The sequence below is a fragment of the Phaethon aethereus genome, assembly GCF_964289735.1.
Source record: "Phaethon aethereus genome assembly, chromosome: 5".
In the NCBI taxonomy this organism is placed as follows: domain Eukaryota; kingdom Metazoa; phylum Chordata; class Aves; order Phaethontiformes; family Phaethontidae; genus Phaethon; species Phaethon aethereus.
In genome coordinates, this window is record NC_138579.1 from 3,444,074 (window position 1) to 3,687,866 (window position 243,793).

A 243,793-nucleotide genomic window follows, 5' to 3' on the forward strand; every position below is an offset into this window, starting at 1 on the left:
GTGTCTGATAAGTGAATGAGTTTGTAGACTGTGATCTCCCTGACTAAAGTAAACAGGAATTTTATGTTCTCAATATGGCTGTAGTGTTGGTAAAGAACTAATAAGCAGAAAATAAAGCAATTATACAGCGGAGCTCTCCTGGTATGTTACTTATATTTAATTATGAGAGAAATAGAAAGGGGCAATACGGTGCTGGAGTAGAGCATTCTGCCAACATAAAGAGGTCTCTGTTCTGTATCTCACAGTTTTGAAAGCCCGTCTGTAATTCCTCTGAGATTCAAATTAGTGACTATTTTTATAAGTGGAAGGGATGATACTTCTTTGATACTCCCACTTGCAGTTAACAATCTTTAGCAAACTTCAGTGTCAGATTTATACTGCCTCGGTGCCAGCCCTGTGTAACTTGGGAAGGTGACCAGCTCCGTGAGAGGGCACGGAGGGACTGTTGCTGAGCAGGACGGTGCCGTGTTTCATGGAAGAAATTACTTGGTCGGAAAGGGAAGATCGGTCGGAAAGGCCAGTGTAGAAAACGCATCGCTGGACAGAAGGGTCGGTGCGTGAATAGGGGTGCTCATGGAGTGACAGATGTGAAGTTGGGACGTCTTGGGTGCCTGAATAGGGCAGGAGCGAGCCGATAAAAGGACTTGGGCAGGTGCAGCGGGGAACGCGTGGGGGGCCGGGGCCCGAGCCGCAGGCTGGGCTGCGTGCAGCGGGCTATGGTTACTGCAGCAGCTGCCGTCCTGCGGCCCGAGGAGCCGCAGCGAGGTTACAGGAACCACCCACCGACCCCAGCCTGAACCGGGCTGTCAGGCTGCTGGGGCAGGGCCTTTGCTGGCAGAGGGGACGGTGGAGGTTTGGAGGTAGCTCCCAGCACCCACGACTGCAGGTGTGAGGCCAGGCGTCAGCCGCTCGGAGCTGTCTCCGTGTCGCAGAGCTCTCGGGAACCGCCAGGAAACATCATGCAGCCAGGTGGGAGTACCTGGGTGCGGGGGCGGTGGGTCCACCGCAGCTGCAATCCTCCGCGAAGCCTCTTTCTTCCAGGGTATTTAGGCTAGGCTCGGTCTACCTGAATGTCAGTTAAGGGTGTGGCTGTGTAAATGAACTTACTCTGACTTAATTAAGCTACTTAGAGTTTGGAGACAAGGCTCCAGAAGAGTAAACTCATGTCTCTTTCATTGTAGTAGTTAGTCATTTTTCAAAATGTCAGCACTTATCGTTTTAAATCAGACCTTTGTTACAGCAGCAGTTAGCGTGAGTCCCGAGCGCGCCCTTCCCGAATCGCGCCGTGACTCACGCCTCAGCAGGGCTTTTTTCCCCAGTCACAGGGCCATGGTCCTTATGGACAGGGTTCGGAAAAAATGTCCCTGCCATCCCTAATTGGAAATTAACCCTGCTAATACCATAGTTCTCCCAAAAGAATGTATTTTGGTTTAAAATAAAATCAGTTGCATCGTCAAAACAGCTGGCTGGAAGATCTGTGATAGCCGGTCGCTTTGCTGATGGACCTGAGCGTTATATCCCTTGTCGCTGGGAACTGGGAATGGGAGAAGTGACTGCTGGGAGTGTAGAACTTGCTCTGGAGTGTGGAAGCAGCCTTGGCGTGGGCACCGTGACTCAGACTTCCCACTAGCGCACGGTTGTGCTTTTTATCTTGGATATGTTTCTAATATCTGTCCAGCCTGAAGGGCTCGGTACGTGGAATCTGAAATCACCTCGGCTTTGGCGCTTTCTGGAGGAAAAAAAAAGGCGCTTCCCCCTCGCCGTGCAGGGAAGCGTCAGCTTTCAAGGGCTGCTGGTGAGTTAGTGGCATCTCCACTTACTAGTTCTGTTCCTCTTCTGATGTCCTAAGCACGACTCCGGCACCGACGCTGCTCAAATCTGTGACTTTCAGATTTATGTCTAAGCAGTGGCTTTCAGGACTTCAGGCTGAGGTGGATGACTTGAGCACCGCAATCCATCTCGCTTTCAAAATTTGGAGCACCATGAAGAGCAGTGTAATTTTAGCCCTGCTGTCAGTTCTGAAGGGGTGAAGCGGGTGAGTCAGAGCCCCGTGGTGCTCGGCGGCGAGGGGTGCGTCCCCGACAAGCGCCGGGAGCCTGTGTGAAAGGCGGCTTTTTATAGGCGGTAAACTGGGTATGTGGTGTATTGTCCAGGAAGTTGCTCTTCTCTTGCTTAAGAACAGGTATCTCTGGCCTCCTTAAAAAAGAGAGGAGGGGAAAAAGAAAAAAAAAAGAAAGATGTGAGTCATCTGCTGAGTTCTCCAGCCTCAGAGTCTCGCAGCAGTTTAACAGGCTCAGGCCCTCGCTTCACCTCAAGAGAAGCGTTTTCCCTTCCAGAGGATGCACTTCACTCCTCTGTTACTCGTTTCTTTAGTTGCATCTTCTAGCACAGCGTTAGCTAGAGAAAATACTTAAGCAGGATTTAATGGGTGTCTGTTTTGTAAGACATGGAAATCGATAACGCTTCAAAACTGATAACACTTGAAACGCTTCTTTTTCCGTAGTATTCAGACGAGCGCAACCTCGAGGTGGTACCACCAGCAACTGCTGGCTCCGTATAGGTACCCCTTGTGCCCCAGCTGCCCTTCAGACTTGGTGAAAACTCAGTGGCTAAAAAGAGAAGAGAAGGAAGCCGAGGTGTAGATAACAAGCTGAACTTGTGTCTGTGCCTAGAATGGATTCCTTGTTTGAAATATAACGGGGGTAACGCTGCCTGGGCCAAGCGTCGGCTTCATCCCGGAGTTTCTTTCTGATGGAGCGGGAGGGGAGCGGCGGTTTTCTCTCTCATAGTTGCAGGAGATGAAAACTTGTGGAAAGCTGCAGCAAAACACTGCGCGCTATCCCAGCCAAAACCAGGACAGCTGCGTTGGATGCCGACAGCGAGCGACCCCGAGACAGCTCACGCTGCACTCGGCGGTCCTACGCCGGCCCTCGGCATCTGCGCTTGCGGGAGAGTGGGACAGGTGGGGTGGGCTGGCTGGCAGACCGCGGTGGCGAGGGGAGCATTCTCCTCGGCTTAACTAGGACCAGTCGAGAAGACTAGACTGCTCTTCGTGTGCCTGAGCTGCAGCGACGCTTGTCCCCGAGCCCGCGAGGGTCCCTCGGAGGAAGGCGTATCACAGGGAACGGGGCAGGCGGCCAGCCTGCAGCGCCTGCCTGGATCATCGCCGCTGGCGACGGAGTGCGGGAGAGCGTCCGGGGCCGACACCAGCCCCGAAACACCCCGGTGTTCACTTGAAGCGGGTATTCGAAGAACAAGCGAGCGCTGGGGTAAGGCTGCAAGGTGGAACGACACGGGTGCTGACAGCTGCTAACTTGGGAATAACGTTTGCTTAGCATACTTTCTCAGAAGGAGACTTTGCACTTTGGAAGTGTGGAACGTGGGATTGCGTAGTCCTCGTGCTGTTAATATTTGCTATTTTTGCCCTGAGGAGCTTTCTACATTTTCCTTTGGAAAACAGGGGGCTATTGTGGAGCAGGCTCTAACCCCATGGCTGTTAACTTTCAGCTGCCGCCCGTCAGCGGGCCGAGGTGCGCTCGTGCAGTTATCCCATTAGCTTAACATCTGCCAGAACGCCCTTTCCCCACAGGGGCTGGATTAGTCTGGAACTGACCCAGCTCTCCGGGAAGCTTTTCCTATCACGTACTTGTGGCTTTCAATCTGCTGCCCTTAACTGTAACCAAACCCCGTGCCTGTCTCGCCGTAGAGCAGGAAGCTTTTGCAAGCAAAGCGGTGATTTGGCTCTACCTTTCCCTCCAAAGCAAGTCTGTCTGTTTAAGTGTTCAAACTGCATCGTGTTTAAATGCTCAAATTACATCCTATATATCACGTAGATACTCATATTTTCGATCTAAAGGGTTATTTTGGCTGCCATGACCTGCACTGGACCGGTTTTCACGTCAGCAGCAAAAAAAAAAAAAAAAAGCATTTCAAGGGGGAGGCGAGGGGCAGCAGCGGGACAAGATTTTGATTTCTTGTTGCTGCCTGATACAAAGGTTTGGGACAAACTTCCCCCACACCTGTAGCTGGAAGAAGAGCCAGGCTCAGCAAGGGCCGACGTGAAAGTCGCTGGTGTCCAGCGCTGCATTGTGGAAGGCGCTGAATCGCTGCCAACGAGCTGTCCCTGGACCTCGCTCTGGCTCATCTTACAACCTTGGACTAGTTAATGAATTCAAAGTCCTCCAGCCCTCGCCTCCAAGCATCTTGAGTACGTGGCGTGTGTGAGCCAGGGTGGCCGTCGGCCGGGCTGGGACGCTGCCGGCCGGGCGCTGGCGGTGCTCCTGCCACTCTCCTGCAGCTGCAAAGGCACCTTTTTGCCTCAGACCTGCTTCTGGCCATGTTTGCTGCAGCTTTCTGGCCCTCCTTAGGGAGGGATGGGACTATTTCAAACCAGGGCAGTGATATGTTCTCCCTTAAAATAATGCTGTCTGCAGCCTTGCAGCTGCAATCTCAGGATCTCAGCTCTTGCCTTACCTGTTTGGCTGGTACCTAATGAAGAAATTACTTTCTGCATTTTTACCCTTGGTATGATGTTACACTCTTAAACACAGTACCAAAGCTTCCCGGCTTTTGTTTCCACGGTTTATGAAGGGGGCTGCATCCCCACCATGAGGACAAGCTGCAGCTTTTCCACCTTGTTTGAAGCTGCCTGTGGGTTTCCTTCAGCCAAGGCCTGCAGGTCACAGGCTGAAAGCCCTTGCTCCAACGCTATGCTCGCCTTTGCTCATGGTGGCCTCTTCGCCATGCCGGTGTTCCCCCCGCCCCACCGTGCCGTGCGGGAGAAAGGGGCCACACAAGTTCTCCTTCCCCTCTTCCAGGCTCTCCGGCAGCTCCTGCTGCTGCTCCCGGTCCTTCCGGAAACGCTCCAACTAGTGAAACTGGTTAATCACGATGATGCTGGAGCAGTGCTGGCATCCGAGCGGGATCTGTGGGTTAAGTTGTTCAGCCCAGTGTTTGCCAACTTCTCGGCAGCCTGATGCATCCAGCGGCCAGGCTGCTTTCGGGCCCTCGAAAGAACTGGAGTTTCCCAACACTTGAGGGTGTTATGAGTTGGCGTTCTCTGAAGCTCACGGCTTCCTCCTCTCTTGGCCTGCTAATAAACCGCAGGCTGCTTAACGCCGAGACCCGGAATATTTCACTGATGGTTCCGGTAGTCCGGAGAGGAGGCTCGTGGCAAGCAGGCTTGCTCCCGAGCTCTCACACACGTCCCAGCGATCGCCTTTAAAAAAAGAAAGTGCTATTTCAGGCACTGGATCTGTGGACGTGTTTAACATCTGCCAACTCCCCAGCATCCCCAGGTTGCCAAAAATGTGTGCGGCGGCACTACGGAAGGCTCCGTGGCAGCCGCGCCGCAGCTGCGCGGGTACGAACCAGCCTGCTTACAAACCTGTAGTTCAAGCTGGGGTGCTCGCAGGTGGCAGGTAGGGAGGGTGAGGTGACTAATGAAGAATAAATATCCTGTTGCACCTTCCTCGTAGGCAGCGATGTCTCAACACACCAACGGATACGGGGGCCCATCGGCCCTGGTTTTCTTTTGCCTTCAGGTGTAGGAGAAAATGGGGAAAGGCAGAGGCTGTGGTAGCCGGGATGCTCCCGGGGGAGGCAGGGGATGGGGGAGAGGATGGGGGCTGCGTGGAGGGTGGTGGGGACGGGAGGGTGACAGGTACCGGGTGCAGCGGTGCCTGGGAGGAGGCTCTTTCTTCCTTAAACAGGTTTATTTCCCTTGGTTTCAATGGCAAAACCTGGATTGCTGCATCCTTTCTCCTGCCATGATGACACCTTTGAGTTTATGCCAGTGGAAGGCGTTCGCAGGGCCATCAGGTCCGAGACGACGATTTTCCATCTTCTCTCATTTTTCAAGGTACTGCAGCGTTGCTGTTGTCAAAGCCTGTTCCCCGTTTCGGAGACATAATTGAAATTATGCAAATGCTGGTGCGGCACCGGTGAGTGACGGATGCGCTCCACGCCCCGGCGCAACACCGCTCCGACGTGAAGCCGTTTCAGCACGAAAGCCCCGCTCCTGCCGCAGCTCCTGGTCCCGCCGGCGCCGAGCGCCTGATCCTGCTCTGATGATGCTCAGAGCGAAGCGCAGAGCTTGCCGGATTCATGCCGACACACCCGACGCTTGGAGCGGCGACGCCGTCGCTCGGCCACCCGGGCGTTGCCAAAAGCCGTGGCGGTCGGGGTCCGGGGCCGTGCTGGGGGCACGCGGTGGCCGAGCTTGTGCCATGGTGACGCGGGGGGGCCGTTCGGTGGGACCAGAGAGTGGAAGCTGGAGCACGAGGCTTGAAGGACCAGAGCAAAACTCTCCCCACGAGGCTGCTCTTTGTTTTTCTGTCGCCCTCCAGAAAGCCCAGCCTGCCCGACGCGTGGCGGGGTACGAGCGCGGGGATGGAGCCTGGATCCGGTTAGGGTTCAGACCCGGGACGAGGTTTGGGCATCCCCTGCTGACCTGCCCCTGCGAGGGAGCGAGCCGCGGCGGGGCGAGGCGGCTCTCGGTAGCCCTTTGCCTTCGCCCCTCGGCCGCGACGGTCGGCGGCGGGAACTAATCAAGTCTGGGCTTGTGGGAGAAGCCGGCTCGGTGGCACCTTAATCGCGCTCGTGGAGCGGGGTCCTGGAGGGGCTGCGGGTGCAAAGGCAGGCCCTCCTGCTGCACGCAGCCCTTCTGCAGAGAGATTTGCAAGGGGGAGGAGGGTTTTGCCAAAATAAAAGTGCTCCCACCCCTCACCCAGCCAGGCCTTTCCACCCGCTTGTCCCTCAGCGGTTCCTCTTTTAGCACCATGTCTCCTAAAAAAAGAAAAAAAAGAAAAAAAAAGAAAAAAAAAGTGTTGACTGCAGCTTTTCTGGAGGCTGCCGCGCTCTCGCGTCGGTTAATGCACATCTTTTCCCCGGCCTCCTTCCCGCTGCGGTTCTTGGGCTGAATGCAATCTTTTCCGGTCTGATCGCATGGCCAAGGAATGTATGTGCATATACAGCCTGTGTCTGGAGTAAGTTAAGTGCCTGCAGCGCGGCTTTCGCGAGCAGCAGGGAGGAAAAAATGATGTCCGAGCTGCTGCTTCACCAGTTCCCTTTGGGTTCGGGATGTCGATCCGTCTCCGCCTGCGTCGCGGGTGCGCGGCAGCGCTTTCTGCCTCTCCACGGTCAATAAAATCTTTGCCAACTGGAACAAAAATATTAAATCCGGTTGGCTTGGAAGGTAATGCCGGCTAATAAATAAACAGGGTTGAAAAAAAGACCCTGGGCGATCCGACGTTGCAAACAAGCGTGTTGTTCAGCGCTCCCTGTGCGACAGCGTGGGAGCGTGCAGAGGGTGACGATAGTAATTAAGAAAGCAATTAATGCTAGACGTGGGGCTGCCTCCCAAAGACACGAGGAAATCCAGGCTGCAGCTGTGCGGGCGTTGCTCGCCCTGGCAAAGGCCCTGCCCATGCTGGAAGCGGGGTTTGCATGTGGCCCATTCTTGTGCGGGCCCTCGGTCCATATTCCGGGAGAAGCACCAGGTTGGGGGCTTGGCACCCCCCCCGGTGGGTCCAAACCTCTCCGTCGGCTTTGGTGGCATCTGTGCTGCCCTCTCCCACCAAAATGTGGCTGGAAAATGCCAGCTGGGGCAGAGGAGCGGGAGGACCAGCAGCGCTTCCCCGCTGCCGGGGCTGGGTGATCCAGTGCAGCGGCGCGAGCTCCCCAAGCATCTTTCCGCGCCAGCTGCTTTGTCAGCTTGGAGCTCTCGGAAAAAAGAGCGGGATGATGTTCCTGTAGCAGAGCCAACATCTAACGCGCCCAACTTGGCCGCGGTCTGCACGGGGGGCCGTGGTCAGGCACGGCGCTGGATGCAAAATGCTTTTAAATGTAGATCTAAGTTAGATCTAAATCTAATTCTGTGCGCGGGGGGTGAGCTCACCCGCTCCTTGCTCCGCACCGCTGGCGGCAAAACGTCACGCTGCTGGAGGCGGCCGCCGGAGCCCGGCGCAGCAGGGCCAGCGTTGCTTTTGCCAAAAGGCATGTCGGAGGGTCTCCGTGCATCCCTGACCCACCCCAGTCCCTGCGGCGACAAACGAACGCGGGGGAGAGCGGCTGGGAAGCCAGCGGCAGGGCAGCCCAGCGGGGTCGGCGGCGGGGGGACCCTTTCTGCACCCGCTCCTGCCCGTGGGCGTCCGCCGAGTCTTTATATTCACATCTCCCAACCTAACGTCCCGCTTGGCGACAACATGGAACCCCGAAAGCCGCTCAGATGCTGCTTTCTGCCTTGGCACGCTGTAAGTGAAAGTGAGAAAACCCCCATGACTGCTGCTAGCTTAAATTGCAAACGTTTACACATATATATATTGCACATGTTTATCTGTATTGGTGATTGGTGGATCCCTGGCTAAAAGCATCCCCTTCTTGGGGTGCTTAACCACTGCCGGTGTCTGCAGGGAGCGGGTGACCAGCTAAAACCCCGGAGGAGATGTGGACGTTCGTGAGCCGGGAATGCAGAGCCCAACCTGCTCCTGCACGGACTTCCCAAAGCAGACTCCTGTCTGCACTCAGTGCCCTACTCCAGGGCGAAACCTTCACGCTCAGGCCACAGCCCCCCCTTTTTTGTTTAAGCTAAAGCCCCTTTATGCTGCTAGATGGCTGCTGGGGGGGGTCATGGCGCAGGAAAAGGGCTCTGACGTGGCTCCTGGTGCTGTCGGGTGATTTTTTGGGCAGACACGCCGTCCTCGCTTGTTTTGCGGAGGACTCAGGGACTGGGTCTTGGGTGCTTCTGCCTTTTCTTTACACGAGTGTGAAGCCTTGGGAGCAACCCCCTCATCTCAGCAGCCCTGTCCTCCTGGCACCAGCCCTCGTCTTCCCAAAATATCCCCTCCACAAAGCTCTCACAGCTCAGACTGTCCCGAGAGCGTTTGCAGGGCGTTGCCTGCAGGCCTTTCCACTGAATTATATAGAACACTTGGGTTTGGGTTCTTTTTTTTTTCTTTTTTTTTTCTTTTTTTTTTTCTTTTTTTTTTCTTTTTTTTCTTTTTTTTTTTGAGGAAATCTGTTGCCAAGCAATATAGCTGTGGCCTCGCTTTCTCCTCCCTAACCAAGTCCTAAAAGCGCACGTACGTCTGGAAGTACCTGACGCATCTGAAGTGGGGCCGCAGGAGGCTGGATCACAGGTATGTGATGCAAAGCTGCTGGCGGGGTTGGAAGAAGGCTTCCCTTTCTTTTTCCAGAGGCTGCAAGGTTGGAAGTGGAGAGCTGTTTGATCCCAGAGGCTGGAAGTGATATGGAGGATCCCGAGAAACCCCAAGCAGTCCCGCGGGGAGGGCAGCAGCGAGTTCTCCCCATGGTTTTACACCCAGCATGTGCACGGTCTCCTGGATGGCACGTCGTGCAAAAACATTGGGTTTTCCCCCAAAAGAAGGCTGCTGTGATGCGTGGACCAGCCCCAGCACGGAGCCGTTGGGGGGGGGGGGTGTCAAATCTCAGCGCCGCAAAGCCGGAGAGCAAACGTTGTCGCCCGCAATCGTGCCGCTCCTCAACCCGCAGCACCCACGGGTGCAGATTAACGCGAGGGTCGATACTGACCCGGGTCCCGCACTTGGGAGCCCAACAGCGCCCATTTGCCTCCTTGGGAAAGCCCTGGTGCGGACGACGGCGCCGACCCCGTGATTGACTTTGGCCCCGGTGCCGACGAGCGTCGCCCGCACCGTGGCCCCCGGCGGGGGAGCCGCAGCTTCGCTTCGGGCACAGCCGGGCTGGCACCCCAAAACACAGCGGCGGGAGGGCTTCACCTCACAGCAAACCGGAGGGTTCCCGAGTTTTCCTGATTTTTTCCCCAGCTGCACAGCTTTGGAGGGAAATCACAGCGGCGTGCTTTCCTCATTAACTGCCGTCATATTTTCCAGACAGAGCCTCAGTGTGCAATGCTGTAAATTAAATTTATTCCCCTTTCTCAGCTGAGGTTGCTTAAGGAGCTTTGATTTAACAGGGTGCCAGCAAGCCCCCACTTCCCACCCCTGAGCCTGCAGAGGCACCGGGACGCCCCGTCCCCCACTGCCACCCGTGTCCCTCCCCACATCTTCCCTTCTTTTCTCTCTCGAATGTGTCTCACGCATCACGTGCAGCTAAAACGAAAGCAAGACGGTCGGCGGAGCCGGGAGGGTGTGGGTCTGCAAGCCCTCGTACCCCGGGCAGGCTGCGATCGCCCCTGCCGACCCGCCGGCTCGGGGGCTGGAAATCTGTCTAGCCCAGGAGCAAACCCACATTTCGGCACAAGGATTGGCCAGCGGTGCCGAGGGTTTCACCAGCCCGGGTGTGTGCGCGAAGGCAGGCTGTGATTTGCATCGCCAGATCACAAGCTGCTTTTAAATGATGTGACCTAATTAAGTTTCAGCTCGTTTCAATATGATTTTCATAGTCACATGGCTTTTTTTGACCTGTGTAACCAGCCGTCCCGGCAGGGTTGTTTCGGGTTTGGAAGCGGAAAAGGAGAAAACATCTAAATTCCTCCTGGGAGCGGCTGTGGAGGCAAACCCCGGGGTCACTGCAATGCCCCTCTCTGCTCCCAAATTTCTCTCCTCGTCATGAAGCCGATGGCCCCACGGAGCTCTCCCCATCCCTGCAAAATGGGGAAGGGTCTGCAAAGGCTTGTCCAGAGATGGGCTCAAGTGGGTGAGGAGCTCCCAGGGCTGGCAGCAAGCACTTTTCTTTCCAAGCCAGCTGATTTTTGCAGAAGTTTGCTTTGCAACAGGGATTTTTTAATTATTATTTATTATTCCACTGTTTTTGGTGCTTAGGGCCAAAAAAGGGGTTTTCTTGCAACACTGTGCTCCTCCCCATCCCAAATACCAGCCCAGCCTTCACCAGTGATGGGCTTGGTCCAAAGCTGGTCAACCAGAGACGGCAAGAGCTGGAAAAATAAATCGCTTTGGTGGATGCCGCGGCATGTGTTGGATCGCAAATCGGAGCGAGCGTTCTGCATCCCACTTCCCACGGCTCGTGGTGTGGAGGGTGACCCAGTTCTCCCACCCCTCTTCCTGATGTCTTCTTCTCCTCTTCCCTCTTCCCACATCGGGAAGAGGGGTGGGAGGAGCTGGGGTGAACTGGTCCCCCCCGGACCAAGCATCCGTCCCAGAGCTCAGTGTCGGATCTTACACGAGATGCCTCCAGCCAAGACGGGTCCCATCAGACCCCATCAGGGCTCCTAAGCACAAGGCAAAGCCAAACATCCCTTGCAACCTCTCCAGAGCCTTTTAAACCCCAGCAGATGTTGCTTTAAGCCATATATTTCCCCACAGGAATGTCTGGAGAGGGCCCGTTTGCCAGTGAGGGTAATGCATGTCCCTGGGAAGGGCATCCCGGCTGGTTTTTTGGCTGGATGAGCAGTATATCCTGCACTTCCCTGTTGCTATGGCAAGAGTGAGAACCGGGATTCTTGTGCATGGGTTGGTAAATCGAGCCTGTTCTGCACGGCTGATTTGCCCTCCAATTAAGGACATTCTTCACTTCCCCTTGCAATTAGCATAAAGAAAACCAATTAACTCCTGCACAGTGGACACCGAGCACCGCCTTCTGCAGCGTAAGACCCTGCTGCTCGCCTGTGTTTCGATACAGTCGAAAACCTGTTGACAAAAGGCGTTTGTCAGGCTGAAAGCAGACCCCACGCTGACGCCCGGTGCACACCAGTGTGCGACACCGCGTGTTGAAGCCCGGTCCCTGTGGAAATGCTTGTTTTTGCCACCGGGTGAATCACGCTCTTGGCTTTGCCAAACCCCGCTGACGTTGGGGTTCGGCTGCAAACTGGGGATTTGGGTGTAAAAGGAGATTTCTTGAAGCTTCCCGGCCATCCTTGGGCGTGCCAGAGCCTGCGTCTCCCCTCTGCCCGCTGCTCCGGAGCTGTGCCGGCTGCAGGGCAATGCTGTGCCGTGGCGTTCGCTTTGCCGAGCACCTGGAGCAAACCAGCGGCGCGTACGAAGGGCAGCCCCTCCGCACCCCCTCTGCCACTCGTCCTCCTTTTTTTCCTGGACGAAGCCGGCTGGGAGCGAGGCGCAGGCGTGGCCATGGTTTTTACCCGTCCCGCCGCGGCTCTCATGGTGTGCACGCCCCGGCGGCTACGCCCGTAATCCCTGCCATGAGGTGCGGCAGGTATTACCTGTTCCCGGACTGCTTGAACTTGCCCTGCATGGCTCTGGCTGTGCCAAGCGGCTCCCCGGCTCCCCCAGACCCCCCCAGACGAATTTGGGTCTTGTGCGGCCAGTGTGCCGGCTGCTGCTTCTCCCTCCGGCAGCAGCTTCGCCACCCCGGGTAGCGGGACGGTGGCAGCAGGGACGAGCCGTGCTCTCTCTCCAGCCTCCCAAAATAAATACGGGAGGACCTTCCTGCGGGGAGAGGATGGCAGTGCCCTGCGGACATAAGGGATGACCAGCGACGTGGCCTGAGCTGGCTCCCGCAGCACCGCCGTGTCCCCAGGATTTGCCCCCCGGATTCCCGGTCACTGCCGCAGCACGTTGAATGTTTCTGACCGAGGCTTCATTTCAGGGGACGCCCCGGTGGCCCCGGCCAGCCTCTGAGCAGGGGGTGACTTGGTGACTTCCAGCTGCCGTACTACATCGCTCGCTCGGCTCCACCGGCTTCTCCCGAGTTTTGGTTTTCCGGAGGAGTGGCCGTGCTCCGGCTGGTTTATCAGCTCCCAGATGACCCGGAGCAGAGCCGGTGTCCTCCCCAAGCCCGGCAGGACCAAAATCCCAAGTGCCGGCATCACCACGCTCCCGCCGAGGGATGCGCCCTGGGTGGAGGGACATCGTCTGCCCATCGTCTCCCCTATCCAGAGCAAACCCCAAAAGGGCCCCGGGAGTCTCGGGTCCCCCACACCGCAGCTCAAGGCGTTTGCTTTCCTCGGGCGTGTTTATCTCATCCGGCGCCGGTCGCGGAGCGAAGCCCCGGCCTTGCTCAAGAGGAAACGAAACAGCCGCCGTTAACGGCGGCAGCCACGTGCAGCCCCCTCCCTTTGGCACAGCTTTGGCGGGGGGGGTATCCATGCCACGCACCAAAAACTGCAGCAGCTGTTTGGTTGGTGGTTTTCTGGGGGCTATTTTAGCACTAATTAGGTGTTTGTGTGCAGTGCATTGGGCAAACCCTGGGTCCGGGGTGCTGCATGCCCACCCAGGCTGGGCTGTCCTGAGGGCTCCCCTGCAAGCTCGGCAGCAGGGTGACCAATGTCCAGAGGATCTGCGGAGCTCATTTCCCACTCATTTCTGTGGAAATGAGGCACTTCAGCTGCTCTGGCAGAGGGGGAGTGCCGTGGCAGGGCAGGGGTGTCGGAGGAGCCCCCGTGATGCCCCTCTCCTCTCCCTTTGTCAGCAAGAAACGGGAGCAAAAAGCCCAAGAGCTGCTCACCGCTCCGCCTCGCCTCCGAGCCGCCATTTGCTTCCGAGACCCCTGGTCGCCGGAGGGGCAGGAGCCGACCCTGAGGGTACGGTCAACACCAGCAGCTAAACAGGCTCAGGACGGGCTGCACGTAGGGCCTGTCTGGCTGCTGTTAAATACTGCGGGACATCACCAGGCAAGCACGACTCCATCGTTTGCTAGCAGCTATAGGGTGGGTTTCAGGAGCTGCCGGTCCGTCTGGGGAGTGCATGGCGAGGGACACGGCCCCTTCCCATCTCTTGGTGGCAGACAGAGCCGTCTCCTTCACGCAAAGGTGCCCGGAGCATCCTTCGTCCTCGGCCCCGAGCCCTCAGCCCGAACAGAGCCTGGAGGTTTGTCCATGGAGGGCGTGAACCCCGCGGTCCCCCGTCCCAAGGGCCACCTGTGATGCTGCGACAAGCGATTTTTAGACCGACCATCATGAACACGACATCAGCCCCCACCAATAATCCCCCGGGACAAAAGACCCCGAGGGCAGCTCCCACCCCTGCCAGTAATTCCTCCCCTGCGCCCTAATCCCCGGCCCTTCTGTCGCAGCGGCCAAATCCAATTAACCGTGCAACGGTCGCGCTCCACCCTCCCGGCCCGGCGGGTGTTCAAACAGAGCTGGCAGCGCGGCCGCGGCGCGTGGGGACCCTCCACGGGGTCTCTCGGGGACGGGTGCTGCAGGCTGGCACTGCTGGGGTTGGAGAGGAGCCATCCCTGCGCTTTAGTGAGGTTTAGTCCCCCCAAAAAAGGACCTTCTGATAGCCCCTGGCGTGCGGGAGGGGAGGCGGTCTGGGAGTTGTGGCCGTCGCTCTGCTTGCGGTGACTCTTTTCTCCTGTTGTCCCAGTTGGCTTGGCTGTGGCACCGGCTCCCAAGGCGCCACACAGCAGCGGTACGGCAGCCATCATACCCACACGGGTGCGACAGCCTCCGAGACCCGAAAGCCGTTTGCACAGCGTTTGCCACGAGCCTGCAAGCTCCGTTTCACGTGTCTGGTTGCAGGAGAAGATGCTCTGGTCCTCCTCCGACCCGGCACGGGGGACAGCTGGGAGCAGGACGGATGCTGCCTGACCCAAGGCCACTGACGGCTTTTCCCACGATTTGGTTTGCAAAAAAAAAAAGGCCCGTGCTGGAGGTACTGCAAATGCAGGGCGGCCCCGACGAACCCCCACCGGGAACTGGGTGCAGCCACATAAAGCGCCCAAATGTTTGTATTTGCAGCCTGTGCGGGGGTAGCGACATGGATGAACTCGAGCTGCGAGATGGGGACGTGAAAGCAGGTATTTTTGGGGTGGCTGAAGCTGGTGGGACAGAAAGGAGGGGCGGTGCAAGGGGAACTGGAGGGCGCAAAGGCAGCGCGGCGCTGGGAAGGGGGTTTGGTGGGGACCACCAAGGCCGCGCCGCCGCGGAGATGCCGCCCTTGCGGGCACAGACCGGGGGAAAAGGTGCATAAATGACGGCTGGCCCCAGGCGGCCGCCGAAGTGCCAGGCAGCGCCTTAAACCAAGTGGAGAAACGCGTGGAGGTGGAGGCCGAGCCCAAGGGGATGAGGTTCAACCCGGCCAGGGGACGGCTGCGGGTGGTGCGTCGGCCATCGGCAGCTGCTTCAAGACCTGAGCTAATGTTTAGCTTTGGACTTTGCCAAGTTGTCCAAGGGGCAAAGGAGGACGAGGGCAGGAACCACGTGCGGGGCAGAGAGCGGACGGCACAATGCCCGGGGCCGGGGCTCCTGCACGAGCTCCGGCTCGGAGGGCTGCGATTTCTGGGTGTAATTTCTACCCGTTTCGTCCCGGTTCAGGGAGGGGACGTTTGCTGACGAGGCCCTGCTGAGCTCCTCCATTTAGCTCAGCTCTTCATATAAGACAGCCCTTCCTGATTTGTTCCATTCCTGGCCCGCCAGGCTCCAGAGGGGCATTTCAAGGGCTGCATCGTCGTGGAAAAGGCGAGGAGCCTGGCGGCGTCGCTGACAAGGCTGCAAAAGTGTCCCCAGCGCCGGCACAGGGCTGGGCACGTCCCGCTAGCCTGGATAACCCGCCCTGGGAGGCACCTCGTCTCTATTTAAACCCCCCTCTCCTGGGATGTTATTAAGGACGTGTCTATTAAATTGCTCCGTGTCACTTCGGCGCCGCTCATCCCCGTCGCCACCCGCACTCCCCAGGCAGCTCTCGTTTGACCACGGCCGTGTGTTTCCTCTCCATCCCCATCACCTATACCCTGCAGCATCCCAGACCTTTATATTTTGAGTTTTGCCTTGCCGGGCAGTTTTGCACAGCAATGTTTTCCAACCCCGGATTATTCTAATGACACCGCTGAAGAGCTAAAAATAGGAGAAAGGCATTTTCTGCTTCTCCCCCACCACCCGCTGCCAGGAGCACGGGGACAGTGCCGGCGGTGGGAGCCTCCGAGGTGTTTGCAGAGAGCGTTTGGGGAGTATCACACCTCCCCTTTCCTTTCCCAGCCGTGGATCTTTAAATATCTGGCCCAAATCCACACCAGCCTGTAGCTGCTTAACTCTTTCTTTGCATTCAAATCAAAAGGAAATTGGGCACCTACATTGGGCTGGACGAGGAAACGGGGCGGCGGGTGCGGAACCGCCCCGGGGAGCTCCTGCGCGTGCCGAGGCAGAAAGCACCAAACCTGCCGGAATGACTCACCCACGGCGTGGGTGGTGGGGATGGAGCGGTGGGAATGGGCGGTGGGGATGGGGTGGCAGGGACAGGGTGGTGGGGCCCTCCTGGCTCCCGTGGGGACCTCCCAGCTGTCATGGGGCTCACAGCGCCCGCCTGCCCCACCCCACTCAGCTTCCTCTTGTGCCAGGGCCCTTGGAGGTCTCCAGATCCCGCGTGTGGTGGGAAAGGCTGTGAGCCAAGGCAGGAATCATAGAATCACAGAATCCCAGGCTGGAAGGGACCTCAAGGATCATCTGGTCCAACCTTTCTTGGCAAAAGCACAGTCTAGACAAGATGGCCCAGCACCCTGTCCAGCCAAATCTTAAAAGTGTCCAATGTTGGGGAATCCACCACTTCCCTGGGGAGATTATTCCAGTGGCTGATTGGTCTCATTGTGAAAAATTTTCCTCTTGTGTCTAACTGGAATGTCCCCAGGAGTAGCTTGTACCCATTACCCCTCGTCTTTTCCATGTGACTCTCTGTAAAAAGGGAGTCTCCATGTTCTTTGTAGCCACCCTTTAAGTACTGGAACATGGGGATAAGGTCTCCCCTCAGCCTTCTTTTCTCAAGGCTGAATAGACCCAGTTCTCCCAGCCTTTCCTCACATGGTAGGCTTCCCAGGCCTTTGATTGTCTTTGTGGCCCTTCTCCGGACCCTCTCCAGCCTGTGCACATCTTTTTTGCATAGGAGGGACCAAAGCTGTACACCGTATTCCAGGTGTGGCCTGACAAGCGCCGAGTAGAGAGGGATAATGGCTCCTTTATCTCTGCTGGTGATGCCCTTGGTGATGCAACCCAGGATCCCGTTGGCTTTCTTTGCCGCAGCAGCACACACACCGTTCACTCATATTGAGCTTGTTGTCCACCAGAACCCTCAGGTCCCTTTCCACAAAGCTGCTCCCCAGCCAGGTAGATCCCAGCCTGTGCTGCACTCCTGGATTAGGTTTTCCCAGGTGCAAGACTTTACACTTGTCCTTGTTGAACTTCGTAAGGTTCTTGTTAGCCCACTCTTCCATCCAGGTCTTCCTGCAAGGTCGCTCTCCCTTCCGACGTGTCCACTTCCCCACTCAGTTTGGTATCATCGGCAGACTTCATCAGGGTACACTTGATCCCATCATCCAGACCCCTAATGAAGATATTAAACAGCTTTGGGCACAATATTGATCCCTGGGGGTCGATACTTGTGGACCGCAGGACCCCACTCGTGACAGGCCGCCAGTTTGAAAAGGAGCTATTTACCAGCGCCCTCCTGGTGCGGCCTGTCAGCCAGTTCCCCACCACCACACAGACCCCGTGTCTAGACCGTAAGGCATCAGTTTCTCTAGGAAGAGGCTGCAGGAAACTGTACTGAAAGCCTTGGAGAAAGCCAGGTAGCCAACATCCACCTCTCTTGCCCCACATCAACCGAGCAGGTTACTTTGTCGTACAAGGTGACCAGGTTTCTCAAGCACCATTTGTCCTTGGTGGATCCGTGCTGGCTTTTCCCAATAACATGCTTCATTTGACTTGTGGTAGCCCCCAGGAGATTCGTTCCATAACTTTCCCAAGACTGATGGGCCTATAATTTCCTGGATCCTCCTTTAAGCCCTTCTTGTAGATGGGCGTGACATTAGCCTTCTTCCAGTCTTCTGAGATGTCCCCCAACCTCCACAACTTCTCAAAGATTATGGAGAGCGGCCTCATAATGATGTCAGCCAGCTCTCTTAACACCCTCGGGTGGATAACATCAGGGCCCATCCATTTGTAGGGGTCAAGCTCCTGCAATGGCTCACATTCCAACTCTTCCATCACTGACGGTGGGTCTGTGCTTGCATCAACCTGGACGTTTGTTCCCAAGGCCTGGGGCTCGACAGTGCTGGTAAGGACAGAGGTGAAGAAAGTGTTGAGACCCTTTGCCTTTTCAGCACTGTTGGTGACTAATTCACCTCTCCTGTTTAAGAGCGGGCTGATATTTTCCTTCTGTTTCTGCTTGTTGTTTATGCACCTGAAGAACCTTTTCTTGTAGTTTTTTGATGTCTCCGGCCAATTTCAATTCGAGCTGAGCTTCTGCTTTTCTAACTGCACACCCTGGCAATGCCCTTGTAGCTCTCAATGGGTGTTCGTTAGCTTTTCCATCTCTGCTACGCTTCTCTTCTTGTTTTGAGCAGACTCAGAAGCAAGCCCTGAACCCACGCTGCTCTCCCCAAAATGATGCACATCCCAAAAAAGCGATGCACTCTCCCCAAAAATGTTGCACTCCCCAAAAAAGTTGCACTCCACTCCCCAAAAAAGTGATACACTGCTCAAAAATCAGCCATGCTGGACTTAGCACCTGAACATGCTTGGCATGGTGAAGCAGCAGCCAGGGGACAGCTGAGCCGTGCTCTCCGCCATGGATATCACCACGAGGAGGGTTTAGGGAGCACAGGAATGGGGATGGAGGTGGCAGCAGCCCCAGGGCATGTGTGTGCAGGGACGGGGATGCTCCTCGGTGGCGGTGGCTGCTGAGTGGTGCCAATGCGGCTCCTCCACCCGGTGCTTCCCCAAACATGGCTTTTCAGAGCTCCTTCCTTCCTGCTGCACATCCAGCTGGCAGATTTACCTCTTCCTCATGGCATCTTGCTCGTGAGATCGTAACCTGCCCTGGGTGGGGAGTGGTGGATGAGCCGGCATCAACAGGAGGTAGGGCCTGAAGCCCCTCCAGGACACCCCACCGGGCACAGCAGTGGTGATTTTCATTTTGGGACGACGCTCAGTGCAGCACGTGCTGGGTTATTTCTCCGTTTTATTTTTATTTAAAGCTTCTTGTGGGATCCTGCCCTCACTGAGGGTGGGGGAACCCCCGGGGAGGCTGCCTCCACACAGCCTCGCCAGCCCTCAGAGGCCACCACACATGGGTGGGGTCGAGCCCATGCGGCCAGCCTGTGCGAGGGGAGCAAAACGTGCAGCTGCTGCCCAACCACGCACAGAAAACCGTCACTAACGACTTCTTCCGTGGCTTCAGACCAGACTCCCGGACCCTGCGCTGGCAATGGGTCTGTGCATCATCTCGGGCATGAAAACTGATCCCGGCATCCAGGCAAGGATGCATATGGTGAGCCGGGGAGCAGCCAGCCTGGGGTCATAGCTGTCCCCATCAGGGACACAACTGCACTTTTTTTTTTCCCCTTAGGGCAGCACAGGTCCTAACCAGAGGCGAAATAACCCCCCACGCCAAGGCCCTCGGGCCAGGGTTCTGCTGAAGCTGAGCCGGAGGAGGGCCGGGCTCCGGCGGCCGGTCAGAACAGGAGCAGAAGCGGCTGATTCCCCCTGCTGCAGAGGGGAAGAGAAATGCCGGGGAGGTGGCGGCTGCCCCGGCCACACGCCGGGGATTGCAGGGGAGCGGAGCAGCGAGACCGATGAGTCAGAAGTTTCGGGCACAATGGGAAGCGCGGGCTCAGCAGGGACAGGGACGTGCCGGGATGGGGCCTCGAGGCCGCCGAGCTGCATCGCCATGAGCAAAACCTCCTCCGGGGCAGGGCGCAGAAGCAGCCGGAAGAAACGTGGCTTTTGCCCGCCTGGTTGCGGTGAGAGGAAGGAAACGGGTGAACTCATGGCGGCGCGCGTGGAGAGCCATGCCACGCGTCCTCCCCGTCCTGCCAGCAGCCAGACCGGCCACCAGCGTGGAGCTGCCTACACTTCCCAGCCAGCGCTGGCAGGGCACCAGGGACCACATCCCAGCTCGGCAAGAGCCGTCTCCAGCCCGGCTGCTTCCCCAAGACGTCCCCACCTCCCTCCCGCCCACTGCTGTCTTCTCCCTTTACACAGTCTTTTCCTTTTTAAAAACAAAACCAGCAGAGCAAACCCAGAAGTGCAAGAGGAATAAAAACATAACCAAGCCAAAGCAGGAGCCCTGTATCGCCACCCGCTCCAAGTCACCCCAGCAAGCCCTCAGCTGCCCCCATGTCCCACATGGGAGCTCGCGAGGGCAGGAATAATCAGCACACATTAATTGCAGCCATGAAGATGGAGGTGCTGCTGGCAGGCCGCGCAACCTCAGGCACACGGGTCTCTCAGCTCGCAGCAATACGAGAAACCTCTCACGGCAAACCCAGGGTGGACTCAGCCATCCATCCCAAGGGGCAGTGGGAAGCATCCTCCAGACGTATCTCTGAAGGCCAAAAAAACATTTGCCAGAATTGCATCCGCCACTTTCTGCGCTCACCGGCACCTTCCTTCCCCCTCCCATGGGATGGTGGCTGCGAGGAGAAGGGGAGCCTCGGAAGAGGCCACTGAACTGGGACACCAGCATGGATCACCTGCACCATCACCCTGCCGAGGTCCTGGGTGACTCTGCAGGGCTGGGAGCACTCACGCATACTCACAGCTGAAAACCACGGCTGCGGTTGCCCACCAGCGTAGGAGCAGGCACTCACCAGCATCCTTGCTGCAAAAAACCTCATGGTTTGCTCAGCAGCAGAAAATAAACTTTCTTTTTTAGTTTCAGGATGTGAAAGGAGGTAGCTGCTGGACTGTGAGATGGAGGTCTGACGGCTTCCCCGCCCCGGGGATGACAGGGCACCATGTTGGCAGCGAGCCCTCCGCAGACTGAACCGACGCCGTTTTGGGAGCTGGGGGAAGAGGCAAAGGCTGCAATTCTTCTCTCTGCATCCCGCATGCCGGCAGCCATGGAAGCACACGGTGCTGATGAAACCCTCTTCTCCTGCCGCACGCTCGCGGTACCGTGGCTGCAGCACGCACCGGGTCGAGGAGCCGCATCGGCACCACTCAGCAGCTACCGCCACCAAGGAGCATCCCCGTCCCTGCGCCGCCGAGCAGCCCCAGGTCAGGCTGGCAAAACGCCTGGGGTTTGAAATGCCGCTAACGAGGCTGGCAGTTGCTGTCTGTGTCCTCCTTGCCAGCATCACGGTCACCCTCCGGTGCCGCGCCTGCCACAGTGCCCAGGGAGTCTTGCCCAGCCCTTTTGCAGAAAACAGACAAAATTGCTATGGGTTGGTTTGTTGTTTTTTTTCCAGGCAGGGCACGTGCAAACAGGAACCCTGTGCTTGTTCTCTCCTTCAGATGGGCACAGCCCACCTCTTGGGGACCTACGAGGCAGATGGCAAGTGTGGCTGGGGGGGGGAGCCCCCGTATGCAATCTCCCATCGCCGAGTGGGCGAGTTTCGGCGTTGCTGTTTGCAGCAGCTCCTCGGCTGAGGCTCGGGAAATAGCACAACGGCAGAGCTCAGCCGCAGGTTCCAGGGCATCTGCTCCCTCTAAATGAACCAGAGACACAGTTTAACTAAATGAGCCATTTACCCACTTACCGAGGACCCACTGCAGGCCGCAGGAGCAGATCCGCCATAATAAAAAGCCTTTTCTAACACTACCTCTTAATGCCACAGGCAAGAAGTATCAGTTTTGAAGAGGCAAATCCGTTTGTCCAGGATTACATGCCACAGAAAATGATTCTACAGCTGCAGAGGACAGACCTTCCCAAGCGAAGCCACTGGCCCTGTGGGACACGTAGGCGGAGGGTCCTGGCCCCACGCAGTCCCGGGCGGCTCTGCGGCAGCACTGGGGGACGCATGGGAATCACTCGCGGATGGCCGGATCCGGATGCCAGCGCACTCCGTGGCAGCTACCCCGTGTTCTGTGCTCTTTCTAGGAAAGGAAAAAAATAATCGCGGAGCGTCAAGGGTCAATCTCCTGAGGTCCCGCAGGTTTCTGAGCTGTGTCGTGACTAATATTGTGACAAGAAGCAATCAGCGATTTATGTGGCTGGTGCTGAGCTGGCATTAAACGCTGTGCTCCATCCCTGACCGCATCCAGGCGCCCTCGCTGTTCATCTAAGTGGAAGTGAAAAGCTACGCCGGCTGCCATAGCAAAGAGTAAGCAGCCCAGCAGAGCCCCGGCGGGACCACAGCACGATGGCACTGCCATCAGTGTCGCTGAGACGCAGGTGCTACTGGAGGGACCGGGCAGGAATGAGCCACTCACCAAGGCTGGGGTCTGACCCCCGAGCACGAGGCCGTGCCGTCCCGGCACACGAGCATCACGGCTCTCCCGTGGAAACCACCTGTGACCGCCACACCCGCAACCCACACAGCGCGTTTCCCATTTGAGCTGGTGTTGAAATTATTGCAGAAAATTATCCATTATTTAAGCGTGACGCTCGGCAAACGCCCCGGTTTCCCAAACGTCTCCGCCTGTGACTGGCAGCACTAAACCAGCTCCCGCAGTTGTGGCACAGGGCGGTTTGCTGCTCTTCTCCTGCAAGGGTGTAATCAAATTTTGGCAAGACGACGCAGAGGATGGGTACCCAGCTCGGGCACCACAGCTTCGGCTCTGCCGGCTCCCGCAGCAGCCAGCTTGCAGGTGGCTGCACGCCCGTTGGAGCCAAGGGAGGGATGAGCTCTGGGGCAGATTTGGGCTGGCACGGTGTTGGCAGGGATAGGAGTTGTGCTCAGGAGCGCCTGCTGCGCCCCAGCGGCCGAACCTCGCTGGAGACCCCGCGTTTATGGGAGCAGTGCCGACACACTCTCCCCAAGGGGACAGAGCCGGGACAAGAAGCCAAGGGGACAAACAGGACGGGTGAGGCCGGCAAGCTGCAGGACCAGCATCTCTTTCACAACCCATTTACCATGAGGGCCCCACACCCGTCCCCAGTTACGAGCAGCAATCCCCACACCATGGCAGCCGCCTGCCCTACAGCCACCCCTCCCAGCCACCACAGAGCTCAGCCCCGGCAGAAAGATCCCCATCCCCTTTCCAAAAGCCCTTTCCCCCCCCCAAAAAAGCAGCCGTTTTATCTGGTGGCTCCAGGGACAAGACGCAGAGAGGCGGCAGCTGCCGCGCACGTGACCTCCTCTCCCCGCTGCCCTGGTTAGCGGCGGTTTCCTCTCCACAGAGGCCCAGCAGCGGCAGCAGAAGCGGTCGGGTTTTACATCCCCCCTCGCAGTGGGTGCAGCCGGTGACGGGGAGATGGGGCGGGGGGTGATGGGACCCGGACCCACCACCCAAGGTCCCCTCTCGCCCGACAACGTTCACAGCTTGAGCCCTGCAGGCTTGAAGCTGAAGGCACGGAGGAGCGGCTGGCAGCTGTGTGCGGGGAAGAGAAAAGCATGACTTCCTTTTTGCTTCTGAGCGAGAGATCGGAGCCTGTATATAAAAGGAAGTGCTGAAATCCCATGCCCCAGAGATAAAACATAATTATTCTGTTGGCACCAAACCCCTGCGAAACGCTGCTCCCCCCACCCTGGGGGGCTGTGGGCAGCGAAGAGGCTGCATCTGCAGGGAGATGCTATCAGAAAACAGCACAGCTCTTGCACTATCCTTACAGCACACCTTCGGACAACTGCTCCAAACAAGTTTCTACCAGGGAAGTCACGCTGGCGTAAACACGCCAGTAAATATCTTCCTGCAGGCCACTGGTTAATTAAGGAGTTCTTTTCACGACAAGTTACCAAGTAACGTGTGCGGTTACGACAAATTACATTCTCGCTTTGCTGTGCATTCACTAATCATGGCTGTTGTGCTTTGCGAGGCAGGGCAGCGTTTTATGGACCGTGAAGTTTGCAAGGAATGCTCTTACTGGAGATAAAGGGAGCTTGAGCTCAGGGCAGGTCCCCGAAAGCACCCACGTGACTGCGAACAGGGCTCCCCCAAAACCAACAGCTAAGGTTTTCAGAAATTCAGGAGATTTAGCTTAAATATTCAGGTTTCTGAAGTAGGGACCACTCATGCTGTGTGCAGCATCAGGAATTGTAACAGGCCATTATAATCCACGTCAAGCTGCACCCCTGTCGCAGCAGACCTACTTTCAAAGCACGCACTTGGGACTGCGGGATGACGCAGGCAGCCACGGCCACTTCCGCTACAGAGCGGAAGACATTTCCTTTGAAATTAAATCTCAAAGCCATCACTGCACAACAAGAGGCAGCTCGGCGAGGAATACCGACAACAATAACGAACCTGCTCACCAGAGTTGTCTGAAGGTGTCAAACTTCAACGTTGCAGATCCTTACACCAGAAAAGCGCAGGTGCAATTAAAAGGAAGAACAATTTCATGCAGGCGCAGGGACCATTGGCATGTTTTATCTGTGAAGTACCTACCATGACAAGATTCCCAGGACCTCTGCAACACTGGAGGGACACGCAAACCGCAGGCTGAAGAAACCACACCCCACCATCCAAGACCCATCTCAAGTGCCAAAGTTTTATTGACTGGCTATCCTGGGCTGCGTGATTGACCCCGCTCGCAGTTTTCTCCTCACATAGCCTTCGGTGCAGCGTCTTCGGATCTGCTCTGTGAGCACCCGGCAAGCCACCTGCTGCTCCAACCAGCGGCTGCCCAGCAGAGGTACCAGAACATGCACCCAGCACTGGTCTGGGTGAAGCTCTGTTGCCGTTTTCTGCCTTCCTCTGCCTTGGCCTGCAGATGCCAAGAGCTCACATCTGTCCGCTCGGAAGGTGCTATCAGTGGATCTAGTCTAACGAGCCCACTTCTTCTGGCACCTCATGCCAAGTCCACCGCCGAGAAGCCGTTCTGCAGATGAGTCACAAACCACACTGGAGACAGTCCCTCTGTGGTGTTATTCTATACCCTCTCCCTCTCCTCCGGAGCTCTACCAGCTGCCAGAGGACAGATAATGTGGTCAAAGATCTCACGATGGAAAATTCTGTGAAGAGATTTTAAAAAATGTACGGATTTTGAAGTGATATGTTTTTGTTTAAGCATTGGACCCACATGTTGTGTCAGCACAATATGCAAAAGACTTTCTTCAAGCATAACTGTCTGCCCCATCAATTAACCAAAAAATGATCTAATCAACCGCAACAGCCACTAAGCGCCACCTCTAGAGACCGGTTTTGGGGAGAGGGCTGTACAGCAGAGCACACAGTACTCAGAGCAGCAGCAGTGGGCATATTATTTTTATTACTTCGGTGCCTTAAAACTCCGGTTTTGAGATCCCACTGCACCACAGAGTGCGGAAGCAGAAGATAAAGTCAGCATGCAGCTCAAGGATGGTCCTGCTGAAGACAAAGGCTGGCACCTGGCAGAGCGCTGGGTTTCAGGACAAAGGAGCTCCTTTGTACAAGTACAGTTCTGGCCTGTAGCTTCACAGGGTCCCTAATGGTATTTCACAGTCAGTTTAGAGCTTCACCCCTGGAACGTTCACACTATGCCAAGTAAACAGCAGCTCTGTGAATTCCTGGCAGCGTTCGCTGCGCCAGTTGAATTAACCTACCGTTTGTTTCCTGCGGATATTCATGATATGAATGTCTTCGCTGCGATACTCCTCATCATGCTTATCCAGGGGAATTTTTTCCAGCTCAAAGTCCATCTGAAGCAGCTGGTTATCAGACAACACAGAAAACAATTCAAATGACACTGACTGCCCTTCTGAACTAAGCATGCATTGAGACACGTTCAGTTAAAAAGGTCCCGCAATATACTGCACGAAAGCAAGAAGCCTTAGGACGCTGGAACCACCATGCTCAGACCATTCCACTAAAGGCCTCTACAAATGTGCAAGACATTTTCCCCCTGTTGCAGCACGGGGCGGGGGGAATCTTTCCTCATTTTTAACTACTCCAGTGCCAATTCAAAGCTACAGACATCTCGCGACATTTAAGAAAAATCTAAAAGCTGTTGACAAAACATTTTGCTTCCTCCAATCTCCAAAGCACTAAGCCAAACCACAGCACCTGCCTCTGTCTGCCAACCCTCTCAACTGGAGGGAAGAGGGGAAAAAAAGCATCGACTCTGCAATGTGCTCAGAAGATTAACTTGGCTAAACCCTGGCAAGCTAAGGAAGGAAATAAATTATGAGAAAGCAGAAATCATCCAGAAACACCTACACCTATTGTGTTTATTGTGGGAGCGGCACCTCATCAGAGCTGATCTCAGTTATAGCAATCCTCCTCACAGTCAGGTCCCCGCAAGAGTTCGAGGCATGGCTAATTATCAAAGAGGTGCTTTTATTAACACGTACAAATCACCCTGGAATTTTTGCCCTTACCCTTTTTTGTAGTGCTATTATTTCATATAATCCAATACTCCTGCACAAGGGCTGCTTTTCAGCAGACTTGACAGGTGCAGAGTTAAATCCCGCACTGACGGTCACCCCACAGCCTCAGGGGGGATTCAGCTGTTACCTGTGTTCCTTTTCCTTACCCACACAGAAGATACAGCTGGACTATTTAATTATATCACCTATCAATGCTCTCTCAGTAGAGAGGGTAAATTTTTGCAAAAGCAGCTATACCACTTAGGAGAGTCTTGAGTTCCTGGAAACTTTACCCGAGTTTTCCCTCTGCTTTCAGTGGAACATGCCAATAGAAAATATGTTTTCACCAGACTAATTTTTAATCCTCCCAATAACCTCTGGTAAAATCAAGATGACCACTGCAGAAATGAGGCAGCAATTCACTTGCTCCTACAAAAATTACTCTATTTTGATTTTGACAGGTATTGCCTCACATACAGTGGTTCTTTTTCAAATCTGGAAGGTATCACAAGCCAGCAAGGCTTTTAACAGCCTGTGCAAGTCTGGCTGCCTGGATCAAAAGCATCAATACAGTTAAGCTTAGTAAGGCAAGAAAGGTTAGTTAACCTTTTGAGGGAAGGAAATCTCAGTAAGCATCCAGAAAGTCTGGATCCAACTGATAAGTTGGACAATAATTTCAAGAGTTACCATCCAAATTTTCTGCCCTGACTAAAGACAAATGTGCTCTCCTGCTACAAACTCTATGCTGTGCAGTCTACCTGAATTTGTACGTGTAGCAACTGCTGTTGATGTTCAGCTGATCCAATACAAAGACCTCCTGTATCCAAGCTATTTTCCTAGCGTTCAAAAGGCATATGTTAAAAAACACTCACCTCGAAGTATTTTCTCTCAATTTCAGGATTCTTTCCCATAGTCCTCTGTTCGTAACAGCACAAGACGCACGTATCGGGGCCAGTAAGGTCCTTCAGTGTCTTCAGTAACGGTTCTAATGACTGCCCAAAAGAGGTTAAGTATTTCCCACTTAGACTTCACGTTCATTTTACTGGTACAATACCCTCTAACTACAGAAAGTCTTCACCCAAGAGAGAAGTTTCCAGTTTTGCTTTTCAGGGAGTTATTTTTAGTACTTTATCTAGGACAAAAAGAACATGGGGGCAAGCTGGAAAGCAGAGGAGAAAGTGAGACTGCATAGGATTTTCACAGACTGACCAAAACTAAGCTAGCATCAAAGCCAAAAACATCCCACACTGCTGAGCGGACATTTCCTCAAAGCACACAAGAATGACTATTTCTTGACATATTTCAAAAGTGACAGTTTTCTCAACCAGTCTTGGAATACGGCCCAGTTCCAGACCACTACGTATGGAAACAGGACCAACATTCAGGGAGCCAATGCAAGGGGCTGGTAAGACCATGGAAAGGGCACTGGGACATAGGGTTCTTCAGGTCACTTCTCTTTTCTTGCAACTTCTGTTAGTCTCTGTGCACATCTTACAGAGCTCCAGCTCAGGGGATGGGGCAGACTACAGCAACCACTTGGCTGGAGCAGTTCTCCTTTTACCTTTCCAAGGGAAGTGTGATGAGAACCCAAACGGTGCAGACAAGGCACCATTAAACTTCACTCACCAATGCATCTGCCAGTGCACAACTATCAGTCACAATGTTTTGTTTCATACTTCATTCCCAATGCAAAAAAAAAAAGCGGGGAGGGGAGCGCAAATATACAAAGTTTGAGGTTTTTTTAAACATAAAAAAGTCCCTGGTTGAATCTCAAATAGCCTCAAATCTGTTAAAAATACCTTTTCCAGCCCAATTCTACACATTCCTCTAAACCATGGGGACCAAGACGCAAGCACAGTATTTATTTGAATACTTCTCATGTTAAACCCACGCCCTTCCCAAGGAAGCTTTCTACACGGGTTTTGCAAAGTTCTCATTTACCTCCTCGTAGTAAATGCAATCAGCCATTAATATATAATCGGGGGGAGGCTGAAATTCTGTTACATCTTCACCCCTAAAAGGAAGCAAAAAAAAAAAAAAAAAAAAAGGTGAAAACAAGCTTCAGCAATAATACAACACACACTATGAAAGGACCAAGCATCAAGCTAACTATCATGTCCTTCTACCGAGCTTCCAGTGTTTCCAAGTGCACTTGGCAATTTAGCAAAGCAAGACCAGACGCCCCATTAAAGCCGAAGGGAAACAGTAAAGGATCATACAAACCATTTCAGTACCTTGGCTCGCACTGACCCTGTGACCAGATGTTTGTTGTTCTCTATATTAACCATCAACAGCTCCTGCAGCTCCTCCAGGTCGGTGACCGTCACGTTTGCCCTGTAACACACACGGGGTTACGGCCCAACCCAGCGGCACCAGCCCCCGGCCCCTCGCCTCAGCGCGCGGGCACGAAACACGCGTTTTGCGAGAATTAAAAAGATTTCACGCAGATAATACAACAAAGGGGGATAAGGGGCGGCGGGAGAAAGAGGTAGCCAGCGCTGTTTCCGCTTCGCTCCCGCCCAGGCAGGCGGGGAGCGGAGCGGCCCCGGCCGTCCGCAGCCGCCGGCCGGCGCCGCTCACCCCAGCGTAGCCGCCATGATGCCGACGGCGCCGGTGCCGGCGCCCAACTCGAGGACGTCGCGGCGGGCGAGGGGACAGGCGCCGGTCTCCAGGAACTTGGCGAGCACCAGCGCGGCGTCCCACACCACGCAGCCCACGCCGCCCGCCGCCCGCTGCTCCAGCCGCAGCGCCGGCCCGCCCCGCCGCTCTAGCTCCCGCACGAAGCCCGCCATGGCCGCGGCACTGAGGCGGCGCGGCCCCTCCTCCCGGGGCCGCCCCGGCGAGAGGAAATGGCGGCCGCTGTTAGCTCCTTCGGCTCAGCGGTGCCCGCGGGGCGCTGGGTGGCGATGCCGCCGTCCCTCCAGCCGCACGGGCAGCTGCGCCTCGACCCCAGCCTCTCCCCTGAGGTAGCACGAATCCCTTAGGCAGCTGTTCCACGTGAACCGCGCCCTGACCAACTCCCCTGTACAGTTGTTAAGTATATGACTTAAGTATATTCTGGGCTACCCTTGCTTGACATTAAAACGGCCTCCTACTTGGTTTTAGTGCTTGCTGGCAGCACAGGAGCAAACGCAAAGCCGCCGCGTTAACTGGCTGGGAAGTCACAGGGGGGAACACCAGCAGCCGTCGCTCTCTGGGTACTGCAGCCTTGTGCGTGATCGCCCCAAAGTCAAGACTTGCCTCAGAGAAACCCCCATGCAGGAGCTCACCCGGCAGTAAGTCAGACCTTGCTGATACAGCCCATCGCTTTCAGCAGAGGTTAAGCAGACGTTAAACGCCAGTCCGAGGAAAGACAGCTGTGAAGGAAATTTTCCAGGCGTGAACTGTGAATTAACGCACGGTGACTCAAAATCTGCTTCACAAGTTGTTCAGTGCAACCTGTAACACTGCGGACACGCAGCCCCACTTAAAGCCACAAGATTGCCGGAAATCATGGGTGTTGCAAACCCTCATCCAACGTTTAAACTCATAAAAAGGTTTTAAAAAAGCAGATGAATATGAGTTGACTGTGCATCAACGTTTTTAAGTGCAAAGGCTTTTGATTTTTCCTTTGGAAATGTGGAAGAAAGTTTTTATAACTTTATTTCCTAGCGTTTCTTAATAATGCTTATGCCCTTCCCCAGGGAGGAGTTACTGCATTTGCTAGGGATGCGGAATGGTACACTCAGACCTGTGGTATACTTTTGAAAATCGGAGTAAATCTGGAGAAAAAAGAGAAAAGATGGTTATTTTTCTCCCTTGTTTTTGATCTGCTAGACTCATAGCACCCAAAGGGGTTATTCTGGCTCCAGAGCAGGGGGAGATGCTAGAACTCAGTAACTCAAAATAGGATCACTGAAAACAACTAGAAAGATGTTTCTTTTGCTACTAACTGCCTTCACATTCCATCTGTTTATCTGCACTTTTCTGAGGGAACTGCCTTCTCCCACGCAAGCCAACTTCAAACCCAGCAGTTCCACATTTTTCCCCCTATAGCTTTTTCCCCCCCCCCCTCTTTTTATCTATCCCTCTAATTATGAAGTAACTGAAATGTTAATTTATTGCTATCTTGGCATTCCCTCGAACCGTACTGGTGGGAATCTGACTGCCTTTGACCACGGCCAAACATGTTACTTTAGGAACGTGTGTTGCTGTACCCGCTGTACTTCATGCTGCTGGCATCGCTGCTGCTGCCCTGCCTTGGAATGCTTCTTTGTTTTTGTATTTTCCAACTCCTCTTATGCTTGGACGATAGCTTAATTGTGTGGTAAGTTACCCAGAAGCAAGGTCCCTTTTCTGAATCATGCAGTGATTTATGTATTTTAGGTTAACTCCAGAAGTGGCCCTGTAAAGGTTTGAGTCATGTTTCACATATGGGAAATGCGGCTAGGAAGGCTGTTTAGCTGCTGCCTTCTAGCACAAGTTATCTTGTGTTTTCACATTATTGTCCCCGTTCAGAGATGTAAGAGGTTCCTGCTCTCCTCTCCCCTCAGCCTCCTGGAGCTTTACTGTCCCAGCACAGCTGTTGATCAGTGTGTGTGGTGATGCTCCAAGCCCAGCCTGCAAAAAACCACAGGATCTGTTCCCATATCCATCTCAGAGCACAACCACGCACAGTTGAAGGGGCATTGGGGGAGAAGAGGAGGGTGGCCAAGGAAGGCGGAGGGGTCAGGGACCTGCTTAACAGGACCTGCCACTGGCAAAACTGGCAAAATAGCAACGTGGACTCACAGGCTCATGTCTGTCCCATGGGTCCCTGGCAGAGGATAGGTCCTGGAGAATGATGACTTAGGCTTCAGACTTCAACTGCATCACTGTTTTTCCTAATCAAACCATCTGGGCTCCACTGAAAGTTGTGTTTCTTTTTCTCTGGCTTTAAATGTGGAATTTATAACTGCAGCCCAAAAGCACTCTTTCACAATCAGGTTTAAAAGAAGGAAGTGTTTCACAGCCCCCCAACTATTTTCATAGGCTGTCAACATTAAATGTTAAGTTGGCACCTAAAAAAGGCTGAGAATGGCACCCTTGTGCAGCATCATTTCAAGGTTAACACTAACAAATGTAGTCTTCTGCCTCCACAAGTTTAAACTCTCCTCAAAGTCCACCACAAACCAGAACCTCACAAAGGTCTCGATGGAGGCAAGGACTTTGAGATGCATGGAAGCCACTACTAATCAGCAGATAGTCAGCTTAAAATGATCTGGTAAGGGCTTTGCTGAGTCAGGACCAAAATATAAAGCTACGATGTGTTTTAATAGGGGATATTGAAAATGCTCCTGGTCTGAGCACTTGTACAGGAAGGTATAAATCTGACATCTATATATTCTAAAATTTGGGAGAGGATTTTTTTCCTCTTTGACAACAGACAAAATGTAAAAGTCTGAAAAAATTATTACTCATCTTCTAGCAACAGCTACTGGTGAGGGCTTCAGAAGAGTTAATACAAGGAACTAAATAAAAAATTTCACTTGTTCAGCTTATTCTGCAGATGACTGGAACAGTGAAACCTGACAGCCTGCCTTTTCTATGTAGACAGCATTAGGGGAGTACTTCAGTGGGCAGGATTTCACCACCAGATACCAACAGAAGAGTTCTTCCCAAACTTAGAGAAAAGAGCATGAGCTGTGTTTTTACTGCAGAGGAAAAACCATAATCAAGGCATAGTCTATTCCCTGCACTCCCAGTTCATGCATATCAAATTTTGGACTCATTGAACATTATTCTTGCAAAGTGAAGAGGCTCTCCTTTATAAAGTGTGTTCTGCCCCTTGCAGGAACGGCCCTTAGGTCAGACCTCGGACAGATTCTACCCCTCTCTTCCTCCTCAGGAAAGGAGCATAAGGGGACAAGGCAGTAGCAGAAGACTGTCCAAGAGACAGACGGCAAGACACATCTTCCCAGGAGAAGAAAATCAGCACCCCTCCCTGGGCCTCTCCTTATCCAGAGGGACTGCCTGAGACAGTGAGAGGCTGATGAAAAGTCAGAATGCAACCGGGAAGCCCAAGCTGCTGCAAATCCCACCACAGTGCCCTTTCTCCAGCCAGGAGCCAGAAAAAATGGAAACCACTTCTCCATCTAGAGGGGCTGAGGCATTTGATGGGTTAGTAGGTGGAGGGAAAGGTTAAGCTGTCGTTATCAGGCCCAACTGCAGACCAAAGGACAACCAAAGCTAAGAACAGCAGCACGGAGAAGTGCGGCATTTTTTATTGCCGAAGACTTACTAAATGCAATTTGCCACTTTGTCCCTACAAGGAACACGCACTGCTCAAGCTCTTAAAAATTAAGACTAGGGTGATTTATTAATCTTGTTAAGAACTCTGATACAAAGCACAGTAAAAGGCCACAGACCAAGTAAATAAAATGTGGCTTCTGGCCACTTTATAAACGCTGCTACAGTACTACCAGTAAAACAGACTCACTCTCACACCAGTTCAAACAAGTAGTTCAACTGGCAAATAAAAGTTCCATTCACTTATCAGTTTAAAAAGTTTAATAAAGCTTTAAGTGTTTGCTGGTTTAAATGCTACCAATTTCCAAAATGGATTCACGATTAAGTTAAGTGAGATCTAAAGAAAGTTATTAGGTTTGGAAGGCAAGACTGTTCCTAAGCCAGAGGAAACACTTCTGACCATATAAGATTGCAAGAGTAGCAGACTGTATTATAGGCCTCAAGTCACTTAAATTTATACAGGTTATTAGCATTATCTGTAAATATACAATATAAACAATTGTACATACATGGCATATAGCTTTGTTCTCCAGAACAGTAGACAACTCTTTAGCTTAAGACATCTTCGCCTACCAAAACAAAAAGGCACATCTGAACAAGATGCATGCTAAGTACTAGGGATCCTTTCCAATATCCGAGACCGGTAGTCCTTGTCCATCCCTTCTCAAAATAATCAAGACCAACTGAATATTTTGGTATTTAGATTTCAACCTATTTTTCATCTTCAGCAGCAAATCAATGGCAATTAAGACACGGCATTAAAATATTCGAGAACAGTAGCTGTCGCTCATGAACCTCCAAGCTTACACGACGTTAGAAGGCAAGTGGCCAGAGGTTTAAAATGGGTAACACTGTGTATGTCGTGTTGTGTAATCATCCCATCGTTCTTTTTTTTTTTTTTTTTAAATTAAAAAAAAAGGCCACTAGTGCTCAAATTTGAAAAAATTCCACAGACGCACCCTTTTTGGCTCAGTGCAATTAAATGATGTCAGTTTAAATTCATTTAGTGTAGTTTACAGTGCAAAAGATATATTTTGTATACTGGCATAACTGTCGGCACTGAGGATGTGAAACAAGGCAATGCTGCTGATCACCTGAGGGTAATGCTGTTGAACAGACGCAGGCTAGAGAGTGTGTAGTCTTATTTTTCCAATTTAAACTCTTTTTTTTTTTTTTTTGATCAGCAGCACTTTAAGAGCATAATTTGTGAAAGTACTAAAATACACTGCCTTTTTGAATAAATAAAAAAAAGGAACTTTACAAATACTATTCCAGTGTCAATGACTACTATGGCTAAGGTCATTGAGGAGTTTCTGCATTTTCTAGCAAAGACAGTCTGTGCAAAGGAGGGTGGGAGAGCTCCCTTTTGTAAGTCTTTGGTGGCAGTTTTGGTAACTGAGGGCTCGAATTGTGCCGGGGTGGGACCGGGGGCGCAGGCGGGTGAACCAGGTTGTTGTGACTTGTGCTGATCACGCAGCAGCGGCGCAGTACCCTGGGAGAGGGCGTGCTGGGAGGAGTGCCGGGAGAGCTGGGGCCTGTGCTCGCCTCCCTGAACCAGTCGGGATCTCTGTGCAAGCGTCCCACCGGCGGTGGCTGAAGGTTTAGAGGGCAGTTGATAAAGTGTTCAGGTGGCCGGAGCGGTACCGGTGGTGGAGTATCAGGAAGAGGGTCACGGGGGGGTGGTGGAGGAGGGCTGTGCAGTGGCTGGTCAAAGGGGTTAGTGTAAGCAGGAGCACGAGGTTGTATCTTTGGAGGCGGCGGCTGCCGAGGTGGAATTGCTGGAGGGTCGTCATCCGACTTTAAACTTCCCTACAACATTACAGAGAAAAAGACCTTGTAAGAAATGTAGATGTTTAGATAAAGAACGTATCTTCTGACAGATGCAGAATTCTCTTGATGTCTCTGCTACTGCTGCTGACAGAAACATCATACTGGTGTGGCCATCTCTTTGATCCGAACAGGACCACTATGTTCCTGAAGTAGCTAGCAGAAACTGGACACTGGGAACCTGAAACCTCAAAAGGGCAACTGGAGCACTGCATTTGAAAGTCTTTTAGACTAACAAAGTCTTGGATAGATGTTCCCTGGTTTATTATCAAAGTTATTCAATATAGGACAGAAATACCTTAGCATTAGATGCATCCTGATCCATCTTTTTTCGTGGAGGAAGTGGAGGAGGATTTTGAGGCTCATCACTTAGTTTAGGAAAGCTACCCCATGAGCTGAAGAAAGTCTCTGGAGAGAGGAAAGCAAACATTTCACTGCTCATGCAGTATCTGAGGAACATATTCTAGAATATTAAACCAAACTAGAAGCAACTCAAATAAGCAGATCTTTGTCCTCAACAGCAACACGAACCATTAACTTCAGTTGTATGAAATTCTTATTTGTTTCTTTAGTCAGATATACTCCTCACAAAATGGTTTCCTACTTCCAGTATCAAAGATACACATCGACAGTTTAACAGGCAATGCTAGAGGACAGAAAAATAAACAAACTCCTAGCGAGCACGTAAATAACCTTCCCTGCAATCCCCTCTATATTGCAGAATTTACCCCCGGTTAACCACAGTGCCTGCAGTTTGCCCACATGCCTCAATTACACTTCGGAGTGGAAGCTTGTTCTCTCAGCCGTATGGGTGCATGTTCAAATTCAGAAATTTAGAGGCTTTGTTAACAGGTCTGCAACACTTCTAAAGTAGAATTACACACTGAACAGCACAGACGATATCAACTCTTACAGCATTTTAGGACGTTTCTAGTCTGTCCTTTTTACAGGGGGGGGGGGGAAAAATCCTCAAAGTTAAGAAACAACACAACTCCCCAGCCTCTATTTGCAACTTTTTTCACAACTTTGCTTTTTCTCTTAGAAGTGCACAGAGTTCTGTATCAACACATCAGACACCTCTCCAGTTTGAAATGTTAATCATATTATGAAAAAGTGTATGTGCCTGTGTAATAAGGCAGTAAAAAGAGAAGCTGAAAACACAGATGAATACAGGATATCCCTCACAGCTGTGGTACAAAAAGCACCTCTTCTTTCCCAGCAACAGAACAGTTATTTTCACTAAGTGGTAATACGAAATTATCAAGTTGCTTCATTTGTAGCATTAGTCAAACAAAATAATCATCAAGGACATTCAAAATACAAGCAAAATTATACCAGAGCCTGAGGAAAAAGAAACAAACCAAACCAGACAATTTTTAGACTTCACATTCTTTACTGGACATTTGATCTGAAATCTGTATAAAAAAAATCCTCTCAGAACCCTAATGAATGCAGCCCATGTTTTCATCCCAGTTTTCAGGTTTTAATTCCCATTCAGCTCTCCTGAAACCAGGAAAAGCAGAGTTAAATAAAACATTTAAGAGTTATGGTACTCACTCGACTGTGGCAAACTGATGGGAGCGAAGATGCTATTGTTACCTGTTAAATGAAAAACTGATTAAAAACTTTCCACACAGAACAACTGCACTACAACAGCACATAACATATGCTTGCAAATGACCTCAAAGATCACCATAATCTCCAAGTTTATCTATTGCTAACATGAATTAAACTTTCCTGTGTAAAATATTCCTGACCTAGAGATTTTAACTTATGCTGGGAATTAAATTTCTTTATTCTACTCTGTTCTGACACTACCACGTTGTTGTTCACTTTCCCTGCATGCCCTCAGCATTTGCCATATAAAAATTGACACTTTTGCCCCTCACCACACAGCTACAAGAAAAACTTGGGAGCGTTATCAACGTGTCTGAACTAACAGTGTAATTTTTTAAATCAAGACTGCGTTGTGGAGTGAGTGCCCTGACCATCCCCACTTCTGGCACTTCGGTTCACATCTCAAAACACACCGACTGGATTCCCTTCAAAGGAAATGAAACCAGAATCACTAGAGTGTGATCAGTCCACAGGACCACTCCTGAAACGCACACTGGTGTGGATGCTAGGTCCTTGGCACCGCTTCTCTCTACGGATGTGCCACTGGTGGTAAAGCTGGCATAGCCCCTGCACAGTAGTGCCTCGTGGGGACATCTCCCGTAACAGACTGCCTCAGCTCCAGCAGGTAAAAAGACTGGAAATGTCACTTGTTATGGAACTACTTACAGCAGGGATTTCCAAACCGCAGTACACGTAACACTGACGCAAGAACTTCATAGTCCACAACTAAATTTTGCAACTTTTTTTTTAAAAGGCTGGCATACGCACCAATACATTTTGGAAGCCTGGGGGACAGTAACAACAATTATTACAACATCCTGCACATTTACCATAAGAGCTGTTGAGATCAATATCTAAAAACACACTGAACTCCGAGGAAGCAGACACTGGCGGCGTAGACGGTGTGTTTGGAGAAGTTGGTGCCGATACTGTTGATTCATGCTCTGCCTCAGTAATTCTACTGAAACTTATCTTACTCGGTTCCTTTTCAAGTGGCAATGGATGGCTTCTCAAGGTGCCAGAGGTGGAGCCGTGTCTGCCAGTGTTAGGCCTTATCCCAGGAGATTTCAGGGGGTATGTTGTTTTTCTAGGCTGGAGAAAGTAAAGCTGGTTAGTACTGCTAACAGATACTTTTGCTTTCAGATAGCAAAATTGCCAAGTCTCTAGGAGATATTTTTAAAAGTACTTGTCAAATGCACTTTAAATGGTATTACAGCCTTTCTACAATTGACGTCAGGTTCAGCCTGTTGGTATCTATACAGCAGAAGTTTACTGAAAAGTTATGGAGGCAGCTTAATAAATCTTTTTGCCTAGCTTAGTAATTTAAAAATTTTTTTTTTTTTCACAGCTGTGAAGAATGAAGAATCAAGTTGCAGACACATGCCAATCAGGACAAAATACAGGGAAGAGCCCGTCACAAGCTTGTGAGAGAGAGAGGGATTTCAAGTGCCCCCATAGGCCTGCAGAAGAGCCTCATAACAGCACCGTAAGACATGCTTTGTGCTTGTACCACAGCAGGTCACCAGGCCCCTACACACGTCCAAGATCAAGGACACGCTCAGATGCACGTTGTCTACGTCCTCTGGGTTACTCAGGACAAAATTCTTACGCGCATGTCTCTGGTGTGAATGAAACAAGCCTCATTAGACTCAGGTGTGACACAGCACAGATCAAAGCCGATTCCTTGAAGATGAATTACGTTCCCATCCTACGGTGGTATGCACAACTCCACCACATTACAGTACCCAGAACTGGACTTTCCTGAAATTCCAGTGAGAATATCGGCTTTGGAAAACATGAACTGTAAAGAATTCATGCCCAGATGACTGAGACTGAATATCTATTTTTAGAAAATGTTTTAAAGAAATTATGCAAGCAGTGTTTTTGCAACAGCAATTTCAGTCACGTTCTTGCCATGTTTGTAGTATCATCTCACTCATCCCCCTAACAGGAGATTGCTAAAATGATTTATAGTTCTCCCATGTCCATGACATCTGAGGAGATGTCCCCAGCTCCTCAGAAGTACAATAACAACATATAAAAACCCCAAGCATTCCAGAGAGTGATCTTCCTGCTTAAAAAAAGAGCTCTGGGCTATTTTCTTAAAAAACAAGATTGCTACTCCTTTGAATTGAACTGTATTTTGATCAGCAAGAAGGCTGCACCTTAATCAATTCTGTGATATACTTCAGTTTTTGTAACAATGTGAAACATTTAGACAAAAGAAAAATAGAAATTAACTTCTACTTAAAGAAAACTTAACACATCAATTATGCATAAAATCTGTATTTCAATTAATATTAATAAGTTTTGATACTGTGAAATGAAAAATGTTATTACATATTCTATCAAATTACTATATGCTAAGAAACCTAAATTTAAATCGTAATATTTTGGGTTTTGCCAAAACAATGTTCATTCTAAAATAAGCCAAAGGTAGTGTGTTTTATTAATGACAAACGCCTGAAATAAGTATTTTAACATCATCTCATGATATAGAATTCTGAAGGAAATATATATGGCTTATTAAGTTAATGACGTAATTCTTTTTCATAATGGGTAGTGGATTTTAGCTATTTAATGTGCAGGACGACACTTACAAATCTAGGTGGTTGCTTGCAGTTTCGAGGTTCAATTTCTAATGACTTGTTGAACAGATAATCTGTAAACTCTTTTTCTGGTATCTTCCCCATAGGATTGAGATTCTCAAAGAATTTCTAAATGAAACAAGCATCAATAATATTTAAAAAATAAGCATATACACAGAATCTTAATGAAATGCTCATAATTAACTGATTAAAAATCTAGCTTTTCACCACTGTGAAGCTCATTTCCAGGAAAAACAGAGTAAAACATTCCCTGAAATAAATACAAGATAATACCATGCAAGAAATAATCAAGATCTGGTAATGTAATATGGTACATTTCCGGAAATAGAAGAATGACCTTGCTTCAAATAACTAGGCACAGTAAATGAAGTCTTCTGTAACCTGTTTGCTAATATTTTTGACTTGTCAATCACGGACAGCACAGCGGTGTTAGAGGCCACACAACAGCACACCCGTGCCTGAAGAAGCTAACGTCACAGATCTGGGAAGGAGCAGGATACAGACGATGCAGTAGCGAAAGCCAAGGTTATGCTCGCGCCATTTCTCAGAGGTGCTTTGGATGTGATCAATTAACTACAGAGAACAGGAAGGGACGGAGGGCAAAAGCAGGAAGGTCAGAAGCAGGGACAGAGCGCTACGGCCCAAGGACTGGAGGGAGGCATGGTGAGGACAGGGCTGGCACCAAGGGCACGGGCAGGACAAAGCTCCCCGACGGCCTGACAGTCCCGCGTTAGCTGCCCCTGCTGCAGCTGGCGTCTCTGGGTGGTGAGCTACAGCATTTTCCATTTGTTCTTTTTGTCAGCGCAAATACTGCCATCCCCTGAACTTAATGTACTTCTTGGCTTAAGAATACTGTAAATCTCCTAAACCCTTCCCAGACACTTCCACAGCAATTAAACACACAATGCAAATAACATTTTAAACAGCACTGCTATTGCCCACTTAAGTCTTCATGCAACCAACTTCTTTGCCACTTCCCACCTGCTGCTGTTCCCTAGCCAAGACTGAGAGCTGTCCACACTGCTCTTTTTTTGGTAAGGTTGCAATCAGCCGTGCACTTAGGAAGCATGGTTGGGTACTTAAAGCTCTTATCACCTCCATATAAAAACACCTACCTACCATCATCTGGCTCATTGTTTCACCATCTTCCTTTAAATTATCTGGGATTCACTAGTTTTTGTCTTAGGTAAATAACCACCTGAGCATCCTTTCTTATTTCTAAAGATAAGGGTGGCTGACACTGGTGCATCCCTGCATTCACTTAGCTTCTGCTGTGCTGAACGGCTGTTGGTATTTGCGCTGAACTACACATCCTCTGACTCTTAGCAGGGTCAGTAGACCTTGGTCAGAGGTGTTACTACAGAATGCCTGAAGGACTAAACACACTGGGCTCGTACAGCGCATTTTAGGTTAAAGGCAACCGATTTTTCTCCAAAAAGTTCTGCTGTTTAGTCAGTATGTCTTACTCATTCTGTTGCTAAAAAATTCTCTGATACCAAGCTGCAGAACAATAAGGGGATGAACAAGACCCAGAACATAGAATCCAAGTGAGTAAATCCCCACTTCTGGCTAGTCCTTTGCTGTGGTATTTTGTTGTCTACCAGCCACTGTTCCCCCCTCTTCTGATGGTCACTGTTCACGCAAGATTTGGTCTCGTACTAGAAGATTACTTGGCAATTTTTTGTCAAGTACATTCTTTTCCCTCTCCTATCCCCCAAACAAATATTTAATGTTCAATTACCCGAATTTCTGGCTCTATCCGTAAACAGTAAGGCTGGTTTTGATACTGCTGAATTTCTCCTGTAATTTCAGCCACTTTTCTCCTTTTGCTGAAGTTAATTAATTCTTTCCCTTGTCTTTTAAGGAAGTCAGGATTCCCTTCTTCTGTCTTCAAAATATTTGTTAGGTATATTCCTGATAAAGAGAGAAGTGTTTTTTGAAGTTCATTTTCATTCCAAGAGCTGATTTCATTCTTTCTGATGAATGATAAAAAAGTCTGAGCATAGGTAGACCATTCCCTTTAATGCTCCGACAGTTTATTAGCTGGCAAGAATGAAACAAGTCTGTGTTTTACATAGGAACAATGTATTATTGAAATAAGATGTTTTATCTCCTTCACTTGAGAACCTGAGTTTAGAAAAAAACATCTGCAGGTCATTGCCATGAACAGATGACTGATGTGGAGGCAGTGTTAAACAAAGTAAGGTAATATTCATATGAATATAATACCAGTAATCTGTATACTAAACTAGAATAATAAACTTACATAAAAGACACTGAGTCTAAAAACACTACAAACCTAGGAAGGTGAAGTCACACATTATATTAAGAATTCTTTAAAGCTAAACACAACCCTGATCTCTTTAAGCAATATTAACACATCTGCATCAAACTCAACTTAAGACTGACAATACACACAATATTAGCCTGCCGTGGTGTTACTTACCAAAGAATGGCACACAGGGTGGATTAATTGACTTGAGCTTAGCTAGATATTTTTTAAAATGATCTTGACTTAATTCTACTGCTTCATCCAAAACTCGTTTTTTTCTTTCCTGTAGTGCCTAAGTTGTCAAAGAAAAAAATTAGGAATGCAAGTCTTCTCAATAGTATGTTAGCAAAAACAAGGCAATTCCCTAGCTCTCTGTGCAAAACTTAGGGACCAAAATTCAGATTTGAAAGAACATCTTTTGTAAATGGTTTGCTCTGGAGTACAGCACTATCAGTCCAACAATATAGTCATGTGAATCACGAGGCTATTGTAAACAATTGTTTTGTCTATCAACTTGTAAACATGTTCCTGGTCTTTAAATGTAATAAAAATTAAACATTTAATTTTGAATTTAACTTAAAGGCCTTGTACTGCCTTTCAAAGACATACAAAACTCAAAACATTTTATCCATGCTTCTTTTTCTATTTTAGCCAAGGGAGGCTTTGCTGCCAAATCCTAGGTGTTTCTTTTCCTTGGCAAGTGAAAACCAGAGTCACTGCTTGTGTAATAGCCTCTCTTCCTACTGTCGGTTAAAATTGTTTCAGCAGGTATTTGTCTCTGCCTCTGACAATCTATATTGTCTAAGACTCTTTCATCCAAGAGAAGTTCTTGTGATCAACTGAAATCCAAGTTTTAGCTATCCCTTCCCCATGCTCTTCTACCCCCACATTTCTTGTGTGGGTAGGAAATGCTGTATTACAGTATTCCAGTCAGAGTTCTCAGCTCTGGGATCCTCCTCTTTCATACCCATGAAATGCTGGACTGAAGGAACAAGTTCTTTTCAGACAGGTCAACAAACAACAATTGAATGGCCATGGTGTTTCCCCTTTTTGGGCTGGACACCCAAATAAGAAAACATCTGCTGAAAAGCTCCACTTCCCATTACAAACCCTTTGAGACACCCAGCCCATGTCATGTGTTTTCTCAAATGTCTGAACAATTCACACTTATTTTCTTCCATGAAAGCAAGTGTGATATGGATACTATGGATTTCACTTCAGAAGTGTGTGTGATACGTTTCTGGATTCTGATTAGTTTTTTTTGCAAAAGCAATGCCCAAAACTTACCTCAAATGTGTGATCTAGCCTGTACACTGATACAGAGTTCATTGCACTGACGATCTCCAAAACACCATTGAAATTATTCAGATCTTGAAAAACCTGCAGGATTTCTATAATCCTACTCAGCACAGCCACTCGCTCTTCAAAGTTCTCAGTTTCCACTATGCACCTAATCAAAAGATGTAATTTGAGAAACACTGATAAATAAAATCTGACATTTTGCTAGGTACTAAATCAAAATTTTCCAAGCAAAAACTGTACAGCACATAGAGTAAGCACATTCTGTCTCTCTCTCAAGAATCTCAAGTACAAAGTTATGTAATTGCATCGTACACATGTTCAAGTTGGAAAGCCAAGAAAGGATTTGGCATATCCTGTAAAATAATAAAGCAAACCCCAAGTAAGATCCAGGATACGTAGGGTGACTCTCATGCCACTGTAGATACAGTGGTATTTTATCTCGCTAGGTTAGGAATACACATACAAGCTGCTACACCCTTCTGACTGCAGCGTTGGCCATGTTCTCAGAACATCCCGCCCACAAGAGGAGACAGGCTAAGAGAAGGGGACAGACATAACAGTGCTTTCATCAGAGATGTAGAAAAGCGGTGCTGAGTCCTGCACTGCCTTCAACACCTTTTGATGTGCTGTAGAAATGTAAGTAGGGCGCATGCTGACCAAGTGGACATAACTGGAAAAAAAATTGTATAGTCTCAGGAAGAGGGAGCATATGTGATTGGCATGGCATGCACCCTTGAACCAAAAACTGGAACTACTGTAATACCCTACAGCCATCTCAAGATTCAAGGTTAACAGAATTCAAATAACAGAAAAATGTTTCTCTCTGAATTTCAGTAGGAGTTAATGCCACTACACTATCACCACCTGTACTTACTTTTCAAACCAAAGAGTAAGATTTGTAGTATGACGAATCATTTTCAATAGATTTGGGGAATTAATTTCCTTATCTTCTTTAGTCCACACACTACCAACGAGTTCAGATGGCTGTACTGCCCTGATAACGACAAAGCAAGATGCAGAAGAAAGCTCAATACAAATAAGAATTGTACATTCTGTATTTGCATTAAAAGATTATTTCTTCCCTCAATCATGACTTGATGTTTCACAAATCCAATCTAATCTACTGCAAAACAGTTACTTAAAATAACTTTTTGATGAGCATTTGATATAGAAGGAAATACATCTTATCTTCATTGAAGTTGGCATTTTTGAATAAGCATTTTTAGATAAGAAAATTACAAAGGAGTAAGTTTAATTTCCTGAAAGCGTCTTAAAGACAGTTACAATTTTTTTTTAAAATAGGAAGCTGAATTACTTAGAGCAACCTGCGGGAAAAGCACCTATTTCAACTGAAAACCTGCTGTCACTAAAACACGAAAGGATGCTTCACCTTTGAGTTTCGTAAGACCTTAAAGAATTTCTACCCAGCAAAACCTAGCTCTCACATCAAGGCTAGCTCCATTTATCACAGGTAACAACAGAGCTAGGAAACAGCAGAGTACTTATGGTACTAGACCAAAAAAAGTCTTCAGAATTAGATTAGAGGACCTTGACATACCAGTACTATGGTTATATGCATGTAACTCCTGGGCCTTTGCCATGCAGCTATAAAGGAAAGGAGCAGAGACAATCGTGTTCTTTTTATGGTGCAACAAGTATTTCTTATTAATGTCACACTAGGTTTGCTTTTAACAAGGAGACATTACAAGTTAGTATTATCTACTCGTAGTATTTTAGTATCGTTCCTGTACTTATTTATGTTGTCAGAAGTCTGATATGGAGATAAAAACCCCCTTTTTTCCCCTTGTATATTTTGATATCAAGCAGATTGCAAGAAAACCTCTTTCCATAAACTCTGAAAGTCAAGGGGATGTACTTTTGACTGATTCTACGAATTGGGACCCTTTCTTGCTCAAATAATCTAAAAAAAGACATGTATTAGTTCAATCCTACCTATAAAGGTCAGACTCAAGAAGTGTCAGCTGTCGAGCGATTTCTATAGGATGCAGAGTCATGAGGTCCAGCGTTTCGCTGTGCCCAACTCGCCAAATGTGCCACTCGATTGGGGGAGGTGGGCTCTCAAAGGTGATATTGTGACTAATGCCATTTGCTTGAGCTTTCTTTCTCTTGATGATTTTAGCAATTGATTCCACCCACTTCTTCATGGACTTTCCTGCAAAACAGAAACCATTAACACCCCCCCCCTTTTTAATACCATCTTAACTGATTTTTGATAATTTAATAAAACCAATGCCACAAAAATTTGTACATGCACAAAAAATTCTACATCTCTGTGTGCAAATTAGGTTTGTAATTCCCTATTTTTTTTCTTAGCACCTGTATCAGTTGGCAAATGCAGACACATGTGAATGAATTCTTGTGTGTCCAGTTGTGTTTAGCCACATTTATTGACAGTTTTTGAGTGGAAAAAAGTGACCCTGTACACATTGTATTTTACTTTTCCCCCTCAGCTGCAACCATCTCTACTTTGACTGCCAACTTCATCTTCTTAGAAGAGTAGAACTAAAAAAGTGAACAAGCTTCAAGTGAGAACTTTGCAACATGCTATACTAGTGCACTGCAGAACAAAAAGATTTAAAAAATAGATGTTTACAGTATCAGTCCAACATTTACAGTATACAGAATAGTGGACAAGACAGAAAGTACCTTCAGCAGTTCAAGACAAATAGCTTATAAGAGACTAACCAAAACTGAATTATTCCTCTCTGGTCAGCAGTATTTAGCATGGAGACATCTGCAAAAGATAAACTACTGTTCTCTACGTTTGTCTCAGAATTATATTGCCCAATATATGGTCTGGAAATCTGAAAAGTAAAGTCTAGAATTGCCAGGATAATGATTAAAATTGATATGCCAACGCTGCTGCCCTCCACGTAAACTGCCAAAAAAATCTGCTAGTTCATAAGGGATTGCTCCGGAGGAATCGATACCAAATGGGTCAAGTATTTTCTCCTAAAAGGTTAATGATTTTCAGCTGGAACTTTCAATAAATGGGGAGAGAAGAAGATGGAAAAAACTCCTCTCAGTAACCAACCTGGAAGGAATTCTCTATGAATACAACACAGGGAGGAGGAAGGTCTGAATTCTAATAAGCCTGCTGTAGACTCAGGCAAGGATGAACACTACTGTCCACAAGTAAATACACTTAAGTTAAATATCATGATGCTTGAAGTGATTTTTGGTAGCTGTCTAGGCTCCAGGCCAAAGCTTGCTCATGTAAAGGAGAGTCTCATAAACAGCTCAATTAAAGGCATTAAAATTACTCATGTGTGTAAGATATTCTTACGCCTAAAAGCTGTCAGGATTAGACCAGCAGGTTGTACCAAAATGCGGAAGAACAACAGGACCACCAATTACCATACCTCTTACACTGGAAATAAATGTCTCCAATCTCTCTAGTAACTCCAGATCTCTTTCAAAATCGTAAAAATGGTGTTCTACCCAGTGACGAAAAACATTTAATATTCTGAGGAAGGAGAGAAAAAAAAAATATGTTTTTTAAGGACTTATTAAGGCTCATCACATATAAACGCTAAATGAATGACAATTCTACAAAAGCTGAGTTACAGATTCAGGTAGCTGATGACTATCAAAGTACGTATGGAAAAAAGGGTAGAACAAAGACTAAGCATGGCACCAATGACCACAGAAGTCCCCAGGTATTTAAAACCTAATTTTCCAGTCTTAGCATATATATAGTTTGGTGGTTTTTTTAAATCTTACATAAAGAATGCTAGTGTTGAGGTAGTTTCAGAAGAGGAATGTATCAAAATCAGACAAAACTAGTATTTCAAGTACAATTTTCTAATTTTTTTTTAACTGAAAAACCTAATTAGGATCTCCCATTCGGCAAGAAACAATTTTGTAATTGTTTCTTTCCATTACACAAATTTCAGCTTAGAAGTTGTTGCAAGTGTACTGCCCTACTTTTACAACTTTTTAATTACACAAATGGCTTATTAGATCCAGTGCCTCCTTTACGGATAACACTAAACTTTCTCTTGATTTTCTCTACACTTTCTTACACAGACCCCTAAAAAAAGAGCCTCTCAAAGTGAACTACAGCTGCTCTTCTGCCTTCTACTCTTCGCATGTATCAGAATAGAAAACTGTTTTGCCTCTTTTTCAGCTAAACAAATTGAGCTCATACCTCAAAACTTTGATTCACTGGGGTGCCCCATATCACCTTACTTGCAGAGTGAGCAAGAATCTCCTACATCAACTAGTGCAACAGATTTTCCCTGTGCCAATTCAACAGGTGGGACAGGATGATGGGGTTTATGGAGAGCCCACAGTCTCAGACTCAGAGGAGGAGATAGGTACAGTGAGATGTCGTTACTCCTGCCCTATTGCCATTGCCCAAGTGCCTCAGCTTCATGCAGAGTGCTGCTGGACTCCCCCACTCTTCGCAGCGCAGGATATTAAGGTAAACCAGTGCTAACTGCGTATCAGACTACTGTTTGCCGTGGCTCAGCCCTAAGGATTGGGGCAAGAACATCTGAGAGGGACAGGGCAGACAACTGATAGTAATCTGCCAGTCTGTTGTGAGTCAGAGCACTAAAGAAGTTGGCTGGTTTAGTTTAGTCAAATGAAGGGCACTCTGTGAATACATGGAGAAATTAAATAGTTCTCTTCCCAGTGTATAAATTAAAGAATAAGGTTTATCCCATGTAAGAATGGGTACCCAAACAGATAATTTCAGCTGGAAAGCAGTGACAGCTTCTAACCTTCAAAGGAGTGAAGTTATGAAACAAGTTCCCAATAACAGTAATACAGGATCTTATCTAATCAGTCTTTGCCTTTGAGATACCACGGTAGGAATATTGAAAAAGCAAGAAAGATTGCCTGGCTCTGCTAAGTGCACTTCCAGCTTAGCGCCTCCTCTTTCTCATGACCTCACATGCATTTAATCTAGTCAAAGACATTACCATTTCCATGCCTGTGTACTGCACAGCAGGTCTACAGCATTTTCTACAAGATGGGGAGTAAGTGCTGGGGAGGGAAGGAAGGAAGGGAGGGACGGATGAGCATCTTCACATTCTCCACCTTCTTCCCAAATCTCAGATCTCTCTGAAGTAGAGTTCAATGCTATTAACAATACTGCAATTTACAAAGTGCTGTGCATACTAACGTAACAGCTCAAATTCAGACACTTATTTTCAACTGTAAGACAGTTAAGAGTTTCAAGCTACTAGAAACATGCAGTATCTCCTAAATTCAAAAACTAACTATAAGTCACCGAAGGCTGTGTGTTAAATAGTAGCTTTAAACCACATGTCTCACCAAGCGGGCACCAGTAAGGGGACTCAGCTCACCAACAATAGCATGAATTAGACAGCCAAGAGTAGCTGTCACGGTAAGAGGTATCCTAATCTCTCAAAGACAGACACCAGAAACCAAAACCAAAGACCCTGGAAACTTTGGAACGGGGCACAGGTTTCAAACAGCTCAAAGCTAACACATGAAGGCAAAACTGGTAAATTGTTTTTGGAAATTAATAGCAAGAAACATGGCTAACTGCTGCCTCAAGCCTTTCTACAGGTTCCATTTCATTGGTAACCACTTGTCCTGCTCAGCTACAGCAGTCAGCAGTGGTGCAGGAAAATGCATTTGTACCATGCAAAGGGGCACCATGAGGAGGTCCCCAAGCAACTTCAAGCCTAGTTGGTACAGGAGGCTATAAAAAATAGCAACAAAAGCAACATAACAATATTTAAACTCTTACGTCACAAAAGCCCATCCTGTGTGAGTTTCTATGAAGGGGCTCTATAGGCACCTATGTGGATGGGTGCAGAAACAGGTACCACGAAATAGCAAGCTGAAACCAGGAAAAGTATGTGCTGAGAGGCAGCACGTGAAGCTCTCCCCAGAACTGATAACTTTGGAGACTAGTGGTCCTGCTGAACCAGCAGGAGCTGATAAACTGAGAACACCAAGGGCCTGATAAATCTGTACAAGGCCATGAGCACACACAAGTGTCAAGGTTACAATGAGGTTGTATAACTTGGAGCACATCCAAGAAGGTGGTGGCTGCTATATATTGACAAAAACTACAGTATTACATACTTACCTTTTTTATTTTTTCATATATATGTATATATGCCTACAGGTATCTGATGAAAATGGGACCCCTAAATGACTTTCTGAACACTTACCCTGAAGGTACTGGCATGTCAGTATGACCCTTCACTTGGAGTAAACTGCTGTCGCTCCAAACAGGTAGCTATGAATGACTGTGTGTGGTAACAGAGGGTATGGTGTGTATAGTTATCTGCCATTAATAGTAACATCTTGATGCTACTACTAAAAACAGTTTAATGAATAAAAGCTGTTCTGGCAAATACTGGTTGTGATCTGTGTCTCCTCCTGACTTGATCCCCTCTCAGGGAAACAATTAGCCTCATTCATGCTAGAAATGCTTAATTGTTCCCCAAGTTAGCTTGGTCAGCAAGACCTTGAAGATTCACTGCAGCCTGCTGCAATGTGAAGTACAGACAAGAGTCTCCCTGTCTGCGTGCAAATACATCAACGGGGCTGGGAAAGGGAGTAAAATACCAGCAGGACTGAAAAAAATGGAAACAGAGAAACTATCTTCATAGGGCCTGTTAACAAGGAATCCATTCAAAATGCAGTCAGAAACACTTTCAGTTGTACATCTCTCACCCACACCCGCTTTGCATAGCAGCCATACAACGTTCTTGTGGGTGGTGATCACAGCTGTGAGCGGCAGAGAACCACAGTACAGTTGCAGCAACAGAAGTCAGTATGACTAATCAGAACATGATTTGGGATATTAGTCTGGTTGCAGACAGTGATAAGTCCCTACTTGACAGCACAGCAGTCTCCAAAAGAGATTACTGTCTCCAGGATCACCGTATAATCCGTGAACTAAAATCTTGCTTTAACAGAACAAATTTAAAAGCAAATAAACCTGAGTTGTACTGGCTGGACATATTCCTTGCGAAATCGCTTAAGGTCTGCGCTGATAGGCTGCTCCCCTTTCTCGATTGCCAGCCTGTCTGCTTCGGTAGGCTCAGGCTCTGGGATTTCAAACCTATGAATAAAAGCACCAAAAACTGATGGCAATTAAGATAAAACACAAGCCCTTTATGTAGGACATGAAGAGCAATTGCATTTAAAAAAATTCAGTGCGGTGAAACTCACTCATCTAATATCCAGTTTGCCTGGAATTCCCTCCTTCCCTAGCTATGTACTGTTAACACACCCAGCTCTCACCCTGGTAATTCCCTAATTCTCTGGTCATCACAAGATGTCTAGACTAGGATAGAAGGTTTTTAACTATCTGCTAGTTTGATTAAGTGAAGATTAGAAGAAAGCTTAAGAGCAGCTTTATCACACTGTATTAAAATGCTGTTTACATTAAGAGTCTGTGCCTTACAAACAAACTGCTTAGAACATTTCCGTTCTTATTTGCATCGAGGCTTAGGCATACTGGAATACACTCTCACGATCAAGTTAAGCAGTTCAAAACATTACCACCTCACAGCTGAGGCACACCAAGTGCTCTAGCTAATACTTAATTCAGGTAACTATTTTAACAAACGGGGGAAAGGAAGCTTGCATTAAAAACTTGCATCGCTGTATCCCGTTTTAAAAGGTACTGTTTTACGAACTTCCCTAAAATGTGTGGCACATGGCACTGAGAACCCGAGCGGAAAAGGAGCAGGTAAATACACAAAGCCTTTCAATATCTTCAGACAGGATGACCACTACTTACCTTTCAATCAGTAAACTCAGCAGTTCCTGGGGCTTGCAAAAGGAGCGGTATGTGGTAAGGAAAGTACGTACAAAATTAGGATCTGTAAAGAGAGAATAAGAAAATGATGGAGGTTTTTTTTATCCAATTGCAAAATATCAGAAATACAATACACATACACCCACAGAAAAAGTTTAGAGGGCAGAAAGTACATTAAGGTTGTAAGTCAAGCACTGTAATTTGAAAAATATCAGAAATTATACTGCTTGTGAAATTTTCATTTAGTTCTTTGATGCATTTCCCCTGTTAAAAGTATTCAACTGCACATACTATGCTCTCTCAAAAACCGTGTCTCAGTCTCGGCATGTGGAATGGCTTGCACTCCCTGAATATGCACTTATTCCATGGTCTCTTAAAGAAAACATGGTAGAACTAGGCTGTCTACTCTCTTGACATCAAAAATACCTATACGACCCCGACAAAACGTTTGTCTTACCTGTTCTTAAAAGACCTCTGGCAGTGGGGACTGCACACTTGCCCCAGCCACACCACTGCAGCACACAACTACCCTCTGCAGAGCAGTCAGCGGGGAAAACATGACAAGCAGCACAGGCCTTACAAAGCGAATTCCTGCAGCAGTTCCAAGACGTTGCATCTCCACAAGCCACCACACCTCCCTCCTGCCTTTTCTCACCACTACGATAGGTGTGTTACCGTGAGATGTGCCTATCCGCAAGCTACCATGTGTTTTATTGGGCCCGCTCTGCTATATTAGAAGTATTAAAAGAAAAATACTGTTCCCTTCATCTCTTAATCCCACTCCCTTGTACAGTTTCGTAGATTGTGAATAAGCAAGCTGATAAACAAATGACTTCACTGTGAGCCACGAAGGGTCATCATCTGGTCCTAATCCTGACATCCCTGCAGCAGACCCCCTCACAGGGGTAACAGTGGCAAGAGGCTGCTACTGCGTGGTACGCAGCAGCTTCCAGAGCTGCCTGGGAGCAAATGAATGCTGAAATACAGGAAAACCAGGCCCAGAGAAGCTGCATGTGCACATGCTCACTTGGAAGTGTGGATTTTGGGTTGTCGGGAGTTTCTTTTTTCTTGCTCTTCTGTAAACAGCCTTGAATCTGTCAGCATTAGGTACAGGTAGCTTGCACCAAGCAGTCTCGAACAGGCGGGCAGTGAATTTCTTCCAATAAGCCCACAAAAGATTAAGACAAGCATTGCTTTTAAGAAGGCTTAAATTCCCTGCAGAGCACTGCTGAACATTTTTAAGGGATCCATATATAGGAACGTGCTTGCAAGCTAAAGGTAATAGTGCACTCATTCTGTGATAATGCTGCTGAGTTTGCACCCTAGTCCTGCACCAACCTGTTCTGCTTCCATGTCACATCTACACTGACTCTTCAGTACTATTTACGACATTTTGAAAGTAAATCTTCCTCTTACTACTGAACACACAGGTAGTATCTCAGCTCTGCAGACAAGATCTTGCAGTTCTCTTAAAATGGGGGCTGCTACTCTGCTCTCTAACCTGTGTAGGTTCCTTTATATTATTTTTTAAATTATTTTTGCAAATGACATTCTTAATAAAATAGAAAATACAAGCAATGTGCTACTAATAGGGGCTCGTGATTTAAATTCAAGAGTTTATTAACTCTGCATCTGCTACCTCTCATGGTATCCCAGTACCAACTGGGGACTTCTCTGACACGACAGGGGTCATTCTGGGAATGCAGAGGCTGTGTGCTGCAGCGAAGCCTGCTTCAAACAAATCTGAAACTAAGGCAAACCTACAATAAACCAGCAGGTTAAAAAAAATGTAAATAGAAACAAAAAGCACCACCAAGATCTGCTTAGAGTCCCTCCACATGCTGTTAGTCATTGAAATACCCTTGTGGAGGCTGAGGGAGGGGATTTTGTTAGTCTTGGTTCCAAGCAGTTTGGAAAGAGCACATAGAAACCCAAGAGGCAATGCTTTCATTGAAGATTGCCAAGGCCAAACTGGCAAGTACTTGACCTTCAATGTGGAAAATGCTAATATTTAATTATTTTTTTAATACACTCTATCTAGCCTTAGTTTTACAAAGGCATACTTTTGTAAGGCACAAAATACCAGGCACTTTTGTAAAAAGCACAAAGGAGACCGTTACTATTTGAGAAGTTTTACAAAAATTGCACACCACTTTCCACCAGCATCCTTCTGTCGGCTTCACTGCGTCCCCTTTTCAGTGCATGCTTTTCACTCCAAACCTAAGATCTAACATTTTCATCAACATGAGCACTTGATGTAACTACTTCAAGGTTTCATTTCTGTAGCTTTAAGATAGTATTTCACAGGAAAGTCTGAAGAATGCTGATTGTGATTTGCATCCTTTTCTACCAAGGGACTTCACAAAGCGGCATGTTGAAGTATGATAAATACAACCTCCAACCTTTTTATTCCTCCACAGTCACACAGCCTGTAACAGTACCACTGCTTTAGCCATGATGGTCTCAGGAAACACATTAGTGGTTCCTATTAGACCACTGATACTTTCTTTTTGTGAGGGCTTGCATACCCAAAATTTTCTTACAGCTTTGCCAGCAAAGCCAGTTGATATAATAGTAGATACTGGTCTTTTTTTTTTTTCCCCTGCAAGTCTTGCTTTACATTTAACCATACCATAACCCAAACAAACAAAAGATAAAAGGATTCATTTCATCACCCATACAAGCATGACCTTAAAAACCATACACATAACAAATGTACAGGATACCTGCATACATATGGTAGGTTAACCTTTCAATTAATTTCACAACTGTTCCTCCTTTGATGATAGGAATGCCATTTCTGCTTTGCAAGTTGTCCTCAAAAACAATGTTATCCTCAGAGTCTTCCACTACAAAACGATACACGTTTGGGCTGGGCAACCTCAGTGGCTGTTCATTTTCTTCTTGCAATAACACAGAATCAAGCATCCTATCCAGAGTACTGCGATACTGGAGGGAAATCAGAGCTGCCATCCAATTACTCTTCTCTTCAGCAGACTTGGCAGCAAACAGTATACTGTTTTCATCTTTAGACACCAGTTCAAAAGCATGTTTATATTCAGGTGTGTCATCTTTATCAATAATCTGTATTTTCCTCATGATAATTTTTTCCTTCAGTCTATACTCCGCATTGCTGTAACCAGGAAGCCGTGACTGACCGTGATTAGTTTTACAGCTGATCATTAAACCATCAAAGAGAAAGATGTGGCGTTCATGTTTGGCTCCTATTTTCGTCAAGCCTCCCTCCATTATGAATTCGTTACAGCACTGCCCAATATCTTTGCCTTCCCAGCCATCAATATTTTTCTGGATTTCATTCATTTTCTTGATGGCCAAGTGCTTGCTTCTTATTTGTCGGTTATAGAAGCGACAGACTGGCTCCCTTGAATGAATAAAAGAAAAAGTCACGATGGGCACATTCCACATTTACCATCCCAAGAGACCAAAAAAATCAACCAAATTAATTGTTTGTATCATTATTCTTTGCCCTAAATATGCCCTAACCAAGTTTACTGTTCCAAATAAGCCACATGCGCTGCTTTGCCTAGGGAAGGAGTAAGATACTGACATTATTCATAGAAGTGGACCGTGAAGGTTTTCGACTGCTAGTCCATTTACAATGAAAACTGGCACAAAGACATGCCTTGAAAAGGAAATACACAGGTTATCTAAGAAGAAAAGAATTACAATTCCTTCCACATCATTTATCTCCTTCTCTGCCAACTTTGGGAAACCAGGGTAGTTTGTGGATTGTTACCCAGGCCGACGTCTTGGGGAGTGTTTGCTGTAAATGCGCTCCATGCTGCACTGCAGATTCAGAAGAGCAGTAATGGCTTGTTTTAAGCACTCCCGATCCTCTTCATCTTCACTGCATTCCTGCAATTGCTGTGACATAATAAACATTTTTCTTTCAGATTTGTCTGATTTATAGAAGGGTAGGAAGACTGACAAACATTCTTACAGTGTTATCTACAGTGCTCAGTGAAGCCGGTGACTTCAAGTCAATGACAGAGTTACTACTAGAAGCACACTCAAAACTGTCTATGCAAACATTTGTCAGATACTCAGAAGTCAGTAGATACTCAACAGGAGAGAGCAGTAAGGAGTTTAGAAAGAACCCTTTACCAACAGCCAATGCTAATAGTCAGATACTGTTTTTCCTGTTACCTTTTTCAACAATGTCCGGTTTACAGCTGATTTTATTAGTTTAGAGGTTTGAAATAGCCAAGAATTAAATGCTGTTTTATGTAACTATGTATACTATGCCTTCAATGAGTAAATTAACTTCATTTTAGAGCACATTTAAAGAACAGAATGACCAAGATTCTCTCTTTGCTTCGTACCATTTTAAATTCTGCCATCTCCAGCAAACTCATCTATTTCAAGAAGAAATGTCAATTTTGCAAGGTACAAACTAACATAGTAAAAAGAAGTCTGAAATTCAAGATTTGCTACTAATAGCAAAATGTAAAGGCCGTGAGAATCAGCGTATTTCCTTTTTATAAAGGCTAGATCCGTCTCCACCACTAGGCAGAAACTTCGTGAATTAAGAAATTCAACAGGCTTTCGTATCGCCATACACTTGGTAGCAATATGCTTTGAGCAAAGCCTATTCAAAGAGTTCCTCTTTTTGGTTCTTTAAGGTGACCACACCTAAAATACTACTGATACAAATAAAAGAGATTTTTCTTTCTAACCCCTTTCATGTTCAAGATAGTATGATTTTTTTATTATTTTTAAATTCAAGCAAATAGATTGCTGGACAAAATCAAGACAATATGCCATGCAGTTTTGGATAAATTGTTTCACCTACATACTTTAAGAGAAATCTTACTTACAATCATTCAGCATGGCAGAAGCCTTCTTTTCCTTTCCCCACTATGTTCCCTCAGCAAGGATATGTAGCTTCCTCTAAAAGTAATTGAGAGAACAGGATTTGACCAGATTGGTCCACTCTCTTCATCTAATTTAAATTACTGAAATTTTTATTTTTCACATGCCCAAACAACCTCCATCTTGAAGATTAGAGAAATGAAAGTTTCATGGCCAAAAATTTCTGGGAAGTTTATGAGCTGAGGAACAGTACAGGGAAGGGAAAAATAAGATGTCTACCTCTGTGGAAACCCTTCTTTTCATTACTATCAGCCACAGAAATGCAAAGAACATAAAAACAGCGCGAAAAGATGACAAAGGCAAAATCCTAAAGGTGGGGAAAGCTACCGAGTCTGATAAAATACTCGTTCTCCTCACATGTTCTGAACAGAGTTTCTTGCATCCACTTTCCAAAGGGAACTGCACTTGGCAGTTAACAGACATCAAATGGCATGTTTTGCCTTTTTTGTATTAAAAAAGAAAAACACAAAACCAAAAACATTTGGGAGTAATCTAATCCATTTCTACACCCTAATGCATGGATTCCTGAAGATCAGGCAGATCACCTGAAGCATCTCTCATTCTCTGTAATCACTGGACTAACATCTGCTTTTCCAAATGTCAGTTCTTAACGAGCATCTTTCTGATTAAACAGCAGATGCAAAAGCATAACGCGCTTACTAGACAGAGAAAATAATGTAAGTCTTTAGAAAAGGGAAAAGGGGATCCTGCTTATGCCAGATATATTTAAAATACCAGTGATGATAAATGAAGAATATTAACTATTCAATTTATTGTACAGAAAACTATCAGAAAATAGTAATAAAGAACAACGTTCACTCAACAAATTGTATCATGTAGAATATGATCCTGTGGCATACTGACTGGGGTTTCTCCGTCAGTCAATGGCTGTCAATGATTAGGTGACAGCAGAAAAGATCAAAAGAGGGAACACTTCATACGTTTTGCATTGCTTGGGAACAACATCCCTGGAATCAGGGATAATCTTCTGCCTGCAAGTCGCATGAGAAGGAAGGATATACTCTATAGTCAGCAGAGGAAAGCCTTCTTGGACTTGAACATGGACACGAACAGACCTCTGCTTACCTTCAGGATTTTAGTGATATATCTAACTGGCATCTTGCTCAGGATTTAGATGAATTATATGACTCCTTGAGTTCTCTGCACTGCATTCAATAAATAGTGTTTCCTGGAACGCTGGAAATCAGCATCAAAAGATGCATTTATGAACACATACCCAGAGCTTGAAAGTCTGATGAAACATTAAGATCTCCTCTACACTGCCAGCATTAAGGTGTTTATGTTTGGAAATGTCAAGCACAGTGTTTTAAACCTGAATAGTCTGATAATCAATTAAAGACGTCACACTACCTTCAACTTTTGCTATCGTCAGTCATTCCGAAACAACCCACAGCAGGTTCATTTTCTGTCAATACTTGAACAAGCAAACAACATTAAAGTGACATCAGGGCCTGCCCTCTGACTCAAGGTGTTCAAAGGCTATTTCCTGGTGACCGCTATATGGCTGCTAACGAAAAGCAGACAAACCAAACAAATTCAACATGGGGGTCTCCAAACGACATCCAACCCTGGTGCCTCTCGCTTAGGCAGAGGAGTCTCTCATGCAGACCCTGCACCAGAGGCTGCGCAAACAGGTTTTTGCACCAAGGAGAAAAGTTCTGCAGCTTGAAAGAATTTTCAAGCTTTTCACACTTTTAATTTAATTAATTTTAGTTTTGCTATTTTGCAAAAGAGCAAACATGGAGGCCTGCGCTTCTGTCAATCAATCATTATTTTATTTACCTCCCAATTCAGTAGGGTTTTTTTGGTAACCTTCTTTAGAAGCAACAGTCTCAATCTTAGCTTCTCTCCCTACTGGAGCCATGAAAATATTTTGAGTATTCTGCTGCTTTTCTGCTTCCATTTTTGTTAGGTCTTTTTCAACCAAGGTTCCTAGAGACAAATACAATGGTAACAAGGAAGCAGTACCAACAGTTTATAATATATTAGTATTGTTGAACAAATATCCCTAACACCACTGCTTTTTAGAAGTCACTGCTGTAAATTCAGGATGTTTTCAAAATACAACATAGAATTCAAATTTTAAACCTGCAACTGAAGCGATCACAACAAAAGATTCTGTATTTATCATTACTCACTACAGAGCGATATTTAAGATCTCTGCTCTATGCTCACAAGGTTAGAAAGACTCAAGACAGCCAAGTGTCAGCCTCTGCAGCTGAATTTAATTCTGTTCAGAAATCTTGTATATTATGGATAAAGGTCATACTTCATCATTTTAACTACTAAAATTTCCTAGTTAAAAAAGGTATCATATACTATTATATTTCATGCAGCATCCTGCTGTAGTATCCAAGTTAAAAACAAATAAAAGTAACAACCAAATGTTTTTGCACTATCTGCTGGATTTTGTTCTTCAAAGATCTTAGGCAATGTTAAGAATGTGCATGTATAACCTGATCCTATCAATATTAACTGGAGTTACGAGCAGACTCCGAGTCTCCAAGAGACAGAAAAAACTCTTGCAGCACTACAGATTTAAGACAGGCTATCAAAACCAAACTATCTTCTCTGTGCTGTGGTTTAAAACATAAATAGTAACCACCCCTTCCTGTCACTAAAGAAAAAACTACCAAGTTTGCATGCAAAGCATTTAATCTTAAGTTTTGAAATCACACAAAACTCGGCGCAGTAAGGCATATATGTTAAAGTTTCCCTAAAAAGTGGACAAACACTATGCAGCATGTAAAATCAGTTGAATGTTTAGATTCTCCCAAAGCTGCGGCATAGGATTTCATTCTTTAATTTCACACTGATGCACTCCATTTCCCAGCTTCAAGGCACAATGGGTCATTAATTAGCTTGACCTTCAGCATAATACAGGTCACTAATCCAATTATGTCTTTTAAACGTGAAAGAAGAACATTTTAAGAAGTTCCAGAGAATTATCATATGCAGCTGACCCTTACGGAAAGGGAAGTTACACTATTTTGAAAGAGACATATCTATGAAGCTACCAGTGCTTGCTTCACAGCAAGGCTGGCAGAACCGTGCTCCTGCTGTCATCCTTTAGTTCTCTGATCAGTTTATTTTCTTTTGGAGGATGTCCTTGTAGAAACATAAGCTTTATGAAGGCAAAAATTAAAACTATGGCAACGTAAAGTTTCTGTTCTCAATAGAGACAGTGGAGTAATCTAGAGAAAAGCTCACTGATGGTTAGGGTTGTTTTGGGTTGTGGGTTTTTTTAAGCTTTGTTGACTTTTTTCTAAACTATCAATAGAAATGCTTAGAGGTTTAAAATTTATTGAGACCACTTGGATTTAAACCTTTCTACAAAATATTGGGAATCCGTACACTGGAGATGTGTGGTTCATGGGTCACAATATATCATTCTTACTTTTACTTATCTAAATCAGGATATGCAAAAAATCACAGGAGACATAATGAAAACAAGACTAAACGTTAAAAAAATAAAAAAGGAAAAAAGAAAAAAAAAGAAAAAAGGGAAAAAAAGAAAAAAGAAAAAAAGAAAAAAGGAATATGTGCCAGATATTAACTACAGACCTGGTCTTAAAACAATTCGTATTACTTTGGCTTGAGATTCTTTTCAGGAAATTTTATATTGTATTATATGTAAGTTCTATGTTGCAAAGTTTCCTTTTCTTCCTTCATACAAGTAAACCCTTTAAAATACAAAGGAAGACCATACAATAAACCTGTACAACACTGCTAGTATAACTTTTTACACTGAGAACTTAAAAGTGTAATTTCTGTTGCTATTACAAAATGCCAGCTATAGCCACAGGATATTTCACCTGTTTAATTTAAGTATATTCCAGTTAGTTAATAATTGACTTACCCTTATAAGTATTACAAACTTTCCCAACATAATGGGGCAAATAGAAACTTTTTTTTACATTATCCTCAGTTACTTTAAAAAAGCTCCAATATAAGTATTTTTCAAGATACTGCATTTTCTACAGCAACATTATTTTTTCTTATTCAAGAATGATTATTACAGATCTCAGATGTTAAATTTCTGCTGACTGCTGGCCTCTCTTCTCATAACTCACAGCAAAAACATTTGCTTGTAAGCAAAACGATATATGCTTAGTTACTTCTTGGCTTTTAGCTGTTATACCCAAGGGAAATATCTACTGATGTGAACCACCTTGCTAGTGCATATCAGAATAAAATATGTGCAAGTGATTTGTGCTCAAACCAATAGAGGCTGTTCTAAAATAAGTAAATAAAATTCTGCCTCAACAGGCAGAATTGCTCATAAATAGAGACTAGATGCCAAGCTAAACAACTTGTATGGTCAGATCACTGAAATATGTCCTACAGCAATAACTTTTAATCATCTAAATCAGAATTCCATAAAGTCTGACATTTCATCAATGTAATTTCTTAGAAGACAGAAAATAATAGCACTTATTTTCATTCCTCCTCGATATGGAGAAGGTGTGGTATGCTGTGAAAAATGGTATTCTTTGCTGTATCTTTTCCATTTAGGACTCGGGACAAATGGCTGAACATTAAGCATGGATTATCTTGACTCCACTGAAAGGAAGTGCCTCCCCAACCCCCAAAATAAGATCAGCTGAGCTGCAACTGGAGTGTGACTTGACACTGAGAATACTGATCTGAATTATGCTTAGCTTTTTCTTAATGGACAAAACCCTCAGAACTCAAGGAAAGAAGAAATTAGATTTGCATATTACATTTTAAACTACATTAGAACTCAAGTTCAATAAAGGATTGTGTAATGAAATATAATTATGTCAAATGTTCGTGTCGGAGCAACAGATGCTTTTGAAGACTTTTTTTACATGACTTTTCAGACATATACTGATTGGTGTCAAATTAATGTTTTCATATCTTTCAATTTTCAGAAGCACTAAGTAAAATCAATCGCCTATTTAAAAGCTCAAATTCTCCACATTAAGAATTGTTTTTAGCAGGAAACAAGAGTGTGGCTTCATTTACCTGTAGTAACTCAAAGTAGTGCAAACAATGATAGACTGGGATAAGCATGAGTCGTGGGAGGACGTATCGTACAGCTTCTTTAAACCCTTCAGCAGTAGACTGAAAAGGAAAAATAAACAGGATTACTTACACTGAAATACTCAAAATGGGACTGGAGAAGGCCCTGAAGTTAGTACTGCTTTAGGCAAGATGATTGTGCTAGACGTATCCAGAGTGTTCCTTCTGAGCTACATTACTCCATGCTTATATCTAGTAGTAAGGAAGACAATAAAGTATGCAATAACATTTTTGTCTAATGAGACTCTTTGTAAGATTCTGAGACAAAGAAATGCTCTGACATCAAGCAAAAAGAACCTGTGAACACCCTCTTCCAGGCACTACAAGCAGCCTTTTCCATCAATAGCTTATGGTGGATTTTGATACTCACTAGTAAACCCGTAGCAATGAAAACACCCCTAAGCCCTCCAGCGAATGCTGGCACAATCTGTCTCCTTAGAAAGGCAGCCAGTTGGATGGTCTGTGTATTTGCCAGAAGCAGCAAATCAATTACAGAAGCTAGAGGACCACATTACCCACAAGTCAGTTTATAAGCATCCTTTAATTCACAGAGGCGCTCATATCGCAATCCCTAGCACCTTTGTATTTCAGCACTGTCTGCAGAACTTGATTAATAGCATTAGTTCAATGTGACAACACCTAAAAATAATGCATTGTCTATGGCTAAGCTGCACGTGCATTATTCCCCAGTCAACAGCCACATCACAGAATGCAGAAAATGCTTGGACTTATTTTGAACAAAGCTCATACCCACTTCCAAAATAACATGTTTTACTGTGGGCCACAGTTTGCAGCAGAATTTAAAGAAAACACTGGAATGTTAAAGACCAGCTAGGACCCCTGTACAGTCTGATCTGTCACCAACTTCCCTCTGATGTCCTCTCCTACCAATTATGTATGCTGTGCTTCAATTTACATGCAATATGCCACAAAAATACAGAGGTCTCATCAAGTACTGAAGAAATTAATATTAGTATCTCCTCTCCCTCAAAAAATGAGAAACATTTTGTGACTTAGAAAAGTTTGACTTAGAAAATTAATTAGAAATCCTTTCCCATTCCCAGCAGTTAGAACTAACACAATCATTCAGATAGTGAGGAGGATGTTTTCCCAATGATGAGGAGAGGTTTTCCAAAGGATGGTGAAATCCCTGCCATTTTCCATACCAAGATAACTACTTAATAGGAACTGTATTACCTGATCTCCTTTTTGGAAATGGCCTCTCCCCCTGTTTAAGACTTCTGGCTGCATCTCTCTGCAATTGCCAGAGGCAGCTCATGCACGTCTGGCCCAGAGCTTGTACCTCCTCCGCTTCACTCCAGCTTGGAGAAGCAGTGTCAAGGAACATCCCTAGGAAAGCCCAAACCTTTCTACGGAGAGTCAGAAAGGAGGCCAGATTCATTGTCAAATGACTTGATTACAAATTTAATCTGGATTAGGGCTGTGGGCTTTAAATTTCCTAGGGAGGTGGGTAAAGAGCCTTATTTCACTCACCAAGTAATATTTAAGAGCAAGATGATCCAGCTTACCAAGTGCTCAGAGATGAAAAGGAAACACTCATCCTGAAGGAATGGCTCAGAGGAATCTCAGATTGCAGAGATGCAGGCCCCAGTGAACTGTACAAACTAAGCTCTACTATACTGGGTTTAGCTGAGAGCATCACTGACCAAACACTTGCTCAGCAGCTTCTCTAAGTGCATTTCTGAACACAAGCTCAGTCTTCTGAACAGTAGTCTTTAACAGATCTGCCATGCTGGCAGAAGGAAGTAATAAAAAGAAAAAAAAAAACAAGAAAAAAAAAAAAATCACACATGATCTTGCTGGATAGTCCTGTTAAAGAAATGATTCAAGAAAAACTGCCAGTTCCCACCTCAATGCCAAACAAGAGGACCTGGGATACGTAAAGAAGAAGGTGAAAATACTGTGCCTGGATGCCTGTGTTTGCAATGAAAAGGCAAAACAGAAGTGGCAGGTATGAGAGGTCACCCTCTATTCTTAAGGAAGAGAGTCTCATGTGGGTATTAAAAAAACTGCAAAAGACTCATGGATGGGTCAGGTCTGTGTCCAGTTTTCACAAGAGTAAGTGGAATCCAAGTATCTTACGCTGAAGAAAAAACAGAATCTAGAGGATTTCTTCCTCAGTAGAAAGTAAAGAGTTACGGACAAAATCCAAACCTTTGAAACATAAGAACTAAAAGCAATTTCGTATTTCTCATTTGCACTCACCTGAAAGTGGAGAGCAACAGCAGGTTTTGCCATTAAGTTATTAAAATGCTCATGAAATTGTGGAGAGAGAATATCCTGGGACAAGGTTTCATACGGATCAAAGGCTTGCTCCTAAATGAAAACAGAATTATATACATACATGAAGGATGCAAGATATTTCCATCCCAGCTGGTACAATTAATTCCTTTAATAAGCTGATACACAAGTGGAACTTTTCAAGAAAAGATCAATTTTGCAAAACAAATATTCAGTAAACCACAAACCTTTTTCACTTCCAAATTTTAAATGCACGCAGCATTTTCTCAGCATTCTTCAATCTCACCATACTTATCACTAACACAAACTTTGTTTTACTGAAGCAGTGGGAACCAAGAAAAGTTCTTGCTTTCAGTCCACTCACATTTCAGAAAGAATGGCAATTTATGTCCAATTCACCAGTAAGGAAGGAAGTGCAGGTAAAGTGACACTTCAGATGAACTTTGGAGACTGTCGTAAGGAGGCATTGTTGTACCACCACCATTTTGTGGTACATCACATAAAAATGGTCAGCCATAAGCAACTGGACTTACGCACACTTTTCTGGCCATGTTGTAAGGCTGGGAAAATATCTCTGGGACAAAGTAGCTAGGCCAAAAGAGAGTCAGAGGAATGTCCTCTAATGGCACTAAGGGTTTCAGGTACAAAAATCATGACTCTGGATGGGGTATCTGGCTGCGATACTGTAACATCAACTACATCAGGATGGGACGAAAACCTGACCGTACAGGAATCTCTGCAGGAGTTAACTTCTGACTGCCCATAGATCACCTGCTCCAAAGCCTGTCAGGCTGTTCCTGAGCCTCTGCAGATCCGTTGGGCTGAATCACTCCTGAACCAGCAGGTTATCTGCTGCTGATGGCACGATGCGCACAACAAGCACATACGACTGTTCACCTTAACGCAGAACTGCTTGTCAGAATACGTGCTGCAAAATGTGGGAGTACTAAGCTCCACAAAGGCTCATTTGAACATTCAGGCAGAGTCCCAAGCAGAGGGTCCAGGGGTTTTCCCACCTTACTCATGGGGCAGCTGCAATTAAACTCTTCGTGGGGAGGAGAGGCACAGAATGCACTCTCCTTTCACATGCAAATTGTAATCATCACTCTCAACTCCTCCTCAAGTTCTCATCATTGCTGTCCATTCGCATTAGACTGTATCTGGGGGAGGGGGAAAGGAGAGGAAGGTTTGGCACTTCAGCAGCAGCTGAAGAGAACTGAACAGGCTGGTTTTCTTGAGCAGAACCTGAACCCAGGTTACAGCCTTTTTTTGGGATATACTCCACACCTGCCCACTACCTGCAAGCATACAATACGGGAGGGGTGTGTGTGTGTCTTCTTTTACAAAAAACAAATTAAAGACAGGGGACAATAACACTGCATAAACAGTTTCTCTTTGCCATGAAAGCCAAGAAAAAATGAACATAAACCTCTGCAGAAGCAGTAAGCCAGCCATGGGGGGTGAGTTCAGCTGCATCCAGAGCCCGTAAGCACGAAGGGGCGATGGCTGCAGCTGCTCCTCCAGCTCGGTCTCCGGCACCACAGGATACAACAGAGAGCAGGGCTGGAACTACTACTCAAAATGTAACATTGCCGGTGAATCTACGGAGGGAGCCAGACCCTTATCCTGTGCCGTCTTTTTTAACTTTTTACTGCACGGTAGCAGTGTTTTCAGTTTTTTCCACCCAGACATTAATCAGTATTTTGAGTTCAAAATGGTTTTTTGAACATAAGGTTGAAACAAACAGCATTAAGCTATCTTCCCCAAGAGACTAATTAAAATGAAGGTGTTTTACACTTGCAATGTTGTAAAAGTTGCTGACATATGGAGACATTAACTTGATACAAATGATCTTAATGCAGCATACAGTTCTGGATTGGTGTTGGTACATTCCAGCCCCTTTTGCTGTAGTGCACTGGTTTCCAACCTTTTTTGCTTTGTGGATATTAAAACTTCTGCTATGGAAATGCAAATACCAGCATAACAAACTTACAATCTACTGATAATAACCTCATTTTACTAGCTGCCTTCTGAAGACCGCTTCAAAATAGGCACAAAGACACACTTGCCCTCAGTCCTGAGCTTCTCCTTCCACTAGCTGAACATGACTAAAGAGATTATCTAAAGCAATCATTAAAACAGACTGTAGTAGTTAGAACTGTAAAAGTTACTACTAAGTAAAATTTTTTTACCAGCATATCAACAAATATCCAGATCCCACTCACATGTGGCAAGCATCAGATTTTGAATTTCCTCCATACCAGGAAAAACTGTTTTATTTTCCCCATACTTCCTTATCTCAAAAACACTACAATATTTATGTTTAAACCTTCCAGAGAACCGATGCAGAAAAACAGACAAAGCAGGAAGATTCCAGTTTGCAAGGGTTGTTTGTTTTTAATTATCCTTTCAAATAAGTTGAAGGACCTTTATGATGGAAACACTACGCGAACAAGCCTGGCAGTAAGATAGGCAGAGCAAATAAACACTTCACTTTCATATCTCTCTTTAATGATCCCTTTTGCAAATACTCATAGAAGGATTATCTCAACATATGAGATGATCAAATGAACAGCCTAGTTATTACGTAGGTCTTGCTCCATATTAACAAATTAGTAAATTCAGACTTACTACCTGCATAAAACAAAGGTTTGAAAAATAATCTGTTCTTCATCTCCTATTTAAGTTTTTCAGCTTATGAAAACCAAGTGCTATTTTTATTAATTGAAAAGGATGTTTCCCTTAAAGCACAGGAAACCTAACAGTAGCTTTTGCAATAAACTGAGATATGTATGTTTTCCAGGATAGTGCTGTACTATTTCAAATGTTAAGCCTTCTTTCAGCTTTAATATAATAGCCACTTATTTTAATTCATTGTTCAACTGCTTCTCCTTATCATTGTATAAGCAATTATGCTTTGCCATCTTAAGAGCTGACCTAGTCAACTGGACTTTCTTACTGATATGTCAGACGAGTGGCTTATCGAAGTAACGCCAGCGAAACTTTATGGCATATTCAAGAGAGGCACATGGGCTAAAGGACCCATATTCTTCATGTAACTGTTTTCCTAATGGTACTGGTGTCTTCATGCAGTCCTCAGATTTAAAAAATTGAACATATATAAAAGTGAAATAAAAGTGTTCTTGTAATTTTCTTTATAAGCATCATCATTTTAAGATAAAAAGCATAAACTTCACATTCACCATGTGGTTCATCTGAGATACTCTCTCACTCCTTCAGGGCAGAACTTCTCATTTCACTTCCTCCGTGATCAAGTCCGCATGGTCTACATGATAACCTTTACGTTTTGGTTCAGAAAACTTGGCTCGATACACCGCTCAAGAAAAAGCAGACTCAGTTTAACCATGTCCAAAGACAGCAAAAACTTCATACCTACCTTGGTAATTTGTTCCAAGAGTTAGCTCCCCTGACAGTTAAAAAGGCATGGTGTATTTCTAAGCTGAACTGTCCTCTTGCCTTTCATATACTGCTTTTTTGCTGTGCACCTCTGCTGAGTTCCAGAGTCATTCTGTACTCTATTTTCAGGTCATGCAAGTACCTATATACCTATCCTATTTTCACTAAACTGAGCTCTATGTCATTGTAAAGCACTTTCTCAAAAACTTTACTTTGTGACTGTCTTCTGTTAGTCCTTCCAGTATTTCAACGCCCATTTAAAAAAAAAAACAACTGACAAAATAACGTAATAATGTTCCAGTATGAGCCACACCAAATCCATGTGCAGTATTTTCCCTTATTCCTACTCTCTAATATCTATTTTATAGGTCAGTGGGTATCAATTACATGTTTGCTACAATACTGAATAGTAAGTTTCTGTTCAGTTGCACGGCTGTTTTGGTACTTCATTCCTTCCCAGAGCTACTGCTTTGCAGAAGCATTTCCCACTCCAAACACACACAATGCATTTGCCTGAATTAAGAACATATTTTGTTTGCTTTAGCTCACTGTCCAGCATAACACAAGTCACTCATCTTGTAGATCTATGTCCAGCTGGTATGATTCTGGGGTAGCCCTGGGCCTGACACCAATGCCTACAAAAACTGAAGCACCACCTTCTTTCAGGAAGCAAACCTCTCAGATAATTACTTTTCAAATCCACAACCCTACACGATCATAGCAATTAATTCCTAATTAATTTTAGTTTTGTGCTTACCTGCTTGATATCATTTCTGTGACAGTTAGAAAACATACTTTAGCTTACCTACTAAAGAACAGGTAGGGAAGATCTCTGTTCAGAGGTTATTAAAAGGACTTTATACAGCTGCGAATCTATCAGAGATATCAGTCATGACCAAAAGTTTACTAAGAAAAACAAAACAACAAAACATTGTACCTCTGCAAGATCCTCAAAGCAGCTGCCAGCCAGTGGATGAGGACTACTTTCATCAGTCATTTCAACAGTATCCTCAATCAATCCTAAAAGCTTCACTGTCAACTCATGAATATCGGAAATGTTGCTAAATATCACATCGATATCCTGCAAACATAAAACTTATCTTAGTAGTGTTTAGAATAATTTATTTTCCTTATGCAAATATCAGAGCATTTTTCATGAAGTCTGAACCAAGATGTAAACGGAGAGGAGCCAACAAAAACCTAGGAAGAAAGTTAAATTACATGGTCTTCCCAGCCCTGCAGGCTTGTCTGGGCACATCCAGCCTTGAACAATTCTCACCCCAGTGAAAGCAAGCACACCATCCTTCCAGCCGGAGCGGTAGCAGTCCCGGTACAGGCTGTTCAGTGCTTTAGACAGAAACACCTGGCCCTTTCAGCCACAATTCACAGCTGTTCTCTTCCCCTCTGCTGATTCTTGTCTCTCAGGACACAACAGGAAGGAGACAATATAAAGCAGCTCCAAGGTCAGATCCTCTAAACCACAGGTAAAACTAAAGCAGCTATTCTGCTACGTTAGCAGAATACTACCTGGGTACAGAGGAGGAATCGGCAGCTTCCTTTTCCAAATTCTGCTTTTAGATTTTTCAAATCCAAATACCGCAAACACACCCAACTAGGCAGCCCCTTCCGACGACCTGCATTCTTCTTCTGACCCCTCTGAAACACACTTCTCAAAAGCCTTCTCTGCCCCAACCTAACACCGCAGAGCTTGCTTGACCTCCTGCCAGCGCCAAGACCATGGCAATCTCTTTGTGGGAACAATAAATCGTGAAATTTCTTATACCTGTTCCAATATAACAAAAGAATATTCCTCAGCATCAAAATATTGCTCCCTTCTCCTCCCATCATTTTCGTTTGAATTCTGTCCCCACATTTGCACAATCCTCTGATAGCCTATCAGCTACTGAGGAACCTCCACATTTGGCTGTAATAAGAAAGTCTCCTGCTGCCTCTCTTTTTAACCTGCTGAACTGAATCCCAGTTCAGGTTCTGCTGGCCTGGTCCCTCCTACTTCCTCCCACAGGAAGGATTCACTGATCTCTCATTATTACTTCTTTTCTTACAAGAGCTGTGCTTTCTTTTTAGACTCCAGCATCCTGAAAACAGAATTTGCCGCACATACAATTTCAATGAAATATTTCAATCATTTATCAAATAGAGATTCCCTTCACAGTCAGTCACATGCTAAAGAATCCAGAGCCAAGGGCTGTTTTACTTGCAGTTTCTGCAGATGGGGTGCCCTGGGGTAGACTTCAAATGTCAATTCAAGCATTCGTCTGCATTCACTGTACATGCAGGTAGGTAACTTAATTTTTGTGTTAAGCAAAAGTCTAACTATTACCTACATGACCACAGGACTCCAGCTATTGCTGGTGTCTGACGAGGAATCGTGTCCATTAAGCTTCACTCTGAGAGCAGTACTCTTCATATTATTAAAGGCAATTCCTCCATTTTATTTCATATACGGTCAACACTCACTATGCAGACATACAATAAATCAAATTTCATTTTACTTCCAACACAGTTAATGTAAAATTGTTATGTTATGACTGCTAATGGAGCAACTAGCATTACATATCAATAACCTATTAAAGGACTTACATTAGGTGTGAACAGTTTTCTGTTTGATAGGAAAGCTTCCCGAAATACTTTTATTATCAGATTCAACTCCCGTAGATATTGTCTTTCTTCTGCAATTTCATTTCTCACTAGGTCATAGTAATTGAGTTCCCCAGAAGAAGAGGGCTCGTCTTCACAGAGAGAAACCAAACCAATGTCATCCTGATCAAACATATCCATCAAAACCTAGCAAAGAAATTAAAAAAATTACATGCAAGTCTGATTTACACTTGGCTCAAGGTCAGCTATTTCAATGTGTTCAGAGAAACCCTTTGAGGTTTTAATACAATACTTTCTGTGATTACTTTCACAAGGGAGTAATATTTAAACTTTGGCAGCAGAAGGCTGGATCAGTTGCCAAAGCCATTTTCCCCTTTATAAGTTAGCACGACCTAGAAAACAAGTTACAATTCATGCAGAACTGACTTTGAAAACAAGGCATCTTGCATAAGCCTTTGACAAAACCCTCCTGATAAAGACAAAATCAAACAAAAATGTTTCTCATTTTTATAAGGATGAAAACTAAATGTCTTCTCTGTAATATAAAGAAGGAACGAGCTGTCATAACAAAGCGACATCAGGACAGTAACACAGCTGAGAAATAATGGACAATATAATTTTCCGTCCTTACACTGTTTTCTAAGTACTACTACTGTTCCAAAACTTAACAGGCTTAACTTCAACTTAAGTCTTTACTATGACAGGTCTGGCATGCACAAGGGGAGAAGCTTCTGTTATTTGAATAAGACCAGCCTCTCCTTCCTATCCTATTTTGGGTAAGTTTTCTAAAAAAAAAAACCAAAACAAACAAACAAACACCACCCCCCCCCCAAACCAACCCTCTAGTATCTACCCTTGTATCTGTCCAGAAGACTACTTTAATCCCAACTCCTTACCTTGTCAGCACACATTGATACTTTAATGTCCTGCTGGGAGATTTCAAAGTGCCGTATATTGAAAACATAGTTTCCAGCCAGCTTTAAAATGTCAGCTGAGATGTATTCTAAGACAGCCACAATATACAGAGAGACATGGTAATCTACTTTATAACCTAGGACTTCCTGCAAATTGAAAACAAGAGGGGAAAAATGCTATTTAGTCCACAAATTCATTTGGAATGACAATTAACACATTCAGTTTTTTACTAAAATTGATCTTGTCTGTGTTGATAATTTACATCCATGTAACAGGCAGGGCAAAGGACATCAAATGTAATCAGCTGCCTCAAAGGAAGTGCTTGCAAATACTTCCTTGTCCTATTTTGCCATATACTAACAGATGAAAAGCTACAGAACTTTCAATAATCCCTCCTCTAAAAATGACAGTCCTAAAAATAGGGTTCCTTCAAAGAAGGGACTTCACTGGAACCACTCTTGTACTTAAATTTTAGTCTGTATCTATGCTTATTGCAGGACCCTGGCCCTAGTCTGCACTCTTCAGAAAAGAGCACGCTTCATTTTGAATTGTCCTTCATGGAAAACATTGTCTTTCATGAAAGTATAGGCTCTATGTTCAACCTTTTATGTACTGCAATCCAGTTTAGTCCCTCCTTTACATTTGGCTGAATAACTAAGCTATCTGCATCCTTGCATTACATAAAGTAATTAAACTTTAATTATTAAAGATTGAACAGAAAAAAACCCAGGATGAATGTTGCACGTTCTTCTTGTGATGCATGCTCCATGTTCTGCAGAGCACGCACCACATGGCCTCTTATTTTTGACAGGACCATCAGGAATAAATACAGGTTTCATGCATTTGAATAAGGTAGTCTCGTTCTTGTAACATTTTGATGCATCTTCTAAAAATCAGAGGTAACTATGTCCACACACTTCTAAACCAGATTTCATAAAAGAAAGCCAGTGCTGTCTAGGAAGGTGTTATTTAACGTCGTTTTCTTTCCTGACATCTCTTCCAGTCTCATTAACCGTCATAGACTGAGACATTGTATAGAAGAACACAGGGACTACAACCTGAAAAAGTGCTTTAATTTCTGCTTATGCTTGAATAATCTTTTCTCAATGCAGCCGGAAACTCTGGTGCAACAATGCCACCACTGGAGAAAAGCATTTTTTAAGCTTTGAACAAAAAGTAAAATCAATAGAAAAAAGAAATACCAAAAAAGAGCAGTCTTTGAATCAGCCTGAGTCTATTGATTCAGCACCAATCTAAAAGTTATTAAACACTAATCTAAAAATCAGAGTCCTGTTTTAGCATTTAAAAAAATCCTCTATAGGGGCACAGTATGAATACATGCTTACTGCGTGACACTAAATCCCAACTGTAAGCAAGGACCTCTATACCTGTTGTAAGGGATGTGACAACTAAGAACTGAGAAGGCCGCTCTTCTCCTCAAAACCCACCACCACCAAAGTCTGTATTCGGTCTTTTGTTACACCTTTGCAGATCTATTGATTTTAAACCCACGGCATCAGTGACATTCAACAGTAACTGAAAGGACATTGATACACATCTTAGTTGACAGTACACAAGGAACAGGATCTACTCGTTCTCTCTTCTTCAATTTTGGCTTCTGCAGCATTTTGAAACAAATAAAGGCATCAAAACAGTGCTACTGAAGTAGGTAAGGTATTTGAGCTTGTTTGGGTTTTATATATGTTAAAAACTAAATAGTCATATTTCAATGTAGAGTAATACATTGACACACTAATGTCTAGAACATGATGAGTTTAGGGATCTACATTTTTTACATACTACAATATATTCATCCTGTTCTAGGGTGACTCAGAGTTTACTCTTTCAGCCCATATGTGAAAGTTACCTAATTTCACACAAAATAAAAAAAATACTTTAAAGGTTATGCTGGAGGGCAATAATACAGCTGGAGGTGTGTGGTGGGCAGAAGCAGCAATCATCAGGTTGTCAGTTTAAGTACCTTTAATAAAGGATGTATTTTGTCCACAGGTAGCAGGAGAGGGTTTCTTCTTTTTCGTTTCTCTATAGCAGACTGCGCATCAGCGATCGCCCACTTATCTATTGGATGCGGAAATGTCTTTTGAACGCGCTCCTGTCCAAACATAAAGAGTGCACTTAGATCAACCACAGTAATCAAAGAGAAGTTTAAAAAAAACAAAGCGGCAAATTACTTCCCCTGCAGTATAGACAATTATCCTCCTCCTCAGTGTTTGCAACATCTTCCTAACTGTTCTCTCCTTACACAACTCAGCTTCACTCTTCTCAATAATCCCAAACAACCTCTCTTCCCTAAGCATGAAGAACTCTTCAAATCTCCTAGAACAACTCCTGCTCTATGATCTCTACATGACAAGAGCAGCAAGAAACCTCAGCTGAGACCAGGAGCCCAAAATATAAACAACATCAGGGAGTACTAAACAGTTTACAGTCTAAATGAAAAAAAAAATCAAGTCAGTATTGTTCCTATTTCATAAAAGAGTGTAACTTGCCCTATCTCAGATCAAGTTTATGGCAGAAATTAAAAACAAGTGCAGTATCTTCTGTCATTCATGAAAAAGGCTGGCTGTAACACTTTGGACTCCACAAGCCCACACAGGAGCATCTTCCCTGCTGCACAGCCAGTCACAGTGGCTGCAGTTTACAGCCCACACTACCATGGTAAACTGTATGCAATTTCAGGTCACTTTTATATAGATTCACATTTCAACAGCTGCTATAGGAACAGGAGAGATGACCCCTGCAACAGAACAAACTGCTTTGGGCAGAAGTCCCACACCTCAGCAGACCCCAGCTAAACACGTACAAGACTCCAGTCCTGCTTTCCATTAAGTTCTCCAGGCTTCCCGCTGCAGCCCCTGTGAGCTGAGGAATGAAATGCTCAAAGAACAACCCTAAACTGAACTCTGATGACTGCTTAAGTGACTTTGGAAAAACAGATTTTTTTAAGTTAGATAGATGAAGGGGGCGTAGCGATCGCCTCCTGCCCACTACCGTGCCTTTACTCCACCTCTACTCCACTGCCAGGCAGGCACCATACGTGGTGCCGTGCCGTGCCGTGCCATACCTGACCTCTGCTTTGGACCTGTAACCTGGGCCACAATGAGTGCTGGATGAGTGGTAACTCTTGTAGGAGAGATTTTATAGAAGAGCTGAAGAATAAGCTGAAGAAAAAATGGTGAAATCTACGTGTCCCTTTGATAAAAAGGTTTTTGCACATATTCTGAAATTTAAAAGGAGGCCTCAGGTCTTCTTAGAGGCAGCTTTTAAATATTTACACACGGCCATTTAACGCTCAACTTTCTGCGTCAGCCGTCTGCGCCAGGTAAACACACGGTGACCTTTTCTCTTGGACAGCACCCGAAAGCTCTGGGCTGGTCACCGAAATGAACTTCCCTCGAGACTCTACCAGCAAAGTGGACGTAACGGGGCATTCAGCTGTCCTTTGGCTTAACAGTGCGCTTCACGAGTAACACGCGCCTTTCGCACTCGGACTTTGCCGGTTCCCAGTCTTTTGTTGGGAACAATTTGAAGGACTTTTTCTCTTTATAAAAAATTTATAATCTGAGATTTTAGACCTTGTTCTTGCAAATACTTAAGTCTAATATCATGCAGAAATAGCGGCATTAACTCCAGGTTGTTACGTAAATACCTGCATGATAAATTTAGAGATCACAGCTCTCATGTTTTCTCTTAACAGCTAAGGAGCAGAGCCAAAAGCCTTCATTTGCGGATCTCAGATGCCTGCTGGCAGTGCAATCTCACCAACAATATGTAACACAAAACTGAATTCTACTTTCCCTGCTCTGGAAGAGTCTGAATGTATTGAGCTACAGAACAGTAACATTCTGGGGAACCCGTTACCATTATCTAGACCCAGTTCTGTGTTTTTAAATTAAGTAACTGTTACATTGCCAAGCACAAAGTTTTATTATTCACAGCTTTAAAATGCCAGGTATATTTAAAATACAATACACTGGATTTAGTGTTTGCTGTGATATTTGTAACTACAACTCAAGAGAGTTGTCAGTTATCTCAGAAGACTGCCTGTATTATGTGCAGTTTTGCACACAGTAAGTTGTGGAGCATACACATACCCAATGAAAATTAATTCATACATACACAGGGTTTTTTTAACATCTCATGACTCAGAAGCAGAAAACTATGGAGTTGGTGTGTAGAACAATCAGTGCTATCTCAAACTGTCCAGTGTGCTGAAGGGTTTGATCAGCTGGGAACTGGAGAAAGAACATGGAATTTCTCAGCTCTACATCTAAAGTTCAAATCCAGACTCAAGGTAGTAATAATCCTGAGAGCTATTAAGAGACTATTAAGTTTTGCTTTTATTTAGTCATACTATAATCTTTATGCATCAGTATTACAAAATAAATTAATCATAAACCAAAACTAATAATTAATGATTTAACTCAATGTTGAATAAAGGGCGATTGCTGCATCTAGTAAGAATCTAAAACCCCCAAGGCAATTATTTTGTAATTTTTTTTTTTTTTTAAATTATTTCCATGCCACACATATAGAATATTACATGAGAACTTCATTTTGGTTTAGGCTGAAAATCCTAGCCATATAGATTGATGTAAAATTAATACTCTCCAACGCTATAATGGGTCACAGCTACATGAAAGCACTTTCTCCCTCTAGACTGTATACTGAAGTGCACTCCATTAAAGCCCTCATTTTGTAACCGATGACACAAAAGCAGACAGCTGCAATAATACAAGAGCCTCAGTGAGTTCAATAAAGTTCCAGGAACATACAACTCTATTCCCTCAGCTGCACAATCCAGACCTAACAACAGTAACCTTTCATTCCAATATTTATTATTTTCTGTGTATTTATGTCAAAGAGTAGGAAAACTTGCAACATCCTTACATTCTTAAGTCCAAGGTGTATTTGAGCAGCAGAAAATCCTTCAAAGTAATCTGCATTTATAAAAATAATGATGAAAGAAAAAATTCCCACCATTTCTATTCTGAAGTCCTGTATAGGAAAATGAGGATCCAATTAAGCTTGCTTTGTGAAAGCTGAATACTATGTAATTTTTTAGCATTAACAGGCTCTACTCTTCAGATTCACCTTGCTTTAACTTCAACCTGCACTGCCCAAAATATCTTAGTTCATCTTTGAGATTCTGCAAGCAAGCACTTGGGTTTTCAGTATTTAGCCTTACCTCTACATCTTGGACAGTCCGTGGCTGAGCAATGCATAGTTTATTTAGCAGCTGAAGTATTAACTCTTCAATGTAATAGAGGGAATCTTCTTTTGCTGAAAGGTTTGGGTGAACCTGTTGCTGAACCTGCCCAAAAGAATTAAAAAGGAATTAGGCTTTTTTCGCCATTTAAAGCTGTACAGAAGGAAGGATCGGGAAAAAGCAGAGTACCTCTGTACTGTAGTGCTGCAAATTTGCACACTTCCAGTCATTTCCCACAAATTTTCCTACGTAGTTAAGATAGCAAATCCTACTCCTGCCAAGTTGGCGTCTCTATTCAATTAAAAACTAAGTGTTTAGCCTAGGGAAGAAATTTCAAGCCAAGGCAGATTTCTGCCAACGATGCAGTGAAAACAATCACTGCTGGTAATTCTGCAGTTATTCATCCACAGAATGAGTAACATACAGTTACGTTACTAACCCTACTAATGAGTACCGGGTGACTGTGAACAGAGAAGGAGCACGGACCCACCAGAGGAAAAGACTTAATAGGCAAGGACACCAGGGTAAGAGAACTAACCAGTCTGCCAGGGAACCAAATTAATGTGCTGTTAAAACCTATAGCAATAAAAAGTCACGACCATGACACTGGAAGAGAGCTGCAACAACAATTTGAGATGCCTCAGAACCAGAAAACTAACTAGAACGTGAAACACTGAGGCATGAGAGAGAAAGATGTGAAACACAACAGAGAGGGAGACCTAAGGAAAACCATGAGTCAAAACACAAGAGTGTCAAGACTAGGAAATGTGTTGTGAGAAAAGCTGACCTCCACCTCCCTCTAACGCAAGGCAGGATAATGCCTTTTATCTCACTTCACGGAGATTAATCACAGCTTTCCTTTCCAAGGCTAAGCTAGACCAGACAACCTGGAACAGGCAACATCAGCATGTGCCCACAACTAACTCACCTTGGTCCAACGGGGCTGTTTTCCTACTAAAAATCCCCCCAAACCAACCAACTATCCCACCTTAAAAAAGCAAAAAAGCTCTCAAGAATTAGTCTATATACTCAGTTTTCCCTGGCAGCTTCTCAATCAGGAAAGCACTAACTACATCCTAAACTATAGCCAAAAGATTTGTAAGTAATACAATCCAGGGAAATTCCCTACTCTCCCCATACAAATTATATGTTAATCACCTCAAAAAAAGTAATCTTGCGTACTTACATTGGCATTCTGTACGTGGTTTCAAACACAAGAGAAACGGATCAGTAGTTTCTTGGGGGAAGACAATAACAACATCTTCGGGTCAATTCTGATCCTCTGAAATACATGCACTCCTCCCTCCAAAGACAACAAGCGAGTCCACAAACACTGGGGGGCTCTGAGGGCTTCCTCCAAATTAAGTAACTAATAATTACATAGCAATACCTCAGGGGCACTCAATTTGCAGCCCTGAAGGCTTTTGTAAGTCGTGCAAAAACAAGACCAACAAGGAAGTAAGGTGTCTAGCCGGCTTCCTTCCCTGCCTGCCGGGTGGGCAGAGCTGCCCGGGAGCCAGAGCCACTGCGAGGAACCGCTTGCTGCTCCACCTCCTGCTGTGCCAAGGCCTGAAAGAACTGAGGGAACAGGACTCCCCACACACGAGAAGAGAGGAAGAACCAGGATGACCAACAGGTAGGGAGAAAAAGTGAAGATCCACGGAGGGGACCACTGGAAGGGGCTGCTGCTGCACACCTTCAACATTCTAGAAGCAGAGATGATGACTTGGATGGAGAAGTCTACCAACGCACTCTCAAAAATGGAGGAGCACAGACGGGGACCAACGATGGGAATCTGAGTGTCTCAGGGGAGTGGGAAGGGGGACACACACTGAAAATATGAAAACATACACTAGTGGTGATTGTACTAGACTTAATAATTAAGGTATTACACGGTGGTATCACTCCTATGCGACAGCCAGGGAGAGACACCTCCCAGGCAACAACGCACATTTCTAGTGCTTAATTCTGCACTGGCATCTGTCCTCGAAAAGCAGAGGTGAAGAAACACATTAATAAGGCAGTTGTACACTAAGAGAGAAGGGAATACACATTCTGCTCTAATCCAGCTGTTCAGTTTTGTTCTGGAGTATCTGTATAGATCTTTATGTATCATTTAGTCTTCTGCACTTCAAACATGTATACTTCTCAGCGTCTTATTAACTGTTCCCCTGCTGATGTGTATACAAGATCATGTACTACTGAAAGAAAGAAAAAAAAAAACCCTCAAGAAAATAAAAAACATTCCTTGAAAACTTTTACTTAAGACTGCAGGTTTTCAACAATAGTCTGTGCACTTCATGTTCTTCCTGAACAGGAGAGTTTAATTCACAAAACAATGGAAAACCAGGAAGTGTCGAGTTAAGGTCCCGCCACGTATCTCTTATACGAGCATTACTACAGCAAAAGCATTAGCTAGCTGACTAGGAAATAAGACGAAATGATACTTCCCCCACAACGAACCCGTAATGATGCTCCACAGAAATGACAAGAACAGGAGCTGTAAGAAGATGAGAAAGGGAAGCTGTGCTTCCCTTAAGAGAAGATGGAGAACTCCCACTTACTGTATCAGATCGCAGCCATTCTCTTCTCACGAGGGTCACTCATTTTAAAAACAGACATCACTGCCACAAATACGTCATTTGTAACTAATTTCAGTTCACAGGTCTAAACAGCTCATGCCATACTTTCCTCAGCTTTCTCAAGAGCACGTGGATATCTAACAAGGTTGAGGACATGCAGAGGAGCCCTCAGCCCTCTTCAAACACTGGCAAAGAATCTCAGCTTCATACAACGGACACAAATGTAAGTACTGGAGTCAATTTTGCTTCCAAAGGAGGAAAACCAACAACAAAGCTCAACATTTCTTGTTTGAGACAACCCTTCCCAGAGGATTTAGAGATCAGCTTCCATTTGAAATGATACTGCCTGCAGCATCACGGAAAGGTCCCAGAGGTACTCATGCACTCCCTGGCTTCAAGACAAGTTATTTTGATGTAAGTGCCGTTACTGAGAAAAAAACAATTCCATAGCAAGACACTGTTTTTTATAGCAAACCAAAAAGACAGTTATAAAAGCTGTGCACTGGCTGATCAAATCAGCTGCTGCTGTACTAACAAGAGAACGCAATATTCACCTACACCCTGACTGAGAGGACTGGAAAAGCAAGGAGAGGCTGATAAAACACTGAACGTACAAGAAAAAAGCGGGAAGAACGACTGAGGACATGTTTCTTACAGAAGGTACACTCACCGATTTCAGGTTCAAACTGAAATATTTGAGCACAATTGTATTAGCTGGCATGGAATAATATAGCATAGATAACACAGGGCTCAATTTTGACCTGACTTGTAACTGCTTCTTTAAGGGTCAAAATCCTTAAACCCTCAATGTGTTTCACTAACCAGCAAGAGCTCTGCTGCAAGAACTCTGAGCAGAAGGTATCAGAGAAACCAGATTTTTTTTACCTACTTTACCTCTGAAACAACCCAAGCAGAGTGCTTGAAGTCATTGAAGAAGGAGATTAAGATTAGCAGGACTATTTTTTACTGTCATTCACACAGCTTTATTCCTTCACAAGCTGTTCCAAGGAACAGAAATGAATGAACAGGTATGAATCCCATAAGCACAGCATTTAAACATGGCCTTAAGGCCTTTCTTGGGGACATGCATTTCTTTTAGATGGGAGTTCCTAAAGTGCTCCTACTCTTGCTCTTCTTTACTTCTCCCTACTCTTCCACCCCTCCAACATGTGCATATTTGAGGAAAATCCAGCGGCGGCTTCACAAGGATGTCTCCTTCTTATGGCTGTAGGCTTCATCAGATTTGGCAGTGCCCTCTAAGACCTCATCTGCATCTGTACAAGCAGTGGCTCAAGAGGAGACTGAAAAATGCCTTAAAGGTAAATTGAGTTCCTCCCGCTAGTTCCTTCCAAGAGGCAGGTCCTGCACCACACCACAAAAGCTTCTAGAGAAAACAGGCAGCTGCAGAGATGAAGTCAAGCTCAAAATTCCTTCTCAGTGAGATGTGAATAGTCCTTACAGGCCCCTGGGAAGAAGTCTGTTAAGACAAGATGAAGATTTTTCAAGGACATAAACAGTATTAGGACTAGAAATAAAATGATCTTATTTTTTAGAACTAATATAATGGTAGGCTTAATTCTGAACTGCAGGAGTCCTGGCATGAAGTCTGAATCTCAATATTATCTGGAGTTGAGGAAATTCAGAAGTCCTGAGTATAATAGCAAGGGTCAAAGCACTGAATCTGAAACAACAAAACACCAAGGAAAAAATATTGAGTCAAAACTGCAAGTAACTTCTTTTTAGCCTATATTAACCTAAAGTAACTTCTATTAGCCTATACTAATGAAACAAACCAGCAGTTTGGCTATACTGCCTAAATCTAGTTTTACAGAATACATGTATTTTGGTAGTAAAACCACGTTTCAGAAAGCTCCAGTTGTTCCACAACACATAAGCAAAGCAACAGATTGTTCATAAAAAAAAACAAGAACAGAAAAATCCCAGACCCATGACGTGCACATCAAGTCTTTAGACAGCATATACCATCACAGAAATATAAATACATATTCCTGAAAGACTAGGAAACAATATTCCACTTCTCCACTTACATTGAAAACAACTACATTTTCAGAGAACAGAATTCCCATATTACCTGAGATTTCAGAACAAGAAGTTTCTAATTTAAAAATGCCACCACAAAATCTGTTAGCATGATAATATAACATTTCTAAGCTTACTATGCTAACAGGATAGCTTAATAAATGGCATGTTAAATTTATTAACTGTTTACAACAGAAACTATTCATTCTCCTCCCACAGCGACTGATTTCAACTTAGGAATTTTACTTGCCTTGTAAAAACACAGTTATACTAGATCAGTGGACAAGTAAAACTTTGCAGGGCTGTTTGTTTACTTGAGGAACAAAGCATATAAATTTGGGAGCGAGAAAAATAATTAGAACATAAAAGTTAAATATTTACTATCACGGGCTGGTTACGGTCTTGCCAACACTTGTCAGTGTTTCCAGACACTGTGTTCAAGGTGGTGAAAATACATCACTGACAAAGACAGAAGCACAGGTTTGCCCCATACCAAGATGCTGAGAGCCAGGAAGAAGGAAAAAACTAATCCAACAAATGTCTGGTTTTAGGTTGGGGTTTTATTCCTTCTTATCTTTTCTCTTCTCAAGATAACATTGCCCATTAGAAACATAAAACATCTGCTCAAAGGGCGTTTTTAATCCCTCATCTGAGTGATGCTCCAGAGGAAGAGGGGAACCAGATGTAGTAACTTAAAAGGCCTGTGATGCTCTTATTCAGTGCAAGATGACAGCATTGATATTCCCAATTTTCAAGCACAGTTACAGCATAATTCTTTAGAAAGAACCACAAAGATTTAAAGACGTGAAGAGATATCCCAAATAAAAACGCACTGTTAACTTCTAAAAAACTGCACTAATTTCTAACTTTATTTCCAGTACAGCAATTTCTAGATGGCCTGCCTTTCTGAAATCAAACTAGTAAATGCTGATAGAGGAACGATATGAAGTAGTCTCCTAGGCAAAACAGAATTTAATAAATCATCTACATATGGCATTTTAGCTTTTTCACTGCAATTCTAAACATTTAATGCACGATTAGCAAAATAAAGTATTCTCACTGAGAATAGCAGTAGTAACTGAGCTACAAAAAGCATCTCAGGTGCAGATACTCATCAGCTGTCTGGCCTCACATACACCAACTGCTGTTAAGTGACTGGGTACGGGGGTGATTAAACAGTCATCCTACACCACCACTTTACCGTAAATATAATTTTTTTCCATCTTCAGCTACTTAACTACTATTCTCCTCTAGTATATTCTAGTTGAGGGGAGGGTGAATTAAAGGAGATTCATGACAGGTGGTGCAGACAGGGATCTGTGTTCTGAAATAACACTGAAGACGGTCCAAAGATCTACTGGCAGGTCCGCTTGGTGCAGACAGAAAACACACCTTGATAATGGCACAAATGCTACCAAGCTGATGCGCTGTTGGTTGATAGGTCGCAAACTCAACACAGACCATCATCGCTCCCATCTTCTTCTGCAATAAGCTTGTGGCACGTACTACACCTCGATGGCACGTGGTGGAAGGGACTGGTGGATCACGGCAAGCACAGCAGCACTGGGCTCGGTCTCTGCCTGCATCCTACCCCACCACACCGCACCGATCGCGGGCTTCTGCCGATGACCGCGTGGATGTGTTTCCTCACGGAGCTGCCTGCCCATAGTTTTTCCTGCTGGCTCTTCCCTAGCATGCCTCACTTCTGCTGTATCTACTCTCATCTACATTTCATATTTTGTTCCTCAGATCATCTTTGCAGTCTCTGCTTTTCTACCCAAACACACAAAATCTCTGTTCTGCAGTCGATTGTGTCCTTTTATACAGAGTCAAGGAGAAACGAAAATGTGTATACCTTTACATACACACAAACACATACATCCATTTTAATCTTAAAGACAGATGGAAAATTAAGTATTTGGATTTTATCCATCCATATAAAATGCCTTGTTTAAATTGAGATAAACCCTGAATGAGCTAGGCACAGCCTCTGCCCTGCGATATGGAAGGAAAACACCACAGCCAGCGTGGTGATTGCTGTGAACACGTCTTAACTTTAATGTAATAGCCACTAATTCTCCCCCAGCTCGTCAACACATCACTTCCCAGAGCCAAGAGGCTCTGAACCCAGCACCCTCAGGCTCCCTCTCCCCACTTTTTTACATCATGCCCTTCCCAAGACGAACCACTCACTCAAGTAGACTTAATTATTCAAGCAGGCCCGTATCATTTCAAGTAGATCTTTAGAAAGATTTAAAAATAAATTCATGAGCCACGCAGGCTAGCATCGAGTTTGGAGCTGCAGAGTGAGCTCTGAGATTACATTTTAAGTGAACAGATGCAGTAAGAAACAATAAATGGCAAAAAGCAAAGATACATACCGCTTAAAAGAAAAAAAAAAAAAAAAAAAGGCCAAACCTTAAATCTGGAGACAGTAAAGACTGTCAGAGTAATTTCTTTGTGAACCAGATAGCCATTGAAATTACATTAAAAAAATTAGGGGAAGTGTCTGGAGAATAAAGAGGCCATAAATACGGGAAAAAGATGTCCTCGGCACCTTTTTTACATGACTAACCTGCCGAACTCAAGGAATGGCAGCACAGAGCTCATGTGAAGAGCCTGGTAGAAAGGAAATTGGTGAGGTAATTATAAAAGCAAATAACAGACTCAACAGCTTCTCCGGAGGAGATTAGATAACGCCTGCACTGTGCAAAGAGGAAAGGAGAGGTGAAAAACTCCGGAGAGCAGGAGAGGTGGTGGAAAGGAGACAAAAACCCACCAGAACAGGTGAGGTGGCTCAAGTGGGCGAAGACATGTGAAATGGTGAGATGAGAAAAAGAGAAGCGGACGGTGCCGAGCTCTCCCAGCGCCTGGCTCACACGGTACACCACAGGGGCAAAATGACCACACGTGAGGGGAATGAAGGCACAGGAGCGAGGTGAATCACGGCAGTAAATGGTGGTTTGTTTTTTCTTCCTGGGACTAGTTAGCCTGGCAAGTCTTTAAGCCAACACAAATGCTAATTTCCATATTCCATTTTAACAACACAGGTAGGAAGTGTTTCTTCTGCTACTGCTGCCAAATGAAATTACACTGTTCCCACTACTTTTGAATGCCTCAGCTTTGAAACTACCTTCATTCCATGCCACTGGCTGAGAAAACTCTCCTATTACCATTTGCCAACTGCTGATTCCAGTGACAATATTTAAGCTAAACAGTGTAACAGCTGGGGACACACACATGGAAAAATAGGATTTAAGTAAAAGGACCAGTCCCTTTAGTTCCAAATGTTATTTACAATAGTGAATATTTATGCAACAACAGTCTACTTGCTTGTAAGGGACTAAAACCAACCTCTAGCGATACCCAGCAGCTACTGGGAATAAAGGAGGTCTGGAGGAATTAGCCTATAGTTTACAGAAGGCTTGGCAGTGTCCACTTAACAGGGACTTGCTGTTCCTTTCCACACCTCCAGACACCTCTCAATTGTGAGCACGGTGTTGTGAGGCAACCACCAGACCTGTGCTTCAAACTTGTACAGGTCTACGTATTTCACAGGTAGTTAAGTATCACCAGCACTTCCCTTATTTGCTGTTCTCCCAAGCTTAATGTCACAGGGGCATTTGTGTTTGTAGGAACTACCAATATGCAAAGGTCCAGGCTTCAGAGCTCATGTAAGTGTATTCATTAGAAGCTAAATGACCTAACAGATTTCAAAACTAAATATAACTCTTTTAAAAAAGAGCATAACAAGCAACTCTACAGTTGAAATTATAATGCATTAAATAATAATGCATGCTAATGAAATTAGCATGCACTAAATAATAATCTATTATAATGACACTATAATGCATTAAATAATACTAACCCAAGGGGGCCCAATCCTGCAATGGAAAACATGCAGATGAACTGCCCTTGACAGAGCAGTGAGGAAAACAGGACAGCCTTTGCCCTATTACCAACCAGAACCCTCCCCACACAACCTTACACAACAGCTGTGTCATTATACATTAGCTCCCGTAGGTTTTAAAATATAAAGAAACACTGAATTAATGTAAACTTCAAAAATGTCCTCAAAATGGTCTTTTATATCCCCGTATGCAACATTTCCTAAGAATAAACCCTTTAGTCATGCTCTAGAAATTTGATGAGTAGTCCAGAGCAATAGCGGAATTGTTTTAGAAAATGCAAAGAGTGTACAGTGCCATTACACCGACATGTATAGCGCCTGCAGCAATGTGAGTGTTAACTGTTTGATGGTCTCTATTTGTAGAGAATGGAGAAAATCAAGACAACAATACCTATGAGATGCTTTAATTTAGAAATATCAAAGAACAAAGCAACTGAATACACAGCTCTTTACAGAAATACATTTCTAATTTGCCAGTAGATTTGCAAGAGCATGTGCGAATGATAATGCATGCTAAGAACACACAAAAATATTTTAGGGCAAATAAATACACATATACATGTCCAACAACATATTATGCACTACTTTCAAAAATACACGCTAGTTCTATGGAGTCACCCGTTTCGTTTTGAAGACTTGTTCCATGTAATTGGAATAGAAGTTTATTCCAGGTAGCAATGGAAGGTATTTGGCATTAATGAATTTTTCAATTACAATTCCCAAAAACTTTTCATAGAATGCATTAAAATTGGGACCTTCAGTGGGTCAGTGGGAGTTACCCACGCAGCTGCTACCACCAAGATTCATGAACAATTTTCTTGGGGTTTCCTTGTAATCCCAGTCTCAACCTGCAAAATCAGTTCAGTTCTGGAAAGTTTCATCTGGAACAAAGTTGACAGGCAGCAAGGGCAAGCTTTGGCACTGGGTCTGTGCTGGGAAACCCAGTTACAAAATTGAAATGCCAGCTTTAGAAACGGGTTTCATAATTTGATATCTTTCCCCACAAAAGCCATCAGGCTAGGAACAGCTAAAAACCAAACCAAATCAAAACAAACCCACACAACAAACACCTGGAGAAATGAAAAAGGGGGAGAGCACAAACTCCCCAACACCACCTTCCCCTCCAGCACCCACCCACCAGAGAAGAAAATCCCCTCACTCGCAGCCCTCCAGAACGGCACTGCCCCGTCCAGCACCAGCTTTAATGACGCTGCCAGCATCAACATCCCGAGGATTCAAACCCACCCAACCCCGCCAGCGAGGCGTTCGAGATGCATGTGATTTCTGCTGGAACAGCTGCCTGCATGCTTCCAGAATTATTCAAAGAGACATTGTGATCCTTTAATAACTAAAGTCAGCTCCCAGATTAAAAGCCTTTATACAACTTAGATTGTAGATCTGTTTGAAGTGATTTACTTGCTACAAACAGCAGTTTAAGTAACTATAACCTAAGCAACCAGATAAAAATATTCTTTTCTTCTGATTCATTTACTTTGACAGGACTTTTATAACGAGTTTCATCATACTCACTTCCTACTTAGGTTTCCAGCACAGCAACAGAAGAAAGTAAGATGCTTTAGAGTAAGGACACGCTTGTAAATCTACTGGCTGGAAGAGAGGTAATACATGAAACTGCTTTAAAGTTTTCAACTTACTAGATTCCAAGGTGCCAGTGCTAAGGATATGGTGATATAAATATATTAAAAAATTATTTTAAAAAATCTGGTTTAATGATGCCTTGCAGTTTAGCTTTTTTCCTAAAAAGACTCACACTTGTAGGTACAATTTAGCACTCTCTACTAATCTTAAAGATGTATGACTGCTCAAATGCATACAGAATATTGTTTACAAGCCAGATCCTCATCTTTCTTTCCACATATTAAAGTAAGAATTGATGTATTTTACCACTTTTTTCCCCACTCACCATTTGTTAATTGTCAACTGCATAGAATTAAAGCAAATGCAAGGGTTTAAGCATGGTTTGATAAGAGGAAGTGACCTTAAACTTGCTGAATGCATAATGAAAGGGACTGGAGCTCTTCAAAGCATGTTACAGACTTAAAAGTCAAGACGCAAGGAAATACGATCTGTTGTTAGTGGAGCTGGATAACAAGCCAGTACAGTTCACGTCTTTCTGTATTTCAGAATTAAGATTTTACACACCTTAATATATACAAGAAAACCAAAAACTTTCCTCTTTTTCAACTACAAGTTTTTCATCTTCAAGAGGTTATTCATTAAAAGGAAAAGCTTTCAAGAATGGGAAACAGCGTACTATCTCTGCAGTTGCAGCATAGGCTACTGTGATGAAAACACAGCTTAGACATTAAAACCCCCTATTCCAGGCATTTAAATAAAATTTTCTGATGCTCAGACTTCCTTTAAAGTTTCCATCTCAAGAGCAACCTGCTTGAAAAGATAGCTAAACCGGCTGACAAGCAGGCTTTTAAACGTCTTCAGAATGAAACTGCAAACTATTTGAAAACTGCAGTAACATTTTGTAAATTCTGAAACTAAGAGAAAAATCTGATGCTTTGGTGCACACTTTGGATTCACTGCCACACTTTTCAGCTCTCCTATAAATAACGGAAATGCTCTCATGTCATTATCAAAGTGAAAATGCAAGATGTAAACAAAACAACCCATAAATTTTCTAAAATGTTCTAGTTTTAAAATCTCCAGTGTTCACATTAGGGCATCTGATCTTTTAAAGCATATATTAAAACTGACAGCATCTCCCTAATAGCCTGACTGCAACAACTGGAACAATGATACAATTTTGTTTTGAGTCACTGATACTGCATGTTCATAGTAGAAATGCACATTACAGTACGATTGCTTCATGCTAAAGGGTGGGTACTGCACAGAAGGAACTTTCCCAGGAAGCAAAAAAACTCTCTATAAGCAACTACACATTTTTACAAGCAGTCACTGGTATCAAGACTTTATTTCCTCTGGTTTAGAAAGTCTAAGTTGCTACAGAGACCGTAAGAACTGGTAAAAGCAGCGTTAATCCACCAACTTTTATTTGTATTTTAGAATGATGAAAACACCCTTACAGTTTTAAAGAAATCTTTTTGGTCAAACTGATAACAGCTACACCTCCCATTTGGGTGGATGCTGGTTGGTGTCAAGGTACTGTTTTATGTCAGCCTCCAGTGACCAGGAGAAGAGCAGCATGGCATTCTCTAAGCTTCCCGAGGCACACTGGAAAGCAACTACTAGGAGGAGGAGGAGAAGATTCAAGAGTAGAAAATCCAGGATTCTTCAGACAGGCGATTAGTGGTTTTTATGCCAGCCACAAGACTACTTAACTGCCTTCAGCGGCTTTTAATACAAGTGACACAGGGACCCAAAACAAATGCAAATCTTTGAGATGCAAATGAGAGAATCATTACCCCACACCATCACTAAATCTAAACACCACTCACATGACTACCTGCGTTACTTCTATCACAGCACTGCCCAGCACCAGAGATCCAGATCAGCAGGCCATTATGTTAAGAGCTATACATCGGTCCTCAACCTTTGCAGTGGTGACAAGCAAATGACAACCAGCAGAACAACATCACTCCCTCCATGCCCCACTAGCCTCAATTTAACCCATTCCCTCCGCTACTGGGGGTGCCCCACCTAAGGGTGATGGGCTGGGGACTACCCTGCTATGTAAAACACATCATCAAGAGAGAAATTCCTCTCCGTGACAAGGTAACCGGTTTTCCACACAGTTTATCTCATTTATGCAGCGGACAGATGTTTCTCTCTCAAGAAAACACAGGCTGACTTTACCCCGCACCACAGCCGTTGACTCTCACAGAAATGCAGTCAGCAGCGTGGTGTTACGATAGCCAGCATGTCGGAAACACCTCAGCTGGGCGGCCAGCAAGGGAGTCTGCTTCGGGAGAGGGTCTGGAGGAGCCGCCTGGAGAAATGCCGCGGGGAAGGGATGGAAGGGTGCCCTTCCGCAGCACATGTCAGAAGAAAATCAGTAATATTATCAGCGGCCCAATTAAGAAGGCAGGGACGGGACTTTTGGCAAGAGCTGGTGAAGGAGGAGAAGCAGCCTCTGACAGGAGGAGAGTCTGCAAGGCGCACGCTGTCACCTGGCAGCATCTTCACACAAACAGGCACCGAGGGCAAGGCAGGAGCACGGGCACCACCTGGACGTGGGCGACCCTGCTGTGGGTGACCCTGCCTGGGACCCCCGGAGGCCCCTTCCAACCTCTGCTCCGCCCGTGACCGGGCTGCCGGGACGGGCGAACAGACGCGGCGAAGGAGGGAGGAGGTCCCGCAGGAGCCAGGCAGGGCAGGGGCACTATGCAAGCAGACGGCCAGACGCCCCTGCCCTGCCCGAGGAGATGGCTGTCGGGGGTACGGGCAGCGGCACCAGAGGTGCGAGCCGGCCCGAGCCCTGCGGCGGGACGGGCACCGGCACGCACCGACGGCCCCGGAGCCCGGGGAGGGCGGCGTGCGGGCGGGGAAGGGACGCTCCCGGGGGCCCGGGCCCGCAGGGTGGCGTGAGGCGCAGGTGCCGCCCGTCCCCCCCCCGCCGGCGGACTGACCTTGCGCAGGGCGGGCACGAAGAGCCCCCGCCATTTCGGGCCGTTCTCCTCCCCGAAGAACTCGTAAGGCTGCGGCGGTGGCTGCATGGCGCCCACCGGCGGCTCCTCCGCATCGGGGCCGCCCTGCCTCGCCGCTGCCCGCTACGGCACCCGGGGCATAGGGGGAGGAGGGGGCGCTGAGGGGAAGGAGAAGCCGCCGCCGGCGCTCGTCAGGACCGGGCCGCGCTGGGCTCTCGGCCGCCGCTGGCTCGCTCGTCACCCCCCCGCCCGGGCGGCCATCACATCCGGCGCGGGAGGGGCCGGGCTCCGGGCCGCTCGCCGTGCGCTGACGGGGCGGCGGGTGAGGCGACCTCGGGCCCGCTCGCTGCGGCCCGCTACCGCCGCCGCCCTCCGCGCGCATGCGCGGCCGCCACCGTGCTGCCCTCCCCCGCCCACTACGGCGGCGCCCCCTGCCGCCCGCTCCGCGGCCCGCTCCGCGGCCGGGCAGTGACGGACCGGAGCCCGCGCATCCCGCTGCGGCTGCCCGCCCCGCAGGGCAGGGCTGCCCCCCCGCAGCAGCGCGGCCGAGGTTAATTAATTTGTCCGGAGTCGGGCAAGTGGCACCACACCACCCCGCTGAACTCTTAGGTAGCCGCTTGTTGCAGCGATGATGGGCGCTACGCTCCCACAGCGTTTCCCTCTGCTGCGGGTGAGGCCGCACAGGCTGACCGCAGCTCACCCCCGCGCCTGCCGCCACCTGCCATGCGGATCCTCCGGCTCCCCGCTCCTCTTCGCCTCGCTGGAAACAGCCTCAACCTGCGGGGAGGCCCTGTCAGAGCCACCGTCCTGAGAACAGGCGCCCGCAGCAGCAGTGGTGCCGTGCTTTCCTCCCGAGCCTGCGGAACGCCGTCTGTCACTGTTTCCTCCACTCCCTGAACGACCAACTCCAGCCAAAAACTTTCCCTCCTATCCTTTCTGACGGCGTCGTATTCAAACCTCACGCTTTCCATAACCACCCCCCTTCAAAGGCTTGTCCGCAAAGGGAGCGGATAAAGTAGATCAGAAAATAAAGTGCCTTTCTGCCAGCAAGAGCGCGATCCTTTGTTATGACAGATTTCCCAGAGGAGACAGGCGCTTGCAGCGGCAGCGACAGCTCCGTTTGCTCTGTGGTCTTAACCTTCCCTGTCGCATCAGAGCAGCCTGGGAGGTTTCCAACAAAATATTTATTTCTGTGTGAAGACACTTGTTCCTCAAACCGAAACTGTGAGCAAAAAGAAAAAGGTAATCCTGAGAGTAACTTCAGGGTAACTGCGGTGAGATCCACAAGCATGCAGTTCAGAGAGCCAGGGTGCCTGGTCTGGAAGTAGATATTCCAGGTTGGGTGAGCCCCTCACCTAGCACTTTATCCCCACCTCCGCAGCCCCACAACACCCATCTTCTTCAGGGTGTCACACTGCTGTCCTCTCCAGACAGCCTGCACTGCTCCAAGGTGTGGCAGTGGTGACCGGCCACAATGAAGTACCGTGAAGGAGCTTATTTTCCCAAGAACAGCCATCCAGGAGGCCATGACATGCAGCACTATTATAATTTCTTTGAATCACTTGGGGGGGGGGAAAAAAAAAAAAGAAGATGCCATATACTTCCCAGAGTTTAGGACCGACCTTACTGGACATTTTGGGTGAATAAATTGTGTTAGTCCAAAGCTGTCCTAATGCATTCATTCAGAATGTAAAGAATTGCCGTTCCACATGCCATTACGGGTCCAGATCAGGCTTAAACCTAGTTCTGTCCACGGCCTACATACCTGTGTGAGAAAAAGCTGTGAAGTGTGGTAAGTGTAGATAAGGTACAGGTACTTTAGGAAGACAAGTTTGGTCATGTATGTCCCCCCCCCAAATAAAGTAATTTCTATTATAGAGCTATATCCTGCCTAATTTAGATGAGAATTAGCAAATAGCAGTGAAACTTCTCTGTACGTCAGGAGAAATACACAGACCTTATAGCAATTAAAGAAAAAAAACCCACCATGCTATTTTAATCATAGTAGAGAAAGGCACAGTTATTAAGCCATCCAAGTGAATTAGACCCTTTTAGAAAATATATTCATACATTTTCACACTCGGTAGGCAACAAGATTTATGTATGAAACCCCATTAACATAATTCTCTGAAGTTATTCCTTTAAAAAAGGTTTATAACTTTATCTCTAAAAATATAGATATTTCACAAAATGCTACATAAAGATTCATAGTTTAAGAGCTTCAGTTAAACTCTACTCCAAAATAATCATCTCCTGAGAATAAAAAGCACAGCAGACTGCACAGTCAAACCACAGTTAAGATTCACCATAGTATATGACTGCTTTACATTTTCATGTTCTTTATTCTGTTAATACACGTTAGGGCCACACCTCGTGTGGGAGGAAGCTGCTTTTGCAATCCTTTTGTAGTATTTACTGTTGATAGGCAACACTTCTGGCAAGGAGCGAAGATATGATTGTTTCATTGTGAAGACAGAACTTTTACACAGCCGTATGGCATTTTAGGATTTGGAATATCTGAATCTCTAGTCTAGTGTTATTGTGGCTAAGAATAATGACCAAAGCTTTTCTCTGAAGGATTAATTATTTGAATTTCCAGGTTGCTCTTATATGTGAGTCACTTCTCCAGTAAAGTAGGTGTCACCAGGAAAAAAAAAGGAAAGAAAAGAAAAAAGACAGGTTAAGCCCTTTCTTTCTCAAAAGTGGCTCAGCTCTGTACAGTAAAAGCATCAGCTAGCACACCTGACCTCCTATGCTAACACACTCCCTCATGCATGTTGGAGGAGTACAGAAAGTAACTTAAAAAAAAAAAAAAAAAAAAAAAGAGTACGGCAAATTGCCTGGTAGCAAACTACCCACAATTATCTGTATTACCCAACATCCTGTGAACATCTGCTTTAAAAGTATTCTCAAGTACTTTGTCCCCGGGGCCACGTAATTCTTTTTTTGTAGCAATTACGCAGAACACACCAAGATACTCAGTTAGCTTGTACCAAACTTGTTTAACATCTCTCTATAGTTTAAAGAATGTTCTCCACACAGATGCTCATCCAGGTGCACCTTTGATAAAACTTCAAATATCAGTAAGAGTTCAGAAAAGTAACCAGCACTTTCTAAGCTCCCCTCTTGCCAGCCATGTGGGAAATGGGAAGTCTTCCTGACTCATTGCTGTTTGGGCTCCAAGGGAAGCAGTATGCAACATGACTCAATTAAGACAGGTTTCTGTAGCTTCCCTCCCTTCAAATTTGCTTTTACAAAGACCATTTCCACTGGATTGCTCAACATGCTGTACAAAGATAACCTCCCTTTGCATTACCAGTATTCAAAGGAAAAAAAAATGCAAACCCAAAACCACTGCAGTAGTTTCTGATAGTGCTGACTTCCCAGATTTAAGTTAAATGAAAAATGACTGTTTATGTATACATTTTAATTTCAGCTCTATAAAAAAAAATAGAGACAGCGATCAGATAGACAGCATATCTGAACTGCATATCTAAATTGACTTGGATTTGGTAATCCCTTGTTAGGCTTATTTTTCACTGACATACTCTACATTCATGTAGAAGTCTCTGAATATTGTTTTCAGTCTCTGATAAAGCCCTTAATTCCCTATCAGCAGAACCCTTAGGCAGGGCTTATCCTTCTATCTCCATTACTTTAATGTAAGCTAGGAAACTGTAAACTCCCAATTTAAACCGAGTCAGAGAGAAAGCACTCAGAGAATCACGCCACGCTTGTGGTTTTTCAGAGGACCAACCACCTCCCTAGAGAGGAGGCAGAGGCAACGTTTACACCAGAGACATGGGCTGTCCTCATGGGCAACCCCGCTACAGAGGCTCTTCCTGCTCCACCTAATGGCCCACTACAGTCCTGGGAGACCCTCACGTTGAGACTGGCACCAGCCCCTCTGCAGGCTGTTACTGCTCAGGTGAACAAACCTTTACCGCGAACGAGGCTCTCTGCTTCTTTCTTGCAGATGGCTGTACCGCACCAGGTCTTACCAGGCACCGTAACTCCTTTATTTGTGAGGCTGAGAAGTTGTGGGCTGGCAAAGGCAAACATTTCAAACACTGGTTTCGCACCACACAGCTGTACCAGTGCTGGTCTTGCAAGCAACACGTTGCCTGTTTTATCTTTGTCATTAGAGGCTGCAAGTTCATTCAATGCAGACAAGCTGCTACACATACAAGGGGGGTAAAACCATACCACACCCATCAATCATTCACAATTCAAATCTTTGCTTCGCTTCATCTGCAATCATTTTTGCGATGGCAAGGGAGGAGGTAGCAGCAGGAGAAGGGGCATTTCTGACATGAAGAATTCTGCTTCCAATATCTCCACTGCCTCCATCGAATACAAAGTCATCTACCAAATTTCCGTCACTGTCCAGTGCCTGAGCTCTCACTCCGGATGGACCCCTGCAAAATGAAGGAGGAGCTCACCATTAGAAAGAAAATGCTTTTCTGGTTTTGGAAAACAATTCTGTTCTGACCTTGTGAAGATGCCCAGGAAAACAGTAAGGCAGGCAGACTGTGGAGTCAAAGCACAGTCAGGCTTTTGGGAGAGCACAGGAAAGTTTAACACTTGTGAGGCAGAGCAGGAAATGTCTCGCAGTTGTTACCGTAAAACAAGAGCAGGTAGCCAAGCAGAGGATCTTCCGTATCTTTCCTGGTTGTGAAGTTACTCTCCTCCCCACACACACAAACATGCCCTGTCTTTTCAAAAGGGAAACCCTTTGTTTTCAAATAGCAAGCCTTGCCAAACATGAATTTCATGCCAATGGTATACTGCCTGAGCTGGATAACTCCTTTTTACCATGCTCGAGCTTCTGTTATTCTGGATTTTCTCCCTGCAAATGTTTGGACAGTTAAACCCACCTCCACATACTTAAATGCCTCATCTTTCCTCACAAGTCTCCTCAGTTCTTTAGCATTTCTAAACTCTTTTGAATTAGTTTCTCTCTCCACATAGTAAGAAGCTGAATACAATTTTATTGAGATGATTAACCTAAGTCAATATTCACTCAGTAGCAACTCACAGTCTGGCTTCCCCTCTGAATTTCATTAGTGTTTTGCTTTCTTTGTGAACTCAGATTATGTTCAGGCTACTGAATGTGTCATTAGGATAAAGAGACTTTTTCTTTTGAGTGAATATGTCACAACTGTGAATTTCAGCCTATGGAGAGTGTAGAAAGTCACACAAATATTTCTGAAACTTGCCTATACACAAGCAAACATAATATAAAAGGCCCTCCTGTAGAAAGTATCTAAATGCTTCCATGCTTTGGTAGCATATTTTGGTGGAGGAAGGAAGCAAGCTAATGCTAAGTAAGAGATTTAACAAGCTATTGGGTGTTACTAATAAGAAAAGTTTTCTTTACCGGAGTACATCATTGATGGTGACCTCAGGGATGAACTTCTGAAGTTGCTTCACCTGTGCGCTAAGGAAACAAGCTCTGTACGTTTCACTCAGGCCGTAAGACAAGTTTCTCAGCACAAGCTTCCATAACCCACTGTAGAGAGAAAAAAATAACTGCAGTAAGAACAAATCTTCCATAATAAATGCAGTCATGTCAAACTAACACTGTCTAAGAAGGTAGCAAATGCAACTGCATGGCAAAGTTCCATTCCCAACATCAGTAATCCAATTATGCTTTCTACTTGAGAAATATATGTTTGTCCTTCCCTCCTTCAACAAAACTTGTTTACCAAGCTGCAGCATTTACATTCTTTCTCTGAGAATTAACTCTGAACTCTAGTCCTTCCTACATCCAGGATTTTTCTCTGGTCCAGTCAAATAGCAAGAGACTACAAACCCACATTCATGAGGAAAGACAGACATGCCACTTGAGACTTTTTGCCACAATCATTCTGAAAAGATTGTCACACTTCTAAAACCCCTCAGCTTTCAGTCAATAAATCTTCTTATGTCTTTGCAAATCTTGTTTGCTTGCTTTGCTTTCCTCAAGTCTTTCAGTATAAAAATCTATAGACAATGATCAAGATGCTTTCAGCTCTTTGCTTTAATAAACTGCATTAAATTGAGCTGTTTGCCAGAACGCTGTTTTCCAGTTCCCTGACCTGTTTTTCAGACTCTTCTTGGATCCTCCCCAATATTTTCACATTCTCTTTCAAGTCCAATTTCTAAAATCGAGCACTTGTTAATGGTCTGTCCAGCCTCTCATAGAGAAGCAAGATTTGTCGTAACTTCTATGGATATTCTATTCATTTATGTTTGCAATTTTAGCAATGATTCCTAATTCCTATGACATGCTTTCTAAGACAGTTTCCCAGCCTGCATTCACGGCCCTTAACATAATTCCTTGCATTTGGACATTTTTGAACGTATATTGATGGTCTGATAACGTTTAACACAGCAATTCAGACCACTCTGTGCTCCTTCTTCCAAGCATCCTCTGCAGGTATTTTAATGAGATTGTCTAGGGTGATTAAAATACTACGCTGCATTGGACCAAAACCAATCCTGGAAGAGCTCCACTAGTAGCAACATGGCTCACCGGTACCTTCCGATGAGCAGCTACATTCTCGGACCAGCTAAGACATGTCTTGGTAGTTTATAAAAATTCAAATATTAGATCACATGAAGTCAAGTGTCTTGGAGAAGTCCACCCTTATCAGCACAACTGTCTTTAAGCACACCAAAAACTTGGCAAAAGCAGGCTTTTTGACAAGAACTAGCTTCCATGGAGTCACAAGCTGACATTTAAATAATTGCGTTCAGCGGACAAAAAGACAAGATATTACCTGTACATTACAGCATCTAAGAAGTCTCCAGTGCTGAAGTCAAACAATTTGTAGCCCTCTCGCTTAAAGGCCAGTACTGCATTAGGACCAAGCCAGACACTGCCATCCATTCTTGGTGTGAAATGAAATCCCAGAAAAGGGAAATGAGGATTGGGAACCTGAAGTGGGATACAACAGTTACTACAGCTGTTACAAACCAGATCAGAGAAACAGCCATGTAACCGCTCAAGTCAACAAACTCATCCAGGAAATATGGAAAACATTTGCGAGGAGAAAGTACAGACGTTTATGGTTTACTGTGTGAGAGAGTGAATAAAACAAACCAAAACACAGTAAAGCAGTTTTTCTCCCAACAAATGGAAAGAACTTTTTGAACAAACAAGTGAAAAAGGAAGTAAATTTGCCTTTCTATTTCCAATCACTACAAAAAAATTCAAGTCATATAACAACACAATTGGCTGCTGCGCTGGTTTTTCTGCTTATTAATTGTGCAGTAATAGCACGTAAACTAATTTAAAACACTGAAGAACAGAGCACGGCCAAATAAGACTGCTTCTTCAGTAAAAGCAAAACAAGCAACAGAAGAAAAAGTACACATCATTTCTCAGGATATAAATCAACCCACAACAAAACCAATGACACACCAATGTTATTTACCAGTAGTAATTATACTGCAATAAAATAGGTTATAAAATATTAGGAAAAACCCCACCATTCCTGTATTGCTCAAAACAACATGCAGCTAGCAAGCCTGATTAATGCTAATAATAAATATCTGCTGTTTCTTTTTCATTTGTAAATGGAATACAGTGTAATTATGTGCAAAGGCTGAACCAGAAAGAAGCTGTCTGTATGCTGATATAAATATTAAATAAGCACACCTCTTCATGAGCTGGCACTTCAAGATCTTTAGCTATTTAGAAAAGGTGACTACAGTGGTGACTGTGTATAGTCTGAAAATAAGCAAGTATTGGGTATTTCTCAAAAAACAGTATTGTTATGACTAAAAATTGCTTCAAGATATGTTCCTTTTCTGTATTCAGTGCACTGTTTTTCCTATTAAATATCTACTTTTAATACTTTCAAAGCTTAGTGCAACCACTCCACAAACTAGATTACATTTCTGGTAACGTAACAGTAAGAGTCATGCAATTTTCTAATCTTATTACCATATTTGGCCATAACAAGAAATTTCAAAGGGTACAAGCTATCCTCACACAGCCATGAAACAAGGCTGGAAGGTACCCTCACATCCCCTTGGGATGGGTCCTAAGACAGGATCCTGAATCATTCCCAGGTGAGAAGATGTCAGACAAACACTCAGTGCCCAGGGTTCCACAGTTTCCCTCAGGTGACCTGCTCCAGTGTTCAGCAGGCAAATCTAAGTTCATATTCAGAAAGGCAGTATTTCAAGATACTGCATGAATTAACTAAAATGCTGCCCTAGGAACTCTTTCTTGCTTCACTTTCTGTCTGGAATTGCTCCTCCTCATCACACTATTTGTCCATATTATACGGTAGAAAGCTTGTCTTCTTCCTCCCTCCTCTACTTTTTGTCAAACAAAGTAAAGCTAATTCAAAGATGAGGTCGAGAGGCAAATATCTAAATCCGAGCTTTGGGTATCAGCACACAAGATTAAACCCTATGTCTAAGTAATTCATTATTTGCTGTTGTCCCTCACTGACTTCTGAATACTGCCTACACATTTATTTTATAACATAATGAAAGAAGCCAGGCTTTTGTGGGCATGTGGCTAATCAGGCTAAATGTTTCATTCTTTCCCTATTAAAAAACCAAAAAACACAAACAAAAAAACCCGACTGGCAATAATTTCCCACATGGTACTTCTACATGTTCCACAAGAATTAAGAAAAACAAGCTGTCCTGTCAAAAACCAGCTGAATCTATGTCCACATGTTGTGCATCACTATCTGTAGTCTAACAGAAATAACCATGTAATATTGCCCTTATGTCTGTAGTTTTAGCAGTTCTCAGTACACTGCAAAAGACAAACATGAGAGTACATACCGGATAAATATTTCCTTTAACCATATAGCACTTTTCTGGTTTTAGCACCAAATAATCTCCACGGAAGGGTACAATACGAGGTTCAGGACTGCAGCCACTGATCTCAGAGAGGCGGTCTGAGTAAAGCCCTGCACAGGTCACAATGTGCCGACAGTAGATTTGTTGACCCTGTGGAAAAAAAACGAAACAAAACACACAAAATTTCAACATATATACTAAAAAAACACCCATCACCTACAAGCCTTGGGAAAAAAAAAATGAGTCAAGACCAGAAAGAAAAACAACCATATTTTCAAAAGGAGGCAGAAACATTTAATTGTGTCATTTAATTCTTTATAATATTCTTTTCATTCCTTGGAAGAGAACTATCCTAAAATGGCAACTCATTGGACAGGTAGGACTGGAAGAATCTTTATAGAAAAGGGGTAGGGAGGGGAAGGAAAAAAAAAAAAGAATAAAAGAAACATGTCATCGATTCTTAGACTACCAGTCTCAGAACATAGCCCCAGAGGTCCAGCTCTCAGAACACAGAGCCTCGTGCATCACACAGGCACGCTTACAGGACGTGGCAGAGGCCCAAGACATCAGTGTCAAAGACCCTCCGGCTCCTCCGGCAAACCAAGCATCTCCCCCCGGCACTCCCTCACCTCTGCGTCCTACCAAGCCCTGATGCCAGGCTGGCCTGCGGCTCCCTGGCCAGCTGGGCATTGCCAGAGGGTGCGCGATAGCCGGGGTAGCTGAGCAACCGCAACGCGTTGGGTTAAATAAGGCTGCTAACAGATTTCATCCGCACGCTGGGAGCCGTCGTACTACTGAACGGTGGTTTACCCAGAAAGCTACGCAAGTTCATAGCGCACGATTATGGAGAGCTGTTAAATATCGAAACGCCTTACCATCTAACTAGGTAGATAATAGTTTGTGGCTTTATTTATTTATCTATTTAGCTCACAGTATTTGTTTTTAAATTCTACCGTTTTTTTCTGCAACTAAAAATGTTTCCTTTAGAGAAGTACCAGTAATTGGTGAGAGAATCTAACAAATTTTGGAAGCTACTTTTTAATGAAAGAACAGAAATAGAAGAAAAAAGCAGCAGCACTAACTTCAAAAAATACTGGAGGGGTTGCAAGGTTTTTTTGTTTGTTTGTCTTCCCCGTTCCAAAGAAGAGTCCAGATATTCTCTCCTGATGGTGGAAAGGTTACAACCACACTTCCTGTGCAGCGTTAACTGGCTTGCAGGAATGACATCAGTCTATGCGCCTGTTGTACTAAGTTAGCTTGTGGCTTTCTGAGTATAAAATGATTCTAAATGCCTCCTTATCATTTTTATAGATGCCAAAGACCAAAAGCAAACATGAAAAATAGGTGTTTCTCACCAAATGAGTAAGTCATAAAAGCAGTCCTCAGAAACAACAAGCATCAGAATATGCAAATAAGGAAGATAAGGGACATACACAGTTTAATGTAAGTCAGGCAGCAGAAAGCTATACTTTCATTATTATTCCCAGAACACAGTAAAATCTGAACATGCTCATTGTTAAGAATTGATTGCAGTTGTTTTATAGAAGCACTCCTAGATGACAGTGATCATGTTACTGAACAGCAGCTTTTTAACTTTTTTTTTTTAGAGAGCTGATTAATCCACCAGGACTCCATAAAAATTCTTAAGAAAAGGAGAAATAGCTTCCTATTAAGCAATTAAATCTTCAGCTTAGTTCTTACCTTTGAGTTCCTAACAATGACTGGGTATTTCAACCCTGTAACAGAATTAGACACGAGAAGGAATTAATAGAGTATGTAACAGAAAACTGACAGAACAAGCAGCTTGTCATGATTAAGGTTCTTCCACTGGAAGATCTCCAAGCTATGGAGCAACTACTGTTGGACATAACTGATGTTGTTGGACATAACTGTATTTATGAATCAATAGGGTTGTGTTTTTAATATGTGTACCAGCACAGATCCAACCTGCCTTCCAGGATAAACAAAAAGCACTATCACAAGAATACACATGCAATATTCATCTAAATCTGATTTTAATAGGAGAGAACAAACTAATTCCTCTCTTTTACTGTTTTCTTCTATCAGCATTAAATGTTTCAGCTGAAGGGTGACCTGCCTGAGAAAAAAAACTGAGCTTGCTCAATACCCTAACATAATCTTGCCTTTTGTCTCATCCCTGTGAGACAGAAAGGTTCAGAAATGTCACTTCAGTTAAAGCAAACAAAATCTCTGGCAGGACTGTAGTAAATGGAGGGCAAAAAACTGCCTTACCATCTTCACTTTCTGAAGAACTTTCTTTAGCCATCTCCATGTTTGTAACTTCAAAATCAGTCAAGATCGTCCCACCTGCTTCCTGGAAGTCTTCAGCGTAGGACTGGGCCACTTGTTTATAATTCACAATGCCAGTATATGGAGAATCAAGGGCCATCAGACCCTGAAACAGTATTAAGATACAGAAGAGTGAAGGCTGTGTGTGGACTTTGGTCTTCAATACAGAGAATATTTGACCTGGAATAATGTGCATTGCTGTTGAGAGGGGAGTACCGCTGTCTCCCCATCCCTGGCTGCTTGTTCCTAGTCTCTCCATGTGCCAGCTCCAGTGTTCATGTTTGCTGACAACCAATATGGCGAAAACTACTCAAGGTGGATTAAGCGACCATGTAACTACAGCATAAACAAGTCTTCTCGACAGAGCACTTAATGATAAAACAGGTTACCTAACCTTGTCTTCAGCCAATCTGTACTTATTTTTCACCACGCACTATGCAATTCCACCTTCAAATGGTCACTTGGGAGTTCTACCTGATGCATGGCTCTTGCCAATGCCTCCTGCGAGGCTAAAAGGTATGATCTAGCCAGGTCTCAACACTAACTGCCTTGCACATCAGAGAGAGAGGTCCCCTCTGAGTTAGACAACAGCCTGTACTTGCCCTAGCAGAAAGCGAGGTTCAGGTCCAGTGCGTAGCTAGAATGTTTGATGTTTCTCAAAGACGTTTTACTATCTTTATATAAAAAAGGCTCAGTTTCTCACATAATTTTTATCATCCTAGATGGCATCACAATATTTTCCTAGTTCCAGCTATAAAATAAAGATAGTAAGACTGCTTTATCTCAGAGAAATGCTGCAAGTGTAACTACACTAAAAGACTGTCAGCCACTCAGATACTACAATACTAGGGGCCATTTACATGCCCAAGACAACCAGAATGCTTGGTAAAACTGTATCTTACACAAAACCTTTCTCTCCATTTGACATACAGTGCAACGTTTTATAACACCACTCAAGTTCCCTGTACTTACGAGGAAAGGACTTAGCTCAGGAAACCAAAACAAATTAAGTAAGACCCACCCCAATCTACTCATTTGCATAAGTAAATGCTCAGCTGGATCTTGAACATGCAAAGAATGTTTTAAGGAGCGGATACAAAATGTTTATGAGAAAAGAAGGAGATTCCTCTCCAGAAATCTTTTGTCTGTACCTACAGCCACCGATAAGCAATGAGTCATGCAGCTACACTAGTAGCAAGCTGCCAGATGAAACAGTATGGGGAATATATATCCAGATTTTCCTCTCAATCAAAGATACGCTAAACAAACAAATAAATCTGTAGTCCATAAACTACTGACATTTCTCCTGCTGCGAAAATAAACAGGATGAGAAGTGCTACATAACAATCACGTGTGTAGGAAGCAACTAGATTGAAATTGGCTTGATCCAAATCCGCACTTAGAGATGGGAAGGAATTTTCATTGCTGCATTATCAAGCATTACTGTAAGTTAAATAATTTTGGTGGGAAGGAGCAGAATCATCTTAGCATAAACTCAGATATAGCAGCTCTGACCCAGGCAAGGGGAAATCTGCATATCAACCACAAAAGCATACAAGCAAGTATCTGCAAGGAGAAGGGGAAAAAATTAAAGATTTTAAAAATGTAAAAAAATCACTCATTGTCATTGGTGAAAGAACTGGGTGGTTTTTGTTTCTGAGCATATACATCAGGGAGGACACCTCTGTGTAAAGCTGAGAAAAGGATGAAGTCAGAACAAATTGTAGGTTCTGTCCATTTGCCTATAAATTCAGTCCTGCACAAGGTCTAAGAAACTATAAAGTCTCCTACTTTGCCTCAAATACTTCTGATTCCTTTTGTAGGCTGCATTACTTGCTCTCTAGTTTGTGAATGCTGGCCCGTATGAAGCAGCCAGCACATCATTTGCAGCTAGTGCAGCAGCAGCTCTTTATGACTTCAGAGAGCTGAGGAACTGACAAGCAAGGAAATGAGAATAGCTGAGCAGGAGAAACCTGAGGGGAAAGTGTCACCAAGATTCTGCAGGATCACCTTATGTTCTGTTAGACCTGGTCTGACATGTATGTAATAGCCAAATGCATATGAAGGATTGGGCTGAACTAAAAAGTTCCAGAAATAAATTGATACATTTATTTTTGTTGAAAATTATATTTCTTCTGGGTTTTCAGGCTCTTTTGAACTTGTCACCCATGCAAATTACCTTAAGGCCAGAAACATATTTATGTTAAATTAAAAAATAACATCACCTGAGAAACTGAGTTCTTATATGCCACATAAAAATAAGCAAACTCCTTACCCTGCAGAAGGGCTCTTTTGCTTGTATTTCTTTTGCTCCAATCAGTTTCAGACCTCGGACGTTGTTCTGCAGCCCTCTTTCATACAGAGCTTTGAGTCTTGGAATTTCATCTTGTTCAACAGCTACAATTAGCTTTGGAAAACATAACAAGGCACACCAGTGAGCAAAACATACAAAGCCAGTTCAGGTTTGGCATCAAGCCCAAGCTAACAAGCAAGCAATAGTGAATGAGTGAATAGTAAATTATAATTCAAGGAGGAAAAAAATGTGGTTTGTGCCATTAATGGCATAAGATTCTATAAATACCTACTATTACTGCGAAAGCACTGATATATTAAGGAGAGTGAAAAACAAGCGTTAAATTGTAGCTTAAGTTACTATCAATGGATAACATTTGCTAAAAGTACCATGAGACTATGAATCTGAATGTGAAAGAAGAGAATATTATTTTTAAAGAACCACTGGGATGCTTCCAAAAATAAAACTGAACTTAACCCAAGATGTACAAATCTCAAACAGTCTCAATATGAGAGTAAGGACACGTACTGACACGGTGTCTAAACTGAATTGCACCGGCTGCACTTCATCTTACTGTGTAGTTAACTCACAACTATCAAGAGAGGTTTATCCAGACTATGAATTAGCGGTGCCAAGTTTGCACAGACCATACTACTGCCAGGCCCAGCTCAGGTCTGACAACACAGGCATATTTGCATTGAGAAGGCACCAAGTTCTCCAAGCCTGGGGCTGCTTTATGTAAAGCCGCAACATCATCTTCCCTGAAATAAATGCTGCTGTAGAAGGCGATGCAGAAGGACACAAATTCAGTGTCAGCAAAGGACCAGCGACGCTGCTGGGTCAGTGCTAGCCCTGCCCCAGCTTAAATTGACTCCTACAGATCAAGTCTGCCGTCTGGGTGCTTTGAGTTGAAAGCAGGCTTGTAACGTCAGGTGTATTGCTGCACAAATCCACAGTGCCATCTCGTGACGCACAGCGTGAACACAACAACCCTGAGCACAGCCAGGCCAGGGCAACCACCACTCGCCCTGGTGCAGGGCCCATCAACGCTGCCACATCCAGGGATCTCTGCTCTGCATCCCAGAGCCGGGAGAGCGCTGCAGCCAGCTCCCAGTGGGTGCTGAGCTACGGGGCCTTGAAGTGGTGCTTGCCACATCAGGTAGGGTCTGCATTGCACTTTTAAGAGAAAGGCTCAATGCTGTCCAAGATGTTTATGAGCATCCTGGAAAGGGGCAGGGCGGTCAGAAAGTCAGATGATGGTTTAAAGTGCCTCAAGGTGGTTCAGACAAGAGCTGACCATAAAGAACTGCAGAGGGACCTTCTGAGCCGAACCAGCGACTAACAAAATGGCAGATGAAATTCAATACAGATAAATGTGAAATGATGATCATAGCAAAAGCAGTCTTAGCCTCATGTATAAAATGATGGAATCAGACCCCAGATATGGAGAATTACTATTTAGGCCCAGAAAAAGAACTGATTCGAGTTGCTGGAAAGAAGAAACACAAAAAGGCACATTCATCCTGAAGGTAGTAAGTGTAGCAGAAACTCACCTCTTGGGAGAAAGACCACAACCAGGCCTGTGCTATACATTGTAACATACATTCTACAGTCTCAGTTTTCAAAGGTAAAGTAAGAACACACAGCAGTTCCTATACCTTTCCACACTGTTTATATGGTATTCGCTTCTGGTCACAGTACTCGTAGCAGAGGGCTGCACCCTGCACACACAGCTTAGCTTTCAGAGATCCGGGTTTGTAGTAAATTCCACTGTGAATCACACCACTGTTATGTCCACTCTGGTGATGAGCTAAATAGAAAGAAAAATATGTTCTTAAAATACATGTTCCCGTGATTGGTTCACACCTTACTTCAGCTGTCAGAACAGCAAGAAATTTGAGATCCTGTCCTGAATCACTGATACAAGAGATGCTCAAATAAGGTAACTAGTTGCACAGCAGAGTTCCTCCCTTGGTCTCAAAAGGCTAGAAAAATACTGACACAGCAAGCTCTAGTTAATAATAAACTATCACAGCTTGCAATGTGTTGAATCAATGGGGTGGGGGAGAAAAAAACTAAAAAAACCAAAAAAAACCCCCAAAAAACCCAAGTTTTTCCTCCAAGAGCTACAACTGCAGGCCAATCAATACAAACTTTCTACACATTAAAATTAACTTTAAAAAATTCATTTTTTTTAAATTAAATGCATGCTTAAAGGCCTCATCTAACATAATGTCTGTGCAATCCTCAATTTCTTTGGAGGTGCTGGCAGGCCTGGTAGGCTTTTCAAGTATTTGTGATCTGGATTAGGTTACTATTTCCTCTTTGTAACTAAGTACAATAGAAGTGAAAAATATCACAAACATTTTTACTTAAGTAATTTGGGCAGCTTCTCCATCTTAAAATATTGAGTCCCAAAGGTCACCCCTGCCTCACACTCCCACAACTTGTTAATCACTTTATATGTGCCCTGTCTTGGAGACAAAAAGCCACTTCGTGTCACACATGTAACAACTCAAGAGCGATACATAGCCAGGTGACGGAGCTATTTACAGCAAGATCTTGGGCTCACAGGTCTTACTTTGCGTTAGCCGTTGATGTGATCCCTTGGGGTTGCTTCTGCCCACCCTGAGTGACTGGGTATCTGCATAAGCACGTGGTGTGAAAAGACTGCTTATGATGAACCTGTGCTCGTACCTCAGCGAGCCACAAAAGCTTTCCAACAATGAAGCAACAGGGCTCATTCTTTCTTATTTCGAAGCCAGGACAGAAGCCCAGGTACGGAGTCCCTCAAGATCTCCTGCGTAAGATGGCAACCATTTTACTCTGGCTAATGCTGGGTCAGTAACTAGTGATATCTTCCCAGTCATCCCTCTGTTTAGTTCTTTACCTTCGACCCCTCATGCAAACGGCAGCACCATGCACAGGGATATCCAGAAACACGTGGCAAATGACTGTGGTTTAGTTCTGGCAATTAACAGACAGGTGTAGACTTTGCCCAGACCAGTGAGTCCCAAACATTTTTAAGCAGCTCTACTTCCCGACCCTCCCTCTCTACCCAACAACCATCACTGTTTGCTGTTCACTCTTCTCCTCATGCCCCACCAAAAAGCCACCCCAGCACCATTTCTCAGCTCATCCTCTCTACCTCCTGTTCCGTGTGGCACTAAAACCTTATGCCTTTGCAACCTGCGCTGCTCCTTACTTGCGTTGTTCACCCTCCTTGTCCTTTTCCCTGAAATCCCTGCTGCTGCTGGAGCCCCAGACCAGGAAGAGCTGCTGCTTTCGAGCACTGAAGCAGCAACGTTCAGCCCTTCTTAAACTCTTAACTTAAAGTCCGAGCAGCGAAGCACAGACTGATGACAGCTCCGTTTCCCCGCTGAAGGATGTGTCCTCGGGCAAAGGGAGGAAGAAATCCCCTGTCAGGGCAAAGCCAGCAGCGCTTGGGAAGGAAGATGCTCTTCCCAGGGTGGAATCCATCACCCAATTCAGCGACAAGGGCAGGTGCTCCTCCACTCCTGCTCACCAACCCAAAAACTGAGCTTCCCTTTACACATTTGTTCGTGAAATATTGAGGCTTTGGCGAGCGTGTGCTTCGGTCAAGATCTCTGACAGACTGACGCCAGGTAACCCTGAACACACGGGCGAGGGAGATGCACCGGCACCATACCTAGCTCCTGCTCCTTCTCCAGCACTGCGAAGGCGAGCGAGGGGTGCCGCCGGACGAGCTCCCGGGCGGAGGCCAGCCCCACGATTCCCGCGCCCACCACCGCCACGTCGAAAGTGCTGCACAGAGACAGACACGGCCGTAAGCCCACCTCGACGGCGCTCCGGGGGGCAGCCCGCCTCCCGCCCCGACGCCGAGGGGAAGGCGACGGTCCGGCCTCCCCATGGCCGCCCTCCCGCCGTGAGGGGAGGGCCGAGGCGGCGCGGGCAGCACCCTACACGGACACGCCGGGGAGGCGGCGGGGCTCAGGCAGGGCCGCCCGCCGCTCCCGCCCCGCGGCCTCACCTGCGCTGGCGGCGCTGGGCCCGCCACAGCGCCTCGGGGCCGCCGCCGCCGCCCGCCCGCCACCGCAGCAGTGCGGCCGCAGCCGCCGCCATCTTGGGGGCGGCAATACACACCGGGCCGGGCCCCTCCTCCGCGCCCTGCTCCGCGGCGGCGGTGAAGGGCGGCCGGGAGAGGGCTGGGCCAGGCCGGCCTCCGCGTACGGTTTGCCTGCTTGGCCCTCGGGGGCAAGCTGGAGGGGATCCCGGGAGGGCGGCGGCGCGGCGCGGCCCCCGGGCGGGGTGAGCGCTGTGGCGGCTGTGGCGCCTCCCCTCAGGGCGCCCGTCCCCGGGCTTCCCCTGCAGCCGTTGCTCCTGCTGGGCTGACAGACCTGGTTAGGCCTTGAGGGGAAGACGGCTACGGGCCGCCCGTCCTACTGCTTCGGGAGCTGGGGTTGACGCTCCAGATAACATCTCCATTTCCCCTTCTCTGCTTTTTTTCAAGAACATGATGCTGTTGGGGAAACTTGTGCATCCGCTGGGCAGCCTAAGCAAGCTGCTGCCGCCGCCGCCGGGCACCTGCAGACATTTCTGGGGATGGCTGAATGCCGTGTTCAACAAGTAAGAGTGATTTGGTGCGCACAAGTCAAGTAACGGGTCTGACATATCCACTGTGCGGTTTGTGAGGGAGAGAGAATTGAGTCCCACGAGTGGAGAGAACGTTTTCTATTCTCAGTGCTCTTCCCCCAGATTGCATGTGGATGCTTGGCGGGGGTTGTTCCTTACCTGTTTCCAGTTAGATAGCTGTGACCTTCCAGAGGAAGGTGTGTGCTTTGCTCCCCTCCCCAGGGTGGCCAGGCCAAGCTGGCGATGTGGATTCTTTCCCTGAATGCTGGTCTTCCTTTGCCCCCCAACAGTATTTAAACCAGTAGCATGACCATGCCCCCTTTACTTATTCAGAAAAGCATCTAAAATTCTCCAAGGCTCAGTTCTGGGCCAGTCTTGTTCAGTATCTTTATAGATGATCTGGATGAGGGAATCGAGTGCTCCCTCAGTAAGTTTGCAGATGACACCAAATTGGGTGGAAGTGTTGATCTGCTGCAGGGTAGGAGGGCTCTGCAGAGGGATCTGGACAGGCTGGGTCGATGGGCAGAGGTCAACTGTATGAGGTTTAATAAGGCCAAGTGCAGGGTCCTGCACTTCGGCCACAACAACCCCATGCAACGCTACAGGCTTGGGGAGGAGTGGCTGGAGAGCAGCCCAGCGGAAAGGGACCTGGGGGTGCTGGTTGACAGCTGGCTGAACATGAGCCAGCAGTGTGCCCAGGTGGCCAAGAAGGCCAACAGCATCCTGGCCTGTATCAGCACTAGTGTGGCCAGCAGGAGTAGGGAAGTGATCGTGCCCCTGTACTCGGCACTGATGAGGCTGCACCTTGAATCCTGTGTTCAGTGTTGGGCCCCTCACTACAAGAAGGATGGTGAGGTGCTGGAGCGTGTCCAGAGAAGGGCAACGAAGCTGGGGAGGGGTCTGGAGCATAAGTCTTATGAGGAGCGGCTGAGGGAACTGGGGTTGTTCAGTCTGGAGAAGAGGAGGCTGAGGGGAGCCCTCATCGCTCTCTACAACTCCCTGAAAGGGGGTTGTGGTGACGAGGGTGTTGGCCTCTTCTCCCAAGTAACTAGAGATAGGACAAGAGGAAATGGCCTCAAGTTGCGCCAGGGGAGGTTTAGATTGGATATTAGGAAAAATTTCTTCACCGAGAGAGTGGTCAGGCATTGGAACAGGCTGCCCAGGGAGGTGGTGGAGTCGCCATCCCTGGAAGTGTTCAAAAAATGTGTGGATGTGGCACTTCAGGACATGGTTTAGGGGACATGGTGGTGCTGGATTAATGGTTGGACTTGATGATCTTGAAGGTCCTTTCCAACCTAGTGATTCTGTGATTCTGTAACCAACCCATCGTTTACGATGTGATTCAGCCACACGAGGGTTTCTCCTTTACTTTTAGAAAGATAAAGCCTTTCTCTGTGAAACTTTCTCTGCCCATAACTTTCACCATTAGCTAATAGCTTTGCCATATGTCTTCTAGTTCTGTGGAAAGGGTTGCATGGTGCAGCTGATTGCTGTAGTAGGGCGGGAAGCTCAACCAGACAGGAGTCTCTTGCAGGTCTTTGCTGCTGTCTTCAGCATTCTCCCCAGCCTAAGGTATCCTTTAACTGAATGGATCCAGGGATTTTAACTAATTGCTGAAGTGTGTCTTTTTGAAATATTGTAATTGTTGAGATGAAGGCTTCAGGAATGACATACACGTGACAGGCAACGTTCAGTTTTTATATAATCAAAAATATGTTTGGGGGACAAAGTTGCAATTGTTGTAAAGCCTTACTCTGGGTAGATAAAGGCATTTTTGATCTCTCCTTACAGACATGGAAGGAAACAATCAATTGGGTTAACACATGCCAAGTCAGGTTGCATTTGTGTTCTTTTTTTTGCTAAAAGTAACTGCCATTTAAAACGAGTTTAAAAAAAAGTATGCCAGACTGATTAAGAACCAGCACAATCCAAATAATTACATGTAAAGCACTTCCAGTAAACTGTATTCCTACTTTTCTGACATCTTATCATGTGCATACCCAAGTATTTGTTGTGGGGTAGTATTACCGTAAAGACAATAAATTTGCCACATTATAGAAACTGTGTGAGTGCTCTTTCTGTCTTGGCAGAGTGGACTACGAGCGTATACAAGCCGTTGGCCCTGACAGGGCAGCCTCGGAATGGCTGTTGCGATGTGGTGCCCTGGTGCGCTATCAAGGCTATCAGAAATGGCAGCAGGACTACAACGGTCTCCCAACGGGGCCCTTGGGGAAATACAAGATAGAAGCAATTAATGCCACTGACTCTTGCATCATGTACAGAGGATTTGACTATTTGGGTAACATAGACACAGCTGTGCAAAGATGATACTGAATGGTCTAAGTTCTTTCTGTTGCATCAAAATATGAATAACCATGTCATTTTGTCATTCCATAGTAAGATATGGAAAAGAGAAATCTTTTGAAATGTTCCTTTTTTCCTTTTTTCTTATTTTCTTCCTTAAAATGACTCTACAAATATTCAGCATTTCCTAAGATTTTGCTGGGGGTGTGGTGTGAAGCAGAAAGAGATTGGGAACTTCAGCTCTTAGTTGAAGTGACAGTAGCACTGAGGAAGTGCGACAAGGATTTGCTAGGTTGTTGAGTTCATAGTTAAGTAGTTGGCAGCAAAAAGCACTACTTTAAATATTCTTTTTCTTCTAAACTAAGTGATGTTTTTGGTGTGTGTGAAGTCCTAACACTACTTGTTCTCCAGGCATTTATGATGTCTTCAAAGACCAAAAAAAGAGCAAGCTCTCTGTTTCTTACAAAATAAGAGATTAAAAGAGTGTTTCAGGTCTCCTTTAAATAACAAAAACCAAAATGGGGAACAGACCATTTTATTTTTTCATTGGCAGGGGCCCTTGAATTTCCTTCATTAGTACGTTCCTAAGTCAGAGTCACTGTTTATCACCCAAACTTGTAGAGTTTATTTTGCTACTTACCCACATCAAAGCTCTTAGAATCTTACCAAAAGGATACAGACCCTGGGGGTTTCCTATATTTGAAGTACCACGAAGGGACTTTGGAGATTCATTGTGCATGAAGTATATTGTGCACTGTGTAAAGGAGCGTGCTGCTGTGAGGTATTGAAGGCAGTTACTAAATTGAGAACTTGCCAAGTAGTACAGGTTGTTCCTGGTATTCTGAAGCAAATACTAATTTTTGTCTTTCCAGATGGTCTTGAACACGTTACAGAAATCAAGCTGCAGAAATGTATTTACATACAGGATGAGTGTCTGCAGAGGCTCAGCGAGACGAAGAACCTACAGAAAAGTCTCCTCCAGCTGAAGATCATTTCCTGTGGGAATGTCACAGATAAAGGCATCATTGCACTTCACAAGCTGACGTACGTGAGCTGCTGAGCTCTTAGCTCCCTAGCTGTTACCACCACACGGTTTTGGAATGATGTTGACTGGAAGGGCTTTTTCAGACGCATGTGGGGCTGCGGGATGACTGGGTTTGGGGACTGACCCGGGTGACCGCCTGGGAGGGATGGCACTGCCACTGCAGGAAATGTTTTTTCAAGCGTGGTTGAAGACAGTGTTGTGGATAGCTCTGAAAGAAAAGACACGTCAATTAACATACACATATTAATCAGCCTTTTAAGGCTGGTATCAGGGAGTTGTGTAGCACTGAGGCCTGCAGCCGAGAAAGCCAGAGTCACCCACTGCAGTACCTGAATCCATAGTTGCGCTTCTGCCCTCAGGGTGGAGCACAGCATCTCCCGTTTACACTTGAAGTAACTTAGGCCATGTTGATTGCTGCACAAATTAGAGCAGGATACGTGCTCTCTGCTGATGCACGCCCTTTGCAGGAGCGATGCATGTGTACAGCTTCCCTTCACGCTGGCACATGAGGTGGGTTTTGCTTGAGAATAAGTAACTAATGAGCACCTTGGTTTCCGCTTCTGACCCCGCTGCTGCAGTTCCTTTTCAGGGCAGGTTTTGACAGCCTCTTGTAACTTTTATTGTCTTTCTATACCTAACACTGCTTCCTATCGCTCAGTTACCTCGTGCTCTCTGTAGCCCGAGAGGTCTTAGGGCAGAGCTGTGTTTTCCAGCACCCAGGCGCAGGAAGCACCTTGGGTTGGATACTGTGCACCGCTGGAGCTCTGCAGCACATCCCTAGGTTCTTTCCTGAACCACAGCCTTAAAGTAACTCAGAACTGTTTAGTATTATGTGAAGTTAACAGACATCTACAAAATGGGTGATGCCGTGGCTTGCATTTCATCCTACAGGAAGTTATTATTAAGGACATTCTGTATTACTATATTGTTTACATTAAAATAACTTTCACTAAATTGCTATTAAAATTATCAAATACTATTTAATATAAAGGCAGTTTCATGATGTGGGGGTCCAGGATTTCTTTTTACACTGTGTAGAAGGACTGGACTTCTGGTGAGCTAAAAACGTTAAGTACCCACTTCAAAAAAAAGCTTCCATTACAACTAGTAACCTTTTAAAATACTCAAAATAACTATGGTAGAATAATCCTTTGTCTAATTTCTGTGTCAACTGTTAAAGAGTAGTTGCTTACTTTCCTTTTTAAATATTTATAGGAACCTTGAATATTTGTATCTGAGTGACCTTCCTGGAATAAGAGAGAAAAAAACTACTGCTCACGTCCTTCAGCAGGCGCTGCCAAACCTCGAGCTGGAGCTGGATTTAGAATAAACACAATTGCACTTAATTGAGATGTATTTGTTTTCATAGTACTTATCGTATGTTGCATAAATTAAGTTGTAGGTACTGCTGTATTTCCAGGTATGGAAATAAGCCCAGATCTCCCAATCCAGCCTTAAAAGCTGTATGCAATCTTTTGACAAATTATGCAATTAAGTTTAATAAAACTTAAACTGCATTTTTTTCCCTGTTTTTATAGGAAGCTGTTAGTACATCGATTAGAAGTTTTCAAATATTTTATTGCACAGGAATGCTTGTGCAAAATGACAGTGAGAAGAACGTCAGTGTTGTGAAACGGCAGCGCTGCGGACTTCTCTTGCATGTTGTTGCTGCTGTGGGAATGAGAGCTGTTTACTCTCTGAGAATCTCGCCCAGTCAATGGGTGCCAATTCAATAAAATAGCTTATGGGCCTGTTTTCTGTTCTGCACTCACGTAGCCTTTGCTTGTTTTAAATGGACTGACCTACAGACAGGCAGCCTCGCCTTCTCATAAACAGAGCTGATGAACTGAACTTCGCTGTATTTGTGGAGACGCAGGGTCTCTTAAATACGCCCTTGCACGCATTTTTCCTGTTTGCTGAGGTGGACTAAACTAGTTTGGTGTACCACTTTAGCTGCGTCCATATCACTCCTGCTAAATAAGAGAATGATTTGTCCTCAGGAAGAATACAGCATTTTTAGTCAAATTCCTAGCTTTGGTGTGGTAGGGGAGAGAAAGGCAGTGGGCAGCAACTCCAAGAAAGCAGATTTCATAGTGATGTCTCTGACATGGCTACCTCTGCGTAACTGAGAGTCTCTTTTCTTATCCCTGATTGTCAGCTTGTCCTCTGAGGGAAATGATGCCAAGCACCGGAAAGGATAACATTTTGCACTAGCTGCATTGTGGGGCTGATTCTTCTTGGTATCTCCTAGTGCAGAGCGGGCAGGAATGGTGTCCAGAAATGAAATTCCCTCCGGCCCGTGCTGCCTCCTGCTTGCAGGCAGCGCGTGCATGCTGCGGTCCCCTGCACGTGTACAGGATTATATGGCTGAATATCCATGCAGAAGATACTGGAACGCCAAAGCTTTCTGAGTGTAACCAAAACTACCTATGGACACGACGTACAAGATTAAAATATATTGAATTATAATATGAAATAGAAGGTAGACAGGCACCCTCTGTGAGGATATGGCATCTCTCCCATTGAAATCGCTTTTACTGTTGTCGAGCACAGAACAGTACTGGGAAAAGAAAACATTCTTGCTCTAGGTTTCAAGTAGAAGGAGAATGTTCCTTGCCCAGTAGTCAAATTTTGCACAGTAAAACACAGCCAGTAAATTGGAAAAACAAGCTACATTTCTTTTATTCAAAATCAACACGGTAGTACATCCTGAGATTACACAAAACCCAAGAATCACTTTAATACATATGCTTAGGTAGAATTCCTGCCTGTGTCTGGCCAATGTTATGTTAATTAATTATTTTTGATAAAAACAATTTCTGTAACACTACAGGCAAGTGACTTCACTACTGACAGAAACAGCAAATAAAAACAACCTCATAATGCAAGGAAGAAACAGGCAGGAGAAACTCTGAAAGACTGAAGAAACACCGGGTTTTATTGTTTCTATGTTCTCCTCCTGGTGCCTGTCGAGCCTTCCATTAAGTCATGACCAGTACTTATAATACTTTGTGATCTATAAATGTAGTACATAGACGTATCTTTAAAGCAGTGCTATTTCAGCAGGTTTGTAACTAACTGGAGCAGACAGGTAGCCTCTCATCCGGTTTGGCTCTACGAACACCTACATCTGTCTTCTACTCGCATCGGCAATACCTTTACAGCTCCTTGCGGGATCAGGGACTTAAGCCCCAGCCTAAAGCAGTATTGCTGTTTTGACACAGCGGGACTCTGATTTATTTGGCAAGGTTGCAGTTCTTCTGCCAAGTCTGAAATACAGGGGATAGATATGCAAGGGTTTTTAAACTCACACTGTAAACATGGGGCTGCAGTAATCCTGAAATATGTATACAATCATGAATGAAAGCAAACCAAATGTATTTTCCTTTGTACGCAGAACGCTGACTAACGTGAGCTTGGAGTTCTCTCCGTGCATCACTTCCTTTCATTACCAACCCCGAGTACATTACTTTACAGACCTCTTTTGTATCTGCAATAACATGTATTAATTTAGTTTTCCACCACGTATCCTCCTTGTATAACTTCTGAATGACTTGAACAATAAATAGCTTTTAATCTGCCATCCAGTTAGATGTTAGGGAAATGGTAGTTTGATTTCCTTGTTTTGCAGCAGTACTTCTTGCTGTCCAAAGCCGGCAGAGCATTACTACTGGTTAACTGAGGCAAGTGCTGTAACTAAAGGAAAGGTTACATAGTGTGTATTCGTTGGAAATGAGAACAAAGCATGCATTTTATTTTTCAAAAAGGAACGTAAGCGATAAAACTGTGCACACTGTAACCCCGTACTTTTCACGCTAAGAGTCACGGATCTGGTGTTCTACAACGGGGCTGCAACCACAACAGCTCGTTAAAGGTATGTCTTCCAGTCATCCGGGGCAAGAAAAATATTACTGTTATATCCCAAGTCACAGAAAATGGAAGAGATGAGTCGCTTTGATTCAGGAATTTGTACGCTGTAGCAGTTCTCCACCCTACACCCCAACTGCCCTGCACGTTACCAGTTCGGTGTTACAGCTGCCATGGGGAATGTGGCTCACGGGAAGAACGAACTGCGGAATGACTCTCATCCTGAGGCTGGAGTTGCAGACTTGGGCTGGAATCTGGAAAGACTGAAGTGGCAGGGAGACATTCCCTTGGCAAGTCCAGCCGCAGAAACACCCAGTGTGTTTTGTAACGTGGAGCGGGGTAAGGGATCGCATCCCATCAGCAGTTACAAATGGAACTGGGCGTTTTTGCCATCTCCATAATTTGGGATTCAAAAGCAGCAAAAAGATCCCAGAGAACTCCAGATTAAACTAGCCACGCAAGCCCGTCCGGTTTGTTCAGCTATCCTGCTATACTCTGTCAGGAACGCACATTCCTGGATAAACCTGATCTTTCACATCGCTGTGCTGCTTATCCCCAGTGACCCAGTGGAGCTGCAGAATTCAGTTTGTACTGAGTTACTCCTTAGCCAGGAGGGGCATCTTCTCCTCCGGCTAAAATTAAGATCGGTCCAATGTAGGAGCCCTCTCTCACAATTAACTGCCAGCAGGAGCCCACCTCCTGGGAGCCAAACAAAAAGAACCAGCCCCCTCCTCAGGCACAGAACATTAAATACTACTATGAAAATGTTACCCCTGCCATGTGCTTCCGAGTCAGCCTGGCTGGTTTCCGAGCTGTTTTTTCATGTTCTTTCCCCAGATCCGCTGCCTCCCTGATGCTGTCAAAATAGGGATGCTGCAGCAGCTGCTCACATGTCTGCCTCTCTGCAGGGTCCATACGAAGGCAACCCTTTGAAAAGATGAAGTAAAGGATCACACAAAACACTTGTTAAACAGGTCTGCACAATTCGAGCTACTCACCACAGCCAACGAGTATTCACATAGATACATGTGTTAGTCTTTTTTTTTTTTAATGGATTCTAAGAGTGGCTTTTCAGAGTCAGCACAAAGCTTGTGAAGCAGCTAATACTGAACAAGTACCACAAGGCAGCAATAGAAATTGTGGCCAGAGGGAGAGTTGCAATTGTATGGCGTAGCAAACCATCAAGCCTCAAAAACCAGTTAAGTCCTTAACCTTCATTTGAACTAGAACAATTGTCTTAAACAGGGGAATCCACTATGGCACTAGCTGTGTTCTTCCAGTGTTTAGTGTGGCTAATACTATCCACAGCTGCACCTTCTTTTTAACGTGTCCATCCTCACCGTTTCCATTCACTGCATCTTAATAAGGGAATCGTATGTTTTCCACCTCCATGGTAAAGATGAGTGGATTAAAAGGCCTCTCCGAATCCCCTCCAGCTCTGTTTTTCAATGAATCTCTGGTAATGCAGTAGACAACTCTCAAACCATTTACCAGCTGGATAAGCAAAACAGGCTGCATTTGCTAAGTCTCAGTGCAGAGCTCCTCCACTAGCTGTAGTTTTCTTACCTTCATGAGAGCTAAAGCAGAGTATGAAATATTAGGGAATTTCACTTCTAACGGCTCCTGGCGGGAAAAAAAAACAGTGAGTGTGCTCATATTAGCAAGTTTTTCATTCATTAGTGTACAGAGAACCAGCTTTCCATAGCAACATGACCTGTATCTCATAAAATGCATTTGTCACTTCTGTGCTTGGAGGGGAGCTGCCTGGCGTTACTGAGGATGGGTAGGTTGGCTGCTGTGCCACCAGCAAGGGGGAGAAGGAGCAGAGATTAAGCATTTGTCTGACTGCTTTTACACCGGGTATTGGTTAAAATATCATGAGAGGGGTTCAGCCGCCTCCAAATAACATTCTAGTGTACACAGGCAAAGTAGAGGGCAAAGCTTTGGGATAGGGAAGAAATGCTGCGCAACAAAGGACTGGTCAAGCTGAGCAAGCGAGGCTTTTCCAGCTCTACTTCCAAAGCTGACAGCACGTATATTCCGAGTGAAAGGAAACAGGAACACTTCTCTGTCCAAACACCATGTCTCCTTAGCACTGCAGGTAGATTGCTGGTCAGCGCTAGGCTCAAGGGAAGTGCGTCTGGAGGGAGCTCTTACCATGCTCTCTGGGTCTGGAACTCTTACCCCGCTGAAGAACTGGTTGGTGCTGAACACTTGCTGGTGCCTGGGAATAAGATCCCCTTTGACCAAAAATAAAAAAACAAAGTTGGATTAGTTTGCTGTTTTTACAGTGCCTGCATTGAACAAGCTTATATCCTCTAACAAGGCTGACGCCATCTGAGAGAACACCTAAGGAGATGGAGTACCATCAAGTGAGCTGACAAAACGTTCTTTTGTGAAAACTAACATCCGTCCAGGACATCGGTGATCCCACAGTCGTGTGACTGTGCTGAATGAAGGGCAGGGCCACACAGCTCCAGCTGCCCGCAGTCACAATTGCCCAGGGCCTCATGATGTAAATAGCTCAAAGAAATTCAGCTGGGGGGAGCAGTTTTTGGAGCAGGAGTACCCAGCTACTGTGCATCTTCCAGGCTCCGAGCTTCTGTGCTGTGCAGCAGAGAGGCTTTTACGAACTGTGGCCACTATAGCTGGGGGCCTTGAAAAATCCATATTTCTGTGTATCTCCCCATGCCAAACACCTAGATCCTATCACTGCATTATTTGGGTAAATGAAAATTTGGATTTGCATTAGCAAAAAGATCCCTCAGTAGAGCACCAGGGAATGAGGTGGCCAAGGGACTAAGTGGCACGAACATGACTGCTCTGTGCCAGCACCTGTATCTCCACCGTGGGCTGGCCGAACTCAAGATCTGTGTGTGAGTGGGGGAAAGCATCTCAGCATCATAGCTAGAGGGTGCTGTGCAAACACCTACCAGGATCTGAAACTCCAGCCATGCCACAGCACTGAGCTTCAGCCAAGGGATCCTTCCCAAAGCATTAATTAAGCAAGACCAGATCAGCAGCTAACTCCTCTGCTCACATCAGATGTGATGGACCAGCCCAGGGCTCTGATGAGTAACAGGCAGGAGCCACTGTTTGTTTTGGAAGTGGCTGCCCGGCAGCGTGGGCATGCTTTGTTGGCGTGCTCGGTTCGAGGGAGGGTGAACAGGGCTGTAATGCTGTGTTTCAGCACCTTCAAAAGAAAAGGGTTCCCAGGAGGAAGGCAGGCTGCATAAACAGTTGTGTCTTCTCTGACTGCTGGAATGGGACAGGCTAACCGCAAGTGTTCCAGCTTCATTAAAATTTAACTCACATTGGGTGAAATTCTTTTTGTACACTCCTGAGCATGTTGTATAGAAAAGAGCTGAAATGCAGCACCAACAAGAACATGCTGTCGCTTTTCCCCAACGCAGCTTCATGGCCCTTTTTTGAAGCTTAGAGCAGCTCAGAGCAAGCAAAATGTTAAAATCAACCCCATAACAAAAGAGCCAGTACAATAGCCAAACCATCATAATTACACAGCTTTGACCAAGGAGCTTTTCTCTGTAAACACTGCCTCAGTCCATCACCTGGATCAAAAGATCATTTCCTCTGGCTGAAACCCTATCATTAAAAATAAATTATAACTCACCTAACATGGCATAAATGTATTCTGGAGGATGAAGCAATCAACATTTAACTATATTTCTAGCTAAGGAGCTTATCTGCTTAGAGCCATTAGTCACCTTCACAGTTTTATAAACTGCTCAGTAAAAATTACAATTCTCACTCATTACAACAAATTTCAATTAAAAGTGGGGGTTTGTTCCTTTCCGTCTGAGAAATCAGATGTTACACACCAATATCAAATAGAATCAATGAGACTGGATTAATTTCAGTGTTAACACGGATAATGGCTTTTTTATTTAACCTCTGCTCTAAATCCAGCTCCTAAAATGCCTTGGTGAATATAGACAAACAGGTGGAACAGTCAAACTTCAGTGTTCACACTCTCTTTCTCAAGCACACAGCCATCAACAGGCATCAGCAATGTTTACGAGACCTCCAAAGCTGTGATGAACTAAATCCAACTATTCGTTTTCTAGAGGCAGGGACCACTTTGCTTGGTACCAAACCCTCAAAAACACCTGGATCTTTCAAACCTTTACGCAAAACATTCCTGGTCCTTTCTGATACAGGCACCTCATTTTTCTGTCTGTGTGGAGACAGCTGAAGATGTGGAAAGGACAGCAGCAGAGGCAGGTGTTTCTGTGTCTCCTGCGGGGCTGGCCCTGTGCTCCCCACACCCCGGTACTCACCGAGCCACCCTAAAGGACTAGGAGGGTCGTCCGGTGGTCACCTAACACATCCCACATCTTAAACTGCCCAGCACCAGACCCAGCTTCCCAGGGGCCACCACTGCTAAAGAGAGTGGAAGAACGGATTCAGGCAGTTTGCAGGCAATGATCCTGCTTACGCAGCCCTGTCCGTTGGTGAGCCTTTTAGGCACAGCCTGGCACTGCTGGCTCATACAAGCTGAAACCAATTCTACCCCACAGACCCTTTTCTGAAGAACAGTCACCACACACGTGGATGCCAACTTCATTTCCCCAAATCCCGCCAGGACCTGCAGCAGCATCTGTGACTCCAACTACACAACCTCCTAACAAGGTGTGTATGTGCAAGTCATGCCAGGAAAACCCAGCTCCCTTTCAAGGACAGTAACACCTCAAATAAAGCCAGCACCTACTAAAGGGAGAGATCCACTGGGTAAATTCACCTCCTGGCTAATCCCAATACACACCACAGAGGAAAGTCCTCCTGGGCAAGCTCTAGTCCTGCCAAAGGCATCGGGAAGCCCAGTGCAGAGGGGACACTCACCCAGGGTTGTCCGGATGAGGTACAGCTGGTCGACGTCAGACTTGCCAGGCCACAGGGGGACCCCGGATAGCAGCTCTGCGAAGACGCAACCTATCGCCCACACGTCCACGGGAGGGCCATACTGGGTGTCTCCCACAAGTAACTCCGGAGAGCGGTACCACCTGGTAGCCACGTAGTCTGTGTAATAATCACTCGGACCAGCTAGGTTGCAGTCAGGAAGGAGAGAAACAGACGGGAATGTGGGATCAGAACGATGCAGATGAGCTGCCATCGGTTGTTACACATGTTGGGGCATCTCCTGGGCAGGCAATAGCTACAGGAACAGGATGAGTCACTGGCCACTAGCAGAACCCAACTTCGGAAAGACTAAAGATTTGGCAAAAATCAAGACCATCTTTTTCTCCAAATGAAAAATACGCAGAGCTCCACAGCAGAGCCTTGCACCAGCCAGTGGTCAGTTCTCAAAGCCCACATGATTTGTCTGAACAAGAGCTAAAGAAAAAAAAAAAAAACAGACTAGGGGGTTTATTTACAACGGAAAATGTGAAGCCATTGTTTGCAGAGACAGCACCTTCTGCCAGAGGGGCTGCTCCTGCCAGGGAACTCCAGCTGTGTCTCCACCATTACGTAAGCAATGGCTGGGCAGCTCCAAGATGCCCAAGGCCGACTTCCATCCACCAGCGCCAGCACCACCAGCAGCTCAGCTGCACCAGCAGGGAGCTCAAATGGAGTTTGTTTACACAGGGACTTGGCATCGCCGTGTCTGGGCTAGCTCCCTTTAAGCTGATTTGGGGATCTCTACGAAGCCTTTAGCAGAGCTTCTCTGTGAAAACATGACAGCCTTTATACAGGATGATTTACACATGCATCAGACAAGAACAAGTGAGTCTTCACTGGTGTTTGAAAGCCTGATCCTACACTTCATTTGAGCTTTCACGTGTTAACAATCCACTAAGTAGTAAGTCGGCACTTACTCAGTATGCGAGCAAATCCAAAGTCACAAAGTTTGATGACTGAGTGCTTTGTTATCAGAATGTTTTCTGGCTTTACATCTCGGTGGATGCACTAGAAACAGAAAAAATAAGGTTAGAAGCAAGGATTTACCTTGGCCCTCAGGTAAAAAAACCTCTTAATTCAGCCACGTACCACTTGCCCATTGTGCTGGGCAATCATTCCTGCTGAAAGAGAAGATGAAAGGATTTCTTAACAGTAGCTAAAGCCACGTCCTGCTGGGCAGGACAACTACCCTGCCTGTACCCCACCTTTGGGATGAGACACTGTGCAGGCTCCCAGCTTCAGCTGCATAGCTCCGTACCCCTTGGACCACAGTGAGTCAGCTCCCCAGAGCCAGCTGGCATCTGCTAGCATGAGGAGCGAAGTTTGCACAGCAAGGATTATTGTTAACCTGGCTCTCTGCAAATGCAACTCATTTGATACAGCTATGTGTAACACACTCCTACTAAGGGGCTCAGTTTTACGAATATGTGGGGAGATCCTACTAGGAAGTGCTTTTGTGCGTAGGGCCCCCTGGGATTGGTTCTTGGACGAAGTTCATGAACTGTATTTACTGGCAATCTAGTGGACAAGCAAATGATTTTGCTGGCAAAGCTCACGGATGTGAGAAGGCTATGGTTTAGATGTGGGACTTTATCTATCCTTGTAAATGCCAGAGTACACCAGGTATTCCCTCTAGTCAGCACAGGTGAGACACATCCAGAGTGCTGTGTCCAGCCTTGGGATCCTCAGCAGAAGGAAGATGGGGGCATACGGTAGTGACACCAGTGAAGGGCCACTAAAATGATTAAGGGATTGGGGTATCTGACATCCAAGGAGAGGATGAGGGAGATGGGACCATCATTCAACCTGGAGAAGAGAAGGCTCAGGGGGGATCTTATTACTGTGTATAAATACCTGATGGGAAAGAGTAAAGAAGACCGAGCCAGGCTCTCCTCAGTGGTGTCCAGTGAAAGGACAAGAAGCAATGGGCACAAATTAAACACACAGGAAATTCCATTTAAAAGTAAGCAGTTTTTTTTTTTTACTGTGAGGGTGGCCAAACACCCAAACACGTTGCCCAGAGAGGCTGTGGAACCTTCATCCTTGGAGATACTCAAACCCTGACTGAAGAAGTTTCTGAGCAGCCTGCTCTAGCTGACCCAGCTTGAGTGGGAGCGCTGGACTAGATGATCTCCAGAAGTCCTTTGGAGGGAGCAATCACCAGAAATTCTGTGATTCTTAGGAAGTAACCTTACTTGCTGAAGGTTCACAGAAATTGTATTTGGCCTTGGCAAAGAGTTTCTGCTGATCAGACTAGCAGAGACCTTAATTTCTTCTGCCTATGTATGAAAGGTGTGCTCTACTTAAAAAACCTCTTAATTCAGCCACGTACCACTTGCCCATTGTGCTGGGCAATCATTCCTGCTGAAAGAGAAGATGAAAGGATTTCTTAACAGTAAGAAATTACTGGAGTCTAGCTCATGTTGTTGTCCCCTACCATCACCTCAGCGCAAACATGTCAGGCGTTTCGTAGCTAAGCTGGTGGTAAATTATTGTGCCTCCCCCTGAGGACTGAAATGCTGCTTGTTATACCAGTGTCATGGAGTTCTAAAAAGGGCAACTGTATAAAACCTCATTACCTGTGATCTGCAGCAGGTCAGACTGCAGCATCTCATTGTTCCCTTGGCTTTAAAACTCCATTAAATCTTTCAGACTGAGTGGGGGAACAGAAAAAAGAAGCAAAACAACAAATCCTGGAAGCAGGACAGACCTATGGCCAAGTTTCTGTGGCTCAACTGGACATAATTCTCCCAGCAAAGTCAAAACTCCCATTCCAGAGTGGTCCCCTTCCCGACTCTTACATTTCAAATGCTGGCAGATAAACAAAAACAAAGACAATTACAGCTAAGTTTGCCCAAAGAACTTCTCCAAAAGGCTCCTTCCCTTCCCCGCTTCTTAAAGCGTCCCCACTGCTTCCTACAAAATATTTGCCATGCAAACAGCTCACATCTCCCTCCAGAGAGCAGAGGAGGGGTTGTAAAACTGGTTTACCGTAACTAATTTTTGAAACCTTTTAACTGGTGTCATGATTCAATGCCTATGACTATCAACTAAAGGACTTTCTGTGAAATCAGTAGCAGTTTGCTCAGGTCTCTGTTGACTAGAAGTTAAGCCAGTTTTCTAAATGTCAGTCTAATGCATGGCACAGGGAACATACAAGGATATATTCCTGTTCAGTTTGTCTAAGGTCATTAGTGTAAACCATTCCTTGACAGCAAACCCAAGGGACCTGTGTGATAGTAAATGCAGCTTGTGGGTATTCACTAATATTTCAGATATATGCTTCCTGTTGAAAACAGGAAATTTCATCTGACTTCATCCGATGAAAGCTCTGTAATCAGGAAAATGGCAACAGAATCTCCTTCTCCTCCAAAGCCATGTTACAGCAATCGTTAGTGCTGTTTAGGGGACTTACATTGTGTTTATGGCAGAAGTTCACAGCTTGGAGGGTCTGCCAGGTTATGCTCTTCACTAGATGCTCTGGCATCCTGTTTTAAAAAAAGCACACTTTTATTACATTTTTATTTTGGCTTAAAAATAACTTCACTGTTACAGGAAAAAGGAAGAGGAGACCTTTGAGTGCTAACATTGTACAGGGATCTCTGAGCAGAACTGCCAGGGACCAACTCAGACAAAAAACACTAAGTGCACTTTCTTCCTACAAATAAGTTACAGGAAATACATAATAACTCTCAGTTTGTTGATCTTCCACTGCAGAAAACCAGTCACGCTGGGCTGCTGATGGTGGAGGCTGTTTGTACCTCTTCCCATGTTTCAGAGCGGAGGCTGAGGTCCGTGTGCATCTCCCTGCAGAAAGCAATAGTCTCCTGTGAAGTTACCCTCCAAGCATTGCAGAAGCATCAAAGGGAACACCAACATCACTTCCAAATCCAGTCAGTGCAACAAGATACCAGGATTCATGGCAGGTAAGGGCATGCCAGAGTGTCTCGTACCACTCAGCCGCTGCCAACTGATGAGCACACATCAGTGTGTGTAAGGCTGTGTCAAATCCTGACTTGTGGCTGTGCTTAGCATCCATGCTTCCTGGTAGTCCTCCTGAAATGCCAGCAGGCATTTCTGCCTCTGCAACTGCTCAGAGAGTTGGAAATGGTGAAGTATCCATGGTATAGATGCATGACTTGCAATGCTGTCATGTCACTGATTGTCCAGAGTGGAGAGGTGACCAAAATGGGACAGGGAAGGATGTTCTTATGAGAGTATAAAGCTCTGCTTTGGTTTGCATCTCCCCTCCTTCCCTCCAATGGCTGGCAAACACTTCAGAGAACGAAATCTGGAAAGATCCAGCCTCCTCCTCTCTCTTTCAGCTATGGCACAACGGTTCTTAAACTTCCTTGGGTGTCTGTAGTGGTCTTCAATGACCTCAGGAAAGGCAGAGGTGACAGCCTTGGGAACATTCAAGCTCAAATCCAATGTTATTTCATGTGTTGAAATGTTTGCAGCATTGCAAAGCTTCTGATTCATCATAAAGAACAAAAAAGCCTGAAACTGAACCAAAACAATATGCAGGAAGCCTGGCTTTTTCTTCAAGACATCTTCTGTTGTCAGGACTGAAGATATTGTGCTGACACTGCTTTTGCAATGCTCGAGTTTCCTTGCAGAAACATCCTAGAAAGATGAGAGCCTGACAAGGGGATAAAGTTGGTGAGATGACCTGGAAACATGGTGCAAAGAGGCATGTACCCACCCATCTTCATCATGACCACAAAAGATTTGACCATCTGCCGTAGCAAAGATCAAAAGCAAAGTATGCAACCAGGCATTACACATTCGTTCACACTGGAGTTGTTCTGATCAACAGAAAGCAAATGTGAAGCATTTTCTTCAAAGTTATCCATCCTCTCTTCAGATTCCAGGTGAACAGGCTGAAACTGAGGTGAAAGCTGCTCACCAGCTCACAAAGCGATCTGCTGTCAGCATGCTCCGCTCTCCTTCTAGAGCTCCACATCAGGCAGAAAGAGAATAACAGGCTCTTGTTTACTCAACCCCCAATTAGTCTCCTGCAGGCAATTCATTTAGCTCCAGGCCTATAAAATGATTTATGAACTTCTGCCTAGCATTTCCACAGCACCAAGTCACTGTGAATAATTAGGAACAATGTATTTAGTGGGAGTGTCATTCATAATGTGTCAAAGGAACAAACCCTGTCCTGGAGAGTGCTCCTTCTGCCCGTGTGGCTCACACTTTGTGCAAGCGCCTGTTTAAAGAAGAGGGGATCTGACCTGAGGCTGGGCAGAGAGGTGCAGGCATAGCTCCTGGTAACTCCTACCAGCCAACACGTACTCCTTAGCACAGCGGTGTGCCAGAGGGCTAGAAGTCACTGGTCTGTCATACGGGTCATCAGTGACATCACTACAGACTGTCTATGTTTTGGGTGCTCAACCACACTGCCCCAGTGCCCCCAGCCTGCACCTGCGCAGCCTCCTACAGTGATGTGCAACACACCTGGGGAGCAGCAGGAAGGAGGGCTGCGTGCCCCCAGCCCCTGCCCGCCGCCCCCAGCAGCCCATACCTCCTCTCAGTGAGACACAAGATGCTCCCAAGGGTTTGCTGCTGCCGAGCCAGCCAAAGATCACCCAAACGCTCAGGCTCAGTGCCCCAGTCTCCCTGGTGAGCAGCACTGTGCAGGAGCACATGCAGGTTCATAGGCAATTCTTTGGGACACCATTGCTAAACCACAGTAACAGAGAAAGCCCTGGGCACCGGGCTGAGAAACCTCTCCTGTAATTAATGAAATTCCTCTGAAAACTCTGCAGAGCAGCAATGGCATGGACACCCCCCGACTCCCTTGCTCAGAGCTCCCAGTGAGAGACAGGCCACTCACCCCCGGGGGTGCTTGTCCAGCTCATGGAGAACTGTGTGGTCGCAGTATTCGAAGACCAGATGCAGCCTCCGCTTCCTCCTGAACACTTCCAGCAGGTTCACCAGGTTGGGGTGTTTCAGTTGCTGTAACACACAGCAGATGGCCTGGTTAGTTACTGCACAGGGAAGTGTGGTAAAGGTGGGGGGACAGTGCTTTTACCCACCGGGGACTCAATTCCTTGAGCTGAAACCTTTTACACAAGCAGAACACAACATGAAGAAGCAGCTCAGCTCCAGCCCAGCCTGCGGTGTAGTTATTTTAGGAAATGACTGTGGGCAACAAGTCAGCTTGGCTTCAGCGAGCGCCTCTTACAGAAGATGCTCATAGATAAAGAATTCATCACAGTGCCCACAGCTATTCCGGCAGCGCCTTTCATTGTACGTATCCAGCCTTTGACTGCACCGCAATGAAACGCAGCTCTCCCTGGAGAAGAGCTTGGGAAATCACACACGGCAAGAGCCTGTAGCAGACAAACACAAATTCAGGAGAAACCGAGAACTCCTCCTTTAATAAGCATAAGTAAAGCACATGGTCTTAGCTTCACCAGCTTATTGTCAGAATCTGGATGGGTTAATTAGGAGAATTTTTATTGCTGCTTCTTCCTCTTCCTCTCAATCCACTTCATGTGCTCATACCAGGGCTTCCTCTCCTGGAGAGCTCAGCCACCTTCTTACCACACAAAAAGCCTGAACACAGCAGGGTTATTCAAACGCACCTTGCAAGACATGAGGGTGGACATTACTGGAGCTTCTCATTCCCTATTCTTTTGCCTACATTTTGGGGGAGGCCTGGGAGAGGGCTTGAATCAAGGGGCACAACACGGTATTCAGAAAAGGAAACAAAGAAAAGCCAGACCCAACTCAGGAATGTTATTTCTTTTTGGATGACTCAGGGCACCATCCCCTCTGCTTGCAGGGACCTGTATCCACAAGGGCTTTGCCTGACCAAGGCTTTAAAACAAACACATTTCTAAGCAAGGAGGCTGGAAAGGGCATTGCCTAGGAGCTGCACTAACCACCAAATCCAGCTGGCAGCCGGTCACAAGCGGTGTTCCCCAGGGCTCAGTACTGGGGCCAGTTCTGTTTAGTATCTCTGTCAATGATCTGTACAAGGGGATCGAGTGCAACCTCAGTATATTTGCAGATGACACCAAGCTGGGTGGGAGTGATGATCTGCTTGGGGGCAGGAGGGCTCTGCAGAGGGATCTGGACAGGCTGGATCGATGGCCCCAGGCCAACTGTATGAGGTTCAACAAGGCCAAGTGCTGGGTCCTGCACTTGGGCCACAACAACCCCATGCAACGCTACAGGCTTGGGGAGGAGTGGCTGGAGAGCTGCCCAGCAGAAAAGGATCTGGGGGTGCTGGTTGACAGCCGGCTGAACATGAGCCGGCAGTGTGCCCAGGTGGCCAAGAAGGCCAACAGCATCCTGGCCTGTATCAGCACTAGTGTGGTCAGCAGGAGCAGGGCAGGGATCGTAGCCCTCTACTCAGCACTGGTGAGGCCGCACCTCAAATCCTGTGTTCAGTGTTGGGCCCCTCACTACAAAAAGGACGTTGAGGTGCTGGAGCATGTCCAGAGAAGGGCAACGGAGCTGGGGAGGGGTCTGGAGCACAAGTCTGATGAGGAGCGGCTGAGGGAACTGGGGTTGTTCAATGTGGAGAAGAGGAGGCTGAGGGGAGCCCTCATCACTCTCTACAACTCCCTGAAAGGGGGTTGTGGTGAGGTGAGTGTTGGTCTCTTCTCCCAAGTAACAAGTAAGAGGACAAGAGGAAATGGCCTCAAGTTGTGCCATTAGATATTAGATTAGATTAGATATTTTTCTTCATCGAAAGGGTTGTCAAGCATTAGAACAGGCTGCCCAGGGAGGTGGTGGAGTCGCTATCCCCGAAGTCATGTAGATGTGGTGCTTAGGGACATGGTTTAGTGGTGGAATTGGCAGTGCGAGGTTAATGGTTGGACTTGATGATCTTAAGGGTCTTTTCCAACCTGAACAATTCTATGATTCTACCTTCTAATGTGCCTCTAAGCCATCTGAAAAAGCCTGCAATGGAGGAAGGAAGCGGAGAGTCACGACTGGAGAAAGCTTAAGGGGCCTCAACTGAGGAATGCAGCTGTTTGGGGAAGCAGCCAGTTAACCCCAAGGTGAAGGATCACTAAGTCACAACTTAAATCCTGGGGTTAACCAGTAAGCTAGAAATACCTCAGTAAAAGACGCCCACCATACCACATTGCCAGCCTGTCACAGGTAGGAGGGACGTGGCAGGGGCCATTTCAGTGCCCTGATGGGTGCACTCTGGGCCCCTTTGCAAAATGTAATTGTATTAAAGAATATCATTGTAAAAGCTCCTTGCAAAAAGAGACCTTCCAGGGAGCTCACTGCCTTTGGGGGACATTATACTGAACCCAAGCTATACCAAGCCCATATGCCAATACACAAGGTCCCCGTTAGTGTGCAGAAGGTGGCCGTTCCAGTCCTGCAAGCTGGCAGCAAGGAGCTGATCTTTCTAAACAACATCTACCACATACGTGTCTTGTTCCTTCAATCCCTCTGCAGGGCTGGGGCTCCTGCCCACACTGTGTAAAGCACATCGAAGACCTTCGCACCCATCTGGATCAAACCTAGGTTACAACCAAGACCTTCTGACCGCTTCCTCAATCCTCCATGGAGAGTATTCATATGCCAAGTGCCTTCCCTGTCTAGCACAAGTGTCAGCAGGGGCTAACTGGAAGTGCAACCTTCTCTGCCCTGGCCACGTCTCCTGACCTCGCATAACGGACGGACTTGCTCTGCGCACCCTCAGTTCCCATGGCAAGGCTGCTAGTTGAAAGTATTAAACCACAAGGGAGGAGGCTTATAACACGTCTCAAGTTTGGTATTTATCTAGTAGTGTCTCTATTCTTGTCATTTCCATATCCACCTTGTAAAAGATGATCAGAGACAGAGAATGGCCCGCAAGACTGCTGAAAATCCCAGCAATGATTGCGATTCTCCCGGGAAGGGCGTAAACAGCCAGGTTCACCCGTCTAGACCACAGAAAAGGCATGCAGCCTTGCAGCAGCCTTCAGAAACCGTCGGGGCTGGCATGTCAGAGCAGCCCGCCTGCAGAGCTGCGGCACGGTAAAGCAGAGATCCAGGGTAAGTCCTGCTGGGGAAAAGGTTTCCCTGGCGTTCCTGAAATGGAAATAATGTACATGCAGGAAAGGACAGGAAAGGTTTGTCTGCCACTGCCAGATCTCTTAAATCACAGTGATTGCTTCTACCCGAACACACAATACATCTCCCTCAGCTTTCGATCACATGGGATTTGTGTGCATACCGTGCCACCTACCACGTTACGCGTATCCACATCGAGCAAAGTACCATCTTGCCACGTGCACGTTAGACAAAGCCCCGTCTACCAGGTTAGACTCCACCACAGAAGTTGGACAGCTGCTGTGGCTCTGGTACGGCCCCTTCCCTCACCAGTCAAGCAGCTCCTGACAGACTGTGTAAAGTGGATTCTTCCCTTTCCATGCACTCGGTGTGTTGGCATATTATGTTCCCAGAGATCCGCGATAACAGAGATCTCTGAGAGCAGGCTGGGCCTCCAGCAACTGTGCTGGGTAACAGGCGCCCAACTCCCCTGCTGCTCTCAGCAGATCTGCCTGCCAGCACGGACAGGCTGCTGGGCACGGCCAAGCCTGCCAGAGGGATGGAGGCAGACGAGACACTCTGCAGTGCTTGGATTACACTTTCAGAGACAAGTGAGGATGAAATAATTGCCAACCGATTGTAGAGCAAGAAGAAAGTTAAATCGATGCTAACAGATTGAGATCTCTGGAAAACCTCTGGCAGTTACAGGCTGTTTGTACGAGTCGGCCTTCAGGACTGACTTCCACAGGAGCAGGCCATGCCCACGAGACAGCCTGTCCCGGCCACCCTCACCCGTGCGCGGAGCTGGGGTTTCTGGAGGGAGCGAGCTTGAGCTTGGAAGCACGAGGTCTAGCTCAGCAGGGACGCTGTGACAGGACACAGCTGTGTGAACAAGCTCTTGCACACAACAAGTGGGTTAACCTGCCTGTGCGAGGCCTGGAGAAGGTCCCCTGGCCACAGCATCTCCCCGTGCCTTGCTCACAGCCAGCCTCCATGGCTGGGGCTCACCAGGCAGTCAGGTTCACTGGGCCAATGTCTCTTGTGCAGGCAGACGTGCACACAAAGCCACCGCAAATCTGCCAGTCACCCTATCGACGTCCCTGTCCCGCGGCGCGGTGTTTCAGAGTGCAGTTTCTATCGATGCTGCCGGTTGCTGGCAGCACCGGATGGGCTTCCCCTCCTTGCCTCCTGCTTGGGTGACAAGGCCGTGTGTCGCCTTCTGCATACAGGCCAGATGGGCTGTATGGGCTTTTCCCCAGCATTACAAAAGCTCCCGTGCTAAAATGACGGGGATCATTTTCTGTTTCATATATGAACAAAGCTTTGCGCTGCATTTTTCTCTCATCTTTGCAATTTCAGAGCTAAGAACTGTCTCAGCTTCCACGTGAAGATTGGGGAGACAACACCACCCCTCTGGAAACAGCAAGCGCTGATGGGCTTACACAGAGACTCGCTCTGTTTTCCCGTATTTCCAGCCTTTCCTATGGAATCAGGATCAGACAGGGCGTTTCGACTCTGCGTACAGCCCCGCTCTCCCACCCCACCTCCCATGGCTCCTGGCCATAGAAAGCCCTTTGTCTACAAGGTATTTGCTGTGCAGAATAATAATTTATCAGGCCCTACAGTTTTTGCTGATGAAACACAACCTCACTACATCTCTGACAAACATTTAGTTGTTGCGTAAGCCAGGAAATACTTCAACAAACAAACTGTTACTATTTACAGAGAAAAAGTTGAAAAGATAGTCAAGCAGGTCTGCACTTGTTAAAATCAACGGCACCCTGACGCAGATCCTGCCAAGGCTAGCTGCAGCGATGTCAGCTTTGGACCCTTAAAGATGATGCATTTACCATCTGCATTACAAGTGACTTCTGCAATGATTATTTTCCTTTTCAGATCTTTAATATCCTTTAAATCTTAATGCGTCTCCAGTATTGTTTACTAAAATGATACAGCTACATGTCATCTGTTTGCTTCAGATAGGACAAAAACTTAGGCTGCTTCTCTCCAAAATCTAACTGAAAAATAAATACGCTTTTTTCTTAGATGACAGCTCTTCTAAGATGGCATCCAAGCTTATTTTGCCTCTTTCTGCAGCAGGTAGAGAATCGGGTATTCATATGCCTTTGACAATAACGTGTACACCATTTATTTACATAGAAATACTCAATAAAAGACAAGCTGATAGCACAAAAAGATTTTGGGAAAAGAAATATCAGAAATACTGCAACCTGCTGAAACCTTGCACTTAACTGCAAATACGAGTTACTTGGTTCCCAGTGACGAAATTAAGGTAACTCTATGGAAGGGAACATTGAGCGCAGTGAGCATCAACTGCTGCTACACAAACACCAACAGGCAGTGAAGTCTGGGAACAACGTCATGCAGAAATCAGAGACCAAAGGATTATGAACTTTGGGAAAGAAGTTTTAAACAAAATGGAACATCTTTCTCTGCAGATTTCTGTAGGCTTTTCTTAACTCCAAAGTCCTAAATCATTGACTGTCTACAAGAATGCACTGTGTCTAGTCTTAACAGCACATTTATTGTAAAAAGGATTCCTATTGGAAGTGACTATTTAAAAATTTATTAAGCCATCATGTTGATAATACTATTCTTTAATCAGTTCAATGTTTTAAAGCTATAGCTCTTCTGCATGGAAAAGAGAAAGCTGAAGATGGGGAGATGATGGAGGTACATAAAATCAGGAGTACTCTGGAGAAAGAGAAAAGGGAACAACTCTGCTTCTCGTAACACACAGCTGGGGGTACTGTATGCCATCACCCAGCAGCAAGTTTATAACAAATAGAAGGAAATATTTTTTCACACAACATACTCCTGAAGTGGTGGCACTCACTGCCTCAGGAAACTATGGAGACCAAATGAATATACCAGTTCAAAAAGAGATAGGACAAACTCCCAACAGCCTACGGGTGTCTGCTAAGCATGAAGCAACGAGTACAATCTCTGGCTCCAGAAACTTTGCCCAGAAGCTGGATGTGTGAAAGGAAATCTTAATCCATCCTCTCCCTCTTTCTCCTGGGTTTCTCCTCATTTCTGCATGCTTAATGGACCTGGGGTGTGACTCACTGCAAATGTTCCCATCATTTTATTTTGCCAGGAAAAAAACCACAGAGGCTGAATGAGTGACGCATTTCTATGTGAGGATGAGCTCTCACACAGAAGTCAAGAAAAGATCAGCAAAGACAAGGTGCTGCCATGGTTCACAGGTGCCAGTTCTGCAGCCGCTTCCATGCGTGAATACCTCTGAGCCTACACAGCGCCCAGCATTCAATCCATGGTTCAATCCCACCTGCACGTCAGGCTCCAACACTGCAGATACCCCACAACCAGGTGCTCAGAAGAGCGTTTAAAGGAGGGGTCGGCGCAGATTTATAAGGCGGGGAGCGAGGAGAGCTGCACACCACAGCTGTCCCACATCTTGTGCTATCTAGGTTCACTTTTTGCTCACAAACTTCACACCCGCTCCGACAGTCCTCGTCTCTGGGGGGAACCTCCCGGATGCGGGTCTGTTACACACGGTGCCAACCGCGCACCAAGGGCAGAGCTGTGCCTGTACCAGCCAGGACATCACCACCTCCATGGGGGGACAGAGTCTGGGTCAATCCTGCTCCAGAGGGCACAGTGACAAGGGCACTTTGTTGATGCTCCTCAACTACCCACGCTGAACAAATCTGCAGGCAGCCGGTGCCTTGCTCTTTGCAGTGCCTCAGCTCCCACCAACACCCTTTGATGGGTGACAGCCGGGCTGTGGTGGATCACCTCCATCCCGAGGCATGTCCACTGGCCTTCACTGGCACCGACCTTCTCCCTAAGACACCGACTGGCTGCGGCACCTCACCTACCGCTCCCTCACGCCCCGTCTCCTTCCAGCTTCCCTCACGACGCCCCATCTCCTCATGGCTGCCCTCACGCCCCGCCTCCTCGCTTCCCCCCTCACCACGTCCCGCCTCCCCACGACGCCCCCTCCCCTGCCAGCGCTCCCCAGGACCCCCTGGCCGCGGCGCCGGGCTCGCCATGGTGGGGCATAGTCCGCAGGCCCCACAGGCGCCGCGCCCGGAGCGGTCCCGTTCGCGGCGGAGCCCACCGGCCCCGGGCGCCCCCGAAGCGGCGGAGGGAAGGGACGAGGGAAGAAGGGGCGCGGAGAGCCGGCGGGGCCGGGCGCCCGCCCGCCGCCCACCTTCAGCAGGCGGATCTCGCGAAGGGCGATCTTCCTGATCACCGGGTCCTCCTCGGACTCCAGGAACTTCTTAATGGCCACGATCTGGCCAGTGTCCTTGTTGCGGCACTTGAAGACGACTCCGTAGGAGCCCTCCCCGACCTTGCCCAGCTTCTCGTACCGCTCCATGGCGCGGGGCCGCCCCGGCGCAGCTCCCTCGCCTCAGAGCGCCGCAGCGGCGGCTCCGGTCTCCCCCGCCCGCCCTTGCCCCGGCGGCGCGGGGCAGCGGCGCCGCCCGCCCTCCGCCGCCTCCCCGCAGCTGCGGGGGCCTGCCCGCGGGGGGTCTCCCCGGCGGGGAACGGCCTTTGCGAGGCGGCGGTCGCCGGGACGCTGAGGGGAGCGCCCTCTCCGGGGCGGAGGGGGAGGAACCTCCGCGGGGACCCCCAAAAGCAGGCGGGCGGTCCCCAGTGAGGTAGGGGTTCCCCATGGCCTCTGACGGGGCCACAGGCGCCCGTCGGGGCGCTGATGCTGTACGTTGCCATGTTGTCTTTACCCCCCTCCAACGCCCTGCTTTTCTGCGGGGGTCTCTAGTTTTTACTCGATTTCCCTGCAGGGTTGGGAGGAAGAGGGAATGCCCCCCCCAACGCAGGCAACCACTGCCCACAGCCCTTTCCTCTGGCACCCCGGGCTCCGTCTCCAACCAGGAGCAGCAGAGAGGAGGGGAGGCCATTCCCCGGGGGGACCTGGAGGCCATGGCACAGCACAGGGTCAGGGGTGGCGTATTTGGGATGCCCAAGCATGGGCATCGCTTAGAGCACTGGCACCCAGGCATTCCTGCTCTGGCGTTGGTGTGAGGCATGGGAGACATTGCATATCCCCAGAACATCTCCACCCTGTCCACTTTGCCACCTGATGAGCTTCCACTAGGAGCTAGGACCTTCCAGTGAGCATTTCCATCTCTTACCTTTGTGTTTACTATCCTTGTGCACCCATTTAGCTCCATGGCTCCTTAGCCACCTCCTCACCCCCTGCCAAAGACGGCCTTCTATGGTGGCAATTGCTTCCAGTAGTAGATCTGGAGATCTGTGCAGACGCCTTGCTCCATCTTATGCCTCCTCCCTCCCCAATCTTTTCCTGGGGTGCTTCCTGAATTCTACTTAGGACGAAAGATCCACTACTTATTTTTCTTCCTAAGCCACATCCATTGAGGAGGAGTAGTCTCTTCCTGTTCTAGCTGCCACACATACTTGTCTCTTTTTGGTTCTTTCTCTGCACACTTTAAAAATGAAAGGGTGAAGAGTATTCTTATGACAAATGTGTTCTTTGGTAGAACTATCCAGCCATGGAGATTTTCCCAGCTCTATCAAGACTTGCAATGAAAGTATGTGACAAAGACCACAAGCCAACTCAACTCTCAACAGCACTTCTGAGGAAGGCTTCTGGTGCAGCTGTCTGTGAGACCTGCAGAGCTGCCTCAGAGAAGTCCAAGGACTACACCGCTGAGGAAGCTCCTCAGAGAAGTCATCAAAGAAGACAGTCCAAATTGCATTCCCAGATAACACATACAGGCTGATGCTGAGATTCACCCACAGTGGGAAGAGTCTTCTGCAGAGGAGGAATATTTGTCTGCATTTATTTATTTACCAGTAACTGGCAGTTCTTTGTGTTGTCCCAAAGGGACATTCACAAACCCCCTTTTCTTTACCTCAGCACACCACTGAAGCTCTGGGGTACAGATCAAGGGCTGAACCACTTGTGGTACACAGGTGGCCAACGTGTGAGGGCAAGGCTTGTATCAACTGCTCTAGATCCTGCTGAGACTGAGCTGTGTCCAGGCTGGAGCGTCAGATGCTCATGTTCACATTTTCTTGTTCTAAGCAACCCTCCTTTAGAGCCCACCAGCCACGCTGCTATCTGCCTGATGAACCGGGCTTGAAGTAGCCAGCCTCTGAGTTTCAAGCCAGACAACTCACGAGGGGTTCCGTGGCGACTCCAGGCAACTGGCAGCAGGGTTGTGCCGGAGCAGAGCGCTGGGTAGCACGAAGCTGGAAAAAGTCTGCCACTGCTTTTCTGATTTCTCATTTCTGCGCTATCCCCAGACCTCCCTTTCCCTCCAGTTGATCCACTGTATGTGGGAGATGTCGTGTGGCTCCCAGGAGGTCCGTAGGATTGAGAAGCGTGGCCGGCCCTGGATCAGGCCCTTCCCATTGACTGCCATAAAACCTGGAGACCAGTTTACTTCCTTCAAGATATGTCTGGCAAGGTATTGTTCCCAGCAAGTCTACCACACCACATCTAGGTATCAAATAAAGCATAGTTTATTTGGCACAGACTGAAATGAACTGCAACAGAAATTTACGTAGAACAAAGCCTAGTTACACAAACTGGAACAAGTGCAGTTAGAGTCTCCGTTACAATCTAATGACTAAACAAGTTAAAAAGTACATTTCCAGAAAGTCTCCCAGTCTTTTCTTCATTCAGAGACGTTGTGGCTCACTGACGCATTGTACCTTCCATCTTTTAAAGAGATGTCATCACAACTACAGTTGTATTTTTCAGTTACAATGAATTTGTTTAGGAAATCAAGAGATACTAATCTACAGGCTGTTTTTCAAATACTGTTTGTACTTCAAAGAGCACTGTGAGCCTGTTTTAAGGCTTTCACGTTGAATACATGAACCTTGTGCATCAAATAACTAATACTTTGATAACTGTCAAAAGAGTAATAAGGGTATGAGCAAGCTTTTGCTTTATAAACTCCAAAACCACACACTAGGCTTCCTCAACCCTGGTTGAAATGTCACAAAAACATACAAAGATACAGACAATACCAAACTAACTTAAACAGTCTAACAAATTATACTAGTCAGAGTCACCGAGACTGGCCGCTTCAGCTATGAAACATGCAAATCCGTTGTGCTATACTCCGCTAAGAGTAATGAGTGAGGTTTTATACTAGGAAACAGTATCTTGCAGATCATCCCAAAAATGCCACCGTCTATAAAACCAGACCAGAGAAAGCATTTCAGAATATGCCATTAGAAATGCTTTAACAGCTGAAAAAGGTGGTTTGATTAAATTATGACTTTCCTAGATTCATTTTTTATGGTTCAGCAAATCACCATTCATGTCATTCAAAGAAAAATACTTTCAGTTCATTACTTTTGCATGACGGTGTCATGACCTAATAGTTATTTACTCCAGTTACTCCCCATAAATATTCGTATTTTATTTACAGACTTCTCTAGTCTTTTAGAGACTTCTTTAAGTGTTTTCAAAGATGATGCCAAAATTATGTTTGCAGTGAATGAGGTAAGTTAAGTGAAAGCTCTACAACATCTACACCTGGTGCTTCACTTTGTCTTCATTTTCATTTTTAAAGTGTTTTGTAGACTAGGAGTTATTCCATTTGAGGGTTAATCACCAATCACCGTTACCTATGGAGAAGTAATTTCAGTACTAGAGCGCTCCATTTCTTTAAAACACGAAAATGACATGTCCCTCTCTCAATACCAATGATCTAATTACAGCTCATGTGAACTGATTTTTAAGTTTTGTCTGTACACTTACTATTTATTAAACTTTGATACAGTTTCAGAACTGAAAAGCTTGACTTGATTTAAATATCAAGTCAACAACAAGAATTAGTTTTGAATGACAATGCTACGTGGATAAAATGCTAAATTATGTGCAAGTCTATGTTTCATTCCAGACCTTCAGAGCAACAAAAAACTCCAGCTGTACCTAGTAGCAAAAAGACATTACTGAGTCATCACGTGTGCTGAGTTAATTCCGTTCACGTTAAATTATGAATCACGTAGTCTGATGCCTAAGCAGACAACCCAGAGCCCCATTCCTCAGGTTGCGAGTTAAGATCAAACCACTCTGGCTCTGCTGTGTCAGCAGAGCCGTCAGACAGGCCAAGCCGTTGTAACACACTTACCTTACTGCTTTATTAAAATGACGTGTAAAGCTTCTAACCTGTCTTTCCTAGGGCAGCAGATCACAGAAATTGAGTAGGCAGCAGTATGCTGTAAGATTTCATTAAAAAAACCCTCAATTCAAATGTTCATGAACTGTATCTGCCTGTGGACTGTGTTTACTTACATCAAAGCTAGCAGGTTAATGTGAGGTAGTAAAACCAGATGCTGTTCTGTAGTGAGTCTATATTTATATTTAATGGTACCTCAAGAATTGTAATTAATGAGGAAGACAAAAGGAACTGATGCGACTCTTTAATGGAGAAATAAAAAGAGAAAGAAAAAATGCATGTGACAAAACAGGGAAAGGGGAAAAGTCATCGAAAGCTTTCATATAGAATACTGGTTCTTATCATATTTATTTATACTACAGCTGGGGAAATAACCATTTCCAAATGACTGTCTGGCTGACAACTGTTGGATGGCTGTACAAACAAAAAAGCTCGTAAGCTCATGTATGGCTATACGCTCCCCTCTGGAATAGTATAAATAAACTATACGTCATGGGCAGTTCGATACATGATACTTTCATTCATTAAGGATGATGACCAGGTACAATTTCCATTTCATGTCATGAGGCTTATCCCTAATTTATGAAAATAAAGCATATATATTTTGTACATTTTTTATATATATATAAGTATATATATATAAAAAAAATACACACTGCCGGTCAACTTAACGCACATGCACACACACACATGTATATTGTTCACACCCACCCAGTAGCAACATGTCTGATATCAATATTATATTTTGTGTAGACACACCCTACATCTAGTAGTAAATAAGAAAATCCCTTTTATGGCAATTTTGCAAGCAAAAAAATCAATACAAAATACTTTGTTGTACAAAACTGCATTTTTACAAGATCAACCAACATTGTAACATACCCCTCAATAATGCACTACATCCCTACAAGAAAAAAAAGAATAATCAAATCTTTATACAATTGTAAAAAAAAAAAAAAATTGTAAGCTGCTCTGCAACCTTCCTTTGCTAAAAGTTAGATACATTACACCATTCTAGCAGCAGATTAATAAATAAGGATTAAATAGTCTATTATACAAAGCCATACGGAATGGCAGATTTAAAACCAAAAAGCTTTGCAGATACTTTCACTTCCTACACAAATCATTTTATTAAGACTCAGTATAAAACAGGGAAACAGCCAACACTATATCTACAGAATATAAGGAAAATCCAAGGGAAGTAAAATATTTAACAGTTTATGGCACCTTTACTGCATAACATTTCTTTAAAGGCTCTGTTTCCCTATAACTAATGAGTAAAGGACTATTTATCTCATAGCTTTTATTAAGCAAACTCGATATAACCAACCACACAGTGGCAAGAGACAGAACCAGCTGTTCCCAGCTGCAAAAATCTATTGATTTCCACCCTAAAACAACATCATTTAGGCATCAAGAAAAGAAACAGTAAGTCACAGTCCTGCTTGTGCTGAGTTTCCTAATGCTTCTTTGCTCCTCGTGTGGCAAATTCACTCTGTTAGTTGCGTTAGGTTACTGTTGCTTAGTAACTATTCTCATGTCCAGCCAAGATGTAGAGGTTGCTGTGTGCAGTCGGATTTTCTGTTGGCCTGCTTTCTAACACTACCACTCTGCAATCAAACACAAACAGAATCCAAAATGGTTAGTGGCAAAATACGAAGCACGTGGTATAACTACTGAGGAGGAGCAAACTTGTCGCTCACAGATTTCTACAGACTGGAAGGATATAGGCACTCCTAAGTATCTTGAGTATTTTATCCTTTAAATCGGTTACCTCATTTTCCACTCTATGTGGCATCACTTCTGATAAAACACTAAAGCAGAAGACACAAGGAGCAGAGAACCAGGAGCAGCTTCTTGAACCACAATCTGCCCCTCAACCACAGGCACATGCAATGGGCTACGAACCCCTACACAATTGACATCCTCCACCTTGAAATAAGCTGTGTCTTCTGCTTCTATTGGGAAGTTATCTCAGAGCCAGTGTTGTGGTGAGATGCAACCCTCCTATCATCTGCAGCCCGAATATGTTTATACCTCCTACGTCTTGCGATAAGCATCAGCCACTAACCTAAACAGTTCTCTTTCCTGCTAAATATTTATCAGCTGATGGGTTCATAGGGAACACCCAGCCCCATCTCTGCCTTTGTCTTGGTCGATCATGTTCCTGTAGGCTCCTCTAGAAAACCTGTCTCTTCCCATGCTGGCATGCTGACCGCTGTCTTCTACACATCTGTCCCATGCTGAACTCCAACAATCATCTCAGCAGCTGATACGGTCGGGCCTTTGACTGCCCCTCTCCCTTCCACAACTGCTTAGCTCCTGCATATCTCTGCACCAGCTCCGAGGACTATATCCTGTCATTTTTAAAATTAAACTCCTGCTTTTTGTTTTCCACCTGCTTTTCCAATAAGCCAAATGTGCCACTTGATGTCTGAGCTGGATTTCTCAAAGGGAGTCTGTCTCAGGGTTAGCATTGCACACACTCACACTCCCCTCCCATGTCACATTCCTCAAAGAGTTTTCAAATGAAGTCTCATTCTTAACAGCCTCTGTCCCTGACCTTCACTTCTGCAACTCAGTAGTTCTTAAGTGATCCAAACAAAAAAAATACTGCCACATCTCTTTCACCTGAATGGTAGAAAAGACTCCTGCTCCATTTGTACAGAGATGGAAAAATACAAAACAAAGTATTTGGCAGTTCAATGAGATGAGAATGGAAGAAAATGGCTTCTCTGCAACACTGCATGTAGTGGAAGGACTTCAACCTTATCTTATTCAACCCCCAAAAGTACTTTGTACTAAGTTGTTATTCAGATATGCATGGCTTGTATAAAAGCAGAAGCTGGACCAGATGAGATGCTGCTTTCCACCCCTCTGTGTGTTTAGGATGCTCCTGTGCTCACCAGCCCAACACAGAAATAGGAACCATTTAAAGATACCAATTCCAGTATGCAAGAAATATTCACTGACGCTGGCACAGCATGTACCTGGCCTAATACGTATGGCATCTGTACTGCAATGGACCTTAGCAAAAGCTTATTCTTGCAATAAAATGCCCCTTGCTCTGCTGGGGGTAACAGGGAAGGAAATCACCACTGCCTGTCTGCACAAGGGGGAAAACAGACAGAAAAGGCAGAGTTTGCATTGTCAGAGGTTGTTCTGTGTTGCTCTGATTTTTGAGATCTCAGAGTCAGCAGTGTAAGGATCCTCAGTTCCAACTGCAGTGATCAAGTACAGTGGCTCCTCGGTGACCCAGGTGTGAAGCAAAGCCTTCAGATGTCTCCTGTACAGGTTACCCCTCCTCTTCAAAAGAGCTAGCGCACTCTCACTCTCTTTCTGGACTGGGGATCCAAGAATATAAGTACAGGAAATTATGGATTACTTACAGAAAGCGAGTCAGAGACAGGCTTCCCAAAGGCCAAATGAGGGAGCAGAAGATCAGGGATTAGAACTGATAATTCTTGACTCATTACTATCTACTTCTACATTCAGCACTCCGGCTATCTGAGAAACCACAAGCACACATGCCCACATCCAGAGAACGGGGCAGCATCTGCTAAGGTTTCAAACCTGGAGGCAGCTGCACCTCTTCCCAGCCTCTGCAGGTGAAGGAAATCATCTGGATGTAATGGGTAATGGGTGAATTTAGACCACTGTGCATTAAAACCTGTATGCAATCTAGTTTGCTCTGCTATTTCCAGATCTCAAGGTCCAGAGCAACAAAGATTACTTTTAAGTAACTAGCTGCCAAGATAATTCACCAGTTCACCATGAAAATCCAAGCCAGAAACTGGCTTTTCCAGAAGTGCACCAGACACCCTGCTTACCACATACCAAGGGCAGCTCTCATCTCTCCCTGCAGCTTATCTCCTCACGCTGAATTTCTATATGCTCGTGTTTGTGTTCGCCACAGTGGAAAGTGGGGGAGGTCACAGGGGCTCTTCATAATAATTTTGGATGCAGATGCAATCACTAATTAAATATTTGGCTATTGCAGGCAGAAACAGTGTTACTGCCTCCCCCAGGACTGCCTACAGATGGATCTATGGTGGGCTGGAAGCCAGTTCCAGCTGGAAGCTAGAAAGCTGGTTTAAATAAAATAAAAGGTTTATATTTCTTGAAGGTGGTTACCTGTCTGATCCCAGTAAGCGGAAAACCCTGGTTTCATCTGATATCTCTTGGGTAACCTGTAGAAAAATGGAGACATTTAGGTCCATTTCAGCAGCAGAGTAGAATTTATCGGTCTGAGTTGGAAGGGGGAAAAAAAAAAAAGTAAGTCTCTTCAAAAATTCAAATACAATTTAGTGCAAATTACAGTACTGAATCATATAAACTGATACTAAGCAAAAAGGAGTTTTAAAATTCATAAAATACAACTTATTTTAAGTATTTTTTGTATTGTAGACTGTTACCAGTCTAGATGACTTGGTGGCACAGAGGGAGTATGTTGATCAAATCTTTGTCAGCAGAGACTGACTAACTTTCCCTGCATTTTCACAGAGGATGCCATCAAAAAGGACAGTGTTCTTTTTGAAGGAAAAAAAAAAACCCAACTTTTTAAAAGGGATACTTTAAAAAAAAAGTGTCTCTCTTTTTTTTTTTTTTTTTAAAAGGGATGCTGCCAGCTTGATCTTTTCATCCAAGAACCAAGAAACTCAAATGCTGTTTACACCAGATCTGTACTGGCTCTGTGCAGAACCAGTTCAGGAGTCGACAACCGATATTCTTGGAAACGGAGCTGGCTAAAGCACGTGTGTGAGCTTTACCAAGAGCAACATATGCAGGCAAGTCAGAGAAAGCAACCAGCGAACTGAAGCAATGACGACGTGGAGCATGAGCATTATCACTAGGGAAGCAGCTAGAGGGGCCAAAGGATCAAGTGGTAAATAAGGAATAGGAAGAAATTAAACCTGGAGAGACAGGGAGATTACTTACTTCATCTGACTTAAAGCTTTTGCCCTGCATGCCATGTTTCCAGAAGGCCAGCACACTATCTTGAAGGCACACTGCAAAGGAGAAACACAAAATCAGACCCGAGCGTGGCTTATCTGAACCGAAGAAACCTGGGTTTCTCACCAGCACTGATAATGGGAAGCGTATGGAGAAAGTACATGGTGAAACTTGGACTCCTGATGGAAGATAGAAAAACTGGATTGAAATGACTATTTGGATCCGAGGCGCACATTACTTTCTAAAGTGCAATTCAAAACATACCACTCAGACATTCCCCGTTTGCCAGGACAAGACAGGCATCTCTGTTTTTTCCCTTTTCTCCCTTTCACTTCTATTCTCTGCATCTTTATTTCCCTAATGATTCTGGAGAAAACACCAGGAAGTGTATAAACATGCTGCCAACCAAAACACTGTGGGTTGCTGGCAATTACAGGACATTTGAGTTATTATATTTACTTCAAAATACATGTACGAAAAATAGGAGGAGTCTTCCATTCAGGGCCAAAGATAGAACACAGAAAGCTACCAGCCCTGAATGATTTAATTACCAGACTGCTGAAAATAATGGATGAAGAGCCTGGTGTTCTTTAAGCAGTGTTACAGAAACATATTTTACACCGTGTTTTATTTTCCTAAATCCTACTTGTTTTCCTTTACTATTCCTTTGAGTCACATTTTGTATCTGCCTAAATACACAGAACAAAGGCATTCAGCAGAATTCTAAAAGCAATGTTCGTCACAAGCCTTAGTCTAATCTTCACCTGCTACTCCCCACTCCACCCTGCAATCAGAGAATGAAGAGTTATTTAATACCCTGAATTCCCAAGAGACCACTTGGAGTGTGAAGAACTGCTGACATTATTCAATGTCAGCTGGTAAGACTTCGGGATAAATGCTTCTGTCTATGAATTCCTTCAGAGTTCAAGAAAAAGGCAACGGTCGAGTCATGTTGTGCATGCATCAGCAGGAGGTATTGTACGATACAAGTACAGCAGTTAATTAGAACATGTCAGAACTTAGGGAAGAATCACAGGCTTGATTAAAAATATCTTCTGTCAGGAGAAGGTCTGACATACCTAAATAGAGGTACTGTATAAAAGAATGCGCACTGCTTTACCAACTGCTGTTAAAATACAAAATACCTATGTCAAGAATCTTCTAAAGGGAAGATGCCTGAAGAACCCAGAATTGTAAGTAGTACAGAACTGCTAACAAAAGCAAGTTGTGTCTTTATTGATTTTGATTACAGAAAGAAGTTCAGTTTCTGAGATATGGAATTATTGAACTTATGTTAATTAGATATTTCTGAGAGCTTATTACAGCAGAAATATTTGCTTGACAATTACAATTCAAGCTTTAGAAGCAAGGCTGCTGTCCTGTAGTAGTCTAAAGACAGCAGCCTGTCCTCTAAGAATTAGATTAAAATATTACCCTGACTGTTAAAAAAATGGATGTGCTATCACTTTAAATAAAATCTTAGCTTTTAGAAGACTAACATAAATTTATGTGTTACTAAAACATTTTTTCCTCCCCAAAGGTTTTTCTCAGTGCTATGGAAATGATGAGAAACTAGCCAACCTTTTTTTCAACCAAACTATGATACATCTTACTTATAAAACAGAAATGACACCAGATGGAAACACGCACAGATTGGACACACTATCTGGCAACTGCCTGCCTTTCTTCAGCATGTCAGTGGAGACAGAGACACAGCTCACAATAGCCTCACACGTCCAATTTTTAGTTTCAGGCCCCACTGGATGCACTAGACCAGTCTAAATTATTAAAAATCCTTCAACACTCATCCCTCCAAGTTCTTAGACTTGACAGACAATAGAGAAGCAAATCACTTACCCACTGACTCAATGCAGAAATCAAAGCTCAGCTCAGAGGCCAATTTCTTGCTTGACTTCAATTTCCCTTGTAAATTCACAATTTTCACAAATTCTCAAGAAAAACAGAAAAACAAGTATTAAAACCCACTGCTGAAAAGGATTACTGACAGCTTTAAGTGTGAAATACTAATGACATCTTTCAAGCACAAAGGAATACCCAAACCTAACATCTACAGTATTTGCCTAAAATTAATCCAAGAGCATCCTTCTCTCAAAATAAATATAGAAAACCTTCTTATACACTTTGTACGTTTTTAGACTCTGCTGAGAGCCTTCCTGCAAATAACAAGCAGTGCAGAAATGTGAGTTCAACATAAAGCTTGGAAATTTAGGCAGACTAAGTCATTGCAAAGTTCCCATTGAGGTATTAACCTCTGATGCATGAGAGTTATGGTTATAATTACTGTGTATGACGGAGTGTCAGCTATTTGTCCTGCTAGCATATGCAACAGGCAAATGTCATTTTTTCCAGGTAAATTTTGAAAATTTCTGATTGGCATATATTTGAATTCTGGTCTGCAATGCTGCATTACATTTCATTTTGAAAAGAAACAAGAATGATACACACATGAACAGGGAAAGTGGAATCACAAGAGTCAAAATGAAAACCCACTTATCTGAACTGTATCTTTTTGGAAATATTACAACAGAAATTAGTAATGAAGGGAGAAAAAATAACTTGTGGTAGAGTGAAAATCAACAACTGTGGCAAAACAAGTTTTGCAGAAGATGTAGTTGCCCAAGAGAGACGTGTTACTTACTGTCCAGGCAGACTAGGACGGTGTCTCTTTCCAGCTGTGTTACATGAATGGCATCTAACTGCTGATTGCCTTGTGAAAAAGAAAACAGATTATTTTATATCACATCACAAGACTGATCTCAGCCTCCTCTCAACCTCTCACCAATTGCTACAGCCTTTTCAGTATCCTACGAGTCTTTTGCAATCTACAATATTTGTTACTCTTAAGTTTTTTTATGGCTATATGATCCCAAAATGTTCTAGGAGTACAGGGCCTAAAGACAAAGCCGACAGTTCAAAGCAGGTATTTAATGTGAAAGCACTACTGTTTATTGGCATAAATACACTTTATGTTACAGTTCAGCACAGCAAGTCAGCTTCCTTCATCAAGAGGCACGATAATGAACAAAAGGAAACATCAAGGGAACTGTCGCTCCTAAAAAATGCTCTTTTCCCATAAAACCACATCTGGAAAGATTATTGTGCTGATATTAAACTAGGTTTAATAGCTTTTTTAGTTTTTATTAATTAAGTTCTTGGTACAGTTGCTAAAAAGCAGTATTTAAATGTAAAAAAGTATATCCAACAAAGCCAGCAGAGAGAAGCATCTGCATGATGTCAACTAGCTTTTGAAGATAAAACAAAATCTTCTACTTATTAATAGCCAGCTGAAGATGACAAGCCTCCCCCAAGGGCTGGAGGACACACAAGAATGCATTTATATGAGCCTTTACACAGGAAAGAAAGGGAAAGAGGAGTAAGACTGATCCCAGGAAAAAGTATGCAACCCAATCAGCAGGGTCTGCATTACTGTTTAGGGAAACTTGTAAGATAAAAGATGTATGTAAAACTGGTCTTTTAAGAGAGAGAGTTTATGCTGAAGTTGGCATGTCATCACAAGATGAACCTGGGATCAGCTTCAATATGCTGTAGGAAGAGAAGTTGCATTGTTTTGCCTAGCCTAAAGGGTGTCCAAATGACTTCTGATGAAGGGATATCCAACAGTTACCAGACAATAAAACGGCTGCAAGACGGACCAACAGTCTTACCTGCACCAATTTCTGTAAACCACGAAGAAGCAGAGTTCAAGTTGATTGTCTCAAACTGAACTACCTGATTTGGTTCAGTACCCTTACTGATCGCTACGCAGACCATCGGGTACTCCTGCTCTGGTATCACTAGCATTTCAAACACATTCAAAGGGCTTGGCAAAGGAAAATCAAAGTGCTGGAAAAAACATAATAAGGCATTTGTAAAGTTTCCTTTTACCTTGGAAATAAGAAGCCTAAAATAACATGCACAAAGTATAAAAGATATAGAAGAATTTTTCACTGCTACTAAGAGTGCTTTTTTAAGACAACATGAGCTGGGAGCAACATTATGTTGCACAGAGGTGTATGCTAGTCTGTTATTGCTAGTACTGGGCTTGATCCAACACTTGACTGACTTCAGTCACAAGATTTTCTTAGTCAAAATGTGTCAAGCCAGATTTTCAAGTACTCAGAACCCACAAATGGAACTAGACTGGGATGTACTTTCCATTACAAATTCTGAACAGGTTATTTCAACAACTGCCTAATGATTAAGTTTAAATGTTCTAAACTAAAGTGAAATACTTACCTTTATTAACATGAATTTCTGCATTGGCTCATACCACTGTAGTAGAACAATTCCAGACTGCAATGCACCACACAGATACTTATGTCCTGTGTATGGATTTCGTACTATATAAAATTAAAAAACAAAACAAAACAAAACAAAACAGAAAACAACCCTTTTTAAGTTCTGGAAGTTCAATGCATACTTGAAAAAACCCCTAGAGCTATCTTTGCAAATAATTTAAGAAATAGCATCAGTTTCACCCTAATTGCCTTCTGACTTGCCATTCAAATAGCCACAGTGATTAATATTGTGCTACATTCCAGATAAATTAAATTATACTTATAATTAATAACCACTAGCATTCTTTTGAGTCCCAGTAAAGAGGCCACATGCTGAGTGGCCAGAAAAGCTGTAACACCTTCTTCCTGGGGCTGTGTGAGCAGGGGGAGTGAAAGGTCTGGGTCAAGTTGTGATTTAAATAAAAAAAAAATTCCCAAGCAGTGAAGACGGCCCCAACTTCTTCTGAGCTTTGACAGCTCATCTAATAATATGATGTAGGGTTTGGGGTTTGTTTTTTTAAGCTCAGTTGGATACCAGATCAGTCTGACTTCAGGAATCATTTGTAAAGATGCCTACTGTAGACACTTTGTATGAGCTAAATAGGATATCCAAGTTTGCAACTAGGTACTTTATACTCTGCTGAAGCATTTTTAAGAGTGTAAAGGTACAATTTCACACAGCGCTAGGGCCAGTTTTCAAAAGGACATGTGTTCTGTAGAAACCCAAGCTTATCTGAAAGTCAGTGAAGCCAAAGACAAATCTGTAACCTCACAAGCTTTAACTCTTTTGTGTGCACTTAGAACTGGAGTGATGGCTTCACTTCTCCCCAGGCTGACATCATTTTTATTCCTGTCCAACTCTTTCTTCACAGAAAATAGCCTTTTCAAGTTAGCCTCGTTAAAAGTTGGATCTAGATCAAACCTTGAGCCAAACTGACAAAGCAGAAAGGGTATTTGTGTGTGTGCAGCAAGTCTGGGGTTCTGTAACAAGCGTTACACTCGCAGGCAGGCTGCATGTCACATAACTAGTTGGCTCTGGTGGCAGCCTGAAGTCAGTGATCCCAAACATCGACTTAAGTCATTGAGAGCTTCAGCAGCTCTCAGAGAGTGTGCGACACCCGTTAGCTGCGTGCTACTGGCATTCTCCAGGGTTTCCCTTTGGACCTTGCTCTAGGCAGCAACAATTCTAGGTTAAGAGTTGACATGAAAAATGCTTTTCCACTGAACAGCGTAAAGACCCCCACATTAATTGAAAGGAAAGCTATGCACCAGTTGAGGCACAGTGTTAAGAAATAATGCAGTCACACTGTTCTCTGACCAGTGAACTACCTATAAGTTTTTATATTAAAAAGAAGTGAGTTTAAGACAAAGGCCAAGAAAAAAATTGCAAAATGGAACACCTACTCACCTATACAGCATTTGTGGCATCCTTTTGTATCAGGGATCTTTGTCGTTAAGGCAAACTTCCTACAATAACAATTATGAAAAATTGCATCAACAAGAGATGCTGAAGGACCTTCATGCTACCAATTTTGTGTTACAGCACAAAACAGTATTTATGGGAATTTTCACTTCTTAATAATTGTCGGTAAGTGAAAGATTTGTACCTTGGTAATATTTTGTCAGGAAACCTATGGGTTTGAATATGAGCAGCTAATCCTGTTTTTTTGGCTTGTTCAAACAAAGCTATTAAATTATGGGAGTAGAGCTGGAATGTTTTCCCTGTAAGAGAGAAAAGCACAATTGATACTGCACCCATGCCTCCAGCAGAGAACTGCATATTTTAGAAAAACGTATGTCTAGAAAATTACCTTCTAGAGAAATGGAGTACGTGCATCAGACATTTCAAGTCCAGTTATGAAGAAAAATAAAACAAGACAACAATAATAATGCATGTAGAGAAGACATGGCATTCAACTAAAAGTTCACTTCAGTAACACTAAAGTATCTCTGAAAGTTACTTTTATGTACACATTTTTAGAAGGCTGCAATTATATACCAACGATTAATTATATCAGGATACCTTCTTTATCTATAAATCAATAAAAGTGGTGTTACACAAAGTCCTGCATGTTTAAAAGCACAAGCCTACAACTAGTCTGCATGCCACAGTGCCTCTGTTTCCGACCTAGAATGTCCTAATTTTTGCTGAAAAATTTTTTTTTTTTTTCAAGAATCAATCTGTGGGATTAGTAGTATTTCACAACCACCTCATTCTCCTTTAAATTGAGACTGGTTTTCATTTAGGGTGGATTTATTTTCTGAATCCAGTTCATATCAAAGATGCTGCCAGGCTACAATATACTGAGAATGATCAAACACTGCATCTACATTTTGCTAATGTATCTATGTTAATCTTCTACTAATTTTGTTCTGACACATGAAAACCATCCTTACACCTAGCTCAGGGACCAAAGATGAGGACACTCTTTAGATTCTCTAGGCACTTTCAGTCAAATTGCAGCCTTGGCAGAGGCAACTCTTAGCTGACAAATATCAAGTGCCAAGCTTTTGCAAACAAACTAAAAATAAATAAATTAAAAAAAATATGGTGGGACACTGCAGACAACTGGCTCTGCTACTTGTAAACATCCAGTTTTATCCCTGAAAGTCTTTCACATTAAAACACTCTTGAAGCAAAGCTTCCTATACAAACACAAGAAACAATGCAGAGTTTTGTACTTCAGTACAATCAAAATACATTGTACTGAATTATGACTTTAAATGTTTCTCTTTAGTTATAATTTTATTAATTTTCCCTCTATTTATACATACCTGACAAGGACATTAAGGTGTTATTGATAACATACAGCCAGGTGCACTTTCGGGGAAATAACTGAAGAAAGAAAATATTTCCATTAATAGAAACACACAGGAATTTCCAACCGTGGTCTTCTCTGCCTGCTCCACCTCTGCCACCATTCCTGCAGGGATCAACACTGGAGAAAGTCCCAGCTGCAACTACAGTTTCCCCTTTAATTCACTCTTTGGAGCCTTCTTAGCCCTTTTCTCTATCTGAAATAGTTTTCATTCCTTCCCTCTTTTGCCCCCGAAACTTTCAGACTTCAATTTTTCTTTGGTTTTTAATTAGCAGCGCAGAGCCAAAGTGGGACAACTGGCAAGACTGGAATACCACATATAGAAAGATATAGCTTGCTCAGGAATGACAGCCAGAGAAAGGAAGAGAACATTATTTCAGAAACCTACTAAACTCCACAAAAGTCAGAAGAGGGGGGGGAAGAAGGTGCAAGTAATTTCTGAGCAACCAGAATTGACACAAAATCCTGTATTTTGTGGGACTTACCTGCCTGGCTCTTTTGTGTTAGCATGCTGCTTTGTAAACAGACAGTTCATGGAAGGCATTGGGACTTATTTTTGTTTCAGAGGGAAGAAGTGACTCAGGGGGTAGATTTTAAAGAGAAGATTTTAAAGTTAAGAAGAACCTCTTGACAACCTGAAGGGAATTTTGATAAAAGTGATGGCAAATGACAGCATTCAGGAGTCTCAACAAAGGAAGGAATAAGGACAACAGAGTAAGGAAAAGGATTTTGTTTAAAAAAAGAGACAAACAAAAAAGGACAGACAAGACTATATTTATTGAATAGTATTCATAGGTAAGGTCCTCCCTCAAGAAAAAATTTCCAATAAGAAAAAAAGGAGTTCAAAGGGTCAAGCTGTTTCTGAAGGAGAGTGCTAAAAAAGACAACAGCAGACTGGTCCACTGAGGGAAGTTGTTGCAAAACACATCAGAAGATGCTTGAATCAAGGCTCTACAAAAGTATGATTTTACTGGTTCATGCAAATGTCCATCTAACCTAACATCTGTTTCCAACAGTCACTGTAAAGTGACACGGTTTCTCCTAAAAATGGTGAAAACATAGGAAAAAATGTATATAATACTGCACCTAATACTCTGCCAGGCACCAAGTTCTTCAGTTCAGAAACCTGCTGAATCAGATATGGGATTTATCCTCCATAAATTTGTCCAGTCTCCCCTCTGAACTCAGATAACTCCTAGCATTTGCATTGCTCCCCACAGCAAAAAGTCCCAAGTCATTTACGCACTGTTTATTTTCAATTTGGCTCACACTAGCTTCATTTAACAGGCCCACCAGAAGAGAAGGGGAGTAGTTGTTCCCTGTGAACATCTCCAAGCCACCCCAAGATGGGTAAATACTTCTTATTTCCCCCTCATGCCTTAAGTATCACAAATACATAATACAGAAAACTGAAACAAGGACACAATGCTAAGGACCGGGAGGCAACCACAAGGTAAGCCTGAAGGAAGAAACGTAAGAAAGGTTAAGATACAAATCAAATTACCAACATAAGAGAAGCCAATAAATGTGGTAACTGAGAAAACAAAAGGCTCAGCCCACTTTCCTGCTTGACAGGAAAGAAAGACTACGTGATTAACACAGTTAATAGCACTGGGGTAGAAACTTGTGCTAGAAGCAGAAGAAGAACACATTATGCGCTATTTCAACTAGATACGCTCAAGTCAGCAGGTCCCAATAAAGTTTACTTTACAGTACTTAAGAACTGTCTCAAACCCCAAGGTCTCAGTAATGATTATCTTCAAGAACTGATGGAGGACAAACAAGGACAAACACAATACCTATGGCAAATAAAAAGGGTGGTGGGGATTGCAAAACAGTCTGACTGACTGGCTGTAAATCCGGAGTAGCACAGGAACAAGCCACATACTTCTTAATTACCAAGGGATAACAAGAGCAGCTAGCACAGAGTTGTGCATCTGAATTTCCTTCTTTAAGAGAAGAATTGCCCCGTCGGAGGCCATGAAACAGTAAGATGTGAAACACAGGTGAAGGACCATGTCCTGTGTGCCATTTCCACATGAAAAATAAGAAAATACGGGGTAGAAGAAACTGCAGAAAGAAAACGTACAACCGGTTGGGCATAAACACAGAGTACCTATTAGGAATTTACTATTTAATAGAAGGAAAAAGCAGCCTGCAGATATATAGTGTCTTCTCTCGGTCTGGTTCTATTCAGTATTTTCACTGAAAAACTAACAATGGAATAAAAGCTGAAATCAGGACAAAGTGTACTTTTGAAATTGGGAGATATTAACCTTGGTGAGACAGCAGGCACTTTGGAAGATGTGATCAGAATTAGAAGTTGGAGAAACAATTTGAAATGTTCACTTGGTGGGGAGAAATCATGAAATGAATAAACGCAAATAAGGAAAAAAGCGGCATGGCAGAAATACAGTTGTAAAGCCTCTGGGGTTTGTAGTGGATCACAGTTGACCTCTCCAAACTGAGGATGCTGTCACAGAGAAGAAAACTTTAATTTTGGGATGCACTGAATGTCATAAGTAGACACTAGTAAGTTCTCTCTACCTATCACTGGCATATCTAACCTTCCAATAGGATAAAAAAAAACATGTGGAAGAGTCCAGAGAAGACTGTTACATGAAATAATTTAGGAAAATGTACAAGGAAAGAGGAAAGAGATTGCTTTGACTAACGAAATAAAGAGAAAATTGAGGTAAGAAGGCCAGGGGGTCTCCAACAGCTGCCAGCACAATTTTTAGAGATTTATTATAAAAGAAAGTAGTTGTTCCCCATGTCTGCTGAGGCAGATAAGATAAGCAACTTCATATTCAACCTCATGCTATTGCACTCAGGTGCACCCTCAGCCCTCTTAACTTGAAAGGATCTTCTAACTGTATTGAATTCAAATTCCCAATTCTCACCATCAAGCCCTTTATAATCTTCTCTCACTTCTGCCTGTGCCAAACTGCTGCTGACATGACGTTGCTGAACCGCTTCCCCTTTTCTTTTGCCCCTCTCTGAGTTTTGGCTTCTATGATGATGCTCCCAGAAACAGAGGACTTCTCTTAAGCACAGGTCTCTGTGCAGTGCCCCTTCTGTGAAATCATCTTTCTCTTACTCTTGCTCATAGCTACGCTCACCATGCCACCTCTGCTTTCTGATCTGTGCCGTGTCTCGACTGAATTTAACGCTCTTTAGGGGCCTGAAATGCCTTTGTGAACTGCTTTAGAAACCTGCAGGTATAAATCTGATTATCAGCATCTGCTGATACTTCCCTTCCAAGAATACTCTGTTACTCCTGGCTCTAAAAAAGCATATGTCACAATACCATGACTGCATAAAGTGGCTTCGGAAAGGGTTAGAGAGGCCAAGAAAACAGACGCAAATGTGTATTTATCGGTGGTAACAATGCCAGCTAAATTAAATGGCTGAGGGCTTTGGTAGCATCCAGTGGAGAAGCAATATGCCATCTAGTGGAGATAAAATGGAGAGAGAAAGGGCAGGTAATCGGTTGCCTCCAAGGAGAAGACAGACATTTTAGCAGAGAGCTCCTTTGAAAGCCATGTTACATAACCAGCAACAAAAGCTTCAGGTAGTTAGGGGAACTATTAATTTTAGGACTTCCATTGCTCGCTTTGATGTGAATCAGTTTATGCCACAAAGCCTGGCATCCCATCTACCCCCTCCAATATCAAACTTTCTTGCTTCATAATATCCCCAGATCTATTCTGTGTGTTCAGTACACCAAAAATTACCTGTTCCATTGTTGCTTCGTGAAGTTCATTCAAATTCAAAGTATAGATACCTTCTTCTGTGCCAAAGATAATATACTGATCTAAAAATTGAACAGAAATTGATTATTTCCCAAGCTCATTACCACTTTGGCAACAGGCAGGTTTAAAATAGAAACCTAAAATAACTTCACCTTTAGTATCTGGATGTATCCATGATGTTGCACAATTAATCTTCAAAGGACAACCATCAAAGACTTTGGAAAAACACGCTCCCATCTGAAAAACACCAAAACTGGAACCTGAAACAAGTTTGCAGTATAAAATGTTTATCTTCTGGCCCTTGGCCACTTAGCACACACCGCTGCTCTCTTTTTTTCAGACACAAACTTACTCTAATATGCCATGATGCAAAACATTTTTATCTTCCCCAAAAGCTACAACGCAGCCTTCCAAACCTTTTCGTAGACTTCGTGTACATTAAGAAACACAAAGTGGGATCAGAATGATACGAACCATTTTAAGTACCTACTGGGTAAGAACATACGAAGAATGGCATATGGAGGGAAAACAAGCAGAAATGTTTTTTTACTAAGCAGAGAGTGCCACTGGAGATCACAGCCCACACGGCCAGTGAAGTCTCCAACGCTTCACATCCAGACTGAAAGCTGAAAGGAAGTTTGTAAGAAAAAGAAACAAATATTGTCGATTTGGTATGTGAAAAATAACTGGCTATGAGATGCAGAAAATCACCCCAGACGAACTGTTGGCTTATTCTAGCATAAACCTTCTGACACTAGAGAGATGCCATGACAGCAGGCTTCCAATAACTCTTACTGCAAAGGAGATTTCTTACCAGCACCTTTGGTGTTGGTGGTAAACCATTGATTGCTGGCTTCTGTGGGAAGAGAGAAAGATCATAAATTAACTCCCATGCATTGATATAAAACTAGCTAGCTAATATGACAGTGAAATCAGACTGAGAGTCCCAATACTTACAGGAAAATCTCTTTTCTCTTTTTTACGTGGCAGTTGAGGGATTTGTCCAGACCCTTCTGCATTTTCTTCAATGAGTTTCAGCATGCCATCCCCGTTTCCTGAAAAGAAGCCCAGACACATTTTGTAGATCACTTGACACAGTGAAATAGAAAATATTTTGTTGCCCTATTCTCTATTCTTCCCTCTGTCTAGAGAGGGCAGAGAAGAGCGAGCTCTGAAGCTTCTGTATACACATCTCAGGTAGCCAAACGCTTCCAAGGACAGCTGGCCACTCTTCTGCAAGCTAAGCTACACAGTTTTAATAAAAGCTTTCCACCATCCAAACAGCCCCTGGGCCAAACACAACTGAGAAAAAAGCTGTGGCATGGTCCTCGCAGACGATCCTCCACACACGTTCGTTGTTTTTATGCTATTCCTGAAGGCAACACAGGAATGGTATTAACTGGCTGAATGCCCTTGTTTTGGGAAGAACGTTTCCACCATGGATCATGGCTCTAAGAACCAGCACACATGTAAAAAGGAAAGCTGCAACTTGTGATCAGATTGTATTAAAAAAATTATCTGCTGAAAATAGCTAGCTCTAGAACCGATTTCCTTTTACAGTCACCTTTAGGAGATGTAATGCACTTACCTAAGTCACTGTATCGAGCTGTGAGCAATCCGGGGCTACTGATGCTGCTGGTCATACCAACGGGGGAAGAATCAGTCTGAGGCCCGCAAACAGGGATACTTTGTCTCCTGTGAGCTGGTGGGGCTCTGTTCTGTGAGTCTGGGAAATGTTTTATTGTCTGACATTTCTCGTCATCTGGGAGGTTTTCCTCAGGATAACTGTTTATTCTCGGCTGCAACAAACCAAAGAGGTGATTACCTGGGAAATGGCACCTGGAAGCATAAACTTCAGACAAGTTCTTCTTCTACACACACAAAAAACCCCCAGCCTTTGAAAAAAAGACATTTGACAGCAGAGTCATCTGAGAGGTATTCCTTCTCTGATGGAAAATCAGAGCAGCAGGCAGAATGCTGAAGAGGAGGACAACCCATGCAGCATGCTCTCTTTCGAGGGAAAATACCTACAAGTCACTTTGTCTAGGGCAGCGTACAAGGCCAGGAGTCCCCAGAGGTTGAGACTGTACAGACTGCAAGTCAGCATAAAATATCAAGCTGCACGAGGTCTGCTAGTAAATGGTATTTAAGAGAATTTATAACCTTCTGAGAGCATCAGACAGAAGAGCTGCAGAGGCTGCACAAGTGGGGTTTGCCACCCAGAACTCTTAAAATCCACCATCTCTTACCTTAGGAGGTAGCGGAGGTGGGCCTGCTCGCTTTAGTGTTGATCTACAAAGAAAAGGTGCAGTAGTCGTCTTAGTTAAACCAACAACATGAACAGAATTACTTGAGAACACAGACTATAAGTAAGATGAGCTAGACGCATAGAAAAGACGGGTCACAGCTTTGCACGAACAGGGTTAAACTACAAGTCCAAAAGTGGGAAAAAAAGCACGTTAATCTTGTTAAAAGTGTTGTTTTTTTGAGCAGTTCTTGTTCTTTCATAAATGCCAATGTTATAGAGCATTCTGTGGTGAAGGGTTTTTGAAATTAGCAAATAAATATACATTCAGGGACTAGTTTGCAGCTTTCACTCTGGATCAAACGTTTGGGCACCAGAGGAGCTGCACATACCCCACCAGAGCTCTGCAGGAGTATATGCACGTCCTGTCACCACCGGGCCTGGCTCATGACTGAGGGATTAATCAACACAAAATCTGCTTTAAAGTATTAGGCACTTCCATATGCACTCTGAGATAACCTCAGGAAGGAGAGCGAGGGAAGAAAGCATTGCTATGCGGACATTCTCCTGACGATCAGATAAAGAGTCAAGCGTGCGTTAGACCTTTGAGTGCAACCAGCCCTCATTTATTTATGAGTGGCAAAGCTGCCTGCAGCATTTTAAGGAAAGAGGTTTTGCCAGAACGCTGCTTGCTTTAGCGAGAGCCACATGGAGTAAACACAACTGTACATGAAGAAGGTCCACTCACTCTTCAACATCTTCATTCCCATCGCCAAATTTTGTAAGCAGTCCCCTAGGTAAAACGTTTATAAAATTAAGAGCTCTGCTCTAAGGTCAACACGTGCAACTACACCGATCGGTGACATCATTTCGTTTCGTAACAAGCATCTCCCAGCTCTTTTCAAAACAAAGCACTTCTCTCTTATCCACTGCATTAAGACCTTTTTCATTTAGTACAGTCCTTTGCTTCCCCTCACCCCCCAATAATCACTGAAGCTCTCTCCCATACCAGATAGCATCAACCCATCTTTCATTTCCCTACCTGGTGTTTTAAATATTGTTGAAATGCCTAATAAAAGTACAGGATGAAAGAAGGAGAAGAAAAAAAAAAATTAGGACAGAGGAAGTTACTGGGAGACAAATGGAGAAAAGTCTTTACAAAGGGAAGTTTCCTCCTTTAGTGTTACACGCTAAAGACACAGACTGTTTCCCATTATAGTGGGAATCTTTGTTTCAAAGCTATGCCAGGGTCAAAAAAGAAATTGTGACTAGAGGATCAAAGCAGTACTGAAAATACAATCCTGAAACAACAAAAACTGATAAAATTTTGCAAAATGGCAATTTTCAAGCTGTGTCTTAAAAAAACCCCTAACTCAGCCAAATCTGGATTAATGTAAAATTTCCCTGCAAGTTACTTCTGAAGGAAAAGCAGCCAACAGTTGCCAACAGGAACTATTAAAACTTTTAAAAGAGAAAAAGTCCAACCATCAACAAAAACACACCTCCACAATGCAGAAAATTTATAAAAAAGTAATTTTAAAATGCTACAATAAGGATGAGAAAAGCCAAGAAATAAGTTCAATCATCGGGTACACATTCTGGCATTCCCCTCTCAAGTCAAGTAATTCCCGGGTCAAAGATATCAATCACCATTCACTCTGATAAAAGCCAAAGGGCATGAAAAGCAAGGACCCCCTGCACACACCCTCTCTGTACATCCCTGGTATTACTCAGAATTGCTGGGACAGAGGAGCTATGCATTTCCTGTTTATCTTTTCAAACTGGAAGTGGTTTCCAAGTAAGCAGCACGGATTCACCATCCAGAAACTTTATGCCTGTCCTCAATACTAAATCTGTATCTATTTACCGATTTACAGCCCTAGCAACATTTGCTACGGCTACATTTCTTCTGCTTTTAATATAGTCTGGTATAGACAATCTTAATAACGCTACAGAAAGAGAACCAAATTAGTAAGTCGCTTTGCTGGGAGGAGCTTCCCTCCCTCCCCGCTCCTCGACGCCGCAGATTCCAGCTGTCTGCAGAAAAGCCAGCGCTCATGAGAAAGGCTTTCAATCTGCAGCTCATCGGGGTCACACAAACAAACCCAGAGAGGAAGCAAAGCAGTCGCTGTCATTACTGGAAAGGGAAAGGCAGGGCCTTGAGAGCCACCCCAAACTTCTACTACAATGAGAGTGAGAAGAGAAAAGCGGGTTGAACTTAAAAAGACCCCAACACTGGCAGTGTCCATGAGATGGCCAGCTTTCCAGGGGGCTGTAATGTCAGCTGACAGCTTATGCAAGACTTTATCTGCAAAAAAGCCAAAGAAATTCACCGTCTGCTACTCAGATCCAAATGAAGATGGGAAACAGGCTCTTTTAGCTGAGCAATTATTTCAACCAAAATACCATCTTTCCCTACATATGTGCATCAGTCGGTGTTACTGAACTTCTGTATTCTTCACTGCCTTTAAAGGCAGAATCCAGTATTTTGCAGCAAAAATACTTGATAAATTCAGTCCTAACTTGGACAGAGTTGTGCTCCCTTACTTCAGGCCTGCTTTATCCCAGGGGAAACCAGTTATAGCATATCTTTACCTAAAACATTTCACCCCCAGAACACTATTAATAATCGTATTACAGATTACACTGATCAGACGCCCACAGCAGAAGCAGTCCTGCCGTCGTACCGAACTTGGTAAAACTAAATCTTCAGAACCGGTTTCTCCTTCCCTTTCTCGCAAGGACCCGACTTCAGGGCTGCGAACGTGCTTTGCCACAGGATGTCACAACCACAGCTGCAGCTCAGAAGAGAAGTGCAAGGCCAGCACAGGATCCTGAACTCAGCCCTTGCAAGTTTACCAGCTTTGTTTCAGAAAATTGACTTTGGCTGTGTTATTTCAGCATGCTGGCCAAACATGTACACTTCACTTTCCATCTACAATTGGGGAGCTACAACAAATTTAAAACGAACTACTGATTGTAGTTAAAAGAGATTAAAACCCATTCCCCAGGAGAATGACCAACCAACTGCAGAAGGACAACCGCATACTGGGTTTAATCTCCTGTAACTATGAATATAAGAGTGGATTATTAGGGCTTATGGTTTGATTTTCCACCACAGCTCAATTTTTCTTTCAGAGTATATTTTGATATTAAGTCACAGAAATAAAAGATGTTTTTAAACTCTGTACTCACTTGCTGCTTCCACCATCAACAAAAGGATTCCAATGTGAAGCAAAGTCAGTGCCAGCTGCCACAACCTGAAAATGCAGAAATTTTCTTTTTTTTCCCTGGTCAAACTGAAATACCTTATCCACAGCACATGAAGAAAGGTCTGGGAGATTCCCAAGTCCTGTAGAATGACCCATAAGCAGTAAAATAAAATTCCCAAGTGAAATAGGATTTTACAATCTAATTATAAAACAGTTGTTGAAAAGAGATCATCATCATCTTCAACTCAGACTTAAATGCAGCACCTGGAAATGGTACAATGCCAGTATCAAGTGGCAGTAAGTAACATGAAAGCAAAAATGTATAGTGAAAACTCAGTAAGGATTTTCCACTCGGGGCACTTCCAAGACACTCTTCCAGCAAGAGAATGTGCTGCAGCCACCTCCAAACTCATATGAGATGCCATCAGCAGAGGCTGTGAGCATTCGTGTCACTAGAAATGGCACTGAGGGGACCTCAGCGGTAACAACATGTGTAGATCTAATCAGTCACATTCAAGAAAAGATGAACTCGTACCTACCTGGTGAACTGGAGCACAGCTGTGAAAAACAGGAATGGGATTTTTCTGGAGTGCTGCGCACTAATGTCTACAAATCCAAATTAACAGCAGCTGTTGCTATTCACAACACTTATTAAAAAATGGAGCCTTCGTGTACACAGGCACATACTAATCCCAAAGAACGTTAATTGGCTGATCTGCAGTAAACTGCTGAGGGCTGCAACAAACAGCAGCAGCTCACAGGGGGCAAACCCGGCTGCATGTGAGCTGGCGGCCTCCCAAGAAACGAGCAGCAAATAAACCCTGATGATGGGAAGATCAGGGACTCAAACGCAGAACGGCCTCTTCACATTATCAAATTAATTGGCACATTTTTTTTTCATCTGAGCACGATCCTCTGTACAAAGCATAGAGGGCCATTCATTTTCTTAAAAATGTGGCAATTGTCTGGGGCCCAAGAGCGGTCTTCTCATGACTTTGTACTGCAGAGACATATTACTTAAGAGTTGGACCACAAAACAATGAATACACTATGATTTTAATAAAGGAAGGAAAAACCAAACTTGTCCTTACCATTTCATCCCGAGCTTCTGTTTCTTTCCGTAGAGGGGGCTCAAACTGCAACTTATCAACTACAAAACATTAGATTTTCAAATTTAATACACACAACGTGATATAGAGCCCTCTCAGTGCTTACTACAGTGAAATGCACATTGTAACAGATCTAAGTATTATGTACACAACACTTAATTTGCCTATAAAACATGATCATCACTTAAATATCAGCATTATTGTTTAAATGCTCAAGTTTGCAAATATGAAACCCACAAGAAAGAAACAGACCAATGGTAAATACCAAGTCATTATATGAAAGTACACTAAAATGTAACTTCATAACCACGTGTTACTTTTGATGCGCGTGAAAGAGAAGAAAGAGGCTTTTTAACAGCAAGCTTCCTAGAAGTGTGATGTACGCGATGCAGAGGAGTGGATAGCATTTACGCTACAAAAGACATTTGTTCAAACCTGGAGAAAAGCCGTTTCTACCCCCAAATTTGTATTAATATTGCTTTGAAAGAAAAGAGGAGGTTATATTAAAAGAAAATGCATTATGTTAACATGCACCCTGGTCAGGGCAGCTATTGCAATCACGTGCTCCATCGGGGTCAAGAAAAGGTTTAATTTATGAACTTGAAACAGTGTACAAAAAACCCCACAAAATGCTACTTTTTTTTCTCCTATATTTTCTCATCACACCATGACACCCAATGTACTCATGTGAAAAGATGCCCTCCTAATTATTGCTCTCATTTTTTGATGTTTGCATATTAGTGTTTTTGCTGTTTTAAGTAAGGCTGCATGGTCTGACAGAAATTGCAGAGCTGAAAGGCTACGCTGGTCATGCAAGATTTCCACATCAACATTACAATGCAGCAATGAGATGGAATGAAACAGTAGAAAAATATGCAAGATTTAATTTTAGTTTTGGAAAAATATTGTTGAAGATTCACGTGCATGTGCTGTTTCTTCTGGTTTAGTTTCTCAAACATGCCAACAGCAAAAGAAACTTTCCAGAGTACACAACAGAAGTATGACACCGACATCCTCCATCAGTAAAAGCAAACCACCACCACCAAACGGGCAAAGTACATTAAGAACTTACAGTTTATCTCTGATGCTGTTCTTTCTGCCCTAATGTTCCTGTTCGTCGAACGAATCGTATGGCGGATAACGGAGTGAGGCTGCAAGGGTTATGAACGGAAAAGCTGAGAAAAGTCGCGTGGCTTTCTGTTGGATCTCAACCAACAATCAAACCAACAAAGAGAAAGAATAGCTGTTGCAGTGCAGTCACACACGGTAACATGCACCACCTTTGTCCTAGCCTTGCATAGTCCATGCTAGGGTAACTATGCTAGGGTAACTTTAAAAAAGGAGCTCTAAAAATGATGGGGCAATTCCCCTGTCAAGCTGCAATCTTACAGTCCCAAAGCAAAGCAGGGTTATTTAAACAGTAGTTTTACCTAAAGACAGAAAATAAAAGATGTTCTCACCTCAAAATCATCATCATCAACTTCACTGTAGTGTGTATGGTTGTCAGGATTATTAACTTTGTCCAATAGCTCAACTGCTAAAGATCTTGAAAGACCAGGCTGCCCTACAAAGCTATGCTAGAACCGCAGAAAAGAACAAGTTATAATATGCAACTGATATGTAACTTTCAGTAATGAACATTCGATATAGAATGTCACTGAATTTTGCCTGCTTTCTGGGGCCTTGAGTATTTCTTTAATTACTCCTTGTTGGCTAGGCTTTCTAACTCCTCCATAAGCATGGAGATGCCACGCTTTTAGCCACTTGTAAATTGGAAATTAAACTCCGAGTCAAACAAACAATTATACCTTAACTTCATTTTCTACATAAGTAGTTCAGTCGAGTTCAGGAAGGCAGAAATAGATATATGAACAACTGCTAAATACATCCATTTTCTGTTTGGGTGACAGAAAGGGTCAACGTCTACACAGCTGTATCTAAGAGGCTGAGACACCCACTTGTAGAAAGGACAGCCTGAAGACAGAGCATGAGGCAAATTTCTGTAATTTTTCCTACCAAAATCATCTAAAAATCTTGCTATTGAACAAAATCTTGCTACTTCCTAGAGTTCACCAATAACTCTTTTCTTCAGATTTCACCACGCGTGTTGTAAGATCAGAGAAAGAAAATTGTTCCAGTTTGGTCTCCTATTGAACTGTTGCTCACTTTGAAGCAAGAGATCTCTTAGTGATGTCACTAAATGTTCCAAGTCACTTACAGAAAGGAGTCTGTCTGCTGTCGGTCTCTTCTTTGGATTTTTTGTAAGTGCTATTTTGACAAAATTATGGAATGTTGATGACCTTAAAGAAAAATGATGTTTTATGTTTAATTTTTCAAGAAGATATTTTTTATTTTAACACAGTTACTAAACAGATTGCAAAAGGGTGTGCTAAATTAGAATGTTGTCCAAGTACCTCGTCTCAGGTTTGAATAATCACATTTCCAAGTTGACAAAATAGGAAAAAACCCATTCAATTCATGAAACTTGCATGGAAAATGTTTGGTACAGAAAATAAACCAAACACATATAGTGCTATTTCAACTTTTTCCAGTTTAAATTGTTACAGAATTAGGTATCAGAAACAAAAATTGTGAATTATGCACCCAGTAAACCCTCAAAATCTAGGCAAACCTACAAATTTCACTGTTCTTGTCTACAGGTAAGAAAATAAAATACAAAGTTCTAGACAAAGACTCCACTTGCTCTTTAAACTGCTCTGTTGCTATTTTCAGAACAACTTCAATGATTGTGTCATATAACCTCTTTTTAGATCTGAATTATGATTTGATGTTATGACTGGACCTACAATTTTTCAAGCATTTTTCTTGCAACTGCATTTGTGTTAGTATGCCTCTCTGGGGACAGCATTAGCCCAAGTCTGCTTTCTTTCAAATCACGTTACAAAACACATTTCCTCCTCTACTCTTAGCATCTCAGAAGCTAAGAGCAAAAAATCCTGCACATCCAAATTGTTTTGAATCTCATTAATAAAATATTAGTAAGCATGGTACAAAATCCTGCAGGCACTAGGAAGGTGTATCACAGGTTAAAGAAATAATGAAAGGAAACCATTACCTGTCCCATTGACAGTGGCAAATACCCCATAATAGCAATTAAAGGATAAAAATAGTTTTTCTTCCTAGAACATACAAAGAGGATCCAAGAAGGGAGATTTCATTTCCCTCTGGATCACATAAGTTTACATAGGTAGGACTGTCCTGTCCCTTACTGCTTGTTTTCTGCCACATCAGAAAATGTCTGTTTCTGGACCTTAACCCTCTCGTTTGCTTTCAGTCACCTGTAAAAACCAGCTAGTTCTTTCTCAGTGAAACTTCCTGTAAGCAAAATCACTTCTCAAGATCCTGAGTTTAAAACTAGCACACACTATTTTTCACTGCCTCCCCTCTTCAAGAATGACAAGCACTGTTTTCACATTATCTGCAAAATATTGAACAAAGGAGAGGGTTTAACTTACCATTTTGCTTTTTCCTTTAGCTTTGGCGGTTGAAAATTACTTTTTGACATTAAAAACAAAGCCCTAAAGGTAAAGGAAGAATAATGTTATTATATGGTAAAAAATAATTCATTTCATTCCAGTATCTAAACACTTCAAATTAATACTTCACAATAAGAATCATACTGGTGAAACTGGATTATAGTCTATACTGTGTTAAAGGGCAGACACAGTAAAGCTGTTGATTTTCTTATCTTTAAGTAAGATCTTTTTATCACCATGCATAATCCTGTTAAACATAAAGCTACAGCTCCTCTTCTAGTGATTTACTACACCTGTTTTTAATCACAGCTATCGTTGACACTACAAAGCTGGTGGGTTTGTTTTTTTAAATTAAAAATTTCAATGATAATTTCAATTCTAAATTTAGGTCTGTAGCTTTAGACTGATGTCTTAAAAAAAGACACAGCTCACGCAGAAAGTAGATGTTTGATGAAGGAATCCTAGTGTGAGTTTCTAGGGCTGAGCTATGGAGAAGGTTAAGCTACATCTACTGGGAGTGAAGGGGATCCTGGAGATGATAAGCAAGCTCCCCAGCCAGCAGACCTCATCGGGTGAAGATCAAACATGGGTGGCTGAAGCTCTGCAAGTTCAATCGCCGTTATGCCAACCGCCCAGATATCGCAGAGCTGGTTATATCCACCGTTCTTTTCCACCGCTGCAACTTCTGGGGCCATCCTTTAAAAGCAAAGGGATCGTTCAGTGAGAGCCCCAGCCGCTTCTGAACAGTGCCCACACTCAGGGGGCACAAAGCGCATCACATAACCCTGGAGCAGAACCCCCCAAAGAGCGTAAGACAGAGAAAAACCTGACGTCCCACTCCCCTCACCCGGCATTAGGGGAGCAGAGAAGCACACAGAGGTGATTCGCCCGAGGTTGTGGGCTGGACAGCAGAGCTAGGAATAGAACCAGTCTCATGATTCCTGGTGAAATGCTTTAATGACCAGATAATCTCCCTGCCCTCAGTCCTCCTTCTCCAACAGGATAAAGAGGGCAGTGAACAATAAAAAGCCATTGTCTGGATTAAGTTTTATGTATGCCTATACCAAGAATACCGCCCTAGGCATCTCAACGGCATCACAGTAATGCCAGAAACCAACAGCAGTTAAATTTGCATATATAATACAGCTTAATATTTACAATGATATATTTGCCTATTTAATGTCTGTACAACATGGCATTTATCAGTAGAGATGACTAAAAGATAGTTTCAAATCTGTTTTTCTTCACAATTCTTTCTGCGCAGCAGAAATCCAAAAGACATTGTTCAGCTTATTCACTAAAAGTGTAAGAAGCTACTGAGAAACGGAATGACCATTAGGTACCCAGAAAAAGGGGAGAATGTTCTGCATTAATAAACTTGGGAGAAACAGCAATCCTACCTCAAATATCAGGTAGCTTGTGTTACAGTAACAGATCAGCTACAGTCAGTGCTTCCCAGACTTTTACCCTTTGGGTATTTTACTTGGAAGAAAGAATTTATGCAATTGCTATATATTTAAAAATATGTGTGTATACTTCAGTGTGTGTATTTTAGAATTCCTGGCATAAATGCAGCCTTAGCTTTGCATACAATCATAGCAATCAAAGTAATTTATTACCAGTAAGGGGTACCAATAAATGATTTCCTCTTTGCAATGGTGGCTGTTATTTTTGCTGCTACACCGAAGTCAGCTGGAAAATGAAATTATCATAGACTTAGACATCTCATTTTAAGACCCGAATTCTACTCTAGGAAGTATCACATTATGAAAGAACAATCACATTTCTCATCCAAATTAAAAATTAATTCAGCTTCAACAGTTAAAGATTAGTAATGAGATCAGCTAATGTCTTCACTGACATGACTTCAAATTGAAAAGATGAGTTTCTACACACAGTTCACTCACGATCCTGTTCCTTTCCTAGCTATTTTTCCATCTCACAATACAGCAACCAAGCAACCACAAAAAATTTAGTGGCTATTCAATTTAATATTCAAGAGGAAAAATAGCATCATGCTTTGGAAACGGTACTATTTCTGTGTTACTTATGGAGGAATGGCGGGGAGCCATCTGTTCTCGTTTCTGGAGACTCTGTCTAGGGGACAATAATCCCTTGCTCTCAGGGCTGCAGATAATCAGGTGGTCTTGCAGAGCCAAAATCATTTAAGTCCTTTTTATTTTTATTGCATTTGTAGTATGATAGTTGGAGAATAACTGTGGGCAAATATAACTAGCTTAGCAGGCAGAAGGAAGGTATCAGTGCAGAACCCAAGTTTAATGCATTTAGTGGAAGCTTTTACAAGTTTCAAGCTTTCATTCTTTTTTTTTTTTTTTCATCCTTCTTTAAAAAAGCCATACTTTCCTAGCACAGCACTCCTGGTTCACCACAGAGGATTAAGAGCGTTGAACCACACAGCTTTTCTGAAGAGCAGCGATGCAGCTAATGCACAACCGCCCTGATTCCAACACTGGAGACAGTAAGATGAGCATCCAATTCCTCCTCCCAGGATGTCTGCTCCCTACTTCCTGCAGGGCCCTGACTACACATAGACCTCTGAAGCAAGGCATCAGAGAAGCAGATTGGGGTTTTGAAGGCAGCGCACTCAGATAACAAGAGATATAGTTGCGCTAAATGCAAAGCGTCACTGGAGGAAGCCAGTAATACAGATCTCTTCTGAATTTTCATCTGTAGACCTCAGAGCGCTGGCAAAGGAGGAGAGTTCCCTCTTCTCCACCTGTGTGGAAATGCCCAACGTCATACACTGGGGTGGAGGCACAGCCAGGATCAGACCCCACATTTCCACAGGCTGCCAGGCTCAGGAGACGCTACCTCACACAGTGGATCCTTGGACGTTCTGAGGGAGAGCTGCCATTCTGGCTAGGAACAAGCACGTTGATATCCACATAACCCCAGCCTGGCAAATTCCAGGGAAATCTGGGAGGCTTCCAGGCTTGTTGGTTGAAAAAAGAAATTATCTGTAACTTTGTGATAGAATGCAAAACTTCTCATCTCATACATACACGAGCCCATGGATATGCACTTTCTGTGGTCAACTATTGCCCTAAATACGAATAAGAACATCCTACAGTGCAACACCAAAAGGTTTATGCCATAGAGAAGAATATCTAATAAAATTGACTGCACCAATACAGGAGACATGCTGTATTATGCTTTATCATTTGTAGAAAGCCTGATCTTTGCTTGTGCATGTGCTGCTCAATACAAAAGCTGAATGTTCATATTGGGAAGCTGTATCTACATTCTGGTTATCTTTTTGTCCTAGTGGAATGATAAAAGACAACTTGCTAAATCGAAGTATCTCAGCTGGTACTGTACTTTCTTTGATCCAATTACAATGTTCTCATTTGCTTTCTGTTTTATTATTAAATTCAGGCAACTTACCTAACTTGACATCTCCATGGTCTGTTAGTAGAATATTTGCACCCTAAAACATAATAAGTAGAAAGTTAAAATGCTTTATCAGGAATATTTTTCTGCACCAGAAAGTTTGAGACAAATTTCTCAAAGTTCCAAGTTACCTTTATATCTCTATGCATTTTGCCCTTCATATGCAAATAAGCAAGACCCTGTAAATAAAGAGACACAACGCTTCATTTTGTCATTTGTCAACATACTACAAAGCCAGTCCCACTTAATAAATTTAAGTTACTCAATGTATTTTATTTGAAAGTGGAGAAATTTGAGATTTGCAGATAAGAGGTACACTGGATTCTGCTCCTCGTCTCTCCCAGCTCCAGCCAATGCACGTGAAGACTCGATTAAACCAGTCACGGTGTAACATTTTACACAGATATGTGTATTTTCAAAACAAACCTCAAGATATGTCACCTTTTCTCTTTATTAAAATTAACTATTTTTGAAGTCCTGAAGGTTTCAACATGCAGGTGTTTAGCCTTTAAGCTGCCCTTCCAGCAATATGAGTCCCTGCAGTAAGAAGCGATCAGATTAGTTCACGGGTCTACACCCCTGCCTCCGGCAGTGACCAGTTCAGCCACCGCTTCGGGGAAAGGTGTGCGTCCCCGCGATTCTCTCATATATTCATATCCATATTTGTTCACAGATACAAAGAGTGGGGGGGAAAAAGCTCCTGCATCATTTTATCTCACATTTCTACAGTTATTAGCAAGCACAAGATGAAAGAGAATTTTCGTCATCTGGTTGCAGTATTTTTCCTCTAAAAATTATTAGAATTTACTGCCACAGATCAAGCAGGCAGTTTAAAATATGCCTTTTTTTCCCCTCCACATTATTCAGCTACTTACCCTTGCTTACTAGGTATTAGCTGTTTTCTGCAACAAAATTCAAAAATTTGTTCTAAACAACTGCTGCAATGAATTACTGTTAGAACAATGGATGAACATAGCCCAGAAACACTGTGGTCACAGCCTGTGAAGACCTGTCTTCCACAGTTTCCCTGAAACCAACAGGCTCACCGAAAAAACGGGTGCAGGACAGAGTTCTCAGTATTTTCGTCCTGCAGTGGGCTCCACAAGAGACCATCTGCTCTTGTGTAAACTCCTTTGCAAATTACAGCACAGAACACTGCTCTGACAATGATTTTAAGCAAATATTTGCACTACATTACTGAAGTTTCTTGCTAATTTTTCTTTACAATATGGAAACTAACAGATTAACCCTGGTTAATTGGTTTCAGCTGGATTCCCAATGCTTACAAATGTAAGTGAGGGTATTGCAGCCCTTTCTGAAATCATCTTCTGTATCTACTTTCTGTGGAGCAAACACTTTGCTGTATACCTGCAGAAGTACCGTACCTGTAAAGTTTCTCTGCATACGTATGCAATTTGTAACTCTGACAGAGGTCCTGTTACTGAAAACACAGATTAAAAAGTGTGTAAGTCTACAATATATAACATGCTAATAACATTGTGAAGCAACCAAAAAGTGTTGTCTCCATGCAAAAGCTCATTTTACATGAGCTGTATTTTTACACTGAGCTAAGGGTTTTGTTAGCTTGTTTTAAAGAAAGACTTTCTGTAAAAAAAACAGCACAATGACAATACTCACAGCAAGAAAAAAACCTTTTTTGACAGAAATCTGATTATTTTACAAACGACTTTGTAGTAATGTAATATTCTGTAGTCTGAGGAAGATAAAAAACAATAAAAGTGACTTGTGCTAATTTTTTAATATTAGAAATGGCAATGTTCTTCCTATACTAGGGCCTTGTTAGACCTTGAATTTTTTTACAGCTATTTGTACTAACTGGCTGAAAAATAAAGCAGAAAGAGCTCTGGTATTTGAAAACTGCATGTTATCATTTAAAGCAGAGGAAGTCCCCGAACTGCTTTCCCAACAACTCCAAAAAATCCTTCTACAGAATCAACAATTCTAGATGAAACCTCAGAGGGGAAAACAATCATAAAAGAGTGGTACAGTATTGCACAGGAGCAAGAATAGCAAGTCATTTCTATCCTTTAAAGATCAAATGTAGAGATTTCCCAGTAAATTACTGCTTCCTCACACCAGGTACAGTCTTCATATCCAATTAGTGTGATTTCTGGTTGTGAACTTTTTAGAGGTCTTTTTTCCACCCCTTCAGAAAGCAGATAACCTGCTTCTGCGTACGGCACTCAGAGGCATGGGCTGAGAGAAGCCAAGACACAGGCGAGCTCCCACTGTACAGCTACTGAAGAGCTCTCCACTGGAATAACTCAGACTCTTTGGGTCAGTCCCCTAAGCATCGTGGGGAAAAACAGTGTGATGATTAAAAACTAAAGCATGTTCCATCCTACAATGATGGGGTATTAGTCCAAAATGATGGTCACCATATTTGAGAAGTGCTCTCGACAAAATCTGTTGACTGTAGCTAAAAAACACTGTTCATGCCCTAAGAAAAAAGACGTGTGGTGCCTGGCCACCATCAACCATTCCCCATTAGTTTGCTTATTATTTATTTTTCTTCTTTGCAGAAAGCTTCTAAAAAATGTTAAAATAAGTTTCAAAGTACCATGGTAAATATCTTGGAGGGATCCCCCACCGCAGTATTCCATGCATATCCACAGCTTCTCACGGCTATCAAAAGAAAGTTAAAACACAAGCATCAGAAACGGATTGATCTGTGTACAGAACAGAGTTAATAATTATTAATTAAAGTATTTTCTACGGGGCTTGATCACTCTGTTAAAAAGACACATTTTGATATATGACTAGCAGTTACACGTTTTACATATTTTTAATAATCTCAATATAAATTCTTACCTATCAAAATGAAAATTTTATGCCAAAGTCCCTGAGAAATCTTTAAATGTTACCAGACCTAAAAGGTGTTGCTTTAACTCTGACCTCCTAACTGCAATGGAGAACATGCAGAAGAAACACCTGAGGTTTATCTGCTATCAGCAGGATTACATTAGATAAGATTGAAACTGCAAGTGTAGTGTGTCAAATTGAAATTACCTAATTTATATCTAAACAACTCATGGCCCCAAAAAGGGTACTGAGGATTTAGAAATTCAGCCATTTTGTCCCAGTTGAAGTCCATTTGGGCTGTACAGATTACCTAAAAAGTGCAGCTCTCCAAGAAATCTAAAGATGAAGCCTCGTAAAAAAAGACCAAGCAGGTGAAGTGGCGATATATATTCCCACAGAGCCAATTGATAAATGGCAGAGTTCCACAGAAATGGAAAGTATTCTCCAGCTTTCTGTATAACATTTAACGTGTGCACTTAAAGATGCAGCCAGCTGGCATCACCTTGCTTCTGCCTCTCAGAACGTCGCATCTGTTACACCAGAACTATGAAAAATGGTACTACCAGCAGCTCAGAGTTAGTGTTTTGCTCTTACAACTCACTGGATATACTTCCACAGCACACAAGACTACCATTAAATAAAACATCTAAAAGCAATTTTGCTCCAATGATAAATGATGAGCTAGTTTTAGATGAGAACTGATAAATGTTTAAAATCTGCCCTGCAAGTGAGTAGGGCTGGAGATGTTGCAAGAGTCTCTAGGGGAAAAGTTTCTTTCTGTTCCTAGTGATAAAAATATTCCAGCCTTTTGGCCAGCAGAGAAAATAAAGTATTAGTCACTTGACTTTTTTTTTTTTTTAAGCCAACCGGGAACCAAAGGGAATTCAACCTAGAGAAGAACATTGCGAGAGGATATAAGTACTAAATCAGACCGAGCACTGCTTTAGGAAAGAACCAGCAGAAACGCAGGTATAAAAAGTGGGATTTACCTGAGATAGCTCCCAAAATAGGCGACTATGTTGCAATGTTTGCATTCTTTAACCATATATATTTCCTGCTGTATCAATGAAAAGTCGTCTCCTGGAAAACAGGAAGCAGCCACAGTTACATCACACGCAACTGAACACTCAAGGAGATCTGAAGGTATGCACGTAACTCATAAAAACAAGCCATGGACCTGGACAATTGCTAAGCCCTTCACGAGGGCTTTCCAGCACACCAGCCTGTTCAGCAAGAGTCATCTACATACAGCATCCTTTCAGTCTCCATTCTTTATTACATGCTTTGCACGAGACACCAATATTTCTTAAGGAGCAACAGAGAAGGGCTGGCCTGGTGGCCTGAACATGATCCATCAGTTAAGACAGCTCAGCACGCACCAAGAGGGCTTTGAAAAGGAAGCCAAGGGGTCCCACGGTAAGATGGGAGCAGATGAGAAAACTCTGGAGCAGTCCCTCTATAGCCGTCAGACAGCCCCAGCTGGAGCTGATCTAGCTTAACTGGGACACGGCGCTCACAGCACAAGGGTCCCAGCGACAGAAGGAAAAATCCCTGCAAACTACTTCCAGAGCCCGCTGCCTGAGACTGGAAGAGCTCACGTACCATGGGCTCTTTATTAAAAGTACTTCATTTCAAAATGACTCTGATAGAGCATATGGCCTGCACGCCCACTCAGCCACCGCTGACTCAGAAGAGAAGCACAGAGTCCTCAACACGGACTGCCTTGTTATGAGTGCGTTTTTGGATGAAGACAGCTACATAAGCACATTTGCACATCCTAAATATCCTTTGGGGGGGGGGGGGGGAAATTATACTGAAAAATATATTATGGCCAGAGCAACAGCCTAGCATATTTCTGCCTCTATAATTTGAAAGGGTAAAAGCTGTCATAAATCAAAAATAATAATAATTTTATAGATATAATGAAGCAAACTAAGATATCTAAAAGCTAAACACTGATATACTTTTATTAAAACCCACTGAGAGAATTTCCAAACAGAGGATGTTCTCCCCAGAATCTAGAGCTCAAACACCGCAGCTCCCTGAAGCTCAGGGCAGGCTAACACCCAGCCCCGCGCTGGGGCACGCATCAGCTGGCTTCGGAGGACCAGCCTGCACAGCAGTGACGTAGCAAATAACATCAAAACCAGCCTATTAGTTGTCCTAGACGTGCGCCTGCTTTGTGACCAGGCATATATATATACACCTTTATTCTGCCTTCGGCATGAATAAAACTCTGTAACAGCTTGCAAGACATGAAAGACTAGAATTTAGATAAAGGTTTTAGGTTTTAGATAAAATGCTGCTCCAGACAGTATGGTAGCTACCATATTTTTGTTTAAAATTTCACAAGTAAAAGTTATCTCCTACTATCAAAGTCAGGGATGTGCAACCCAGAAAACACGTACTGCTTTGTATTGCACCCCTTAATTTATATTATTTTGACAGTCCAAGAGGTCTCTTTGGATTTGCTGCAAGTTCTCTTTGGATTCTTCACATGTTTATTTAACAAGCAACAGTGTAGCCAATATTTTAAATAACCTCTTTAAAAATATATGTCTTTATTAGCTGTGCTTTGAAGCAACTTCCCTGAGCAATGATGTCACTGGTGCCTGCAGGACCCACAGCAGCCAGTACTGATGTACAGCCCCGCGGCATTAACCATCCCTTTGGAAACCCTGGCTCTCCATACATACACCAGTAGAATCACAGAATCGTTAAAGTTGGAAAAGACCTCTAAGATCATCAAGTCCAACCATCAACCAACACCACCATGCCCACTAAACCATGTCCTGAAGTGCCACATCCACATGTTTTTTGAACACTTCCAGCGATGGTGACTCCACCACCTCCCTGGGCAGCCTGTGCCAATGTTTGACAACTCTTTCTGTGAAGAAATTTTTCCTACTATCCAATCTAAACCTCCCCTGGTGCAACGTGAGGCCATTTCCTCTCATCCTGTCGCTGGTTACTTGGGAGAAGAGACCAACCCCCACCTCATCACAACCCCCTTTCAGGTAGCTGTAGAGAGCGATGAGGGCTCCCCTCAGCCTCCTCTTCTCCAGACTGAACACCCCCAGTTCCCTCAGCCGCTCCTCATCAGACTCGTGCTCCAGACCCCTCACCAGCTCCGTTGCCCTTCTCTGGACACGCTCCAGCACCTCAACGTCCTTCTTGGAGTGAGGGGCCCAACACTGAACACAGGATTCGAGGTGCAGAGATAGCCAAAGAAGTGCCAATTTGGTATAACAATTTTCAAATTATCACAACCTTTATGTCTCAATGATTACCAGACTTTTACTTAAGAAAATAACTATGAAATCCAAAGGTCAAAGGGAACATACATGTACAAACACATCCCTGACTGATTTCAGTAAATCCTCAAGGGCTTCTTGAAGTTGAATTGTATGGAGAAACACTGCACTGGGGCAGGAAAACATTAGTAGAAGAGTTTCAAATGTCAAGAGTCTTTTTTTAAACACAAGTTGTATTTTTTTTAATCATGAAAAAAAGAAAAGGCAACACCATTTCCATAAATTTAGCACAGACTTCACACTGTGCTTGCTTTATGTGTTACATTTCAGCTACCCTTCGCTTGAATTCATGCACCCTGCCTATAAATTATTACTATGAACAAAGGGGGTTTGAGTTTGAACCAGATTGATTCATTCCTCCTGTTTCTCTGACAAACTTCCTAAGAGAAATTGTTGCATGCTCTCAGATAACTCACTGGAGCATTTTAAAACTACAGAAGTTTTTCAAGAAAGTCAAACCTAAGCAAGTTTGATGGCAAAATGCCCCATCCCTGGAAGCATTCCAGGTCAGGTTGGATGGAGCTCTGAGCAACCTATCTAGTTGAAGATGTCCCTGCTCATGGCAGGGGGTTGGACTAGATGACCTTTAAAGGTCCCTTCCAACCCAAAGATTCTATGAAAAGCCTCCCACCTCTCACCAAAGGCGGTACCGCCTTTCTTGAACCCTACTAGCCGTCCATGAGTTCAGACTATCAAACGCCAAATACCCATGCCCTCTTCTTAAACTGCCATCTTCAAACCAAACAGTATCTTTGATATGTCAGAAGCAGCTAAATACTGTCACATGTGAAAATCATGACCAAGAAGCATCCCCACAACAGCAAAAACTTGTAGGCAGTGGCTGGAATTGCCCGTCAGTAGCACGTCGATTGGGCTGCCTAATGTGGAGCAACGGAAGTGTCAATTCTAGGAACCGTGACTAATGGGGAAAAATTGAAGGAAATACGGTGATTTGGGCTAGAAAAAGACTGACGGTAGAAACAGTAACAACCTTCATGCACATAGAAGATCTCAGGGGAGAGGGGAGAAGGGATAATCCATTCTCCAGTTTTATGATAGGACAATTAGCAATGGACTTAAACTATCTTAACTTACATTCCCTGTACAGATGAAAAGCTTTTCCTATCAGAGTAACGTCACAGCTTGAAGGGATGGGAAGCTGTGAAATTTCCCACCAGTGGAAAAAAAAGAAGAAAAAAAAAAAAAAAAGAAGAAAACACTGAACAAGTACCCATCAGGAGTGACTTAGGCTGATCCTGCCTGTAGTAGAAGGAGACTACAAAGAGAAGATGACCTCTTGATTTGCAATTAATAAATGAAGACTCTATGCAAGAAATTTATGCAAAAATTTCATTTTCCTACAGAAAAAGGGGGGAAAAAAGCTTTGGAAAAGGAAAGGGGGGTGCAATCTGAATATAGACAGGGATCTGACAGAAAAGTAGCAAAGAAATGGAAAGAAGAGGAGCGGTATCCATGAGAAAATATGTAGAAAATTATTCTGAAAGATCAGACACAGAGATAGGAAAGAAGATGTATAGTCGTTCAAAGATGACAAGAATGAATTCAAAACAAAAGAATTCAGAGTTTCCAGGCAGCTGGAGTATTAATCTTGGCAAGAGATGCTGGGATAGGGCAAAAATTAAATATCCTTGGATAGCATGAAAAAAAAGACGACAGTAAGATGAAGAATTTGTAGGAAATACTTCATAAGAGGGAGACAGAAAGATAAAAAGTATTAGATCAAAGGTGACAATATATACAAAGAGATTTTCATCTGTTTTAGTCATCAGAGATTGCTTGATGCTAAATAACATGGAATTGGAAAAATGTACTTTTTGTCTACTCACATGTTTGCAATTACGGGTTATGTGGCATGCTGAGCAAAAACGTCGTTTAGGGAACTGCTGTAAATCACCCGAGCAGCGTGGTGAGTCACTGCAGCTTGCTACTATTATGTAATTTCACCTCTGCAGCGAGACACACAGGACACAATAGAGCATTACAATGGAATATTCTCCTCCGACCACAGCCCATGGTCGAGGCTGCTCTGCTTGGCACAACCAGCTGCTTGTTCTCCAGCACAGCTAGCAGGGACGAGACTGCAGAAACTTGCAGCCATATCACCGTGTGATGCGATCAGGTCAGGGTTCAGAAGCTAAGCAAGGTAAGGCCTGGTAAATTCATGATAAATCTGTATTTAAATGGGAGATCATTGAGAGGACTGACAGCCCGTTAACAGTAGTGAATTATTCTATTTGCAGACACTACTTCTCACCTATGTGGAACTGGCACGTATGGATGCCCTACCAAGTTGCCCTAGATGGAGAGCATGTGTATCTTGGATTCACATACCCTACCCTGCAGCATGGCAAGGCTCAGATGGCTCTAGTGCCTATCACGCAGCACTATTAGGTCTTCTGCCTGACCTTGACAATTTTCAAGCAAGTTTATTCCTGGTCATATTTTCATGTGCTCCACTGACCGCTTTGAGTGGTCCCATCCTGCAAAAAGACTCAGGGCCACTTGTCACAACTCTGCCTGGGTCAGCTGTGAATCCCTTTACTGTCCAAAAGGCTCCTCAGGGGAGAAATTCATAGTTACTCATTTAAATTGGTTTATCCCGCATTACTTCAGTGCTACATCACCAGGCTGATGTGTGCAGGAGCAGAGGGAGGGACGGGCTGGCAGCGTCCAGGGCTCACATGCAACTGGGAGGAGAGAACTGACAGCATTCAGAGACATGCATGGCGTCACCAAAGGGTGGGATGGAAGCACTTACTAAGAAGCCAGATCTTCAAGGTGCCAGCCAGCCTGCCAGCACTCCTGCCCCAAGCTAGTGCCCTCAACGCGCAGTCCTCACAGGCCCGAGCACACTAGACGGAGACATCAGGCTGCCTGGCAGGAGGTGTGACATGCACTCCAAAGCCTACCTTCAAAGCCTCTCTAGGAGCTTGATTGTAAATACTTTGCAAATGTGGTATTTTTAACAATAGAATTAACATTTGTTATTTAGGTGGACGCTACTGTACGGGATGCTGAAGGACAACAATCAGGGTCACACCATCGCTGATGAGCCCAAACGCTCTCACTGTATTCGTACAACTTGCCCGAGAGACACCCGCCTCCTGAGTTAGCAGAAGCACCTATTGCCTCTGCTGGGACCATTCCTCAAATGTTTTTGATTTCAACAACCGAAGTTCCCAAACAGGGAGAGAAAACCCTGTGGGAGTGACAACTTTGCAGAAACCATTCAGTCCAGTACACAAACTCCACAGCTGTGCAATATCCACAGGTCATCAGCCCCTCTGCGTCGACTTCCACACATCCCCATGCTCATCAGTTCTCAGTCAATGACTCCAAACCAGTTTCCTGAACCTCGTGAGGGTTCAGTCTCTGCTGCCGGCTTTCCCAATATGCAGGCTTTTGCTAAGATTGGAGTTCTGCTGCCGGTCTTTCCCCATTACCCTCTCATTAAGTTTGACTCCTGAGATATTTTCCAATCCCTGTTTAGACAGCTTGACACACAATATGACTGACAGGATGCAAGGCATTACTGTAGCATCCTACCCTGTAGCTCTGACACATATAAAACTCCTGCTTTCTTCACCAGCCTGCAAACCTGCACTGATCTTTACCAGCCATTTTGAAATCTGAGAACAATCCTTTTAAAGTTTCACATCTTTAAGAAGGGGAATAATTTAAACTGCACTCAAGCATCCAAGCTGTTTTATCCATACCTCTTTTCTCAGGATTCAAGATACCTGCAGTCTGACAGAATTTCAATTCCCCAAACTTGAAGCTCAGAAACTTGATTGCAAGCACGAAACAGCTATTTGGAAACAATAATCTTTCCACCAGCAAATTTTCCTGCCAGGCATCTAGCTGCCAACTGCTAACCACGGATGGTACAGATTACCTCTCCACTGATATATAACATTACTGACGGCGACGTGCTGCCACGGCAGCACGAGCTCTGCAGTGAGTAGTACACCAGTGTTCGGAGTGGCTGGTCTAACACCCAAAACAATTTCCCCATATACGTGCTCTTCTGCCCTGCTTGGATTCTATTTATGAGCAGCCACGTCAACATATAATCTATATTCCTGTTCCTTAACACTTTCAGCTCTTTTCCTCTCTTATCTACTTGCTCTTGTACATCTCAACCTTTCATGATCCCATCTTTACTCTCCCTTCTCACCACTACATTTCACTCTATTTTTCTTCATGTATTTTGTCAGCGTGTCCTCTTAATTCACTGCTTCACAACCTGCCTTAACCCCAAGTGTCACACTCTGCATTGCCTTCCAACTAAAGTGTTGATCTTTCAGCTTCTTTCCTACTCATAATACCTCCCTCCCCCACCACAACCCCTTCTGCTGACCTTCTTCATCCAAGAAACTCTGTGTTTTAAGTGAGAGCTTACACTACATGGAAGCATGAGGTCACTCGCTCTGGATACACACATTTCTGAAAGAAGAATAGCAGATTATAAATGCATTATAAGTATGCAAATTAAAATTAGACCAGATTTCGAGAAGGTACATACAATTAAAAAGCTGGGCGCTCTACATTAGAAGACCACGCTGTCTCTGTGCTACTGTGTGTATGCTCCAAAGGCAGGCGGAGCAGCGGTGCGAGTCTGCGGCAGTACCATGCGGCACACAGCACGGCACAAGCAGGTGATGTCCAGCCTTTAATGGCTCCGGCACACTTGGAAACTCACGCGCTCAGCCCTGGATAACTCCTAGACAGATGCAGCGGCGCAGTAATGAGCTGCACACCCACCTCTCCCAAGCAAACGGTGTTCATGTCCCCTGGGGTTACGGTGATGCCAGCCTGACGGCACAGGAGGTGACAGCCAGCAAAGTAGCACGGGAATCTGAAGTGAGGGCTTCTGGTAGCACCTGACCAGCCGCTGCTCAATGCATAAAGCCCATGTCTATTTAAACCGTCATGCACAAGGGACGCGATCTCAAGCCCAACCAGGTAACACATCACAACGCAGTGAAGGTGTAAACAGTTATTCTCATACTTCTTCAACCGTAGGTGCTGTCAACAACAGTTCAACCCCTGCAGGCTTGGTTTAAATAAGCCTGGGGCTTGTTCTTCTCCATAGTTCATAGCCTCTCTAGAGAATTTATTATACAGAGAATAAGGCTGCATTGCCATAGTACCCTTCCTTCGGTCCCCAAAACAGCCAGGACTGACAGTGCAGATCTGCTGTGCTGCCGTTGTGGTTCAGAGGGGACAGACCCCCATCGCAGCCTGGCTCAGCCCCACAGCTGTGTTGCTGTGTGGAATACGAACCTCCGCATCTGAACCGTGAGGTACAAAACAAACGAACCAGACCTGGCTTTGAATGTACCGAGCACAGTACTACACACCTTTGGATGACTCTTTGCCTTCGTACAAAACCCCTTGAACGGTTCCACCTCCAGTTTAAGATCCAACCTGAAATAGGTAACTGGCTACTTCTGGCCTTTACAGGGGTCTCACATGGAAAATGCAAACATTGGACCAAATGAAAACCAGCAACGAGATTCTTCTGTAACCATGCAAAAGTACAGAGGACAACAGATTACCACCAGCCCTCTGAGTGTCAAAGGTCTTGGAGGGCACAGGTTATCATTACAGTAGTATTTAAAATGGCCATTAGTATATTTTAAAATATTTTGTTTATTACATTTTCCCAGGGAGAAAGTTCTGTGGCAGAAAACTCCATGGGCAAACAGTTACCTCTTTGTATTGACTCCCCTCTTGATTCATCTGCTAAACCCATAGAAGGAAGTGGCTTTAGTGTTTCAGATGGTTTTGGCTTCTATGCTGCTGAGTACAGTTGGATTAGTTTCTGAAATAGAACTGGCTCCCAAATTATTTGAAGCATTTGTACTCGGTGAATGCTGGGAAATGTCATTAGCGTGCCCTAATACTTTTGCCTAATGCTCTCCAAAGTCTATGCCAAAAAAAAAGTGAAAAACACTGACTATTTTGATTTTAGCAGCACAGCTTAAGTAACTGTGGTAGCAGATCTAGTGTACTGCCCAAAAATTCAAATAAATTAATGACAGTAACCTTCTAAGTAGAGTGTTTATTTCCTTTGTGTGGCAAACAGACAAAGAAAGGTAATAGCAGATGAAATAAAATATGTATTCATGTTGGGGTCTTGGCTGCAAGTTGGAGTCTCTTTGCCTACCAACTCACTCGCTACCTGCAGTAGATGAGGGAGTAACAAAAAAACCCACAATTCATCCTCGCCTGCCATTTCAGCAGTTTTGCTAGGTCTCCCAAAATATTATTGTGTGCAGTTTCTTGCAGCTTTATTTCAATGCATTCCTCACCTCCTCTGGGGCACTCTTTGCCTCAGAGTCTTTTGTCTTCTGCTCCCAATTCCCCGCCTATGTATTAATCAAGTGTTGAGTTTGGAGATCTTATTTTTCCATCTGCTAATTAATTCTCATCTATGAGCCACCTCCTCCTCCTCATCTCCAGAAGATGGTGTCTATAAATCACAAGCCTACTTCTCTGGTGGCTAACTTACAGAATTTATTACCAGTCTTTTCCTAGGTGTGCCCTATGGTCTGACAGGAGCTCGTGCTGGTGCTTGGAGGGGCTGCCCTCCCTGGGGACCACCACAGCTAGCTGCAACAGCTTCTGACCCTGGCCCGGCCCAGGAATTGATAGTGCTCTGCAAGTACAGTCCTACAAAGCTATTCAACATCCTTAAAATTAGTCAGAACATTGAAATGTGGGGGAGTGGGTTTTTTTTTAATCTGGAATATTTTGAAGTGCCATATCTTCCTGCAAAGACAGTAAGCTTCTGCATAGTCCAGCCACCCTGCAGAGGCAGTAGGCATCCCAGAGAAATAAAAATAAATAAATAAGTAAATAAATATTGTGAACCCTCTTAAAAACAAAACCAATCCCCAACAAGATCGCTGCCAAGAGGCTGTGGGTGTACATGCTATGGATGGAGATCAGGTTGGCAATGTTTAAAAGAAAATGTATTAAAAAACCCCACCAAAACCAACAAACTAGAGAAATCACTTCCCTGTGGCAACTCAGGCCAACAACATAATGACAGATGTAAGACATGGTCATCAGCGCTATTTAAAATGGGGTTCTCAGCAGTGGTGACTTTGGGCCGGAGTCTTGCACTTTCGCTGTAGTGCTTAAGCAGCGCCAAGCAAAGGCAGGGGCTGCTCAGCCTCCGGAGGTTCCTGCTCTTCCCTCAGCTCTAACGGCAGAGCATTCAGCCTCTGCTTCAGTCTTCAAAGCAGTTCTTCAAATGCACAATAAAAACAGACCCACTTCATTTGGATCAGGTGCAGCAACATGAACGCCTGAGGAAGCCCATCACTACATGAACAATAGATTAATACCATCCTTTTTCTGTCATTAAAGCATTGCTCTGCCCCATTGGTGGTTTGCTCTCACCGGCACCACCGCCCCGAACACTGGCCATATGGTCTCACATGTGCCAGGCAGGGGCTGAGGGATCCCACCCTCAGGGGGGAGGATCCACCACATTTAACATTGTCTTATCGCTGCAATCCACGTACATAAAACCAGCGTGGTTTTCTAAGGAAAGGTTCGTAGTCACAGTCACCCAGAGGCAGTGGTTTTAGCTTGTCCCCTGGGCCTCCCCACGCTTCTTCTCCCTTCAAAAACATCTCTTTGGCTGCACGGTGAAATGGATCACAGAACCAACCAGAATTAAAAATTAACCTTTGCCCTGAGTCAGGTATGGGGCCCTTCAGTCCTGCATACCGTCTCCAACACAAGATGCCAAGGAAGTATTTAAGAACAGACCACACAGGGATGCTTCCCCCAAACACTCTCCCCACCTCCAGAGATTTATGGCTCAGAAAAACCTCTCAGTCATAGATGGGATCTTTGTATTTAATAATCTTTCATGTATTTTTCTCTCACATAAATTTGTACAGTTGCTTTCTGCGCTTATGTAAACACAACTTAAATACAACAAGGAGTTTCACAGATCTTGCAGAGAAAACCACATTTCCTTGTTGCTCAGAACCTGCCTTCCGCTCCCTGCGCCCGCTGCCAGCTCAGTCCCCTCATCTGCTTTCACCTAAACACACACCCTGGGTACAAGGGACACCACAGCATGGGGACGGGATGAAGCATGCAGGGCCAAGAGAACTATCCTGCCCGTTGCTACATACTGCCTTTTGGTTCACAAAAGCAATCCTCAAACAAGAGGAAAACCCACGCTGTGCGCCGCATCGAATAATCACCGGGCAATCGGCAGTTCTGCTCCAAAGAGGTTACCACCTAAAGAAATCAAAGAGCTGAGGGTTGAAAGGACCGCTGAAGGAGTCAAAATGGCTTGTAGAGGTCACACTGGTGGGAGTTAAGGCCATGCCCAAGGTTTTGCCCACTGACCACCACTCTCTATGTCATATGATCATTAATTCTGGTGTGAGTAGGCAGGTTCAGAAACTCAAGACATTTATGTAATACCAACTGAGCCGCAGCCACTGATGTCTGAACTGTGTTGTGTGTATGAACCTGGCTTTGCAGAAGACCTTGCTGACTTTAGAAGAGGGGAGCTGCAACGGAAGCAATGGTATTACCAGCATGGCCTGGCTGCTCTTTGCTTTTTACCCGCATTGGTACACTTCAATGGAAACATCAAGAAAGAAGGAAAAGAAAAACTAAAGAATCAAGGTGAGCCTTTCTTTTCATTATCCACTGGAATTTTTCACATTTTTCCAACTGAAAAAAAAAACATTCAGATTTCAAGAACTTTTAACTGTTTAAAAAAAAAATAATCACTTGGAAATGAACAGCTAGGCTCATGGGAAATCTTACATCAAGCAATCCAAAGGGTTACATACTTTTCTTGGACATGGGAAACCCCAAATTAATTTTTCCATGATCACTTTTTACAAAACAGACTAGCCATCACCCTGAACACCAGGCAACAGAGTCAGTCTCACATGCTGTCTAAATCAATTCACGTTTAATTTATACTAAAAGCAGAAAGTATATGAAAATTTTCAGCAGAAATCCTTAAAATCACCTTGGAATACCTTACAGATCAGTAGGAAAACCAGCATCCCATGAGGAGGGAGACACAACTGCTGGTCTTCATTGTAAATAAGACAAAGATGGGTCTGAACTCCTCTTCCCCTATATTCTCTAACCACATGCTAGATGGGGACTCCCACAGCCTTCCTCTCCCACTTCATAACTGGCACTTCAGTCTCCCTGATAACCTAGCTCGAGAAAAAGGAAACAAGAGGTGGGGTGAAGCCACTAAATCATTCCATTTCAGAAATGTTCCCAACATTTTTCTCCCACGCCCCATTTTTCTTTTGGTAAAAACTGTTTTAGTGAATTAAACCAAATTCATGCATAGTTGCTTGACCATTTCAAAATGGCTGAAATAGTGAAAAATTTTAAGAGATTCCAGGCAAGATTGCTATCTTTAACAAACATTAAGGAATTTTTAGAAGACTAAAAAGCCCAACTGTAAAGACATTATCACTTTTCCCTCAAAGTTTTCATCTGGGATTTCACAACCAAGAAATATGGGGTGAGGCACACAGCACTAAGCATTGATTCTCCTGCCAAAGTTTTGAAAATTATTATTGAAGGGTAACAGAAATGTCAGAAAAATTTAGCTGGCCTAGAAGTCAGATGGATAAAACTAAAGTTTTATGAAAAATGAACATACTTACTGCTATTTAAAAGCAGTTTTCTTTGAATCTTTATTCATATGGTTAAGTTAAAATTTTTAAACATTTGGTTTCTAAGACTGACTCCGCGATCACTAGATATACACCACTGACCACAGAGTCCTCAGTGGGAGAGGAGCTGGTCAGTTGTCTTGGGTAAAGACTGTAGAATTTGAAAAGTCCTGCTAGCCCAGATTTAATAGAAATCTGGAAGAACTACAAAATACAACAGCAGGATGGGCAGAGCCATCTCTCAAGGCTCAGTTCCTGAGGGATGCATGTTTGGAGAGACTGGGAGAAGAAAGAAGAAGAAGAAGAAGAAGAAGAAGAAGAAGAAGAAAGGTTCCACTTACCAAAGACCTACAGACATTAGCAAACCCTTTGTGTTTAACAACCCATGATGCCTCCCAACCCGAGTGACTGAAAAGAACCAAGCAACGACAAGCAAATGAGACAACATATTTTCCTAAGCAAGAAAGAGGAAGATAGCACAGCCACTGCACTTGCTAGCAATGTACTGACACTGTGAGCTCCCCACCAAAACTACAGACTTTTAACACACAGTCATGAATAGATGCTGGTGTTCAGGGACCGGAGGTGTTTCAGTGCCAGTCGTCAAAACCTCGAATCACAGAAGGGGACCTCCAGAGGTCTCTGGTCCAATCTTCTGCTCCAAGCAGGACTAACCGCAGTAGTCAGGTCACGTTGCTCAAGGCCTTGCCCAGTCAACTTCAGAAAATCTTCAAGGATGGAGATCCTGCCACCTCCCTGGGCCCTGCCCCAGAGCACATACACTCTCCTCATGAAGAATTTTCCCCACGTCCAGCTGGACTCTCCCTTGGTGCAGCTTGCGCAGGCTGCATCACCCTTTCTCTGAGCACACCTGACAAAAGTCTGGCTCCAGCTCTTCTGCCAGTCTGACATGGAGAATGGTGGTTAGATCCCTCTTCAGCCTTCTTGTCTCCAGACTAAAAAACACTCAGTTCTGCCAGCCTCTCCAAAGTCATTTGTCTTTCCAGATTTTCCTCCACTTTTCCGGCCTAACGAGTCTGTGTGTATTCCCTGCAGCACTCCAGTCATGGAAGCCATCTCATTGCGCCTTCACAAATCCTGCTACTTTCTTAATTGTCCCTTAGTTGCTTCATAGGCTACCGGTGTCAGTCCACGAGCGCTGGGCAAGAACACATTCACAGGAGGAACCTCCCTCAGCCCCTGTCCCAGACAGCCAGGGCACTGAACAGACACAGCACAGCAGTTCAGGCAAACCACAACCACAGAGAGACTAACATGCCAAAGGGACACTGAAGAGAACTATACTAAGGAGGGATTTGAAAGGTATGCCAGAGACCAAGTAATGAGAGATTAGTTCTCTGAACAAATACAAGATCCTCAGGTGGGACTGAGTTATGACTGAGGAGATAAAAAGCTCCTCTCCTCATTTGCACTCAGGACACAATTTCTGATTTCAAGTCTCTATGCTGGACTCAGATTAGGCTTCAGCTCAGCAAATATCTCAGGCGGCAAGGGAGCTTCTCCTGTGTCTCCTGCTTCTAGGAGGAGTGGCAGAAAATGCATGGGGAAATGATAGTATGAGCCATCCTCCTCCCTCAGCACAGGTTAGAAAAAAGACGACACATTAAAAAGCACAGGGCTCTCTTTTTCCCAGTGCACCTTTGGTGGGCATTAGCATCATTGCCTGGTCTCCTCCCCCTTTCAACTCACACAGTCTACCAGCTCCCTACTGTCTCAGAGCTCACAATTTACCATCTGTCCTTAATCTTCTCTTTGTACTAACAACAACTCATAAGGCAGATAAGAACAAACGAGGAAACAGTGAGCAGGACGTAGCCAAAAGTAATGGTACATCCTACAGTGCTTCCTGTCATCTAACCACTGAAACTACAGAAAAAAAAAACCCCAACACTTCTTTTGTCTGGAGCTTCACAGTCATGTGAAAATAAACATACGAAAAAAATGAAAATGCAATTCAAAAATACAGAAAAGAGTGTAAAACTTACCAGGCTCCAACTTGATTATTTTTACAGCAGCCAGTTCTCCAGTATGAAGATTTCTAGCCTGAAATAAAAGAGGTAAGACATATTTAATTATACTGCAAAGACATCTCATACAGTCTTACAACCCATGAAAAGATATGCTATGATGTTATGTGTTACAAACATGGCATGATGCAATTAGCCAAGAGCAACCTGGGTGAGGATTATCTGGTTTTGGTATTAGCACAGCATCAGCCCCGTTGCAGTTGTGAAGAATTACTAGCAGCTCCTTCCGAGGCTTTAGAAAACCCCAGCTATCTGCCAGCAAATGCCTCTCAAACACCATTTTTAAGGGTTGTTGAAACTGCGAAGTTGCTGCCATCCGTGCTCACTGGGGTGGTACAAAAGCACGACGTGCTGCGACGCGGACTGTCAGAGCACGGAGCACGCAGCGCTCAACCATCCGTCTCGTGGTGCTAAACTCAGCGTGCTCTGAAAGTGGAACTGGTAGGTGGAGGGGCAGGGAGAAGCGCTGTAGATGTAGCACGGATGAGTCACAGCTCCCTGCGAACAACTTAGCTCCAAAAAAAACTCCTTCCAGCAGATCCTGACAGAGGTGAGTCATCCCCACGACACTCAAGAAGAAGGGGTAGGGAGCTCCAGTTAAGCCTTTACAGAACCGTCCTCTCCAGGTACCATCTAAACTTCAAAGTGAGAATTCAGTGCTGGAGGAAAATGTTACAGGAACCTCAGATATAGAAAATTTTAAAAGGGAATTTCATTAACACTTTTAACTCTAGTAAAATGAACTCTAACTCAGTCAGGCAGCATCACCACAGCTAAACTATATTATTTTTGACACGCACCTGATCCAGTTAGGCACTGTGGCATCCCCCTTCTGCTGATTACCTGAAAGTTACAGGAGCCTAAATGCAACTCTTTCATTCTCACCCTAACAAGCATGCAGAGTCTTCTGAACACATGAAATCTGGTTAAGAAGTGGGTTATAGAAAACTGAGGGAAAACTGGGTTATGTGAAATCAATTACTTGCAGTTACTTAAGATGAGGATGCAAAGCAAATTTGCCTCAGTAGACGAAACTGAAAGAAGCCGCTACAGAACAAAACACTCTTTCTCTTGCATATGGACAAGAAGAAGTCTTAATTTAACAACAGGTAAAGCAAGAACTTGAAGGATGAACCCATCAGTTTTGTCAACACTTAGTCAAGCTTCCAAATCAGGAAGGGCTTTCGAGCTGGGGGGGAGAGGAACCAACCAACAATAATTGGCCTTTCAAAGTCCTGTAAATCACAGGACCAAATCACTGAACACAGAAACAGATAGTTATTTGCTAACCACAAAGGAAATCTTTACCACTTTTTGAAGTACCTTCCTACCAGAAGTGTTCTTAGATGACAGCAAAATCATTGGTATCCTTCAACATCCAGAACAAGCATTCATCCAAGCATGGACAAAGGATTAGGACCTCTCCAGTACTGTTACACCTAACACTACCATTATGAAACACAGATGTTCCCGTAAGAGACCAAGCACACACTCTATCTTGGTGAAGCCCGGGAATCTCCACTATCCACTATCCACAAGCGGCTAAGCTGGTCAGATGAAGGAGACTCTATGTTTCCAGATGATCAGTATAATCTCTGAAGTTCAAAAAAGATCATATTCCTTACAGATATTCCTTGTCTGTATAAGCAATAACTGACACTGCTACTGTTACGCTGAAGCCTGAAGGAATGGATGTAGTCTGCCAAAGGTCTATGGTGCCCAGATTGCTTGGCAGGGACTTGAAGGATCAGACCAGAGGAGATCATTACAATTACTGGCTCTCAGCTCTCGCACACAACAGGCCACCAGAGCTTCACCAAATTGTGTCCTGCTGCTATCCAATATTACCATTAAGTTTTTGTATATAATCGGTAGCCTGGACACAGACTATTTCAGGTTTCAACCATCGAACTTTGTCTTCTGGAACGGAAAGCTTTCCACCAGGTTGATATTTATGAACTAAACACATCAAGTTTTCTGAGCCACACGCCCTAAGACTGGTTTTCTGGTCCTATAGTTTAATCCTCCAACCGAACACATTCTCAAATTGATTTCACCAGGACCACACATGCTACTTCTATCACACCAGCATCAAATGCAAAAATGCTGAGTATTACCCCATCCTTAATATCCTTGTCTGGATGCTTACAAATACAGAAACTGTATTAGATCTTAAGTCTAGACAGTCTTACTGCAACAATGCAGCAAATTACCCAAACTGCTTCCCAAAAAACGTCACCTGCCCGCAAATGTGACTGATGGCTTTTGTTCCTTTGTCTTGGATTGCACCAGCTTTACATGGGTACACACATCTCTCTGCTGTCACTTGTGTTTTTTAAACTTGTCTCTTCCATACCTTTCTGTCAGCTCAAGACTTGATCAATAATGAATTACTGTTAATCTTGCACATCATTAAAAATGTAAGAAGGCGAGGGCTAAAAACTGGTTCTCCATGGTATACACCTAGATATGAAAACTGTCAAATAAGGTTTCCTCAAATCATTTTGAGACACATTAGTTAAAGAAATTCTCAACTGTCATGGGTGACTACAGTTTGCATCGTTCTACTTTTTCAAAAAGGGTTGTGTAGTATCAAGGAAGTCACAGACAGGAATGTACTATATCAACATTGCTGGCTTTGTGAATCAAACATGAAATTTTACTACAAATTATACTTGACAAAAATGTAAGCTCTCCATAACTTCCCTGATGTGAAGAATTAGTTAATGATCAATTTGTCTTATTGATACACTTCTGCACTGGAGGCGTGGAAATTGAAGTAAAGCTAAGAAATTATAGTTCTCCTATTCATCTTATTCACAATTTTTAAAGCCCAACAGCAATACATCTGCCTCCTTCCCATCCCCCAAAATTTCTTCAGTATTTCAAGCCTTAATTCAAAATTCACTGAAACCAACCAAAGGCCAGGGGAGCTGTTCTCCCCTGCACACCAAGTAATCCAGACCTGCCTAAGCATAGCTGCTGAACTGCTGTTCAGTATTTCATGAGCTATTATTGACACAGCAAGTTTCATTTATATGCATTTATCACATGAAGATGACATATACATTATGAACTTTGATGATCTCTTCTGAGTCCTACTATTTCTAATATTTCAGTCTAATGGAAGATAAAACCTGTTAGATTTCTTATTGTCTTTAATTCTGCTGGCTTTAATTCCTTCAATATGTAAGGAAGTCTCCTAAGAACTCATCTTGACACTAAAGGCAGAAAGACTGAAGCTCAGCGTTTGCACAGCTCCCTCCTGCACTGGAGCCCACATCCCCATCAGCAACATGGTCCGGCTCCCATGTGACAGAAGTGAAGCCCGACTTCCCCGACAGATCAGGGGACTTGCTGCAAGTTTCCCCGAGAGGAAGACAGAGCTTTCGCTATCTGTTAGCATTGATCTTAACTTTATTTAAGGAGATTCAAAACTGAAAATTATGTTCCACGTTACGCAGAATGAAAACTGGAACTCCAGGATTTTGGCAGAAGGATTGCAAAGCTCCACCAGAAAACTTGACCTACACAAGAATGGGACCAGAACAAGGGTGTATTTGAATGAGGCGAGCCACACAGTCAAATTTATTTTGCTCAATGTCATATACAGAGCATATTTACTGAGAAAGAAAAGCTAGGTAATAGTCTTTTGGTCACCTCTTCTTCAGCTGTCCTACAGCCCGCTACAGGATCAGTGACAGCATCCCACTGAACACAGCTCTTCCAGAATATTTTAGCAGCTAAATATTAATACTACAGAACATCACACAGAGCCTGTGTTCAAAATAAAACAAGACACAAGTACTCTTCTTTTTCTGACTATCCCATTGCATAGTGGTAGCAACCTAGGAGATGACATGTCACTAGTCTAATGTGACAGCACAATAATCATTACACTTTTTCCCCCCAGCATATGTCAGCACCAGCCAACGCTACCCAGACTCCCTCAGGCATACACACAGCTGTACCAGAGCAGATTAAAGGTTCCTTTAAACCCATGGTCCTGTCTCAAACAGTGGATGCTTTAGAAAGTGGTTAAGGGCTGAGCAAGCAAGTGGTGACACTTTCCTGATGCACCCTCAATAGAGATCTGCATGGTGCCTTCTGCAACATGGACTAGCTGCAGACAGAGCCTGCGTCAGGCTGTTCATCCTGGAGCAACACACGTTCTTCCAACCTAGGCACAACGTCAATGCTGTGACCCAATGCCACACTCAAAAATGAGAGCTGCACTATTAGTAAGGCTGGGGTTTTGGGGAGTTGGGAGAGTTTCACGATATTACACACAAAAAATCATCGGGTTTTCCCACCAAGACTTAACTTTCTTCTCAGAACTGCATCAAAAAGCTGTTGTGGGACAGTGGAACCCACCAAGACACTCGTGGTGATCCTGGTGTGCGATGCTTCCCACCACACATGCAAACAATGCACGTGAGAAAACACATTTTGGGTAGGACACTTTCTGTAGCTAATGACCAGAAATAACACAGAAAACTGGTTTCAGAACCAGTTATGCGCACTGCAGTTTTGTTTAATTCATTTTTAAGAGTGCAAGCCAAACAGTTCCACCTCAGGGGGCCCACAGTACTAAGCTGTGTGAGATGGTAAAAAATTGGAGAATCATTTCACTTGGACATCTGAATACAAGTTTATGTGCTCAGTCTCCTTGTCCAACCACTTTCTCCTTCAACACTGAGGAAGGGAAGGGCAAGATTCAGACAGCAATATCACTCTCACAGCCTCCAAATTAGCATTTTCAATTTCCATGGTGAAATCCCCTCCTCACCCCAGTGTCGTCGTCTGATATCCAGCCTTGGATCAACAGCCCAATTCACCAGAAGAGCCGTTTGTTCAACCATGTCTTCATTTAATCTAATCATAATTGCAGCTCCTGTGGCAACCCTCCCACGTATCTCCAACCTTATTCATTCCTTGCCAAGGTTCACTCATCAGTGACCACAACATTTTGCTGTCTCAAACGCTGCCTGCTTCTCCTCAGTTACTGCATATAGTTTCAAAAGGTACCCTTATCTCCCGCCCAGCAACTGAACTATAAGTTTCTCATCTGCTTTCTAGTTTCTGACCTCTTACACTTTATAACTCTTAAACTGCTCTATGTGGTTTTGAAATTCCCATTACACTGCATTGTTCTTTCCATCTCTCACAGTATCATCAGACCAACCCTTGAATTCACCTACCTATGTCTCTGAATTCACATCTACCACTGCCTAAAGCTCTCAGCCAACTAAGGCAACCCAAAGAAATGTCTCTCACCTAGGCTGCCCTAAATCCACGAAAACAGATTCCTTTCTTACACACAGGAAGCACAGCAGGTATTTCAGTTGTGATTAAAAAAAAGAGAATCCAAAATATTACAGGCATTAGGGGAATAAGAAAAGATACCTGGTGCAGGGTACCTGAACAAACCAAGACTACTGCATGTATGTACCAGAAGGCAGGGGCACAGAGACCTTGAAACAGTGGACGGGATCTTGAAGATGCCACCACAACCAGCCCACCTGTGGAGTAAAACTTCATCGAGCAATTGCCACAGCTTGGCACAACCACCAGACCCTTCAGCAGAACTTCGATTTGGGCTTCACTTCGTGGTGTAGTATCCCTCTCCCATATGATACAAATGCTCCCATGAACATGTCACATCTTGTATGCAGCCCTGCTTCAATTTTTTATCCTACGCTCAAACTGGTCACACATAGAGATGAGACATTTCTGCAAAGGACTTATTTCTCAAGATGAGGCCCCTGATCCCTCACTGCTGTTCCCAGCACACAAGAAGAAACCCTCAAGACCAACTCCAGGGTCTGGAGGTCTCCTGCTACGCTGCAGCCTCAACAGAGATCTGCCACAAAGGACAGCAAGTCCTCATGGGGCCTCTGTAACTTTAACGACAATAAGTTTGGGGGGTTTCATCATTTGCTTGGGGTTTTTTGTGAACACACAAACAAACATCCATAAAAGTCAGTACCCAAGAGGCAATATTAAGAAATCCAACAGGAACTGCCAGACTGGATTAGGTTTCTGCTCTGACCAGTTTACTATTTATCCCTCAAGTGAGCGGCAAGTGATGTGTTAGAGAAGAATTTGATCTTGGTGGATGGTGACCTACGGGTCTGTAACAGAATTTGAATTATGTCCTAATGCAGAAGTTCAAATAAGTGTTCCTAGTGTTTATCATAATTAACTATACAGTTTTGCTTACTCTTATGAAATCAGTCTGTCAGGTTTTAAAAATGCTTTGTAAATAGAGCTGGAAAACTATCAAGCAGCTAAAGAAAAGAACAGCAACGCTGGACATACTCTTAATGAATGGAAAGGAGAGGCTTGTACTTCTGAAACACCATCTCTTTACCAGCTGAGTTTAACATCCAGACCATAGAGCTGGGGATTCACAAAAAGTCACTACGTAGCCAGAAAGCTTCTCAGAAAACCCAGCTTAAAAGGAACAGGAGTTAATCCCCATTGTGTGAGCCGAGAGCTGTTGTCCTTCACAAGAGAAGGATACCCCAACCTTTTGCAGTCCTGTACATTAGGAAAGCACTTCTGTAAAAGAAACCACACTCTCTGAAAGCTCTGAGAAAAAATTTCCCTGAAAATTTGCAGGTAAAGCTTAACCCAAGCAGAGAGGCCAGTTCTGAGAGCTCGCTGCTGAACATGACCTCCTGAAATGCTCACCTGACCAGCACCCTGCTCGGAGCAGGAGAGCACGAGGCTGCCATTTGCTCAGCGCAGATCCAGACCTTGGTGTCAGGACGGTGCACAAGCTGGAGAATCACCTGTACAGGCCACCGAGTGGCTGCAGAGCTCCTCTGCCTGGGCTCCAGCCAAAACCAGCAGCTCCCACTATCGCTTTCCAGTTTTACACTGAGTAGAGGGAGTGCTGGTTCCTGTCCCAGTACCAGGCAGCACACCCTGGTATATATATACACACGTATCTATAACATATACAACCCATATATTTTTTTCCTGCATTCCCCTGTATCTTACCTCCTAGATGGGTGCAGGTACTAAACCCACGCAGGTGCAATTATTGCAGTTCTGAGGGGACTTTTTTTCCTCCTGTTTTCTTTTATATAAAACAAAACAAGGAAAACCAACCTAAAATTCCCCACGGGCCCATCCTGAGAAAACCTAAACAGAGTACTGGAGGGAATAAAAGCCCCCTTACTCAGTGCTGAGTGCATCTCCGTAACAGATGCCGAACACATTTTTCTCCTTCACACAGGAAGGCTGATGGACAGATTAAAAATGTAGAAGGAGGAACAAAAGAGGAAAGCTTAAAAAAATTTGAAATATTAATGCAAATCTTACTGAATGGCTGTGATTTCTGCCAGACGGAAACAACTGCCTCTCCCACCCTGAGTCCTCGCAACGCTCCATCCATCACCCAAGGAGTGCCAGGACAGCTCACACGTGAGGCAGACGTCCAGCTGGTCTTTGCTGCTGGAAAAAGACATCTAACAGCAATTTCTAATTTTCAGGGCTCTTGCTCTTTTAGGAGGCACAAACATCCAGAGGCAACTGTTCACCCGCAATCTTCCAGCTGGATTTCTGAGATGGAGAGCAGTACCAGGCTCCTTTACAGCGAACGGCACAGAGGCTTTCAGAAGCCATTTCCCTAACAGAGACTTTAAGGTTCAATTCACTAAAAGAGAACTATCTCTTACCACTGTTACTATTTTTGGGGATAAACCAAAAATAAAGATTCACTGACCAATTTTACTTTCTATACGTGTTGCTGAATTTCTTGTGTCAGCTAGTTTATCCTGCAGCAGCACTACTAAAAGAGCCATCGCTTTGGATATCAGAGCTGAACACTGTACAAAGACAAATATTGATTTTGTGGGTGCTCTCCCGATGGACACTGCCCCAGCACAAAGCAGGAGGCAAACATCCTAGCTGTCACTCCCTATTTCCGCATTTACAGCACCTGCAGTTTCCCTTATTGAAGGGGCAGAACCCAGAATACACAGAAGTACCAGGGTTTAAATAAATTCCATGTTAAAACCTGAAACCCAACGCAGCAAGATCTGCGAGTGGCACTCCTGAGCACAGCTATAATGCAAATAAGGCTTAAATGTATTTACTTTTACTGGCAGTAGGTGAAATTTAGATAATACATCTCTTGCAGAGAGAATTGGGAGGAGGGGAACCTACCTTTCACTAACAGACTTCTGACACTTTCTTACTCAAGGCCAATTAACTCAAGCAATAAGGGATTAAAAGCTCATTAACGATGTTAGGCCAAGTCCTTTTATTCCAGCACAGAAAACCAGACTAAGGATTTGTATAAGCAAAGTGGCTTTGCACATCTCAGCAGCCACTAAAACATTTAATTCTCATTCCTAGCAATAACTACTGAAGGACAAAGACCTACAGCAATAAGGGTAACAATAATAACAAGGCAAAGATCAGTGCACATCTTAACAACATTTATTTAGGGGAAAAAATAACAAAAAAAAGTCAGCTTTATGCTTCAAAGTAGAGGTTGGTTATTCTCCTATGAAATTTTCTTGGCAGATCATCCTTTGCAAAATATTTGGCATGATCCTTCCAAAATTGGAAATTTAAAGGTAGAAACAGGCACTGACCACAAAAGTACTATTTAGCAACTAATGCAGCACAAAAGATACAAACTAATACCACATGAGAAAAAACAAAAATGGCCCAATTTTGACTCCGTTGGACAAGAAAACCAAAACAGAAAAGAACCTTTTCAAGTTACAACTATGTGCACCAGATTGTTTTGAAAAGCTACTAGAAATAGCTCACTTGCCTGAGAAATGATATACATTTTTGAACATAAGATCACACAAATCAAAGAATGACCATGAAGCTGCTAATACACTTAAAATTGAGCAGATGCATAACAGCTTTATTAGCCAGGGTATAAAACAGGGGAGAGAAAAAGAAAAAGGAAAAAAGATACCTTCAAAGACATTACTAGACTACAGAGATGGATTTTAAAAGGGTTTATTCACCACAAGATACGAAGAATAAATGTAACAATTTTATTTTATTCCTACACTGAATGCATAGATCACAACAAGAAAAACAGCTCATGGTATTGTGGACTACAAATTGAAGTAATACTAAAAAATTACATATTTTATTAGCTGCAGGGGAATTTATTTATTCCTTAAAGATGAAAGAACTAAGAGATGGATCAACCAAAATATTCAAAGAAAAGCACCTACATCTCTTCCTTTCACTGAAAAGAAAAATCAAGGAGTCGATCAGATACAACGCTCAGTCTCCTAACATCCCTACCAAGTCAAGACAGCACTATTAACCCCACTTCGTGCAAAAGGAAGACACCAACTTTTTTTATGTCAGAGAAGCTATGAAGGACTTATGCTTATTTGTACATAACAAGGATAGAACCCCTAAGCAACATGTCATAGTCACGCAGGAAATCCATGACTAGTATCCAAAGCACCGGACCATGCTTTCCCATCACAACAAGGAATCTGGCTTTCTAGGCAGGCAGGAAAAAGAAGTTTCTGAAGGAAAAGACTTGGTTTGGGGTTTTTTTTGGCTTGTTTGTTTGTGGTTGTTTTGTTGGTGTTGGGGTTTTTTTCTAATTAAACCACTCGTGTTGCATTAGAGAATTTTAAAGCCATTACTTTACTTTTTTAACACTAAAAAGGAGGAGATATTTTACTGCTTTGCTTTGTAACCATGAGTTAACACACAGTAAGAAATGTCCCTTCAGAAAGGCAGAACTGAGGAACTGTCATTGGTATTTTAAAGACGAGAAGAAACTGCAAGTCCGAGACTGCAACTCTTAAACCATCATTATCTGCATGCAGCTTCCTAAAACACCAGAAATACTGTCGGACATATTTTCAGATTAGTCAGAACAAAATATCCAAGTGTAGCATTTTGTTGGGGTGGGTTGTTCGTGTTATTGAAGCTATTTTGCCTAGAATTGCAGTACTTCGTGCTGTAACTGAGCCATGTACACAAGCTCTTTTTAACTATGGAGCGTTTGGGCAAACCCATCTAACTTTTTGTGTCACTGTGGTACCAAGCCTTCCAAACCCAGGGTACAAATCCGTATCGATTCCTTTTCCTTATTATAACTTATTTGAGAGCATCTAGAGAGGTGCAGGTGAAAACTCTAACTCCAACAAAGCTGTTCAGCAATTGCCTCCTTAAAATTTCAATGCCTCAGAGATGAACTCACAGTTACAAAACTAAAAGGAATAGGCCATAAAGTTATTTTCATGAAGAAAATAGGCCTGGGTGTTTTGTTCTTTGTTGTTGTTACTGTTAAATAAAACAGCGACCAGAATAGAAAGAATTAATAAAAAAACAGCTGTGTAAATCAAAGAAGTTAAAAGAAAATTAGTTCAAAATAGGAGCAGGGAGATTCTTCTTCTGTAAGCTTTGGTTTGCACCTGTACTACATCAATTGTTACCTTCTTGGGGTGGGAGATGGTTAAGATATAATGATTTCCCTCTCAATTTAATTTGTGTATGTGTGTAGCATACTACAGTGTGCCTGCCTCTTTCTGACTACTGGGACTGTAGCACTGCTCAGCTGTTTCTACTAGAATAAACCCCAATATTTATTTACAATCTTAATTTCGTATTTTATGATGATCAGTAATATTTCTAGTTCGGTAGGCAATTCAAAATCACAGGCTGGAATTCTGCTGAAATAAACAGAAATGACATTTTAGTACATTTTTTAGTGAGGAAATTTAGAACTTTTAAATGTGCCAGATACATGAGAAAGGTTAAGTATAAAAAAATGCTTTGCACTTACACTGATTAAGTAAAGAGAGCAAATATGCTGCCATTTCATTACAGATTATATCTTTCATGATTTTAGAGCTATCTTAACCTCTCACATCTTATTTTTAGCCAGAATGGAGGAAAGAAAAGAAACTTTTTTGATTTTTTAATTGTTTTCTCAATTTTGACTGAGCCACTCATTTAAATCACATAACATGAAAAGAGGAGATACATTTTTTCTACAGCTTAATCTACAGTTTTCAAACATGGGTTTCACTTCAGTAGCCTGGTTTCAGGCATGTGGCCAGTGACACCCCCACTTTACTGGTTCAGTTGTCTTTAAAACATGGACTGAAACATGCTGCTCGAATAATATGCGTGCTACAGAAATTATAGCAGTAAATTAGGCTTGATGATTTAACTGTCATTTTAAAGAAATAATTTTTTTCTTTTCAATTTTAATATACTAGAGAACATCCTCCATCTCACCTTATTCCTCTTTGTTTCTAAATATTCTAACCCACCTTTGCTTGATCCCTGGTGGACCCCCGAGGCTGTTTAGGCAATGCCCCTCCATCCTATGAAGCTGCTTAGCCTGACAATCTGCTCTCCAACTCTGCAAAAGCCTGCAGTTCCCACCCCCGATTAAATTTAATCCTCTCCCTTCACCAGCTGTGTGGATTTTCTGTGGACCAGTCTTCCTGAGCTAGACACCACTAAGGAATGTGTTTGACAAAGCTGGAGGAAATCATGAGAGCGAGTCCAAGGAACGCTGCGCAGCCCGGCTGCTTCCCCGTTCCTACAACCACCCCTCAGCTCACAAGCATCCTCTGCTCTAGAAAGCAACATATACAAGATTCCCTCTTAGCATGAAGTTGTAACACCTAAAGGCTAATTCAGCTGCCCCATGCATTCAGTCCTCAGCATCCTTCTTGTCCTAGGAACTGCTCTGTTGTAGATTTGATGATCTGCACACCCGCTTAGCAGAAAGGAGCAAGCCACAGGACCTCCAAGAGGTAAAACATTGACCCCTGAGTTTTTTCTTATGTAAGACAGCAGCCAAAATGCAGAGAACAAATGAAAAAGCAGTCCTCTAAATCAAAATAGATTACAGCCACATCCTTAAGTAGAAACCCTAAACTGTCACATGTAACATCACATGTACTATAAGGTCTCTGCAAGACATGATACATCCCGCAAGTATATTCCACCTGCAGCAAGCTTAAGATGTCGTTATTGCCCTTCTCTGCGTGCAAACAGCGGAGACTGAACTCAGCAATGAAAGGGCAACTACACGGGGAACACACGCAAATTCTACTCCAAGCTTCGGAAAGCTTCCTGTAGCTAAATAAAATGATACACGCCGATGAAGTAATGAAAGCAGAAACCATGAGAGAGTAGGAAGGGCCAAAGCCATAACGTCCGGATGAACTCAACACCCACTGAGACCGCACCCCAGGGAAAGATAAAGCTGATAAGGGAAGAGCTGGGCACCACACCTCCCTCCCGGCAAACCAAGCGCAGCTGGCAGGCAGCATCTCACACACTCTCCACACGCTGCCGCTCGGAGAAACACAGGCAACAACTGCTTCGCCTCTTTCAGAATTTCACCATATCATGCTTTCGTGGAGAAAAGCCAGAGTCTGCCTGTCCTCCTCCTCCTCCTCCACCCCTACAGGAGCTAACTTTGCTGCTCAAGCCAGCACAGTCAGTCCATACTCAAGACATCCCACTGCAGGATTTAGACAAACCTCGACACCCACAGAATGAGGAAAAGGAAAAATTTATGTTCACGTACCCTAAACAGGCAATTGGTTGTCACTGCTGAAGTGATAGCAGATCATAAAACGTTCTCAAGATCTCCCTACCCATCCTCATAACTCCCTTTCTCCCCAGTTTGATACTGTAACCCAAATTTAAAAACAGACTCTCTAGACACTGTTTTGGCAAAGTCTAAAAGGTACTGTGTTAATCAAAAAGTCAGTCATGCCTCTTCACAATTAACCAAGGAGCAGAGGATCAGCGCTCAAACAGTGCTTTAAATTTGAATGCAGACATGCCTGACAAAACAAAACAGCACTATCAGAAACTGCTTATCCTGTCCAACTACTGACCCAGATTCCTCCCTAAATATCATGCTGGTGAAGGTATTTTGACTATGCAGATACACTCCATCCAGCCTCAGAAATCCTCAGTCCTCGTGAGCAGCTAACGCTCCAAAAGCGATGCCCATGTAGCTGAGCCTAGTTCAGTTGCCTCCCTCCATGTATCGTACCATTATCCTCTCCCCTGCAATGGGAATTGTTCTCCTAATGCAGGAGGCATTTAAAATAGCAACACAAAAACAGTTTTAAATGAAAAGAGATCTCAGCTGTTTAAAAGAATCTATCATTATATTTAAATTTAACCACCCCCTCTGACAGACAATACAACTGTGAATACCTGCAAGTGATACATCAAATACTCTCACTTACCCCACTGTAGACCAAGTGCATCAAAAGAAAAATTTCAGCTGCTGCTGTTTTCAAATGCCTCATAAATACCTGAAGCTATTAATCACTGCAAAGCAATGAACACTCATCAGGCATTGCTTCCTGTAAAATTTTAATTCTTCAAGTTTTATCAAGACAAAGTACATCTATAAAAGATGGTATGGCTGCACCTTCATTCTTTCTACCTATCATTTTTATATTTCCGTGCCTATGAATCATAGGATAGTTTGGGTTGGAAGGCACCTTTAAAGGTGGACCATCACATTAAATGTAAGAAGAAACGATGCCTTTAATGCCGCGCAGGAAAGAGCTAGACAAAGCTCAAGAATGATTTCTTACCAATAAGCCAACAGAGTCCCCCCTGCAATGACCTCTTCACTCTCTGAAAAGAAGCAGCACCTGCCTTTCTGGAATGTCTCAAAATTCACATTTCAACTGACTACAAATCCAGCTGTTCACACCAACCTAAAAATATGTTTCATTCCACTTTCTGGAAATGTCCATCCAAATCTTCCTCACCTCTGTGAAAATACAAACCTTCTATACACTATATTCATGTGGAGCACACAAAAATGGACTTGGGAGAAGAGTAATTCCAACACGCCAAAATACCAAATATGGCATTAAAGATGCTGTTTTGACAGATTGGTTCAGTAAATGCAGCAGTTCCGACCACTGGGACTGCAGGTCAGCTCAAAGCTCTGAGGGATATCCCTGACTGCATCTTGCATGATCTTTATACTGTCTTCAGGAGCAGAGAAGTCAGCAGAAACACACAGAGCAACACACAGGATAGCAGACGAGGGAAAAGTACTGGAAGAGGCTGCAGGCTACGGCTTTGGAACAAAAGCCTTGGCACTTGTTCTCCCTCTGTTGCAACAAATTTCAGATTTTTTTTACTGCCTGCTCATGATGTGCTGACCAGCGCCTGCTCAAGCCATGTATTAACGTCCCGCAGTTGCAAAAGCGAGCAACTTTGAGAGATGTGCGATGCTAAATGCACTAGTCCCATAATCCGACTACCTCCTGACACAGCGGAGAAGAACATGCCATCCTGTGCCTCACGGCCCTGCTAGTGGTCAGTGACTCAGAGATAAGATGTCAGCCCTTCCCCTAATGCCCCCCCCCCAATGTTTCCATGTAAGCAATTCCCCTCTTGAATCCCTTTCCTTGGGATTTGACAGGGGCAGGATGGAAACAGCACCCACGAAACATACGGCCTGACCTCTGGTCCCGACTGAAGGGGAAGCCAGGAAGCAATTCCTTTGCTCATCCTCCCGCGTGCTCTTTTCACCAAAAGAGTGCGAGAGCTCCAGAGATGCGGTCAAGCTGCAGCTTCTCGGTTTTCCATCCGCCACGGGGGAAGCTTTGGCTCTTTCAGCAGCTGAGAAGGTTCTCGCAGTCACTATCCACCGTGCTGGATAAAATGAATTACTCTAACGCTTGGGGGAAGGAATTTAGAAAGCTGAAGAGCAGAATGGAAACCTCTCTGTACCAAACACTGAAATTTTCCCCCAAACAATCGAGGAAGGGAGAGCAGTTTATCCAGCCTCTGTACAGGAGGAGGTCCCCACAGCTCAGACCTTCACGTGATGGAGACATTTCCTGCTGGCCAGCTGCAGGGGAATGCATGAGCAGGCAGGTCTGGGTCTCAAAATTATCCAGCAGATGAAGATACTGATTTGGCAGAGCTGGTTAGATTGGGAACAGAGTTAAAAGGCATCTGACTATCAGTGGGGTTGCTCTACTATTTTGATAAACAGAAGGGACACCAGTTTTTCAGACAAGCCACTCTTGAACAGATTCCCTAAACGAGACAAGGGAAAGGGGGTGGGATATGCCCAATATATAATGCTGTATGGTACTGCCTGTGTAAACATGCTCTCCAGTCTAGCAAACCACAGCTTGGAGAAAAACGTGGTGGTACGTAATATAGAAACCCCTTCACTATAATTAGACAAATTGAGTCAGGCTGTCAGAAAGATTACTCTTTCAAGATTACTTGGTGAGGCCAAATGGGAAGTTCAGATAAATGATCTGCAATACCTCTTCCGTAGGTACGCGCTGCAAGGAGATTCAGGGAAGGCCTGGTGGAATAAATTGCCTTTTGCTATTTTTCAACTACTGTCAGTGTCACATCTGCCTTATTTACTTACTCCCATTAAAAGCAAGGTAGCATCTGGTTTTATAGATCACAAATGCAAAATCTTGAACAAAATACCCTGCCCTTCTCATTGACTATTACGGGAATCCCAGAATGCACTCAGGACCACCAAAACTGCCATAAACCACAAATCAAAGGCTGCTGCATCCACTAAACCTTGCCGAGTGCTCTTGCTAGGGATCCTTCAGAAATTGGGTAAGAACTATTCTAACTTCTTGAAGAAATATAAAATCTTAAATCCTAACAAAATGGCAAAGCGTGAGAAAGTCTTGGCAATCTAAAATGCAAGGCACTGAGGTTGCCTTGAGTTGATGAACAACTTTTATGGAGACCTACCCATTTTGCATTGTTCTCAAATAGAATTACCTTGGGTTGATGATGCCTCTTCTTTTCAATCACAGCCATAACCAAGAATCCAGGTGCCAAACATGAACAAAGGTAGCAAGCGTATTTGTTTTTCCAGCTGCAGAGTGGACGGACAGTTGCTGGTGTCAGCAAAATATGCTGGCAAACTTTGTTATGGCCTTGCTAACAGAAAGAGCTACTCTCTGACATGGATGATCTGCATACTTTTACCACGTACCTCTCCTGATGGAAGTGGGAATCACTCAGATACCTCATGCTATAAATCTTGGATGCATTCAAAGTTATCCAAACACACTGGCAATTAAAATGACCATTGCATCTTCTGGAGACAAAGACGAAGTAGCTACTGGTATGCAAATGTTCTGATCTTGGGTCTGTTCTTCCTTCTCAGAGATTCCCTTTGCTGTTGGGGGGGTGTGTAGTATGTGTGTTTCGAAGGGGATGCATGAACTGCACTAATCACTTCCTCAGAATGGATATCTCGCATTGAACTGGAGCTCTGCGGTGGAAGGTGGAAAAGGCACAGCTCATATAAAGCACCTCTTGTGCTTGAGACTGGTGTCCAAAAATGTGTGCAGCACGCAGGGAACCAAAGAACATGCCTTGATTAACTCCCTCCTGTGTGAGCCCACAAGACACAGCCTCCCTCACCGATAGCAAAATGTGTCCTGAAGGATGAGTACTGGACAGTAATACCACAACTAAAGACTGCACCAGAGACAAAGCTGGTACCAACAGGTATTAAACTCAACAGAACAGACTCTCAGTTCCTCCTTGGCTTCAGAAACGCTGGGTACCGCCTTGGTATTAACTGATGGAAGTACACTAAAAAGTTGCTACCACTCTTTCTTCGGCTCCTCTGAGGACCTAACCAGGGAGGACAACTCTCTTCAAAAGAGCTGAAAAAGAAATCAGACCTTATTTTTAAGATTTCAGAGACTACCTGCTTTTGAAAGCAAGAGACAGGGAGAACAGACATGGAGAGAAACACTCTGGTCCCACCACATAACTTACCATTAACAGAAAACACGAGCAACAGGCAGTAATATTTAAAGCCAAACAGATTTGAATGTTCCACAACAAAGACCAAATGCTTAATAAGGAAAAAAAAAATACAAAGATTACAAAAGGAAAAGCAAGGGCTTCCCCGCAGCTCCTGAACAGAGAGTGTCAATAAGCCACTGAGCATCTTGGTTCTCAGCGATATATATATTCTACTGACTGCATCCTAAAAGAAAAGCATGCAATTTCCCAGAAAAGAAACTCCTTAGCAGCATGAAGAAACTCAACAGCACTGGTTCAATGCCATTCTAAACACCCTTTTCATGGAGAAAGAAGAGTACACAGAACTCAGGCATGGCTACAGCGAACACTGCTAACCAGAAGGCTTTGATGTGGAGAGGAAAAGTGGAATCCCTCGATGTGACAGATGGTTTACGGTAATTTATATGTGTAAGCAATGTATATTCACCAGGGACAGAAGTGCTGAATCAGGGATGGCCATCGCAATTGGTCTGTAGCTGTCAAAACATACTTGTATAAAGTTGGGAGTATGTCATTAAAAACTATCACAACCATAACCGTGCTCTGGTATTAAAACAAAGCCTTAATACTCCATTCTTAACCTGTTGACTTTAATAGTAGAGCGCTTTAACCGGTAAGTTCTCATGATCTGCGAAATTAGACTGACACTAACAATTATTTTCAAAATATCAAATACAGGTTCTCAACAGCCTTTGACTGCAACAGGAATTACATGTTCTCCAGAGCTCTGAGAATAAGGCACTGACCACACAAGCAGGGCTGAAACGTGACTCAAACTGGACAGAGTCCCACTTTTACAGCAACCTTAAAAAAACCCTATGATTTATAAAAAACAAACGTATTTGAGCAAAAGTGTCTCTGTCTGCCGCGATCCAATTTCATTGCTCAGTATTTTTCTGCTGCAGTGATGAGTGAAATAACAGTACAGGTTTATTCTAAGTTAATGCCTTTATCTGGTGCAGGAGATTAAAAAAAAAACAAACCAACCCCAAGAGAATAAAAGAGACTGAGCAGGTGACTCAAGAAGGAATGAAATTTCCATGATATTTAATACAAATGTGTCTCTTGTTTACAGATAGTTTCTCCTATTAATTTGGTACATTGCTCTCCCCCTGTGCCTACTTTTAAAAGAAAGCTACTGTAGCACTGTTCACAATCCTGCTTGGAAAAACCAAAACAAGACAGCTTTAGAACTGCTGCACAAGATCATATTTGATCATCGCCTCTCAGTGAGGACAGACATGCAGCTATTCATCCCACAAAAGCAGCCTGCAGAGGGTGCTGGGCTGAGCAAATACATGGTCTTTCAAGCTCAGCTGCCAAACAAGAGCATTCAAAAAGGACAGTCTACATAAACCATCCTTTTGTTCCCCTTCTGCAAAATCAAAGATGAGTTAAAACTCTATTTGGGGCACTTGCGTTAAAATCCACAAAAAGCCAAGCCTCGTGTAATTGGGAGAGGGAGACAGAGGAGGTAGTAGTGGGTATAAGGCTTTTGTTCCCCAGCAGAGTCAACAGGCTGATGGTGAAGGCACTCACACATGCAGAAGACTTTAAATTCTTTTTTAAGTGCAAGGGGTGGCAACCCAGCGCATCTCACCATGACTCGGGGTGTTCTTTCCCCTAAATCTCTCCACCAAATCTATTCTGAGTCATTAATAAATACTCAAATAAAAAGCCCATGCAGGAAATTCAAGTAAGATACCGCTAAGTAAATTATCGCCCTAATACAAGGGTTGTTTTCTAAGTCCCTTCAGGGCACCGACACCTACAAATACATATAACCTAATGACTTGATGTTCTGATGCAGTCGAATCCTGCAAGCTAACAAAAACAGGCCAGTGTCACACTATTCCAAGTACTTCCAGAAAACATCATGGACTGCAGAAACACGTATTTATAGAGCTGATGATGTGAACTTGTTATCAAAACTATATAAACAAATTAGACTACAAGGCCCTACTGAAAGCTGCAGGTTCACCGACCGGTCGCGCTGGCATGAAAACCCATCCTGGGAAACATCTAACCACACTATGGGATTTATCTGGGATGGGATCCGATGGGCTACTTCCTAGTGCTGGAGATTAAATTCCATTTACAGTTTCTAGCGGCTCTTTAATTTTCTGCCCTGAAACACCAGACAACAGGATGGTTTCTGCATTAACTACACACACACCCCATCTATTTCAGCATGATCATGCAGATGGAGGAAACAAACATACATTATTTTTAAATACTGCTTTGAGACTTTAATGTATATGACCAAGGAAGGCAAACAGAAACCTTGCCAGGGAAGCCAAATTAAAACCTCACTCTTGTAGACCTTGCCTTTGCAAGGTTAAGGTATACAATGCTAAGGATGCTAACAGAGAGTGGGGACAAAAAACAACTTAATAATAAGTTCCAGTGAGTACCCCATCTTCGTTATTACAGCCTCTTTCAGAAGTCAGCAATTTAAGATAATTTGATACAATGCTTCAAGAAAAAAATTATTCCAATGGATTAGAATTGGCTTAACAGTAATATCGTCTATTAAAAAGAAAAAAAAGCTTTCCCAACACAGATGAGACAACTAACACTTTAGGATTGTAATGGAAAGTGTACTTTCAGGACTGATAGACCCAAACTTGGATCTACTTACACTGTGAATAGATAAAAAAATAGTTTATTTATGGATTGTTTCTCACCCACCCTGAAACACATTTTTTGGGGGGAAAAAAAATTAAACCAACATTAACAATCCTGTACTTACGAGCAACCCTACAATCAACCATTGTGTGCCATGTGACAAACGAGAAAAAAAGAACAACCACAAACACTAAGAAAACACATTTCAGTTTTTAAGCTTCCATAGTAGTAATGAAATGCAACGTGTGTAGGAGATTTTTAGAACGGCCTTAAATATTGTTCTGTAACCTAATAGTGAACACAAATATTTGCTTAACCTCCGCCTTCAACAACCAAAACAGAACCAATTACTCTAAAAGCTACCAAATGCCCCAAGAAGAATTTGAGGCATGAACCACCACCACCAAAAAGCATCTGAGGAAGAGGCAGATCTCCCACAATCAGAAAGGCTGTCTCATTTAGACATCCTAAAAACAACTGTGCTGGAAATGTGCTGGAGACGCTGGTGACTCATTATTAGCAATGGAGCAGAGAAACCACTTGAAAAGGTGAGAGGAAAATTCCATTTTAATTTAAGAGCGCTCTCTAGCAAACCTTGCCCACGCTCTGCAACATAACAACAATCAGATATTCACTAAGAAATGCATTTTATAAACGCTACTGACAGCCCTCAGCAAGCACAAGATGTGCCATCTGTGCTAAAACACTTACCATGGACTAAGAAAAATAAAAGTACAATGTTTATACGTTAAGTCCTTTCAAGAAAAAGTAACCTTAGTTACTTTTAAAATTAACATAACATAAATGACTTTTAAAAGTAAGTTTGCTTTGCATATTTGTCATAACAGCCAGTGCCACCGACTCAGTATTCCCCTGATACAGTTCCTCCCTGTTTGCAGGGCTTTATAAAAACAAAGAGCAAACCAATGACCTAGAAACAAATGTAGGCTCTCAAACTACTTTAAACTCATTAACTTTATACTTGTTTTACACTCATAACAACATCTAAAAAGACAGCCAAAGACTTTGATTTAAATTTGCCAGGTTGCACTATGAGGAGGTTTGGATTTATTCCTATCTGGAACTGTTTCAGGAATAGAAGGCACATTTTTCATAACCCACAGAATGGAAGGGGGGGAGGGTTGTGGGTTTTTGGGTTTTTTTACAGGGAATATGTTTACATGGCACAGAGCAGAGCCATGCATTCAAACCAGCTCCGGAACCGGAAGCTGTATGACATGTCAGCACAGCTCTCCACTAATTACCAGGATAATAAGAAGCAGAATAGTTCTTTTTCCACAAAGAGATGACACTAAAATACTTCTCTGCAACACAACTAGTGATTTCTCATTGTACTATGCAGGCATACCCAAACTAGCTCAAGGTATGAGTTTCGGATTTATGAAACCTGAAATGTCCTTTTAAAGGATTTAGTGCTAGATTCCCCAGCAAAGACATTGACTGATCTGTGCACAGCACTCTAGGAGGGAGGAAAAAAAAAAAAGAAAAAAATAAGGAAGGTAAATATGCACTATGAAAACTTTTTAAAATAACTCCCCGAGGCCGTAAGTAACCATTTCAAAGGGGTGGTGGGAACAAGATCCATCTATAAAACTTCAATTTGAGCATTAGCAAGGAGCCCTCCCCCAACATAAGCAATTACCACTGCCTTTCATGTGGCAGAGTAACACACTTTTTCTTGTACAGTTGGTTGTGTCAAGTCTATTTTAAACACCCTCAACAGCATTTCAAAGTAAAACATCACAGCCGTGCATCCCATGCAGCTGGAAATGCGGGTTGCCAAACACAGGCCAAAAACTTTAAGGCTTTCTTTATAAGCAACCCAAGCCTTCAAGCTGCCGAGCATCCCTGACGTTTGGGGAAGGAGCTCGTATCTCCCAGAGAAGTACGCAGAGAGGAACGCGCCATGCCTACACCTTCTGTTTCCCATGGCGGTGGTTCGGGCAATGGGAGCACCACTACACACCGTTTCAAGAGCATCGACTGGATTTGCAGCACCAACTCTACCGCGAGCGGTAACTCCGTTCCCGCTTCTGAAGAGCTTTAATCTGCTTCTGCCTTTGGCGTGCTATTATTAACCTCAGGGATAAACTTGCGCCCTACTAATCAGGTGCCTTAACTGATGCATTCTGGAAACAGGTACAGCAAACAGATAGCCTCTACCTTCTTTAGCAGTAACGTGGAAAGTATCACCTGCAATATTCACCAATTCAAACCTCCAAGAAATCGGTGAGGGCACCAGTAAGATGGACCCTTCTCCAACGCTGCAAGTCAATGCTTTCAACTAGAAGTGTTAGACGGGGAGGGAGACCTCACGCTTTGCCAGGGATGCCCCGAGTCCACAGGGTTTTCAGGAGCCGCTCTGCCCCGGCCGGTCCCCTGGCACCCTGAGCACAGCCCGGCGCGGCCCTCCACGCCGCTCACCTTGTAGACATCGCCGTAGGTGCCGCTCCCCACCCGCTGGATCAGCTCGTAGTCCTGCTGCGGGTTCCGCCTCAGGATATCCCCGCTCGGCCGCGCCGCCGGCTCCATCTCCAGCCCCGCGCAGCCCCCGCCGGGGGAAGGGGGCAGCGGCCGCTTGTCCTCCTCGCCCCTCCGGCCGGGGATGCTCCTAGCGCGGCAGCCGGCCCATGGCTCCTGCGGCGGAAAGCGCCTGCTGAGGGGGGCTCCCGGGGCGGGCTCCGGGCCGCGGCTGCCGAGACAAAGGCAGGCAGCCGGCGGTTGCCACGGCCGTTTGGAGGCCCGGCGGCGGCTCCCGGGGCTCCGCGGGCCAACGGGGAAGCGCCGAAGCCGGCGGGAGCAACCGCCCCGGCCGCTGTGGGGAGGGAGCTCCCGGCCCGCCGGCGCTGAGCAGGCGCCGCGGCCCGCCCGCCGCCGGCCGGGGCAGCCGCCAGCCCGCCCGCAGCCAGGCCCGCAGCAAGGCCAGGCCGGCTCCTACCTGCGCGCCCACAGCCCTTTGTCCCGCCGGAGAGGGAGCGCCGCCGCCGCCTCCTCTTCCTCCCGCCGCGGTCCCGCTGCACCGCTGCGGTTCCGGCCCCCACGCACGCACCGCCCGACCCAGCCGAGCCGGGTCGGGTCGGGTCGGGACGGGACGGCAACGGGCCTCCGCGACCCCGCAGCGCCACGGCGCGGCCGACGGCACCGGCGCGGCCCGGCCCTCCCCTCGCCTCCCTCCTGCCCGCCCGCCTTCCTCCCCCCGCCCGTGCCGCCGCTCGGCGTTAGTAAAGCCTGTGTCACGATGGCTGCCACCGGGGCTGCCCGCCGCTCTCCCGGCGGCCCTCAGCCGGCGGCGGCCCCGGGCCGGGCCCACAGGCCGCTCAGCCCCGACGGCCCCGCGGCTCTGCCTGGGGATGTGGCGCGGGGGCTCCCCGCGGGCTCTGCGGCTGTGCCCGGTGGAGGCAGGGCCGGGGGCGCAGGTGGGCTCCGCGGCTGAAGGCTCCGCTGCCCGCGCTTGGGGGCACCCACCGTGACCCTCCATAACGGGGATGAGCCTGGGGCTGCCGGGTCGGAAGGGAAGGGACCTTTAGAGGCCATCTAGTGCAACCCCCCTGCCATCAGCAGGAAGATCTTCGACTAGAGCAGGGTGCTCAGAGCCCCATGCAGCCTGACCTGGAGTGGTTCCAGGGATGGGGCATCTACCACCTCTCTGGGCAGCCTGGGCCAGGGTTTCACCACTTTTATGGTCAAAAATTTCTTCCTCAGATCTAGCCTGAATCTGCCCTCTTTTAGTTTAAAACCATTACCCCTTGTCCTGTCGCTACAGGCCCTGATAAAAAGCCTGTCCCCATCTTTCTTCTAAGCCCCCTTTCAGTTCTGGAAGGCTGCAATAAGGTCTCCCCGGAGCCTTCTCTGCTCCAGGCTGAACAACCCCAATTCTCTCAGCCTGTGTTTTCTCACAGGAAAGGGGTTCCACCCCTCTGAGCATGTATGTGGCCTCCTCTGGACCTGCTCCAACACATCCATGTCTTGGCTGTGGAGAGACAAGTCTGGGGGCAGGCATGGCTTTTGGCCTGTGCCCCTTGCTTTGAGGCCGGAGAAAAGCCCCAGCTTGCCTACGCCACATGTATGTTGTATATATTTACATCCGTCTGTATGCTTCTGCCAAACACCAGGATGACCTTTCCATCTTTGATGCCAGAGCTGTTCTACATGTACATCCTAGTAGGGGTTATCACAGCTGCCGTGGCAAAATCCTGCTCTGAGCTGAGCGCCGGAGTCTGACCTGCTCCCAGAGAGGCTCTGAGGTGCGAGAGGAAGAGGAGGAAGAGGAGGAGGAGGAAGATATACCAGCTGGGGGGAAGAGGGACACAGACTAGGTAGGATTCCCCAGGTCAGTGAGTTCCATCCTTTGCAATCTGGACTGCAACCTCACAGCAGCAGCACATAATCTTTTTCATGGGCTAATCAAGCACCATGGTATTTCGTTTTGTGGGCAGCCAGTGCAATGATAGTCACACTAGAATTAACTCAGACTTGTTGGGACTTGCCTCCTTGGGCTCCTAAAGTCAAAAAAGCTTCTTTGGAACTGCGAGATGGAAAGTATTCTGTATCTGCCTTTTCCTCTTTGCAGAACAATTATTTTCAGCAAGGCAGCTGAAATTCTGAGCAAAACTGGCCTATGGTCTTTCAAATGAGTGCTAAACAATGTAAGAAACCCAAAGGTGGGGATACGGAGTAAGCAATGCTGGAATTAGCAGTAGTGTTCGCTGCATGTAGTCATTAAGGCCTGAAAGGAGGTGTGATTTTTCTAGGCGCAGAAAATACCACATACTCAACACAGGAAATATATTGGCAAAAATTAAGTAGAAAAAAATTAAATGGATGCCAGATGTACAAGTCTTTTTGGTGTTCAGGACACTGGATTGGTTATTTAAGAACAGATTCTGCCTCTTTGGCAGTCAGACAGCCCACACAGGTCCAATATAGTCTATCGACAAAGTAGCTGGATACTGATTCTCCGTTTAAAATGGAGTCTGGGTTTTAAGCTTACTCCAGCACATTTAGAAATCCCACATGCAAGTACCTGAAACAGCACTGCTGATTGCGTAAGCTTTTCCTTCAAAACACAGGCTCTGTAGCATAACTCATTAGGATCGGCTTATTGCTTTAGGTTAAAAGACAATGTATGCAGACTCTTGGCAATTGCATAGTGACATTTGATTTTATTGGGGTTTTATTTATGGGCTCATTTGAAACAGTGTGTGTCGGAAGCAGGCTCCAAAATGTAAACTGTCCTGCTTCCAGAGAGACAGCGGGTACGGGACTGCTAACTTAAGGAGATTTGCATTTAATTTCCCCTTGTACTCTGAAAGCCTTCTACATCCTGTATATTCTCTCCAACATAAATACGTAAGTTTTCCTGAACACCCAGCAAATGAAGAAGAAACTATTTACCCTTTAGGGAGCTGTATTTCCTCAAGCGATTTTTAACAAAACAATTACCTCTCCCCCCACAAATTAGCTTCCTGCACTCCTGATAGCGGGCTGTTTGTGTCCTTTTTTTTTTGTTGTCCTCAGCTGAGGGTTCGAATGCCACCTTTCACTCTACTGATTTACTGCTCTTGACAAGCCATCAGATGACAGCACAGGAAAGAGGCCATTTCATTGTCCAGTAGCAGATGGTGCATTAAGACTTGGGCTCCTAGAACGTCTTACAGATCCGAGGGCCATCCGACGATGGCAATTTAATGCAAAGGCTCCTGTATTGACCACTGTTTCATCCTTGCTGCGTTACATTTCACTTCCCACCTGGAGGTGTAGTTTCCCATCCCGTATTGCCAGTGGTGAAACATGAGCGCTCAGAGATTTGCCTCGTGATCCGAGCTTTAGTCTACCTTCCCCAGTTGGGTCTCAATCCCTGCTGGAAGCATTACTGGGAAGTGTACATAAATAATAGCAGTGCCAGGACTGTATTACCGTTGCCACTTCAGAATTAGAAAAATGGAGGTAAATGAGTTGTGCAAAGCGCAGGGTGCAAGACATGGCCCGCCACTGTATGCTCGAACACACGCCGATTCCCACTCTGTATTTTCCACCCTAGACCACGTTGCTTTTCTGGTCAAGCGTGTTAAGGAATGTGCTTTTATGCAGCATCTTTCGTCTGGATGGGTCCCAGCCTTAAAAGGAATGTTAAGTGGTTTTACATAAGGCATTACGTAGGATTAGAGAATGTGATCTGTTTGCATGGTAGTCTTAAGAGGAAGAACAGCCAAGGTTATTTTAATGAGACATCAAGATTCATCTGTTAACGGTAGATGCAAAACTGTAGAAATTTCTAACTGAACAATGTCATAAAAGTGGTTTTAAAAGCAGCGGAATGTGCCGTACGTGTGAAAGCATGTTCATTGTCAAATAAGAAACTGGGAGCGATGAAACAGCAGCATGAAGAGAAAATACTTCAGCCCTAGTTTTTATCAGACTGCTAAAACATCTTTAATTTCACATAGTCTAACAATGTCACATGGAAGGTATTCAAAACTGTTGTGTGGGATTGCTTCACGTTTGTGGTGCGTTTGAATAATAAAATAGATCAGCTGTACGGCAATGCTGAGGCCAAAGACTCATGAATCGGCTTGAGGGCCGGCAGCTTTTCCTGTTCACTGGCTCCTGCAATAAGCTGTATTTTACATCAAACTTGACTGTTGAGGAGATAGAGTATGCTCTCAAGAAATGCTGCAGCATCTTCCCTATGATTTGAGATGCAGTTTTTTTTCGTAAATTTGTGGTTTAGGTTTTTCAGGCTGGTTTTCCTCCCTAGTGAAACACACTGTTGCTACACCCTGTCTCCCTGCGGCCACGAGCGAGGGGCCTGCAGAGGAGCTATTTCCAGGCTCTCTGCGGGCAGCTTCCCGCCACCGAGTCCAATTCTGCCTGCGACAGGCAGGGTGCTGAACCTCCTAAAGCTTCTCGGCGTCACCTTGGCAGCTCTCGGTGCCGTTAGTGCCGCTTTACCTGCCTGCCGAGCTCTGCCAGTGGGACTCGGAGTAAGAGGGACAGGGCAGGTTTCGCAGGGTCCCTCACAGCTGCTGGAATGGCCCTTTGGGGCTTCTGGGGTGGCAGCTGCTGTGGGCATATGATGACAAGTACAAAAGATTGGAAAAAACTGAAGAGCTTGGGCAAAGGGGCTCTGAAAGGAGCATGCTATTTCTGTTGCAATAGCAGAAAGAGGGAGAAGTATTGGCAAGAGGGATGCAAGGAACACAGCCGAGGGAGCAGCTTGGGCAAGAGAAGGAGGAGATGGCATCCAGGCCCGTTAGATGCTTCTTACATCCGGCGAGGGAATTCGCTTGCTCAAGAAAGCATCAGTCTCCCATCAGCAGGGATCATTGCTGAGACGCTCTGGGAAGAGAAAAAAGACACTAAGGGAGAGGAAAGCCTTTTCAGGCTCTCAGGAGCCTTGTACCCCTTGCAGGAGCAGATTTAATAAGGCATAGCTCAGACCCTCACGCCAACTTTAACTGAGGCCCTTATGCAAGGATTTGTTTTTCACGGAAGGAACGGGAGCGCTAGCGGCTATACATTATTTTTGTGTCACCCTGTTTACGTAGATGTTTCTCAGGAGACTTTGCAGCTGATTGTGCTGTTTGCATTCAAAGGAAGGAAACCAGCTGGATGCCCTTCCCTCCCACGTGCACGCACGGGAGGGCAGAGGTGAAGCAGGCAGCTCCGCCGACAGTAACAGCTCAGCACGAGGATGCCGGAAAATGTGACCTTTCAATTAAAAGCAGCATTAACAAGGGGATTTCAGAGCACTGCCTGGAAACCCGGCTGCTCCCCCCTGTTTCCAGGTGCACGAACCTGGCTGGAACATATTGCGAATATCTTGCTGAATCATGCGGGCAGGTGGATTCTGTTGTTTCTGCCAAGATGCAAGAGGAGCTGGAACCCTTTCCCTGGACGAGGTGTATCTTCAGGGGGAAATCCTAGAAACAAACTTGGCACGCACAGATTTTGGCTTGGATTTACTAAAGCCACGTTGTAAAAAAAAAAGAGACTGGCAAGGAAGGATGCTTTGAATATAGCATCCATCTGCCTATCAGTGCAGGAGAGTAAGAACAAATTAAAAACAATCTTGGAAATAGATGGGAAGTTGGGCTTAGAAGAGATCTTACTGAGCTCCAAAGAGAAATAAGAGGAAGGAAGAGAAATCTCAGAAGGTTTTAGTTAGTCCTGCAATGCTGGTGTGTCTCAGTGCCTGTGACAGAAAGGCATAACCTAGGGCTGCGATGCAGCGAGGCTCCAGACACAGCGCCGAGGCACGTGCAGACAGGTCTGTGGTATAATCTGAACCCCCGGCTGCGAGTGGGATATTTTATTAAAATCCAGCAAAACCTTGCAAGAGCCCTGAGGATGCTGTTTGGGGTGAGGAACCTCCTGGAAACCAGCCTGATTGATAGTCTGATTCAAGTTAGAAAAGTTGCACTTGTTTATTGCTGGATTTCTGCAATTTCTCATCGTTTTGGTGCTGAGCACAGACGGTGCAAAGCCAAGGTAAAAACCAAGCCTGTCTCTGAATGCACGCTGGGGTTGGTTTGGTTGAAGTTTTGGGCTGATGGCTCTTTATCTACATGGCTTTTTGTATTCTTAAGTAGTTCCTTCAGTTTACAGAGCATCTTCCAGAAGGAAGGACCTTCGCACAGACTGATTAAACAAGTCATTTAATTAACTGCTGAAATTCTGTCTCCTCTATGAGTGAAATATGATAGCGCTGTTACAGCCATAGTGTGCAATCATGTTTACAGAAGAAGCAAAGATAATTCCTTTGGCTGCAAACCCCATGTAAATGTAGGCGGTCATAACACTTATTCAGGGTGAGAAATAGGAACAGCAGGAATAGAAGGATTTCCTAAGCAACAAAGATCTGCTTCGCTTAAAAATCTTTCAGTAAGAAAAAACCAGATGTTAGGAAGGCTTCAGCTTTCAAGAAGAGTGGGTAAAAAGCTGATGCTGTTTCATCACTTTTTGGTATTTGCTAGGAATTGTGGCCTCTTAACCCAAGAATAAGAGTACAGAAATTAAAACAGCGATGACAAATCACTGCCAGAGAGTGTAACTGCTTGGGAGAAGTCCCCTTGCAATGCTCTTCAAACACAGTCGAGATCTATATTCCTTTTACTTTCCCATGCAATTAAGCAGAAGCGGTGAAAGAGTGAAGACTGAAAAGGCAGAAGTGATGATAATAATAACTGCTGGGAAGAAGCAAACATATTCAAGAACCTCGATAATCACCATAAGAACAGATCTGTCACTCAGGGTTAAGACAGTGCCTTGTCTGTGCCATGGCAAAGAAAAGTCATGCGGATGGCATGGTTGCCCTCAACAGCAAGCCCCAGCGGTGAGTACCATACTTGGTGGCACCTGAGAAAGAGCAGAGATTTCGTAGCGTCCCTTTCCCACCTCTTTCATAAGTGCTGCACGACGTGGCTGGTTTCTGTTTGCGAAGGGCTGGGGATGTGAAAAGCAACTGTAAATGCTGCCTGGGTAAGTGGGCCAGTCGAATCAAGGTGAATTATGAAACTGCCCCTGCAAGCTGTGTGAGCGGTACACATGATGGATTTATGTCCCTGTTCTCTCCTAATTCTGGGGCCTGTTGAGCACTCTACCTCCTGGCACACTGGCTTTGGGGCCCCCGGCTGCGGTCTCTCTCTGCGGGGTGTTTTCTCTTTTTGCCTTTCTCCCATTTAGCATTGTTTTTCCTTTTTCCTCAAGAATCCTTCCATTGCGTGCCTGTTCCGCGCATCTCCTGTGAAATTAGCTCTTTATGATCTGGCAACTTGGGCAAGAAGAACGTAAAGATACTTCCTAGGAAGAGCTGTTGGCAACTGGTAAAATAAAGGCAGGATGAATTGGTGGAGCTAAGGGATGGACGGTGGGTGAAAATGAACAAATACCGAGTCACTCCCTGGAAACAAAATCATCTGCAAAGCTGCCTGACTTGGAATCACAGGAAATAATGCAGGAAAAAGCCTTGGGAGTTTATGCAGACAACCCCCCCGGCACAGCACAGGATCGAACCTCCCTGCTCCTCTTTCATTTTGATACGACATGCCATAATGGAGAGAGAAAGGGAAAAAATGCCAGTAAATGGGGCAGTACAAGCTTGACCTAAGCAGCAATTCTCAAAGGGAACAAGGAAAACAGGGCCTGAGCCCATCTTGGCTTAATTAGGCTTTCAAATTAACAGATCTCCTTTTCCGCCCTCCTTTTTTTCCCCTCTCCGTTTCCCAGCTGCTTTTCTTTTAATCTCCTCTTTCAACCTATTTGAACCTCCCTGACAGTCTCCAGCGTAAGAAGTCCCTCACAATGCCAGTCGCTTCTCTGCCGCTTCGAAGAAGCAACAGGCACATGGGACTTCAGGGATTATTTATAAAAACCATAAGGGATTTTCTGCCATGGCCGCGAGTGGCTGAGCTCCTCGTGGTTGCGGTGCCCGGCAGCCACGGGCAGGAGGAATCAGCTGCCTGCCACGTGAGCCGGCACTTCAGCGAGCTGAAATTATGTGTTTCACTCTGATGCTGTAAACACAGGGAGGAAGCCAACGGGAGGCAGTCGCGGAGTATTGGAGAAGGCACTTACAAATTAAGTATCAGCGTATCAGTGGGAGTGCACCACCACATGGCCTTGGCATGGAGGAGCCACCTGGAACAGAAAATCGGTTCACTTTCGAACGTTTCTCCCGCTTTCAAAAGGGAAGAGCGGATCCTGCCGGTTCCTGTGCATCCAACAAAGCTGGATGGCCATTGGCTTTCCCCGACAGCTGCAGGCCAGTGTGCAGAAATGAGCAGCACTCCCCCAAAATCTCCTCTTGCAGATGCAGTCTGGGGCTCAGTTCCCTTCTCATCCTTCCAGATTTTGGCCCATACCATCCTCTGGTGACTGCCACATTTCCAGTTTAGAGATCATGCCTTGAGTGCTGTGCCATGCTTCTTCCAAAGAGCCGCACAGGGCTGTGGCTTCAGATGAATTGACCGGACATTGTTGGCATCAAAAATATGGACAAGCATTAGCTTGGCACACAGAGGACGAGCGTGTTCACCGGCGTGGCAGTCTGCGGCGTGTGGATGGGAGTGGGCGAGCTCTCTGTGACCGGCATTGCAAGGGGCTTCGACGCTTTTCCTGGGTTTGCACAATAAACACAGGTTTGGGAGAGGCTGCAGCTGGCAAGAGAGCGCAGAAAGGTGAAGAAAAAGAAATCAAAACGTGCCCCCTGGGTCCTTCCAGGTGGGGTGTTTTGGCTGAGGGCAGCCGGGGCACCTCGGGGCAGCCGGGTGACGAGGCCAGCATCGCTGCTCCCCTGCCAAAATTTTGCACCTGGGCGTTCCCGTGAGCTCAGGCTGAGTCAGGGTCTCACATGGCAGAGCGCTGAATCAATCCCAAATACCAGGGGGCAAGTGCTCGCTGTTAGAGGGAAGTCTGGAGGGAAGGTGCATGTTATCAATCACGCTGCAGCTAAATCTTCCCCGGAGGTGCCCAAGCCCCGGACCTCGAGCTGCATCTTTCATGCTGCATCTGCACATGCACAGCGTGTATTTCCCGCTGCCCGCAGACACTGCCGGCGCATGCGGAATGGGGGGAGCGGGAGCTTGCTGACCCTCACCCCAGGGCAGGACCCCTCCAGCGATTTCTCAGCCCACGCGTGCGTGTGCGCTCGCCATGTGCTCTGGGAAGTGCGCGTTAACATGTTTGAGCTCCTGTGTGTGTGCATGAGCTGCGGTGCGTGGCTCTGCTTTGGGGTGTGTGTCCCGCCTGGGGGCTCTCTGTATGTGGGTGACCCCAGCCGGGTGGGTACTTGTGCATGTGCCCACCCAGGAAGGGGGGTGTGTGTGTGCATGAACCCCAGCATGAACCCCTGCCCACGCTGGGCAGGCTGAGTGGGGAGCCGTGTGCCCAGTGCCTCCCCCCGGGTGGGTGCCCATGGGGGTACCCAGTGACCCAGATAAGCCAGCTGCCCCAGGAGGGGGGGGCCTCCACGGTGTGAGTGTCGACGAGTGTGGCATGCCCCCCCTCCATGGGTGGGTGCCGTGGGAGTGCCGGGTGCGGGGGCACCCCTGGGTGTGGCTACCCGGGGAAGCGGGTGCCCCTGGATCTGCCCGTGCCTGACCCATGGATGTCAGTGCCTGATGTCCCACGCGCGGGTGCCCCGAGTGTGGACGCCCGTGGGCGGGCGCGGCGCGGGCGGGTGCCCCAAGGGGGCGGCGGGCCGCCGTGCCGTGCCGTGCCACGCCGTAGCGGCGGGCGGGGATGCTGCTGCCGGCTCCCCCGCCCGCCCCGCGCCACCGCGGCAGACGCAGCGCGGCCGGGAGCGCGCACGGAGCCTCCCGCAGCCGTGGTAGCCCCGCGCCCCGCCATGGCCCGGAACCGCCGGGAGAGGAGCAGCTGGGGTAGGCGGCGGGGGGCAGCGGGGAGCGGGGCGAGCGAGCGAGCCCGGGCGGGGCGGGCGCGCCCCGCGGCCGCGAACAATGCCGGGCCTGCGGCCGCCCGCGGCCCGCTCCACGCCGGGGCTGCCGGGGCGGGGGGCGCGCCCGCCCCCGCTGGGGCCTGGGCCTGGGCCGCTGGGGCGGGGCGGGCGCGGGGCCTGCGGGGGGAGGCTGGTGGCGGCGGCGGCGGCGGCCGTGGCGGCGACGGGGGGCTGGGGAGCTCGGCCGCCCCGGGTGGGGGTTGAGGGGCCTGTGGGGGCGGAGGGCCGCCCCTCCCCGCTGCCTGCGGGGGGCCACCCCGGCACCTTTAATCCCCTCACCTCGCTATCCCCGGGGGGGTGGGGGGGTGTCCGGCTGCCCCTCTGCCCCTCCGCTGCTGCCTGCTATGGCAGCGTGGCCGGGGAGGGGGCGTTTGGGTTGGGGGTGCTTGGGTTGGGGGTGCCCCTTGTTCCTGAGCCCCGCCGGGGTGCTGGGGCGGGCGAGGCGCTCCTGGCTTGGCACCGCCCTGGGCCTGGCGCCCCACGCGGGGCGGGCCGCTGCCGACAGCCACCTCCGTGGGGAGCCCTTCGGCCGCCCCCGCTCCCCTCCGGCCTGCCCTGACGCCCCTCGCCCCGTCGCTGCTGTCCCCACAGCACCTGCCCCCGGTCCCAGCGGACGGCGGAATGTCACTTCAGCCGCCACCCCGCCGCAGCCGGGCAGCGGGAGTCCCGCTCACCCCACTCTCTGCTTCGGACGGAGCCGCCGGCCTTCCCCGGCATGTCGCTCCTACAGAGGGTTTTTCACATCTCTGGAGGCTGTAGGGCTTTGTTGGTCTGTGAGACCCTCCAGAGAAGGGGCCATTTTAAATCCATCGCTTTACAAACCCCGCCTGAGCCCGGGGGAGCTGGTAGCAGCATTGCTGGGGAGCGGAGCGGGGTTGCGGGGAGGAGGAAGTGCTGCGGCGTTTTCCTGCAAAGCTTCCCTCCTCCTCCGGAGCCGCCTGCCTGCGGCGGGCCTGGAGCCGCCGGCGGCTGCTGCTCCCCCGCTGGAGCCAAAGCTGGTCCCGCAGGTGGGCTACACCGCACAAGCAAAGGGGCTCCTGATGCCTTTGACCCTGTGTCCAGCCAAGGCTGCGGCCAAGCCTGCTGCGGCCAGCGCTCAAGCGACGTATCGCTTTACTGGCTTCCGCCGACGCGCTGCCCGTTTCGTAGAAAATCAGGTTTTATACAGCCGTTTGCCGTTATTTGAGGCTGCTGAGGAGCGTAACGTGTCATTTTCCCTGACTTGTATTCCATGTGAACTCACTCATCCGTGCATGCGGTGCTTCCTGTCTTGTCAGGCACACCAGGTGAGCTGAGCTGTGATGTTTAGATACACAAATTACGTCCTAATTTATATAGATGAGAGTTGTATTCCCCATGGTAACGATTAACAGTTGAGGGGTGCATTTGTGGAAGGGTTTGGATAACGGCGTGTGTGATTTGAGTAGATGGAGTGGGTGGTGGTCTTTTTGTAAGAGAGCAAGGAGAAAATGAGCAACGATCAGTGTCTTTTTTAACTGTGACTCTTGACGAAGGTCGTTAGACCCTTGGGTAAACTGGAGGGAAAACTTCCCAGTGAATCTGTTGACATTCTCAGCTTTGTCTCACAGAGCTGTCAGTTCCGTCTCTGTGTGTGTTGAATATCGCACACATGTAAACGCGCTGGTGCTTTCCCGTCAGATCTTGATAGCATGACAAGAAAATGCAAATAATGCTGAAATGGATATAAATGGAGAAAGCATCATCTTGGAAAGCAGAGCCTTGTTCCAGCAAGACAATTAGGCACATGCCTTGGTCTAAACATGCTGCTGAACCTTACTCAAGTGAAATGTGATGTGTCACTGATTTGCTGAACACTTAGATTCTCTGTAAGTTTTGCAAGAGTCTGGAATCATCCACAGATCCAAGTGGATCTCTGTGGGATCAGCCGCCTTCTGCTGCAACCCATCCACAGGTCAAAATCATACCCTATCTTCCACAGAGGTTTACATATTCCTAGCATGATTTCCCAGCACTTTCCCAGGCTGGTTGACATTGCAGATGATAAATTAGCAAAATGCCTGTATTTTTCACTAGGGAAAAAAAAAGCCTTCTTTAATAAAAGTGTGCGTTTATACAACAGAACCTCATTGCCCTGAAAGATGTGTTTGCATCCAGTGACTGCAGCATTGTCTGGTGACATCAGTCCGTGGGGTGACTCTTCCCATGCTACATTTTTCAGCCTAGCTGGCAAAGGAAGAGTCTTGGGCTTTTACCATCCGAGCTCTCAAACTAAGGCAGAAAGTCCTTGCTGTGCTCTAAAAATGGGCTTATGGGTCATTAAAAATATTACGCTATTTTGAAATGCATCAAACTTTGTCCTAGTTACTCTCTGGTTACTCTGAAAACAGGCAAATGCTTAGTGCAACCCTTCTCCTTTATTTCATAAAAATAATTTGCTTTTTTTAAAGGTCACAGAGCAAATTAGGGTGAGTGAGTGTATGGCACTCAGAAGAAATTGCCTCCGGTCAGCTATCAAAGCTGGGTTACTGTCACACACGTACATCCCCAGGAGCTCGTGTGGGGACTTGTAATGTATCAAGCGCAGGATTTAGCCCTGGGCAGAAGGTCAGCATAAGGCTATGCATCATTTAAGGCGCTCTCACTGAACGTGCTAAGTGGTGCATAGACCTCACAACTGCTGCTAGTTGCTGGATGAATGGCTGAGGGAGCTGCAGTAAGAGTAAGGGACCCTGCTTCTCCCAAAATAAAGATTGTTAGTCTAAGTCCTGATTGGCATGGTGAAATCCAGCCAGCTCGATGAAGGCTTCTAGTAGGTTACACCGATGTATTCCTGAAATTCTTTGTGCTTGGCAGTTGCAGATGCCCGCTTTGCCTTTGAATCAGCTCGTCCTGGCATATGAACTGGCATGGACATAGCCACATAACTGCCTAATGTGACCTCAAGCTTCCTGAAAAACTTGTAGAAAAACCTCTGTCTGATCTGCTTTCTTCCCAAGGTAGTTGTGTGCCTGTGTCTCTGAAGCATGCTAATAATGATCTCAGCCTGGGAATTTCACAGCGGAAGGCATCGCTGCTGTTCCAGAGCCAGCTAAGGCACTGTAGCTTCACGTAAGTGGTAGTAGCTGTCGTCGTTAAAAAGTTTCACATTGGACTTTGGCATTTGAGATCTGTCTGTTGTAACAGACAGGTTTGGTGGCCAGTAATCATCCAAGATCTTGTTTCTGTCAGCAGTCTTCTATGCAAGAAGGTCCCAAACCACTTGTGTTACCAGCATAATCATTTGTCTCCTTGCTTCATCTGCCAAAGGGAAAAGGGGCTGAGTTGGCCACGCTCTCGCTGAAGCGGCTATGCTGCCAGCTGGGTGTCTCGGGGCTGGCGGGAAGAAAGTGCACTCTACATCTTACCACCACTCCAAAAAAAGCAAAGGATGAGTACCAAACCTGGCAGCAGTAGCTGCCCTACTCAGTTCCCTGTTGCCAGCCTCCTGGGGTGCAGAGAAGTGGGGTGCTTGCCAGGAGCACGTGGGAGTGCAGATTGCATTGGGCAGAGGTGTTAACACTGCAGTGCAGCTGGGGTAGAAGAGTTCACCCCAGCTTCAGAGAAGGTAGCTTGAGATCTCAAAACAAGACCCCAAATGACTACCAAGTGAGGCCTTTTACCTGCCATACTTGCTTGCCGAAGTATACGGCTACTTTTTTACATGGCAGTCTTCTTCACTTGTTTCTAAGCCATTCACTGCAGCGCCCTGGGTGATCTCCATCGCGGGCTGTGTCATTTACCCATCATTTCCACAGGTATCAAGAGCCTGCTTTGCACTTTGGCTCGTGACAGAGCCGTGATTGCATCTGTACCTCCGGTCTGGGGAGGTGCAAGTGTTGTCCCACTCGGGCACGAGAAGGTCTGGCTCTGCCTTCCCAGTCACTGCTGCGTTTCCCAGACCACCAGCCCCAGGCAGCGAGCAGGGCTGGGGCCCCGGGGAGGTACCTGTGCACGTGTGCCACTTCAGGGGGGCTCGGTGGCTCTGCTTAGTGGGTGCTACTGATGGCTACTGCCTGGCATTTCCCCTCCCCGGGTCTGGGGTCCTCTGACTCCGTGGGGGTGTCACAAATCCCAGCAGAGGTGTGAGCAGAGTGGAGGGAGGGTTGTGTGGCTGTGTGTCGGCCGTGCCCTGGGTGTAGGAGGTGCAGGTAGGATACAGAAAGGGGTGGTGAACGTGTGTGTGGTGTTAAAGCCAGCTCAGGAGGCTTTCTGACCTGCTGGCTAGGCACCCTCGGAGAGCACAGTGCAGGCAGGATTGCAGAGCAGTGGTGGGCGTAGGAGAGGGCTTTACCCAGCCAGGCTTCCCTGCTTCGTCCTCTCGAAGACACTGTCTCCCAGGAGCACCTCAGTCTAGACACCTTATGGCAGCCCTGCGCTGAGGGAATTTGCTAACTCATAGCTGTCCAGGCCCGGCTCCTGCGGCAGCCTCAGCGCTTCGGGTTGCAGCTGCGCCCTGCCATGCATCCTTTATGCAGGATCCCGTCTGATCCTTTGTGCAGGATCGATAGAGATTATTGCTCTACAACATCCCCTCTGCCCTGCCTGTCCAATATATACGCGTTGCTTCAATGTTTTATTTCTCGTTTTCCCCTCATTAGCTGGATAAGATGCAGAGCTCTGCGCAAGCCTGTCTCGGAGAGAAGGAGAGGATGCCTGGTGCATGCTGAAAGCGATGCTGCCTTTCCCGGCCTCCTCAGAGCTGTGCTGATGTTCGTTGGCCGCTTGTCGTGTGGCGGAGGTAGTCAGCATGAATAGAGCAAGCAGAACTCGTGTCACAGCAGCAGCCACGCTGAATGTGATAAGTGCAAGGGAGACCGCAGCTTGAAGAGAGATGTCTGTCTTTGCCAGTGCCGTTTGCGGAGGGCAGATAAGCGTCCTGGAAGTTCAGGCTCTCTGGAGAATGTGCAGAGGGATCAAGCCTGACTGTAGGGTCTGTTCAGTGCTTGGCTCATGGTGTCGTTGGTGGCACTGTGATATGTTTGTAATGTAAACAGCTGGGGTGAACAGAGCTTCAGAAAGGATCTGCACAGCTATCGCTGCTGATCAAATTAATCCCTAGAGGGCTGCTGATAAGCAACCTAACACGGTCAGTACAGGGATGCTCCATTCCAGGGAAATAACAACAAGGTAAAGCTTCTCATCAAGCCTCTATTTTCTTTCCTTGGTGGTTTCTCTTTTTCCACGCAGTAAAGTAACTTGGTTCAAATACCCTCAGAATGGCAGCACCGTGTGACATGTGTGTATTTTAGTGGAGGGAATCAGGGTCCGGGTTGCAGCCCCTGCTTTTCATGGGCAGTGCTTGGATAGGTAAGGCTCCTGGGACCCAAGAGAGCACAAGAGCAGGGCTGGCAAATTGGCTTTCTCAGGGTCTGGTTAGGCAGCCTGTGTTTGCACAGATGATGCAATGGGTCACGGCTGCATTTCGTTCTCTGGAATGAAGTGTATTTATTGTGCAAGCTCATTTAAGGAAAAAGCTGGCTTTATTAGTTGGTCTGTGGAAAGCAGTCAGCATTTCTGCGACCTGTTCTTCTGTAGCTAAGGAAGAACAGGCTTAAGCAAGTGCTCACCAAAGGTATGTTGCATAATTAGTGACATGTAATTTATTTTTCTGTAGGAGCTTAAATACATTAGACATCAGCTGTCAGTCTGTACACAGGCGCAACATGAAATATGCTGCTTTAATTTACTTAATTTTAACCAAAAATAAGTTGAAGAACACTTTATCTTTTCCTTATACTCTAATAAAAAGTGAACAGTATGTCCTGTACGCGCTCTGCATGAATCGGGCCATTTCCTTGCTGCTGTCTGACAGCTCAGTAAGTATGAATGCAAATTTTGATCTCCTTCACCTTTCCACTTTGAATCACCATGTGGAAAAGAGACATGGATTCCGCCCCTCTTTAGAGTCATGGAAATGAGCTGTTACGAAATGGGGAAAGAGAACTGTATCCTGGCAATTTCTGAATGAGCAGCTTGAGAATTGACGTAATTGCAAGGCGCCAGGAGAGGGCCGACAGAAAGGAGGAGTCAAGTTAGAAAATGAGTAAAAAACAAGAGTGTGTTTAGGAAATTCTTCTTCCTTTCCATTTTGGCCAGATGATGTTTTGCCATTGCCAGGTACAACTTCCTTCAAAGCAGATAACTAGTTTATGCTGGAAAGGCCAATTAAAACAATTGATTACCAGTAGCGCGCAGCCATCTTATAAGATAATTTCTGGCTCTCCAATGCAGCAGGTTAATAAACAGAACATGGAAGTTTCATCACATGGAAATAAATATGAAAGACAGTTTTGTCTGCAGATAACATGTGTGAAAGAAGCAGAGATAATAGTGCTGAAATTAGTTCAGAGACCTGCTTAATATAATGCCTTTTCTCCTGATATCTCCAATGAACTGGGAAATCAACATATCCTGCTCTTAATACTTTCTATTTTGCCCCCGTGTGGTGCAAACAGCCTGGCTTTCCTGGTGTTCAGGTGATGGAAGCAAGGACATCCCCTAGGAGACCATGGCCCCTTTGGACTTGTACCTGTGTCTGGAGACACTCTCCCTAAATTCGTCAATATCTGCTAAAAAAACCCACCTCCTTAGAGATGCTGATGTTTTGAAGGGACAACACAGTATCTTCTCCTCTCTACTCGTTGTCACTCTTTCCAGGAGCTGACCTGGAGGGAGAGGAAAACCTTGGAGATCCCGTCCAGGGACCAGCAGCAGCAGGAGAGGGAATCTGGCCCCAACCGTCCCTCAGGTAGCAGGATGGGAGGGTCTCTCCTTGCTCCCCTGTCATGGTGCTTGGACCCTTGACCAGGACTGGCAGTCCATTCTGTCTGAGCTGGGGGCTGCTGTGCTGCTCTTCCCTGTGCTTGATGCCCCTGACAGCAGGGTTTGTGCCCATCCTGGTACCCAGCTGGGCGTTCTGGCTGCAGCTCCCGTTGTTACTGCAAGTGTGGGACGAGTAAAGTGCTGGTCCCCCTCACCCTCTGTGTGCCTGGAGGTAGGACTTGTCTGGTCTGGGGTGGTGGCACAGCTACTTCACCTGCGCCCCGGAAGGCTAGAGTCAGAAATGTTTAGATTTAATTCAGTTTGCACATCTTTTCCCGCCTCTGCCATGAGCCACATCCTATACAAGGATCTCTCCGCTGTCCTTTCTGTGCAGCTGTAAAAAGAAAAAAAAAAACTAGACTAAGTTAGCTGAGCAGGGCGTTGGGGAAACGCCGCGGGAGAGGAGGTATTTCCTGTTGTAGGCTTTATATGCCACTTGGAGCATGGCAGTGCTTAAAAAGATCACGCGAGCCTGTGGCCCTTTGGCACCCATCCATACTTATGTGTTGGGAAGATCTTGATGCTGGAAACAGTGTTTGGTGTGTGCAGCAAGAACTCTTGACTGCTCTCAGAGGCCTTAATTTTTCAAGTCATTTGGCAATGTGTGCCTGGATTCTGGGTCTGTGTATTTGAAATGAGAAGGTTTTTTTTCCTGGAAGCCTCTAAGCAGTGACGTGGGGCAGGGGCTGGTGTTTGAAGAGAGTTTGGTGCTGCTGGTCTCGGTTGCTGCAGTCTGGTGCAGAATCTAGCTTTTCAGAGCATTTAGGACTTTTGTTTTGCTAAAAAACCCCCAAGCATTGGGAAGAAAAGATCTTTGTCTTTCAACTGTGAGCAAAGAAAGCTCGTAGTATATGTCCGAGAGCCACCAGAAATCCCCTAGCAACCAGGCTTAATGATCCTGATATTTCATTGCAGGATCATAGGAAATCAGAAACTCGTACAAAAGCACTGCTGTTATTCAAAATACGAAGTTGCTGCTGGAGGCTTCTTTATAAAGAGGCCCAGAATGGGCAAACCCTATTCCTCTTGGTATTTATAGCTTGCCTTTTAGCATGTGCACACATAGTCCTTGTGCTGTGAAACAACTGAGACCGGCTGAAAACTGGGTCCCCGAGGTCAGGGTCTGAAACAGAGACCGAGGAGGTTTAGCTTGAGGCTACCGTGTTTGGAAAGTTGCAGCCTGAGCCAATGAACCGGGAAATTTTTGTAGGACTGTGGGGGAACTTTCCATCGCACGCTCCCTTCCTTGCCGGCGAGGAGATTTCACATGGCTGTAGGTGAGCTGACTGGCATGATTAATCACCTTCAGCATCTGTTTCCTGTGCTGGGAAGTTTGGAGACAACGAAAGGAAAATTACAGGAGCTGGCCTGCTCTTTGCAAAGCCCAGGGCTGCAGTGGCTGTGGATGGCGGGTCTTAAAACGCATCCGTCTCCCATATTGCGGCAGGTACACCAAGCAGCCCAAACGGACCATGAGGCCGTTAAAAGCTGTAATCGTCTCGGCTGCCGTGGCCTGGAGGATCACGCTGGGGATACGTATCTGTCTGGCAGGCTGCATTGCTGAGCATGGATGCAGTGGCCGAACGCTGGGTCCCTGCCTGTCCCCTCCAAAGGCTCCTGCTGCAGCATCATGCTCGTCACTTCTCCCCTGTCCCGGCGGGGAGGTGAGACCCTTTTGTAAGGCTGTATGAATGCTATGCAGCCTGGGCCGCGCTCGCCTCTGCGCCGGGGAGCAGCTCCGCAGGGAGCCTTGCCATTTCAAAGTGGGAAGGTGAGCAGTGCCTGTGCTTTGCGTGTGCTTTCCACTTGGGAGTGAAGAAGTGGCTTTTATCAGGATGGGCATGTGTCTTTGTGGCCTGGTTGCTGCTGGGGCTGTCTCTTGGGGACGCTGTCGATGAGGTTGATGGCAGAAGCAGCAGATTACACTTCGAGCACTAGTGCAGACTGCAGATGGAGCAGGACTCTGCTGTTGCTACAGAAACAGCAGTCGCACAGGATGCACAAAGGCAGCGTCCTTTGATAGAGACATGAAGTACCTAGACACCTCAGCTTGACTGCTGCATCCATTTTTTGAGACAGCCTTTGGGAAGGACCTGGTGGGGAGTGTCCAGAGGAGAGCAGTCAGATGGCTACATGATGTGGTAGCGAGGGGTGATCTGGGGGCTTGGACGTTGCTTTTCTAGCAGAGAAAAAGCTAAGGGAAGTGTTATGGCAGTCTTTGTGTATGTAAGAAGCTGTTGCAGGCAAGAAGAGAGTGATCTGTTCTCCATTTCAACTCTTGTAGAACAAAAAGTAATGGGTGTGTTTCGTCAAGGGAGATTCCAGCAGGGAATTCTGTGCCTGCGGGGAGCGTGCGGACAGGTGGCCCCAAAGTGGCGTGGAGTCTCCATTGAGATGGTCAACAGACATCTGCTCTGAACGATGCTGTTTTGGGATGGATATTTGGGCTAGCTGGCCTGCTACTGTCCTGCCCAGCCCTGCTGTCTGTGATTCTGTACTTTGCAGAAGGAGGAACCTGGCAGCTCTTGTTTTACTTGTTTACGCAGGTAGTTTTGCAGAGAAGACTTACGAGTGGAGCTCAGAGGAGGAGGAGTCCGTGAGGAAAGCAGGACCAGTGCAAGTCCTCATTGTCAAAGATGACCATTCCTTTGAACTGGATGAAGCTGCATTGAACCGCATTCTCCTCTCGGAGGCTGTCAGAGATAAAGAGGTCGTGGCTGTGTCCGTTGCTGGAGCTTTTAGAAAAGGAAAATCATTCCTGATGGACTTCATGCTGCGGTACATGTACAATAAGGTATGGCTCCAGCTCAGGTGGCTCTTCCCAGGGGTATGGTGCTGCTGCTCATTGCTCCCACATACTGCCCAGGGATGAGCTGGACAGGATACTGGCTTGGTGCTCTAAGGAATGCTCAAGCCTCTCATTAGCAGGAGCTTCACAAAATAAAATAGAGCAGATCTTTCCACAGCCCTGTGCACCAGTGAGTCTCTAGTGGACTCTTGATTTTGGAGCAGAGATGTTCACATTTGCTGCCCTGTAGGAAACCCCTCTTACAGGGGCTGCCCCCTTCCAGCACTGGGGTGGAGGCAGCACAGAGGAAAAGTGCAAAACCAAAGAGAGATGAGAACTCCAGCAACTTCTGTTCCTACTTACAGGAAGCAGTGGACTGGGTTGGAGATTACAACGAGCCTCTGACTGGTTTCTCCTGGAGGGGAGGCTCTGAGCGGGAGACGACCGGCATTCAGATATGGAGCGAGGTTTTCCTGGTGGACAAGCCTGATGGTAAAAAGGTATGTGCTTCTCTCTTGCATAGTTGTCTCTTGCTGGTCAGCTCATTTTTCTCTTCCAGCTTTGGTAAGATTCTCCTGCCTTGTCTTATGTGGCTCAAATGCCTGTGCAAGTTTAGAGAAGGTCTTCAAATAGCATATCCCTAATTTAGCATGAATGGGTTTAATGCAGTGAGTTGATATGATGTCTAGGTGTCCCTCGAACTCTGAGCATCCCTGAGTTTATTTCTCTGCTATTCCCAGGGATCTTGAATCTGAGGACCTTGCAAACTACTCCCCTTTCCTAGAGCAGTAACTGTAAAATGGAGTGTCTTCATTTAGGGTGGTCAAACAAAATGCAAACTGGATTTTGGGGCATCCTGCAAATTCAACTTATAGGCAGGAATTTCTGTATTTATCTACTCTTCAACGAAGAGCCCAACACCAAAGTGACACTGAATTATTCACGGTGTGATTTCTAATACTGGCTGAATGTGTTTTGGGTTTAAGGAGGTGTCATACGCTGCCGTGTTTGGCTTCTGTGAAATGAAGCTAATGCAGACTCCGGAAAAGACCCATCTGCACTGACAGCGAGTATTTCAGGAGCAAAGCAGCTCCCTCCTCTGCGTTGCATAGCATTCATTTTGCTGCCTGCTGGGGTCATCACGCTGTCAAGAGGGACTGGGGCTGCTCTTTTCCTTTGTCCTCCACCAGTTATAGGTCTGAGGCAGAAGCGGTGAGATTCCCAGCACAACGATGCAGCTGACATTCACTCCCTCACCCCTTTGGCCTGTGAGGGTGATTTTGCTTGGGTGCAGATGCTGAACGGGTGCATCCAAGCTGACGTGGAGCTCTCTGCCTCTCAGGTTGCAGTGTTGCTGATGGACACGCAGGGGACCTTTGACAGCCAGTCCACCCTGCGGGATTCGGCCACCGTGTTTGCCCTTAGCACAATGATCAGCTCGATACAGGTAAGAAGGGGGATGTCTCCAGGAGTCAATTCCTAGAAAGTGGTGGCAAAAAACCAGTAGCTTGGCACCAGTCTAACTCAGCAGCTAGCCAGGGCCTTTGGTGGAAGAGACAAAGGCCATCGTGTTGGCTGCACTGAGTGCAGGATTCACACACGACTCCATCATTGCAGGGAACAGTCTCATCTCCTCATCTCACCCCACGAGCAGGGCCAGCAGCAGATGCAGGCCTTTGCCTCCAGCTAGCAAAGAGGAAAGGACCTTAGTATGGAGAACTGGGTGTGCTTTTGACTCTGCTGCTGGAGAAACCTCTAGGCTGGAGGTGTTCACACACCAGTCACCGCATAGCCTGTTAGGGCTTCCCTTCCTACCAGCCGGCCTTTGCTCTTGGAGGACAGCGTGAAAGGGGTGGAAACTGTGTCTTGGTACAGAGCTCAGCACATCATAAAAATGGAGGAGAAGAAGGAACATTATTTGGACCTGACAGGCTTCCAGGCTGGGGCATGACAGCCCCTGGTGCTCCCATGCTGGAGTGTTTTGCCGCACAGGGAGCGGCAGTGCCTGTCTGCCTGACAGTGTGAGTCTGTCCAGCCGTACAGCTGTGCTTGGGGCCTCTCTTGTACCAGCACCACGGGCCAGCTGGGACTTCGGCTGTGTCCCCATGGTCATGTTGTAGGCTTTAACGACACTGGCCCACATGTTGGCCCAAAGGACAGGCCATTCTGAGTGCTCTGAAGTTTTTGTTTTTAAATGCAGGTTTATAACTTGTCCCAGAATGTGCAGGAGGATGATCTGCAGCACTTGCAGGTAAGACCCTTGTCCCTGCTGCTCTGCAGCACTGGGGTGCCTGGATTACACTCCGCGCTTGCAAGCTGTGTTGCTCTGGGAAGGCACTTTTACATTTGGAGCCACAAAAGGGTTTTTCAGTTTCCCAGCTCTCATATTGGTTCGTGGGCATGGAGGAACAGCCCCTTGGGTTGAAACCTGTCTTGCCTACGCTCTCATAGCGTGGCTTCTTGGGGGCCTGGATCCTTTGGCAGGGCAGTCAGTGGGACACTCGCCCAGAGGGACCGTTCCTGTCTCTGGGACGTGTGCCTTCCTCAAGGCTGATCACCTGTGGAGCTGGAAATGGCCCACAGCTGTGCTTTGTGCTGCAGTGAGTATCTGGAGGGCACAGAGAGGCTGAAGGAACCAAGGCTGTTAAGTCGAGACAAAAGTGGCCGAGAGGGGAGGCGGTGATGGTCTTCAGCTATGTATGAGGTTGCTACAAAGTGGGGGGCTGTATCTCTTATGTCCAGTGCACGGGACAAGTTGTCATGGGTGGTGCTGCAGCGAGAGAGAGTTAAGTTGACTTTATAATGGTGAGGTTAGAGGAGTATCAAACAGACTGCGTAGGGTAGAGACCATCACAGAACATCTCGGTGTGGAGCACCCATCACAAATCTTCCAAGAACAGTTTGGATACAGCTCATGTTGGCCTGTGTGTCCTTCCATGGGATTATACTGGGGTTCCTTGAGGAGCAGAGACCTGTCAGAGGCCAGGACTGACCCATGGGGCTGGAAACATGCAATGACTTGCAGCAAGGGGCTAAAGTGACTGGTAATAGGGAGGGATCCAGGGTAGTTAACCATACATTGGCTGTACTCCTGCTGCTGCAAGCATCCGTCCGCTGCTCCATGAGTAGGGGCAGTAAAAGTGCTCGTTTGACTTAGGTGATGGGGAAGCTGAAGGTAGAAGTTGCACTGTTCATGCTGTAGGACGGGATCTTTGGGTTGTTAGGAGAAGCCCAAAGAAATTTTTATAAGCCTGGATATAGACATCCGGTACTGGCTCAGTGCAAGTGACCCCTAGGGGTAATTACAGCCCTGACTGTTGGACATAAGCAGCTAATAGGATTTTTGTGGCACGTGTGTCCTGCCCGTTTCCTGGTGTTACCTCTAGCTTTCTCTTCTGTTTAGGTGGTTGATTGATTGGTTAGGTAGGTCTTTCCAGGAGCTTAAGAAAAAGGAAAGAAAAGCAAAAGTCCAGCTGGAAAAATCAGCATTTGAAGAGTTTGGTATAATTTCACTCAGTAAATATTTTTAAAAATAATGCCTTTTTAACATTGAACTTATCCAATGCAACTCTGATTTTTCAGTTTGGATTTTAAGCCCTTATTGTTTAACATGTTCACCCGTTTATATGCATCTGTGAAATACATTATTGTGCCTTCAGTTAGAAATTACGGTCCAGAGAGACTGGAGAGACTTCAAATCTGGCTGGTAGGCTGATCTTGCAGTCTTTGCACAGTGGGGGTTTGCAGGGAAAGTACTTATTTCTGAATTAATTTCCGCTTCTTTTGGAGTGTTTAAAGGAAGCGGGGCTCCAGCAAGTCCCCTGTAGCATGTGAAGTTTCTGGTTGGTATGAAAGCAACAGCAAGCAGCTGATTTGAGCCATTTTTCACAGATTTGGCAGCCAAAAATACCAGGCTGAGATCTTTTCACGTGAGGGCTCACCACGGTGATTTTAACAGCTCCATGTGCCTCTCAGATGTGAACCGAAAGCAACAGCCAGCCAGTTTCTGCCCCAGCTCTGCAAATGGTGCTGTTAGCCCCGAGTCATCAACCGTCCCTTGCTGCTGTGCCGGTGACCCACAGCCGTCTGTGTGTCCCTGCAGACTGGGAAGCTAACAGTCCTGTTGTTCTTTGCTTTTCTTTCCAGCTTTTCACTGAGTACGGCCGGCTGGCCATGGAGGAGACGTTCCTGAAACCCTTCCAGGTGAGTCCGAGGGTCCTGGCCAGGGCATGTCCCCTCTACCAGAGGTGGCTTGGCCCCGAGCCGGTTGGCTTCACCACGAGGTGTCACTGCAGTTTGCAGGACGGGGAGGAGGTGGAGGTGCCTGGGGAGTGGCTCAGCTGTGAAGGAAAGGCTTTGCGCTTCCTTGCCCCCGAAGAGGCTTCCAAATACATCCAACATCCCTCTTTCTTTCCTCTCTGAACCCTTGCCATCCTGAGAGCTCTGCCCTGTCCTGCCAGATGTCCTGCCAGGCTTGGAAAGCAGTCAAGTTTTGCAGCAGGTTTGTCATGCCATCTTTCCTGGGGATCCTGCCCAGCCTTCGCTCTGAGAGGTTTGAACCTGCCTGCCCTGGGAATCCCTGCTCCTGGTGAAATGAAAGAACGGGGATTAGGTCAGAGCTCTCGCGAGTGACAGCAGAGCTGTGGGAAGGCTCAGTTTAAGTGGGGTTTTAACTTCAAATAAGGGACATCTGTTCACCCTGCTGCTTCCCAACCCGTGAAAAGCTGGCATTCAAAAAAGGGAGAGTGTTGGGCAGACAAGAGCTTGCTTTGGATACCAGAGCCGTGAGCAGCTGGGAGGATGGTGGGCTGTGACAGCCCCTTCCAGTAGGAAAGTGAGTATGAACAAAAAGAGACAAAGCAGAAGGTAGGGGGGCAGAAGGAACCCATGACATGGCTGTGGCAGCTCACTGAAGCTCCAGTCCTTTAACAGATCAGGTAGTGATTTCATATGGCTTTTGATCACGGCCACAACCGAATCCTGTGCACCTGGGAGGCTGGGAAGGTGGTTGAAGATGTTTCAAAGCTCTCGGGGGGGCTGTGGGACCAGGTGTGAAGCAGGGAGCGGGGCTAAGGCGATGGAGGGAGCGATGCTGTGAGGTCCTTACGCGTCCTCACGCCGCTTGTGGAGCTGTCAGGCTCCTTGCATGATTGGGGTGGTAAATAGAAGGAAAACACCTTCTATGGGGCTTTGGCCTTATCCTGTACAAGTTGTTCCGTTAATCAGATGCTCTTTGGCAGTCCCAATGGCTTGGTGCAGCTTCCAGCTGGCATCCACCATAGGTTAGGTGGTAGCTGGATGGGAGTTTGTGAGCTTCCCAAAGTGGAAAACAGCAGAGAGCAAAACATGCTGTAAAAACGCAAATAGTAATTGGGAATGGGTTACAGTTATTTTACTTTTGCCTTCCAACATAAAAAGAGAATTGCTGTTCTCACCACCATCCTGGAAGGCCTCAGGGGTTTATAGGGTGTCTGTGGTCAGGAAGTGGAAATAAAATTAAAAGGTTAAAAAATACAACAAATGGACAAATTGAGATTTTGTGGAGCTTTGAGGGTATATTGGATGCTGGCATGGGCGGATGACTAATAATGTGAAAACTACTAGTAAAAATATATGCCTTATAGTAGCAAGAGCTAGGAGAAAATTGTAACATGGTACAGAAAAAAGCCAGACATTAAATAAATACTCCTGTTCCTTATTTAAAAGCTATTGGGGTAATGTAGCCAAATATTTCAGTGAAAGTGAAATACTTGTTATTCCCACCAGTAAAAAGGAGGCTATAAGGGGAAGCTTTTAAATATGCTTAAATCATTAGGACTGGATAATAGGCTCTGATTTTACCAAAGACCGTAATTGCTGTCAAGTCACACAGTTTTGTGGATAGCAAGACTTGCAAACAATCCCATTATCAATTTTTAAAAGACCACGAGTTCGGCTGACAGAGGTAACTATCACCATGATGTGTTGCCTTCTGGAAGCCTTATCTCCCTACGATGCTGATTAAAAGCAAGTGAACAACATACCAAGTCAGCATTGTCTGGTTTAATCCATTGTAAATGGATTAAAAACTCATTAACTGATAGATGACAGAGCACGCTGATCTAATTTTAATAGGGAATCATCATCTTTCAGAAGTGTTTCCTTGGGGGCCCCCCCAGGGCCTCTGTGATTCACTGGCATCTTCATTAATGGTCTGGGGAAAAATATCAAATGACTGGTGGTAACCCTTGGGGACGTGATAAAATTTGGTAGAAGGATCGATGGTGACGTGGCCAGGTAAGCAATGGGGAACTCCCATCCACATCGCAAAGTGGGCTTGTGCCCGCAAAGCACGTTTCTAAAGACAGCCAAGCGTTGTAATTAGAAAGCAGGAGAAGGGCGATGGTAAATAAACTCCTTTTCTGGTGGGGAGACGAGGCAGCGTGCAGCTCAGTGTCTGCAGCTGAGGCTGGACAAAGTCAGAATAGCAACGAGGAGGACGCTGTTAATGAGGGGGCAATTTAATGGTTAGGGTGGCTTAACGAGAGATGCGGGGTCTTCTCTGGTAGCTGCAGGCATCGAGCGGAGACAGCTCTCTCTGCAGCAGAGAGTCTACAGCTTGAGGTTCTTGGGTGAGGTTCCAGGCCTGTAAGTCAAACAAACTGAACCTCTTTTGTCCTTAAAATGTACAAATCTCTAACGGAGGCTTTGGAAAACAGCTCCTATAGGAAAATGCTGCCAAGCAGGATGTGCAGAGAAAGTGTCAATAGCGAGGCAGTTGCATTGATCCTGCTGGAAGGGAAGTAATACTTGGCAGTGGAAAATTAACATTTCCCTCCGGCACCCTCCTCTCCACAGCCTGTCCTCGCACTTGCGCTGAAGCGTAACCGCCTGCGCCGCTGCACGCGCCCTCGCCAGACGCCGCTCCTGGTCGTGATGCCTTAGCAGAGGCTGCGCGCGGTGCCTGGCAGTTTGCGGGGCTGGAGGGGCTGAGGGTGGCTCCGAGGCATGGTAAAGACAGCACGGCTGGAACAATTCTGCTTAAGAAAAAAGAGAATCATTCCGGAGTCAAACAGTGCAGGGCATGCGTAATGTGTTTGTGGAAGAGTCCTAAACATGGACATGTCTCCTAAGTATCTCATGGTCTTAGAAAGAACAGCGTGTCCTGAAACATCTAACTGGGTGCAGTTGCTGTGGCTTGTCATGAAGTTAGGAATGGCCAACTCACTCTTCTTTTTTTTTTTTTCCTCCTTTTCTTGATGTTTTATGGAAGAGAAATAAGGAGAGGAAATATTTTCCCTGCCTCCATTAAATCTTTGTTCTAAACATAGACAATTTTTAGGGAAATTCCAACGAAATGGATTCCACTTGCTGACCTGCTTATTCATGTGCATGAAAGAAACCCTGGCAAGCCCTGCCAGCCCCTCCTGGGCTTCGGCGTTCAGAGTTTCCCCCTCCAAACCGGGTATTCATTACACAGGACGTAGGTCCTTTACGTATGAGACACTGGAGACAGGATTTTTTCTGAAAACGTTTTTATTTTTAAAGATTAAAAGTTGACTGTACTGGTACTTACTTATTTATTGCATAGGAACTTCGAATGCCTCAATAAAGATTACAAAAGCCAGTGATTTCTTATTCACCCTCGTTATCCTGCATCTGCTTCTCATTAGAAGTCTGTCTGGAAGGCTGCCCAGTGAAAAAGGCTGAAAAAATGAGCCTGTAAAATTCCCATAGGATGGAGCTAAATGCGGCTGGAATTAGGGAGCTCGTTGCCTTTTGTCCTGGTTAGCAAAAATCCCTTTCTTGCTTTGCAGTTTAAATGATTGATGCTATTCTTCAAGCTAGGGAATCAAACTGCCACCCAGCAGACCCATACAGCAGTCCTGGGTTTGCTCCCTCCTTCCCCTTACGAGGGGACAGCCACACGTGCAGCAAGTCTGCGCGGTCTCAGCGCCACGCTGGGGCGGCCCTGCACAGAGGGGTATTTCCACCAGTAAAGGCACAAGGTGCTGCTGGAGCTGGGCAAAGACTCGGGGCCGGACCTTGCGGCATGAGGGTGGGGGTGAGGGTGCCGGGGGGTCCTGCCCCTGCTGCGGGATCCGACGGCTGAGCGCGATCGGCTGCTGCGAGCGGTGGCAGTGGGGAAGGAGGCCCTGAGCTCCCTTGTGAGCCCCTTTTTGATAAGGTACAGCAGAGTTACGCGTCTCGTGGAGCCACTCCTGGTCCCGCGGTTAGCAGCAAGCAACAGAGCGGTGCCCAGGAGAGAGGAGTTTTTCCGAGCTGGAGCAGCCGGTGACTTTGACTCAGTGGCACTGTATGACCCTGCTGTGTTTCTGTCTCCGTTTTCTAGTCCCTTATATTCCTTGTTCGTGACTGGAGCTTCCCGTATGAATTTTCCTACGGATCTGATGGTGGCGCAAGGTTTCTGGAGAAGCGGCTGAAGGTGCGTTCTTTCTGACCGGGGTTCGTTTAACGAGCAGTGCTAGCCTGGGCGTACGCTCCTGGGCGATGGAGAGTGCAGAGGCAAATCTGGCATGTGACCCAGGGATGATACGCTGCCATCACCCCCGTGGATGGAGAGCGCACGGGGCACGAGGGTGAGACCTTGACCTGGGGGACAGCCGGCGCTGGCGAGCGTAATCCGGGCAGGGAGCAGGGGACGGGGTGCGGAGCACCGGCACCAGTGAGGGTTCAGCTGGGTGGCCACGGCGCTGGTTGTTCGGCGTGAACCGCAGCGGACAGACATGCTGGTCACCGTCACGCTTACCCAGTGCCTTCAAATCACAGAAGAGGCATTTTAGGAGGCTGAGTTCCCTTGCCACGTTCAGTGGAGGGCTGAGGCCGCCTGTGCTAGGCTTCTGCCCGAGCCCAGGTCCCTGGGGCTCTCTTGCTGGGAGAGGCGTGGTGGGAGTCAGCAGATTCCCTAGAGACCAGGAACGATGTTTTAGTAATAGGCAGTTGTACAGTAAAACTGAGGGGCGAGGGCTCCGTTGGGATTAATCAGGAAATGCATGGGGGATTTGGTAGTGGAGAGACCTAATTAAAGGGGAGACAGGAAAGGCCCTGGTGGGAAATCCCAAATGTTTTTGTATTCCAATCATACACGGACATGCCCATTTTCCAAATGATAATAACATGCCCCAGGGCATGTGGTCAGAGATACGCTCGTTCCTTGGTCGCTGGAGGAGCCTTGTCTTTGTCCTCGTGCGGCATACCCCTACGGGATGGCCTTCTGGCTTGCTCTTCCCGCTGTAAGCAGCCACAGCGCGGAGTACGCCATGCTCCTGCCAGCACCGCTAGCCCGGCATTACCGGTGTCCCCATCAGAAGGAAACCCCCTGATTCCAAACTGGTGTCTCACAGGTCTCGGGAAATCAGCATGAAGAGCTGCAGAACGTCAGAAAGCACATCCATTCCTGCTTCACCAAAATCTCCTGCTTCCTCTTACCTCACCCGGGCCTGAAAGTCGCCACCAACCCTAATTTTGATGGAAAACTAAAAGGTACGAAGGCAAAGGTCTGGTTTTTAAGAAGATACCTTAGATGCCCTGCAGACGGTCCCACTGGTTCCTGAAACCTCTATAAATATTTTCCATGAAAAAACTTATGGGAGAGGAGTTGGATCTTCCTCCCAACAACATACACGCGTTCGCCTCGTTCTTCCAAGTCCAGCAGCTGCCTGTTTATTGCCAGATGCTTTAACCTAAGGCAGGGGCGAAGGCCAAAAAGGTCTCCCGAGGTGCGGGAGGCTGAAAAGGTCTCGGAGCCGCTGACGATATCACCGTCAGGACAGATGGGTGATGATAGGCAGCCGGGGAAGGGCAGGGCTGAGATAGGAAGTTTATGGACCCGGTGTTAAGCCTGTAATCGTCCAGTTATGCCTCGCTTGCGATCCAGCACGCATGCAGAGCGGTGCAGACTGGTTGCTGGAAGGCAGGCTGGTGCTTGCGGAGGGCGGAAGGCCGGTTACACGTGCTCTCAAGGGAACATTATTTCACTTTGAAAAGCTTTCCAAGGAATATTTAATCTTCCTGACTTATCTGATCAGTGGTTTCCCTACAGGTCAGACTTAGTTCACCAGGTAAAAAAAAAAGGGGAAGGAAAAAAAAGCCATGGTAAGATTCTCCACCCTCAAAGGAGCCACATGCTGTGGATTTTTTTGGGTTGTTTGTTGTGAACCAACGGCTTACCAGCATCGCTGGGTACAGGCTGCCTGCAATCTCAGCAGTAAAGTGGCCCATTAGCCACTCAAAATAAATTGGCAGACAGAAAGATGTTACTTTTTCTCTGGTTTTGTCTGGCCTAGTGATGACTTGTTCTGGCAAACTCCGTGCTAGCCGGCAAGCCAGACCGCGATGCAGCAGTGGGGAGCCGTGCTCGTTGAAACTGAGCTGATCTCTGTTAGTTCCCCCCTGAATTTCGGGTGCTGAGTAGTACTGAACAAGTGGTGCGTGCAGAACGGGCACAGGAGTTGGCAGCAGCTTCTTGACACCATTTTCCTGTTCCCTCAGAGCTGCACTCGGCATTTTGTGCTCTGATGGAAGAAATATGGGGAAACTTCCCCTCTCTCCTTACCTTCCAAATGCCTGGGTATTGCATTGTTTTTTCTGTCTCCAGCCTTGTGCAGTTTAATTTAAATGGCAGTAAATGGAAGTCAGACACTATGAAGCCATCAGAATGACTGTTAGGAGATGAGTCTGTTGAGGTGACACAAGCAGCCCGTGGACCCCTCAAACAGCCCTGTGCAAGCTCTGTGCTTTGGCAAAGCGGAGCAGAGATTGTGCCCGTTCCTGGTACCTGCACCAGGGGGGTCTGGTGGTGCAATGTAAATGCACAGTCGCTCACAGGAGTCCCTAGTGTAGCCGTACCAGGCGCCTGATGGTTTTCAAAAGCTTTAAAATGCTTTGCAATGAGAATTTCACATACGGGTTCATAGAGAACCAAGAACTTGGCACACAAAACCTTACCTGCTGGCACAGGAGGTGGCACGGATGAGAGCCAGAAGCCCTGGCAGAAGATTTCCACTTCGGAAACGCCATGGAGCGGAGCAAAGGGAAGGCACAGCATGTGTCTGTGCCCTGTACACTAAAGGTCGTGATTTGCAAAGATCACAGATGTATGTGTGTAGGCAAGAAGGTGCTGCTCTCTGGCTATCAGCGTTGCGTGCACGTTACCGGAGTCCTCAGCAAAAGCAGGTATTTTTTCCCATGCAGTCACATTTGTGTTTGCACAAGTATTTTTGAGACCATGAAGCTGGTGTGTGGATATATGCACAGCTGAATATTCTGTCCATGGGTTAAGTAAGAACTTAACTGAGGCCACGATCATTTCTGAGCGCTCACTTCACTAAATTAGAGGGTGTCTGAGTCTCTGGCGTGATTCTTCTGCTCTTGTTTCACGTGAGCGCACACTGAAGGCTGGTAGGGATGACACTGGGTTTTGTTTCCAGAAATAGACGATGAGTTCATCAAGAACTTGAAGATTTTGATTCCTTGGCTTCTTAGTCCCGCGAGCCTGGACGTTAAGGAGATCAATGGAAACCATATCACCTGTCGAGGCCTTGTGGAGTATTTTAAGGTATTGGCTTATTTAAGAGAAAGTAGGCTTATTCATCTGTGGCACGCTTGCACTTTGCTTTACTTAACGGGGAAAGCAGCAGCAGGCGGGCCAGCACTTCATGGCTGGAGGAGGTGTTCTGGGTCTAGCTAATAGTCCTGACTCTCACTGCTGCAGAAAGCAAACACCTCACGGTCACATACTTGACCACGCAGTAAGCCCAAGAAGTGGGCAGGGCGGTTTTCCTCCTCTGGAGAACTGAGGACCAGGGGGAGGTAGGCTGAGGGCCGTATTCCCATTGCCTTTGGAAAAAGCTTATTTTTGTTGTCATGACTACTGGGACATTTTAATGCAAGACATCAGTGAGTAATTCTCACCACTTGCTCTCCCGGGCTACCCGACTCTGACTCCTCCTTTACTGAAGGATGGAGGTAGGTGCAAATGCGATGGTAGAGATATTTAGCGTAAGTGGTGGAGCGACAGCCTTGAGTGACTGACCCAGGCCACCCAAGGAGTCGAGCTTGAGCCATGCTACGTAGCGTTTTCTGACAGAGCATCCCCTGCTGAAGCCATCTTGTGCCAGGAACGTCCTTCTCTTCTGTGCTTTTAACTCCTGTTAAAGCTGTTACTGGAACGGGGTGGGGGTGTTCGCGTGTTGCTCATGAATGCCGTATCCAATGTGATTTAATTTTCTGTGCACTGTTTTGCAGGCGTACATAAAGATCTACCAAGGGGAAGAGTTGCCACACCCAAAGTCAATGCTGCAGGTACGTGAGCGCTGTGAGCTGGTGCGCATTCACGCGCTGTAATTGCCGTTGTTTTCCAGTTAATTGTTAGAGGTGTCCAGCTAGTGCAGCGCACTGCGTCTTCTGCGATGTTATTTCAAATGCCTTAGCGTAACAACCCAAGAAGCAGCCCTTTTGGAAGTATTTGGCAGTCATGAGTCTAATATGGCTTAGCAATTGCGGCAGCACGGCTCGTGCACCTCGGCTGCACTGCGGTGACTCGCTGTCTGCACACAGCGACAGCCAGCTTAGCTGGAATTATTCCCCCGCAGGTAAATAGCATCGTCTCTGGCTGCGGTGCTCACACGGAGGTGACGTGGCCCCACACATGCGCGGCCACTGCTGGGCTGCAGCTCTGCTCTCTGAGCCAGACGGCGTTGTGGGAGGTTGCAGCTGTAGCTGTTTACATATGACTGAGCCTTTTATCTGTTTTCTTGCTGTTTCCCACAGCCAAAGCCAAAGTTTTCGTTGCTCTGGCTTGGAGGGTAGGAATCCTCTCTTGATGCAGGCTTTTGCCTGGGGGGAACTGCGGAGGCTGGACGTGTAAATACGGGATGATCTTATTTGGCATTGGTCAGAGGCTGGAGAGAGCACGCTTGGCTAAGAAGAGGGAGCTGTTTAATTCTGTACGTGTGCACCAGGGTACCGTGCACACGTCCTGGCCGCTTACACGTGTGGACCATGGGTACCCAGGCAGCCGGTGGCTTCTACTCTCTGCAATTATGCTTCTTAACCCCATCTTTCTGCAGCTGAAGTCTGTACCCCTTTTGCCCTTCTTGCAGGCCACAGCAGAAGCCAATAATTTAGCAGCAGTTGCCACTGCCAAAGACACATACAGCAGGAGAATGGAAGAGGTAGGTGGTGCTGAGCACATCCTTTCACAGAGATCATGTCTCCTGGCTCTCCTGTCCTCATGGGGAAACCTCCCTGCCTGGGTTCCTGGTAGAAAACGTCCTGCACGGACTTGGCCAGGAGTGGTTACAGTGCTGCATGTTCAGGAGCCCGAAGAAAGTCTCTCCTATGTTGATGGTGGAAAAGGGTCTTTCTCGGAGGCTGGAAGGGAGCAATGCCCGGTCAGGGCATCATGGCAGGGCAGGGTGGTTGACAAATGGTCACCATTTCATCTGATGATGGCAGCTTTTTGCAGACCATGTGGCCTCTGCTGAATTTGCACCCTCTTCCTGGTGTTCCCCAGCGTGGGTAGATGCAACCCAAAAATGTGATGTAGTGCTGCGTGACCATACAGCCCGTGCTATGGCTGGTGCTAATTAGGGGATAAGGTCATTATAACTGGGTTTTCACCTATATGCCCTGCCCTGTCAACCCACGTCTCCGCTCTGGTGAGGGGATGGTTGTGGTGTTTTAAGGTGAAGCTCAGATCCCAGCCTGTCTCCAGCCACTTCCAGACCCCCACTCTCTTCACCAGTATTGGAGATCGCTGCCTCTTGGCAGGAACGGGGTGTGGAGCTGCGTGCCCAAACCTCCTGTGGACTGCCCTGGGCCTTAAAACTAGCGTGTCCATACTCTGAAGCAGAAGGAAAATGCCACAGAGTTTCCAGCACTAGAAAATGCTGGGGTTCAGGGTGCTCAGCCATCAGTGCTGCCCGAGATGCTGGCTTGGGCTGTGAGAAAACTGAGTAGGGGAGCTGTGGGGGACAGCTTCCCAGTGCAGGCACCTTGCAGAGCTGTCCCAGATGGACAGCACAGTCGTGGAGGTCTTCCTGCAGGATCTAGTGGTCTGTGCCAAACAGAAGTCTGTAGAGCGGGTTGGCACGGCACAGGAGCTGTGGGTGCTGAGGTTTCTGAAGTGATGGGACTGTGTTTTCCACGCAGGTCTGTGGTGGGGACAAGCCCTTCCTTGCACCTAGTGACCTCCAGACCAAACACATGGAGCTGAAGGAGGAGGCTGTGAAGCTGTTTCGCGGGGTGAAGAAGATGGGTGGCGAGGAGTTCAGCCGTCGCTACCTCCAGCAGCTGGAGAACGAGATAGATGAGCTCTACATCCAGTACATCAAGCACAACGACAGCAAGAACATCTTTCACGCCGCCCGCACCCCCGCCACACTCTTTGTGGTCATCTTCATCACTTACGTGATAGCTGGAGTCACCGGCTTCATTGGCTTGGACATCATAGCCAGTCTGTGCAACATGATCATGGGCTTGACACTTATCACACTGTGTACCTGGGCATATATCAGATACTCTGGGGAGTACAGAGAACTGGGCGCAGTAATAGACCAAGTGGCTGCAGCGTTATGGGACCAGGTAGGATAAAGAGCTTTTGATTTAAAAAACACAAACAAACAACCCTCCCCCCCCCAAGTTCTTAAGTGTTGAGTTTCCTGGGGCTTTTCCTGCCCTTTGAAATGACTTTTGCATTTGCATTTAGGGTTGTTAGATGCTCTGCCTGGGCCTGCCTGGGCAGATCCAGCTGCTTGAGCTGGCTTGTGCTGTGATCAGTGAGAGAGGAGCCGTGCCCTGCCTTCTTCAGACAGCGGGTTGAGTTTTTAGGCCATACCTTAGATCTTCTAGATGGGGAAAACAGGGACAGAGGGAAATGTTTTCAGATCAGTTTGTGGAGTTGATTGTGAGGGGGAGATGTCTTAGGGACCGGAGGTGGGCCTGGGTAGGACTGCTCTGTGGCTGTAGCGCAGGTAGGCAGTACGCGAGGGGGTGGAGAGCAGGAGGGAACAGCAAGGCTGGAGCTGCGTGCCAGCCCACCCCTTCCCCTGCTCCAGCCTGAGCCTCTGAATCCTGCCCAGTGTGAAACACAAGCCGTGTAGATCCGGGCTGGGGATGAGAAAACTCACAGCAAGCTATTTTGTTCTGCCTTTTTTCTTCTTCTTGTCTTGCCCATCACCAAATGCTCGTCTGTGGAGCCTCAGACCTTATGGGAATGGGGCAGTTTTGCCGAGGGTTCCCCCGGGGAGGCGTTCTCAGAGCCGGTGTGCGTGGCTTTTGCGTGCATGTCTGTGTATGTCTTCAAAAAGAAAGACCCGTATCTCTGTCCTGGTTCAGGGCAGGGATTTTGGCTCTCCCCCGGTCTGCCAGAGACTGAGGCCAGGTCTCGTCTCTGCCGGTTTTGGCACTGGGCCCTGCTTTCCCGTTACAACCGCAGCTGTGCTGGGCCAGTTGATCTCACCCGCTCTTTTTCAGTTTCTTTTTTTTTTTTCCAAACAACATGGGAAGGTCTTGGTTGGACCCCAATGCCGAACAGAAACACCTCTAAAATCTTAAAAATGGTCAGAGTGAGTAAGCAACCCCCGCACGCCCCTGCATTGCTCTGCCCGTTTTCCGAACGGCACCGTCGCAGTGTCCGGCCCCGGCAGGGTTATCTCGCAGCCTGCGGCCGCAGTATTTTTAACACTCAGTCCTTCCTGTTTCCCCTTCTGCAGCAGCCCTTTCCTCTCCCCATTGCCGAGCTGCCGGCGCAAGCCCGGACCCTGCAGGCTCCCACTGCCCCGCTTCGCCCCAGCCATGGGAGCAATGCTCCAGAACTCAGCTGCAGCCACGGGCCCATGTGCCGAAATAACATTTGAAGGGCTGCAATGGCCTCCTGCTCTTCCCGCGGGGTGCTCATTGTTTGCTCGGCCCTCAGAAGGCACCAGCCTACTTCATTTCTGTAGTGCTTCAAGGGTGAAAGGGCCGTTCTCGAGAGCTTGACCTGCTCCTTCCCTGCTTTTTTTCCACCAGTGAGTTTTTGATCAAGAATTTGATCATTTACCTGCTTCCCGTTGCTGCACGGAGAGCTGCAGCTGGGGCTAAAGATGCAGCTTTGGGGGGAGAAAAAAAAATGAAGCATTTATTTTTCAGTTCCTTCATCCCGGAGCTGGGTAGTGGTGGCATTCAGCTGGGCTGCCTTTAAAATAAGGCAGCTTGGGAGCAAGAGCAGCCCAGTGCCAGCATCCCAGGTGGGTTCATCCTGGCTGCCCTGTCCTCAGCAGCCTGAGCACCCACAATAAACCCTGCTGTGGTGTGCCCAGTGCCTGGGCCACCGCCATTTGCGGGGGGACCCTCCCCGGGTGCCTGTGGGAGATGCTGCCACGTTTAAGCCCAGCATTTGTCCATCCCTGCGCAAGAACCAATTTTGGAGGGCGTTAAGCAAGAACAGGATGCAGCCAGCAGGAAGCCGGAGACGCTGCCCGCTTGCAGCCTGCTCAGCTGGGACAAAATAAAGAGGTTAAAGTGCCTGTAAATGGTCCCTGGCGCCCGGCAGGCCCCCGCAGGCTGTGCGGCACGGCTTTCCAACTGAAGGGAAAGTTCTCCCGAGAAGGAGCCGTGCAGGCGGGCGGTGCTGGCCCTGCTGCAGGCACTGGGGCTTGGGCAGCGTGGCCCTGCCCGCCGCGATACGCAGGGCGGGTGCCCGAGTCCTCCGGGTGGGTTCGAAACCCTCGTGGCTGTGTCCCGTGGCAGCGGGACCGGCTGTGGGAGGGGTGGATGGAGCTGTGAGGGGTGCTGCAAGGGGAGGGCAGCCTGTGTGGGGCGAGCCCCCTTGGGAATGCACGGCCATGGTGGCACCAGCGAGTGGCTGTGGCCAGAGGCGTGAGCACCGTGCGTGATACACAGAGATGCTTTTTTTTCTTTTTCTGTCTCCCCCTTCCCAATGCCTCTCCCCAGGGAAGCACGAATGAGGTAAGTGGCTCTTGTTCTCCGCATGTGACACCACTCAGCTCCCACGGGCCAGCTGGGCCATGGGCTCCCAGGGAATAGCGTCTCGGACCCAGATGCACATTTCAGCCGTGTCGCTGCCGTTCGGCTTGCAGAGGGCTGTGGGCAGCGGCGGCTGCAGCAGGACACTTGCCGGCGGCTGGGCTCTGGTTGTTGCCTGTGATCCAGATGCCTGGGGAAGGGGGTTAAACGTGGGCCCTGCACTCCAGGCGGTGCTGGAAGCCAAGGAGCGGGGAGAGATTTGGGTGGGGAGTGTGTTTCTTCTGATGGGGATTTTCCTTTCTCCCATCAGTTCTGTTTGGGCATTTTCCTGTTGTGCCAAGCGGTCAAACCGAAGCACCGGTTTGTTTTGTAGCACCAACCGTGCAGGCGTTGCGCAGGCAGGGCGCCCACCCCAGCAGCTGAGGACCCCCCATGCTTGGCGAGGCCTCTCTGTGCTGCTGGAAGTGCCACGTGTTGTGTTTGAGGCAAACCCACCCCATACCGGACGGGGTAAGCCGAATGCAGAGCCTGGAAAGCGCAGTTTACCTCCCCAGTCTCTTCCTGGGGCGGCAGGCCGAGTGCAGCTCGCTTGCCCAAGCGCCGCAGCGGCACAACGCTGAGCTCTTGCCGCGCCTGCACCGAGGGCGACTGGAATGTTGTTTAGGCAAAACCTCATCAGCATCTACTTAAAACCAAAAAAAGGGCATCCTTACCAGTCTGTGTGACAGTGCATGGATGTTACACCTGCGCTGTAGCCACGTGCCACCCCAGTCTGTCCCAGGTGCGTAACAGAAGACAGCCCCGTCTTCTATCGTGTCACCAAAGCCTGACTGCTCCGTCTGTTGGTGTCAACACACTTTTCAGCCACTGAGCCATGTGGGGAGTTCCTCTTAAAAGAAAGTTAGAGCAGCTTCCAAAAGGGGGAAAAAAAAAAGTAAAAAAAGAGAAAAACGTAGCTGAAAAGCAACCCATTCCTTCCCCCAGCAGCCAGCACAGGCTGGCCATTTTCATACCGCGCTGTGCCGAAACGCTCAGCAGCTAAAAGCTTCCTGACCCCTGGGTCCGTGGGCTTCGCTCTGGCTTGTGCAACAGCAAGAAGCAGAACAGTCTTTGCTCTTGATGAGCTTGATGAGCTCTTGGAACAAATCCTGTCAAGTAAAAGTCATCTCTGTGAGACTGGCTTGCCTTCAAAAAAAGCCTAAAATAGCACAAAATGCTGCAAGGTCACTATGTAGGAGTCGAAGATGTATTTTCAAGAAAGAAACCCAGAGAAGCTACGTGAAGTCTCCTCCACCAGGCCGCTACGTTCCCAAACAATCCCGAAACGCTTGCCCCTACGGCCCGTTGGGGATGTGGTCAGCATCGCCTTAAACACCCCCCCGGAATCTTCTCACCCTCCCCGCCCCTCCTTGCCATGGCTTCAGCCTCGCCTGCATCATCCAACACCCCTGCGCACACGTGGGACATGTCACCCCGGGAGCATGCGGTTTCCTGCCTCTTCCCACCCCGTCCTGAGCTAACCCTGCCTCACCAGTGGCATCTCCTGTGCCATTTGCACACGTACGAAGCCCACCATGGGGTGGGGGACAGGGTGGTCCTGCCCGTCGCCACATCCCAGCCCTTGCAGCAGCCCCTCGGCACCAGAGCCTTGTCGCAGCCCCATGATGGCTCTGCCGTTAGTTCGGTACAGGAAACGCAGACCACGTCCACACCGACCTCATCAGGGCACCGGTACCGGTACCGCAGCCGTGCCTGGCGTTTGACTTTCGCCCCCCAATCCCCTGTGAAGATGCTTCTGCTCACGACGCTCTGCAGAAACGGGGCTGCACACACGTTTGTGAGGCTGGTGCAGCTGTTGGCCAAGGACAGGCTTTTCTGGCAGACAGGAAAACGCAGCTGGGTACAAACAGAAAATGGTAAAATCAGAATGAAAAAAAAAAAAAAAAATCTGCATTCATCTGCAGAAAACTAATCTAGACAAGCCAGGTACGCATGGCATAGCAAAGCCCCCCGTACGCTGCAGTATGTATCTGCCGGTGGCGTAAAACCAAAATGCCGAGGATGCAGAAATTTAAATGCTGCGTGAAACCCAGAGAAAACCAACCCCCGTAAGGCCCTTACCCAAACTCCAGGTAGCTTTAACACAGCTCCAGGGAGCTCCTCCCACAGCCAGGACCTTTGAGAGATTCGCAAGCTACCGACCTCGATGCTTTTCCCCATCGGACACTTGACACAATCGAGAGTTGGTGCACAATACAAACCGCACACCGCAATGGGTTTGAACCCGCTGCTGCGGCACGAACACGAAAGCACGGCGCGTACGTGTCACACGCAGCAGGGCCGAGGACATGACCGTGTGTTGTCTCTCTCACTCTTTCTTTCCAGGCTTTGTACAAACTGTACAGCGCCGCAGCCACTCACAGACATTTGTACCACCACGCCTTCCCTGCACAGAAAGCGGAGCCCGCCGAGGGCTCGGAGAGGAAGAAGGTTTAAGGCAGGCACGTTCCCGTCGATGCATGAACAAGGCGCGGACGTCTCATCCTCGGTTCAGTACTCTCATCCTCGTACCCATCACAAACTCCTGCCGTGGAACTGGGAGAGTGGAGAAGAAGTCGCGCGAAAGGCGGTTCAGGGTGCTCCTTCGACAGCACAGTGTGTGACGGGAAGGTGTCGGCATGTTTTTTGTTTTGTGAATATGTACATATTGGTACTGCTGCGAATACAAAGTGCTTTTAATTTGTAATATCCAGCATACTTCCCAGCTTATGAAGCCTTATTTTCCCTTTCTTAATTAGTTATAAAGTCACTGAAGAAATCATCATTTACACAATACTGCAACTAAAAATCTTCCAGACCTTAGCATTATTCAAAAGCCAACTTCTTTTCAGTTACTTGAACAAGTTATAACATGTAACCAAGTTTTTTCTTCAATTAACTAATTACATAAACATAACTAAAAACATATTAACTTGCTTTATCAGAAACTGTAAAGGCACTTCTGCTAGTGTGTGAATGATCTTGTACGGAAAGCATACTTTTCTGTTCGTAACTGATGCACAAAGTATCACTTTCTGTATGTATTGGAGAAAGTTTCACTGTATTTCTGTATATATATTCATTATAGTGCATAGAAAATGTGTTCAACAGTTCTATTCTTTTATCGTCAGAACTATTAAAGTTTCCTTTCGGTTCCTAAGAAGTTGGTTATACAGGAAGCGATTATTGACTAATGAGGCAAGGTTTGTTTTTTTGGTTTTGGTTTTTTGTTTGGGTTTTTTCTTTTTTACATTCCCAGTTTCCTTTCTGCCTTCAGAATTGGCACTTTAAGTTGGTATTTTGAAAGGACTCTGGCCCGTCTCCTGCCCAGGTGTGACCTCTGGGAGGTGCTTCTGTCACTAACAAGGTTAAACCAGGTTTTACAAGTCTCAGGCAAGATAAAGTCTCCAGCTTTTAACAGTGAGGGACAGCCCCAGGCACAGCCACCCTCCTCTGCTCACCATCTCTGCTTC

General features: G+C 45.6%; 7 protein-coding genes across 10 annotated transcripts; 2 read left to right on the forward strand and 5 right to left on the reverse strand.

The window, feature by feature from the left end:
- Positions 1 to 17,539: 17,539 nt before the first annotated feature.
- VCPKMT (valosin containing protein lysine methyltransferase) lies at positions 17,540 to 28,805 on the reverse strand (the record flags this gene model as incomplete). The annotated part of the gene is made up of 7 exons (XM_082000949.1): positions 17,540 to 17,897; positions 18,624 to 18,664; positions 25,252 to 25,356; positions 26,886 to 27,005; positions 27,955 to 28,027; positions 28,237 to 28,347; positions 28,594 to 28,805. 7 exons carry the CDS (start codon positions 28,803 to 28,805, stop codon positions 17,540 to 17,542), a joined length of 1,020 nt encoding a protein of 339 aa, XP_081857075.1.
- A 4,109-nt stretch (positions 28,806 to 32,914) lies between these two features.
- On the reverse strand, positions 32,915 to 87,268 carry SOS2 (SOS Ras/Rho guanine nucleotide exchange factor 2; the record flags this gene model as incomplete). 2 transcript variants are annotated; one of them, XM_081999806.1, is made up of 23 exons in its annotated part: positions 32,915 to 34,089; positions 34,406 to 34,515; positions 35,665 to 35,706; positions 36,555 to 36,816; positions 38,325 to 38,441; positions 40,075 to 40,247; positions 40,780 to 40,897; positions 41,893 to 42,055; positions 42,782 to 42,901; positions 43,861 to 44,080; positions 45,291 to 45,394; positions 48,860 to 48,982; positions 49,667 to 49,748; positions 52,411 to 53,066; positions 53,442 to 53,569; positions 59,588 to 59,686; positions 61,871 to 61,981; positions 66,261 to 66,404; positions 67,925 to 68,128; positions 68,839 to 69,003; positions 70,839 to 70,970; positions 74,067 to 74,192; positions 87,182 to 87,268. In XM_081999806.1, 23 exons carry the CDS (start codon positions 87,266 to 87,268, stop codon positions 33,580 to 33,582), a joined length of 3,996 nt encoding a protein of 1,331 aa, XP_081855932.1. In that variant the 3' UTR covers positions 32,915 to 33,579. The 2 variants fall into 2 exon arrangements, with proteins under 2 accessions (XP_081855932.1, XP_081855933.1); XM_081999807.1 differs by lacking the exon at positions 59,588 to 59,686.
- A 4,153-nt stretch (positions 87,269 to 91,421) lies between these two features.
- Positions 91,422 to 98,420, reverse strand: L2HGDH (L-2-hydroxyglutarate dehydrogenase; the record flags this gene model as incomplete). Its single annotated transcript, XM_082000360.1, has 6 exons — positions 91,422 to 91,617; positions 92,580 to 92,711; positions 93,964 to 94,121; positions 95,993 to 96,160; positions 97,712 to 97,746; positions 98,264 to 98,420. The coding sequence occupies 6 exons, from the start codon at positions 98,418 to 98,420 to the stop codon at positions 91,422 to 91,424; spliced, it is 846 nt and encodes a 281-aa protein (XP_081856486.1).
- A 6,646-nt stretch (positions 98,421 to 105,066) lies between these two features.
- On the forward strand, positions 105,067 to 109,906 carry DMAC2L (distal membrane arm assembly component 2 like; the record flags this gene model as incomplete). The annotated part of the gene is made up of 4 exons (XM_082000798.1): positions 105,067 to 105,221; positions 107,318 to 107,526; positions 108,404 to 108,575; positions 109,792 to 109,906. The coding sequence occupies exons 1-4, from the start codon at positions 105,109 to 105,111 to the stop codon at positions 109,904 to 109,906; spliced, it is 609 nt and encodes a 202-aa protein (XP_081856924.1). The 5' UTR covers positions 105,067 to 105,108.
- A 2,258-nt stretch (positions 109,907 to 112,164) lies between these two features.
- Positions 112,165 to 130,835, reverse strand: CDKL1 (cyclin dependent kinase like 1; the record flags this gene model as incomplete). 2 transcript variants are annotated; one of them, XM_082000689.1, is made up of 9 exons in its annotated part: positions 130,577 to 130,835; positions 123,203 to 123,324; positions 120,776 to 120,848; positions 118,278 to 118,368; positions 117,304 to 117,504; positions 114,601 to 114,683; positions 114,010 to 114,066; positions 113,215 to 113,370; positions 112,165 to 112,272 (listed from the first exon to the last, which is right to left on the reverse strand). In XM_082000689.1, exons 1-9 carry the CDS (start codon positions 130,742 to 130,744, stop codon positions 112,165 to 112,167), a joined length of 1,059 nt encoding a protein of 352 aa, XP_081856815.1. In that variant the 5' UTR covers positions 130,745 to 130,835. The 2 variants fall into 2 exon arrangements, with proteins under 2 accessions (XP_081856815.1, XP_081856816.1); XM_082000690.1 differs by lacking the exon at positions 113,215 to 113,370.
- A 5,233-nt stretch (positions 130,836 to 136,068) lies between these two features.
- MAP4K5 (mitogen-activated protein kinase kinase kinase kinase 5) lies at positions 136,069 to 203,754 on the reverse strand (the record flags this gene model as incomplete). Its single annotated transcript, XM_082000950.1, has 31 exons — positions 136,069 to 136,156; positions 138,681 to 138,736; positions 139,485 to 139,555; positions 141,357 to 141,449; positions 142,159 to 142,227; positions 143,186 to 143,363; positions 143,757 to 143,860; positions 145,206 to 145,264; positions 145,405 to 145,519; positions 146,573 to 146,633; positions 150,354 to 150,433; positions 150,524 to 150,608; positions 151,186 to 151,227; positions 151,329 to 151,426; positions 152,017 to 152,170; positions 152,621 to 152,663; positions 156,368 to 156,375; positions 156,920 to 156,978; positions 158,010 to 158,088; positions 158,398 to 158,514; positions 159,156 to 159,237; positions 160,414 to 160,476; positions 160,999 to 161,130; positions 162,054 to 162,126; positions 163,840 to 163,882; positions 163,977 to 164,024; positions 165,231 to 165,286; positions 166,427 to 166,491; positions 167,658 to 167,748; positions 181,702 to 181,759; positions 203,647 to 203,754. 31 exons carry the CDS (start codon positions 203,752 to 203,754, stop codon positions 136,069 to 136,071), a joined length of 2,478 nt encoding a protein of 825 aa, XP_081857076.1.
- A 9,814-nt stretch (positions 203,755 to 213,568) lies between these two features.
- On the forward strand, positions 213,569 to 243,000 carry ATL1 (atlastin GTPase 1; the record flags this gene model as incomplete). Of its 2 annotated transcripts, XM_082000799.1 has the most annotated exons (14): positions 213,569 to 213,602; positions 223,069 to 223,316; positions 223,676 to 223,810; positions 224,653 to 224,757; positions 225,511 to 225,561; positions 227,457 to 227,513; positions 231,643 to 231,735; positions 232,655 to 232,793; positions 234,740 to 234,867; positions 235,557 to 235,613; positions 236,414 to 236,485; positions 237,465 to 237,896; positions 240,249 to 240,263; positions 242,667 to 243,000. In XM_082000799.1, 14 exons carry the CDS (start codon positions 213,569 to 213,571, stop codon positions 242,775 to 242,777), a joined length of 1,677 nt encoding a protein of 558 aa, XP_081856925.1. In that variant the 3' UTR covers positions 242,778 to 243,000. The 2 variants fall into 2 exon arrangements, with proteins under 2 accessions (XP_081856925.1, XP_081856926.1); XM_082000800.1 differs by lacking the exon at positions 240,249 to 240,263.
- Between the last annotated feature and the right edge of the window lie 793 nt (positions 243,001 to 243,793).